General features: G+C 18.9%; 14 protein-coding genes across 30 annotated transcripts; 6 read left to right on the top strand and 8 right to left on the bottom strand.

Moving 5' to 3' along the window:
- The first annotated feature begins 42598 nt into the window (after positions 1 to 42598).
- Positions 42599 to 87755, top strand: LOC100576369 (ets DNA-binding protein pokkuri). Of its 4 annotated transcripts, none has more exons than XM_026442705.1 (6): positions 42599 to 43320; positions 61166 to 61236; positions 78079 to 78206; positions 81065 to 81727; positions 84353 to 84602; positions 85147 to 87755. In XM_026442705.1, the coding sequence occupies exons 3-6, from the start codon at positions 78116 to 78118 to the stop codon at positions 85424 to 85426; spliced, it is 1284 nt and encodes a 427-aa protein (XP_026298490.1). In that variant the 5' UTR covers positions 42599 to 43320; positions 61166 to 61236; positions 78079 to 78115; the 3' UTR covers positions 85427 to 87755. The 4 variants fall into 4 exon arrangements, with proteins under 4 accessions (XP_026298490.1, XP_016769622.1, XP_003249075.1 ...); XM_016914133.2 differs by having other exon boundaries at positions 78079 to 78332; positions 85147 to 85426; XM_003249027.4 differs by lacking the exon at positions 61166 to 61236 and having other exon boundaries at positions 78079 to 78332; positions 85147 to 85426.
- Positions 87756 to 88161: 406 nt separating this feature from the next.
- Positions 88162 to 91101, bottom strand: LOC727210 (single-stranded DNA-binding protein, mitochondrial). The gene is made up of 4 exons (XM_026442706.1): positions 90947 to 91101; positions 90787 to 90874; positions 88748 to 88867; positions 88162 to 88370 (listed from the first exon to the last, which is right to left on the bottom strand). Exons 1-4 carry the CDS (start codon positions 90956 to 90958, stop codon positions 88162 to 88164), a joined length of 429 nt encoding a protein of 142 aa, XP_026298491.1. The 5' UTR covers positions 90959 to 91101.
- A 4085-nt stretch (positions 91102 to 95186) lies between these two features.
- Positions 95187 to 117313, bottom strand: Amel_8916 (cys-loop ligand-gated ion channel subunit 8916). 3 transcript variants are annotated; one of them, XM_026442635.1, is made up of 11 exons: positions 117135 to 117313; positions 110528 to 110727; positions 101497 to 101564; positions 100500 to 100720; positions 99994 to 100076; positions 98703 to 98902; positions 98543 to 98630; positions 97814 to 97974; positions 97399 to 97575; positions 96567 to 96709; positions 95187 to 95444 (listed from the first exon to the last, which is right to left on the bottom strand). In XM_026442635.1, exons 1-11 carry the CDS (start codon positions 117140 to 117142, stop codon positions 95231 to 95233), a joined length of 1563 nt encoding a protein of 520 aa, XP_026298420.1. In that variant the 5' UTR covers positions 117143 to 117313; the 3' UTR covers positions 95187 to 95230.
- A 4300-nt stretch (positions 117314 to 121613) lies between these two features.
- Positions 121614 to 134956, top strand: LCCH3 (ligand-gated chloride channel homolog 3). Of its 7 annotated transcripts, none has more exons than XM_026442616.1 (10): positions 121614 to 122047; positions 122968 to 123110; positions 123678 to 123784; positions 125987 to 126069; positions 127343 to 127488; positions 129021 to 129178; positions 130615 to 130899; positions 131751 to 131981; positions 132881 to 133137; positions 134774 to 134956. In XM_026442616.1, exons 2-10 carry the CDS (start codon positions 123046 to 123048, stop codon positions 134924 to 134926), a joined length of 1485 nt encoding a protein of 494 aa, XP_026298401.1. In that variant the 5' UTR covers positions 121614 to 122047; positions 122968 to 123045; the 3' UTR covers positions 134927 to 134956.
- A 1647-nt stretch (positions 134957 to 136603) lies between these two features.
- Positions 136604 to 160487, bottom strand: LOC726958 (tumor necrosis factor receptor superfamily member wengen). Of its 2 annotated transcripts, none has more exons than XM_016914178.2 (5): positions 160184 to 160487; positions 150285 to 150704; positions 149323 to 149503; positions 138601 to 138726; positions 136604 to 137205 (listed from the first exon to the last, which is right to left on the bottom strand). In XM_016914178.2, the coding sequence occupies exons 2-5, from the start codon at positions 150699 to 150701 to the stop codon at positions 137042 to 137044; spliced, it is 888 nt and encodes a 295-aa protein (XP_016769667.1). In that variant the 5' UTR covers positions 150702 to 150704; positions 160184 to 160487; the 3' UTR covers positions 136604 to 137041. The 2 variants fall into 2 exon arrangements, with proteins under 2 accessions (XP_016769667.1, XP_001122675.2); XM_001122675.5 differs by having other exon boundaries at positions 138601 to 138729; positions 160184 to 160486.
- Positions 160488 to 161496: 1009 nt separating this feature from the next.
- Positions 161497 to 163499, top strand: LOC409411 (transmembrane protein 41 homolog). 2 transcript variants are annotated; one of them, XM_392926.7, is made up of 4 exons: positions 161497 to 161604; positions 162152 to 162263; positions 162329 to 162457; positions 162631 to 163499. In XM_392926.7, exons 1-4 carry the CDS (start codon positions 161571 to 161573, stop codon positions 163133 to 163135), a joined length of 780 nt encoding a protein of 259 aa, XP_392926.1. In that variant the 5' UTR covers positions 161497 to 161570; the 3' UTR covers positions 163136 to 163499. The 2 variants fall into 2 exon arrangements, with proteins under 2 accessions (XP_392926.1, XP_006557271.1); XM_006557208.3 differs by lacking the exon at positions 161497 to 161604 and adding an exon at positions 161777 to 161891.
- Positions 163500 to 163617: 118 nt separating this feature from the next.
- LOC727592 lies at positions 163618 to 166061 on the bottom strand. Its single transcript, XM_001123300.5, has 5 exons — positions 165551 to 166061; positions 164931 to 165192; positions 164633 to 164840; positions 163984 to 164113; positions 163618 to 163794 (listed from the first exon to the last, which is right to left on the bottom strand). The coding sequence occupies exons 1-5, from the start codon at positions 165870 to 165872 to the stop codon at positions 163703 to 163705; spliced, it is 1014 nt and encodes a 337-aa protein (XP_001123300.3). The 5' UTR covers positions 165873 to 166061; the 3' UTR covers positions 163618 to 163702.
- Positions 166062 to 166923: 862 nt separating this feature from the next.
- Positions 166924 to 168115, bottom strand: LOC409586 (NADH dehydrogenase [ubiquinone] 1 beta subcomplex subunit 9). Its single transcript, XM_393089.7, has 2 exons — positions 167901 to 168115; positions 166924 to 167384 (listed from the first exon to the last, which is right to left on the bottom strand). The coding sequence occupies exons 1-2, from the start codon at positions 168008 to 168010 to the stop codon at positions 167057 to 167059; spliced, it is 438 nt and encodes a 145-aa protein (XP_393089.1). The 5' UTR covers positions 168011 to 168115; the 3' UTR covers positions 166924 to 167056.
- Positions 168116 to 168592: 477 nt separating this feature from the next.
- LOC552484 (uncharacterized) lies at positions 168593 to 171177 on the top strand. 2 transcript variants are annotated; one of them, XM_006557207.3, is made up of 5 exons: positions 168593 to 168764; positions 169053 to 169282; positions 169815 to 169950; positions 170109 to 170562; positions 170642 to 171177. In XM_006557207.3, the coding sequence occupies exons 2-5, from the start codon at positions 169114 to 169116 to the stop codon at positions 170921 to 170923; spliced, it is 1041 nt and encodes a 346-aa protein (XP_006557270.1). In that variant the 5' UTR covers positions 168593 to 168764; positions 169053 to 169113; the 3' UTR covers positions 170924 to 171177. The 2 variants fall into 2 exon arrangements, with proteins under 2 accessions (XP_006557270.1, NP_001135908.1); NM_001142436.1 differs by lacking the exon at positions 168593 to 168764 and having other exon boundaries at positions 169114 to 169282.
- A 2536-nt stretch (positions 171178 to 173713) lies between these two features.
- LOC552066 (FAD-dependent oxidoreductase domain-containing protein 1) lies at positions 173714 to 187724 on the top strand. Of its 2 annotated transcripts, none has more exons than XM_026442775.1 (7): positions 173714 to 173881; positions 182020 to 182316; positions 182467 to 182943; positions 185204 to 185349; positions 185448 to 185534; positions 185677 to 185830; positions 187341 to 187660. In XM_026442775.1, exons 1-7 carry the CDS (start codon positions 173798 to 173800, stop codon positions 187608 to 187610), a joined length of 1515 nt encoding a protein of 504 aa, XP_026298560.1. In that variant the 5' UTR covers positions 173714 to 173797; the 3' UTR covers positions 187611 to 187660. The 2 variants fall into 2 exon arrangements, with proteins under 2 accessions (XP_026298560.1, XP_026298561.1); XM_026442776.1 differs by having other exon boundaries at positions 173715 to 173881; positions 187356 to 187724.
- A 2621-nt stretch (positions 187725 to 190345) lies between these two features.
- Rep (Rab escort protein) lies at positions 190346 to 200836 on the bottom strand. Its single transcript, NM_001278330.1, is given in 12 exon segments — positions 190346 to 192336; positions 192427 to 192603; positions 193097 to 193257; positions 193334 to 193458; positions 194029 to 194235; positions 194334 to 194556; positions 195220 to 195457; positions 195987 to 196170; positions 196240 to 196434; positions 200494 to 200560; positions 200628 to 200685; positions 200791 to 200836. Coding segments are annotated over 11 exon segments (1794 nt in total). The 5' UTR covers positions 200677 to 200685; positions 200791 to 200836; the 3' UTR covers positions 190346 to 192168.
- A 1827-nt stretch (positions 200837 to 202663) lies between these two features.
- On the bottom strand, positions 202664 to 208536 carry LOC102654952 (lipase 3). The gene is made up of 6 exons (XM_006571988.3): positions 208182 to 208536; positions 207830 to 207949; positions 207063 to 207286; positions 206365 to 206611; positions 203228 to 203477; positions 202664 to 203001 (listed from the first exon to the last, which is right to left on the bottom strand). The coding sequence occupies exons 1-6, from the start codon at positions 208218 to 208220 to the stop codon at positions 202706 to 202708; spliced, it is 1176 nt and encodes a 391-aa protein (XP_006572051.3). The 5' UTR covers positions 208221 to 208536; the 3' UTR covers positions 202664 to 202705.
- A 3510-nt stretch (positions 208537 to 212046) lies between these two features.
- LOC412665 (zinc finger protein Pegasus) lies at positions 212047 to 216790 on the top strand. Its single transcript, XM_006571986.3, has 8 exons — positions 212047 to 212197; positions 212262 to 212500; positions 212795 to 213027; positions 213135 to 213366; positions 213459 to 213727; positions 213802 to 214137; positions 215936 to 216159; positions 216490 to 216790. The coding sequence occupies exons 3-8, from the start codon at positions 212852 to 212854 to the stop codon at positions 216732 to 216734; spliced, it is 1482 nt and encodes a 493-aa protein (XP_006572049.1). The 5' UTR covers positions 212047 to 212197; positions 212262 to 212500; positions 212795 to 212851; the 3' UTR covers positions 216735 to 216790.
- Positions 216791 to 223269: 6479 nt separating this feature from the next.
- LOC412679 (rap1 GTPase-GDP dissociation stimulator 1-B) lies at positions 223270 to 228353 on the bottom strand. Of its 2 annotated transcripts, XM_026442844.1 has the most exons (10): positions 228299 to 228347; positions 227557 to 227685; positions 227115 to 227348; positions 226286 to 226452; positions 225819 to 226050; positions 225486 to 225632; positions 225018 to 225413; positions 224067 to 224199; positions 223666 to 223931; positions 223270 to 223403 (listed from the first exon to the last, which is right to left on the bottom strand). In XM_026442844.1, exons 1-10 carry the CDS (start codon positions 228306 to 228308, stop codon positions 223282 to 223284), a joined length of 1836 nt encoding a protein of 611 aa, XP_026298629.1. In that variant the 5' UTR covers positions 228309 to 228347; the 3' UTR covers positions 223270 to 223281. The 2 variants fall into 2 exon arrangements, with proteins under 2 accessions (XP_026298629.1, XP_026298630.1); XM_026442845.1 differs by lacking the exon at positions 227557 to 227685 and having other exon boundaries at positions 228299 to 228353.
- Positions 228354 to 237591: the final 9238 nt, after the last annotated feature.

The following is a 237591-nucleotide window of genomic DNA, read 5'->3' as shown; positions in this document are numbered from 1 at the left end:
GGCTGATGAAAGGGACGTCCGGACTGAAGGGAGATGCAGAAGAGAACAAGAGAGACGGAGAGAGGGTGGCGAGATGGAGGGGGTGGGATGGGGGAAGAAAAAGGAAGAGAGGATAAAGAGAAGGGTGGCGGTGGTCCTCCCTATTGACAACGGCTTTCATCTTTATAATTCAACCCCTCGCGCCACCCTCAATCCATTTTGCCTTTTCTCCCTAATGCTTTTTTACCATCCTTTCGCCGCTGTGTTCCACGTGTCACCTATCACATGCCATCCACGGACTTACGCCCTTTTCTTTCGCCAAAATTCTCTCCTCTCTTTCTCCTCGCGAAGAAGTCTTTTGATGTCTTTGCTTCTACCTTCGTTTCTGTTATCGCACGCTTCGTTTCTATCTTTTCGCTTCTCGATCAACCATTTCTGATGTAACGAGCTCATCGATGGGAATAGATTGTATGGAAATGACAGTCGTTCGATGAATTTCATTCGCACTAATCGTTGTTAATTAATTCTATATGATGATTTATTGTATTAGATAATAAAAAGAATTCGTTTGTTTTTCCATGCGTTAATATATTTGTGCGAAACATTTTACTCGTCCCAATTTTAATTATAATCCCAATATTATTTAAAAAAAAAAATTTTAATGTGAAGGAGGAGAATTTTTTAAAATTTTTATTTGTAAAATTCAAATTATTTAAAAAAGAAAATTTTTTGGAAATTTTTATATAAACTCTGAATTTAAATATGAAATCATTCTCATTCTGTTTTAATGTTTTTCTTCTTTTTTCACTATATTTATTTATTATAATTATATATATATATATAATTATATATATAATTAAATAAATAACATTTTTATAATATTCTTATATATTATAATATTTTATAAATTTTAAAGGTACATATCTACTTAGAATATATTCATATCTACAATACATATGATAATATGAATAAAATGAAATATCTAATAATTTTAATAAATTTTAATGGTAACAGATTATTATTATATTATATAATTATATATAATATATTATAATTATATATATAATATATAATTATATATAATATATTATATATAATATATTATATAATATTAATATTTATATCATAATATTTAATATTTTATAATATACAAAATTTATAATATTTATTTATATAATATAATAATTATTATAATATTAATAAAAATTAAATATTATAATATTATAATATTAATAATTAAATATAATATTAAAAAAATGTAGACTAATCAATATTCACATTTTCAAGTAACTATAATTATATTTACATATTTTATATTTACATACTTTTTTTTCCACAAAATTACTGTTTCATCAATATTTTTCCAAAGAAAATTTCGAATTAATTTTTTAAAAACTTCAATTTATCAAAATCATAATTTTAAAATAAAACATTTAATTATATTTAATAAATATATACATATTTCAAAATGAAATAAATGTTTGGAAAACAGAATATAGTAGAATTTTATATTTAGATATTTTAAATTAATTATCTTATACGTAATGAATTTTGGAATACAAGAACGAATTGTTATTTATGTGGGAACAATTTTACAGTAATTTATATATTTACATAGAAAATGTGAAAAATTATTCGTTAACTATTCTATAAAGTCTAATCTTCTTCGTGATTAATAACTATCATTATCACAATCAAATAACGAATCTTATTGAGACTTCGATCGATCATTTATTTCCCACAAATTTAATAAAAATCAAAAACAATATAATTGAATAAAAGATTTATCAAGTATTACAATAATTATTGTATACAAATGCCTTGTTTCTTATTTCTTATTTCATTATTTGTATAATATTTGAATTTAAATATAAAAAAAATAAACTTAATCAAAGTAACAATTTGAATTTTGAAATTTGAATAACAAATTAATATATTAATTAGATAAATATTAAATTATTTTGCTGGATTTAAAAATAAATTTAATATAATATAATTATAATATAAAATAAAATAATCATTTTATATTATATTTTTATTTCTGAGTTTAAAGTATATATTTTCTCACATATTGCTTTAATATTTAATTAATCATATTGAGTGATTTAATTTTTGGATCACTTTTGAACAGATTTAACAATCGGCAATTATTACAATATTATAAAGGTAAATAAATATGGATCATTATTCACGATCCATATATTGAAAATTAATTAATAATATGTGATATTATAATATAATTATAATATGAAATTTGTGAACACTAATTATATATTTTAATACAAAAAATTTAATACAAAATTTCGAATAAAATTTAGAGAAAATTTAGATTTTTTAACATCAACTAAGATATATTTTTGTAGCAATTTTGAACTTAATTTTATTTTTTTGAAAATATTTTAATTTCAGCTTCATAAGAATAAATATTTATAACATAAAACGACTTATCTTTATATATGATAACATATTTATATGTTTATTGTATATAATCGAATTTATTTATTATTATTTTGTATTATTCACAAATAAAATACGTATGTAAAATTGCACAGTATAAAAGTAAAATTTATTTATTAGAATATACATACAACGCTATTTAAAAAATTGAAATATTATAAACGGAAAAATGTTATTCTTCTTTTTTTTCTATTTATTTTTACACATAAAATCACCTGATAATCGTTTGTATCATGATTTCGAAGATATCTTGTATCTTAAATATATGATATATATTTATATTTCGTCTTATTATTATTATATGTCAAAAAAAATTGTTCGAAATAAGATTTAACTTAAAATCTGTTATAATAATATATCTGATAAAAAAAAAAAACAAAAAAAAGATGATAATATTTGAAACGAAAATTGTCCTTGAAGAAGGCACAACAGGAAGAAAAAAAAACATGGTGCATAAAGCATGGTGTATCGTTTTTCTAGCATGGTTCTTGGGGAGGTCTCACGTGTGTCGCAATCCTCGAGCAGTCGATCCCTCGGGGAAGACCTCCCGGAGATTTCGAAGGTTTCAGAGATTTCGGAGGTTTCGTTCGGGTGAGAGAGGCAGAGAAGCGGCTTGGAGAAGCGGCTGGATCGGCGGTCTTCGTGGAAGGAGAGTAGATCGATGGAAAAACGAGGGGAGTATAGTCGAAAACGGTCACAGATGGTGTCTTGCGTGGTTTACGATGCAGCGCAGGCCCTTCCATATGGGAATGATACTATTTAACTCACCCTGGAGACCTGACAGGGTGTCAAATGACCTATACACCCTCCTCTCGACGCACAGGTTCGACTTTTACCAGCAGGTTCTTTCTTCGTTACATCTCTCTCTCAACTTTTTTCAACTTTGCATAGATCGATTATTATTCACTTATCAAATGGTCAAAGTTACTTAGATAACAAAGGTAAATAACAAAGTTTTTATTAATTTAGTTTAAACAAAGTTTAGCTTTATAAGCAGTTAAAATATTATTATTAATTTTATTAATTTTTTTATTAATTTTATTATCTCATTATTATACCCTTGTTTATTATTGTATAATTAATAATAAAATATTAATAAATAAAAATATTTATTTTCTATGTGATAAAATTATAAAGATTTATTTTTATTTTTATATCAAGTATCCTTTAAATTTGAAAATATATTTTTATTATTTTTTTTATAGATTATTATTTTTATTAAATTTAGTATAAGTTTAGCGATCCGTATATTAATTGTTTTTCAATGGTTTTTCTTTTTTATTTAGAATTAATGTACAAATAATATTTTCTATATTTAAAAGTATACTTATGATTATCATTTTAATTATTTAATACATAAATAAACTTTAAAAAAATTAGATATAATTATATATCAATAGAGATTATAATTATTTTATACATCAATATAATTACTAAAAATGTAATTGCAATAATATAAATATATATATAAATAGTATAATTTTTGTTACATATCATAGATATTATTGATTTTGAATAAATTAGAAAAATATAATAGAGAAATAATATTAATTTTATTTAATTATTTCATTCGGTTTAATTAAATAAGAATAGAAATCACTTGATTCGAATATATTTATAGAATTTTAAAATATCAATATTGAGATAGGGAAAGGACTATTCTAAGAGACTTCCTTGCTATACACCTATTATTATCAAATTCTTCGAAAATCTATTATTTTCTACTATATTAAGTATTCGATGTAATTCATAATTTTCGAAATAATTAAAATTTTTTATTATCATAAAATAAAATAGTTATACCATAAATGTCTAAGTATTTTTATATTTTATTTATTATATACAAATTATTATATTATAAACATATATACGTGATATTGTTTATTCTATTCATTATTTTTATTATCTATATTATTATTATAAATTTATATTTTTTAATTCATAATTGTATAAATTTTTAATTATTATCTATTCAAGAAAAAATTGTGTATCAAATTTTTTATATACAAATTAAATAAACCTATCATTGATTAATTTATTGGTAGAAATCATTGATATATGTATTGTTTAAATAGATGATTGTTTTTATCTCAATTTATAAAAATATTGCTATAAAATACAAGAATATAACATTAATTTAAATCCTATACTTTTATTTATTGTCGATTAATTATAATAGAAAAAAAATCCATTTTTCATTTATTTAAATTATCATTTAAATTATTCATTTATTAAATAAATATATTCAATATATAATTTCAATATATCTAATAATTTTTAATAAATATTTAATATATTATAGTTGAATGAAAAAGTAAAGGAAAAAACCAGAAATATTACAAAATAGTTTTATTCAAATAATTTCAATTATTAGAAAAACAATATGCAATGAATTTAATTGTCAGAAAAAGAAATGATTAATGAAATAATAACTTTAATTTTGCTAAAATCATAAAACTGACATTTATTATTCTCTCTCTTATTTTACAAATATTCTCTTATTTAAATTTATACATTATATTTTATATAGATAAATTTAAATATTTAAAATACTTAGAATAAATCTTCATATTAAATGTTTTATTTTACGAATAATAATACATTTTATTATGTACAACCTATCAGATTTCCTTTATCTTAATATTATCAAAAATCTATCAATTATACAATTTAATATAAATGATTATTATCAATAGATTGAATGAAGGATAACAATAGAAAAAAAAAATAAATTATGTTATTATTAAACAAAGTTTAATAATACACAAACAGTTTTCTATAAAAATAATTGGTTGTAATTAAATACAGTCGAATTTGTAACTTAAAGCTAAACTATGAATTACAAACTGAAGCTTTTGCGTGGCTTTCAAAGAATGACGTTCTTAAATCCTCCAGAAGGTTCAGGTTCCCGGGTCATGCGAAAGGTTACCCTTGTCCGACTGCGACACACGTGCGTCTCCCTTACTCGACCGATTATTGCCTACTTTTCTAATTAAAACTATCGAGAGCGATTTTTTAAATAGATCATTTTTAATTTAGATGATGAAACGTAATATGTAAAAAAAATAATAAATAATATAAAAAATAATATACGTACATTTTTCTGTTCACTTGTATCCATTAAGTAAATTTTATACAATTAAAAAAAACCTTTGGAAATATTTTCGAATATTAATAAAATTTCATTTTTAAATATTTTGATCGATATTTCGATTTTTATTGAAGAAATTTTTTAATGTGTTTATTATAATTTATAAATATTATATAATGAAGATATTAACAAATTGTGTATTATTATGTATTTAATATTTTAAAATACAAAAATCTAGAATACATATGAAAAAAGCTTAAAATATTCAAAATATAATACGCATTATGGTTTTTAAAGAATAAAGAAAATCTTTATTTAAATTTTAATTTTTTAAATTCATAAATTATGTTCATGATTTTTAAAAATCAAATTTAATAATAATAATATTAGTTTAAATATTAATAATTATAAATTTTTTAAAGAATTTTTTAAAAAATAGAGCATAGAGCATTAACTGACCAATAGATAGATTATTCTTTATTAATTAAATTATGCAATAATAAAAATTAAATAACTTTGATATTGATCTGAATCTAATATCGTATTTTTTATTTTAAAAATTAACAAAATTTTAATTTTTAAATTTTAATATAAATAAGCATTAATAAAAAATCTTTTAAAATATAGGATGATATATCATAATTCAAACATTAGTATATAAATGGAAATAGATTCTTCATTTTAAAATAAAACAAAAATCAAGAATATTGAAATTGTATGAAGAGCTTTATTTTTTAATAAATCAATTTAAAAAATTTTTAATATATAAATAATATATAAATATATAAATAATAAATATAATAATATATAAATATATATAAAAAATTTTTAATATATATATTAATATAAGTAAAATTAGTTAATTTATTATAGTTTATTATAGTTTATAAATGAACTATATTTTTTTAAAAATTAATTTTCAAGAAAATCAAATTTAAAAATTCATTGATTATATGATTTTTTGATTGTATAGTTGATTTTTCAAAAACAGTAAAAAAATAAAATTTAATTCTATAATATTTACTTTATTTACCATATATAGAATAATCTATTAATCATTCATCATCTAATCAAATATTAATTAATCGAATATTATATTTGAAAAATTTTCAAATTTGATCTATTCAAAAACTTGAAGACTTATATAAAAAAATTTTATTCTATATTTTTGTTTTATTTTGAACTGTTTATGAATATTTATACAATCTTATTTATATCATGAATTACAAATCATAAAATGATGTAAAACGAAGTACATGTATCTAAAATTTTTTTAAATTATTGTATGTAAAATGACAACTATTTATTTGATAATGATTTTGTAATTGCTGTTGTTTCCTTAAATTATAAGTAAAGCAATCTAGTTCATTTGAATTTTTTACTCATTAATGAAAATGTAATTTATTTAAATTAAATCCTTTTTTCTCATCGGTAAGGGTAAGTTTTTCAACTTTTTCGCTCGTTCTAGTAAGTATGTATGTATAAGAAAACTGTAGAGAATGGTTAATATCTGGTTTGAATAGTTACAATATTCTCTTTTTAATTATTTACTATATTATATATTTACTATATATATATTTCAATAAATTAATATTAGTTATTATATCAAATTCTTTTTATTATTGCTTTTCTTAAAATTGTTTATTTCTGTCAGCTATAATTTTAAAAATTCATTTAATGTAATAAATTATCTTTTTGTATTTATGATACTTTTATATTATTTTTATTAAAAGAAAAATTAATAATATGAAATCAATTTATTAATTGTTTTTTAAAGAATATATAATTCAATAGTTTGACTTTAATTTAATCCTTATTTTTTCTTTTGATATTACAAAATTTTTAATTGAGAAATTTTATTTTTAATTTGAAAAATATTAAAAATTGTAGTTTTTTATTAAGGATTTTTAAATATAGAATATTTCTGTTCTTTTTTGAACGAAAAATTTGGTTCTTTTATATATATATTTTTGTAATGTATTGAATTTAATATTATGCAAAATAATCTCAATGATAATTAAAATTTTTTAAATGAAATAAAATAATAAATTAACATTTATTCTTATTATTTATATATATTTATTAGATAATATAATACATAAAATAATTATTTAAATAAATAATAAAAATAATATTTATTTTCATTATATGATTCTTTGAAATAATATAATATATATTCAAATAACATTTTCAATAAACTCATGTTCATCACTTCTTTGAAATAACGAAATCATTCAAAGACGTAGATATGTCTAACTAAATGAAATAATACGGTTGCGTATTAGCATCAAGACAAGGTTATATACACATTCTTGTTACAATAATGTAAATTTCTAATATCTAAGAAATGATATATTATTGTAGATTTCTTATTTTAAAGATATACTAAATATTATTCACGGATTTTATGAAATGAAAATTAAATTAGTGATATTAGAAAAAATTTAAAAAACATTTTTGAAGCTTATTTATATTTTTTTTGTACATATATGTGTGTGTGTGTGTGTGTGTGTGTGTGTGTGTATTTTTCAATTTGTGATAAGTAAAGGAAATTCATTTCATTTTTCATGTAGAATAGAATAGTTAATATTCCATAACTATAATTTTTCAATTTATGTAACATTTATACAATATTAAATTACTTAATGAAAACTGTATTTATTAATATTTCAATATTTCAATATAGTCAAAATAAATGTCAAATGCAATTATTTTTTTTGATATTTATTATTTTTTATTATTATTATAATAGATATAATAAATAAAATATTATGTTCCAAATTCTATGATTATAAATATTATTATATTATTGTAAATTACATTAATATGCATACTTTATTTGCAATTATATATCTTCGTTAATTTCGTGATGTAATTGTATTATATATATATAATGATATTACATATATATATGGAAAATATTATATGGAATGTTATTAATTTCATTAATTTTATTTTATTTATGAAATAAATATAACTTTTCTAATTAAAATCTAACTTAAATTTCGATAAAAATTAATAGAATAAATAAATATATATAAAGGATAATATATAATAATCAATTACAATTTTTTAGATATTTCTAACAAACTGAAAAAAAATATTTGAAATGCTAATTAATTTTAAATTGATTATAATTTAAAAAGTTTTTTTATCTACTTATTAATACATATTTTTGGCTTTATGATATATATTACAATTGATGTCATAAGAAATTTAATGATTTTTGTTAAAATTTTGAAATGAAATTGAATTTAAGAAAATCAATTAAAAGATACTCTTTATTCTAAAAAGTTATTTTATTTTCATAAAATTATATGATATATAAGACAATTTTCCGATTATAGAATATATTTAATATATTAAATTTTATTTATTTGATACATTTTAAGTATAAAAAATTGAAAAATATTATTAATTTATAAATTTTTTCTAATTGTCTCATCTATTATTTAAATTTTATAAACAATCAAATTATACAATATTAATGAAATAATTTTTTTAACTATGTATATCAATAAATATATTTATTTTTCATATCAAAAAAATATTGAAATCAATATAACAGTTTATTCAAGGTCGTTTAAAGTCAATTATGAAGACCTTCATTGATTAATGGATGCGGAAATATACGGTGAATGCCTCACAACGTGTTTCAGCGGAACGAATCATCTACATTTATTACATAGTTCCGTAGCAAATATGAATTGCTCAAGGTCATTATACCGGTTCAACACCTTCGAACCTGATATATATAAAATATTGAATTTTTTCTTTAAATAAGAAAAATAATTAAAATCTTGATATATTTTAAAATTACAAAATCTAATATATGGTTAGGAAATAAATTATATTTTTATATAATTCATACTTAATAATTGTATTTTATAATAATTATAAATATTTCAATAATAATATAAAAATATAAAAATTATAATTAATGATAATAATAACTATTTAATAACTAATATATTTTCAATATTCTCTATACAGCTTTCATAATTTTCATATTGAATTATAAAATAATAATATTTAATGATAAAATAGAAAACATTAAAATTTTTTTCTAATAATTATATCCAATATTTATATATATAAAACATTTTCATATTTCATAAATCCATTCCTCTATCCATTCTTCTCATTCAATGATGAATATTATTTCATTTTTCATTAAAAATCGTTATTTTAAATATTAATATATCAATGTTTATCTATTTTATAATTTAAAAACTAAAAAAATATGAGATATACATGTTTAAAATTTTAAGTAAATTAAATACTTAATCAATTCTTTTATTACACTAAATACATTTTTCCACCGAAACTGTAAAAATTCTATCGAAATCATGTTTTCAGAATATTATAGACATTATAAGAAGATTAATTATAAATGTATATAATTTACTCACGGTTTTGTCATTTGCCATATAAGAAATTGCTCTTGCTGTACAATATTGTGCTTTTACAATATTAGTGCAGAATTATAAAGTTATAATTATAATATTCAGATTTCTTTTGTCCTGGTTTTTGAGAGTGTATTTATGGTGTTGACAAAGCACAAATGATTTTGTCTTAGGCATGATGATGTCACACTTTGATCGCGTATGCAAAGATCGTGCCTGCAGGTCTGAATGTATAAATTTTCGTATGCAAGTCTTCACATACAATCTCTGCACATAACTCTGTCCATCATAATCTATAATTTAAATATTTTCCATTCATTAAGCAAATTTTTATTGTAAAATAGTTTTTTTTTCAATGAAAATATTTTATTTATTTATTGAGTAACATATAATATTATTCAATCGTTATACTGAATCGAATTTTTTAACGGAGATAGGAAGAGAGTCCAAAATAGGAAGTAAAATTTTAATTGCAAATATTTATGAAAATTAATAAATATTAAATTATTTAAATCCATAGAGTATAAAAATAAAAAACAATATTTAATTGATTATAATAAATTATAATAATATGTTATAATTATTTTACATTTTAAATTTTACATTTTAAACGATTATAATGTGTTTGTAAATAATTTGTAAATAATATATATATATATATATATACGTATATATAAAGTTATTTTAAGTAATAATTTTATTATTATATTATATTATAGTTTATATATTTATATTATAGTTGATCACTTTTTATACTTCATTTGATTATTTGAAACTATATATATATATATATATATGTATAAACATATAGTTAATTGCAATTATTCCATGCTTTGAATAGTAAATTATTCAAGCAAATTAGTAAAGTAACTTTATTCTTAACTTCAACTCATTAAAATTTTGTCCATTTCTGCATAAATATTTAATATATAATACTGAAAGATTTTCATTAATATCTCGGAAACTAATAAACATCCGCTGTTGAAATTTTATTATTCCTATTCATTTCCTCCTACCCTCTTGAAATATAATAGTTGAGTTATATTATATTACAGTCTGTTAATTTGTATTTTATATACACTCAAAAATTTAGATTTATTTAAAAGAGTTTTATTAATAAACAAAAATAAGAAGTAGATAATCTATTGGAGTGATATATTAATAATGATATAGTAATGAAATTTTTTAATATCATTTTTCTATAATATAATGGAAAAATAATGTTTTGCTCAATAATAATAATAATAAATTTTTTTTATAGTTCGCTAATGATGATAATGAGTCCATCGTTTATGAAAATTAAATGTTATTTATATAATTTCGCTGTAAATTGCAGTCTTGGTGATCATTATTTTATGATTTAAAAATTAAAAACATATTTTTAAAATGACATTTATAATTAAAATAACTAGAGTCAAGAAGAAACTAGAGCTGACAAAGATTAGAGTCTTATTTGTTTTTCAGTTTTTAACTTTTAATAAATTATGTGGGCAAAATATAATTAAAAGGATTGTTGTATGTAGATTCGATTATTTGATTAAATAATTGGTAATGATTTAATGTGATAACAATTAAAGTATTTTAATGTTTTCCTAATATTTTTGTCAATTTTTCCTAATATGTTGTCAATTTCCATAATTAAAATTGATTATAGATATTAATTGAAAAAATTTTATTAATAAGTTATTTTAGTAATAATGAAATAATATAAAATCAAGGAAATTGTATTATTATAATATTATATTATTAAAATATTAATTATTTATTTTTCATATGTTTAATAATAAATTAAAGATTTTTTTAATTAATTAAACATAAAATTTATTTTTAATATAAAAAAATAACAATATAAATCCTTAAAAAGTTAAATATAAAATTTAGATTACAGGAAAATATACAAAAACTTATAAATTAATCAGATTCAAACTCTTATTTTGATTTTAATGTCATTCATGACTTTAAATTATTTATATATAAATAAATATCGTTGCAATAAGTTTAAAAATTTTTGAAATAAACATAATTTTATTATATTTTAAACAATTTATTTAATTTATTAGAAACAACTTTTTAAAATTTTTTAAATATTCATTTAACATTTATTTATAATTAATTATATAGTATATAAAAACAAAATCTTCAAGAAAAATCTTTTTATATAGCCAGTTTTTCGATAAACATAAATAGCTAAACTGCGGATGTTTATACATTTATGCAAAATTTGAATGACATGCAAAAAGACATAGAATATCTAAAGTATAGTTTGCATTATTATTACATTCGAGGAATAAAGCAAATCTCTATTTAAATTTCATTTCTTTAGTCACGTTTTGCATAAAATCTATTAATAACTCTTTAACAACGTGCAATCAACAGAAACAAATAACTGGCATAATAAAACTTACTTCTTTCTACTACGTACATTTCCGCACACATAAGTGCAATATTATTAACGATTACTCAACCTATCCTTATAAGCCTTCTTCTTCTATCAGTCTTCTATCACTAACAATTTCAAAGATTCTAAAAATTCTGAGAAAATATCTCAATCTATGACAAAAAAAAAAAAAAATAAACGATCCTTTAATAATTTCGCTAGATCAATTTGCAGCCGTTTCTTTTTCGAAGAAAGGATCATCGTCTAAGGGTAACGCCTGAAGGCTGCTAGAAATTCTGGCCGCTGAAATAGGAGTAATCTTTGGAGAAGTTAGTGGAAGTAACGTGGCGAGGGGCGGGGATGACGGTGGAGAATGGTGGATGCCGGAAGTGGACGGGGTTGGGAAACGAACGGAAGTAGAAAAGGGAACGGCGGAGAGAAAGCGGAAGGGCTGCGTGGAGTTCTGGGCGAGAGGTGTTGAGGGGCGAGGAGATGGATCGAGGAAAAAGGGTAGGGAAGGAGGGAGGAGAGCGTGGAGAGGCTGGAACCGGAACCGGAACCGGAAGCAGGGAGCGCAGGAAGACGAAGCGACGTCGACGTCGGCGTCGGCGGCGGCCCCGATATGGCGGAAGCGTCGCGTTTGCCGGAAGTCGCCTAGGAAATGAAATGCCTCCCAGCCAGCTAACCCCTGCCGAGCTTCTCGTTCTTCTCCTCGTTTGCCACACCTTCCTTCGAGATTTTACCTAACCTATGCTGCGCAAATCGGAATCCTGCGCGCTCGATAAAGGTGTAGTTTGTGGAAAAATTCTCCTTTCTGCTATAATACTTTCTAGAAAATTATATATTCTAGAATATTTCTAGATTCCATACATTTGATGAAACTCTCGTTTGCTTTCCTTTCAAATTTTTCTTGCCAAATCTAACCTATAAATTGTGCAAATCAAAACTCTGTACGCTCGGTAGAAATATAACTTGTGAAAAATTTTTCTTTCTATTATAATTTTTTTTTTTACAAATATATGTGCATTTGATGAAACTTCCGTCCTTCTTTCTCATTTCTTTTTTTCGAAATTTTTTTCATCAAACATAACCTACACCGCGCAAGTCGGAACTCTGCACGCTCGATAAAGAAGATTTAACTTATGAAAAAATTCTCTTTTCTACTATTATTTTTTCTATATATATATATATATATATTTGATGAAATTTTCGTTTTTTTCCTCGTTTGTCTTTTTTTCAAAATTTTCTTCAGTGAAGTTATGCTGTACAAGTCAAAACCCTATGCGCTTGATAAAGAAGATTTAACTTATAAAAAATTTTCCTTTCTGCTATTATTCTTTTTATAGATATACGTATATATATTTAATGAAATTCTTATTTTTGTCCTTTGTTTATTTTTCTTCAAAATTTTCCTTAATCTATATATCTAAACTGAAATTTTATGCATTCGATAAAGAAGATTTAAGTTATAGAAAAATTCTTTTTTCTCCTCTAATTCTTTCTACAGATATATATGTACTTGAATATTGTATTGTTGCTTGTAAAACATTAAGTTGAATAAGTATCGTTTGGATTAAATTAAGTTTAGATTTGTTTGTATTCAAATTTGGTTGAATTTGATCAGCAAGAATATATTTGTATCTTAAATATTTTAATGTAAAATGTTTTGAATCAATAAATCTTTTCTGGCCCCAATTTTTGATTTATTGTTATACTTAAATGCGTGCTAATATGAATTTTAAATCGTATGGCATTGTCAATTAAACATAAGTACAATAGTATTTGATCTTATAAACGCAATCAATTATTTATAACGAAATATATATATTCATAAAGAAATAACGGAATCTAAATAAATGCAAATATTCAAAATTGAAATACCAATACAAATGAAATTACATAATTTGGGCATAATAGTTATAGATTAAATAAATAACATTGAATATTTTCATCAAATGTTATCATCTCTTTTTATTGTACGTGATGTGGATAAGAAATTATATCGATTTAGTAGTTTGTGTAACGATGGCTAGAAACAAATGCTCATTAAAATTGTTGCTGCATGTGTACTATAATCGTAAAATTTGAATAATAGAAAATACTATTAGTTGCATGGTTTGATAGTTGATATTGGTAAATAAAAGACATTCCACGAATTTTTGTCGAATATCATTTATGTTATATTTTGATTGTAGGATAATTCTTCCGAATCTTCTGATCGATATAATGTGAAATTTAGATAGAATGAAAAAGAAAAGAAGTAGATACAAAATATAAAATAGGTAACTTCAAGCTTTCTTTGTTTTTAGTACATATTTATTTGTTGTATTTATATATATTTCACACATATTATATTTTATATATAATTTATATAATCAATAATAAATATAAATATAATTATTTATTATAAATTTTAATTTAATATATTTATTATATAAGTTATAATTATATAATAAATATAATAAATAAATATATATAATATATATAATAAATACAATATAATAAATATATTGTATTATATTTTATTCTTTTTTTTCTTATGATAATTACTATAACAGACAATAAATATTATGTTATAAGATAAAATATAATTGCTAAACTTTGAAAAAGATTAGATGTTGAAATTGAAATATAAAATTAATATTTTATAAGTAATTTGAAGTTGCATATAGATTGAAATATAATTGAAGAAAATTGAAAATGACAATAATATAATTGTTCAGCTTTTAAAAATTAATGAATTTAAATTGATAGATAATATTACTTAATGTTTTATAAAAAATATTTATTATACAAAATTTTTAATAAAATTTTTCTAATCTATACTATTTATATTAATCTATCTTATTAGAATCTTTAATATGATTATTGATATTTACACAATATTATTAATTATTAATATTATTATTTATAAAGTGTAAATAATAAATTTTACTTAATTTTTTAAAAAATTGTTTAAAAAATAATCTTTTTAAACATTTAAAATATTTGTTTCTTTAATTATCATCACAATTTTCATTCAAAATTATTTTCATTTTTTATTTCTCATAATATATACTTAAACAATGGCAAGTGTTGACAACGACGACTGATACTTTAATGTTATGAAGTAAATGATGAAAAAATCAATATTGACCCAGAAAATTTCTCGACGAGGAAAATACTCTATTCACAAAGTACATAACTTATGTAACAATCCCGTAGACCGGATCCCTAAAACTATTTTTCTTCTTATGCTTCGTTATTTTCTATTTTTCTCAACTAAGAAAACGTTTAGGACACGCATGAACGAAGATACCCCGAGTGCAAATAAATTCAAATAGATATAAATTTTTTCACTTCTTTTAATGAGAAAAACATACTCATATAAAAAAAATATATATATAACAAAAGATAAAGAATATGAAAAATATCGAATTTAAATTACAGTTTTACTAAATAATTACTATGCAATCAATATAATTATTTCTTTTCATTTATTTTCTACATGCTGAATATAAATTTTGTTATTAATATTGTATAATATGAATAAAATATGAGTAAAATTTAGATAGAGTATGAATATGAGTAAAATTTTTATTTAATATTTATTATTTTTTTATATTCTATTCTTTCTAATAATGAATAAATTTACTTTATAAGTGTATTGTCTAATAATATTGTCTAATAATGTTTACTGTCTAATAATATTTAAAGTATCAAAATTTTTTAATTCGAACAATAAAAAAAAGTTTTTTAAGCCACAAACTGTTTAGATATTACTTTTGTTGATTTTATTTTTGTTTGGTAATGTACAGCAATCTGTTGTTTTCAGTAAATAATGCTTTTTTATTATCGAATGAAATAAATTTGAATTAGATTTGGAATAGATCGAAGAAAATTATTATTTAATTAATAAAATAAAAAATAAATTAATTATTTAAACATACAAGTGTTTTTAATTTGCTTGTTTATATTGTGTATTAAAATATTGATAAATTTATAATAATTATAAAAAAACATTAAATAATTGATAGTATAATAAAAATAAGAATTAAAAAATAAAAAAATATGTTTAAAAACATATTTAAATGTTATGAATATATTTAATTATATTTAAAAAAAAATATAAAAAGCATTTAAAGAATTAATTTTGAAGAAACTCTCTGCACACGAAAATAAGGAATATTAAAAACCAATTTTTTTTTATCAATAAAAAATAAAAATATATAATTTTAATTTTTTTATTTCACTATATCATATAAATTCTATTGTTTTTTACATTTTCAAAAATAAAAATAAAAGACGTGGTAAACATCCTAACGTGATATTTTTGCTAGTTAATAGACAATCGAGAATATAACAAGAACGAGTAAGTAGGAAGCTGAGAATCGAAAGAAATGATCGAACAAGAAACACAGAGAGTCTCGAAGAGGTCGGCCCTGAAGAGCATTAAGCCGCGGTACCGGTGAAAGGCGAATAACACGAATACCTTCGAAGTCGCATGGTTTCTAGTTCTAATAACGCTATTATTCTAACGCGAACCCAGTCCGCCTACCACTTTGCTACTTTTGTCTTTTTCACTATCACTCTTTTCAACACATTTTAATTCGATCATACGAGAATTAGAGTCGATGCGATCACTGGTTAATAAATTAATAGCGCAAGGTTGCTAACGAATAAAATTACTTTGTATATTGGGGTCTATATCTTGTATTATTGATCTAAGAAATTTTCATCTGTAGTTTTTTACATAAAGATTGGAAATTTATAATCTAGAAATTTCCAATCAGACTTAATTAATTAGGATTAAACAAAATTTATTGAGAATAATTTAAAAATGATTATTTTAAATGGCACAAATTATTATGATGAATAATATGTTTTAAATAAGTTATGTTTTTTGTTTGATTGATTAAAGGAATTTGTGAATACAGAATTAATTATTTGAAAAAATAATGATTATTTTTTAATTAAAAATTTATTTTGAATAAATATTATATAATAAATATAATAAAAATGTAAGAATATTAATAAGATATAATAACGATATATTTAAATATATATTTAAATATTTAATGCAATTATTTTTCATTAAAATTAAATAATAAATAATAATAAGAAATAACAAATAATTTATTTCAAGAAATAACAAATAAATCGTGATTGAAATAACTTGAATATTTTATGAAATATTTGTGTTATTTCAAAATAGATTATTTCTTAAATGATTTTAGAAGAGAGTTTTATAAATAAAAAAATTTGAAAATATAGTAGAATCTCGATTATCAGAACAAAACATGACACAACCGTTTCGATAATCGAATTACTTTTTTTTTTCTATTAAAGATTACTTATTGTGAAATATATTACCGATATGAATATTAAACAAATTTAAAAACTATTGAACTAAAACTTAACAATATTCATCATTATTCATTTTAGTTTTCCAATACATAATCTTACATCTTTACATATTGCATCTAAATCAGTAAAATACTATTTTAAATATTATATTTTATTTATTTTATTTATTTTAAAACATTTGTATAATTTAAAAAATGAATGTTTTATTTAATAATAAATTTTTAAAATATATTTTATAAGATTTTAATATAAGCTTAATAAAACAAAAAATAAATTAGTTTTATTAGAAATATCTTATTAATAATTATTAATAAAATAAATATTTATTTTATTTCTTAGTTTTAAATATTATCACTGAAAATAATTATTCGCATTTAATACATTTATAAATACAAATAATTTTCTAATTTTTTTTTATATAATCAAATTATAATATTTCATGTATCAAAAATTGTAATATAAGTGACTGAATAATTTTTCTATCTGAAAAAATGACACAAAAAGAATATAATATTTATTTTCAAGAAAATTGAAGTTATATATATATATATATATATTCAATTTGAAAAAAGAAGAATCAATCAAAAAATTGTATTATTTGAGATAACTCTATTAGCTGACTTTAAGCTTGAGATTTATTTTATGTTTCAGATTATTAAAATTTTGTGATTCAGATTGTTAAAATAAAAATATTTTATTTGTCGAAATTTTATATTCTGTTTAAAATATTATTTCATAAGTTGAATAGAATCTAAAATAAATAATATTTTAAATATTTATTTCGTCAAATATTATTTAGCACTGATTTAAATATATATCATCACTGAATTTCATACTCTTAAATTTTTTTGCTTTTTGATTTGATGAATTTTCAACATAGTCAATAATTTCTGGTTTTTTCTGGCTTACATAACAGATAGTTGACTTGCCAATTACATATTCATCAGTTAATTTAGTCATAATTTCACCGTGTTCTAATCTATTCATTTCACATTTCATTTTTAGTGATAAGACAACATGCTTTCGTTTAGCCAACATTACGATATGTGTGAAGGGTACAAATGTCACCAATAAAAAATGTCTAATCTATAAAAAATAATCTTTAAAAATAATTCAAAAATCATTTAATATATATATGTGTATATAATGAATAAACTGTGACTACAAAAAGAGAGACGAAAGAAGCATATTTGAAATAAAATAAAAATTCTTTATTTTTTATTATTAGATAACATTGTTCGGATATTTGTTAGAACGTTTCTTTAAATCGAAAATCTGATAATCGAATTTTCATTTAATCGACAATAATCAAACAATTCGATCGATTAATAGGGATTCTAATAATCTATTATCTATTATATATATTGTATATATTGATTCTATTTATATACTGATATATTTATATACTGAATGTATAATTATGAAGATTTAATTTATAAAAAATGAAAAAGAATGGAATATACTAAAGAAATTGCATCGATATAAACTACGCATGCTAAATAAATATAAAATAAAATTAATCAATATCGAAATAAATTTTTATTGAAATAAAATTTTTATTTTATTTTTTATTTACTATATTATTTTATACGATCTCTTTTAAATAATATTTTTTGAATAAATCTGAAAGATAAATTTAGATAAATTATTTTAATATTTACTTTTTATTTAATAGTTGAATATTTGTTATTTAATTTTACTATAAAAATATAAAAGGCTTTTTCCGAGAAAAATTTCTATTGTCTATTATTCTCGTGTCTAGATCTAAAAACATTTTCATCATTATTATTTATTATTTCTTATTTATTTATTATTATTTACAATAATTAAACAATTAACATAAATTAATCATTAAAAAAATTAATTCCTTAAATAAAATATTAAAATTTACTTGCAAATATTTTTATTTTTATTTGAAATAATTTTTTTTTATTTTAATAGCAGTAATTATTTATTTTATTTATTTTAATTATAATGTACCTAATTTTAATACAAAAATTCTATTAATTCTTTATATAATTGTGTTTTGCATTTTTTGTTTTGTTTTTTAATAGTTATGAAAGTTTTAAATAAAAACTAATTTTATATAATAATTACAAATGTCATTTCTTCAATGACATAAAAAATAATGAAGTTTTTGTTTATTTTATAATAATTAAATTAATATTTATTGTACCATTATGATAGTAAATTCCATATTGGTTGGAATGATTATATTTAGTTTCAATGAAATGCATTACGACAACCCTTATATTTTTTTTGTGCCAACACACTTTCATTTCTAAATAAATAAATTAAATTATCATAAAACTTTAATTGACCAAATATTTATACATTTCACATATTCCAATGACCAACAATTCTTTGCAAAAGACATTAACTAGTTGATAAATAAATAGAAAAATTCATTATATAAATAAGCAATATATAAAAAATACATAAAAAAAATATAATTAATATATTATATATCTACATTATATATTTACTTTGTATAAATGTTTTACCATTTTTTATATATTATTTTATATTACGATATTTATTTATATGCTCTATTCTTTTATCATAATATGATAATGATGATCTTAATTAACTATAATAATTTATTATGAATCATATAAATTCAAATACCTCGGACAAGTTATGTAATAATATTTCAATTCATATATTAATTATATTTATGAAATTTTTTTTTTTAGAATATGATATAATAAAAATAAGAATGAAACTATTAATTATAGAAATATGTATATTAGATTTGAAAATACAGTAATAAAACACAAATATTATAATCATATATGTATCGGAATTTTTCTTAATTATTCTGAGAGAGTTTTAATGTTAAATATTCTCTTAAAATTTCAAATTTTCCTTCAAATTTTCAAATTTAAAATTTTCTATTTTTTAAAATATAATTTTATAATGATAGAACAAACATAAATATTTACATTTTTGAGCTAATATCTTCAGAAATTATATTCAAAATAAGAAAAATGAAATTTTGAAATTTTTGAAGATGGATTTTATCCCTTCAAAGAAAATTTTCATAAATTTTTATTATAATCAGGATTTTTAAAATAGATAAATTTATTTATAAAATAATATTATTGTTAGTTTATATTATATAAATAAAATAAAATATCTGTAAGTACAATGATATCTAATGATATTAATATTAATAATGTAATATGAATAATAAAAAAAAAGTCAAATAAAATAACAATTTCAATTGATAATTCATAAAATAATATTTTTACATTTGTTTATCATTTTACAGATTAGTTATTTAAAATTATTTATAGTTTTATAATTTATAAATAGATTTTAAATAATAAATAGTATTAAAAGTATAAATTTTTCAAAAACAATATAGATTAATAAATATTTTTATCTATTTATTGTTGAAAGATGAATCTCAATTTTTTTAGAGATGTGAAATAAAAATATAATTAAAATATATATACATATTATTAATTAATATTCAATTATAATATTAGAATATATATCTTAACTTTCAACATTCATAAAAATAATAATATTAATTCGTTCTAAAAAACGAAATTTCAGAAATTTCAATTTTTTTGAAGATTCCTTATATAAAATATATATAATTTACAATATAAATTATAAGTATAGAATATATTATTTATTAATTTAATATTTAATTAGTATATAATAGATATTTTATTTTTTGATTTGTAAAAATAATAATTTTGATTCATTCTGAAAGATTTTAAAGAAAATGGCAAATAAAAGAAATATTAAAGTATTTAATCGTGAGAACTAAAAATCTGGCGAAACTAATTACAGTTACTGAATAATTAGAACCAATGATTTTGTCGTCATAGGAAAACATTCTCGGTGATTTTTCGTGCGTGGTTAGGAGAATATGATTATTTTTCCCTTCTTCGTTTCTTATGATTCTCTTTAATTTATAATATAACAACCTGTTTTTCATATTTCTTAATTAAATTGTCTTTTTGAATTTTTTTATTTTTCACTATTTAGTTTTATAATTAGGAATTTTTTAATTATATAACATTTATATCTGATTTGTATTTAATTAATTTAAAATCCATTTATATTATTTTATATAAAATATATATTTATAATATTGATTATTAAAAAAAAATTTAAATATATTTAATCCGTTTAAAAAAATTTTTTAAAAATATAATATTTATATTATATTATTAAATTAGTGAATAGTATCAATTATTTCTTGTATTATTTTTTATATAGAATATATGTAATAGTTTTTATAATATTACATTATATTTATTGATATTATACATGTATTATTAGTTTAAAAAATATTAAATAATGATTAATCGATAACAAGAAATATAAAATAAAAAGAAATAGAATTTAAAATTTTACATTTTAAAATTAATAACAAGAAAGAATTTTTATATTTTTTTGATAAAATTAATTATTATATATATATAATATATTGATCAGATTAAATGATTTAATTATGTTGAATCCTTCTATTAAAAAATCATATGAAAATAAATTAAATAGATATGTAAGTATATAATAATATGATTATATATAATATGATATAATTTTATCATATTTATGTATATATATAAATATGATAAAAATAAATTTAAAATTATTTATTGTATTAATTTTTAAAATATAAATTTCGCAAATTCATCCGTTATTATTGACAATATTTAAAACTCATAACATATTATATTTTTAACTTATAAAGATAACATATAATAAAATTTCCAAATAAAGTTTCAAGTTTCAAATATATTTCTAACATTGTAACATTATTATAGAAATTATTATTAGTTATCTAATGAATTCTTTTTTAAGAATTTTGAATAAAAATAGTAAAAAATTTCAAGATTTGAAAACTTAATTTTCGAGATTTCAAACACTTTATTAATAATATGACAAAATTTGAAATATTTTGAAATAAGATGAATCAAAATAATTTTTATAATCAAATATTATTTAAAAATACTATTTTATTTAATATTTAAGTAATCAATATTTTATTTGAATATTTAAATTAAATTAATATTTTGAAAATACTTTTTTTTTTTAATACTTAAATTATAGACAAATATATTATTTACTATTTATATTATCAGAAAAATAAAAAATACAAATGATACAAAAATTAAAAATCTTACGTGTAGTTTGTACAAATTTTATTATATATACACAATAATGTAACATTAATATATTATATCATATTATATTATAAAATATTAAAAATAGAAAGTGCTTATTTGAAATACTATTTTCTTTTATTAATAGTATTTATGAATTAGTTTATTTCTTAATTTAAATATTATTCTAAAAAATAATTTTTTCGCAAGATCAGTTAAATAAAAATATTTTTATTTATTCATTTTCAAAAATCTATTTTCCCCTAATAATAGTATCTATTAATATTTTTCTATCATATATGAAAATTATCATGCATATATTCTGCATAAAAGAGATATCATTCATGAGTTCACTGGATATCAAAATATACATGCATACTATATCGGCGACAAAGCTTTTATTGTTAGATTTTCTTCGTTAGAGAACTAGATCGACGTACTGCATAACAGTATGAACAAGCGACAGTCAAGTAACTGAGGTAAGAAAGCGAATAGCAGACTCGAGACAGGGGAATTGGGTTAGCGGCTTAAGGTGGATTGTCATAACTCCCGTATTACTTCTTGCAATGTAAACGATTATATAATCATGTTCGGTGCGTAAACGACGTCGCGTTGTGTGTGAGTATGCCTTAAAACACCTTCAACCGGAAGCAGACTTTCTCCATCGTTTCGACCATACCAGCCTTTTCGAGCTCACGTTCGTGTTTTCTTCTTTTCCAATTCGTTGCAGTTGCATCTTCCTGATTTGTTTCATTTTAAATTTTTAAAAATTTCTTTGATTCAATACTTTTCGTTTTCTTAATATAATTTGGTCAATGTATATAGTAGCGAAAATAGAAAAATTCTTAATGTGTATTTTGCACAAAAGAATAAGAATTTCTATACTTTGAATGTAAAAATATATTATATAAATATATTTATTATATAAAAAATATATAGAAATAAAATATTTTATTATATTATATTGAATTATTATTATTCTATATTATTAGAATTGATTTAGAGATAAGATATTATATAAGTACACTGTTCATAAATATTTGGACACTTTTATTTATAGTAGTATTAGTAAGACCAAATTTTAGAGAAAAATTAAGAAGTCCATTATTTTTCTATATGTATTTTCAAAATTTTTTTAAAAGTAGATTTTTTCTAAAAATAGATCATTAAATGATATATTGAATATCATTAATGATATTCAAAGAGGAAAGGAATTATGTTTTAGATTAATATTTAAAAATTTTTATGTAATAATAAAACTTTTGTTAAGACCAAAAATAATGAATTTCTTTTTTTAAATTCTATTTAATAATAATAATATTTAAATTATACAAATATATAAAATAAAGTAATAAAAAAATTTTAAAAATATTAGATATTTTTATTAGATATCTTTCTATAATATTCCAGAAATTCCTATATAATCAATAGAAATTATAATTATATTCTAAGATATATAGAATTAAATATATTAGAATTAAATATTATTCTTTTATACATATTTGTTGTTTTTATATATTTACATGTTTTCAAAAATATTTTATAAATGTAATGTAAATGATCGAGAATAATTAATAATGTTTATTATAAAAATATTATTGTTATATTAACATTATTATTATTGTATTTTAACAAATTACTTATTTTAACAAATTTAAATATCAAAGAATGAACAATATATATATAATATTATTAAAAAATGTAAACAAAGTAAATTATATATATTTATTATATATATTGTTATATTGTTATGTATATCAAAAAATATATTAGAGTAATAAATAATTTATTATATAATTTTTAAAAAAATTCTTTTAATGTAAAAAAATTGTAGATAATTAAATTGTAGATGTTAATAGTTAAAAATATAGTTTAATAGTAATTAACAATAGATAAAAAAAATTTAATGATTGTAAATATTTTTATTTTTTTCAAATTCCATAAAATCATATACAATTTATAATTAAATGGAAGCAGAAAAAAATATTAAAATATAAATAAAACAAAACATAAATAGAAATTTATAATTAATATTAAAAAAACAATTTCATAATTATTAAATAAGCTTATGTCTAAAATTAAAAAATGTATATCACTGAAAAATTTGACAAATTTTGATAGATTTTGAGAAGATTATTAAGATTTAATTAGGTAATTCTTATATTATAACATATACAAATAAATGAATAAATAATAAAGAAAAACAGAAAAAAAGAAAGACTACAATTAATAACTTGAACATTCTATATATAATTATACATAGTTTCTTTTTTTTTTCTTATTATACATCATATGTATATATATAACTTAATAATAATATACTTAATAATAATAATATACATAACTTAATAATAATCATATAAAATCATTGCACGAATCTATTATACACAAAATCTATCATATGATTTCATAATTAAATTCTGTACTTACATTCTATCGAAAATAATTAATATTTAGATTAATTATTTTTGATAATGATGCTATCATCATTATTACAAGTATTATAATTGCAGGCAATTATATTGATAGTTGTTGCGAAAAGGATGATCGTCGATGATCGATATCCGATATTCGATACTCAATGTTGCGTATATGAACAATACAGGGTGATTCTTTTACCCAAAGCCAGTGACTATCGAGTAATAATACCGATCTATATATATATATATATATATATGTAGATACATGTCGATATGTATAGGGAAAAGTGAAGTAAAACGAAATTGGTAAATCAAAATATTAATGTTTTTCTTAAATAAAAAATGTAAATGGAAATATATGATATAAATAATCATCAAAGCATTTTATGATTGATGATTCTGTGAAAATATTTTCTTGTGTTCATTGCAAAAAATTTGAAGTATGGAAGTTTCAATATAGTAATGGCGTAATAAACTAGTTTAGTTTTTTGATATTAAGGAAGCATTATGATAAGTAAAGTATTGCATTCTATAGTTCTTATATTATATTTTGCTCGTTTAACACCGATTTTTTATTTTAAATTGAAATGTAAACGTTATATTTTTTCTAAAATATCTCATGTATAGAATAAAATGAATCATTTATATGTAGAGAAAAGTGTTTGTTTCTTCAAATCAATCAAAATTGAACAATGAAATGAATAATAATTCTATTCTAGATTTCATTTTTTATTATGCTATTCATATTTATAATTATTTTATAGATTAATAATAAATATCCATTTTACAACAAAAATAATTTTAATACTTTCAGAAAATATTTTATAAATTAAAATAGAAAAATCGTTAAATTTTATTATTTACTATTCTTTAAAATTATATCAAATTGAATGAACGAGTCAGATTGTGTCTAATCATGCATTGTATAATGTATTGTATAAAAAATTTTTCTTCTATATGTTTTTCTCATTTTCAAAAATCATGATTTTTTTCAATTATATCAATCTTTTAATTATCATAATTCCGAAAATATCCCATATGGATATCGATTTTCACTATGATATAAGAAATAATCTAGAGTATAGTAGTATGCATGTCTATATATGTGAAACAAAAATGAAACAGAATGAGCGATCAGCAGAGGCTTTGAGTGGCGCGAGTGAGAGAATCAACCTGTATGTACTTACATACTTATATCGTTCGGCCCAATTGCGATAGATTTGAGTGGAGAGGGTCCTAGCGTGTCCTGGAGCAGTTTACCCACCATGACATCACCTATCACGCTCGCTCGAGCATGCTACAACACTCTGCTGCTTACCTGCTTACCTTTTTCAATCTTTTCCTTCCCCTTCCCTTTTTTCATCCTTCTCCTTTTCTCGTTCCAATTCTTCTTTCAATTCTTTCTTTCAATTTCAATTTCTCTTTCTTTTTTAATTTAAATAATGTTACGTTGAAAAAAGATAAAAAAAAGAAAATAGCAAAATCAATAACATTTTTGTAGTATCTTAATTTATTTTTAATCTCTTTGAGTTGATACATAAATTTTATGTTAGAAATATTTTATATTTCTTATATTTTTAAACCATTTTTGGAGACTAATTGCGTAAAATATGCGCAAACCTGTTCGATTTTCTATTAACATTATATTTTCTCATTCTCCTCCTTCCCCCCTCTCCTTCATCGTCGCGAGCACACTCTCTCGGTGATTTTCACTTGGCGAGACGACGTAAGCCGCACATAAGGTGAAGGTATCGATTGCGCAACATCGATATTATGCAACTCGTAGCGGTTTCCTGCTGTTATCTAATTACCCAGCGTAGAGGAACTGCTCGACGAAAGGAGGTGGCCATTATGATGAATCTAATTCGAAGAGTTTCGTTTCTTCATGCAATAGAGATTTTAATATTAATGTTCCTATAAACAAACTGTAAATTTGAAATTGATGAAATATCGAATATCTGATATAGGAATGGCGATAGAAAAATCTCTCGCTGATCGACTCACGAGTTATTTTGTTTGCATTAGGTCATCGAGCTTTTCCAGCCTCAATATACATATGCACTGTATCGCACTGATATATCGGTACGCGCCTACATAGCCACGTGCTCGAGACACCTTCAAGAGAGAAAACAACCGATAATTCTTAGCGCGAGACTGTCCCTCTATCTCGTTTTTTTTTTTCTTTGGAGTTTCAGTTTTTAATAACTTGTACATGTTTATTAAATTCATTGTACAATAATTTATCTAATTATAATAATATTAGTGAATTGACATTTTAGAATTTTATATTATTTAAAATATTATTTCAAATATAGGAAAAAATTTAAAAATTGGAAAAAGATTATTTGAAAATAATATTTCATTTAATGTCTAAATTGGCAACAAATAAAATATTTATTTTCCATTTATACGTTACATACAAGTAATATATTATAATATAATAATGTTATAAATTGAAAATTGCTTATTTGAAGTATATTACTTACTTATATATATATATACTAATATAATATATACTATTATTTGAAATACTATTTCTTTATAACTATACTATAATTACTTATATAACTATTATTTCAAAAAAAAGTTTATTTGCAAAATTTACTTAAAAAAATTTTTTAGCTTTGAACAAATAAAATAATCAATTTTTATTTTTAAAGCTTTCTTTATTGTCAAATTTGCTGAGAGAAAAGAATTTATTAATATTATATATTTTGACTAATATCGAAAATTTGATTAATAATATCTCTATCTGTTATGCGAGTTATAAATATAATAAATTGTAAAATAAATATTTTTGTTTTTTCTTAAATTTTGAAAAATTTTATCTATTTTATTTTTCCATGAATATTAATTCTATATTTGAACTCTATTTTTCGTTTAATATCAAATTGATACAATTGCAATATAATAAATTAAAAAAGATAAATAAATAAATTTACTAACTTATTTATCAGTGCATAACAATAAAATAATTTACAGATAATATTTTTATAAATAATATATTTATTTATTATAATATATTATAGTATATAAATAATATATAGTATTCGTTATATATTGTATATAATATAGCAGTAAGATCAATCATATAAATAGTAAATAGACTTTTTTATTTCTTAATTTTTAAAGTTTATTTAAAAAAAGAATCTAATTTAAAAAAAAAAGATCTTAAAATGAAAATGTAAAAACATACACTATATTTTACTTTTTATTTTATTTTTACTATTATCTATTATCTATTTTATTTTTCTCATTAAAACATTAAAAAAATGGAAAATAATTAAGAAAAATAATAATTAGAGAAATAACAACGATTAAAAATATGAAAAAAAAAAATCTATCTATAAATAAAATCGATAACAATCCAGTATTTCTTACTTTTATAATATTTAAGATAAGCATTTACATCTGTTCGTACGTCTATTTCTTTCCGCTTAAAATACTTATGACATTCGAAAAGAATCATTCGTAGAAAGAAAATCAGATGGAGATCGTGATGACGTGGTAGCTGATGAGGAGAAGCACGCTGGCGGTGATGGTCGTCCAGGAAGTAGGTGCGTCGAACGTAGTTCCTACTTTCGAGGCCGAGACGGTTGTAATAGCAATCGGCATTGTCGTGGTTATTGTATCGTCGCGTTTAAGACAGAGACAACAGAGATAAGAGAGATAGATGAAGGAAGACAGAAAGAGAGCAAAGTTGTTTGTAATCTGTGGGATAGGACGAAGAAGCAGCGAGGCATGTCCGAAGGAAAGGAAGCTCCACGGACCTCAGTTCCGCTCGTTCTCCTCTTCCTCCATCTCTCGCTGGTTCCCAACCTTTCTGAGGTTTTTTCTTTGGAAATCTAGGTATATATATATATATATATATATATATATATATATATATATATATATATATCAGTCTTATTCTCTGCTTTAAAAGGACTATTTTTCATTTTGTCTAGTAACGTATTAAAATGTTTACATCTGTAAACGTATTAAAATGTTTTAAGAAGTATGATATTTTTCAAAAAGATTCGAAAAGAAAGTATATATTGAATTTCAATCGTATATTTGATAAATTTTAGTGAAGATAAAATAAATTTACATAATTTTAATAACTATGTGAATATTATTTATATTTATTGAAAATATATTTATAATTTTAATATTATTTATTATTAATCGTATATATATTATTTAATTAATATTATTTTAATATTATTATTTTATCATGATATGATTTTTCTTTTATTGTCTCGTGTTTACAAGCTGAATTAATCTTATCATTTGTTTTATAGAAAAGAGGTTTAAAAAAATCCTTAGAATGATGTAAAAAAATTAATTTACTAGGTAAATATTACTTAGTAATATTATATTATATATATAATATTATATTATATTATATAATATTATATATTATATTTAAAAATATAAAATATTTATAAGATATTTTACTATTATTTATTTAATTATTTGTAAAATATTACTTTAACTTTTAATAATTTTTTCTTTTTTCTCTTACGTTTACAAATTAGATTAATTTTATTTTATATTTTATAAGGAAAAAGGTTTTAAAAAAATCCAAAAACAAATTGCTTGTATTTTTTTTCATATAATATATATCATTTTATTATGTAACATTAATAATTCATAAATTGATTTTACTATTCTAAATAAAACTATTTTAACGAATAAAAATTTTTTATATTATTTCATAATTATAACATTCTAGATAAATCTGAAATAAATAAGAAAAAATTATTATTTTTTCTCTTATACTATATTGATTACATTGATTATTTTATAATTAAATTTATATATAGTACTATTTAAATCATAGAAAAATATAACAATTATGTGTCATATGCACAAATTGATTTTATTTTTAACCTTTGTCAAATATTTTCCAATTTGAAATAAATTGATTATTATTATTAATATTTTTGTTTTATATATTTATAAAATTTATTTTATTGCGAAACAATGATATTCCACGTTATATGACAAGTCAATAAAATTTGTGCTTCTTACACGTTAATTTGGTGTGCCGTCGTATTTATATCGATTCTTGCAAGAACATGTTACGGAAGAACTCGAATTCCTAACGTCTATCCTTGTGTCTAGAAACGCGTCTATGCGAGGTCGACTCTATTTTCGCTCGGGTATCCGTCAGCTCGACCTCTTCCTCTGATTCCGAGGAAATCCTATGCCCGACTTTCTTCCTCGCTTACTCGTATGAAATTTCGGCCGATTGCCAACAAACTCCGTAACGAATTTCAAATTTCTACCTCGAATAAAGAAATCAATCCTGCTTTAATCTTCATCTTATCTATTATTTATTATCAAATAATATTCTCAAGAGAATAATGAAAGTTTTATTAATCGAAAATGAAATTTAAAAAATATCTGACAAACGAACAAATTTTTGGACAATTGAAAGAAAGCAATGAAAATAACACATTAATTCTTGTAGATTGAGATGAGGGAAAAACATAAGTTTGAAACGAGTTCTGAGTTAAAAGTACCGGTTGGAACGGTACGGTATTACGTATTATCTATAAGTTGGATATCTCTGTGTATGCATAGCTTTTCACGTGGCTTGGAAACACACAACGAGCCCGTTAGAGACACGCAACCAATACCGATGTGTTGATTTACACCACCAACTTTTGCACGACTCGATACTCTTCGATAGTTTACAGTTTAGGCGGCTAAAATCATTACGTTACATCCGCGATCACGTATCATGGAATTGTGGCAGTGTCATATATGCAGAGAAACATGGTATAACTTAAGATCCTAGAACCCTCTTGCACAATAATCTAATATTAAGTATATTATTAAGTATATAAATATATAAGTATATATATTAATAAATTACAATTTATAGCTTACAAGTTATAAATTATAATTTCTTTTTTAGAATTTTTTGTTCTTCACATCAAATATATAAAATGAAATAATAAAATTTGTTTAATTAATATTATTTCTAAAATTTTATTTTCATCATTTATTTTATTATCAAGATTTTCTTTACCATATAAGAAATTATTATTATTCATAATAACTATAAATTATGGTTTATTATATTACTAATGATATCAGCTTTGTAATTGATGCAAAGTGACCTAGATATTATTCGCGTATTATTTGAAAATTAACGTGTATACGGAACAATTATATGTACCTATGGTAAAACTGTATGCATTAGTGGATAACGATGGTTCCATGGTTGTTCATTTGGGCGGTTGTGCGATGTAAGAGTTGAAAGGCTAAGGCGCATACGTAATGCGTATCTAGAAGCGTGGGAGCCATGCTCGAACGGCTTCCTCTCACGGCACTGCCACGCTTTATCTTGCGTTTATAAATAAGCCAACATCTCTCTCTCTTTCTCATGCGCGCGCACCTTCTTTCCTACTTGCTCTTTCTACCTGTCCTTCTTTTTGTCCATCTATTTCTTTCTGTCTCGCTCTTTCTCTCTCTCTCTCTCATTGTCTATTGCTGTTTCGCTCCATTCTCTATCTCTCTTCGTCCAGTTTTCTGTCTTCCACAACTCGACAACTCGAACGGGCGACTCGACTAGAAGGAGGTGCGCTCTTCAGTTCCGGCTTCCAGCCACCCGAGTCTATTAATACTCGATTCTAGTCTCTAGTTTGCTTCCCCCACTTCTCACCTTCTACTTCACCCTTCCATCTCTCACCGCTTCACCACTCTATCGTGACTCTTTGTCTCAACCTGTTCGCCCATATTGTTGATGTATGTAAGTACCAGTCCAAGTCTGTTATCTACGCAACCGAAATCTTACGAAAATAAGTATGAGTACAGAGACAAAGAGTTTCTCAGGAATACGAAGAATCGTACGAATTTCGAACAAATTTATCTTTCAATTTTCTTTATCGAATTGATTAACGATGCTTAATCCATTCGGACACGAGAAACACGATAATGAAACACTTCCGATCAGACAAAGATACTTAACGTAAGATAACCTCCTATCTGAGCTGAATCATTAAACTACTCTAACAATAAGTACTTTGTACATATACAACTGTAAAAAATATATCATGGTGGTTAATTACGATTAAAATCTTACGCTTAATCAGAAATATTATTTGTAAAAAATATATTTTCTTACTATTATTCCTTACTATTATATTTTCTAAAATTTGAAAAAATTTATTAAATAATAATTAGAAGAAAAATATTGAAATTTAAGAAATTAACAGCAATATGAATATTTATTATGCGTTTATTTCTGCTGTTTTGTAAGTTTTCTTTTACATATATAATATTCACATAATTATAAATATTTTTCTTTTATATTTGATAATAAATATTTTCAAAAGATTTATATTTCTTTTTTATCATTTTAATCGTAATAATTACCGTTTTAATCATATGAATATTTTTTACATTTTAACTTTATTTTTAAAATTATATTATGCAATATTAAATTGATTAATTAAATTATCTTTTTAAAATCTGAATTTCTATTTACAATATGATAATCTGACAATTAAATAAATGATTTATAAACTTCAAACTTTTATTAATATAACCTTTTATTATAAGATATTATAATGAATCATTATTATCAGAATTATAATATTCAAAATATTCCAAAATATAATATCTGAAGTGACAATTTTGTACAATCTATAAATTATATATTGTATCAGGAATATTCTCTGTTGAAATTATATCTGAATGATAATATTTATGTCTAAGACGATTTAGAAAATAGGCAAAATTTGTTTGTTTCATTTTGTGATTAGAAATAATTGTCGATTGATATCAATAGATAATTAAAAGACTTTCTATGAATCAGTCAATCATCGGTCAACGTGAACGATTATTCGGTATTCCTTATGCAATAATAACGTGACAATATAAACGATTATTCGGTATTCCTTATGCAATAATAACGTGACAATATAAAATGAATATAAAATAATTTGTTTTCAAGAATGATTATTTTTTTGACATTGTTTGCATTTTACATTGATTGCGAATAATTAATTAATTAAAATAGTTAAAAGATTAATTAAGATGTTAATTTGTAATTTTGATGTAAATGTTTGTAATTTTGGCACTAAGAAATAATGTAAATAGATAGTATTAATTATTGCAATTTGATCAAAATTTATCAATTAATACATGAAGGTAACAAATTTGAGATGAAAAGATAACAATTTGCCAGGAAATGCAATAATTTTTATGACAAAAAAGAAAATATAAAATTTGGCATATTTAAAATTATATGTATTTGAAATATTATTCTAAATAATTTATTTGAATAATTATTTCAAATAATTATAAATTAATAATTTCCTTTTATAAATAAAATTACAACAAGTATTTGAATAATATTATTTAAAATAAAATAGTTCAGCAAAGAAGAAATAAATTTTTTTTATTTCAATAAGAATTTTCGATAAATCCCAAGCGACATGATGATCTACCAATTGGAGGAATGCGTTTTTGTCACACATGGTGGAAGTGCGTGATGTTCGCACGATTATCGGCAAGACACGGAATCCGTGTCGACGCAAAACGGAATCCGCGTGGCCGAGGAATGCACTCAATTATGCAGGACACTCGAATCACGAAGCGAAGATATTCTAGTCGCGTGTCCGCAACCAAATCGGTTTCGATCGATTGCGGCTATTGCGAGAATTATCACTCTCCCTCCGCTTCTTCAACCACCGAACGACTGACGAAGAGTTGTTTGCAAATCAATTAATTTATAATATCCAATTAGAAAATCCCTATCGTTCCATGTTTGTAATGAAAAGTATAATTTAGAGAATTTTTAAATTAAGACAGTTTTCGTTTGAAATGAAAATAATAGATGGAATTAAATTATTAGATTTATTTTAGGTGTTTGTAAACAGATTTTAAAATTAAAATTGTTGAGAAATAGATTATTTTCAAATGATATTTAATATTTGATTATTTTAAATGATAATAGAAAATTAGAGATAAGAAATATGTAATAAAATTCTTTGAGCTGTTTCAGATAATAGTGTTTGACATAAAAGATAAAAATATTTGCATAAAATTATTTCCTCGATTATGTTAGATACCAATTAAACAATAGAAGTTAAAAGAATAACTGGGACTAATTGTTAGAAATTAAAATAATAGAAAAATTTATTAATATTATATAATTTGAATTATATTAAAATAATAAGTTATCATTATATTAATCAAAATAATATTTAAAACAATTATTTGATTTAATGAAAATAAAAAGAAATAAAAAGAAAATATATATAAATTTTTCAATATAAATTTAAAATATTTAATTGAAATATTTATTTATTTTTCTTTATTAAATAATACATGTAATATAATATTATTTTCATGAAATATAAATTATTAATTACAATTGTATATTATTGAATTCAATACGACATTTTCATGAAATTCTATCCAGCAATTGGGATTAGATTTTAATATTTATATTTATCATGTCATAAAGTGAATGAAAGATTAATATTCACATATATTTATTTTTTAATTGAAAAATTTGAAATGAAAAGTTTTTCGAATATTTAAATCTTTTATATATTTATTTCTGTGTTTATTCTGTATTTTGTTTTTAAATTTATTTTTATTCCATCCATTAACGTAATTATTATTATGATAATAAAATAAAAATAATATTTCATTTGAATAAAATTACTTCAATAATAATTTCCAATATTTTTTGTTTAAAATATGTTCAGCATTACATATAATGAGAAATTAAAAATAGCAAAAATGCAAAATAAAAAATATAAGAAAGAATAATAAGAAAATAATATTATCACAGAAAAATATTTTTATATTTTCATAAAATCAAATAATAAATATCTAAATACCAAATAAAATAATAAAATATTAAAATTATTTATTTATTATTATTTAAATAATAATTATAAAATAAACAATATAAATAAAAATAAAATAAAAATTCCAATAATTATTTAAATAAAAGTTTATTTCGATATTAATTTTATTATTATTTTTAAATAATTATATTAAAATAAATTTTTAAAAATCTTTCAGAATTTTTTTAAAATAATTTTAAAATATATGTCTCAATATAAAATTATTTTTTTATATTCTTATATAATTTTAAATGACGAATTAAATTCTGATTATTCATTTCTAAAAAAAATCAACATCTATTCAAATATAAATGTGAAATGTTGAAAAATATTATAAATTTCTGTAAAGTAATATCAATATTCATAATTCAATAAATATTTAGAGAAAAAAAGAACATATATTAAAAAATTTTTTGAAGTGAATTTTTCTAAAAAACAAGGAAGAATTTTTCCAAAGAAATTTACTATAATATAGAAAATACTTTAGCAATATTTATAATATTCAACAAAATTATCAGAGATAAAAAATATATGAAATAAAAATATATATCATCAAAATTCTTATCAAACTTTTTAATCATTTACTTTCATTTACAAAAAAAAATTTACTTTTATTGTGATAAATTAATAGAGTATCAAAGTAATTTTATTTTCATATTATAATTAGTAAATTAATTTCTTCTTGTTGGATTGTTATTTATTTCTCAAAGTGAAAAAAGAATGTACGTTACATCATTGTTATATTGTAATAATAAATATTTCTTACATTTTTTAAAATTTTCATCATCACTATTATTGTATCAGATATATATATATATATATAAAACTTCCTTATATCAAAATGACGAAAAATGATAAAAGGATGTAGAAGATAGGAAGGATAACTGAGCTGAGAAAAGTTTAGCAATGCACGTTGATGTTGGCGCAATCGAGGAATTCCTCCTGTCAGTCGAAGGAAGGAAATTGCGTTGCCCAATTAGAAATCGCGGGAGACCGCAGAAAGAAAGGCTAAGAGAGAGCGAGCAAGCCATGAGAAAGATAGAATGATCAAAGTAGAGGGAGAGTGAGAAAAAGAGAGGGAAAAAGGTTTCGAAACATCATACATACTAAGTTGCCACGTTTGTACGATTATCCAATTCGGTTTACCTTTTGCTTATTTAAATGCATACGCACGCGCGTGGACATTTTCTCAATTTCATTACCTATACCAACTCTTGTTTGAACAGCTGTATCTTTTATACAAAATTTCCATCATCATCACTCGTCATTAATATCTAATGAAAAATTAATCGCAATTATTTCAGTATTTCATTTATCTCGAAATAATTATTAAATGCTATACATTTGTGTGTATATATATATATATATATATATATATATATATATATATATATATATATATAATCGAATTATTATAAGTATTAGAAATATTTAAATTAGTTATGCAGAAAAAAAATTTATATATATATAAATATAAAATTAATATTTTTCTTAAAAATATCTGTTGAATTAAGTCGTGATATTTTTATTATTTCGGGAATAAAAGTAAAAATTATTTATCATATGAGATATGAGGAAACAATGATATTTGTATATCATTATTGCATGTTATTAATATTTAATATTTAGGAATTTTCTTTGCATAATTCTTTATAAAAAATTATGTTATTTAATTTTAAATGAAAATGAAAATGATTTGAATTCTTAAACTTATACTTATGTATTAAAAAAAATAGTAAATGATAAATGATAATGGAACTTTGTGATCAAATGATAAAATATAATATTTCATATATTTTAAAATTATATTGTTTTATGTACATCTAAAAAAAATATATTATATATTCTTTATAAATATATATTATTTAAAAGTGACTCCTATTGATCGTATATTTGATAAAGAGAATAGATTGTATTTTTTAAAAATATAATTATTTTTTATGACTCAAAAAGTTTCAATATTGTAAAATTAAAAAAAGAAACATCAAATTATCTGAACACATAAGTAAAAAATAATTCAAATTATCAATTTTATTTTAAACATTCTTGTATAATTTTAATTTCAATTATTAAAGATAATCTTTCTAGATAATCTAATTTGAATAAATATTTAACAAACATTTAATAAAAGAAAAAAATTATGTATAATTAAAATAATTAATATCCTAATTGAATTAATTATCAAAATTTGATTTTTTAAACTTTATTAAATAAAACAAATATAATATAAAACAACAATATAACAATATAAAAGTTTACGATTATTATTTCTTTTATTTTTTATTTTATAATAAAAGATATATCATTTTAAGCTCATATTTTTTTTTTACTAAAAGTTTTTTTTTTTTATTATACATTGCCAAAATTAAATATCATGAAAAAAATGAGAAATATTTAATCTTTATCTTAATAAGATATATTAATCATTTTTAAGCTCATATTTTTTTTTTACTAAAAGTTTTTTTTTTATTATACATTGCTAAAATATCATGAAAAATGGAAAATATTCAATCTTTATCTTAATATTATAATACTTAGATATCTTAAAAGTAAAATTTAAAATTTTAATATGCTTTGCTTCAAAAATTTTCAAATTTTAGAGATCATAGATTCGATTTATTTTGTTTATTTATTTCACACTTCAACTTTATAATTTTTTTAATTAAAAAATTATTAAAATTAGAAGTTAAATTATATCGAAAATTTTAGATATTAATGTAAGAGTTAATGAAAAAAATGAATAATATTTCGAAATAATTAAATGAAGTCTACAATTCTTTTTCTCTTTCATTCAAATGTTCTTCTTTCTCTCTTTGTACTCTTGTAAGGAATTACATTACTCTATCATTGTTTAATTCTCCATCATAATCCAGTATAAACGGTTGAAAATGCAAAGAAGAATAATTAAAGAAGAAGGAAAATAAAAGAAAAGATCAAAATTGAAAGAGATAACTACAGTCACATAAATTTTATACCTTACGCGAATTCAACTAAATTATATTATTAAAACTAATAATAATTCTGTTATATATGAAACATAGTATATAATCCATAATAATAAATAAAGTAATTTTTGTATATTGTTTTGAGAATATGAAATTAATTCTTAATATTTCAATATTATTTTCGTTTCTTTAAATGCAATTTAAAGAACGTAGAATAAAATTTTAAACTATAGAAAAATTCATTGTTTTAATGCTTTATTAATTTTTATAAAAAATATTTTCAGACGAAATTGTATAAACAGAATATAAAAAAAAAATAATTAAAACTTTAAGATTGATTTCATGTCTTTGAAAAAATTTGTTATCGTTTAAAAAGTAAAATGCCAATAAATTTATATATAACTCATATTTCAAATAAACGGAAATATTCATTAAAATCAGATTTTTTGAAATAAATTTCTTTGTAAGCATATGAATGCATTTTTCATTATAAGTATGAAAAGGACAGAAAAAGTGAAGAAATTGGGAAAAAGATATTAAAAATGAGATAATGAATAATAATTAACAAATCGAAAAAAAAATAAACAAGAGAATAGATGGCAAACACTTTAAAAGAAAAGAAAAGGTGTGCGAAAAAGATGAAGAATGGAAATAATTGACATAAACAAAGCATGAAACACGAACAAGGAAATAAGAGAGAGAAAAGGAGAGGAAAGAAGCGGCAGAAAAAGAGAAGGGGCAGAGGAGGGGATCGACGTCATTTTAGTCGTCCTCCCGGATGTGCAACATCATTACACGGCATTCTTCGAGGCTGCAAGATCTCCCTTTCTTTCTTCCTTCGGTCGATGCGTTGACGTAACCGCGACAAAGCAAATTCCTCTTCCCAAGACGTGAAACATATTCTGGTTCGATTTCGATTACTCTGAACGATTATTTTAATAACTAAGCAAATTTTCAAAATTATTGATTGCTACTTGCACGTTACTCGACTTTTTACATTTGTAAATAAATTTTTTTTTAATTTTTGTTTATAGAGTTGATTGTTTACATACTCATCACATGCAATTAATTTTATAAATTTTTATTTAATAATATTTATTTTCAATAAATAAAATTTCTTAGTGAAAATAATTTTGGATGAAAAAATTAGATTAAATTTAAAAAATTAAATAAAAATTAATTTAATCAAAGTTAATTAAATAAAAATTATATTTAATTAATTAAAAATAATAATAAAATATCAATTTGTAATATTATAATATATTTATAATTTATAATATTAAATAAAAATACTAATTAATAATATTGTTAAATAAATAATACTAATTAATAATATAATAAAAAATAAAGATTAAATAGCTAAAAATTATTCAAAAATTAATATATGTCAATTTATTTTTTAAATATTGAATCTGAGAGAGAAGAGCAATTTTTTTTAGTTTTTTTCTAGTGTTTTTTAGTTTTCTTAAAATAATAAAATTAATTTAATTTAAGCCAATAATTTAAATCAACATTTAAATGCATTATTTTATAATATCTCTACTTTCGAACTTCGACTTTACAAATCGAAATTTATCTCTATAAGTTAAATTTTTATCACCTGCTTTTTACAATTCAAAATACATACTTAATTATGTGTCAGTAACCGACTATTCGATACTTTCTCCTTCTTTTCAATTAAAATTGCCTTAGTTAAAAAATTGCTTTCAGTTAAAATTGCGAATGTCCGAAAACAAAAGACGACACTTATAGATTTCTCTTTCTTCGAGTACTCATCAATTGGAAAAATATTATTTCCCATACAAAGTCTTTATATGCCAAGTTTCGTTTATTAAATCTCTCTTACTGAAACCTACCTCCATAATTTGAAGATTTTAGTTCTTTCCTTGAAATTCGAATTATCGAGATTCTTTTGTATTTTAAATATTCAAACTGCAAAACGAAATGACGTTGTATCAAAAATTAAAAAACCATTCTATAAATATAATATAAATATTATATTAAATAATAATTAATTTTTATCTAATGTTATAAACTATTTATAACATTTATATGTATTTATATATATTAAGTTATAAATGATTCTTTTTAAATATGACATAGAATTAAAGGTAATGTTATTGGTCCAGCCGGATTTTCCGGGGGTTGTCAGACAACAAAAAGGTTCCCGAGGAGGCGTAACATTAATCATGGGACAGGTATGTGCGAGGACTCGAGGTCGAAATCTCTTTTTTTTTCTGAAAGAACGATGATCCACAATGGAATCCTCCCTGCTTACGTTTACATCTGATCGATCGAAGAAAGAATCCTCCTGAAAAGTTACCAGCTTCTTTCTACCCACCTTGGGAATCTATTAGATCTTGGACTCGAATTCCAAGGAATCTTATTCCAGAAGAATCACCGACATAATATTTTTCGAAAGAAAAGTTTCAATGCCCAAGCATCGGATTTGTCTCTTACATTCGTGTCAAAATTTTTTCTGAAATCTTTTCTTTAGCTGTTGACACCACGAAAACAGCTGTTATACATATATACATACATTTTCCTTTTTCTTTTTTTAACCGATTTTTTTACGGATTACCAATAAAATTGTTCTTTATACTGCTTATATCTAAATAATAAATATAATTTAATATAGAAAATGATTTCAAGTAATCAAACAATTCAAAATAAATTATTTTCTCGCAATAAGTAAGATATCAGAATATGAAATTTTTAAATGTAATACGCGGAGTTGACTGATTCGATTGACAAATCATTCGACGTTTCCGTCTTCTCTTTCTCTCTTCTTTCTATAAGATCCTTTCGAAAGGAAAAAAGAAGATAGAAGAAAAAGATTGAGTATAAGAATCGATGGTACTCATAAGCCAGTCAGGATATAACAGGTAAAACAGGTTTGTGGGCGTCCAGAAACGTGGACTACCTGCATCGTTTCTCGAAGGGGTCCTTCTTCAAACTCCTGCCTGCCGATTCTTGCGGAAGAAAACGGAAGAAAGGGGAGAAACGCGGCACCTATACACCTGTTCGTTAAGTAACAACGATTAACGTCTCTAAACTGCCGGTCCGTGATTTTATCTTTAAAGAAATAGTGACGTACCAAGAAATCTTAACTTTTCGTTGAAATCATCCTCAAAACCGCATCATAAATAATTTTTTAGAAATGAAAAAGATGTTTGAGTTGTTGAAAAAAATGTACGAATTTTTTGTTAATAAAGATTTCGCCTTTTTAAGTCCTTTTAACTGATGTAAATTTAAATTTAGTTCATAATTTAAATTTGATTAAATTTAAATTTAATTAATAAATTTCATTAAACTTAAATTTAATTAAATTCAATTTAGTTCAATTTTATTAATGATTAAAATTCAATTAATTAATTTTAATACAATTATATTAATTTTAATATAATTTTTAATAATAAATTTACTTAAATGTAATTCATAAAAGTAATACAACATATTAAATTTAATATAGATCATATAAGTGAATACATCTAAACGAATGTAATATATAAATATAATATAATATAATATAATATAAATATAATAAAATATAATAAATTCTTACAAAGATCAGAAAATAACAATCGAAAGAAAAAAAAGAGAGATTATATTTTTAGAGGTCGTTGAAATATCGACTTTTTATCTCTTATCAGCTTATCAGAATTATTTGATGTGATTATTCTTCGTTAGATTCGGTAATCTTTGTCAGATCAACGATGCCTTTCTGACTATGAAAATTCTTTCGGTTAAAACTAAATTGAATTCTTAACCTAATTAATCTTTTTGATTTAATTGATTCAATTATTTTTTTTGAAATTGATAAATTCTTGTATTTTAACAAAATATTGATTTTAACAAATTTGAAAAGATATTAACCGATTATTGCCGATGATTTATTATTTATTTATATTATTTATAAATTTTTATTTTATCTATTTTTAAAAATTATATAAATTTTAAATAATAATGTTAGCACGTTTATTTTATGATTAATAATTTTATATTGTATACAAAAATTAATATGATAAATTTAGATTATATTATTTTTTACACACACACACACACACACACACACACACACACACACACACACACACACACACACACACACACATATATATATATAAGAAAATATTTATAAACTAAAAAGAATATAGAATTTAAATCGATATAAATTTAATTTATTTCGAATGAAAAATGAAAATTAAAAAAAAGAATAGATTTCATTGGTCTAAAAAAATGATTCGACCTCGGGCAGATATTTGAGCCCGCAAAAAGGCAGGTCCGCGTCAACAGTCAGGATCGCGATTACGAGGAAGCTACGAGGAAGTCGGTAATACCCCCTCCAACGTCCCATGGTATTTCCCACTCGATTACAACGCTTCGATTATTTCCGTTCGCGCCGTATAACCGGCTATCCATCTATCCTTGTTTAACTGAAAGGGTCGCGCGTTCCGGTGGTCCATTTGTCTCCGTTCGTCGAACGCATTATACGGCAAGTCACGCGCATGCGCGTTGACGCAAGTCTCTCGCAGCGTGCGAGAGAGGAGTGGGGGGTATGGCGGCAAGCTTCCAGTGGAGATCGCGACTCGCGGTTCAGTCGCTCGCTAGCTACGAGATTGGGTAGATTAATTTTATTGTGTATAATCGCTTTCAGCATTCGCGAGACAAATCAAATTGTGTCCAAGGTGAAAAGAGACTCGTTTCGTGTTTCGCATCCTTCCCGAATTTGTCTAACTGCTCCCTTATAAACCTTCGGTAATCTTAAGAAGACTCGGTAAGAGACGAACAAGAGTGTGAAAGAGAGGGAGAGTGATTCGAGTGTGCCGACTGTGATACACTTAGCCGCGTAGATAGCCGCTCTGTGATATACGCGTACACACATGGATATTTCGATACCTCTAGACTTTTCTTGTATGGACATGAAAAGCTGAATAGAAATATTCGAGCTTTTAATATTATTAATTACGGATCCTACTTATGTGCAAAGATAAATGGAAAATTCATGGAAGATATTGGATATGGATATATAAATAAATACGTACAAGATAGTGCAAACGAAAGAAGACGGAGATAAGAAGGACACGGAGAGGGACGGAGAGAGATAGAGAAGAGTAGCGGAAGAAAAGATACACGTGCGCGTGGTCGGTGTCTCGAGGATACCTGTGGATGCCAAACTGGAGTTGCGACGTATTAGGGCGCGGATTTCTGTCCGATGACCGCCGAGGAGATTCATTTCGATTCACTAACAGATCTCCAGCATTGATATTACGCCGCATTAGACGGTTTATCAGCTAAGCTACAATTGAGGTAATAAAGTTATTCTTATTTTTTTTTTGATCTTAATTTTTATTAAGTTAAATATCATTTTTTAGATAATTATGCGAAAAATTTATTTTATTATTTCATAGTATATTTTTTAATATATATAATTATTTTTCCTTTAATTCAATATTTAATCAACACAAATTTAAGCCATTTATTTTTGTATTTTCTATTTTTTATTTATTAATGATATTAAAATATAAAATGGTAAAAAAAATTAATATAATATTTGCAAAATGATTTTGTAGAATTTATTATATATAAATTCTAAAGAATGATTTAAAATTTATTTAAAAATTGTAATTTTTTAAAGTTTAAGATAAATTTTGTACAATTTTTTTGAAATTAGTTACATTACATGTTCTTTTAAAAATATATGTTTATAATCAACATTAATGTTATATATATATTTTATAATATTATATCCATTATAAGAAAATGAATAATTGTTTTGTTCTTATCATACTAATTTTATACTAATAATTGATTATTTAACATTGTCAACTTATTAAATAACATTTGTTAATGTTATAATTTATAATTATTCTTAATTATGAAAAAAATTTCATTTTTATTTTTAATTATTTTAGTATTCTTCATTTTTTATAATAAATTCAAAAAATTTTATAATATATATTTTCAATATTCTTTTTGACATTTATTAATAAAACATAATATCTTTATGATTTATCATATTTAAATTTCCTTTATCATATAAAATATAATGAATTATGAAATTATGGATTATTCTTATTAGCATGTTTTCTTATTTAAATTAACAATTTATTGCTTATGATGGCTGCAAAGTTATTCATATTCATCTTATAATAGCTTAGTATGTTAATTTTCGCTTTTCGGAAGTAGTTTTAAAATACATAAAAGACAATTTATCGCAAAACATCTGAGACAATTGTTTAATTTTTTCTCTTTTTGCTTATCAATGAGTTTCATTTAAATCTAAAATCAGCTTAATTAATAATTTTCAAGCATTATTTAACTCATCGAAGAATCTCATCGAATTTATGATTTATTATTATGATAAGTAGCTTATCAGTGCAAGATATATCGATCGAAATTTTAGGTTTTGTAAATAAACTTTCTTTATCTTTCTTTTATGGTAAAAATGTAAACTTCGTTATATTTATGTATAATGAAAAATACTTTTGACATATATAATTTGTTTTTTTCTTATTGCAATTATTTGTAATTTTAACTTATTAATTTAATCTAAATTACGATCATAAATTGAAGATAAAAAAAAAAACTAAAAGAAAAAATAATCACTATGCAAAATTATAGATAATAAAAGTTATAATAACTTTTTTATTCTTTTCAACCTAAAAAAACCCGTGAAATTAAAATAATTGGATAATTTTATATTATTTAAAATTAATTTGTTTTTCTATATTTAAAACAAAATTATTATTTCTTATATTAACATTTGCTAATAGAAAATGTAAATTTTCCAATTTTACTAAATTCAAAATAATTAAATATATTTTATAACATATATATTAATAAATGTATTATTAAATTTATTATAAATATTATGCGATTAAGTAATAAATAATACAATTACAATAAGAATTTGTAATAAAATCATACAAAATCATCGATGGCTAAAATGGAATTGAAAATAATGAACGAAAGAAAAATTGACATAACCCTTTTGTTTCCTGTACACTTCAATTTCTAACTGTGTGAAGGATTTATATACTTCTCCTTTTCCTCCTGTTTTCTTTTCCTTCCACTCATGCACGCGCACGCGCAATAGGGTCGCGCGCACGCACACTACTGACGCGAATATACAACACGACGTACGGCTAAGCGGAGCGGCTGTTGCTTACGCTCCTTGATCGTTATTCAGGAAGTTGCACGTTATCATTTACATAACACGTGAGCTCGAACAAAATCATGCATAATTCCTTCCTCCTTAGCGCAGCCGCGTTACCGCTTCTCTCTTTATTTTCCTCTTTTCCCCGATTGAAAAAAAAGGAGAGGAATTTATTTGTGTCGTCTTTTTCATCCGCCAAACCCATATTTCTTCCAAATCTGCGTCAAACAAGCATCTTCTTTATCTATAGTAAATCTGTTGACTAAGATCCGACCAGCGGTTTTTTGACAGATTTACTTTACAAGTATTCACGTGATCTTTGCAATCAAATTATAATGATTTATATTAATATTTGAACATTAGAATGTATTAAAAATTATTGTTTTTGTATTTGTTCATTATTAATATATATGAATTATTAATATATAGTATTATTGAATTATTGATATAAAATTTATTTTTTATTATATATCAAAATAAGAAGTTTTTTTATTCAACAAGTTATAATTTAAATAATAGGGAAATTTTGTAAAAATATTCGGACATAACAATTTATTTGCTATAAAAATCATTGTATTCGATTAATTTAATCGGTAGTACACATTGAAATTTATAAAGATAGGTATAAAATTTATGTAACTTTCTTACTCTCTGAATATTTTTACGATATTAGCTTTCGCTATTACTTAATTTATCGCTTATTCTACAAAAAATATATGCTTTGAATAAAATTTATGTTTTTATTAATTACTAAAAATAAATATTTTTTTGTATTAAAAATAGTTGTGTAAAAATATATAGAACAATGATTTCTTGTGTATTATATTACTCTCACTATGGTATAATAATCTCTTAAATATATAGCAATATAATTATACGATAGATTAAGAAAAAAAAAATAAAGAAAAAAGGAAATGTATCAAGTTTAAATCTATAATAATATCTAATTTAAATATTTATATTAATATCTTTTATTGTTTCATATTTTTCATTAAATTGTATGCTATTATATTTATAAAATATTGCTATTTAGATAATGATCAATATTAATTATAAATTAAATTTTACTAGATTTTTCATCATTAGATATTGATTCTCAATAATTGATTATTTAGAATTAAAATTGAAAAATTAATTTTCAAAGTGAAACAGAATTTTTTTTTTAACTATATTTTTAAACTTAATTTTTCTAATTCTTCTTTTTATGGTATTATTAATTATAATAGCTTTTCTTTATTGTATCATAAGTTTATTGATATTTTAAAATAAATATATAAAATAATATTTGCAATACAGTTAAATGTAAATTGAGAATATTTGCAATTAAACAATATTTCTTATATATATGTAAAAGAATATCTTAAAAAAAAATTAAATTTCTGCAAATTATTTAATTTTTTATTATTTTAAAATGTATAAAATGTATATTATTAAAAAAATATAATATAAAATTAATAATTTTAATAGATATCTTAAAAAATATATAATTTATTTTATTAAATATAAAATTTAATTTGAATATTTCTATGTAATGCAATTTTTATTCACTCTTACAAGCAATATATAGTAGCAAATAAAAATTTTTCTCCTATATTTTGTTCCGTTTTATTGATTAATTCGAATCTATTCATAGTTATTGTCATATATTTTTAGACTAATAAATTGAAATTTATCGAACCATGAAAAAAAGAAATTTAATTTTCGAAAAATTAATATGCTGGTATATCATTTTTATCAGCATACGAAGAGAAAAAGTATTATTCTCTAACTAGAGAATGTTCGGTTGAAAGGTTTTTACGTCCATTTTCTATCGCAGTGAAGAGAGCTGATAAGAGGTTAAAGGGGAGAAACGGCGTAGAAGGAAGAGGAAGTGGGCGGTGAGGGTGGTAGGAGGGTGAGAGAAGAAAGGCTTTCGAAACGTAATTCCGGCCGGAAGAGCCGGGAACCCGGAAGTGAGAGAGGAAGCACTACGGTGGTGGTAGTAAGGGGGATGGAAAATTCTCCAGAGCCTCGAGGGAGGGCTCGATCGATCGTTAAGATCACGGACGAGGTGTCGACATCTAACCACCGGCAAATTTCTAGCAACTTCTTTCGTTACTTTTATTCTTATTATTATTCTGATTCAACATAGATTATTCAACATATATTATTTCAAAGACTATTTTTTTTATATTTTTTTATTATTATATTAATTAATAATACTATTCTGGAAATTTATATTTATATTTTAATAAATATTTTAATAAATATCTCATGAAAATATTCAACTACTTTGCTATAAATGAAAAAGAAAAACAATTGTTCTATATACAGAATGTTAATATATCTGTGCAAGATCGATTATTGAAGCGAAAACAAACATAAAAATTGATATATAGAAATATTGATTGAGATTTATTTATTAAAATTATTTATAAGCAACTGAAATTTGAATTAGACGAAGGGGGATAGATTTAGATAGTTCTGTTTTTGTCACTGTTTTACCTTTTTCTTATTTTATTTCTTTCTCATTTGATCTAATACAAAATTGTTTCCAACTTAATAAATAAGTCTTAACTAACATTTTTCTATTCTATAGAAAATTTTTATATTTTTGATTTTTAAACTTAATTTTTAAACTTTTAAAAACTTCATAAATATATATCATAAATATATTTATAACTATTATATACACAAAAACTTTTTTATTATCAAGATTTTAGATTAATTTCTTTGTGAAATAATGTTTGATTATCTTCGTGAGTATTTATATTTTAAATTTCTATTTAATTTTAATCTTTACAATGATAAAATCTTTAATTTAAAAATATATATTTAAATTATATATGCATATTTAAATTAAAAATTTTTTTTTAAATTTCTCAATGGGTTTAAATCACGAAATTACGAAATAGATATATTATAATTCTATTAGGATATTCTTAAACTTAGTATATCTATTGACTAAATTTAAATATTTGTGGAACTTTTTTTTTTGAATTAAATTCTTTAATATACGAAGAGAAAAGTTAAGTTATATTTAATATTTTTTCCTTTATTTTAAATTATATCACAATCAAATACGTAGAAAATACATACAGAAGGTATAAAAATAAATATAAGATAAAACAAAATAACATTATAAATAATAATGTATTATTAATTATTATTAATAATTATTATTATATTATAAATATTATTAATAAATAATAATATATTATTTTATATATATAAATATGCAAATAAATGAAGTTTATATTATTTTAATAATATAGAATAGTAATAGAAGAGACGAAATTTTCTAATGGAAAAGAAAAATAAAATAAAATATTAATGCAATAATTTTATACTTTAATTTATATTTATTTACATTAGTAAAGATTGAAATAGATTTTAAATTTTGTATTTTAAAATATAAGAGTTATATAATAAGTTAACTTATTGCAAAGAATAAAATGTAATTTTCTTGAATTTGAATTATCATACTCATAATTATATTATAAGTATTTTTTATGATTTCATACGCATGATTTTAATTTGCATTTACTTTTATTATATACGCATAGAGATATCATTGGATAAGAATTATACAAAAAATAGTCATTATTGTTTCGAATGACTCAATGAAGGAAATGAATAGGAATTTTCTAAGAAGCAATAGAGGGGAAGATAAGAATATGAGATAGAGTAAAAATAAGAAGACTTTGATTTGTATATAGCATTGAAATCTTCAATAATAATTATAAGTAAAGTAAAATTACAATGATCTTTCATAAAAATCATTGTTGTTCATTAATTTTTTTTGTTTTTATTACAGCAAGAAATTTTTGTGTGTGCATTTTTTAATGAAATTATTCTAATTTATTTTATAGTTTTCAAACAAAAAGCATTTCATTGAATAATAATTATAGAGTTATCAATAATCATAGAATATTAATAACAATATATATTAATAACAATTTTTGGTTGTGATATAATGACAAGAAATAAAATAATAATTACAATTTATTTATAATAATGAATATTTATTAATAATAAAATAATAAAATTTTATTCATTTGATAGATAGAATAAAAAATAAACAAAAAAAAAAGTCTTAAAAAATTAAAATTTGGAACTATAATTTGAATACTTTTCATATTTATTATTAGACCATATGATTGTTTCAGAATATATAATAGAATTTATATTAAATATGTTGTAGTTAGTTGTAGTGTTACTTTTAAAAAAATAAAATGATTTGTGATTTTATATTTAAGATTTTTATATTTTTATGCTATTATAAATTTTGTCAACACTTTTATGCAGTTTCATAACTTAATTTTTCCCAAAAAATTATATCTCATATTATCATTCGAATTTCTAATTTCATTTTAATTTAAAAATGTAAAAGATTTAGAAGTTTATAATATTTATATTTATACAATATATTTTGTATAAAATTTCCGTAATATATTCGTTAAAAAAAAAAAATAAAAAATATCTCGTATTTCTACTTTCTCTTTCACTTGAATAAATATAATAAAAGAATATTCGACGTTCAAAATATTCTACGTTTTTCAAATCTTTTGGATTTTCAAGATAAATATTTGAATAATATCAATGCAAATTTTTTATGAAGCATTTCCTTATACAAATTTCAAACAATTTATAAATTATCTTTTTCAAATCAAAGTTATATTTATAATAAGAATATTTTTTATACATATCATATTATAAATCATACAGTACATGTAATAAAATATAAAAAAATTTTTGCATCAACATAATTATTCGATGCGAAAATAAAATACATGAAATACAAGAATGTATATTTTTGAAGAAAAAAATTAATCGCATAATGAGAAATATTCCAGAATACGTATCCGTCTGATTCTGTTCTTCTCGCACTGCAAGAAAGAGAACCGGTCTGTATCCGGACCGGAAGCGCGGACCTTGGACTTTTCTTTTTCGCTATCTTCGTCTTGTTCCTTCGTTCTTCTTTCGAAGAATTCGACGAGCGGTCAATTCGATCTTCTTTCCTCCACCGATCTTCTCTTCTCTCGTATCTCTTGCTTCCTTTTCCCTTTCTCTGTTTCTTGAGAATCAACGCTCTGGAGAAGTATCCCTTCCTTCTCGTTCGTCCGGTTAATTCCAAGAGGGAGCAAAAGGAAGCAGACGGTCGCGATAGATGGCATCCGGTTCCCTTCTTTCGAGGAAAACTCGAGGAGGAAGTCGCGTTTAAAATACCTTCGCCGGTACTTGTTCTATCGGTTCTTTTCCTCCCTTCTCGGTCTTTCATTATTACTTGTTCTATAATATTAGTTTTAGAAAAAATGATTGAAATCTTTTTTTGATCGAAAATCTTTGACATGAAAGATTAACGCAAAAAATTTCAATATTAATCAAATCGTTTTTATCTTTAGGAAGCAAAAAATATGATATATTAATGATGTAAATGCATTATACTATGTTTTTTTTTCTTTTTTAAAATTATTTTTTTATGTATAATAAATAGTAAGTAACAATTAATAGTTGAAAATGTAATAAATTATACTGAAAATTGAATGTATTAAAACGATAATATTTTGCCCATTTTTAAAAAAATAACATTAAGTCTTGCTATGCAGCTTGAAACACTTTTATATAGCAGAAGTAATTTGCAAGTTATTTTAAGTGGTCACGTTATGTGACTCACTCTGTAGGTACTGAATACATATAGTATGCTTAATAGAAAATCAGAGAGTAAATCTGATTGCAAAAATCATTTGATTAATTTATATAATTCTTATTTTTATTAATAAAAAATAATATTATTTATATCATATAAAAAAAAGTATCATATATAAAAAAAAGTATATCTTTGTTTTGTAATTTAAAGATTAATATTGGCAAAATAAAAAGAATTTAAGATCATTATAATGTACAAGTTAGATTAAGAGGATATGAATGCGTGCGTGCGTATTCTTCTGTATTCTACAATCGTAAATTAATTAATATCTGTGTTATTCTACAAACTATTTTATACACTATTCTTGACAAAAAATTTTAAACCGAAATTTTAAAAAATTTAAATTTTAAAATTTTAAAACTATTGTAATTCTAAAAATATAAAATTTTATAATATAAATATAAAACACAATCGGAATGTTAAATTAATTAAATATAAAATAAATATAAAAAAGATTTTTGTTTATTAAAAAAAAGAAAGAACATAAATAAGAAAAAATAAATGATTAAATTGGAAAAAAATATGAAAAGTTAGAAATCATGAAAGAAAATATTTATTATTATAAATTCAAAAAAATAAACATTATTTTTTAAATGCAATAGTGACCTTCTTGACGCTCCTGTATATCTACTTTTATTAAGGTTATTAACTTTATATTCAATTATCATTTGTTTTATCTTTTTTTTTATTCTTAATAAACAACAAAAATTTAAATTATCTTTTTCTTTTGATATTTATTATCAAACATATAGTATTTCAAGAATTGGAGTATTTTTAAAAATTTTCATATTTGATTGATTGAAAAGTTTTTATTAGAGTCATATTCGTGACAAAACTTTTCTCTGTATCTATTTTATTTTAACTTCCTTTTTTACATAGTCTATTTTTTTTTATTTGTTCTTTGATCCCTCTTTCTCACCCTTCACTCGAAACTTCTTAATCTCTTTCCACACGTTGACCCTTATAGCTTATAGCAAGATCTTGATTAATCGATTTTTAAGTTATCTTAAAAACTTATTGATTAAATCGATTGAATTAAATACTAAATTATCAAAATCTATTAAATATTTAGTTAAATTCTTATTAATTCTTTTAGAATTAATTTCAGAATGTTATTTATTCATAATATTTATGAAATTGAACTTTTAAGCTTGAACTTTTATTGATAACACGAAAAATTTATTTTTAAAATTATTCATATTTTATAAAAATTATTTTAAATTTATAATTATTTACACACATTTTATATAAGTAATATAATATTTATATTTCAAATGTACTAATATTCAAAATTTTAGAATCTCTAATATTCTATTTATGAAAAAATGAGATAAAATAAAATATAATGTATAATGTATTTTTTTCCTTTTTAATAAAAATTTTTTTTTATAATACATTTTTACTTATATAAACATGTAATATGCTATTTCCTTGTATGATTTGTATCTGTACTTATCAGATGCAGTTTTAAATCACACATATGATTTTCCAATTAATTAATCTATTTAAAATTATTTCAATATTCTTAAATATTTAAATCTATCATTTTTAATTTATGATTTTTTTTTATTAATAAATACTATACATTTTTTATGTTTACTTAAGAAAAGACATTATTTCGATGATAGACTTTTTAAATAATTAAACGCATTGTGCTCCTCAACAATCAAATTTTCATTAAAAATAAAAAATTTAATCAATAAAAAATTATTCTTGTAAAATCTTGTTAAAATTTTGAAAATATAAAAGAGTATTCGAATATTTTTGTGAATCACTGTATACTTTGAATATCTTATTTCCGTATACATTGGTATATATAAAGTTACGTTTCTAGATGCAAAAAATTATTTTAGCGATACATAAGTAGATAAAACTCTTCCTTCCGTCTTTTGATGGCTCGATATTGCTATAATAACGACCGACTCTGACCGCTAGTAATATCGCGGTAGTAGTACTTCCTCCATCCCGTATTTATAAATACAAATTTCCCGACCGCTCGATAATCTGCCAAACTTTCCGCTGTCTGAACAAGACGAGACATAATTATGTGTAACGTCAAAACAAGCCATTTCACTTGCATATGTTTATTTCTACCCTAACATTGAAATAAAATGCATATAAGTCTTTTAATATCGATAACATCTTTAATTGCAATTAAATTTTTTTCATTGGGCAGATTAATATTATTGAAAGAATTTTACAAATCAAAATGCTAATAAATTTGTCATAATATTTATTAAAATTTTTGATAATAAAATGGACGAAATTTTACAAGTAAATTTAAAAAATATTCTGAATTATATGTGATTATCCTATTTCAATTAAAATTAAACAATTTTGAAACGAAAATGTATAATATATAACTTATAAATTTATCAATTTATTATTATATCAGTGAATAAATTATTACGCAAGAGAATGTTGATATATTTTATGAATGTTATCGTTATAATATGTCCACAATATAATCGAAATCATAAATTAATTCTTCGTTAGTGGAATTTTCTTTATTCATCAAAAAATAGTAATCGTTTGTAATTTTTTACTTCAATTTGAAAACAAGGAACTATAAATATAGCTATACTAGTAATGACAAGATAACAATAAAACATAACAATATAACAAATGAATGATATGTAAATTAAACAAGATTTACAAAATATATAATATGTGTATGATATGTATAATATGTGTGTTATTATATGTGTTATTATGTGTTATTATATAAAGAAGAATTAATTAAATTATTGAATGTATGTTATTATATGTGTGTTATTATATGTGTTCATAGTTATAGATTTTTTTTCTCAACTATTTCTTTTATTTAGTTATATACAATATAATAATTATGATTTATTCAATAATTAGTGATATTTTATTCGTAAATAGAAAATATTAATATTAATATTTAATCGGAATATTTAATCAGAAAGTGAAGAGGAAAATTTATGATATTGAGATTTATTTTTATTTTACTACATTATAGAATATATCATCTTTATATTATTATATATAATATGAAATTTTATGAAATATGAATTCTATGAAATTTAGTATGAATTTATTAAAAAATAGATTTCTTTCATAATTTGTTTCAAAAATTACAAAGATTCGAACGAATATTACATTAGATATATTTGATTTTATATTAATTTATTTATTTAAAATAATTATATAAGATAATTTTTATTTATATTTTACATATATATTTATCTATATAATTATTTCAATTTATATTTTGAAATAATATTGTTGAAAATATATATAACATATTTTATATTATTTTAAAAATGAAAGCAATTTATACAATGATTAAAATCATACTGATAGAAGCACGATCAGTTTGTATAAAAAAGATACAATTATAATTCTTAATATCGTTATAATTTTCGTTTAATCGTTATAATTTAAAAATAGAATTATTTTTAAAATTTAGTTGTTATGTTTTGTAAAACATTTGAATTTCTAGATATTATTTTTTCGCATAATGAATTGTAATGTGTAACATAAATTTAAAATAATTTGTAATAACATAAATTTTAAATATTAATTTATTTATTTTGATTAAATTTAGTTGTAATGTTTTTATAAAATTTAGAAAAAAATTTAAGAAAACCTAATTTAATCTAACTTATAAAACTTAAGAAATAAGATATTTTTGCTTTCTATAAAATAAAAATTGTATATGATTATCAAATATATTACAATAAATTTTTTATTTTTTTCTAAATAATTCAGGAACAGTTTATCATTTTAGATTTATTTTTATTATTTCACAATAAGTGATCAAACATTAATTATTATATTTCTTGCAAAAAAGTTTTGTGTTTGTGTTTTTCTTGTAAAAAATATAATTTTACTTTGTAATTAAACAAATTCTTATACGGAGCACGGTATTTAATAAGAGAGCACAGTAATTAAAGGACATTTACTGACCTTTTAAAATATACGGTAATTAGCTTATAAACTTTTTTCTTATTTTCATTCTTACTTAAAGTTATTTTAACACTTTATTTGTAAAAAAAATTTCAAATAGGAAAAATATTAAATTATATTAATATTTTCTTTTATTTTTTTAATATTTTTAATACATTAGAAAATAGAAACGAAATAAACAAAAATGTTTATTTTAACAATAACTTTGAAAGTGATAAAAATCCTTTTTTTAGCAATACAATATTATAATAATACAATATTATAATAAATTAATTTAAAAAAATTAATTAAATGAAATTAAAATTTCATTTTTAATGAATTGTATCTCGATAAATGTCTAATAAAAATATTATAACAACTTACAAAGTCTATGTAAAAATTACTTGATGTTTTAATCTTTTCGAAAAAATTAAGATGCATTATTAAGATTAACTTGAATATAACTTATATAACCCTATATCTATTGAGATAAATACAATTCTTGTTATATCCAGTAAAATGAGAAAAAAGAAAAAAAATATTAGATAATTGTACATGAAATAACTAACAATAAAATTGTTAATAAGATTATTAATGTTTATTAAAATTAATCAAAATTTTATTCAATCAATTCTATGTATTAAAAAGCAAAGTTAGAAATGTTGTAATTAAAATTTATAATTGATTGTATTTATATACACAAAATTTCTAACCAAATGATAAATCATTTGCAACAATTATTTTAACATAACTGTTTCTATCAATAATTTTTATATTCCATGGAATTTATAAGAGAGAAAAGCACTCGAATTTGCCGAAGCATAATTCATAACACATAATTAATCCTTCTTTAAATACCACACTATATATCTATATATATAGTAGATATATCTATATCTACATATATCTACAATAATAATATCAAGTTTCGAATTGCCTCGCAATAAAGATTATTCGATAGGACATTTAATCGATTCTCACTTTCCCCAAAATTCATGTGCAATAACCTAACCTAAAAAAACAAAAAAACGGCAATGAAGAAGAAACAATAAGAGAATAAAAAGAAAAAATAAACCAAAATAAAGCCACGTGAAAGGGAATGTTCCCTTTCGGACATCTTCCTCTAGTCAGAAAGGAACACCTTTACGGAGTAAAGTGCAAGTCTTCGGAGGATGGTTTTCAAGTTTACTGGGCCACTTGAAAGAAACCTTTTCTCCCGGGAAGAGGGTGAACGGTATGGTACGGTGTTGGTTGAGTAGGCATAAGAGGAGGGACAAAGAAGGAGAAAGAAGGAGGGAGCGAAAAAGAGAAACGCGACAAGGCGGGTGGAGGAGGGAGAGGAGAGATAAAGAGAGAAGAAAGAGGCTGGTTCTCATGAGGAGGAGCTGCTGCCGAGTGACGAGGGTGAAGCAGCCTTTTTATCGACTTCCGGTCGGCGTTAGTTGCACGCACGTGCATCCGAGGCCTCGATGCTCTCTTTGTACCTCCGCAGAGATTCTCATTCACCCTCAATCTCCCGCGCTCTCTTTCTTTTTCCGAGTAACAGGTAGTTGGAACTTCGATAAATAGTTAGAGAAATTTTTAGCCGATACGAAATCCTGTTTCGATATCTTCCATACGTCACATTGAATTTAAAAGATGGAATCTTTATCGTGTAACGGTAAAAAGAAGGATGTGTTCCTTTTTGCTCTTTTTTTTTTTTTTTTGGATTTATAGATGAGTTAACAGTCAGTGGTAATTTGAAATCGATACGTTTTATACAGGCATATAACTTTTTATAATCTCATTTTTTAAAATGTAAAAGGATATTTTTGTTATTTAGATGATAAAGAAAGAATCGTAATGAAATATTATTGAAATATCTGAATTATTTCGAAATTATCTTCTGATGTTGCAATATTCTTAATATTTTTAGAAAAAAAGTATTTTGATTCTTTAAAATTGTATCTATATGGGATGATAAATAAAACGAATTGAAATTTTAATTTATTTTTTTTACTATTTTTTTTTCTCATTAGGAATAATATAAATAATAATAATAATAATAAATGTTTAATGAATATTTAAAAATTTATATTGATTTATATATCAAAAGCTTACTATATTAATAAAATAGAAGAAAAATATATAGAATATTGCTTTTATATTACATTAAAATGAATTTCATTCATCTTCTCAATTTTATTTACTTTTTTATTTTTATTTTATATTGATAAAATTGATTTTATCAAAAATATATATATCATTATTATAGTATTTACATATTGATTAATTTAATTCAAATATATATGAATTATATTGAATTTCTTATCATTAAGTAATATTTTTATGTGACAAAAATTTAATATTGTAAAAATGAAAAATAGAATTTGATAGTATGTATTTATAATATATATATAGGATAAAAAACATATATATATATATATATATATATATATATGTATAATATATATATATATATATATATATATATATATATATATATATATATATATATTATTAGGATAAAAAACAGAAAATGCAAAAAAGATAAATTGGGTGAAAAATGACGCAGAGGAGACATATAACTGAACAGGCAAGAAATAACGTTTAAGTGTATTATTTTTTTGTCCATGAGTAGTAGTTCCTAGTCGTGCGGCGATCGAGGATATTAAAAGAGGGCGGAGAACACTAACCACGTGGGTCGGTCGTTCGTCTGATAAACCTCTATTCGACGACGTGTCACTGACCCTCTCTTCTCCAATCTCTCTCCTCTTCTTCTCTTCTCACGCGCTATTTTTCTCCTCTTTTATATTTTTCATCCGTTATTGCGATAAATTTGACACGAATGAATTTTAATTTTAAGAACTTTAACGACAACGAACAAACAAATACGATTATAAATACGATTAACAAAATTACAATAATTATTATAATCGAACAATATTGCATAATTGGTGTCTATAATTATATATCGTTAGTTAAAAAAATTTCTATGTACTATCTTATAAGAAAATTTATCTAATTTAAAAATTCTGATTTTAAAATTTTTATTTGAAAACTTGTTATACGTAGAATAGATGAGTTATGGATATATGGATATATGGATATATGGATATTATTTCGATATCAAAAATATCGTCTAAAGAAGATAAAAAAAAAACCGTTTAGTTTAAATAATTTTTTCATTTTTTTTTTCAAATATGATAATATAATGCGATTAAGTAATAATACGAAATAAAATAAAACTTTTCAAATAAAAAGTATTTAATTTTTAATGCTCTATCATTGTTGTAAAAGAGATTTCACAAAATTGTGTTCAAAAATTCAAAAAAATGCTGAGAATTTCGAGGTTAACCATTTTTCCAAAAAGATTTCATTGATAAAAAAATTGCTTCATATATATAGTATAAAATGTTAATATAATATATTTGTAAGATATTTTTGGAGATTTTAGAGATCAAAACAAATATAAAAGTCAGTAAAAATGTTAATTGAAAATTATTTATTGAGTTATAAACAATTTAAGTTTTTGTTAGATGAAAAGAAACAGCTCAATTTATTTATTCATTCTATTTATATTTTGTTTCATCTAACACAAACTTCTTGTTTATAAATAATTTTAATATCACAACATTTTTATATACCAAATTTTATATTTGTTTTCGAATTTACCTTTCAAAGATGTCCTATGAGTTCATTAATATTTTATATAATTATTACATTATTCCGCGATTATATTATATTTTATTATTAGTTGTACTTTACTAATTATACATCTATACATACTTTTGTTTAAAAATTTTTATAAAAATTTTTGATTTAAATAAATTTTTTTCTATAAAATAATATACACAGACTTTTTTGACTGATGAATTATAAATATATGTGAATTTATATATTTATGTAATTCAATAAAGGAATTACATAAATATATAAATCATAATAATTCATATAAATATATAATTTATATAATTCAATAAAGGAAAAAATAAAAATCTAAGATTTTATTAGACCTAGCTTTAAATTTAAAATATGATCATAACATTTCCATTTTGTAATTTAAAAAATAATAATAGATTCAAAAAAAATTTGGTGATGTGAAAGTTGATGGAAGAACGATAATAATTTTTTGGGAACAACACAAATTTTCTAAATTCATTTTGAAATTTTTATCTTTCCTATCTCTTATCAGGTATAATGTGAATATTAATAATTCAATTCAAAAAGCTATAAGCTTACAAAACGCGATATATTCGAAATATAATAGTGTCATTCAAAAGAATCATTCTCTTTTTATGAAACTTTCCGTAAAACTCATCACATTCAGTTAATTTAATAATCTACGTAATAAATAAATACGAAGAATTCTGCGATATTCTTTTTCCGCGATACATTATTTTCCTTTAAATTTCTATTCTTATTGCTGTCTATAAATTTTTATCCTTTGATTATCTTTATGTTTCGTTTTCATTTTATTTTTATTTTTATAATTTTTTTTTTTACATAATGTAACAAAAAATTAATAAACCAATTATTATCATTCTATTATCAAAATAATCACGTTTCTGATAATTGAATTAAAAATTTTTATAAATATATCAATATGGGGAATTAACGAGAATGTGAAATAAATCGGAATAAATAATTCGGATGAAATAAAAATTTATATTTAGTTTTTTTTTTTTTTTTGGTTTTCAATTTTATTATTTGAAATTAATATTTGCAATATTTCTATTTGAAATAAATAAAAATCAGAATTTTTTTATTATTTTATTATTATTTATATTCTAAAACAATATATGATCTCACAATATTTAAACTTATAATCCTAAGTTATTAATAATTACATATATATTGTTACAGATGTTGTTACTCGATGGTTTTATTTATGATCTTGTCCACAAAATATTTTATATGACATAATAATATTAATACGTCATATATCGTAAAATCATTTGATTTTTGTCACGTTATTTTATACAATATATAATTTATTAGATGTAATATTATTTCTGATAAAAAATTAATCAATCACAAAAAATAAAATTTTCTTTAATTGAAGTTTTATTATTAAAAAAAATTATTTTGAAAACACACATACACACACACATTAAGTCAGTGTTTTCTAACAAATATATTACAACATATTAATTTTGATACAAAAATTACATACTGATATATAAGTATATGATATATATATATATATATATATATATATATATATATAATTATATATATCATATTTATAAAATTTTATTATATATAAAAATATTTGATATTTATCAATATTTATAATTAATATTTGAAAAATATTAATATTTGAAAAATAATTGATATTGATTATCTCAAGAATTAAAAATCAAAAATTATTATTTAATTTTTATTATTTTTAAAATATTTAGTAATGTATTAATAAAATATTTTTTTTTTTCTATGTAAATAATATATTATAAAAAATGTTTATTTTAAAAAATTCTTAAAAATATAATTTTAATAAAAAAATTTAATTTGCCATTAATAATCATAATAATAATCATTTTGCAAAATAATTGAGAATATTGCATTTATTATATGTAATGAGTATGTTTAATTAACGTATATTTTTTTTTTGTTTTTACTTATGTTTCACAATCAATATAAGTTATTATTATCTGCAGGTTTATCAATATTCAAATTAAATACATACTTGGTATACATTTAAAATAATATCTCATGTAAAAAATAATATTTTCCATATTTTATATTCATACACGTGCTGCATCAGTAATATAACTGAAAAATTATAATTTTAAAGGAAACAATTTTAAATTACTAAACTAAAAACCCATAAGAATAGTAAATCAAATTAAAAAAAAACTTTTGATAATATATTTGTATACATATACGAGATAACTTCTATATTTGAAAATATATATATATATTTTTTAATATTTAATATTTATTTTATAAATAATACGTATTTATATCTGCTTTAGTTATCCATTATTATTTATTATATTCAAATAAATATCGAACGGAAGTACATTTAAGAATGAAAAAAGTCACGACTCGCATGACTGAGCAAAAATTGTTATGAATAATCAATAAAAGATTATGGTAACGAATAGTTAAATTTAATATATTCATTATTCGTGAACAACAAAATTACAATTATTTTCTTATTTTATTCATTTATACAATAAAATAATGTCATTTGATTCATAATAAAATATCAAGTTTCTTTTTACAATGAAACGAAAATAATCATTTCGAATATAAAGAAATGAACGAGAAAAAGAAATTGAAATTGAATGAATAATACGTAAAAAGAAAAAAGAAAAAAAATTCCAATCGAATAACAAATAACGAAAAAACTTTCATTCGTTTTATTCGTGTAATAGCCAAGACTGACACATGATTATCCATTACAGAACATACCGTTAAGCAAATTATCTAAATCGACATCCGCGCCATTTGGGGGACTTTAACATACAAGATCAGCGTAAGTACTCGTATACATATCCTTTGTGTTTGGTCTCGGTGAGCTCACTGTATCGGTTTATCGACCGATTTAGTGCAAAAAATATATTTGTTCTTAATCCTCAGGATCGAATGGATGAATAATTTTTAATCAAATTGATTTAATGATAATAACGATAATGCTAATCAAATAAAAAAATTAAATGAATTTCTTATTTTGCTATGACATTGGATATATTTTATTTGAAATAAAAATGAAAAATAAAAAGAATAGATAATTATTTTAAATAAATATTAAATGTTTACAAATAAAATCTGAAATTTTATTTGGAAAATAAATTATTTTTAAATATTTGATTATTAGAAATAATGATAAAAAATATGTGATAATATAAAAAGAAATAGATTTCATCTTATAATTAAATCAAAAATTGGAAAATGAGTTATGCTAAAAAAATAATATTTACACTTATATAAAAAAAAAATGATTTTGCAGATTATATATAAAAAATTTATATTTTTATAATGAAATCAAATAATAAAAATATATATTTTTATATATATATTTTTTATATATTTTTTCAATTAAATAATATTATATAAAATATTTAGTATCTTTTTGGCTAGAAATATAATTTGAGAAAAATATAAATAAAACATACATAATTTAATTCTTTATGATTTTTATCTTATAATATAGATATAGATAAAATATAAATAAAATAATATATTTACACGATATTTTTTAATTTGTGAAAATTTTAAAATACTTAAATTTTCATTTCAAAATAATATTTTGTATTCTGTACAGAATTTTTTGTTATGCATTAGAGAATTAAGTTACGCTTAATATTCGTTTATATATTTTGTATTAAAGTGTTTAGAAATTTAATATTGTTCATTTGCTATAGTAATAACGTAATTCCAAAATTTAGAGAAAATAAAGAAATTCTGAATCATTATTAAATTTCATAAAATATCAAATTAAAAATGTATAATTGCAGACTTCTATTAATAAAAAGTTGATTTTCTTATGATTTTTTTTACATCAATAATATAAAAAATTTTGAATTCTATCATTATTATAATAAATAAATGATAATATTACATATATTTTCATCTATACTATCGTTATAGTTTTCGAAATATATTTGTAAAAAGAAAGATTGCTATTATATAAAACTTACGTAAAATTTTGCTTATGCATATTTCGTGACACATGACAAAATTACATTTTGTCACCATTGTCTGCTAATATAAACATAATATTGAGAGCAACTTAATCAAAATAACGAATAATGAATGAATTAATCAAAAAATTATTTTCTCATAAATTGTGTTGGATTTGAAATATCTCATTAATTCATATGGACTTCCACAAATTCGAAAGATGTTTCTTTCTTAATAATATATTTCAAAATCGAAGTTGGTGAACTGTATCATTTTTTTAGATATTATTTCCTCTTATTAATTGCGATAACGCATAGACTGCATTTATCATTATATCCAAAGTGCAGTATATTTCGAAAATGAAAAGACGATGAAGGATTACGGAATAAGTAGACGGACATTGATTTGTTTGCGTGGTGCGCTACGCTAGTGACTGCTATCTCGGCCCGCATCTTTTTTTTTTCTGGTTTCCTTTCTCTCTTTCTTTCTGCTTGTAGAGGAACGAGAAAGCACTTCCTTGTGAGTTGGCGAGAGCGTGACGTAGCGGACAAGCGAGCATCGGGTTCACCGACCAATTCAAGGTCACGGAAACCCAACTTTTCTTCTTTTCCTCGAATATCGACTGTATTTCGCGAATTCTTCTTGTATTTTTTCGAAATTCAATATATGGAAATTCAATATATCTTTTTTTGCAAAAATTATGAAACGATAATATATATAGGAAAAAATTGTTTAAAATATTGATTTTTATAACATATTATTATTAATTAATATATTAAAATATAAATAAATATATAATATATAAAATATAAATATATAATATATAAAATATATAAAATTATTAATTAATATCTAATTAATTAAAAATTCTATCACGATGAATATTTTTTATTTGAAGTAATAATTAAAGAGAAAAAGAATGAATAATTTTTTTGAATAAAATAAAAAATTTATTTAAGATACAAATAAATGCAAATAAATTTTAAAATTTTATTTGAAAAATAAGTTATTTTTAGATGATTTATTTATCAAATTATATTTAATTATTTTAATTAATAATAGAAAATGAAAAAAAAAATTCTTTGTGCATAAGAAATATAGATTTCATCTTATAATTAAATTAAGAAATGCTTATTAAAAATATTATTAAAAAGTTAAAAAAATTAAATAATAGAAATTAAAAAATGATTTTATAATCCGATTAATTTTTCAAAGATTGAAATTACTTTCGCATATATTAAATTAAATAAAAAGCATAAGAAATATATTATCAAGAATCATCAGCATTTAGTCCTGAAGTACAAATGAATATAACAATTAAAAAGTACAAGTTTTTCTTATTAAGTATAAGCTTTCTAAGAAATTAGGTCAAAATCAAAATCAAAATGAAAAATAAAAATATAATAATGATTGATGACACATTACCAATAAATGATTATTGCAATTAAAAAAAAAATCGAAAAATCACAAAAAAAAATATAAAAATATATATATATATATAATTAGAATATATTTGTGCAATTTTCTAATAGTAATAAACATGTTATATAAAATAATATACTTATATATTTAATACATATAATACATGTATATATAAATATGTATATAACAATATAGTTGTTGCAAAAAGGTGAAGAAAAGTATTTTTAATTTGTCTTTTTCCGATAAGTAATTTTATTATAGTAATGAATAGATATATCTAAACAAAATGATACGAAGAAATAAACGTGCCATCAACCTAAGATTGTTTGATAAAAAAAATTTACATATAATTGAAATTAAATTATGTTGTTCAAAAATTGTCATATACAAATTAGAAATTTATGATATCTTTCTAAAACAAAATATTCTAACATTCTTCATTTTTTAAATATTATATCATAATATTTAAAATTATTCTTCTAAATAAAATAAATAATTCTTCTTTTAAAAAATAACTCATATGAATTTTAAATATATATATATTTAAAAATTACATATTTAAGATAAATATCTAGAAATAGTTTAATTTATTTTTTCTTTTTAAGATATTAAACAAAGAAAATGATTTTTCAAAACCTTAGAGAACACATTTTAATTTTAATTAATGAATCAAGAAAAAAGATTAAATGTAAAAAATAAAAATAAGCAAAAGTATAATATTAAGATATACATAAGAAATGACGGACTATATTAATAATTTTTATTTGCGATACAGTTACGACATTGGGTTATCAGTTGGTGGTATAAAAGCGGCGCCATATAATTTTTGTCAACGTCATCTTAAACTTATTACTTAATATAACAGCTTGTCTGATCGTTAATTATATATATATATATATATATATATATATATATATATATATAATTAATTTTATGCTTTTTTATAGATTTCAATTCAAAACTTATTACCATTTTAACAATTTGATCAGTAAATTTAACAAAAAGTCATAAAAAAAAATTTTTTTATTATCCTATGCATAAACTGAATTACTATTTTTTATATTGCATCATATAAAACCGTTTCTTTCTTACATTTTATTATTTTTTTGCTATTTAAACTTTTAATTCAAGTTTTTTGATTTAATAATTATAAATTAATAATTATAATAAATTTAATAATTATAAATTAATAATTATAATAAATTTAATAATTATAAATTTATATAATATATAATAATATATATAATAAATTTAATGATTATAATTTTTTTTTAAATATACTTAAATAAATATATTTAGCCAAGTAAAAATTCTTTTTAAATAAGTATATTATAATAAATGTAATGCAAAAAGAGAAATTAAGATTTAAATTTATTTTCTATTTCAATTTTCACTTATATTTAAAAAGAAATAGAAAGTAAAAGAAATTACAAATAAATGTTATTTTTCTAATATTAAATCTTCCAAATAAATCATTTTCATATTAAAAGATAGATAATTTCCAATTGTAATTTTATTTAACATTAATTAATCATTTGGGAAACAATTTTCTTGTAAATCAATTAATAAGCAAAACATAGTAATTAAGCAAATATTGAAATATTTAATATTAATATTTAATACTGGAAGATTTAAGAAATATAAAAAATGTTTAATATATAATAGTAAAATATTTGAGTACTAAATCTTTAAAAAAATTCTTCAGAAATATAAAATATATTTATTAAGTATCGAATTCTCGAATTAATAATCTTTTTTTTCTTTAATGAATATTTTTCTTACTCGTAAAATAATTCTAAAAATTAATTTATGTAAAAAATATAATACTGTTTCACTGAAGAAAATAATGTAACTTTTTAAACATATTAATGTATTTAATTTAAAAAAATCGTGTAATATGAGGATGATTGAATTATAATAGAATAAAGAATTAATAAAGAATTTTTATCTTGCATTATATTATAATTTTCTTAAAATGAAATTTAATTCAATTTTGAGAAATTATAAAATATGTAAATATTAATATACAATATGAGAAACTCCATATAAAAGTTAAGAAATAAACAATTTGTTATATTTTAATATAAATCATTTTCTTAATATATATAATTAACTTTTAAATAATATAGAAATCAAAACAAAAATGAAAAATACTTATTTTTTATTAAAATAAAAAGTAGAATTTATGATTTTTATAAAAAGAATAAAAAAAATCATAAAACAAGAAGTAAAAAATAAAAGATTAATAAAAATAATATAAATAATAAACAATAAGTAATTAATAAAATAATTTAAACCATTCATATATATAATTTATATTATATATTGAATATAACAATTGTATATATAGTATATATATAAAATAGTTATGTTCAATATACCTATAGAAAGTTTATATAATATTTACGATAGAATTCTTGAACAATGATAAAAATTAAAAATATCGGCTATATATAATTTTTACTTAGACAAGTAAAATAATTTATTATTAGTGCAAAATATTATTTTGCATGCCATTTGTGTTACTATTATATTGCATTTATATGATAAAAAAATAAAATATATATTCTTAAAGCAATAGAATACGATACATTAAAAATTAATATAACAAGTGGTATATCTTATTTTATAATTTTTTTCAATAGACGACACTACTCGTACTTTATGACCTACAGTTCGATATATGTACATAGATTATTTATTACAATATGAAATAGAATTGCAATAGAAATTTAAAATAAGCATACGATTGACTTCATATCTTTTAAAAAAGAATCATATTTCCTTCGAATCTTAATATGTGTTAGGGCAAAATAAAACATAGAAGTAAAATACTTTCTATTTATAAATTTTTTTATTTTTCATGTATAATATTTAATATTTAATATTAAAATTTAAAATTAATTTACAAATTTTTTAATATTGCAAACCATTTAAAAATTATTTTCATTGATTTTATAAATCTTTATTCAGTAATTTTTTTTTAATAAATATTTTTTATTATAAATAATTTTAGAGAACTATATATATTAAAAAAAATATTTTTATTTTAAAATATTAATAAATATATGATATAATTAAGACTAAAACATAATATTACAATTGATAATATAATAAAAATAAAAACAAAAATTTTAAAATCCTTATTAAAAATTAATTTTACGTAAACTTATGTATCTTTTGTATATTAAATCTGTAAAATTAAAATTTTTTTCATTATCAAAAAAATAATCATACAATTTTAATTTTTATATATATTTTATATTCAATCGAACAGATTTTAAAATTTTTATCGAATTTTTTCCTATTATTCAACGTTAAATAAGATAAATGACTTCCTCGTGCCTATCGATAAAACTATTATCGTAAAAACTATTATCCGGATTTCGCAAGCTAAATATAGTAGATGGTGCAAGGAAATTACATAACAGCGGTACATCTTTAGAGAATAGAGCAACGTGAAGACTTTCTCCGATCTCGGTATACTCTGTTTACCTCCTCTATAATTCACGTTATGCTTCAACTGCATAATGATCTATCGCGCATGCGCCACGTAAATCATGGATTATACAGATTTCTTCTATCTGGATGATCCTTTAAACGAGAATTTATGTAGATTTAAATGCTTATCTACACTTCAAATGACTTTTGCAAAAATAAAATGATAAAAATTTGATTTTTATTAGAGAATTTTAATACGAATTTTAAAAACGAATAATAGATATAATAATTTTATAATTGAAACAATTTTATAGAAAAAAGAAAGTATTTTCATTTATTTCGTGCTTTTTATTCTAATTTTTAAAATTATTTTATTTATTAATTATTATGTAAAAATAAAGTATTTAAAAAAAGATATTATAGAATAAAAATATAAATGAAATAATTATAAATAATAATGATAATAATTCAAGTTAATCTACATAGTAATTATAATTTATAAAAACTTGATATATACATATTCATTAAAAAATATTTATTTATAAGTATTTCATATGTGTATTATTCTATTTTAAATTGCAATTATATTTAAAAATTTGGCATATATATATATTCGTTAAAAATATTTATTTATATTTTTATATTCATTTATATTTTTATTTTATTTTATTTGTTCATATTTCATGTTCAATATTTATAATTCTATTTGTAATTCTATTTTATCAATATATGAAATTTATTTGTTTATTTTTTTCAATATTTATATAGAATTGATAATATTAATATCTAGTGCAATATAAGAATCATTGATGATATCTAATGATGTTGATAATTTATCGAAGTTACAAAGGCTTAAGAGACATTTTTAAAATTTTTAATTTTTATCGAGAAATAATATTTCATTTCAGGATTAATATAAAAATACTTTTCTTTTTTTGTTGTCTCAGGATTACTGGAAATGTGTTGCAGTTATTGATTGCGAAACATTAAATGTGAAAGCTTTCTTTTTAACCCGTTTTATACGCGGAAGTCAACTGATAACGACGGACGAGTAACACGATCGACACTTTATTGTTCGCTTGCACGTGGCTTCTGTATTTTTTTATTGTCTTCTTGTTCTCTGATAAACGTCGAGTACGTGGTGAATTCGTGTCAACGTTTGTATAAGTAAAAGCTGACATTTTTTTTTTTTCATAATTGTTTATTTTTTAGAAATAAAATATAATCTCAACAAGATTTCTCATAATTGTTTTAAATCATATAAGATTAATTCAATATCGAAATAATTATTCAAATAACATTGTTATTTTTCATATATTTTGTTATTTTATCTTAAATAATAGATGTTATTTGAATAATAATGATAGTTTTAATTTATTTATTATTTAATCTGATTTCTAAAAAAAATATAAAGATAATGTTTCTTCATGGAGAAATGATTTTTTTATTCAAAATATGTATTTTATTTTTTATATTCTCAAGTTCCAATATATTTTTTTATATAAAAAAATTACATAAAAAAATATGTAAAAAAATATATTTAAATTTGAATGAAATCTATTATGTTATTTATAAACAATATTATTATTTATTATTTTTTATTTTCTATTATTATATGAAATAATCAAACATTAGAGATAAATTATTTTCAGTTATCATTAATATAATATTATTGTTAGTTATACAAACTTTTATTTCAAATAAATTTATTTTTTATATTTTTAAAGTAATAATTATTTATTTTTTTACATGAAAATTAATCCTATACAAATACACATACAAAATATACATAATTAATCATACTCTTTAATCATTATTATATGTATAATACAAATTGATGCTTTATATAATGCAAAAATATGTAGTATAAAAAATTTATAATGATGATCGAAATGAAATTAATTTTTTCCAATTAAAAAAAAGTTTTGAAAAGACATAATAATAAAACAAAAAGATAATAATAGTAGTAGTAGTAGTAATAATAATAATAAATTGTAATTGTTCAAAACCAAATTTTTAATTTATAATCAAAAATTTATTAATTTTTCAAAACAAGTGAAAAATAATAGAAAAAATAGAATTTCTTAAAGTAATTTCATTTTTTAATTGTTCGCAAGTAAAATGCATAATTCTTTTTCATTTTTAATGATTACGTAATAATCATTCATAACAATCGAATAGTCATGGGAATCATGTCAAAATCATGTGAGTTAAAAATAAATAAAATATCGAAATAATATTCAACTAAAATCAATTGAAATTTTGAAGTTTGAGAAATAATTCTATTCGAGAAATTAACAATTTATGTTGTGATGATAATAAATCAACTTATTATCAGGTAGATATCCCTGATGTTATCGATGAATCAATAGTAGATTACTTCGTAATGAAGCTCCAACAGAAATTTGCAAAAACTGTAAGGAAGATAAAAGAAGAGAGAAAGAGAGAGGAAACGGTCGAGTACCCGGAAGAAAAGAGAATCGACTCTTCCCTCTGCGATAAATCTTAAATCCTCCTCAAGGATCTTCCGCCTTCCACCGTTAACCAGAACGAATTCGTGCTTGATTTTATTTGTCTTATTATTTTTCAGTTTTCTTCGTCTGTCTTCTTTTATAAAGATAATATTTATTTTTAAAATTTCGCATTTTATTTTTATATTTTAAGAAATTAAATTTTTTATCAAATGAATTTTTCTTTTTTTTTATAAAATATATATAAAATAATAAAATAAGAAAAAAAAATTATTAATATTTAATTTAGCAATAAAAATTTTTTACGTCTGGAGTTTTGTTTAAAAAAAAGAACTTATTATAATTGAAGAAGAATTTAATATAATCCAATTTAATCACAAACATAAGAAATAGTTAACTAAAATAAGCATATATAATATATATAATAAACATATAATATTTTATATCAATTTTTATACCAATTGAATATAATAATAATAAGAAAATGAAATAAAAATTAAACTACAAAATATAAAATAAATAAATATACAATTTTATATATATATATATATATATATATATATATATATATATATATAATTAACATTTAATCATGATATAATTCTAATTGTTGTTTTTCAAAAATTATTTTATTTTTGCAAATAAATTAACCAATGTTTATATTTAAAAATTGGTATTGCAAAAATTAATGAATAAAAAAAACAAATTAATTATTTCAAATCAAACAAAATATTTTTATTTTTTTGAAATAAAAATGTTTAGAAATATTAAATAAGTATTAAAATCTTATTGAAGAAATACATTATTTTGAAATAATATATTTATTCAATACTGGATTTCAAGTAATAAATAATAAAATAATAATTAATTAAATTTTATATAGATATATGAAGAAATATAGATTATATAGATTTCATATCAAATTAATAAATGCAAAAATCTAAAGATAATAAAAAGAATATATTTAAACTTAACTTGGAAAGAAAAATATCTTTGCATTTTTTGTAATATAATCAAATAAAAATGCGTAATAGGTAAATCAAGTAAAATAATAAATATCAAAATAACCATATCAAACAAATAATATAAAAATTGTATTTAAACAATTATTCCAATAAGAATTTTTTTTAATTCGATATTTATAATTAATTTATTTATCATTTTATTTATCATTAAAATTAACATTAATTTATATAATTATATAAATAATATAAATAACTATTAATTATTGAAATTATAATTTCAGAAATGATAATTTTTAAACAATGATATTATGATATAATTATTGATGTAAATTTTATATGTATAATAGAAAAAATTATCATATATATAAAAGAAAAAAATTCAGAAACAATATGCGTTTTATCGATGAACAATATTAATTAAATATCGAAATTAGTAAATAAATGGAACAGTCGAAAGCGATGGAGAGTAAATCATAAACGAAACTTCTACGATTTTAAATTTGATTTAGTTATGTAACAACTCCTATGAATAAAGCATAATCAATTTTTAACATCAAGGAAAATCGGGGAAAATGTTTGTTTCCTATCATCTGTTTATATTTTCATATTTTACATTTATTGATATTCCAATCGAATTTATATTCCAATATTTACATAGTAAAATATGTTTCCTTCGAACCACTTCCTTTTGATATTTTTTTCCTTTTCCCTCTTTTTTTTTGTATATATTATTAATATAAACTTTCTATTCGATACTTTTTTATAGATTATATGATATATTATAAGATTATATTTATTAATAATATATTATTAATTATAAGACTATTAATTTTTAATCTATAAAAAGAAATTATTTATTTTATAAGTTTTTAATTCTTGCAATTATTTAGATTATTTTTTATCAATCAATTATAATTTATGATGAAAATTATAAAGGTTATTTTTTGAATAAAATCCATTTTTTTTTGTTAATTTACCGTCTTTCTTCTGGCACTTGCATAAGTCTATTTGAATTAGTATTATTATTAAACAATAATAGTTTTATCATTTTATTATTAATTGTTTATAACCATTCATTTATAATAAATATTACAATTAATAATCTTATTTAAATGTAAAGTATAAATAGTAATAGTAAATTTTAGTGATACAAAACAATTTTATTGTTGAAATTTATCAAATTATGATATGTTTACAAGACTGAGACAATACAGCCATTTATTTAAAAACAACAACAACAAATAATTATAATAATAATACAAATAATAATTGAAAAAAATGAATGAAAAAATTCGTAAAAATTTGCCTAATATTTTCATAATTATCTAGACTTAGTATCATAAAGATTTAAAAATGACAACGAATTGAAAAATAGTATTATTTAATTGGTTTAAACTGGCAAAAGAATTTTTTGAAAAGTGTTAAAGGCGATTATATAAGTAAATAATAAAGAAAATAATTTATATATATATATATATATATATATATATATATATATATATATATATATATATATAATAAAGTTTTTTTAATTTACTATTCATTTTTTATTTTTATTTTAAAACAATTATAAATTAATAAATTAATAAAAAACAATTTTCGTATAAATTTAGATTTATCAATATAGGTCATTTTTGACTCATTCATTTTAGACAATGTATAAATCATATTTTAATATTACGTATTGAAAATTCAAATAAATTAAATTAATTACATATAACATATATCATATTTAATTTAAAAATATTATTATATTTTCTTTGTTTTGTATAAACGAATAATGATATGTAAATTCACATAATAATTGTCTCATATACATACTTAATTGCGCTTTCAATAGCGAAGATAACAAACGAGATAAAACCTATTTGAAAGAATTTTAAACGTCGACAGTAATTGCAAAAGGCTGAGAGGCAGTTTTTGTTTAAAGGATCATTCAAGTAGTTTCTTGCGTTGATTACGAACTTCCGGCACAACTTCCTCCTTTCGTTGGCTCGTCACGACCTCCAAGCCGGAAATGCCCGTTCTAGATGCTCGACCGATCACATTTCGTCTACCGGATTTTGTTACGCTATTTTTATACAATTTCATTTTTTTTTTTTTCGATCTCTTAAGAAGATAATTAGATTTTATTTCATCACATCAAGACAATATATTATTTTTTCTATTCAATAAAATCATATAGATTTACCATGTTAAAAAGAATTCTTTCTTTGTCTTTCTAGAAGATAAGTCTAATTGCTCTAATTTTAAATAATTTTTTAAAAATTAGAAATATAAAATAATAATTTATTAAAATTTTTATAATAATACTTGAAGCTTTTTTTTTATAAATCATTTATAAAAATCGTTTTTCAAAATATAGAAATTTATTAAACATTAATATTATCATTATAAAAACTATTGAAAAATAATAGTTAATTCGAAACTAATAAAATAAATACATAATTAAAAATTAGTATTAAAGTATAAGTATTAAAAAAGTAAAATTTATTATTTGTTAAAAGTATATTATATATTATTATTATATATTTTATGTATAAATTAAGAATAATATATAAATTAAGAATAAATAAATAAAATAACAATTTTTTAGAACTTCATATTCATATAGATATAATTTCCATACAACTTATTTAAAAAAAAAAGAATAATAATCAATTTTTTACAAATCTACTACAAAAAGATAATAAATAAATTCTTTTGAATTATTCAGAACCATGCAAATCAAACATTCAAAATTAAGTATTTTTGAAATATGAAAAATTTGGAAAATAAAATCTTTGATAAAAGATTATTAAATTTTAAAATTTCAAAACTTTATTAATTCTCGCGGCTGAATGATTAGATTATTTTTAACCAATTTGATTTATAAAAGTTATATATAATAATGCATAATTAAATAAATTTAGATTTTCATTGGTCATTTCTAATCTAAACATCAAATTTCGCAGCTTATAACTTGAACATTAATATATAATAACTAGCTAATATATGATAACTCATTTTTTAACCAATCAATTTAGCAATCAATAATAGTAATAAGCAACGGCTAATTGGATAAATTTATTAATATAAATCATTTCTAATTCAAACTATACATATTCCATGATTAATGGTTTGGAATATTATATATAAATAATTTGATAATTAATAAAATAATTTTAATAAATAAAAAAATAAAATAAGAAAATATTAAATATTTTAAAATTCTTTAAAATTTTTAGTACTCTAATCAAAATGAATTTGTTTAGACTTTAGACTTATTTTAAATGATATAATTTCATTTAGAAAATTTTAAAAATTTAAAGAATAATTCTATAAACTAAAATAAAAAAAATTATGTTTTCAATTTTATTTTTTAATTATTGACGTTTAAAAATCTATGAAAATCTATGAAATCTCCCTATACAAATGAATGTAGGGCATTTCAACAGCAGGAACCTTAGTGGTTCTCAAACTTAATGAACAGAAAAAAGAAAAATTAAGATGCAAACAAGTAAACGAATCTATATAACAATTTCATAAGAAAAGTTACCATAAAAATATTTTCAAGAACAACTCTCGAGAATTTTTTTAAATACATTTGCATATTTTTAAATTTTGTATTAAAAATATGTAAATTCAAAATAAAATTCATCAGTTAACATTCTCATTCAATTTATAAATTTGTCCTCTTAAATAATTAATAAATAAATACACAACATAGTTTTTTGCAAAAAATTAAAAAATTTAAGATCGTCTTATAATCTGTCTTTTAATCTTCTTTGCAAAATAAAAATTTATACGAATTCCAAAAAATTTATATGTCCAACCAAAAAAAAATAAATAAATCATGTGTTTCTGAAAAAAAATTGCAAAAATTTAAATTTTAGACTTGAAGATCAAATATCATATGAAGAATTTAATACTTTTTTTATTCTATTCGATTTAACTATATATCTTCTAATAACATTTTAATATGTATTCTTTAAATGCTGCTATAAAGTTTTCTAAAAATCACATTTTTGCCATATTATATATCAATTATCTAAATGCGTAAATCTCTTTCTTTATGCATAAAATAATTCGAACTAAGAAATAATGAAAAATTATTAATTAACTTATTATTGAATAGAATATGTGTGATAATATAAATTAATGAATAATTATATGATAAGAATTATAATAATTCTTGAAATATTTTGTTACCCTTTAAAAATATACTTTTTTCAGTTTTTTTTTACGAAAATTTTACAAGATTTTAACTAGTTAAAATATCATGAGTTGGTGGTCGAAGACTTTATTCAAAAAGAAAATTTACGACTTCTATTGCCATTGTTTTCATTTTGTGTGTCAAACACGAAATTGAAAAGGGCAGTCACGATATCTGGATATGACCATTGAGAAAATGGATATGCTGTTCACCAGATGTATTTAAAAAACGTTTCTTTTAACTATACTTCGCAATATTGCTTAATTATTTTTGCAACAACAACTGAAAAAATTAGATTCTATTGCAAATTTTTATTGTTTCTTTCCAAATAAACAATTTCATTTTGCTTAAAATTTGTTAGTAAATTAAAATACAATGGATTAAAATAAAATTAATAAATCAATTATATTATATAAATTTTCTGAAATTGTCACAAATTGTAACTTCATGTTTTGAATATTTTATGTTCAAATTTCAAGAAATTATATTTTTTAAATATTATTCAATACAAAAAAAAAGCAGATAAAAAAGAAAAGAAAAATAATTAATGATTTATTCGTAAAAAATAGTATCTAAAAAACAAAAGAAATTTACAATTATAATAAATATTAAATATAAATTATATAATTATAATAGTTTCTTTTATTTTTTTTTTAAACGGAAATAAAAAAAAAGAATATCTTAAAATGAATAAAATAATAAAAATTAGTGCATAAAATTTAAAAAAATGTAACAAAATAAACAAGAATGTTCTTCAATTACATATAGTGAATAATATATCCAATTTTTCAATAATCCTATCCAAATATGACTATTCTTTTTTAATTTTAAATTTAAAATACAAAATAAAAATGGAAATCATAAATTTCTCTTCCTGAATAAAACCTTCGAGTGTCTCGTATTTTAACAAAATAGTTAAAATCTTGTAAAAGTTATAAAAGGATAGAATAGTTTTGTAAGGATATATAATCATTTTAACAGAAAAATCAAAACATTCAAAAAAAATATTTCAAGTAATAATTTTGGGCTATATTTTAATTTTAATTTATAATGTACATATTATTTAATTTATATTATTATATAAATTGCTTTATAAAATAATAAATTAATTAGATTATAATATATATTATATTATTAATATATATATTATAGATAATAAATTAAAAGATTTATAAATATATTCAATAATTCATGTGGAATATATTGTAGTTCGTACATAAAATAAGCATATTTTATGATAACTCGAAGAATACTTACCACAAATATTTTGTGGTAAAATATAAATCGATTAACAAATCATCCATTCTTTAATCTATTCAATTCTGAGATTTAAATATTACAATAAATACCTATAATTTTTGTTCTAAAAACACATAAAAAGTTTTGTTATCTTTATTTCATATTTCTGGAATTCTTTTTGGCAATATTTTCTGATATGCAAATTTTATAGAAATTAATTTGTATGTATTCTTGTTCATATACAATATAAAGAGAAACATTAGGAAATATACAAAAAATTTTCAATTTTTTTTACAAACACAATATATTTACTTATTAAGTAAAAAATTTGCATGAGACATTAATCTTTTCTGCACAGAAATCCCATAACGTCAATTTGATATTATATACTTCTGTGAATAATAAAATCTTAACTTTGATCTATAAAATCTTTTCTTATAAATATCATGTGGTTATTTATAAATCAAAATATCGTAATCTTATTTTCTGACTTGAACGAGATTAGCTACTGTTCATTTTTTATCGCGTTTGAGAACCACTATGCTCACCAGTGCCCTACATTCGTATAGGACAGTTTGCTTGCGCCCAAGGATATTTTTATCAATTTCTGATTGTCAATAACTGAAGAAACTGAAAACTGAAATTTTTTTATGTTTGATTTTTGTTCTATTTTTAGCTTATAGAATTATTGCGCCTATTTTTTGATATTTATAATCAAAACAAAAAGATTTAATTTAATTTATAAACCAAAAAAAAATAATTATTATTATATATGTTGATATATATAAACAATTCCAAGAAAGAAAATTTATTAAAATTTTAGTCGTTTACAAAATAGATTAAGAAAAAAAAAAAGAATAAATATTTTACTTCTCAATTTTACTTCATTATTCTCAATTATTTTACTTCAAAAATTTCATTTATCTCACAAATTTTTTTCGCAAATCTAAAAATCGAAAATCGATTTCATTTATAAAAATAGCACAAAATGATTAATAATTAAGAGATAAAAATAAAATAAGGAATAAATACAATTGATACATCTTTAAAAATAATTGTAAATAATATTGAAGTTGAAAATCGATCAAAAGGAAGAGCAATCGTGGTGTTTAGTATTATATCTCTCATTCTTTTTTTTTTATCATCATTTTTTTCTTTTTCTTTTTTTTTTTTCGCTAGTAATTTTCTTTCCCTGTATCACGATTAGTTCATGTGGCGCTCTTTCCAAACGAGAATTTCCTGGTGTGAAACAATGGCACAACGACCTTCGCGTGCCAACATCTCTATCCTTTTCCTTCATTCGAATAGTCTTTTTCTATTATTAAATAGTTTTTTATCTAAATTAAAATAAATCGATATATTCTTCTCATTTAAAATATATATAATTATTTGAATCGATAATTGAAAATCAGAATTGACTGATTATTAAAAATATTTCAAATAATTTAACCGTTTTTTTTTAAATTTAAAACTTTAAAAATAATTTTAATTTCATCGCTAAAAAAATCGTTTAACTTGAAAAAATATTAAATGCAAACATTTCCACGATAAAGCAGTTAAAAAAAAATCGAAATCTATTTTATATTTACTTGTATATTGATATTTACTTGTACATGTAATATAAAATAATTAAATTTAACTACTTAATAAATACTACAATAACTATACAATAATTATAATTATGTTACAAATACTTTCTTATCTTATATCCAAATTATCTTATAACCAAAATAAATAGATTAGATGATACCAATATTCCAAATAAATATGCATTTTTCTCCAAGTATAATTATTTATGTCCTACATTTTGCACATAAATAATAAATTATTATATGAAAACAAACGATTATATATATTAAAAAATTAAGTGATAATAAAGAATATTGTATTATAATATTTCAATGTAAACAAATAATTTGATTGTCAACAAGTTTTGAGAATGATATATTATCGTTTTCCAGAGAAAAAAGGGTAGAAAGCATACGCATAGAACGTGTTATGAAATTGTTGCCGTCGATTCAGCTGCCGCAATTACCGCCGGTTTCGGCCGGGGGTGGAATGACGGGAATGGACTCTCGGCTACCACCCGGTATATCTTTACCTTTTAGTCCTACTGAGCTACTCTGGCGATACGGTCCCGCTATGAATTTTCCACCGACTCACCCGCCACCAAGTCCCTTTCTAGATTTCAAGACGCACCTACCGGCAAGTTTGGGTAAGTTCCATTTGATATTCGTTTCTTCTGATGAGAAAGAACTTCGTTTTGGGGAAGCAAAAATTATTGGCTTCTTTTTCGAAAAAAAATATTCGATAGATAGATTTCAAAAAAATTAATAAATATTAATGTTAATTTTAAAAATCTACGTTTCACAAGTAAACATGATATAATACCTTTCACTTTGTAAATCTTTGGATGCTTTTATCTTTTTGATTCTATTTTGAATAGGAATAATAAAAATAGAACAATCTTCAAATGTTATAGATTGTTAGAAATTTAATTTCAATCGATAAAAATTTAATTAAATATTTTTATTTAGAATATATATAAAAGAAGAAATCTGCATTATCTATAGTTCTAACAAATCAACATAGGATGTCTCTTCTTTACCACTATTTTATAAACGAAGATTTCTGTAATGTAAGCAATCACTAAGTATATTATATTATTTTGTAAATTTTTGTAATAATTTTTGAATGAATTCTTAAATTTAAAAGTGGTATTTTTAAAATTTACTTATCGAATATTATCGAAAGATATAAAAAAAAGTCCATAATTTTGATATCCAAAGCGAAGAACAGCCAAAAGAAATTTAAGCTTTAACAAAAAAATAAACCTGTCAAAAATTATTGAATCGGAGATCTTTGAAATTTATATTGTAGAATTCGATTTATCCGAACCTGCCGGGGAACAAACCATTCATATAATAAATAAATAAATTCACATATACTTTCATAAATAAAATATTAAACTAAATAATATTTTAATTCAATAAATGAAGTTTTATATAAATTTTTTATTTTCGAATTCAGTTTACACATAATTAGTTCCAAAAATTTTCAAGTCTTTATTTTAAGAGGAAATTTAGCTATATTTCAAATCAAAAAATCTTTTAAACTAATGATTTTTCGATATAAATAACTCAATATTTTTTTATAGAAAATGCCCCCCCAAAAAAATATATGATTCCACATTTAAAAAAATGTTACATTCATATAACCTTTATTTGAATATTTACAAAAAAATTAATTACATCAGTTGCATTTTCTTTAAAACCATTTACCACTCACTTCTTTGAAATTATCATATAGATAATAGATAATAATTTTTCAGTAGATTATGTTTTATTTATAATTGGTATTCACAACATTTCATATAAAACAAAATTATTTTTAATTTTGATAATTAGTTAAATTCATATAATGTATGAAAACTTTTGATATGAACTGATATTTCTTTAGTTATGAAATATTATGATTAAATTAAAAATTAAGATATTTAGATTTAAATTTAATTAACTTTTGTTATCTTTTATTATCTAATTAATGTTATCACTGATTATTAAATAATCACTAAATCAAAAATGATTTAATTATTGGATCATAAAAATTAATATAAGTTTGATTGATATTTGTATCCTAATATTATTATTGTATTAATATTAAAATATGTATATATAAATAAATATAAAATAAAAATTATTAATTCACAAATATTAATCCTATATTAATCCTAACATGCTTTAGAAAAAATTATTTAAAAAAAAATTTAGAAAAATGTATATACAAAATTAAAAACGTTAATTTATTTTATATTTGATATCACATAAATATTTGCTACATACAACTAATCTAATAAAATAAAATATAATTTCAAATTACTGCTTAGAACATTATATTGTATATTGTAAAATATAATATAGAGTATAATATACTTTTTATAAATTAATAGTTTTAGTTATTAATTTATAATTAAATAGTTTTCTAGATTATGAATTTATATATTTATTTTATTTATATTATTATTTTATTACTCATTTATATAATATTATTTGAATTTATTAAATCATAGACTGATAAAAATAAAATGTATTTTATAACATTATATTCATTTTGATATTTTATTTTTCAATAAATATTTGATATTTTTATTATTATATATATGAAAATGAAAATATAATTTGAAAAAAATTTTCTCTTATATGAACACTCATTCATTATTTTTTATTTATTATTTGAATAAAATTTATTTAAAATACAAAATATAGAAACAAAATTCTTCTTTGCTATTTATTATTTTTAATAACGAAAAAAAGTTGTCTTCCAGCAATATTAAAATTAAAATCTAGATTTAAATAAACATTTTGAGATATTACAAATAAAATTATTATTTTAATTTTTTGTTATTAATTTACAACGATATAATTTTTCTTTTCAATAAATAATATAAAAATACTTTCGAATTTGGAATAGATTTAAAAAATATATTCTTTGTTTGAATGAATATCATTTATAAATATCAAAAATTTATAATATATCATTAAGGAAAAATTATTATAATTTATAATATAATAAAAAAATAAAAATTAAAAGATTAAAAAATATGTTGAAAAAAAATAATCAGCTCAAAACAAAAATAAATAATTAAAATTCTAAAGCTTATCTTAAAATCTAATTTAATATTTACCATCTTTTGCACATAAAATTTGGAAAATCAGAGATAAACTATTTCCATTATTAAAAAAAATAATACAATTTTTTTTCACTTTATTTTTCATTATTCTACTCTGTTTGATTACAAATTAGTTCAACACAAGTACTCATTAAATTCTCATAAACAAAGATAAATTAGAATTCTCTAACTCTAACAGATCATGGATTATTTAATAAATAAAAAAAGAAAAAGAAAAAAAGAAAAAATAAAAATAACCAAACACATATGTTGAACAGCTTCAGACCCACGACTGTGGTCCCGCGAGGATGTGACGACGTTTCTTCGATGGGCTGAACGGGAGTTCGATCTACCCCAATTCGATATGGACATGTTTCAAATGAATGGTAAGGCGCTCTGCTTACTAACAAAGGCGGATTTGGGAGAAAGATGTCCTGGCGCTGGTGACGTGTTGCACAATGTGCTCTCGATGCTGGCCAGAGACTTTAACCAGCTTCAGAGGTGTCTTCCCAGTAGTCCGGTCACTCCCACAAGACCCTCCGCGTACCCCCTCAGTCCTCATTCGCATCCACCAACCCCGACATGGACAGAGAACCCGTACACCGCGAATCTTGCATCGTTAATGTCCGCGAATTCGGTCACGCTATCTCCGGCACCCTCGGTCGACAGTCAAGCAGGATCTCCAGGACATACGGAAGGTGCACAGAGCCAGGTTTACAAGAGCGATTCAGACGAGGATAATCAACAAGGAACTACTGGAAGTCCCCCAGCCACGCCCACTGCTCTTGCAGCACAAAGGTTAAGCGAAGTTTGCGTCAAGGATCAACCGAGTCCTACGTTAACGCAACCGATGATGCCTCTGACGCCCGGTGCCTTCAGAACGAACCCTGCCAACGCCGCGAGAGAATTTTTCCCGAGTGATTCCCCAGAACCTAATACAAGTAAGTCAACATCGTTGTATTTTTCCATTAAATATTTTCATTCATTGATATTATTTATTGATGAGTTTTTTTTAAGCAGTAGATTGGATGTTAATTAACATTTAAAATCTTTAATGGATTAACTAGATTTTCCTATAATTAAATATGTATTTCATAATATTTACTTTGTATTTTTTACTATATTAGATAATTTAAATAATTAATTAAATTATTTTGATATTGATTAATGAATAAAAGATTGCAATATTATATTAATGTTGTTTGAAATATTTTAGATGCATTGAGAATGATAATTAAATGATCTTGAAGTAAGAAGAAAGCGGATTCATTAAAAAATAATACTAATAAAATTATTGTTTTAATTTAATATTAAAAAGAAATATTAATTATGAAAATATATGTATATATATACATTTATATAAGAATTAGAAGTTGATAAATCTTTTTTTCAATTTTTGAAATTTGAAATCGTTGATTTATGACTTTATGACTCGAAATATTTAAAAAAAGAAAGATTATTTTTCAATTTTTCGATTGTTGTTTTATTAATTAAAAATATCATTTTCCGTTAAATCTAAAAGAAAAACAGAATAAAATTTTCATTTTTGTGCACAAAATTTATAGTAAATTACTAATTTTGACGTATGTATTTTTATGTTTATGTTATAATGAATTTTGTTTTAATTATATTATATATAATAATTTAAAAATTATTAAAAATAAATTTCTTTTTATAAAATTATATGTAGTATAAAATTATTATATATAGTATAAAATTTTCAATGTTAAAAATATATTTGACGATCTTAATCAATGACACAGTTTGATTCTTTATTGTAGATTTCTGTAATTTAAAATTCTTAAAAATTAAATAATTTATAATTATATATTAAATCTTTTTACATATCATTTATATCATGTAATATCAAAATAAAATTAAGATTTTTTTTTTATCCTTGTAATATTAAATACGTAAAAAGTATAAAATTATTTTATAAAAGATAATATTAGATGTGCAAATAAGTTCTTTCTTTTTTTCTAAATTCAAGATTTTATTATAAATCAGATTACATCTCAAGTACGCACAAGATTACATCTCAAAGTACGTATTCATTTTCATTCTTTATAACTTTTCCGACTTGGTAAATTATAAATTCCTAAAGAACGATTTCATAATCATCATAATCATAATCAATTACTCGCTGATTATGAAGTCATCAATATATTTTTGGATATTTTTTTCTGAATTGAAGTGTTTCCCCAACAATTGTTAATTCCGAAAGTTGCAGACTCCAAAAAAATATTAATCTGACGAAGTCAGGTCTGGAAAATATACCGCATGTGGCAGGACTTCCCATTCTAATGCATAAATTATGTTCCGTATTTCTTTTGCAATATGTGGCTAAGCATCGTGCTGCAAAATTACATGTCTGCCAATTCTTCTTGCGTTTGAATCGGATTTTCATTGAGCAATTCTCTAACTCATCATCATTAAATTTTCTCGGTGTACCTGAACGATCATTGTCTTTCAAATTAAAATTTCCAGTTTTTGGTATCATTTTTTGTATGTTCTGTAAGATACAGCGTTTTCTTCTAATGTCACACAAATTATTTCAGCAGCTGATTTCCTAAGTTGGAATGCAAAAAGTAAGCAGTAAGCTTCTTGCATGCTATATTGCTTAAAATTGCATAGGACAAACTCTTAGAATACTCATCATGACTTTTCTTAAAAACAAAAGAACGCTCTTTCAGATGGCACCACAAACTTAAAATAATTCGAATTCAGTCAGAAATTATGATTGTAGAAAAAAAGAAAGGAACTTATTTACATTATTATATTATTATTTATCTAATAATATCGCAAAATTATTCAAAATTATCTTAATATGAAATCATCTACAAGTTTCAAAAGTCTATTTTGGATATAAAATGATTGATATTTTTTTTATTTTTAATTATAATCATTTATTGTTTATAAAAATCTTTCTTCATTTTTTAAATAATTTTTTCAATTTTCTTTTAAAAAAATTTCTTTTTTAATTTTTAATTTGTTTTTTTAATTATTAAAAATATTAAAAAACTATTTTAATTTTAATTTATAAGATTTATAAAATTTTATTATTTATTATTTAACAATAATCAATATTTTACAATAATCAAGATAAATATGGTTTATTTGCTAAATTAAAAAAATTATATACATTATCTATTATATATATTAATTAAATTTAATATAATTTTTTATCATCATTGATTTTAATAACTATAGTTAACATAATATAAAAAAAATCTTTTTTATATTATATTAATGATTTAATAGTATTCATTGTTATTGTAATTTAAATTTCAGTTAATTGCCATATATTTCATTATAAATTCCTTCATTATAATTATAAATTGTTATTAAAATATAATGATTTGATTTTGTTTCAAAAATTTATTATGTATAATTCTTAACTATTTTGAATTTTGAAAAGTGAACTTTCAAAATGATGTTTCAACTTTCAAAATATGTTTTATGAGATAATCTAATAATAATATTCAAAATTCATAAGATTACAAATATAATATATTTGATAAATTATTATATGAATATATAAACATTTTTTCTTTTGTTCGTCATAGATGGTAGACTTTTATGGGATTTTCTTCAACAACTTTTAAATGACCCCTCACAACGATATACACATTACATCGCATGGAAAAGTAGGGAAACGGGAGTATTCAAAATCGTTGATCCTCCTGGACTTGCAAGGCTCTGGGGCATTCAAAAGAATCATCTTTCAATGAATTACGATAAAATGAGCAGAGCTCTACGATATTATTATCGAGTAAATATTTTGCGAAAAGTTCAAGGAGAACGACATTGTTACCAGTAAGTTTATTGCTTAATTTTTTTTTTTATATATTTTCAAAAGTATTAAAATTATTTATTTGACAAATCTAAAAATATGCAAATTGAAATATTTTATATGCTATATATATATACACGCATATTTTAAAATATTTTTTTCATAATGATTATTAATTAAATTTTATTAAAAATTTTAAGAAATTATAAAAATAAAATATTATAAAACTATATAAAATAAATTGTATAAATATTTTTACAAGTTATATGATTTCATAAAAAAAATTATATATAATAAGTAAAAAAGAGAAGAAAAAAATTATTTAAATCTTTAATTTTTATAAATGTTCAAATAATTTTATTTTCTCTCTCTCTCTCTCTCTCTCTCTCTCTATATATATATATATATATATATATATATATATATATATATATATATATATATATATTTATGATGATATATATATCATCATAATTCAGTAATTAATAAATTTAAACATTAATATTGTCTGTCAACTATTTCGAAAAAAAATAGAACTCGTTTTAAATATATCATTTTTGTGTTTAGATTTCTGCGAAACCCAACGGAGCTGAAGAACATAAAGAACATATCTCAGCTGCGTCAGCAAATGCGGATAAAGTCAGAACCGGAAGAAGAAGGCGGAAGTGGTGTCGAGCCGGAAATCGATATGCCAACAGACCTTTCGATGTCTAGTATGAGTCAGCCATCCAGTGAGCAACAACAACAACAACAACAACCTCTATCTCTTCTCGATCCACCTGTAAAATATAGAAGTCATGCGTACAATCTCGTAAAAACCAATCAAGAATCGGAAGAGCAAAAGTGACGTGAAACATAGCACTAATGTGACTGTCCGTTTTAAAAGCTGATAAAATTAACATATTTTGTGTTATGCACATACTTGTTATTTGATTCGAAACAGTCAGTTTCGAAATAATGCGAAGAGATTTACTTTTAGCTATATGTCAAGTATATTGACAAAATTGTTGACAGAATGTTCGTTTTTGGAATAATACATTTCTAGGGATATTTGCTGCCGTTTAAGAATCACTAGATCATCAACGCCACTGTTCAAACAATAAAGCTTGCGAGAAAATTGTTAGGTTATAAATTAGCAATTATCGTATCATCAACGTGTCTCCGGAACTAATATATGATAAAAGACTGACAAATAAAATATTGTGCGAGTTATGTATCAAAATATACAAGCTATGAAGAAAATTTTGAAAGCAACATTGTGTAATGTCGATGGTAAGTTGATTTGCCTTGAATCACAAAATTAATTATTAGTACTACATCATAATGCTTATCTGGTTCATGGTTTGTCAACTTTATTTCGATATTCGACCGCAACTTCGAAAACGTCCACCGATTTTAAGTCGGCTCGAAGATCGAGCAATCAACAAGCGGTTCATCGATTTCCACGCGTTTCAAATAGATAATTGGCTGTTCAGAATCTTGTTAAAGAGTGTCAGGAGCCAATTGTGCTACAATTGTGGAGGACGCTTCGATGAAGCTGAACTTTCGCGGATATTCCGCCGTTTGTTTTCCATCCTTCGTGTTAACACACGTACGCGAGTGTGAAACGTTTCTCGCTTCTACAACGAACTACTTTAGAAATGCTTATAGAGCGTTATCGACGAACGTACAAAACGGTGTTCGGGAAACGATCGAAATATTTTATTCCAAAGTTATTCTGTGATGTAAACTTTAGCTTGAAAGTAAATTTCTCGGAGTAACATATACTTAGTTGTAACTAGAGATTGAATTTATCAAACATTTTTTTATTTGAACAAAAGAACTTGTTATGAAAGATTTTTATGTAAGATTAATAATTATATGTAATATATAATTCGATCCTTTAAAGAGGATATGCGATCCATTTTGTAAATATTTAAATTCGATGAAATTTCAAAGTTGGTTTCCCGTTGCACCGACTCAGTTGTGCCAATCTAATCGTCGGTAATAAATATATATGCGCGTTTAGTTTAGCGTTCTGTATACAAAGAAACAAAGGGAAAAAATGTATCTATCGTTTTGAAATAATTGAAACGATATTGATGATCGTTTACATCCCTAAATCGTAGATACGTGTAAATAAGTTGACAAGCTATTAAAAAAAAAAAGATATAATGAACTCAATTAAACAAAAAAAAAAAAAAAAAAATGCGAGAGTTTTAAGGAATTCGGGGCCAGAGTTATATATATACATATATATGAATATAAATTTATGTATAAATAAATCTCTATATATATTATATATATATATATATTTTACTACCGAAGAGAAATTTATATTCAAAATTTCTACGTTCGTTGTCGATGCGATTGTGGCTCACATTCCTCGCCAACGGATCCTAGATTTTAAAGAAATAAAAAAGAAATAAAAATGAAATGTCACTAGGGACCGAAGGCGCGTGTATGATTAGAAACTGGTCTTAAGATCGTATTTTTACTAAAGACTCACACACACGAGACAGAAAGTATGAAAAAATTCTTATCATGAATGAATCAATGTACGTATAATATGTGAGAATATGTGAGAATGTGTGTGTGCAAGAGTAAGAGAGAGAAAGACAAATAGAAGTCTGCGAAAATGAAAAGTGCATTAGCAGCAAGAGATTTATAAATAAAAAAAAAAGTTGTATTTGGCTATTTGTATACTGTGATCTCCGTGAAGTTTTTATCATAAAAATACATAAAAAACAATCGTGTACATAATTTTCATGAGAGAACAATTTATATTAGTGATAAATATATTAAAATACACATACACAAATTGTGTTCTTAAAACAACCCAAATTTTGATCGTAAGATTTGGTATTTCTCTGTACACACTTTAATACATTTAACGGGTGATTGTATTTAAAAATTATTTATTCGTAAGTATTAGACTTGCGTATCAATCTATAGAAGTTATACATGTGTTACATGAAAAAATTAATGTTTTAAAAAAAAATAAGCCCTACAAAACAAAAAGTGATGTTTCAATCTTAATTACCATTTTAGTTCAGATTATCATATATCTATAGAAATTTACATGTATGTGTATCATACATGTAATGTAGAATTTTTAAAGCCATTACATAGTCAAGAATTTTTTTTATTTCCTAGCATTTACAAACTTTCTTTCCGATTTATCAAAAAAAAAAAAAGTTTATATTTCATTTTTGTTTACAAATCCTGTATAAACTTGTACAATTTTAGAAAATTAACGAATTGTTTATTGTATAACTCATTGCAAATGGATGAGCAATGTGTAAATAAAGATTTATTTACTTATTAAGCTAATTTTAAGTATTAATTTATTATCCCTCATCAGGAAAAACATTATAAAATAATAATATTACAATTCAAATTTCTATGCATCATTTTATCATATATATTTTTTATAATTAACAAATGAATAAAATATTCTTGTAAATTTTATATGAAAATATTTAAAAATAATACTATATTTTCATATAAAATTAATTTTATTTATATATTTTATTTATATTTTAGTAAAATAAAACATATTATTACATATTAATATTATATATAATTATTACATTTATAAATCTAATTATTATGATGAAAAAATATTACATCATCTGCTATTACTGCAGTAGTTGATTTAATAGCACCTTCTTCATCTTTGTATTCTCCATAACTTATTTTTCCTGAAACTAATACTCTTTGACCCTTTTTTAAATAAGTATATACATTTTCACGTAAATTTGGTTTAAAAACGCATATTTTATGCCAATCTGTTCGCTGTACAATATCTCCTGAAATGTTTTTTATACATATTATATTCAAATATATTAAAATTATTTATAATTTCAAATATATATACATTACAATATAATGTAATTTTATTGTAATAATTCAGATATAAATCTCATAATTCAATATCATATAATTATTTATTTTGTCAAATTTTTTTAGTAATCATAAATACAAGAACATATTAATTTAAAATAAATTTAAATAAGTATTGTAATTGAAACAGTATTTTGAAAATATTATAAAATAATTATATCAGAATTATTAAAAAATAAAATAAATTCAATTTATAAATAAAAATTTCATTAATTAAATTTCTAAATTTTAATTTTTTAAATGATTTAGTTTATGAATTATGAAATAAATTAACATTACATACCATTCGTATATTTATAGTTATTATGTGTGGCAAGAGAAAAAATAACAACAGGATGTTCATTACTACCCTTTTTCTGTGCCTCGCCTCCTACTCTTCCTAATAAAGTAACTTGATTTATAGCTGTAATTTATATGATTAATATTGAATTAAAATTTATATTATTTTTGATAATAATTTTTAAAATTTTAATATATAGAATTAAAAGCTGTAACAAGAAATATAATGTGATATTTATTTGATATTATTTTTAAATAATTTTAAGAATAAAAACATCTTTGCGTTACATTTTAAAATTATAAATTTATAAATATTATAAATTAAATTTATAAATATTTATAAATTTTAATAAACTTGGATTAACAAATCAATTGCCATATTTCAATAATAATAAAAAATAATAAAAGTAATTTTAAAAAAGTAGCTAAAAAACTGAATAAAGATTCAATGTAAATAAATTTTGTAATATGTATTATTTTGTAAATAAATATTATACAATATGTTAAATTATAATTATTATTAAATTGTAATTATTAATAATATTTTAAAATTTAATTTTGTATTTTTTTAATACAACTATTTTAACATCAAATATTAAACTTGAAAAACGCAAGAAAATAAATCTTTTATGATAAATAAAATCTTTTCTATTGAAATTTAAATAATAAGTAATACTTACTTAAAAATAGTTTACATATTATTATATATTAAAAAAATATTTAGCTTATATAATCATGACAATTCATAATTCATAATAATTCATAATAAAAATAAAATATACATATATATTTTTTTTCAATGTATAATTTCAAAATATATTTAAATATAATTGAATATAATGATAATATAATGAATAATTGAATTTGGAAATTATTATATATATATTTTTCAATATACTTAAATGTAGAATACTTACGAACACACATATAATATAATATTAAATTCTTAAATTATATAATAATATTAAATTATTTACGATATTATATTGTTTAAATTACAAAAAAATCTCAAGAAATATAATAATATATAAGAGTTTCATATACAAATTTGATATTTTTACTTTTTACTTTTAATTTTTACTTTTTTATTAATTTAAATCTGAGTTTGTAATCTTATTCAGTAAATAATAATAAACAGATAAAAATAAAATAAATTTAATCTATTAATAGCATGCACAATAATTAAATTTACTCAGATTAGTTTAAAATTTGATAAAAACATTTTTATTTTTGCTCTTCAATCTAAATTTTTTCTAAATATTTATACATTTCTTTTTCTATAACATTCTATTATTTATATTTAAATTTACTTTATAAGTACGAATAAAAAAAAAGAATTTATATTAAACGGAAAAGAATAAGAAGAATATAAAAATACAAATATTTAATTATAAATAAAAATATGTAGGATAATATGAATTAGTAATTATTAGAGTAATAATAGTTTAAATATTTCATATAAAAAAACAAACGAATTACAAATAAAAATATTTTTTTAAAACAAAAAAACAAAAAAGATTACTTATTGTTATTTCAATTAATGTAAATTAATTACATACCAGATACTTTTATTTTTTTAGCAATTAATTTATATAATAAAACTAAAATTTATTAACCATAATATAATGAGTTCATAACATGTCTATCTGTAAATAACAAATTGATTTATTTAATATATATATTTAATATAATCTGTTTAAAAATTAAAACAATAATTTTATTTATTTAAAATATACTTAAAACAATGTATATTACTAGAAAATAAATATTTTTTTCAAAACTAAGAAAAAATTTTTCATGTTTTAAATATTTTAATACAAAAATAAACAAATACTATGTAATTTAACATTAATATTTATATTTTATATTTAAATACAAAATATATATATGAAATATATATATGTATAAATATATATATGAATATATATATGAAAAGTTAAAATTAAAATAATTTTCTAACCTTAAAGTCAATAATTTAAAATTATTATATATTTTTTATTGATATGATTATATATAGTTAAAATTATAAAATTTTTTACTTACATTTTTCTAATTTCATATTAACATCAATATCAGTAGAAGTTTGAATATTTTTAATGGTACGACTATTTCTAATCATTTGTGGAATAACCTAAAAATGATAAAATATATTTAATTTTGTAGATCAATTTATAAAGATTGTTTTTATAATATTTTTACTTACTTGCCGAAACATTTTTATTTATTTGTTATAAAATTAGTAAAATATTGATAAAAATCTAAAATAAATCTGATATTCTTGAAAAAACCACACTTTATGTATTCACAACAGATTCAGAATTCGTTCCATGTATTAATAATAGAAAAAGAAATTATACGATTTTGATATATTTAGTAAAAAACTCAAATGTATTAATTATTTATTTTTTATAGATATAATGAATATTTTTTAAAATAAAATTTAAATTAGCTATGTTGTTATTTTACCAAATTTTAAAATGAAAATAATAAATTTTAAAAACTTAAAAATACATTATTAATTATTATATATTAATAATATTTATTTTATATTTTTTCATAAACTTTTTTATTGGTAATATTATATAATTTAGTTTAAATTATATATAAATATTCAAATTATATATAAATATTCAAATTATATATATAATATAAATATATAGATTACTATAATTATATCATGAATATGATATTTTGATGAATTATATACATACTATTATTTAAAGTGAGTATTTAGATTTGAAAAATTTTTTTTGTTTAATTAAATTGATTTTGTAAATATTTTATAAAAAAATGGAAATTAAAATTAAATTTAATAAAAATATAATTTTTTTCTAAAATTAGAATTAAATTATGACAAAGTAATTAATAAATTTTATAGTGAATTATATTAAGAAAAATATCAATTATTTCTTATATTATATTTTAACATTTTCATTGCAATCAGATTTAGTATATAAATATAACAAAATTTAATAATTTATTTAATTTTTATATATAAATATTTGTTTTTTATTATAATTATAAAATAATAATTATACAAGAAAAATCAACATTAATATATTAATTATTATGGAATATCGATACATACGTATTACATATAAATTAATACAAATCAAAGATTGGTAAGTACAAAAATTTGAACAAAAAATAAAAAACTATTAAAAATAAATTAAGATATTTACAATCGAATTTGATTAAATCCTATTAATTCACGAAATCTGATCTCCATTCTTTTTCTATTATTTATGTATAGTCCTTGGAGTTCACATCACTGCTTAAAATTAAATGAAAAAAAAATAGATATAAGTAATTAAAATATAAATAAGATAAATAAGATGAAAAGAAGTGCTAGAAAAAAAAATTTTGTAATAAAGAAAATTTCATTTTATCTTTATGATAATAATAAATAAAATTGTTAAAATTTTTTCGATTAAAATGAATTCAAACATTATTTGAATTGAACTAATTTTATTAATCTAATTTGATCCAATATTATTTAACATATTTTAATCCGTCATATTCAGTAATAAATAATTCTGATAGAATTTTTTATTTTAAATATGAATTTGAAGTATAATTGTTTTATTCTTGGTTTTTATAAATATGAAATTTTTTAAAAATATAAGATTCGAAATAAAAATAAAATATTATACAAAACCTAAGAATATCGGAATAGAGAATCAATTTTTTTTTTATTTTGATTAATTATAAAAAGCTATTAAAATTTAGAAAAGAACTGATATATATATTTTTATCAAAATCTTTTTATAAAAGATTTTTTATTCCATAAGAATTTTTTATACATATATATTTTAATTTAATAGTTTTAATAGTTTAATTTTTAATATTGAATTCTATAGTCATTTCTGATATGAAATCTAGAAAGAAACATATTGATTTGAAAATATCACTTTGAATTTTTAAAATATATATTACTTTTTATTTTAATGTAGTTGATGTTGATGATGTATTGTAATTCATCAATGTACGAATTCAATGATTTAAATTTAATATTATTTTATGTAATACAAAATTAAATTTCGCATTATTTTTAAATCTGAATCTAATTTAGATTTTCAAGTTATTAAAGTCATTTAAAAATATTTAAAAATTATTAAATTTAAAGAACTTATCTTGATATCAATTATAATGCTAAAATCAAGAATATAATTCATTTCATAAAAAGTTAAGATAATCTTAATTTTTTATTAAAAAAATTATTTCTTAACAATTAATGTTACAATTCGTTATTTTCTAAGAAATGAAATATTTTTTTTATATATTTTCTTTTTTTTCAGATTAGACTATATAACGTATTTGATTTTATAATGTTCAATAAGTATTTTTTATAAACTTTAATGTTTTAATACAAATCAATAAAATCATTTTCCACCAGTTTTTGAAAAAAATCAATTTTAAAAAAAATTACAAATTTTCAATATTGAAAATGTTTTAATATGTTACAATATTTTACTTATTCAATTGAAATGATTCTGTGAATTCTTCCAAATAAAATGATATAAATTATTAGATTATAAATATTTAAATATGTTAAATAAAAAAATAGCTAAAATATATTTGTTTTTGTTGATTATATTTTTCAATCTACTTCAATTTACGAGTCTAGAAAAAAATTTAATCATATTATGCAATAAAATAGATTTCTGCTAAAAAAAAAAACATTAAAAAAAAACTAAAAATATTTTTATTTTTGATTTAGAAGCGAAATAGTTTGAAAAAAGTTAGTTTAACATAATTAATGGCATTCAATGATGATAATCACTTTGCTCACTATTTACTATATTCGAATGATAATATATAACTGCCATCATTAAGCAACATTGTTATCTTCACGTATTTTATCGAACTATTTCGCTTCTATTAAAAATAAAAGTGATTTTTATAGAACATAAATTTTATATGAAGGAATTTTTGTTTCGGCAAAAAATTTCATTAAAGAATTAAATTCAATCTATAAAATTTAATATTATTACACATACAATATTTTATATATATTTATATATATAATATATATAATTATATATAATATAATTTTACCTTGGGATATGCATTATAACAAAATAAAGATAAAATATAACATCTGAATATTTTATGTTGTTTAATTCTTATTCTATCTTCTAGTAAATTTATAGAATTTTTAAAAAAATGAAAAAAGAAATTACTGAAATTTTAATCTTTTAATTAATAATTTTTAAAATTTTTCTTTATAATAATATTAGTTAATTTTAAATTTGATTTGATAGTTATATTAATGATGCTCTTAAAAAAAAATAATTTCGATAATAAATACATGAAAAATGTTTTTTAATATTTTTATCATAAAACAAACATGATTTGTAAAGTAAAACAAAATAAATTGAATTAAAGTTAATAATTAAGGTTCATTTCAACCTTACGAAGTTCTATTAGAATTAGTGTTTCTCGAAATGATATTTCAATAAAAGATTGTTTCATATATATATATAATCTATATATATATATAATCTATTATTTATATATTCATGAAATAATATTACAAAAAAAATTTTTCTTTAATTGATATAATATAATATTTTTTTAAATTGAATTGAATATACAAATATATATACATACAATGTTATTTAATAATATTATTTAAAATATATAAAATATGAATTTCTTTTGTTATAAATCTTAAATTAATAATAATTTTCAAAATATCAAAAATCTTATTAATATCTTGCAAATGTCCGGTTCATAAAAAATTTATTATTAAATTATATTAAAACGTAAATAAAATGTCTTAAAAAAGTCTTTATAAGAAATAAGTAAAAAAAAATAATAAAAAAGAAATAAATAAAAAAACTCTTTATAAGAATAATTATAAGAAATAAATAAATATGTTGAATATATTTTATTATTTATAATACTTTTGTGCCTTCATTATACATCTTTAAAATTTTATTAAATACAATGAAAAGAATATATTAAATTATAAAGAAACATAGCGGTTTTAAAATATGTATTTTAATAAATTAATAATAAATAATCATTTAATTCCTAATATATTTTTATATATATTTCATATTTATCTATGTATTACATATATTTTTAAAAAATTAAATGATAATGTAAATACATATGTCAAAATTCATTTAAATACATTTTTTTAATATAATATTAATATAATAAATTATATTAATAGATATATAATAATATAATAATATTAAAATTTAATATTTTTTAATATAATTTGTGAAAAATAGAAATATTATAATATTTTATAAATTTTTTTATTAAATAATATATATTTTATTATGCAATATAATATTTAAAAATAAAATATAGATGAAATTAAATGATTCTAAAGAAAATGGTATTTTATAATTTAATAAAAAATTTGAGTTTTTATTTTTGAAATGATAATGTATTTTTCAATTTTTATAATATAACACATATATATGTATATGTATAAATATCATAGATATTGCTATTTTAATTAATTAAATCATTGAGAAATTGATCCAAGCGGAGAATCTTGCCATTTAAATTCTTCTTGATAGGTGACGTAAATGACCCAATAACAAATATTCAGTAGTCCAAAAGAAGCAGGAAATACTATTCGTGCAACTTTATCGATATAAGACACGCTGTTTATATGTCTTGCAATTTTTTCGCCACGTTTCCTACAGTTTCCAGCTGCTTCTCTTTGTCTGCGCTTTCTACAGTCAGTATCAATTATATTTATAATTTAAATAAAACAATCAATATTGAAGATATATTAATAAGAAAATATATTATAAAAGATATATCAGAATAAATAATAAATAATAAATATATATTTATTTTTATTCTCATACTTATTTTCTCACTTATTTTTCAGTTTTGTTTTAATTTCATTTTTAAAAATTTTTTTTAAATTAAAAAAATATAATAAAATACATACAAAATTGTTAATGTAGAATCTATATTGTATTTTCATTACGTTTCTTATGAAATAATCTTTTTCAAATAAATAACATTAATTTCTCAAAAAAGTAAAATATTAATATTTAAAATACTAACGATATATATTATAATATAAAATAATAAATTAATGTAGATGTATACATGATGAAATATAAATACATAATAAAAATGTAGATATTTCGTAAATAATGAACTGATCATCTTAATTTATATTAAAATATATAATAATATTTCTAACGAAAAATATTTAAATAAAAACTGATTGATTTCAAGAAAAATATATTTCTTATTGTTTAAAATTTTTTATAAAAAGAATTAAATTGTATTAATATATTAAAAAATATATTTCATTTAAAAAAATGAATTTGATTTTTTTTTTCGTATATTCTTTATTCATTCACGTGCAAAAAATCTACAATTATTAAAATATACATTTAATTTTTGTTTGAATACTTTTTTGATACATTTATAGATAATATTATAGATATAAAATAATATAATATCATATGATTCACATTATATTTTTTAATTCTCTGTTTCAATATTGTATTAATTCTAAATTAAAAATTTAAAAAAAGAGAAAGTCTTATAACACACTTTAATTCTATCACTATAATTCCATACAAAGACATAAAAATAAAATTTGTTATGAACTTTTTTAATAGAATTAGTTAAAATAGAAATAAATATTTTTTTACAATTTATATGTTCATCATTATACATTAAAATAATATATTATTAGATAATTTAAAATAAAGTCAAATTTTTTTTTTAATATTTTATAAATCTCAACAATATTTTAAATTTAAAATTTTGTTTGATAAATATATATATAATATTTGCGTTATATTAAAATTAGAATCGAAATTTTTTACCTAAATGATTCATCACCAGCAAGGCAATAAAGAAATTGTCGCCATTTCGGTATCCATACTTCTGTTTGTGTTTGTCTTTCCATTGTTGATGGTTTCGACGTAACAGATACAGTCATCGATCCTCTTTCATAAGAAACGGATTCCTAAATGAAAAATTATTTGAAAACATTCAATTTCAATTATAATTATACAAATTTTAATGAAATATATATATTGTATAAATAATATTTAAATATTAAATAATATTAAATAATATTGTATAAATAATATTTAAAATTTACTTTAAAATTAAAGATAAAAAAATTTGATTACAAATAAATTTATAAATAATAAAAATTAAATAAAGAAAAAATCATAATAATAATAAATTGTTTTTTATCATATTTTCGAAATATATTAAATAATTAATGGATACATTAAATTTGTCTTTTAATCTAATTCTTCTTTTATATTTAACAATAAAAATACAAGATTGTTTGGATCTCCGATTGTATTGAAACTTTATACATTATAGATATAATTCCTGAGATAATTTTAAACAATATTTTTTTTGCAAAATTTTTAGCTTTATTAATAGAAACATTATCGATAAGTTTATGCACATTTTGATTGTCTCTGTGTTTTTTTCCTCAAAATCAAAATTTTTAATTGTCATAAATAGAATATTCATAGAAAGTAAAATTTTAAAATGAAAAATTTTTTAATAATTCATAAAAAATTATAATTTTTAAATTTTATTAAATATAATTTGAATAACAATAAAATAGTAATTATTATTGTTACCAAATTAATTATTAATACCGAATAATTTTGTACTCATGTTTATATTTACATTAACACCATAAACATCACATATCAAAGAACTTCTTCTTCGAGATACATCTATTATCGTTTCTGGATGAACCGTTTGAGGACTGCATGATACAATATTACAAAACGCATCTTGATAATCAGATTCATTCTCATTTTCCCATTCTTCTTCCTCCAAAGGAATTTCTCCACTACCAACCTAAAAGGAAATGTCTACTAGACTATAAGTGATAATTAATCTATAATAGAAAATAATAGATAAAAATTTCATTAAAATTTTTCACAAATCTTAATTTTGAAATTTTATAATTGAAATATATAATTTTTTAATTAATATTTAAAATTTTAAAAATAATTAATAAAATTTTTTATCTCATAAAATCTGATTTTTTAATCTTAAATAAATTAATATTATTAAAATTGAAAATTATGAATACCTTTGTAAAATAATGTACACCAGCAAATTCTAATAACGTAGCAATACAATATCCAAAACTCATTAATAAAAACCAATCGAGAGCAGTGGCATATCTAACTTTTGGTAAATCTGTTCTAGAATCCAGACTAATGGTTGACAATGTCAAAACAGTAGTAATACCTGTAATATTTAATTGAATAATCACATATTATAGAATTTAATGATATGTTTTAAAACTAATTATATATTATATATGTAGTATATTCATATTATCATATGAATATGTATATAATTATCAAATATCTTAATTTTTTGTTATAATGCGAAATTTATGTCTTTTATAATTATCAACAATTGTCTATAATATAAAATCTTATTTTTAAAATATTATAAATTTAAATGATTTTTAAAAAATATAATTATATCAATGAACTCGTCTCGAAACTTCAGATTTTGAAAAAATCTCCAAAATAAATCTGATGATCATTTTTATAACAAGTTATATAAATATATATCCTATAAAAGAAAAGTTTTATACGAAATTTTTTTTTTTGAATAATGCATAATTTAAAAGATAATATGCATATATATAAATATAGAAGATATATATTATTCTAAATATCATAAGTATTCTTGCATATTTTTTTAATTTTTTTTTAGTTTTGAAAAATTAAATTTAAATTGTTTCATTGAATTTTATATATACTTTTATCAATAATATTTTTATTTTGTTTAATAAATAATTTACCTAACCCAACTCGATCACTGGTAGCCTCGCGATGAATCCAAAAGGATACCCAACTTAGAACTACTATTAGAACACAAGGTACATAAACCTGATAAAATCACAGGAAAAATGATATTAAATTAGATAATATTTAAAAAGATTATAAATAAACTTGATTTACTTGAATGAGAAAATAGCCGGTATGTCGTTGCAAATTGAAGGATACTTGAAGAACCGAAAATTCACCTTCCCGACGGACGAATGTTAAATTTCTGTATGGCGAACCCATCAGATCGAATTGTGAAAGAGCCATTCCAGGAACAAAGTTAACCGAAGAGCCTTCCTGCCATTCATAAATTAATTGACTGGACGTATATGCATCTAAAAATAAACAAAAGAAATATTTTGTGAAAATTTTTATGATTAATTAAATATAATATAATAATGATTACATACTTAATTTACATACTACAAAAAAGTAAATAATAAAATTTTATATATAATCATTAATTGTTATAAAAATAAATAATTTATTAAAAATAAATAATCGTTCTATTTTCCTTAGCTATCATTATGACTAAAGTAATTAATTTAATTTAATTTCAGGAAAACTAAATGAAAATATAAAATATATTTTATAATTAAAAATATTTATAAAAAGTATTTTAGGGAATTATAAAAGTTATTATATAATATATATTTGATATGAGTATTTGATATATATATTGCGTATATATATATATAATACATTAATATATTTAATATATTTTATATTTATATTAATTAATTTAATTCAAATATAACAATTCATGAAAATATTTATTTAAATAAAAATATTCTTTAAATATAATGAAAGTTATAAATAGGTTCAATTTAACAAATTATGTGTTTTTTCATCGTATACTTTTATATAGAATATTTTTTACTAATATTTTTTCAGAATAAAAAAAATGTTTCAATTAAAGCTAATTAAATAACAAAAAATTAATGTATCCTTTAAAAAAAGATAAGAAAAACGAATATTTTAATTTAGGAAAAAAAATTCTCAAAAATTTTGTTCCTTTAATCTAATCTATTAATGTTCTTTATTATTTAATTTTATTTAAATTTAATTTAAATAAAGATCATATTCGAAAAAAATAACAATTTATACAATTTATTTTGTATTTTTATATTAAATTTTAATTAAAATAAAAAATATATTGTAATATAATAGATTTATTTTTAATTTTTTAAAATTTTATTATACTATTTCATAGAATATTTCAGTTTTAAAAAAAGATATTATATAAATTCTATTAATATAATTAAATATTATTTTAAAAAATTCGAAATAAATGTATTCATAATAGTTTGTAAATTACCAATTATATGACTTACATCAAAAACAAATTTTTTTATTATATATACATATATGTATATATAATATATACATAATTTTTGAAACTTTTTTGAAATTTAAAAGTACTTACAACTCCCAAGAATAAGAGGGCAGGATTGACGATCCATAGGAAAGTTTCGAAGTTCCATTGGACATTTTGCTTTTATAGTAAGTCTATAATAAATATTAATATAATTAAAAAATAAAATTATATTTAAATTTTTTCAAAATTTATTGAATGAATAAAATTTAATATTTATTAATATTTATTTATAATATTTAATATTTAATAATTTAATATTTTTAATATTAAAATTACATAAATTATAATAAAGAGAAAATGTATTAAATTTATTATAATATTTATAATTTCAAATAACGATGATATTCTCATATTTAAATATTTTTATTTAATAATGATCCATTCTATGTACTCATCATTTAAAATCTTATCGAATCGTGACAATTGTAATTTCAAATAATTCTTCATTCCAAATTTTAAATTCAAAATATTTTATATTTTTATAAATTCTAATTGTTCATTTTATATTATAAAAGTATAAAAAATGAGATATAATTAATTGACATGATAATAACCTCATAGAATATAGAATATCTCCATCTTGCGAGATTCTTAATAATTTATTGGGCACCGTGATGGTATGCACATAGCTATGTTTTCCATTATAAAAATACGTATCTGGCCTCCAAATTCTTTCCAACATTTTGATGCTTAAACTGAGAGATTTTATTGGACCTAAAAAGCTCAAACGAGAATCTCTCCAAGATTGTCGAAAATAACAATCCATTGAATAATCCTATAAAAGTAGTTTTTAAAAAGGAAAACATAATAAGATTCATATTATAAAAGAGTTAATTACTTTCAATTTACTATAAATTTATATTTACTGATAGAAATTAATTAATATATAAATTGATAAAATAATTGTAGAAATTATAAAATAATTTTAGAAATATATAAAATAAATTTAAGAAAAATAATATGAAAATAGAATATAAAATGTATAAAATGTTTAAATAATTAAAAAAATTATTTTTTAGAAAAACATATTATACATATAAAATACATATAAAATATTCATAAAATATTGCAAAAATATTCGTTAAAATCTATTTCTCAAGTTATAAATAATTTAATTTTTATAAATGTGACACAATGTCACATAAGTAAAATATTTGTATTTTTATCATATTGTACAGTAATACAAAATTAAATTTTATAATTATAACTAATTTAATTATAATTTATAATTTCAAAATAAACATCAAAAGACATTCTAGAACTTTTAATTTTTACATTTATTTTCTAAAATAAACTCTTAAATTGTAATTTGTTATCTTGTTTTCTTTCTTCATTCAAACACTCTTTAAGCAATAAATTAAAGATTAATTATGCAATTTTAATAATTTATAAAAAACATTTCCATTGCATAAAAATAAAAATTTTTTTAAATAAAATAGATTTTTTTATTATTAGATAATAAAAAATAGAAGTCTATAGAAAAAAAATTGTACAATGTATAATATAAAAAATATTACAAATTAAAGAATCATTAAAGTATTATACACATACCATATCAAGTTCTGACACAGGACCCATACTTCTTATTAAAATATTCGTTTTTACCACAGTTGGTGTTCCTAATAATTAAAAAAGTATAATCATATTTCTCGCTATGAATATTAATATTATAAACTGAAAAAATGATTAATAATTATAATATATTGTCTATATCAATATTTCTCAATTTGTGATTGAGATATAATGATTCAATATTGAATTATATTAAATTTTTTAATTCTGAAAATTTTTTTGAATTGCAAGGATATAAATATTATTATTATATCTAATAATAATTAAATATCATTAATATAAATTATTTTATATATTAATATATAATATATTAATATATTATATATTATATATTGTTTATATATAAAAATTTTTAAAAAATATAATTCATTTCTGTTAATTTACTGTTTTTTATTATTCTTTCTTTTTATTTAAAATCATTATTCTATAATTAAATTTAAGAAAACTGAGATAGAATTGAAATATATAAATTGTTGTAAATTAAAATTGATATGACATTCTTTCTCTGTAAAAATATATCAATAATTATTTATAAAAGAATCCATTTTATTTATTTCAATAACCTTAAAATATATTATTTCGATGTTTCAAATGATAAAAATTTTAAAAGTTAATATAAATAATAGAAATATTATGTCATAATAATTTTTATAAAACATTATATTAAGCAACAGAATCTTGATCGTGATCCTTAATAAAATCATAAAATATTACTATTATAATTATTATATTATTTTATATATAATATATTATATTAAATATATAATATATTGTATTAAATATATGATATAATAATATTATAATGTTATATTATTTAATGTAATAATATTACATTATTATATTGCATTACAGAAGCATCGAGATCAAATTTTATAATAATATAATTAATTCAAAGAACAATCGCTAATTCTATTAAACAATTAAAACAATGTTAGTTTTTAAAATAGTTAATTTTTATTAATCTTTTTTTTTCTTATCTTATACAGGATATTAATATATTCTTACAATATTTTTGGAAATTATCTTTTGTTAAAATAAATATAAAAGTTGATAAAAATATCGCTTGAAACTTATTTATTAAGATACAAGTATCGTCAACAGGTTTGTTTTAAAGAGAATATGTTTTTTTTTCAACACGATTCTTTATTCTTTGTTTTATATATATATATATATATATATATATATATATATATATATATATATATATATATATATATATACTCTGTATATCATAGTTGTTCTCTTTTTCGAATAAAAATATACTGTATATAAAAATCTGAATACAAAAAATTTTTTAAATTTGATTTCATATTCATATATCAAGTGGATAGAATATTTCAAAATACATTGTGTTTTGGAATTATTAAAAATTTGTCAATTTTTTTTTAAAGCTTGAATTTATCCATATTCAATTTTAAAATATAAATGTAAAAAGAATATTTTCCATGATTTCTATTAGACAATGGAAGAATCGAAAACATTGAAAAAGAAAATAAATTGAAAACTTCCTTTGTTTAAGATATTTTTAACATAATTTAAAATTATAAAAATATATCTTGTTTAAAACTATAATGAAATAAAAAGAAAAATGAAAAATTTTTATGTCAAATTAATTAAATGTAAATAAATATAACGAAAAAGATAATGATAATTAAATTATTCTTTTTTAACTGCAATTTGAAATATCAATGCAAATTTATGTTTTTAATTATTATGTATATATACATTTATATAATTATTAAAAAAAATGAATATAAATAAAAAATTTGTTCTCAAATGTTCTCTTTTTTGTTTTTAATATTTAATAATCTTAATTAATACTATAAGTAATTTAAATTTATATTAAATAAAGCAAAATGAAGATAGAACGAAATGGTAGTATAATGAAAATAAAATTATCTCATTTTTATGTCTCGCTTTTCATTTGAGTTCATTTGATTATACATTAATAAATAATCTTTAACTGTCATTTTTGTACTTCAACAATTAACCATCCAAAAATGTTCCATCCAAATTAATATTAATATCTTGTATAGGAAACAAATGTTGTCAATTATTTAAATATTATCAAATATTTAAATATTATTATATTGAAGGATCATAAGGAATTAAAAAACATAAATCTAGAAAAATATTTTAATTATTATATGGATTTTTTAGCAATAATTTTTAATAATAATTTTACCTATTCTTTTATAATTATATAATTATTGCTAATGGAAAAAAATATAATATCAATTATAACAGAAAAAGTAAATTAATTTAATATTATTCAATTTTAAAATAAACTATGTGCATGAATAGTATAAAATTATTACATGATATACTAATAATTTTTTTATTTATTTTTTTTTATTTATATACATATATATATATAAATAATTTTATTATTCATCTTTTATAATATCTTATCAAATTGAGATTTGAGAATATTTTCTAAAGCTTGAACTACATTAATTTCTAAATTCAAATGGAAATAAAATTTAAGTAAAATAAACATAAAACATAATTTTAAAATATTTTATAATTTTATAAATTTATAAACAATATTTTTATAAAATAAATTTATTATAAAAACTGATGTACGATTCATTTGAAATTATCAGATTCAAAAATTGATATAACTTTCTTATCAATTTAATAAAAACAAAATAAAAATATAATAAAAATATCTATCGATAAAAATAAATAAATATTTCTTATCTATATTAAATAACAAATCATTTAACACTGTAATTAAAAGCGATGAATTTAATTAATCTTCATAAAATTTTTGTTAAATATTTATGATAAAGAGAACTGAAAAAGAAAGATGAAAGAGTGTTCGAGCATAAAAAAAAAAAAGAAAAAATAATAGATACACTGATGAAAATGAGTACAGAAGTATAATCGAAAGTATAGTTTGGCATTCTTTCGGATGGATAAAAAAAGGAAAATCGTGGAAAATTGAGACCGCATGTTAGGGATAAAGGCGATTTCGAAGGGGTACTTTTCTTCGGCTGGCTGCAATCCAACTTTCCGCGTGTTTCGTTCCTATTGGATCGATTCCTATTTTTTCCCTTTTCGCTCGATCACTTGTCAAAGATCATTACAATGCTCCAATTTTTTTGTTGTAAACATTTTAAGGCTGTTATACGAACGAGATATTATCTATTTCATTGAATTATCTTAATCTTGTGTTTCACGATATTACTAAATATAAAATGCTTATATATAATTATATGTTTATTAATCATGAATTAAATTAATAAATTTGTTATTAATAAATAACAAATCACAAATCTTATTTAAATCTTATATATTATATATATATATATATATATCTTATAAATTATAATAATTATCGTTTATAATACATCGTTTATAATAAAATAATACGAAATAAAATAATTATTTTTTATTTGTTAAAGATTCATATGATAATATAAAATGTTGTTACACAATAATAAACATAATACATTATATATAATTTTGTTTTCTTAGAATTCTTAAAAATATTAATTTTTTTTAATTTTTTTAAATGATATAAAAAAATAATTTCTATATAATAATAACTAATAAGTAATATAATATTTTAATAATAAAAGTTTTTATAAAGAATAGTTTTTTAATTCTATATTTAAAATTTTTAAGATATCAAATAGAAAAGACAATATTTAGACAATAATGACCTAAAATCAAAATATTTCGAAAAATAAGAATTTTTTATTTATTTAAAGATAATAATTTAAAAAAATTAAAATTTCATAATAATAAATAAATGTTATATAAACGTGTAACAAAAATTATCTTTTTTTTTTAAATTTCATCATATTATTTTTCTTTTTCTGGTAAAGAATAAATTAGATCTTCATTTTTATACAAATTATTGATAAATTCATGAAATACATTTGGAGAATCAGTTCTAGAAAACAAAAAAAAAATTAAGATTTAATTATTAAATTATAAGCGATTGAAATTTGATAAAATGAGATAAAGATAGAGACTCTATCTTCATCATATTTTTATCTTATCCTATCTTTATTTCATCTAATTTCAATTGTTTGTAATAAATAATAATCTTTTCAATAAATAAATAAATTATTTATTTTATATGTATAATAATAATAAATAAATAAGCTTCAATCGATATTTCTGTATATTAATTTTTGTGTTTATTTTGACTTTTAAAATCGACTCTCTTCCACGAATACGTTTAACAAGTTATGTGATTTCATATTTCTTCTCTCTTGTATTAAATGCATACAAATTAAGGACCTTACAGCAAGAGTGGTATGACCCATTTTTGATAATTTTTGAGTTATTAGGCATACAGTAGGACGTTGATTAACTACCTTAAACGAAGATCAAACAGTCTGGATAAATCGACTCTTGTGAGATCAAAACTCGAGAAGAAATGAGAAGAAGAAATGGATTTTTTATATAAATTACTTTCTCTCATAATTTATTTCTGCTTTGAATATTCATTTCTAATTAAATTTAATATTTATTAATAATTTGATGAAGAAAAATATTAATTATAGAAATAGAAATTCGAAAGAAAAAATAATAAGTTTGACTACAAATATTTATGCATTTGAAAATAAGAATAAGAATAAGAAATATATAAAGTTCACATGATATATAAAAATACAAAATATCGAAATTAGATATTTGATAATTAAGAGATGAAATAGATTTTTACTTAAGTTCCATTTCTCTAGTTGTGTTCATAAAAATTTGTATAAACATCTGCAATCTAGCTACAGAAGTTTGTCTTAGCAAACAGAAGATGCTGAATAATCGAAATCCTCGATAATCGAGATTCTGGATAAATCTAGACTTTTAATAATTCTGAATGATCGAGATATTGAATAACTACGATCATTATATATATATATATATATATATATATATAGAATGATCGAGATATTGAATAACTACGATCATTATATATATATATATATATAATACATATATTAATCGAGATTCTATATATATCTAAATAAAAATTTTATATCTATGTATAGTATAAAATATAAATATTAATAAAAAACAAGTGATTTACTAAATATTATATTATAAAATATAATAAGGATACAAATTACTAATATTTTAATATATAATATATATAATAATATGAATTTGTTCCTTTATATTTAATTTTTATATATAAACAATATTTTTTATTAATAAAATAATAATAATTTGCATGTTATATTGTTTATTGTTGATAAAAATTGATAAAAGAAACTATGTTCCGGTATTATTGTCAGAAATATTATTGAAATAAAGACTTATCAATTCAACAACTTATTAATTAATATGTTCATATTTTTTTAATTATTGTTGCTTGTTAATATTAAAGCAATAATTTTATAAGCAATTTTCTTAAATTGTTACAAATGAATCTATCACTTTTTTGCAGAAAAGTTCTTAATTAAACAAAACGATAATATAATACATATGATACATATGCATTGTTATACTTGAAATAAAATGTTGTCTTTGAATAGTTGTATTCTTTGAAATACTTATTTCTTTCTTTCAACGATAATTAAAATCAAAAAAGAAATATATTTCGTCCTAATTATATTACATGAATAAATATATATACAATATACAATATTTGTATATACAAGATATTCTAAATATTATTATAACATTTTGATAATTTTGATTTCAATTTTTAAAAACCGAAGATTGTTTTGAGCCAAAAATAATTTCAAGATCGTAATAATGATGTATACAAGCTCATTGAATTTATAACTTAATATAAGCTATAAGCATTAAAAAATCAAAAATACTTAACATTATTTAAAAAAATCGAAATTAATTTATTGGCAATTTATAACTAATCATCATTTAACGGATTTTTATTAAAAATATTATAAAAATGCAATTATGTGAGATATTTTATATTTATCAATTACCTTATATTTTATTTATCACTATCTTATATTTACACCAATAAGTATAATACTTTTAATTTTATGTATATCTTTATAGAATTTAAAAAAAAATATTTTATTTTTCGATGTAAATTATTTTCATTCAATTCAAAATTTAAACAAACAAACTGAAATTATTTATTATTATGTAATAATAATATTTACAAAAATTAATTATTTTGAAAATATATAAACTATATATATTAGCTATATAATATATAAGCTTTAATATATAATTATAGATATATTAAATTTTAATAATTGGATATTTTAAGAAAATTTAAATGATAACATGATATTCTCTTATTGATTTTAAAGTTTCAAAAAATTAAAATATTAATAAAATTATAAATATAGCTAAATAAATATTTGAATATAATAAATTTTATTTTATTTTATTTTATTTTTATTTTTAACATATCAACATTCAACACTATTAAGAAATATTTTATTTAGATATAATTTATAAATTTTCAATAGTTTTTCAATATAATTTTTAGAAATAAAATTAAAAAATATATATTTTATCTAATCGCTTTATAATATTTCATGTAATGAAATTTCTTATCTTTTGAATATTTAATATTTTTATTAATTGATATTTACAATCAAAACGAATTTAATATTAAAATTAAAATGATCTTTTTTTTCACAAAAATTATATTATAGTAAAAATATATTACAAATAAATTTTTAAATTATATTTATTATTTTTTATTTATATCGAAAAACTAGGATAAAATAAAAATGCTAAAAATAAATAAAGTAAAAAAAAAATAGAGATAATATTTATTTAAAAAATTTCTTTATTATGCAATGATTTTATTAACAAAGATACAATAAAGAAAACATAAAAAAATAGGATGTAATTTTATATTTTGATTTTATTTCATGATTTGGATACTATGATTTTAGCATGCACAACGAAATTCACGGAATTATAATATAGTGTGCATATATTTTATATATATTATATAAAAGTAAATTAAGTTATTATATCCAATCTTCAATGTAATATTTTTATTGTTTTTATCAAATATTATTAGATTTTATCTTTATTATTATTTTTATCTCATTATCATTTATTTTTTTAAATTTAGTTCTATAATTCTTTTTCTTTTTGAATTTAATTCTTTAACAAAATTGAATATCATCCAATTTTATTTTGTATAATTATTTTTACATACAATTGTTTTATATCACAAGATAATAATACCATCACGAATTAAAAAAAATATCTTTTGTATTTTAATATATGAAAAAATATCATTTATATCAAAAAATGTTATATAATATATATAATATATAATATTATTAACATAATATATTTTATATAACATAATTATATATAATATTATATATATATTATATTATATATATTATTTTATATTATAATTTATATATTGAATATTATTAAAAGTTTTTTTTTTAATATTCGAAAATTAGAAAGAACGATTTAAAAAATCACATTTAAATCATTTTTGATTAATTTTTATCAATAAATGTACTATTAATGTTAATGCATTAATGATAATATATAATATATACCTTATTGTAATAGAAAAATTTGAAATCATTATAAAAATAATATGATATGGTTTTACAACTTTGATTTTATACAGAATTTTTCTATTTAGATTTTATATTTTGAATAATTTTAAATCATTGTTCGAATCATGAAACCTTTCAAAACTGACAATTATTTCTGATATTAATCAGAATCATTTTAAATTATTCAATATATAATATTACAATTGCACATATTAAAAAAGTAATTCAAAAATTTTTTAAAAAGAAAATTAAGGACAAAATATAAAAATTGGGAGAAAAAAATTAAGAACACACCCAAATTTTTTTTTATCAAACTATCGTAATCGTTTAATCCTTTCATCATCGAGATTGAATTAATCCAATTTATTTTGAACGTGCAAAATCTGGCAGAGCATGAAAAAAATTTTACGAGTAAAAAATTATTTTAATTAATGAAAAAATCATAATTAAATTTTATATATGAAATTAAATTTTATAAATTTTATATATATTATTATATTATAATTTTATTTATATATTTATATATATAGAATTTAATAATAAAATATATAAAATATATTAAATAAAATAAAATTTATTTTTATAATATTATGAATTATTAAATGTAAATAAATTTTTAAAAATGAGATGAAAAAATATATGCAAATTATATATCATATGATATATGATAATTAAAAATCAAGGAGAAATTTAAAAAAATAGAATATAGGATGTTAATATTAGATGAACTGGAAAGAAATCAATTATTTTTATATATTTTTATATATTATAATTTAAAATCTATAAATTTTTTTAAAAATGAATTTGAAAAATGAATTATATAATTCTTCTTTTACAGTTTCCTATCCAATGATTTATTTTTCAAATTCATTTTTAAAAAAATTTATAGGTTTTGAATTATATATAAGAATAATAGATTTCTTTTTTTATATTCATAGAATACTTTCAAAAGTTAATTCTATAAACCAAAATAAATGCAAAACTTAAAATACAATAATTGAGAATTAAGATTTATTCATCAAGTTTTAAGTAATTAAAATTTATATTAGACGAAGCGAAAATGAGAAAGCATTTTATCTTCGTTACACTGTTGTTTCACTTTAGTTCCGTCTCGTTTCAACTAATGCAATGTTAAATTTCTTGTAACTTAATAAATAAATTTCAATTAGTATCAATTTTGTATCAATTTTTGTGTTTGTTTTTTAGAATTGATTTTTCAAAAATATCTCAAGAATATATCAACATATGTATACAAATTTATATTATACTAATTTATATTTTAATTCGATTTAAATAAAATTTTATTTTTTACAAATATTTTTTAAAAATATTGTTTATACGTGAAATAAAACAAAATTTATAAATTTATACAATTATATATTAATTTATTTATATATTAATTTAAAAATGATAAAAATAATATTTTAAAATAATATTTACTTATAGATATCAATATGAAAATTGATTAAAAATTGGTTTAAAAAATAATGTTCGAAATAAAATGAAAATATAATTATTTGTTTCTTTACCCTTTCCGTGAGTAGGTAGTTGATTGTTTTCGTAATTCATTAGAAGATTCTCGAGAACCATTGTGATATTTCTAGAAACAATGTCGTTGACGGTTCCTCTGGTTAACATAACTTTCGAAGAAGTCTTTGAAGCTGCTGAAGAAACATCAAGAGCGTAATTCCGATTTTTGCACATTGACAGCAATATGAAAAATATCAATCTGCAAAAGATATCAACTTATCAACTTATCAATATTATTAATATCATTTTTTAAATAGTTAAAATTACATCTTAATTAAATTTATTTTTATAACAACCAAATGTCTCATGATGTTATCATAGAATGGAAATTAAATATATGATTAGAATAGAAAACGAGAGAAAAAAAATTCTTTTTTCTTTTTATAATATGTAATAATGAAAAAAAAATTGCCTTCTATAGAATTTAATATTTAAATTCTTTATATTTAATCAATAAGTTTTTTAAGATGCTATAAAATACTTAAAAATTTATTATTATTTTAATTTTTATAAATTTCTATTCGATAATTTATAATAATTCAATTTTTATAAAATTACTTAATTTAATACTAATAATTTTTGTAATATTTTGTATAAATAATTTGAATGAAGAAATTTAAACTAAATGAGATAAATTTAAAAAAATTATCATTTCTCAAATATTTGTAATATGTTATTATATGAATTATATGTATAACATGTTACAAATATAATATATTATATTTGTAATATGTTATTTATATTATAAATATTATTTTATATATTCATTTTAAAATATCAATTAATTTATAATAAAAAATTAAGAAATAAATAAATATTATAATTGATATTATGAAAATAATAAAAATAAGAATTACATTAAATATTTTATAAATATTTTAAAAATTATATTTATACATTAATTTTAAAAAATTAGAGATAAATTTTTTTATATTAACAAGAAATAATCATATAATTTTGATTTTTTCATTTCTTTCTAATGTATATGTATTTATAATAATATATATTATGATATCATAAGCATTAATATATATATTTATATATATATTTTTATAATTTCCAAATCTTTTTCTCGTAAACAATAGATTTTAATAAAAATGAAAGACGAAAAAATCTTACTGCTTAATGATCCAAATGAATTTTCTAAATTTATAATAATAATTATGATCATAATTTTCTTAAAATTAATATTTATATTATTTTTTATATTTTATAATAAATATGGTCTATAATTAAAAAAAATTTTTTTTCACATTTATCATTTTAATCTTATAAAAGTTATTGCAATATATTTTGAATGGATCAAAATTGATTGTCAAGATTTTAAAAAATTCGCAAAAATAAAAAATTTTTATAATTCTATTAAAAATTTGTTATTAAAAATTTATTAATGAAAAAATCGTGAAACATCCAATCTTTTCATCTTTTCATAGTATCGTGAATTTATTAAATCTTATTGTGCAAAAATTATATTTATTTCAGCATTTATTATAAAAGATATAAATATTAATTTAATATTAATATTAAAAGAAAATATAATCTTATAATTTTATGTTCACCATTGTAAATTTAAAAATTTTAAAATTTATTCTAATCATTATATTCCATATGATAACTGGGAAAAGTGGGAATTAATAACATGGAATATCTTATATAAAAATTTTTAGTTTTTACAGATTTAAAGCAATTATTTCCTGAATTAGGTTAAGAATTTACCTCTTCTTAAAACATATGTGATACTTTTTATTTCTTTTATTAATAGAAATTTTTTTTATATGTGAAATGTTTAAAAAATTTTAAATATCAAACAAAATAATAAAACAAAGTATATGAATCAGTTAATATATATTGAAAAAAATGGGAAGAATAAAAAATATATAATTATTGTGCTCAATTTTTTGAATTCAGTATTTCATGTAGTATAAAACGTATAAATTATTTTTTATAAATATTTTTTAAAAATATTATTTATATGCGGAATAAAACAAAATTTATAAATTTATATAAATATTGAGCCAAAAATAATGAAAATAATACTTAATATAGTAATAGAGTATCAATATGAATTGATTATGAATGATTTCTAAATATTGTAAAATTATACAGAATATAACACTTTCCTTTATACCGTATTTTTATTTATTTATTCTCATGAATAAATATATTAAATTTAACTATATAATACAGTAAATGTAAATACTATAATGAATATCTGAATAAATTTATTAAAAGAAAAAGAATTTTATGCAAGTATTATATTTATTTATTATAGTTAACTAATTCTGGCTTAGGTAGACAATTATCATTAGACATATTAAATAATTCATTATCATATAATTTTTTTCTCAATCTAAAAAATTTATATAATACATATATTACATTAATATGTATATTATAAATTATAAATATTTAAATATTTTTAATTACTCTATGTTATGATATTATTATACATTATAATATGTTTAAGTTTAAAATTTTAAGATTGTACTATGTTTATTTTATTATTATCTTATTTAATAAAATCATTTTTCGAAAATTTATTCTTTTTATTATCATTATTAACAATAAATAAAAAGAGATAATTAAAAATTATAAAAAACAAAGCAATCGTGATTAATCATTGCTGTCTTTATAGAAATAATTGGATCACTTTTTCCAATCGTTACAGAATGATAACGTTAATTGGATAATAAAAATTAAATTATTTAAATTTACTAATAATAGAGTATTTTTGAACCAATCATCATATTACATGACTCATAATCCAAGAGTTCAAAAGACAATTTAATTTTAAATATACATAATATAAATATATATAGGATGATCCTAATTCATCATATGATCATAATAACATAATTCATTGTACAGAATCAGAAAAATTCTATGGATTTTATATTCATAAATTCAATATAAGGAAATTGTGATAGATTTTATTTTAAATAAATCAAATTTGAAAGTTTTTTAAATACAAATAAAATTAGCTAGTTCAAATATTTATAGTATATGAATAAACTAAAGAAGATAAGGAATAAATAAAAGGTAATTCTAAATGTGAAAATAAACAAAAAATGTTAATTTATTATTTTTTTTATTTAAAAATTAATTTCCAAGAAAACTATTTTATTGAAAATTAATTTATCGAAAATTGATTATACTATTTTTTGATTGTATATGTTCAATCTTAATTTTTTCAAAAATAATAATTTAAACGATAAAATTTTATTTTATATTTTTTATTATTTTCATACATAGAATAATTTTTTATTAATAATTCATTCGTATTCAATTAAAAATTACTAATTAAAGTTTTATTTTGAGCCCTAGAAATTTTTTGTATCATGAATTATGGATCTTATATAAATGAAAATTATCAAATAAATGCGAGTCTCTTTTTAAATTTAAATTTTTAAATAATCTATATAATATTATAAAAAAATAATCATACATTTGATTAATTTTCTTTTCATTGTTTATATTTTATTAAAAACATTGTATGTATATTATTTTTTGACTTTTTTGAAATACAAATATATTTAGGAATAATATAATATATTTAATTAATTATTTTAATTAAAAAACATAGTTTAAAGCGGAAATTGCATAATTAGTAGATTATTTAGTCTTTTATTCACACTCTAGACATTCCCCACTTCATATTTGAAAAGGATGAGAATAACCCAACAGTCAAAGAAACTACATTGTTTGCATCACAATACTGGAGTGAAAAGAATAGCTATTAGACGCTCTAGATTCAAAAGAATATCACGTCGAATTTTGTATTACTCACCAATGCTTCTCACGTGTATCCTTCATAAAAACAAAGTTTCGAATCAAATTATGAGTATTCATAAAATAAAAAATATATTTTTTTTTTAAAATTTTGAAATTAATGTTTAAAAACTTTGTTTATGAAAAAAATAAATAAAAATTTACATAATATGAATATTTGAATTTTCATTAAAATACTGTATTTCAAATATTTTAAAAATATTAAGTGATGATGGTTTTCGTTTATAGTAAAATAAAATTACAACTAACAAATTAAATATGTGTAACTAAAAATTAAAATTTATATCATATATCTTTTTATATAATAATAATATATTAGTAAATTAATAAATTACAAATTATCGATTATAAACTTCTTTTAAATTTCATACAATTTTATATCAAACATAAGACAATCGAATAAAAATAAATTTTTTAAATTTATAAAATCTTATTTGTTTTACTACTAAAATTTCAATTTAAAAGATCAATCAAAAGTTAGATTTTAATTTAGCTAATATTAATAAAAATAATATTTTATAGCCAATAATGATTTTCAATATTATTTATAAATTAAATGTATGCAAAAATTTTAATATTATAATATATACCATTATATAAAAAAATAATTTATTCTAACTATTCTAATTATGTAATTATAAAAATTTTTAAAAGTTTTAAATAATTATGTCTGTATATTTTAAAAATCGAGTATTTTTTATAGTAAAAAGTTCAATTGTTGATTAATAATTGGAAATTATTAAAAATGATTATATTGAATTATTTAAGAAAAAATATAATCTATCTATTTATAAAAAAAATCTACCCAACTTTTGTATTTTTGTAAATTATAGTTAAAAATATTAACAAGTATTAAATATATTTATATTTATTAATTTATTAATACATTGGTATGAATATTGATTGTGAAATGAAGAAAGAAAAATATTAAAATTAATATAATAAAAATACATTTGAGAATAAAACTTTCTCTCTCGAGTTGCTTTTAAGAATTATTTTTTGCAAATAGATAACGTCAGTTGAGAATGAAAATTACTTTCGCTCAACATAATTTCTACTTATGAAAAATTATGAAAAATTTTCTCAAAAGCAATTCTCAAATATGTTCTCACCCTAATTATCATGTTTCCATTACCTGAATAGTCACGTAAAGAAAAAGATTTTTAGGTGCGTGAAAAATAAAAACGAGTAGAAAAAAAGTGAAAAATTTAAACTTGGTCACGTAAGAAGGAAAGAACGGTTGGTATCGAGAAAAGCAGAGAGAAAGTATGAGAGGCCTAGGTAAAGGAAAAAGAGGAAAATAGAGTATAAAAGTGCTCTCCTTAGCCGCAGATTCAGCAACTTCCGACGAGGGTACCCCTCGATCTTTCGAGTGAACATTCTCCCTCGTTACGTCAGAATCGCCCTTTAAACCCTTCCGGTGCCCTTTTTGCGAAAAAGCATTAGAAAAAAAATTTTTTGGCAAATTTGTTTATATTACAATTATTATAATAATCAACAAATGCAATATAATGTTTCAATTATCAAGATATGTATATGTTTCATTTTAATATTTTTTTAAATAATAATGATATGTGATTTTTAAATATTTTTAAAATACAAAATAGAAATATTTCATTTTTTAAAATAAAGTATTTAGTTTTCTTGCAATGTTTTTAGTCTTTTTTATTTATAAAACTAAATACTTTTTTTTTTAAATTGATAAAATTAAATATTTTTAATTGTTTACGATATCATTCCATCGTGCAAAGATTTTATTTTGTTATCAATAAAATAATTAATTGAAAATTTTTATTAGATACATATTTATATAATAAAAATATATAAAAATAACATATGTTATGTGTGTATACTTGTATAGATTATATTGCAAAAGCATCAAAATCATATAAATATATGTATATATGTATGTTTATTTCAAAGTGAATAGAAATTGCGATAATTTTTGGCTTGAAAAAGACGATAATTAACAAAAAGACATAAGCCGACAAAAAAACGGTAATGTTATTTTTTTTACGGTTATTTTTTTCTTTTTTTGGTTATTACAGGTATTTACTGAGAACATATCACTTTAATTTCAGCTTTTTCATTAACGGTCTGTATCGCTATATTTGAGGTTAGTTAATCGATGCAGAATACCAATTTATGGCACTGCTTTCATCATTATAATTTACTTCTCTCTATAATTTTTCATTATAATATATGACTTTATATGTTACATGCCATTCTCAGAAAAATAATAAATAAATAAATAAATTCAATTTCTCACATAATTGTATTAATATTATATTATAATCTCATTAATATTTATATAATTAAATAAAAAAAATAAAATAAAATAAAATATATAAAAATATAACACAAGATTTTTATATTTATTATTTAATGGATAAATATTTAATTAATCACATTTATTAATTATATTATTAATTATTCAATATATCTCAATTTTTCGATCATTTTTCTTTGCTAATCTTAATCATAATCATAATCATTACCACACATACATATATCATACTCATATACGTATATGTATATTCATTATTCATTAGTATCAATAAAAATCAGATCAGTCAGATTTTTTTATAAATTTTATTTTTAAAAATAATTTTGGCATTACCAATTAAACTTACTTTGTACATGACATAAATTAAAATATGTTCTAGTTGTTTCAATATAAATTTTTTAATTCTTATATGATATAATATATGAAAAAAAAAATTTTAACGATATAAAAGAATTTAAATTTAAACAGATTTAAATTTTAACTTTTACTATTAAAACTACGCATTCATCGATCGAAAAATATTTACTTACCCTAACATTTCGCTACACCTTTTTTCCTCTTCGAAGTCGTACGGAAAAGAAATTTGATTGAAAAAAAAAAATAAAATAAGCTCGAACCGAGTACCGGCACTCGCGGGGAAGATCTACATGCGATTCTTGTGACAGATCCTCGTGGATCTCCCACCTGGGAGAGATGAAACTTTCTGTCGCGCAAACTCCAACAATCCTGCCTTCGACGACGTTCAACGAACTTTGCGTGTTATCGTTTATTCGTTGCTTTCTTTATTCCTTTGTAGCTCCATGTTCAAAGCATTCACAATACTATCATCGGTTCCTTTCTTTCTTTCTTTCTTTCTTTTTTTTCGTTACAATTTTTTCCCATTTTTACCTTCAGTTATGTTTGGCCAAATATTATATTGGATTTATGAAGCTTTGTATGAGTATAGGGAATTGAATAAAACGTGAAAAAAAACTTGAACAAAAAATGGTCCCGTCGATCAAAAGGAATTAACGGATACAATTTATGATAAGATAATTAACTAATTTTGTAGAATACATGACGAATGATTCGACATTGTCGTCTTTGTTCGTATAACAAAATTATTGCTCTCTGTTATTCGACGCAAAGGATGAGAGAAATGAATTATAAATACAGATACATGTATGAAAAATATTTTTCTTACGTAATACATATTGTATTTAATAATAAAATTATGAATTATTTATATCATTAATTCTTGTTATTTCACATTTACAAGCTATTGACTAATTTAATATTTTTCTTCGCGTTCTAAGAATATAAAGAATTTTTCTAACAAATTAAACAGAAATATGGAAAATATGTTTTAAATATTTTATTTCGAAAATGTAAAGATAATAAGAAAATGTTATATTATTATATTACATATTAAATGTTTATATATTTATGTGAATATTAGCTTACTTATATACTTGTATATTAATAATATACATAATAATTATAACATTTAATATATTATTAAAATATATTATATTAAATTATTAACATATATTATAATATATATAATATATTATATATATAATATATTAATAATATACATTAATAAAATATTTACAATTAATAATACACATATTACTTATTTTATTACTTATTTATAATGTTTCATTACTTATTTTATTTTTATACTTAATTTAGATAATTAAATTTTGTTCTGTATAAAAATCTATGTAATAATTATAAATATTTATGAATAATATATATAAATATATGTTTAACAGATGAAAATCTAAACTTTGCCAGTATCCTTATTATTATATTGAAATATTTCAAAAAACTGTATCAAATTATCATTATATCTGATAATCAATTTTTTAGAGCACTAAATTATAAAATTGAAAATTATATATTTGGTCGTTTCTTTTTTTATTACTATTTAATTAATAAAATGATTTGCAATTTTTGAAAGATTAATTTTCTTTAAAATTTAAAAATATATATATATATATTTTAAAAATATTCAAGAGAAGATTTTTGATTTTCTTAATCCAAATAATATACTTCACAATGAAAAATAAAAAATTTCATCTTTTTACATATATAAATATTTTTCTATGTTTTATATAAAAGTTAAACTTTTAATATAACTTTTTAATATATTTTAAAACTTCAAAAGAAATAATTCATTGTTAATTCCTTGAAATTTATGATTCGTAACAATTTTTCATTCTTATTATTACTATTAAATTCTTATATTCAATATAATTTGTAAATTTATAATTTTTAATATAATTTTTTAATATGTTTTTTTTAGAAAGTAATACAATAAAAATGATAAAATTTTAATCATTCAAATCTTATTCATTATTGAAAATGTATTCCACAATGGCTCAAATTGTTATATTGTTATATTAATTTGTCATATTTATATTATATTATATTATTTTGACATATACATAAATTATTATATATATATATATTTTATATATGTATATTATATATGTATATATTATATATGTATATTATATATATTATATATATATGAAAATTTCATTTTTTTATACTTTCTAGTAAAAATTAAAGATTAAAAAAAATTTCTTTTAAAATAAAAATTACTCGAAACTGATTAAAATTGATTAAAATTAAAATAAAATGCGATAAACAATCTTTATTATATCTTTATTTTCTTTTTTTCCTATACATTCACATATTGTTTCCTATACATTCACATTTTACAAAGCTGAAATAAATGAAAAAATAGAACATATATATTTTATCGTAACTTTGAAAGAAGAAAAAGATATATTTAATAATTTTAATCTTAAATTTTGAATGATCACAATTCACAGATCATTATTATATGTACACATTCATATTTCATAAATAAAAATTTTTTCTTATAAAAGTAATTGTATTATATTACATTTAATAAGTTTGTGCTTTCTTTATCTCTTGTGAGATAATTGAAAGATGATAAAAATTAAAAAAATTGAATGTTGATTTCATCGAAACTTATGAACTTTTTTATTTTATTAGAATTTTATCATATTTATTATATTAATTATTTTATATTCATTTTCTCTGATTATCGATTAAAAACCATCGAGTATCAAAATTATGAAAATGAATATTTCTAACATTTTAATGTAACACCATTTTTATTAAAAATCACATGAAATATATTATATTTAGTTTTGTATAATCTTTTTTAAACATAACATACAAATAACATAAATATTACAAATTAATTAATAAAATCAATTATTCTTTACAAATTTGAATTATTATTAATTTTGAATCATTAAATTCATGAAAAAGATTCAAAAGTTTGAAACATAGGTTTATTAAAATATGAAAAATCAAAAATGTTAAAATTATATGATTATTTTCTAATAATAAAAAAAATTTATTTTTTAAAATAGAATTTTAGAATATTTTTTTTAAAATTAATTTTTGAGTTATCGCAATATGAAATTTTAATTTTCTATCTTTGCATATATATATATATATAATTTTTTATTTTTTCAATTTCATTTTTATTATCAATTATAATTTTTTAGTTATTCATTATAAATTACATTATTAATTATTTTAAAATGAATATATAAAATGATATTTACAATATGAATATGTTCAAATTAATAAATCTTTGTTGATTTATAAGTCAAATAAATCAAAGAAATGAAATTAAAAACATTCATAAATTTGAAAAAGAAAGTACATAAAAAAAGATAAAAATCCAATAAAGTAAACAATTCTCAATGATGTATATTTTGTGAATAAAAGATAAAATTCTTAATTATGGGCACGTACTCAATTACTGTCAGTCTATTATTTATGCATCATTTATAATATATATATATATATATATATATATGTATGTAAAATGTAAAATTTATGTTAAAAAATTATGTTGAAAAAAAATTAATCAAAGTTATATTAGAAAAAATTAAATCTAAATTAAATAAAATCTATTTATTTAATAAAAAAATAAAAAAAAATTTTTTTTAATTTTTATGAATTGTTTAAATTTAAAAATATGAAATAAAAAGTGAAAACAAAAAACAACTCTGAAAAGAAATTTTTATTTTATAATTTAAACTATATATAATATAATGAAAATTACCTGATAAATATTTATTGTAAATGTATATTAGTTAAATTTAAATAAAAAATATTATTTAATTAATTTTATTAATATTTATGTTTAATTTTGGGGTGAAAATAATAGCTTGAAACATCGCATATTCATATGCTAGTTCTATAACAGAATTTTAAAATCAAAAATATGAGTAATTAAAAAACCATCATATATGTTTATAAAGCTAAACAATTTCATCTTAAAATAAAATCTAATATCTAAAATTCATAAGTAAATTTCATCAAAACATTTTTTATAAGTATTTTTATTATAAAATTAAGTACTATCATACATATCATATCATAAAAATAAATATTAAATTTATTTTTATTCAATATATTTTGAAACGAATAACTAATGAATAATTTAAAATGAATTCAAAAATAATATTTTTCTTTAATAAAAAAAATATTTTTTGTAATTTAAAAATATTTATATAATTGTGAACAAATTAACAATATTTAAATAATCATTTAATGATCATTGAAATGTCAGTGAATATATCCACTATATTTCGAAAAATATGAATAATAGATCCAAAATATTTCTTAAAAATTTAAATCAATCTCAAAACCAATTCCCTTTCCAAAAGAAAAATATTTTAAATATTAAATAGTAATAAATAAAAAAAACTATATTTTCATTAAATTAATAATTTAAAAATATAATTTAAAAATATGTTATAGTTATCTCTCAAATTGACAGTAATTGAGGATTTTATCCCATCCGAAGAACAATAATTCTGCTTCGATGCCAGCATCGAGATCAACAGAAAGAGAGGAGCAGCAACGAGAGGGAGAGAAAAAAACGAATGAATGATGTGAGAAAGGGAGGAAAGAATCTGTCGGTGTCACTAGGTCGCGAAGAAATGGGGCTGCACATGCGCGGTTCATTTTGCGCCAACCTCTGGACCGCCTCGGGACTCGAGGAATACCAAGTACCTAGAGATACAGGGACTGTTATCGGCGCAAAGAGAAGCGAAAGATAAATAGGTGAACGGATAGAGGGAAGCCGGTTAGGATAGGACAGAACAGTACAAGTGTGAAACACTGATACGATAGATATGTATAGACAAGGAGAGAGAGTGGAGTGAGAATAACAGCGAGGAAAAACGTGAAAAAATGATTGTGTGAATTCGATAAGAGCTATGATTGGCGAACGAAGAAACGACAAATGAAAAAATATGGACGAATAACAAAAGAATAAAGAAGCAGCGAGTAATTGGAGAAAAAAAAAAATATGAAAAGTTAGTGAAAGTTTAAAAGAAAGGGAAGGTTAGTTGGGACGATAAGAGGGACGTGTATCCAACAGAGAAGCCGAAAGGAGGTTAGTAGAGGGTGATAGCGAGTGATGCGAAAGGGTAGAGGAAGGGGTAAGGAAAGGGGGATAAGTGTGCGGAGGAGGTGAGTGACGCGCAGCATCCGAGACTTCGGTTTGGAGAATATCCTCGACGAGCATCGTGTCGACAGTGCTCATGAACGAATCTGTCCGTACGGTGGTGAAAAAAGTGTGAAAAAAAGCCCTTTTAGGAGCCAGATCAGTGCCGGGAAGGAGAGGCATTGACTCCTGGTTCAAGACAAGATCTCCTTGACAATGTCTGCGGATCCTGTCGACAACTTTTCCGCCAATGTGGTTCCATCTTTTCAATGCAACGTGTACACCATTCTTTAAAACGATCGTTCTTATTCTTCGGAGAATATTCTTCTTCGATTTTTATGTATCAATTTTTGGGAATATTATGTTAGATGTTATTCTATAACGTAGAAGGAAAAATGATAGTGAAATAATGAATTGATATATTTGTAATTCGTTTAACGTGAAAAATATAGAAGTACAATTTGTTATATTTATTTATATGTAAAATTAATTTTCATTGATAATGTTATTAAAATCATTTGAATTATTATTTTAACAAAAATTAAATGATATGAATGGATATTAAAATATGTTTCACTCTCATTTTCATAACGAAGAATTTTCTCTGAATTTTAATGTGTAAACTATATTTTAGTAAGTTTTGATATTTCAAGATGTATAAGTTATTGATACAATTATTATTATTTTAAGGGGGGAATAAAATTTATTGTAAAATAAAAGCTTTTTCTATTTAATTATTTTTTTTATTCAATCAAATATTATTTCAATATTTATGTATATATTAATAAATAATTTCGTAATATATTTTTACACATAAAATATACAGAACAAAGCATTAAAGGAGAAAATCAGAATGATTCTAATTGCAGTTTTTGGCAACTCGATATCGAGATGCAAACATCTATCGAGATGACGTCCTCTTTTATCTGCTGACATAATTTTGAAGAATGCATCACAGGATGTGGTTGCAGCAGATCTTTATCCTGCTGCAGATGATTCATCTAATTGCTTGGTAATAATTGTTCATTTTATCAATATAATAAAATCAATATAATAAAATTAAAATAAATTTATACACGATAATTTCTTTTCTGAATTTCAATACATTTTACATATTTTTATTATTGATTTTCTATAAAATCTTTTATAAAATTATAACTCGATGAAAACATATAACTCTAATTTTAAATTTTATATATATATATATTGTATAATTTAATATGTATTGAATTAATAAATTATGCAAATTTTAAAACTTATTACAAAAAGTTAATATAATAAAATAGCAATTTTATATTTAATTTAATAATTTTTAGTATTACATATATTACATATAATCAACTTCATATTCTTTAATATAAAATTATAAACATATTTTAAAATTAAGAAAATAATTAAGCATTCATACATAAAAAAATATTACCTTAAAAAAGATTACACAAGTTATAATTATATTTATTTTATTATATATATTTTATTATATTATTTTATTATATATATTTTTTATATATTTATTATATTTATATATTATTTTCTTTTTTTTTATTACTATATATCCGTACAATATATAAAATTTTAGGGCCAGTCTTGAAAACACAGGAATATCTGATAGATTGGAAAATGTGACGCAAACAATATCACGAATCCTTGATGGTTACGATATTCGATTAAGGCCAAATTTCGGCGGTAAGTTTTAATTTCTTTTATTTAAAATTTTCAAAAATAGTATTTATGTTATTTCAGTAATATTCAAAAATCATTAGTAAATCAAATAATTATTATTATTATTATATATATTTCAAAATTATCACTTATTTGAATTTTAGTCAACAATAGAATTAAAAATATGTACATCTTGAATTTTATTACGAAAAAATTATACATTTTTATTTTTATATTTTTAATATATTACAATAATTTTAAAGTTTCTATAATATAAAAAAATTATCAAAATTTTAGCAATATTTACACGAATTTATTAAAATCAAAAATGAATCTAATATTTTAAAATTTAAAATAAGTTTTTAAAATAAATTGCATTAATTGTGAAAATAAATATCAAATACTGATATTTTTTACTGTCAAAAATTAAAATCACATTTTGATTGTGAATTAAAAAAAAAAAATTAATTAATTATTAATAAAAAAAAAGTAAAATATATTCTATATTATATTTAATAATTTCTTATACTAATAATAATATAAATAATAAATATTCTTATAATAGATATTATTATAATAGATACACATAATTCAAATTCATTGATCAAACTTTAAATACTAATAATTTCTAAGTTGATAATTTTTAAATAATAATTAATAATTTCATAATAATTTGATTATCTATATATGATGATCTTAATGATGATCTTAATGATTATCTATATATATGATATAATTAAAAGAAGACATAAGAATTTATATTTCAATTTAAATAATTTTGATTAAGAATAATTATTATTGATAACATTATTTTTGATTAAATGATTAAAAAATAATTTATGAAAAATGAAAATAGTTTTTATTTGTTAAATTATTAATTATTATTATTATTAAAGTAATTATTAAATTATATATAAATTACAATATAGTAATATATAAATAGTAATATATAAAATATAAATTATAATATAGCTATATATATATATATATATATATATATATATATATATATATATATAGCTATATACATATAAATGTCACGATATAAAAAATTCTTGACGTATAATTATATTAAAAATTGATGTTTAAATATTCAAAAAATAAAGAAAGAAATAAATTTTTATATTGTAAAAATGTAAAAATGTTTCAATTCTTTATCTAAATCGAAGATAAAAAATCATTATAAAAACAATTTTTTATAAATATTTATTTAATTCAATATTTCTTCTTATAAATTTATATTAATTTAACATATTAAAAAATATTTCTTATTAACAACTTATTAAAATTTTTTATTATTTTTTATTATATTATATAATTTTATCATTTTTTTTAACTTTTATGTTTTACGTTATGTTTTATTTTTTCATCAATTTTAAAGGAAAGCTCAAATCTTTGAAAAAAATTTGTTTTTAACATAAATTTATTATTAACATAATATAAATATACTTATTCGAAATGAATTTTCAATTTATAAATTGTACCAATATCGAAAGTTTTTTTAAATAACTATATTTTATTTAATACAAAATAAGTAGTATATTTTATTTAATACAAAATAAATAATATATTTAGCAATTTTAATTTCTTTGTATTCAAGAATAAAATATTCTCATAAAATTATTTTTATTTTGTACATGCAAATATGAAAATATGTTATGTGAACAATAATAAATCATTAGATACTTTGGTCGAATGGATAATTCATTAACAAGATAAATATATGTATATAATGTATATAATGTATATAATGTATAATGTATATAAAACATATATATATATGCAAGATTTATAAATTTATAAATTAAATAAAATAATCTCTTTCAAAAAGAAATTCTCGGAATATAATTTTATTAATTATATATTACATTATATTTCAGAATAATTTATGAAATTTACTTTTTTCTTTTCTTTTATTTTATATTAATAATTTAAGATGAATTATTGTTAACGAAAATGTTATTTAATTGATGAACTAAAATTGATGTTGAAAAATTTATTGAGCAAATTACAAATTTTTTATAGGTCACTGATTATGCTGAAATTTAAATTAATCCACTTAACAAGAAACTAATAAGTAATTTCTTTAATCCTCATATTACTTAACTTGAAAACAATATGAAAATAAATTATATATACTGATCATTTTTTAAATTTTTTATTTATTTATTTATTTATTTATTTTTTTTTTTTTTTTGATAATATTTTATTGATATTTTTTCACAGTTGTTTCATTTCCAGGAGAACCCCTGTTAGTCGGGATGGATCTTACTATCGCGAGCTTCGATGCAATCTCGGAAGTAAACATGGTAAATCCATTTTATTGATTAATAATATTAAATATATAAAATATATTATATAAAATATTACTAACATTATAATTTCTAATATATTCTTATAATTTTTTTTAAATATTCTTATTTATTTAACACTATTTTGTATTTATTTTGTCAAACTAAATATAATAAAAGTAAATATAATAAAAATATTGATAGATCTTAAAGAAAAAAACAATATATAAAAAATATAAGATTTAATTAGTTTCATCTTTTTTAAAATATAATAATAAAAAATTTAATTCGAAATAAAATAAAATATAATATATATAAAAAAAATAAATTAAAATAAAACAATTTATTTATGTTTAACTCACAAAAGTAAAGCAAAATTTTCAAAAGTTAAATAAATCATTTCTATTTTTTTTTACAAATCGATTATTTTTGCAAAATCAATTTGTTATTTTCAATAAGCAACAAATTTTGTTTATTATTATTTAATAAGGAAAAATGATTTGATTCTTTTTCCTCAAATAAGGAAAAGATTTCAGCTATAAAAAATTCTAATATAATAGAAATCTCTTTGTTATTTTATTAATTAGAATCATTCAGATAAGAAAATTTTCAAATAAAATTTTCTTAGAATAATTATTTTATATTTAGCAAAACAATTTTTTTATTTACAATAAAAATGAAATATAAAGTGATATAAAGAATTATGTTATAAATTTGAAGATCACATACTTTTTTAACTGTCAAAAATTATACGAATTTTTTATATATAAATAAGTTTCCATTTTATTTTTCTATTTTTTAAAATCATTACAGATTTATAATACAGATTTCCAAATATTATATAGTTTTGTTAATTTTGTTGCATTTTTATTATTTTTTAACTTTTTAAATATTTACGATTTCATTTCAATAATAAATATATATTTGTGTTTTTACATTATTATATATATTATATAAACATGTTTTAATTTTAAATTTTTTTATTTTAAATTAATTTTAAATTAAATTTTATTTCCACTATACTATGGGAAAAATTTTCTATTTATATTATTATACAATTTGAATAACAGAATAATAAAAAATCAAATGTTAAAATATTTAGATAATAGAAATTCTGCTGTATTTCAAGCTCGAGAGCCGCCTTAAATTTATGGACTTTGATACATTCAACATCCATTAATTCCATGAATTAAAAAAAATTTTATAAAATTAATTTTATTTATTTATAATGAAATATATTTTTATTTACTAAATTGAATTAGGATAGACACTTTATTATTTTTTATTACAGGATTATACAATAACAATGTATTTAAATCAATATTGGAAAGACGAAAGATTGGCATTTTCTCAAGAAGAAGAAGTTCTTACTCTTAGTGGAGATTTTGCGGAAAAGATTTGGGTTCCAGATACTTTTTTTGCCAATGACAAAAATAGGTATGTCAAAATAATTTTTTAAGATCTATATTTTTCGTTAAACGAAAAAAAAAATCATGAATAAATCAACAATAAATCAATCTTTTATAAAAAAAGAATTTTAATAGTTTTCACAAACCTTTCTCATATTGTTAAAATGATTGAAACTTAGAAGTTTTTAATTTTAGAAGATTTTTGCAATTTTAATGAAAATAGTAAAAAAATTAATTAATTAATTAATTAAATTAATTTTGAAAAAAATAATCTAGAGAATTTTTTTATAATATCACAATATATAAATTGGTGATTAATACATTGAATGTTATTAGTCTTATTATTAAAACTTTATATTAAATATTATTAAAACTTAAGATTAAAATTCTTGTGTATCGACAAATAACTATAATGAAATTCAGCACACTTAAAATAAATAAAAATTATCTTTTTATTAATTTATTAAAAAAGATTAGATATTAAAGGAAATATTAAAGAAATGATATATAATTCTTATATATATAATTATATAAGATATATATATAATTATTTATTATATATATATATATAATTATTAGATGTAAGAAACATGTAAGGATAAATATAAATGTTATTAAAAAAAATTTTTGAATAGTAATTTTTTTTTAATAAATATAATTTTACTTTTATATAATTTTAAACTTTTAAAATATTTTTAGTGTTAAATGATGGATTTTTCAAAATTTTTTGCATAAATAAATATATATAAATTAAACAAAACATTTCTACAATTTGAAGAATATTTTTATGAAAAAATAATGAACAAATTCTTAAAATAGTTTTAAATTATAATATATTAAAAAGTGTAATACAATTATATATATTGTAATTGAAAAAAAATTACAAATATAATATTATAATAATATTGAACCTTAGAAAAATATTTTTGAAATTTCTTATTTATTTAAAAATTTATTCGAAATTATTTATAAATTAATTATATAAAGTTTTATCTAATAGAATATATATTTATATTATATTATATTAAAAATTTGTATATCTTTCATAATCAAATTTTGGAATTCTATATAAAAATGTGGAATTCTAAGATTTCCATGAATTTTTATAAATTTTTAGTCTTTTATTCTAAAAATATATATATAAAAATATATAAAATTATAACATAATTTTAATTTAAAATAAAAAATATTAAACATAAAATTTTTAAAACTATACTGAAATTTATATATCGAACAATTCTATTGATAAATGTATTTTTCAACATTACAAATGTATCTTTCAATATTTCAATCTGGGTAACATTTAACATAAAAAAATTATCACAAAATATATATCCATTTATAGAATACTTTAACAGGACAAAAAGAATAAATAATAAAGATTTCTTTTCCTTCCAAGATTTTCACATGTGATATATTTTCTTAAAATAGTATATTCAAATCACCAATTTTTATATTCTGAATTTATTATTGAATATCTTTCTGAAATTTTTTATAATCCGATAATAAATTAGAATAAGTGAAGAATAGAATAAGGAAATGTTTTCGATTTGTTTGCAGTTTCTTACACGATGTGACCGAGCGTAATAAACTCGTTCGGTTGTCCGGAGACGGATCTGTCACTTATGGCATGAGATTCACGACGACCCTGGCCTGCATGATGGATCTGCACTACTATCCGCTCGATTCGCAGAACTGCACCGTAGAAATCGAGAGCTGTACGATCAATCTTACTTATCGTACCTCTTTTTCCCCTTCTATCGATCCCCTTCGCTTTTCTCTTCTCCAAATACTCTTCACCTGCGACGTCTATCAGAGTGATAGGCGGTATTTTAGAAATATTTTTTTTTTTTGCATATAAAGATAAAATTATTTTTCTAATAAAATGAAAAAAAATTTGCTTTTATAAATATTTTTGTATATAGAAAATAATTTTTGGAAATGTCGCAGGAAAACTTTAAACTTTTGATTTTTTTGTTTTTTCTCAAGCATGCTTTTTTTGAATTCTTTTTTATATTCATTATATTATTTCTTTTTTATGTTGTTAATTAACATTATTTTTTTAATGTAATAAAAAATATTATTTGTTGAAAATTACATTAATGAATAAAATTTACTAATTTTAATGAAAATAATTTTTAATTATTTTAAGACATTTCAAATTCAGATTTTAATAGAATAAAAGATAATTTTTATTTTTTATTAAAAATCAAATGAATAAAAAATAATTTTTTTTTATATCTTATCTATTTTGTCTTAAAATTTCTTTAAAAATTATGATAATAAATATATTCTATCATTGTTATTTGCTTATTATTCTATACAAGAAAAAATAAGAATAAGTTCAAGATTTATTAAGATAGATAAAAAATGCTTAATCAATGTAGATTTTAAAATCAATAATTTTAATTCAATGCATTTAGATTATGAAAAAATATATGTTATATAAAACATATCATATACAATGAAAAAATAAATTAAATATATATATTTATTATTTATATTTATTTATTATATATATATTATTATTTATATTTATTATTTATAAATTTTAATATAGTAATTATTAATCTGATAAATTTAAATGTTGTATCTAAACATATATTTATAGTTTAGATAGATTTCGAAAAATTAAATTCTGAACTCTATGTTAATTAAACGCTTTTTATTTCATTCGATAAAAGTTATAAAAAATAATTTTTTAAACTAAAAAGTCTAGCAATCCAAAAATTAATAGTGAAATTCTAAAATTCATAATTAAAATTTGATTTATTTTTTTAATTCTATTATAAACAATATAATGCAATTCCAATTATTCTTTCGTTATAGTCGTTATAGTCTATTAACATCTTTTCTATGAACAATAAATTTTCTAAAAAATTTAATAGTTAGGATAAATATTTTATATGTAATATAAAAAAAAATCTTTATAAAATTTAAGAATCATTGTTTTATATATATTAAAATCTTGAATTTTACTTTTTAATATTTTCTGGTAAAAAAGTTGAAATAAAAATTTAAACATCTAGAATTAGAAATTTTTTTTTCTTCTTCTGTATTTTCAAAAAATTTTTATAAAATAGAACATAATTTATATTAACGAAGTATCTTGATGAACAAAAATATTTTATAAGTTTAAAATATTTTTTGTTAGACGGATACACGGTGTTAGACGTGGTAATGTATTGGAAAGAGACTCCAGTCCGTGGTGTCGAGGAAGCGGAACTGCCACAATTCACGATAATTGGTTACGAAACGAATGATCGTAAAGAGAAACTGGCAACTGGTATATACCAGAGATTATCATTGAGCTTCAAACTTCAAAGGAACATTGGATATTTCGTTTTCCAGACTTATTTACCTAGTATTTTGATTGTAATGTTAAGTTGGGTCAGTTTTTGGATAAATCATGAAGCAACCAGCGCCAGAGTAGCACTCGGTAAATATATGCAATTATTTTATTACCTATTACATTATTGTAAGTGTTTAATTAGATCTCTTTAATTCGATGCATTCGTATTAATCATGTATATCTATGATTTACATAATTGTGACATTCCATTTAACTAAATAAATACAAAGGGAATAGTATAATAAAAATACGGAACATCTTTGAAGGGAGATTCTATTTTTCACATGAAAACGATAAAAAAAATTCAGAATGTACCAGGATAAAAATTATTTTTATGATTGATTATTATTTATTAAATATAAAAAAATTTATAATTTAAAGTAAGATGATTGTTCAAATATATGGAAATTAGCATGATGTAACATAATTGAAAATCAAAAACATTGATTTGGAAATTTAAATTCAAAGAGTGATAAAAGTATATAAAATATATTAATATATTTTTTTTGATTTGACTATCATCCATTCAAATAGTTTGGCAAATTTCTAAATACATAAAGAAATACATAAAAGCATAGATAATTTCATTACATCGAAATCGTCATCATTTTTGTCAGAGAATTTAAAAAAAGATGGAAAATCATAAAATTAGAAATCGCTAATATTTCACAATATAAATTATATTATTTTTAAACAAATAGTATCTTTATTTCAAAAAGCATTAAATTTTAAACTTAATAATTATTATAATACATATCAATCTATATGGAATTATATATAATATTTATTAATATGAATCACAATTAATAAGACAATATTTAAATTATATATATTTTTGTAAATTTTTTCCTTTGTTTATAATAAATTGTAATAAATTAAGATTGAATAATAAGTGTATGTAATTTATGAATTATTGTATGATTTTTTTCTCTTTGTAGGTATAACAACAGTCCTTACAATGACCACAATTTCAACAGGTGTCCGTAGCTCACTGCCACGTATTAGCTACGTGAAAGCTATCGACATTTACTTAGTAATGTGTTTCGTTTTTGTATTCGCCGCTCTTTTGGAATATGCAGCGGTTAATTATACTTATTGGGGTGCCAGAGCTAAAAAGAAATCGAAAAAGAAAGAATCTGATGATAAAAAAGTGATTTCCTCGAAGTCCGGTAAGATTTTCTTTTATCAAATAGAATAATAATTCGCTTTAATGAATTGAGAATTATCATAAATATATAATATAAAATATCTAAATTAAATGTTGGAAATTTGTAAAAATCTATACTTAAAAAAAAAAATCAAAAAAATATTTTAGCCAATTCAATATCTTTCGTATATGTATATAAGTATTAAGTATGTGTAATAAGTATTTGTTAAAATATTATAATCAAGTAATATACAGATAATTTTTATCTTTTCAACATTCATTTTATAAGAAATAATAACTGAATTATTATTATAAAATATAAATAATCGTTTGCGCTTGCATTTTAAATATAAGATAAATATAACATATAATATATAAAATATAACATAAAAATTCTAATAATTCTAATAATATTCAAATTTTCAATATATAAAATAAAAGTTTTTCATGTATATATATGATAAAAGATATTTCAACTATCCAAAAAGAGCAATATTTTATCTAGGGACAAATCTTTGGAGAAATTTAATAATTCTAAAAAATTTTAATTTTATCTGTTCTCATGAATGATAGTTTCGTTTTTATCATGAGAAATAATCTATTTAACCATCATGTTATGAAAAAAATCATATTTGAATGTTTGTGATGAAAATATTTCGATTTCAATATTTCGATATAAAATATATTGGTTTCATTTAATAGACAATTCTCCAAATATATTCTTTTTCTTGACAGATAAAGATGATAACATGTTTCATTTCATTTCATAAGTAGAAAATGTGTTTTTCTTCGCGGAACAAAACATTATATTTTGAATTATATCAAAAATAAATGTATATTTTTTTTTAAATAATTGAAACAATGCACGTCAATATATATAAAAGATAAAAGAAAGAAAATGTAAGGAAAAAAAATTTTTAGGAAGCAAAGCAAATTCTCCTTTTCCTGGTTCAACGGAAGCGGATATAATAGAGCTTCAAGATCTCAGGATGTCTCCATTACCAAGTATAAGAAACAGATCAGGTCTGGTTAGTGGCAGTTCGACGCCTGGAACCGGAAGAGAACATGATCCGGCCAAGTTTCCCCCTAGCTTTCGAATTTCCAGAGTCGCGGCCTACAATACTTATGGGAGAAACGCTGGTCTCAGATACAGAGGACCTAAACAAAATAAGCCTAAGGTAAAATTCAACAATTTTACTTTTCAATATTTTTTCTTTGTTTCGTAAACAAATTTCATTTGGTTTTATCTCTATATTTCTTTTTTAACAGTTTTTTATTAAAATATTCGTTAAAAATGTAAAACGTTTTTAAAATATAGCATATTAATATAGCAAATTTTATTTGTTATTTAATTATTTATTTATAAAATAAGTAAATTTAATAAAATAATAAAAAAATAAATTTATAAATTATTTTATTGTTTTTTCATAAAATTGTATTGCAATAAGAAGTATTTTTTTATATTATTTAATATATCAAAATTATGCAATATGAATTATTCAATTTTAATTTAGATAATTGTAATGAATAATTCTTATCTCATGAATCGGATGATTTTTTTTAAAAATATACGATTTATTGGCAAAACAATAAAAGATATATGTCCACAAAACTAAAATCATAAAAAAAGTTAATTCAATTTTAAAAATAAAATAGAATTTTCTTTGAAACAATTTTTTTTTTTAACTAAATGAATTTTAAAGTCAACTGTACACATTTAATTAATCATTATTTTAATAGAAATACAAATTATCCGATTATTACACAATATTTATGTAATATATTTAAAAAATTTAAAAAAAAAACTTAAGAAATCTAATCTACATTGAAATTATTATGTAATATTTAATTTAAACTTTCTATTAATAAAAATTAATAGAAAATTTAAGCGTTTAAAGTGATATAAATATGATCAAGAAAAGAAATATTCATTCTTTTTTTTTAATGAAAGAATAAATAAAATAGATTTCATTTTACTTAATACTAAAATAAATAACAAATATTCATTTGATTTAAATGTATTTTAAAAAATGCTTTTACAAATTAAAATAAAAAAAAATTAAGAATAAAAAAATTGCATTTAAGATTTTTTTTTATTCACAATTAAAAATCAGCGAAAATATCCCTGAAGCTCTGCAAACATTTTTACATCATCAAATGTAAGATAATATAATGGAAACTTTAATGATTCTTCATTTTTTTTTTTATAATTTATATTAACTAATTAATAATATATTATATATTATAATATATATAATAATGTTATATTAATAATAATATTAATAATAATATATTATCATTAATAATATATTTATTAACTAATTAATATTAACTATTAACTAAGTTCATCATATGTGTCAAAAATCATTCTGTTTCTAGTTATTCAATTTGTTTTGCAATCTTATGTAAGAAACATTAGAAATTTTTAATCGATTTTATCATCAGTAACTAATCAACAGTAAAAAGTGAAGCTTCAAATATAATATTTTTATTTTTTATTAATATTGTCTTTTTATTTTGTTTGTAGAATTAAATTTTCCAATAATTAATTGGAATATATTTTATGACGTCTAAGATATTTCAAAAAATTGTTTACTGTAATATTTGTAACAAATATGAATTTTAATATTTATTTTTATTATTATTTCTATTTTTATTTTAATATCTATTATTAAATATCTAATTTAAAATAAAAAACTATTTGTTTCGATCAATTTGATTATGTTAAGCAAAAATATAAATAAAAATTAAATTAAAATATATAAAATAAAGATACACTTTTACATATTTTAAAAAAAAATATTATGATTACAGGTACTACATGCAATACGAAGAGGAGCATCTGTATTGCGTGTATCAATGCCTAAAATAAAAGATGTGAATATTATCGACAAATATTCAAGGATTATATTTCCAGTCAGTTTTATGCTGTTCAACGCCATCTATTGGATATTTTATGTCCTCTGAATTTCTAATCATTAGAGCAATCTGCCGAAAGATAAAAAAGGACCAATTGATAATCGAGAATTTACAAGAATTTCAATAAAAAAAAATTTATTTTATTTGAACATGAATTAATCAAATTTCAAGATTATATTTATAGAGAATAAAATTATTCGTCAGAATTTAAATTGAAATTTAAAAAATTGAAATTCTCGATCGAAGGGAGCAGGTATCGAAAGTACTGAATCGAAAGCTGCCAATATTTATCGATGAGAAAATAATTTCAAGATATATCGATTTAATCTTGAAATATAATGATATTTTAAGGGATACGTTCCTATTCGATATTTCATCAAGTCGAATAAATAGTGTGCAATGTGCAAGAATTTATCATATAAAAATTTTTAAAATAGTATCAACATGTATATTCATTAAAAAAGTTTTTTTTATATATCATTTACTAATAAAACAATTAATGATTCATTAAAATCAAATTAAGATTGCAATGAAAATCAATTAAAATCATCTTTCGAAAGTAAACAAATCATTAATTTCCATGATTGTTGTTGATATCGATATATTTAATGATATTTTCAATCAAATTGAAAAAAGTTATTAAAAAACAAAAATCATTGAAAAAGAGATCTTAAATTTTAGGAACATATATCATTAATTAGAATAGTTTTCGACTAAAACTTCTATCATTAAAGTAACTAAAGATAATATCACCGTTATATTTCCATATGAATTATCTTACAAATGGTGTTAAATACATATTGTCATACAGCGTGATATAACATAATGAAGCTAGTTTTCAAAATTTTTACTTTCGATAAAACATATAAAATAAATAATTGCAACAATTATATATCTTTTTATTTAAATATCAACATTTTTTAATTATATTAATGTTATAAGAAAAAATTAATAATTTCTATAATATATATATGTATATATATGTATATATCTACATTATAATGTAATATGTATATATATATCATTTAATTATTATCAATTATTTCACATAAAAAGTAGACACATAAAATTTAATTTAATTTTTTTGTTCTAAAATTTTTTTGTTCTATTTTATTAATTTGAAAAATGAAGTTTTCTATTTTATCGACATTGATTACTAAATTTGATCCCACAAACTATCATATAAATTATTACTTTTTATTCTTTACTTATTCTCTATTTTTTCATAAATAATTAATTATAATATTAATTAATTTATATTAATTAATTTATAAATAAAAAATTCTTCATTTTATAAATTCCCTTATGGTGCATACATTGCATATATATTTTTTAATATAAGACAAGATATATTTCATAATTATAAATGGACAATGAAGAAAAAAAGAACGAAATAAAAAAAGAATTTTCATCATTGTTAGTCCAAAACTTAATAAATTGTTCAAATGTTGATTTAAATAATAAGAAAAACAGAGGAAAAATAATAATCTATCAAGTGTAAGTACGCGTACGTAAGGAAAGAAAAACAATCTTTTTCTAGGAAATATTTTTCTGAAAGATTCAAAATGCGATCCATACAGATTGCGACTATAACGTTAATTATTTTAATATAAATCATATCTGTAATTTTAAAAGCAATTAAATTTAGCTTAACTTAAAAAGTCTATTTGTAGTTTTCATTGTATGCATACGAGAATGTATAAGTAACATATGTGAAAAGCTAGATCCACTGTTCATGCCATTTTATTTCGTCTTTCGATACATACATCGCAGTTATATTACAAAGATGGCAGCTTTTAAAGCTTATAAGAAGAAATAAATAATCGAAAAAGTCAAGTCGATCATAGCTCGATCACATTCGAGCTTCGAGACTTCGAACAAGTTTTTTTCTCCTTTTTTAATCATAAATCTACTTAAATAACGAAGAAAAAATATTATATAAAAAGATATAATATAATTATTAAATTATTAAAAAATAATACAAATTGTTTGTTTACAATCATCGAATATGATTTTTGTACCTTTCGTTTTTATCTTCCAACTTCGTACCATTTTAATAACGAATCGTAAAATAAAAATATATAAATACAAAATAATTGTCGATTTAAATTTTCATTCCGTAAAAAAAAATTGCTTTTTTTCACACTCTTTTCACTTATGTTGCTATGAATCGCTGAAATTTTTTTTCTGATTTAAAATCGTCTCGATATTTCGATGAATCCTAGCGATTTGTAGTTTCTTGCTTTTTGAAGGCTCTCCATCTTCTATATAAACGTTTCCGTTGACTTCCGGCCAATCGACCATCACAGGAGACTCTCTTCTTCGATCTGTAAAAAAAAATTTATATTTTTTGATTTGTACATTTACCGTTTTTATTTATTTATTACATTGTTTATTTCGTATTGTTTTTGCATTCTATTTCTAAAAATCAATTTATAATTGTATCAATATAATCAAAATTTAATACTTGTTTTAAATATTTAAAATAGATTTATTGTGAAATTATTTTCATAAATTTTACATATTATTTTTCCTTTTTTATTTATAGTTTTTTAAATTCTAAAGAAATTCTAGAAAAATTTTTAAATTCTTATGTCTTGTTAAATTTTAAATATTAAGACAAATAATGTAAATTATATATAATAATTTACAATTATATATAATAAATTATATATAATAATTTTTATTTGAAAAGGAATTATTCCTTCAAATTTTATTGCTACTTATAATAATATAATATATATACATATATAATATTTTATTGCATCAATCAAATTTATTTTATTATTACATAATATAGAATATAACAATTATGAATTATAATATACAAATTTCTTGCAACAATAATTAAATTATGATTTTCACAAGAGATAAAATAAATAATTACATAGATATTTTTTACATAGATTTTTTTTATGTTATTTTATTTTTATGTAGAATTTACTTTTATAAATAAATTTAATTTAAATATAATTTATGCATATTATTGCTTATAATATTTATCAATTTATTCATAAATGTTTATTTCTAATAATCATTATTTACATTATTTTATCATTTACAGAAATATTATTATTGTTATTATTTAATAGCTATTTAAAATAATTTAGATAAATAGTAATAAATTGTGTACTGTGATGTTAAAACGTATTAATTTTATATATTGAATTAAATATTTTTAAAAATCTTTCTTCAGAATATTTTAAATATATAATTTGATTTCCATTCCATTTAAATACATTGAAAACTTCATTAAAGATGAAATATATTTTTTAAAAAATTATAAAAATTTTTATTATAATAATATTTCTCATTTTTTGTTACTAAAAATTTTACTTTTCTCTTCAAATTGTGAAATTTATTATTTTTGGCGACTAAATCAATAAAAATTATGGCAAAATTAATCTTAAACAATTTTATTAATTTTTTTGCAACAAAGTTAAACATGCTTATATATTTTTATTTTATATTATTTATATACTTATATATTTTCTATAGATCATCGAACGTTGTTTTAAATTAATTTATTTCAAGATAATTAATATATAACATATTATTCATATAAAATATTATATTCAATATAAAAAAAAATTAATTTTTGTTTTTTTTTTATTTCTTATTTTTCAATAAGGAAAAAATATTTATTTTATGAAACATTTAACGCATAAAATAATATTTGAAACTAGAACCAAATATACCAGTTTAAAAGATTATCAACTTACCTAGAAGTTTCTCGAGATATTGGCACCTTGTTTCGGGATCACCAGGGTTCATGGGTGCGCCGGAAACCAGTTCGGCTAGTTCCGCCTTAACCATTAAATTTAATCGAGCCGAGATCTCTTCTAGACCTACTGCAAATATCAAATAGTCTTTATTCTATTCTATATATAGGGCAAATTTTCTTTAACTTTTTTTTAATTTTGTTTAATTTTTTTCAAATAATTTTCATTATCATACAAAGTGTGCTTTAAAAAATAATTGTAATTTTTATATAACGAAGATTAATAATATAAATATTAAAGAAATTAATTATTTCCATTCAAAATTAAATAACAAATAACTATAACAATAACACAGTACTTTATTTCATGAAATAAATCATTTAATTACAAATACATTAGTTTATTTCGAAATACTTTATGAAATATTTATATTATTTCAAAAATAAATTATTTTTCAAATAATTACAAAAAATAATTTTAAAATAATATAAGTCAAAATATCCATTTAAAATGTAGTATTAAAAGTATTGAAAATGTATATAATATTGAAATAAATTTAATTGAAAAAGTTTTTAAAATACATTAATTTTTAATTATAATATAAAGTTATATTTATTACGTCAATTTAAATTTTATCTAAATTATTTGCATGTCTTCGTATCATTATTAAATTTTTAATAATATTTTTAATATTTCTTTACTTTTTTTTTTTGCGTGTCATATTATTACAAATTTATTATTATTCATCTTTATATGATACAGTATACAGTATAAAATGATACAGTATAAAATTTATTTGTATTAAAAGAAACGATAGAATTTTCTCATAAAATTCTCATGAAATTGAACATAACTGGATATTTATTTTCATATTATATCACCGAAGCGTACTAATGTAAAAACATATCATTATATCGTTGCATATCAAAATATTGTATTAGGATGCATGCAATGATGATACACAATATATTACGCAATTGTGATATGATACGCAATAAATGAAAATCCAACATAATCCAATTAAATTTATCTATATATATTATAATATTAGTTCCAATAAAATACAAATATCAATTAGTTCATATACGTATTAAATTTTGACATGCATGTTAAAATATTTATCTATTGATATGCAACGATATATAAATATATGATATATAAAAAGTATATAACGAATAAAAAAATGTTCATTAAATGTTAAAATCTAATAATGAAGTTTAGATAAATGAGCATTGCATTGTATTAAAATTTTTACAATTGTGACAATACGAGCAGAAATCACATTGCATAATTGTCATTGTATAAATAAATAATTATAATTGGTTTATATAATAATTGATTTTAGGATTAATTTTATAATTAGTTAATTTTTTAAAATAAGAATATTCGAAATTTATTATTTATTTTAAAATAAAAACATTTATAATATTAATAAAATCAGTATTCAATTAATATTAACAATATTTGAATATATAATGAATAACAATTTTTAATTATTTTGATTGATCGATTTGTCAATTTATTATATTATCTCAAATTCCTTTAATTCCCTAAGTAAAAAATATATCATCAATTGAAATATAATATAAATATAAATATAATATTATCTATTATATTAATTAACATTATTTGAAACAATGATTTTTAAATTGTTATTTGAAATAAATTTTATCTGAACTTTTCCTTTTTTACCAAAAAGAATATTTATTTAATTACTAAGATATAATTATTAAAATATTATTGTTATTAAGTATATATTTATTACCTGATTAATATCAATACAGCATTATATTTTATATAATAATATAATCAAATATTAATTCTTGAATTAAAAATTTTAAATTTAAATTCAACGATAATACAAACGAATAATTTTGATTAAATTATTATATAATTTATCAAATATAACATTTAGCCATGCTAAAAAATTCAACAAAGAAAGGAATCCAATAATTAAACAACTGATCTCTTTAATTTATTTTTAATTGACAATTTGGTGGGAGAAGTTGGAAGAACGATTGTTCCGTCTATCTGAGGATAGAATGTGAGTTGAACGACTATGGAATGCGGTTCTGCTTTCCCAAGGCCCCATGGGATGAATCTAACGATAGCCTCGCTCCGGTCTAAAGTCATGTTTTTCTTCCCTTAAAGAAAAACGTGGCTTGCCAGGTTGGAGAACTATTCAGTTAGAAAATTAAACGAGCTTCACCATTGTGACTTTTCTGATATTATATCTTTTGAAATTCTTATGAAATTTTATTAATAAAGAAAAATATAATTTTAATTCAAAAAAAATTTCGGATAAATTAAATTAGATACAAACTTGAACAAATTAAAATTCAAAAGAATTTTTAAAATTTTATTTATTTCCTAAAATATCTCATATTATGTATTCAACTATGTAATAATTTGCATGACTTAACATATTTTAAAGATTAAAATTATATTATAATTGATAGATATGTAATATTATCAAATAAAAAATAAGAAAAAATCCTATAATTATATTTTTTAAAAGGAAATTTGTGTAATAAACAGAATTAACATATTATAAGTTATCATATAATTTCTCAAATTAATAAATTCAACTTTTTTTCTTAATAATTTGTTTTGTTTTTGCATTCGATAATATTTATTGAATTAAAATTGATTTTTAAAAAATAATATTTAATTTTCAATTTTATTTAGCTTTTTTTAATAATTTCTTTTTCCATTAAATATCATACATTTTTAGTTAAGATTAATTTCTATGATGATTCTACACAAGAAAAAAAAATTTCATAATTCTTTTTTTATTGATTTTCTTTTAAATTATTTGAATGATTGAAAAAAATATGCTTTAATATATCAAAAAAAATGTGAAAAATTTAACAAATTTAAATATATAATCATTTTAATTTATAAGAATATTAAGAAATAATTCGAAAAATTTAAATTTAAAACACTTTTCTATAAAAATTAGAAAATTAAAAAACTTATCACGTTTTTTCATTGTAGTCTTCATATAAATGAGGATTAATATTTCATAAAAATAATTCATAATTTTATAAAAAAAATTATTAGAATATATTAGTAGAAAGATTATTATTAATACGTTCATATCGTGTGAATATCACAATTACTTTTATACATGTGTACCAATGCAAATCACTTTGTAAAGATCCGTGTTAGAGAATTATCGTTAATTTATTATGATTGAAGAATATTGGTAGGGGAATCAGGTAATGGAGCCTAATAGAAGCGGACTATCCCCAGTCCCCTTTAGTAAGCAGAACCAGCAATGAAACGGTACTGAATGCACAACCATCGGTTGTATTACCAATCCGTTAGTGAGAATGCCGACAATACCTTTTGATTCCAATTGAGGAATAATTCAAATACAATTATAATTGCCATATAATGATAATAAAAATAAAAATATACAACAAAAATATCCAAAACTGAGGAAAATTTAAAACAATTTAAGATAAATAATAAAAAATAGAAATATCTTCAAAATACAAATTCTTTTTCAAGAAAATATTATTCGTAAATATAATTTTATTCAATGTCTAAATTATGATTAAATATTATTTACTATTTATTCTCATATTCGAAGTAAATAAAATAAAATAAAATAAAATAAAATAAAATAAAATAAAATAAAATATTTATTTTCTTCATTTAAGAAACTTAACAAATATCAATATGATTATTTATATAATTATATAATTTAATATTAGAACAATTTTTTCTTCTTTATTCCTTAAAATATTATATAATATTTCTAAAAATAGTATATTCAATTTCTTGTATGTCACGTTATATTCAATAATGTATTTTTAAATATATTATATTATTATAATGATAATATATATAATGATAATATATATAAAACTAAAAATATTTATTAATAATAATATATTTTATATATATAATAATATTTAAAATATTTATCAATAATAATATTTATTTAAAATATTATTATTTAAAATATTTTCTATTTTTTTCTTTTTTCTTAATCAATGACATATTTCAAAATAATATTTGTTTTAAAATATATTAATATATTCATCAACTATGGAAGATCTTTTTATCTCCATTAAACCACCATCACATTCTGTTCTCGCCTCATTTCATATAGTACAAATTTAAATTTATAACTTTATTTATAACTTACTAAATAAGGCTTAAACAATATTTTTATATATCAACTTTTACGTTTTACTCTAGAATTAATCTTTCAAAAATGTTCACGAATATAATAACATTTTATATATTAATAAATAAATAAATAAATATATATATATAAAATATATAATAATAAATAAACCTCAATTAATATTTTTATCTTATATCTTATATCAACTTTTATGTTTATTTTGACCTCTGGAATCAATCCTTCAAAAATCATAAATATATATATATATATATATATATATATATATATATATTAATATATATATTTAAAATACTATTATACTATATTTTTTTATTTAACTATTTCAAAAAATTTATTTGCAAAATCCTATATCACTCAAAAAGATAAAAATATCTAAAAAATAAAAATTTATTTCTTTTTTTTAAAAAACCTATTTTTAAAAATATTTTTACAAAATTACTTCATCAAAATTTACATTATCTAAAATAATTTTGGATTAAATTTCATTCATTTTCATTCAATTAATTTATGTAAAATTTATGTGTAAAATAAAAATCTTGAAGAAACGAATATCTAAATTTGCATCCTTATACCTATGTCTTTTCAATAATATTTTTAAATATTTTTAAATCTCAATAAAAGTTTTGTTTAACTAAATTTATATTTAACAATCGTTTTCTCAAAATTTTATTTAAAATTTTTCCAAATATTTAATAGAAATAGTTTTATAGAAAATTTATTAAAAAAATCAATCATTAACTGAATAAATTATTTGGAGCAAATTGAATATTTTTTTTATTTAAAAAAACAATTGTGATAAAAATCTTAATATAAATTTTATTATAATCAATAATTTTTGTATACATTTACACGAATGAAATTGTACATTTCCTTTTAGTTCTCAGGAAAAGAATGCTATGATTATAAGGATACAGTAGGTCACACGAAACATTATGCGCACGACCATTGAATTAACAACACCAAATCGGCATTGAAACGAAAATAGTAACGTTTCATTCATGCCGACTTGAGCAACGATGATTCAAAAGTTTTCCATAAATATCTACTAGTGAGATATCGAATCTTCTAGCAAACATATTTATCAATAAATTAATTAAATAAAAATTATTTAAAATTTTTTTGTCAAATTTATATAATTTTAACTAAAAAAATTTATTAATTACATTATATAATAAATAATTTTATTTCATATTTCATTTCATGATATTCTTTTCAACAACTATATATAAGATAAATTGTTTTTACTTTATCATCTTTTCTTTATATGATTTTATTTGATTTTAATCTTAAATCATCCTAAAACAAACATAAAAAAATAATAATAATATTTATTAAAATATTTAGAATGTTGCAAAAAAATAAATATTTATTTATTTTATAATAATAAACTATTTTCTTTACAATGAATGTCGTTATAAAAATATTTAAAAATTTAGGATTAAAAGAAATTTTTCAAAATTTTGAAAAAAAAAATTTTTATCGAAAAATTTACAATGAATGTTTTTAATAAACGATATGACATGTAATAATATAACAAATTATATGAATAAGAAAGAATTATAAAAATTAGTGATTCGATGGCATTATTATTTAAATTGTAAATTAAATTATACTTTAAAAAAAAACTTATGTAAACATAGAATTAATTTATTTTTTTTATATTTTTTCCTAAACAAATTGTTAAAAAATGAAAGAAATATTAATGAAAATATAAAATAAAATTCTTCTTCATACTTATTTTACTTATTATTTTTAATTTTTTATAACATAGAAAATTAATACATTCATAAGTATTTATATTATAATATAAATAATAAATAAAACTTGTATTTTTTATTTTCATCAATTCTTAACTATTGTTTTTTACCTATTTTCTAGAACAATAATAAAAATTATACTTTTTATCGGAATAATATTTTCAACAAATATTTTTTATATTTTGAAGAAAAATTACGATTTACGATAATTTATACATATAGATAAAAATTTAAGATTCAACGAATAAAAAATAATTTAATACTACTTTATTTTGTTTTTTTTTTTAATATTTAAAAAATTAATCAATTTATAATTCCACAGTAATTATAAGCACAAGAATTGAATACGAGAAGGTAAAAAAGGGAAAAAAAAAATATTTGGAAAAATGTTCCATAAATTGAATAGATCGGTTCCATCATACATAAAGTAGTAACTTCCTGATGGAAGGTTGGGGAAAAGAAGTATAGAGAAGAGTAGAGGGGGAAAGAGTGGGTTCCGGCGTTGATGAGTTCTGCGTAACGCTCGTTATGCAAATGCGGGTAGTAACATCGTACAAACGTTCATTGTAGATCGTAACACCGTTCGAACTCTCTTCTATTATATCATGCCGAGTCACATGAATAACGAGGAATGATCATCAATCTTGAATCAAAACGCTCAACCTTTTGTTTGTGAACATCGTGACGGCAATTTGCAAACATTGACCGCTTATGCTGAATGAACCGTAAAGAATTTAAAGTAGTCGGATCACGCGATTTCGTACGCGGTATTATTTCAAATCGAAAAATTTCAACGACCTTTCAATCATTCTTTCTCTTTTTTTCCCTCTGCCTTTAAATAATTAAACAATCGAGCAAATCGAGATTTGTAATTTTCTTTAATCGTTTCATTTTATATCATTTTATTATTTCAATGTTAAACAATGAATGTTGTTATGAAAATGTTTTAAATGTTTTAAGATTAAAAGAAATTTCTTAAAATTTTGAAGAAAAAAAATTTTTATCGAAAAATTTACAATAAATGTTTTCAATAAACGATATAGTAATATAACAAATTATATGCGAATAAGAAAGAATTATAAAAATTAGTGATTCAATGGCATTATTATTAAAATTGTAAATTAAATTATACTTTAAAAAAAAACTTATGTAAACATAGAATTAAAAATTTACAAATAAATTTCACTAGATTAATTGTATATTGTACAAATTATTACATGTATATAATTTTATCTTTAACAAAAAAAGCAATATGTAAATCACATAATAAGTATTCAATTCGATAATTCCTATTATGAATAATTATTTTATTTTCAGTTAACATTTTGTATTCAAATCAAAATCATAATAAAATTTTGGAAATGAATTTTGGAAATTTTGGAATCTTTATATCTTTTGATTGAATTCAATGACATAAGAATTCATTTTATAAAAAAATTTCATGGTTTCAAAAAAAAATATGGAAAAAATATAGGAATAAAATCTATATCTTATTTTTTTATTATATATTTTATTATTATATATATAATTATATATTATTTATGTATATAATTACATTATATACTATTATATACATCTTATTTTTTATTATTATATACATAAACTATATAAACTAAAAAAAATACTTCATTTTTATCAAAGTTATTTTAATTTTAAAATGAATATCATTTCATTAAACATATATTATTTCTTATGATACAGGCTGTTAATATTTATAGAAGGATTATAGAAGGACCATGTTTGGAAAGTTGAAGTTTCTAAAGGTCAAAACAAACATAAAAGTTGGTATACAAAAATGTCGATCAAAGCTCATTATTAAGTTATGAGTTTACAAAATGAGATGGAAATAGAATGTGATAGCGGTGTAATGAAAATAGAATCTTTTCATTCTCCATCTTATTTCATCTAATATACATTTCAATTGCTTATACCTTAATTATGAATCTTGATTGATATTTTTATATCAATATCAATTTTTATATTTGTTTGATTTCTAAAATCGATTGTTTTGCAAATATATTAATTGTTAAATTAAATAATCTCTTTAGAAATTTTTATATGCAATTATTAAATTAATTAACATGATATTTTCTATTCTATACATTGCTTATTATCAGATGTATTATAATTAAAATCATAAATTGAATGAAACTATTAAAATTTTTAATTAATTATAAAATAAGAAAAATTTTTTTTATTATATATTATTTTTATTATTACATTATTTATTTTTTATATTTTTAAAAAACATGTATAATAAATATACATTTCATACAATAAAAAATAATTACTGAAATTTTTATTTCATACATATTTACATAAATAAAAAATTTTTATTTTCTTAGAAATAAAAAAGTACTAAATAAATAGAAAAATCCTTTGAAATTATGTTATATATTTTAAGTTAAAATTATTTGAATCTATTCATAAAAATTCTGAAATCTAACTATATATATATGAAATTAACTGCTTTTTATTTTATTTAATTTTTTTTATTGTTGGAAAAATGATAATTATATAAAAATTACAAAAATTATTTTTTCTTATATATCTATTATATCAATTTCTGTAATACTAATTAAAAAAAATAATTCTCATTTTTATTTTTATACATTATCTTAAAACATCTTAATAAAATCTTTATACATTATCTTAAAAAATAATAAATATTTCAAAACTCTTATTAATTGATTGCAAATAATAAAAGCAATTTCAAATTTTTTCAAACTAATACTGCAATAAAATTAATGCATAAATTTAGAAAATTAATTAATAAAAAAAAGAAATGAGTTAAAAATTTTGTAATTAATTATTAGTAAAAGTTAAAGTTAATCAATCGAAATGGTTAAAATTAATTCTTTAATAATAAGTACTTTAATAAGTTCTTTAATAATCAGTGAAAAATATTTTTTTTTAACATAACATTTTTAAAAAATTAATTGATTAAAATAATAAACTTTTGTATTAAAAGTAATTATTTAAAATAATATATTTTTTAATTTCATATCGATTATCTAAAGTATTATTTTTTTGTGATTATTATTTTGAGAAAAAAAATAAATGATAAATAAATGTAAAAAAAAATATCTATATAAAAAATAAATTTCTTTTTTCTTGTATGAACTTATCTATTCTTGTATGAACTTATATAATTTTTACTCATTCTAAAAGATATAAACATGAATATTAATACATAATCACAATTACTTGCAGTTTATGATTTCATAAAAATAATTTTATGAAATTCAAACATTTTATTATATGTATAAAAAAGTTATAAAAAGTTTATTTAATTTATATGATTATAATTTATTTAATTATTTATTATAATTTATTTATTTAATTATTTCAAATCCATATTGAAAAATAATTGAAATCCTTGTTATATATTTATAAAATCATATATTTATTTCAAATAATTTCAGTAATTCTTTAATAAAGAAATAAATTATTATTGCAAATTAATTAACCAAATTAATAATCATGAGAATTGAAAAAATAATTTTAATTCTTATTTTAATTCTTATTTACAATTATCTATCACTGCTTTGTGCAAACTGTATATCAAATATTCTCAAATAATAGCATGTCTTACAAATGATATACAAACACAGATGACACAAGTTCATAAATGAGTATATAAAGAGAACACGAAACGGAGCATCACGAAAGAAATGAGAAGCATCGAACACCAGGACGTCATATCCGGGCGTGATAGATCGAGCCAAGGTGAACAGAGGTCGTGAGCGGCCCTCTAATGAAGAAAATCTGTCTTGCATTTTAAAGGACTTCTTATCCCCCTCCAAGGAAACGCGTAACAATCATTCGAAATCGAATGAAATAAAATACCAGAACACGATTTACTAATGCTTAACACCATTGTTCTATTTCTTATTTCCTTTTACTGTTATTACGGACACAATTGTGGACAAATTACATTTGAAATTAAAATGAAAAATAATTATTTGAAATAATTTTTCTTGAATTGTTATTTGTATTACTAGATAATGTCATTTCTTTCAAATAATGAATTACTTTGCCAATTTCTTATTTCATTGAAGAATGAAACATTCAATTGTCAAAATAGAAATTGATATTGTACTAAAAATGATATTGTACTAACAGAAGTTGCATAAATAATATATGTGATATTATTTGAAATATTATTCAAAATAATATCTTATTGTTATAATTGTTTAAAATAATTTAATTTTATAAATATGATTTTTGTTTATATATGTTATTATAAATAAATTATTATAAATAATATATTATTATAAATAAATTTATTAAAAATGTTACCAATGAATTATTTTTTTATAATTATTATTAGAAAACTATATTAAAAATTTTATTTTTATAAAAATTTCTAATACATAACATCTAAAATAACTTATTTTCATAATATTAAATTATGTTATTAATTAATTAAATTATGCGTTAAATTCAATTCAATTGTTCTTTTTTTACTTCCAAACATAAGCAAAAATAAATCATGTACAAGCAAAAATTTACAATTTAGAAAAATAAATACAAAATTATAGGATTATTTTACATAAAAAATTTTATATTTCTAAAAATATGAATAAAATCACTTATAAAAAGACTTATATTAATTCAAAATAATAATTTAAAAATGTTTATATAGAAATTTTTAAATAGAAAGATACTTTTTATTAAAAAACAGGATTTTTAACTTTAAAAATTCATTTTTAGCTAATTTATTTTCCATGGAATCATTTTAATTATTGATTTAATAATTTTAAAATTTTGTTTTGACATCTACACAATTAATAAACTTACCGGGTTCGAAGTTCTTCTTCATCCGACGCCACTGTCTGGCGTAGATTAAAGCCGAGCATCCTGCGACCAGAAAAAAGAGAATACAGGCGCATACGGCAAGGATCAATGCGACCGTTTGCCAGTCCCACAAAATTCTCTCTTTTGAAATAGCTGTGCTTCTTGAATGAGGCTCGTTCAATGCCTATATAATTTTGTTATCTCTTTATTTCAAATTTGGCAAAAGAAATAGAATTAAATCTTATATATAGTGATCCATTTGATAAATATCTTTAAAATAATCGATAACATTAAAAATTATTTCAGAAAAAATTAAATAGTCATATAGGATATATGTTAAAATATTATGTTTGTTTTTTTATAAATAATTGAAGAGATTGAAATCTTTAGATTTTAAATCGAAAATTATGAAAAACAATGATTTTTAATCATTTATCGTTCATAGTTGATTAATTTCGATGAAATTTTTAATGTATAAATAACTGATCTACAAAATGTATTTTTTAAATTTTCATTAAAGATTTAAATAAAAAAAATAAAAAGTAATCTTTATTATAATAATATTTTCTTCATTTTTGACAAATTGCAATTTTTTTATGATTTTCTTTTTTTTCCATATTATTTAACAGACTAATCCTTTTAATTTCCCAAAATAATTCAATATATTAAATCCATTTTTAAAAGTGTTTTAAAAAATATGCTTATATTTTTTTGAATCCATTGCATAAAATAGAAAATATTATTTACTGATATCAAAAATCAAATTATTATTTAATTGTACAAATACATATAAATTCTACATAATATCTATATATATGTATCTATATACATAATAATTTTAAATGATTTCTGCTATCTTAAGCATAAAACAATCATAATTTTTTTTTTTTTCGATTACAAACATCGATAACAAAAATGAGTGTTTTCCATCCTAGATCAAGCAACAAATTTTACTACAATTGTACCTCATTCTTTGTTTCCCATTGAATATTTTGCTCCGAACTATCAATAAAATCCTTTGATTCCTGTCTAATCTGTTGCTGATCCAAATCTGGGAACCTCCATAACATCTTCGAAGTAACTGCTTCGAGGCTTCTTTGACCGATTTCCGGCCGTTTTCTCGTCGAAAGAAAAGACCAATCGAGTTCAAGAGCAGAGAGTGGACCACAAATGGCATCCTTGTAAATCGCGCAAGGGCTCAAAGTAAAATCAGGAGCGCATCTGGTGCAAGGTAAACAGGTGGCATGTTCGACCGACCAAAATTCGAAACCTGGTTTGCAGACCGGATATCGGGGAACGGATGTTGAACAGCCAGCCTTGCGGAGACCGACCAATACTAGCAGCACGGCCAACAGATATCCCCGATTGGGCTCCCGAGGCATCACCTGAAATTAATTTTTATATTTTATTCTATATTAACAAAATGAAATATTGGATTGGTGAGAAAATCATGTCGATTTTGAAGAATTGAATCAATTTGTTGTAAATGTTGTTAATATAATATAATATAATATAATATAAAATAATATAATATAATATAATATAATATAATTAATATAATATAATAGAAAATTGATCTTTTTGTTGACGATTGATTGTAGACGCTAAATTAATTAAAATACAAAAATTGATATGAAAATTAAGATTTATTTCTTAGTTACAAACAATTGAAATTTATGTTAGATGAAGAGAAATGAAAAGTGAAAACGCTCTATTCTCGTTATATTATTATCACATTTCATTCAATATGAATTTAAATTGCTTATAAGTAAAGAAGAATTTTTATACAATATATGTTCTCTATTAATGTATATATATTTTGTATATTTTTTATATAAACAATATATATTATTATTCAAAAATATCTAAATAGTTATACAAAGTCTCTATCGTAAATATAATTAATTTTTATGATATATAATATATATTATATTATAAATATAAAATATTTATAATAATATTTATAATCTTTATAATATTTATCTTTACTTTTACTTGATTTTATGTTTTATATTTATAATTATTTGTTTCAAAATTATTTAAATTACGTGTTTATCAATATTATAATTAAATACATATTTTGTCGATATTCATTATGATTAAATATTATTTTTTCTAAATACGATAATTTTTCGATCAATTTCGTTATTGTTTCTAAAATTCTTTCATTTCTTTTAAATACTTTCACAAAGCTTTTTAAACAACTAAATCATTCCATTGAATATCGTCTTTATGAAATTATATTATTATATACATTTTCATTTATAGACAAAAAATAATTTTTACATAAAAATAAATGTTATTATATTACGATATTTTTGTATATATAATATTAATAATTATAAATAAGAAAATGATTGTAAATGATTGTAAATCCTTTTTTTTTTTTACAAAAACTTAAACTTCATTTTGTAGAGAATAAGAAAATATTCGGATAATTTTGAATAATAATAAAATAATTTTAATTAATAACATAATTATTCATGTATAAAATAGTATACATTAAATTTAGTATACATTAAATATTCTTAATTATATTATTAATTATAATTATAACTTTTAATTATATTGAAAGTTGAAAAAATTCTGAATATATATATAATATAATATAATATTTAAATATCCATAAAAGCAGCTTAAGAATATTCAATATGATATTGAAATAATATATTATGTGATGTAGAATAATTCTTTTTTCAGTTCAATTTTTTAAATAAAAAATAGCAATTTATATATAGTTAAATCTAAATTAAAATTATTATTATTTTTCAAATATTACATAATTTGACAAATTAAATTTTAATTATTATGATATATTTTATATATTAATTGAATATCTATTTTGTTACATAATTTTGTTTTTAAAAATCCCCATATATATCTATAATTTAATAAATAGATCTTAATCAATATTTTTGTATTATTTTAAAACTTATTATTTTTGTGTTTGTTTTACATTCAAAAATTAATCTTAAAAATGTCTTACGAATATATTCTTTGTATATTCCTCTTTAAAATTAAATCTAAACAGTGTACAAATATTTAAAAAATTAATTTTTTTTATTTATATATTTATATATTATTCATTTTTTATTAAGTCATTATATTATTATATATTGTAATATTATCTGTATATTATCATGTAACATTATCTGAATTTATACCAATTTGATTTATATATTTCTTATTTAATATAAATTTTTTTAATATAAATCTCTTTAATGATATAAAATAAAATTGTCCAATATATTTTATGATGTACAATATATTTTAATCTCTATTGAAAAAATATTTTAAAATTATGTTAGGATAAAAAAAGTTAATCAATATATAATAACAATTAATATTATATAATTATATTATATAATTATATTATATAATTAATTTTTTTTTTTAATTTGAATATTAATCCAAGATTAAATTTAATATATTTTCGAAATGATTATATTGATCATATGATTGATCATATTAATCATATGATGATATAATCATATGATTATATATGATTTGATGCACCATTGAAATTTAAAAACTTAAAACAAATTGAAAAAGGAAAAAGAATCTCAATAAGATATAATAAACATTAATTCAAAATTCTTATTATTGTTTAATGCATGAAAATTTATGTATTCGAATATTTATTTAATCGAATAATTATAATTATAATTAAATATCTAAATACTTCAGATACCCATTTTACTCAATAATTTAAATCAAAATAGATCTGAATACTTAAATTACACATTTAATCCTTTATCTTAAAATGACATTTTGACATACTATAAATTTTTAATAAAAATTTCTGCAAAAATACTTATAAACATACAATTTTGAAAATTACAATAATGTGAATAATTATGAACATTATTTATAAGAACATTGACAGAAAAAGAAAGAAGTATTTTTTATATAATAACATAATATTTTTATTCTATAAAAATGTATTTAAAAGTTTAAAAACAAATTTATTATCATGATTAAATTTTGACTTCGACATCACTAAAAAAAAAATTTAATTTTATATTTTGACAAATTTTATATTTTACATTTTGACAAAAAAAGTTTAAAAGTTATCAGAAATTAGTAATAATTAAAGAACGAATAAAATTCATTGAATAGGGAAGAAAGTCTAAATAAATTATTAGTATTTTTATTTATTTATCATATATAAATATCTGAAATAAAAGAAAATTAAATACTGAATGTAAGAATATTAACATTACATATTGAATTTACATTTTTTCCTATTCTAAAACATAATTTTAAAAAAAAAAAGAACATTTCGTTTTTTTTTTAATTTTTGTTTTATTCGAGATTTTAATTTATTAATAAATTTAATGTCTTTAATATAAAATTAAAAATATCATATTCAAAGAAAAGTTTCATATATGAATCTGAAAATATTTATTTAAATAATTATATGTAATAAAAAAACTTATAAATAAGTAAATAAAATGTAAACACGAAATAAAAACAAAAGTTTCACATTTACAAATAAAATTAATGAGTTATTTAAGAACTATTTTACGAACTATTATACTTTTTGAATGGCAAATCCAAATTATTATGAATACTATAATAGTATATATTATATATAATATATTTACTTTATATGCATAAGACTAACTGCTGGATTTAACGAAACATAGTAAAATCAAATAAAAACTATTACAATATTTATAACATGTAATGTTACAAAAACGTATTTTAACAAGATTTATATACTAATTAAAATAATTTAAAAAAGGACAAATAATTTCTGAAACAGAAAATTTTGTATCTGCACTATAAAGATTCCAGGATAATATTATTTAGAATAAAAAATATAAATATTTATATAAAACTATTTTGAATTATCTTAGTTACGATTAATTTTTAATGATAATTTATTTTTATAAATATATATAAGATGTATTTTAATTATATATTATATTTATTTATTATTATTTAGAATTAATATTTTATTATTTATTTTTCATATAAATATATTTTTTGTCTATTTTTTAGTTAGTTTTTTTAAAATAATAAATAAAAATATGTTAGATAATTAATGTAAATTTATAATAGATAATATCTCAAATAAATTAATTAAAGTTATTGAAGTTAAAAATTTTTAAAATTATGAAATTTTATTTGTATTTTTTAATATTATTATTTTTAAATAAATTTATTTTTAATAAAATTTTATGAATATATAAAAAGCATCAAGGATCATGTACTAATTTTTTTTAATGCAATATTTATATGCAATTTAAAAAAACACAATACTTTTACAATACTTTTACAATAATTTTCAATGTTTTTTTCTTTTTTTATCATAATGGTATAAGATAAAGCAAAATATTAAATGATAAATGTTCAAGTGTTATTTCGAGATAAATTGTATTTAAAATATACTAAAACTTTAAAGATTCAATTGATTTTATTCTCTTAAAAAGATTTGTCAAAACAATTGCTCCATGTTCTATAACTCTTTATGTTTTAAATACATGTAAATGTAATATAAATACATGTAAATTTCATAAAAATCAAAATTTTCAAATTAAATGAATTTTCTTGTAATACGATGTCTTAATAATAATATTTTTGTGACCGATTAAAATTTGTGTTCTAATTATTTTTTTTTATGTTATTTCACTTTTTGGGGTAAAAATAATAAAAATATTTAATAATTATATTGAAATAAAAACCAATTCAATAATTATATTGAAATAAAATTTTAATAAAGTCATAAGTTATATCATAAGTTATATTTATTTTCAGTTCTTTTCCTTTATTTTCATTGGATACATTTACCTATTATGTAATAAAAAAAATTATTATATATTTTACTGTTATACATATTATTTCTTAATAAATATCCTTTTTATACAATTTATAATATAATAAAATCTTTTATTATTGATAAATCAATTCAACAATATAAAAGTAGTATTTACATTTATATTATATAAAAACTAAATATTTTAATTTAATCATTAAGTAATATTTCGTAAGAAAAAATTAATTTAAGAAATATAAATTTTTTTTATAATTTATATTAAAATAAATATATTATTTTTCTTTAAGTAACATTATTTAAGCAACTAGTAAATTAAATAATTAATAAATTTTTTTATTAATTTTTAATTAATTTAATTAAAAAAAGTAATTTATATATTCTATATTTTTTCAAAATTTCATTTTTTAATTTCCAAATTTAGTGATTTTATGTTATTAATTCAAATTTTTAAAAATATATATTAAATATAATATTAAGAATATTTTTATATTTGTATATTTCTAAAATTAAATTACAGGGAAAAATTATTTACAGGGAAAAATTATTTACAGGGAAAAATTATTGAAAATATTGTTCTTATACATGTCAAGATCAATTTCTAATATTCTTTCTTATATGCATATAATTATTGATGAAAATAAAATATAAAGGATAATACAAAATTAATATGTAATAATATTATGAAGGAAAATACAATATTATAATCAAAGAATCTATAATATCTAATAGTAAAACGTAATAATAGATTAGGAATAATGTAAAATTTCAAATATAAAATATTGTATTCATCAAACTTTTAAACTTTTATAATGATTATAATAATGATTAATGAAATTATAAGAAATCCTAAAAATATAGATATTCTTTGTTTTTTCATGTTTTTCATTTTTTATAACAATAAAAGGATTATAACAATAAAAAATAAAAAATTTTTTTAGCAAAGTTTCGATAATTATTTGAAAATCATTTTATATTTTTTAAATGAAATATCATTTCAATATAAAAAAAAACAGATTTAAAGTATTACTGATAAGAAACATAATAATTAATAAGTAGCGAAAAATATATTAGCGAAATAGAAGACAAAGCTTTCTCTTTCAATTTTTATTGAATGAAATTTTGTAAAACACAAACAGACATATATCATAATATGCAATACAAAAAATTATTATATTATATAAATTTGTATAATCATAATTGTCACTCGTTAAGTTACTTTTAATGTCCTCGAAACTTATCAATAATACTGATTAGATTACGAAAATTAAATAAATTTAGATTTATTAATATATGATATTCTGAGTTTAATTACAGTACTCTAAGGATTGAAAAAATGCAACATTATACGAAATATATAAAATTAGAAAATTTTACAAAAATTAATTAACTGACTCAGTTAAAATCTCCGAAAGTACTTTAAAAATAAAAAATATAAAAGAATAATATATATATAATATATAATAATAATCACAATAATAATACATTCAATTTTTGTTTAATATTAACATATTAAATATTTGATGCATTAATATTTAATTTGTATAAATAAGGTATTTGATGCATTAATATTTAATTTGTATAAATAAGGTAGAAATATCATTTTTGACTTGTATACAATATTAGTTTTGACAATGAATATACTTCAAATATTATGACAATTAAAACATTTTATCATGACAATTATTGATAGTTATTCTTTTTTTCAGTTTGTTTAATGGACATTTTATATTATAATAATTATAATAAAAATTTCTATATGTATTTATTAAAGTGAAATTTAATTTATTTTGCAATTTTTAAAAAAACGAAAGAGATAAGTTATATTATAATAATTATAATTTTATATAAATGAAAATTTGAAATTTTCATGTTTTTGATTATGATATAATAAGAAAAAACAAAAAATGACAAATTGATAAAAATATAAGATTTTTAATTGATAACAATATAAATAAAATAGAATATAATTAAAATTTTTTGAATATTTTAAAAGCGAATTATAAAGATATATTGTTATACTAATTGTAAATCTATTATAATTAGGTTTAGAAAGCATAATTGCAAAATATTAAAAAATAAAATAAATTGTTTATTTAATTATGATTGTTTTATTATATTTGATAATATATACTGTATATTTTCATAAAATCTTTTTACTACTTGAATACGGATTCATAATTAATTTCTTTTAAAAATAAATATAATATTATCTAAATTTGGATTAATCCGTATTTATAATAATTCGTTTTTAAAAACTGAAAAAATCAAAAGTTTTATAAGATCAATATGATATTTATATTTATATAATATACTTTATAATTTCTCAAAATTTGTTTAATTTTTTTATTCTTATTATTCTAAGATTTCCTAAAATTAAAAAATGATTGACATTATATTTTATTGAATTATAAATATTTTTCAAATATTCTATTTTTTATATTTTTTATATAATTCTATTTCCAAATTTACTTTATTTATACTTGAAATAATAATTTTATATACATATAATAAAAATATGTATTATTTTTATGTATATAATATATAGTATAATAGTTATTTTTAATCCAACACATGAAAAATTATTATTTTAATTTTAATAATTTTATATTAATAATTAATAATTTTATTTAAAATAAATATTTTCCAAACGAAATCTTCAATTAATTCATTATAATTAAATTATTTTATATTTTCAATATTTCAATTTATTTGAAATATCATTGTAAATTTTTATATTATTATATTATTATTTTGTATCATTGTATCATTGTATTATTGTAAATTTAATTTAAAATGAATTTTTTTTTTGAATGATATATAAATTTATAGAGTTTGTATTATCTATTATAAATCTATTATAAATCTATAATAAATTTTATACATTCAGAATTTTATAAAAAATTTGTGATTTCAATATTTGATATTTAATTACTTAAAATGATACTAAATATTATAAAAACATATTAAATACTAATAAATTACAAAATTAATATAATCATTAAAATAATATCGCATATAATATAAATATTTTAATTATTTTTTTAATAATATAATTATTTTCAATATATAATAATTTTTTCGATTAAATCGTTCGTAAGAACAAAAACATTTTTTTCAGATAATTCGTTGGAATAATCGAGCGTGTAAAGTAGTCGTTTAACTGGCAAAACCGGCCAGACCGTTTCCACTTCCGGCTCGTTTGCGATGTAATTACATCCGTAGTTGTATCGCGAGCATATAGTCTTATGAGTATGCGTACGCACGTGTATTAAAATAGTTTCGACATGAATCAATTGACCGCAATTCAATTCTGATTTTATTCTAATTTTTGTTAATATTATATATTATAACTAATCATCAGTTATAAATAACTAAAAATCATAAGTAACAATTCTGTTATTAATAAAATATCTTTTGATATACGTATATCTATACATTTTCACAATATTTCGACTGTATTTAATAATAAATTCTAATTATAGTAGTAATTTATAATTATATTCCAAATTAATAATAACAATAATTAATATTAAAAATATATATATATATAATATATAAAGCTTCAATTTTTTGAATTTAAAATAACATTTATTAAAAATTAAATAGTATGTTTGATATATTTAAAATAAAATCAATTAATTAATTATTAAATGAATGAAATAATAAAAAATAGAAAATTGTGTCGTACAAATAGAAAGCACAATGTTCTGTCTGTAATAAAGATTTCACCCGGGCTATTTAAAATTTGATACGCGCGCTTCTACCAATCTTGCTTCTCGATTGCGTGACAAATATAAGTATGCAGTTAGCGTACTAGAATCATGGTAACGCAAAATGACTATACGTCATAAATCTTGATTCAAATTCTTTGATAAGTTTTTATGACATTTTTATGATAAGATCAAGTAACAACGATAATGTATAATCTCAATAATATATTCATAACTATTTACAAATTATTTTGTATTATATTGATTCTAATATTGTAAACTATATATATATATATATATATATTTTTACCAAATTTTATTTTTATTTATATTTTTATTTATATTTAATTTAATTTATATTTATATTTAATTTAATTGTATTATTATTAAGAAGCTATATTTTGTTTTGATTTATTGATGTTATAAACTTGTAAATATAAATTATAACATAATATAAATATAAAATATAATTTAAATATATAATATATAAATATATGAAACAAATATAAAATATATAGTATATAATAAATCATTATCAATAATATTTAATTACATAATTTTTTATACAATAAAATTTAATTTATTTCATTTATTTACATTAGTTATTTTTATTAATATGTATATTAAAAATACTTGTAATAATATTATTATATAATAATATTTAATAATATTATATAATAATAATTTTTAATTTATTTGATATACTATTTTTAATAAAACTACTAATAATATACATATATTTCATTGTACAATTTTCATAAATCTCATTGGCATTCTATATTTGTTATATGTATCATTGAATATACATATATACAAGTATATAATAGTATACAATACACATAATACAAGTCAAATAAAATTATTTTATTTTATATTTTATATTTTATATTTTATCACAAATATATTTCAAATTATTTGATTAATTATTTAATAAATATTTATTTTAATATTTTAACATTTTATAATCTTAATTATAATCTTTTTATATCTTTTTATATCATTTTATAATCTTAATTTCTTATAATTACAATTTTAAATATAAATTATATAAAAACAATTTTTATTAAATTTAAGATAATTGATCTTTATTTAAGCTATTAATAAATGATATATGTACATATTAATAGATAGATAAATGTACATATTTAACATTCATATTATAATATAAATTATATAAATTCTATTGAATTATTAAATATAAAAAGAATTCAATAAGAAATGCAATAAATCAAATAAAATAATAATAAAATGAAAATATATTTGATTGAATTAAAATAAAATAATATTTAAAAGAAGACATACTGACAATACATTTACATAAATAAATATAAGTTTATTATATTATATTATATTATATTATAATTATACGTACGCTGCCTTCGATAAATGCAGGCCTATCATGACGCAATCGATGTATCCAAGAATGATCACCGGGAGAGAAACCAACAAAATATCCAGAATACACAAAAAATCATTGAACTTTCCATTCGAACGAAATTGTGAATGATAAATTAAATGAAAATTTATAAGTTCTAAATCTTCTTCTTAAAGCAAAATTAACAAAACTTCATTTTCGGCATATTAAAATATAAATACAAAAGCGATACTTCAAAAAAATCTCCACCACTACAAAATAGACGCGCACCGCCCGCCGACCACAACACAACTGACTAGACTGGTTATTCTAATTTCCGCCCACGATCCTCCCTTAGAAAGAGAAAAAGTTTTAAAAGAAAGAAAGAGATACTGAAAAGAAAGAGATATGAAAAGAAACTTAGAGGTGGAAAAAGATAAAAGAAGACAGAGGGAGCCACGTGGTGAAATAAAAAAGAAATAGTGATGGCTTTAAACCTCGATATTTATTGTTGACAGTACAATTTCCAGTATAAAAAATAATGCTTCATTAAATATAAGATTAAATGTACTATGTTCATTAATAATGTTATCATTAACAACAGGTATATATAAAATTTTAATATAATTTCATAATATAATTTCATAATAATATAATAAATTAACTTATCATTTCAACATAATATAAATAATTAAATAAAATATTAAAATTAAATATTATATATAGTTTATATATCAAATTTTATATTTATTTTTTATAAAATAATAATATTTTTTATACATATTATTTACAAATTATATTTATTTTTTATAAAATAATAATATTTTTTATACATATTATTTTAAATATATTTTTTTAACACTTTTATTTAAATGATCTGAATATAATATTATTACTAAATACATAATTTATTATTAATATTTATAATTAATGTCTTAATGATTATATTATTACTTATTACTTATTACTTTTATATTTATGTTTTTTCTGAATATTTAAATCAAAAAAAATTTAAAGTATAAAATATATCAATGAAATCATTTATGGATGTAACAAAAAATAGAAATAATAAGGATAATGTTTAAAAAATATAATAAATATAAAAATATAAATAATTTATTAATAATAATATATATCAATTATCAATATTAATTTTAATTTAAATTTAATTTCTTTAATTATAACCAATATAGTTTATCTATCGATATTTTATTTTTTATATATATCAATATTAAATTAAATTAAAAAATAAATAATAAATGCCAAATTTATTAAAAATTTTTTTTATTAAATTATTTATAAAAAAAATTAATTTATTTTTATTTATTATAAAAAAATCTTTTATCTTTGCGCCATCTTGAATTGCTGAGTAATTGGCTTCTCAGAAAATAGTAACAACCTAGTTATGAAAACAGAAACTAGAATAAAACAAAATATCGGTAGGATAACGTTTTAAAATAGAATTTTTTAATAAATCAAATATTAATTTTATTTCAAATAACGTTTGTTACTTTTTATTATTAAAAAGACTTGATAATTCGAATGTTGATTATTATAAAATTTTATTTAGTTTTGTTAGTAAATTTTTAATAAATATATCATAATTTTAAATTATTTATATATTTATCAACACGTTTTATTATTGTAGAATTTAATATCGAATAATGTAAAAATAGAATGACAAGAATTCTAACCTTAAAACTCATTATTTGTCATCATATAATAAGTACATGAAAATTATTTATAATTAACAAAATTACTAACATAATATTTTGCTTAGTTTTATTTATAGTTTTTATTAAAATAAATATAATTTATTAAAAGTTACAATTTAATATAATTTTTAAATTAAAAAAAATTAGTAAAAATTTTTAATATTTTAATTATTAAATTAAATTTATTATTAAATATTATAATTTAATATTTTAATATATAAAATATTAATATATAAATATTATTTAAATAATATTATACAAATATTTTCAGATTCCTCTAAAGAGGTATCGACAAAACAAGCAATTTTAACAGTTAGTGTGGTCTTTATCACCTCTTTATCAGCATTACTTTATGTTTATACTACTTTTCCAGAACTTGCAGAGTAAGAAACAATCATAACAATATATTTCATAAAAAGAAGAAACATTTAAATTCATTATATTTCAGAGATGAACAACAGCATATGAAATTACCATTAGATCTTGAAGAGGCTAAAAATTTGGGTAAACTTCTTGGACGATATAGAGATCTTTATTATTTTCAAGTACTAATTGGACTATTTCTTACATATATTTTGTATCCTTCAATATTAAATCTATAATTTCGAAATGTTTAATAAAGTAGTAATATATCATTTTTATATAAGTAATTTTCTAATTTATATAAAATACATTATACGTAATTATTTTTAAATCTTATATAATTATTGAAAAAAATAATTCATAAAATAATCCTTAACATAGATTTAGTTTACAAACTTTTGCTATTCCAGGTTCTATTTTCCTTTCAATCCTTTCTGGTTTTCTTTTTCCCTTTCCTTTAGCTTTATTATTAGTATGCAGTTGCAGTGCAGTAGGAGCATCACTTTGTTACCTTCTTTCATCACTTTTGGGACGTAGATTGCTTTTTAAATATTTCCCAGAAAAAGCAAGAGAATGGACATTAACAGTAAAAAAACACAAAGATAACCTTTTTAATTACATGCTATTTCTTCGAATAACTCCATTACTTCCAAATTGGTTTATAAATCTAGCCAGCCCTATAATTGGAGTGCCTCTTGCACCATTTACTGTAGGCACATTTTTTGGAGTTGTTCCACCATCTTTTATTGCCATTCAAGCAGGTCAGACATTACAAAACTTAACTTTATCTACTGGCTGGTCATGGAAAAGTGTTATAATATTATGTGTGTTTGCTGTATTATCATTAGTGCCTATTTTATTTAAACAAAAGATACAACAAAAGTTTGATTAAATTTTAGGAAAAATTGAAAAATTTATTTAATTAAAAAATGATGATTATTTATTTTTAATACTTGAAATAATAAAAAAAAAATTAGTCAAAATATGAAATATAAAAAAATATTACTTTCAATATGATTTATATTATTTAAAAAAAATTTATTTCCTAGAAATAAAATTTTACATTTTTAATATCTTCATTTATGTTATATAAAACTTTAAATATTTATTTAAGACACATCTTACTTTTCTCATAATTGTAACATCTTATGTCAATTCTTATATTGTTTTTTTATTTTTTTGTATAGTATCAATTATTATAATTTTTTTTGTGTAGTATCAATTGTTAATTAATAAATTATAATTTTGAAAAATAAGCACAAATTTAAATCATTATATTATAAATATTAATAAATATTATATTTTATTTATAAAATTTTTTATAAAATCAATTATTTAGAAAATTGTTCAAAGGTAATGAAAAAAAAATAAAAATTAGTATAATGACAGTTTTTAATCATTTTTAAAAATATAATAATAAAATTAATTATAAAAAATTAATCTAATGTGAAAAAATAATTCAGCAAAATGAAGTCATATAACTAATGGTAATACTAGTTGAATTTAAAGCTGGAAGGCTGATTGGCCGCCAATACCACCAATTATACCATACTGAAAAAAAATATTTTATCAGTAATATATTTAAGTATTAATTATTGTATATGAAATTCAAATAAAAATTAATTTAAATTAAATTTGAATAAATTTATATTAAGGTAATATTAAAAATAAAATAAAAGTTACAAATATAAATTAATTTCTTCACCTAATTTTAAGTCAAAATTAAATTAAAATACTTACAAGTTTTTCCAGCAGATAATAATACTATAAAAGATTTGCAAGATGTAAAACATTCTGGACTTGCTATCATTTTTATCAATCTTGTACCAGTTGTACATCTTATCATTACATTACTACATTCAGGATTTGGCTAAAATTTTTTAGAAATTGTATTAAAAAATTACTCTATATATTTACTCTATATATTATATATATTATACTATATATATTACATTATTCTAATATAACATTTTTAAATTCTGTTATTAATTAATATGTTAAACAATATTTTATATTTAATATATTTTACTATATGTTAAAAAATCATAAAACGTTTTCCATTCTTAATAAAATTTCAATATGTAATGAAAAGAATATGTATTTTAAATTTCGTATTTTTTTTAATATTACTTTCAATATGATTTATATTGATATACTTTATATATTCTATATCATATAAAATATCAAGTTCATAATTTTATATTTTTTATATCTTTTAATTTATATCAATATATAATTAAATAAATTATCTTATAATTTATGAACAAATTATATGCAATATAAGTTGAAGAATTTATTTTATTATTTAAATAATATGAATATCTTTATTACTTATGTTTCTATGAAACAGTATTTTGCACAACAAAAAATTTTTTATAAAATATCTTACTAAAGAATAGGATGGAGATTTTGATTCATCAAAAAAAATAAATCTTTCTGTACTTTGTTCCCACCAATTTGGTATATCTATAGGTTTTGGAAATAATTTTCTTAAAATTCTTCCTGCTCTCATACGATTAATTCTCCACAAAATATGATTATTTAAATTTTTAGAAGGATTTAAATCCATCTTTTTTTCCATAATATCACGAATATTTCTAAAATAATATAGTTTTTATTTAAAAATTACTTTTTATTTTTGTTTATACACATTTATATATATATGTATATATATAATTTTTCAATACCTATAAGTCATATTGTTAGATAATACTTTCATAGCATCTTTTTCAAATATTTCTGAATTTTGCCATAGTAATTGTTGTATATTTTCCATATGAACTAGAGAATAATTTTCTGTTTTTATATAAGGAATTCCTGGATTAAATGATCTAGATATATGGTGACCACTTAGATCTGGTATAAAATGTATAACTCTACAAGGCCAACAATCCATATCATTTACGTAAAAATATGGATTTTCTAATAAGCACCATTCATCATATAATTCTAAAAAATAAAAATATACAAATAATAAAAAAAATGTTATTCAAAACACTTATTTCTAATATAATTTTATTATTACATTGAAATAAGTTTAAAAAATGAACACTGATTTTTAATATTTAAATTATTTTATTAAATATAATTATTGTTATATATAATTATTAAATATATTAATAAAGTACATTTTATATATTCATAAAGATTATTAATTATATAAAAAACTTATTTTTACAATACGCTATAAAAAATAATATAGGATTAAATATAAAAAATCATTTGAGATCTAAATATATATTAAAATTACTATTAATAAAGTTTATCAATAAAATATATTTAACAGAAAGCTATAATATTAACATACCAGATAAAGAAGGATAATGTTGAATTATTGGTATTGCTATTTGTCTTAATAATTTTAAACCTGGATAAATAGAATTTTGCAAATTTCTCAATAACACTATTGCTAAGATCTTTTTATCAAAAAATATAAAACATATAACTATTATACATAATATTATAACCATACTTTTTATAACATGGAAATTAATTTTTTTGTTTTTTTTTTCAAGAATATAAAAAGAATTTTGTAAAATTCTATTGATTTCAGTTTCTGTAATATCATTTTCACGTGCACATTGATAAATCTTTTCTAATTCCTTTTTATATTCTTCTAAATGAACCATTTTTCAAACAAAACAAATTAAAAATAATAAATGATAAACTATAATTATTTGCAAATATTTATTGAAATTTAAAATAAATATGTATATTTATATATTTATATAATGCGATTCATAAACTACATTATTTGCAAAATTTTAATGATATAATTCACTAATAACATTTACGTTATTACGTATTTACACCATTAAAAAACAAATTTATAGATCTGCATTAATCTGTAGATTTACATTAAATTCGATTTAATGTAAATTTAAATTCAGTTATACATTTTGAAAATACAATATTATCTATTTATGAATTATCTATGATAAAAGAATATAATAATAAAATAATAATATACTATTTTATTCTTAAATAAATAATATAATTATTATTAATATAATATGCATGATATTCATTTAAAAAATCTAAATATATAAATATCTCAAAAACACTATTTCATATCATAAACGATATTTTGGAAAAAATATCAAGTAAAAAAGTTTCAAAAGTTTTAAAAAAGAAATACATCCTATTTATTTATGATTTATTAAACGTATATAAAAATGTTTCTATATTTAATTTAAAACTTACATTTACGGATTCTTATTCTACAAAAAAAAAAGAAGAAATGCTTAAATTATTTATATTAACATTTGTTTTAAAAATATATATTCACATGTAAAATTTTTAAATAAACATTTTATATATTATATATAATACAATAATAATAAATATATAATAACGTAATAAATAATATATATAATTAATAACTCTATAATAAATATAAATATAAATATTATAATATAATATAAATATAAATATACTACAATTTATATAAATATAATATTTATTAAATATAAAATATGAAAATGTATATATATGCATATGTATCAATATATATTACTTAATAAAAAAATTTAGAATATATAAATTCAATTGCACAAATTTATATAATAGATTAAAAGTATAAATTAAATATATAATAAATAAATATGTAATGTGTTTATTAATTTTTCATCAGTCACTATAATTTTATAATAAATATAAAAAAATAATAAGAGCAATATAAAAATAACTAGATTTTTATTATATATATATATATTACATGTATGTTATTTATTATATATACATTACATTTAAATATCAATGTACTTTAATTTAACTACATTATGTTATTATAGATATAATTTGAATCACTTATTTATTTATTAGATTTAGAAGTTTCTTTATTATCTAAATATAATTTTTTATATAATTTTTCATATTCTATTTTAAGTTTTTCTCTTTGACCAAAATATTTTGGATATTGAGCTTTTTCAATTGGATCCCAAAAATCAAGCACAGCATCGGGTGGTTCAACAAAACGTCCATGAGCTATTCCGCCTGGACTATCAGGAAACTTCAATGGTTCCCAATGAGATTTTTTAAATAATTCTTCTTCGCCTTCCAATAGTAATTTTTTTGCAATACGAGCATCTGGTATATATCGATTTTTTTCAAAACGTTGTCTTAATAAAATTGCTTCATATCTAAATATTAAAATAATCCATATTATATATATAATAACTTTTAATTATAATACATTCATAAGATTTTCTATATATTCAATAATTATATATTAAATCTTAAATAATTAGAATTATATAATAATAATTAAATATTTGAAGAAATTTAAAATATAAATTTATTAACCCTTATTATTCTTTTATTAATCTTTGAAAGCTATTATTGAAAAAAATTTTATGAAAAATTTTGAGTTTTTGAAGTAAAATTTCATTCATAATAGCACTTAAAAGTTAAAGTAATAATAATAATAATTTATTGTCTTTTATATCAATATGTCAATATAAATTTTATATAAATAAGAATTTAATAATGATGAAACATTTATAAAAATTATTTAAAACAAATAATCAAGACAGATTTACATGTAACAATATGCTTATAAAAAAAAACATATTTTATGATATGTGATTGATATTATTAAAGATTAATTAAATATAAAAAATAATTTTTTTTATTACATTTAATTTAAAAATTTTTACCTATATTCATGTCTTTTGTAATTAAAACTTTCTAATGTACGTAAAGCACGTTTGTAAAGATTACAAACTTTTCTAGTATGACTTATTAATCCTGATGGTAATTCAGCCATTTTCTCCTTAAAAGTCAAAATTTATTTTTATATATTATTTGAGTTTTAAGATTACTTAACCAGTATTGGAATAAACAGTATCATAGTCATAAACTATAAGAAATTAAAATAGATAGGAATATAAAATCATAAAAATTGAAAATGAAATTTAAAAATTATTCTGAATTAATGACATTTTTATATAATTTATTATTATATTACAATGTTATAACAATAATTCTTATGAAATAATTATATATATAAAACTTTTTAAATTATAATGAAAATATACGTTATGTACAAATTCTTTTTTATTTCTTGATTATTTTTTTAATATAATTTATTTTAAATTTATGTAATAATATAATATATGATTTTTTAAAATTTATTAAATATAAAGTAACATTAATAATACATTATTTTATATAATACATTATATAATAAAAAATATATATATTTGAAATAAAATTATATGTTAAAGCAAAAGGCAGAAAAATAATTTAAAATAATTATAAAATTGAAATAATATATAATTTAAGATAGAAAAATATAACAGAAAGCTTCCGGTTAAACAGTATGACGGAAGTCTAGTTAACCATAAAGAATGGCGATTGTCATTTTATTTACGCATTCTTTATTTTTCAGCATACTTAACGACCGATTTTTAGAACGCGACATAAACTTTAGTATTCTCAACAATTGAGAAAACTTTTAATTACATCATTGTGCAATGAATTTAAATTTTGTTTTTCATTTCAAACAACAATATTTAATAGTAAAAATCTTTAAAATTTAAATTAACCAAAAAATCCAATCTTTAATTTTATTCTCAAATAAATAGGTTGCTTCAATTTTATTAAAAATTTAATTACAATACTAAAATACAAATTTATTTATCTCTTTATTTTTCTATTTATTTACTTAATTCATGAATAAAATTAAAAGTAAAAGTAAATGAAACCATTAATTTAATTCCATAATTAAATTTTTAACATTTATATTATAAATATTGAATTTTTGAATAATATAAAGATTTTATTTAGTTATCAAATTAAAAACATAGGATCGAGTTTTCAATATTGACGACAATAATTTATTTCTTCGAACGATTTTCAACGGACGAAATGGTGCCGACGATGCCGCCTGATTCGCATAAAATTTCATTGAAGATTATTGAAGCGATAAAACAACATCCAGTTTTATATAGTGCTGAAGTAAAAGGTTCTTCTATTAAGCTTCAAGAATTTCGACAGAAGGTTTGGAAAAGGATTTCGGATGAACTTGGTCTTGATCGTACGAATTCGTTTTCTTCTTTGACCTTTTTCGGATAATTTTAATGTTATTGTATGCTATCGTTTTATCACTAAAATGTTTAATTTAATTTTTATATATTATTTTCAAATTTATTTCAATAAAAATATTTTTATGTAATTTTATTTTATAAATGTCATAAAAATTGAAATAATATAATAAAATTTAAATATTTCTTTATAAAAACGTAAATATAAAATTATATACGATATTTATTATTAAGAAAAAAGATTTATTTAATAATAATTAATATTTATTAATTATTAAAGAATAATTATAATTATTCAAAAGTATTGTTTTATTTTTATGAGATTTATTTTAAAATTTATAAGGAAATATATATTTATAAATTTAAGATATATTTTTATATTTTTTACAATTAAGATCTTTTGATTTTATATTACAATAGATTTTACAGTAGATTTTAAATTTTAAATTTATTACAATAGTATATAAATTTAAAAATTTAATATTAAAAAATAATATATAAATATAATTAATATCATATTTTCAGCTACATGGGTGAGATTAAGATGGAAAAATTTAAGAGATACTTACTGTCGTATACTTAAATATAAAAACAAAACAGAAAAAGGAGTTCGTAGGAAAAAATGGATTTTTGAAGATCATCTTAGTTTTCTGAAGTTTCCGTAAGAAAATTATGTAATATTTTAATAACTTTAGTATTTAATAATAATAATAATTTTGTTAAAGTTATGTAATATATATAATGTTTAATATATTAGTTATTAATATTATATTGTAATTTGATTTAATTTAACTCATGTTAATATAAATATTCATTTAGGTATGAATCAGATTATCAACCTCAAAGTATAGAATTAACTGAAGATTACATTCAGGATATAAATGCAGGTGGTATAAGCTCTGAAGGTCTTTTAGAACAATTAGAAGATCGAAATGATGAAGATTATAGTGAATATTTGGAAGTTCTAGAAGAAACAACTGCAGATCCAATTTTAGATCGTGATTCTATAGAATTAAATGATCATAGCGATAATGTAGTAAAAAATGTGGAAGTAGAAAATACAATGCAACATGATATTGATTCATATGCTCAACAAATTCAATCAAAATATAGAAAAATAAGACCAAAGAAAATGAAAATTGAATCATTGGATGTGCCTGCAACTTACAGTATTTTAAAAACTTCACCTTTTAAAAATAAAACAGTTGATACATCAATTTTTGTTACTGCACCAACTGCAAATAATTCTACAAAAAATTCTTCTAAAATAGAAGTAAGATGTAATTACAAAACCATTGTTTTTAATTAAAGTTACTCCTTATTTTGTTTAATTTCATAAATACATATTATAGGATACACAGAACAATTATGATCAAGTTTATTTAGCTCCTGAAGGAAAAAGTAGTATAGAACTTTTTTTTGATAGTATGGCACAAACTGTTAAACGACTCCCTCCAAAAGCTCAAGCAGATATTAAAATGAATATTTGTAAAATTGTAACAGAAGCAGAATTAAGGTATTCTGGACGTAATACACCTCAGAGTACTCAACAATTTATAGCTCCACCTGGAATGATTCCTAAATTAGTTTTGATTCCATGTAATATGATTGATGGACAAAATAACAAAGGTTAATTTTTTATGACAATGATTTCTACCTGATGAAAGAATTATTGTGATTTATTGTAATATAAAATTTGTTTATCTTATTACAAAAAACTACTATAAAAAGTAAAAAATATTAAGCTAAAGAAATAGTTCAAATAAAAATGATTTTTCTATTTAATGTTGTGTTTTATCTTTTTATAATAAACTGAAAAAAGAATGTATATAAATAATATCGTTATATTTTAAGCTGTTGTTATATAAATATAGTTATTTTAATAGAATTATTGTTGTTTTAAAATATTTATTTATACCCAATCAATTTATTTTTCTTAATAAAAATATTTTAATAAATCATCAGACAAATATATTTATTATTAATTTAATTATTTACATGAAATCTTTATATTACTATTAGGAAAATTTAATATAGTATATTCAAATAATTATGATAATTTTATGGTAATATTTTTATGATTGTTATGAAAATTTATAAGTTATTTTTAACTCATGTTACCTATTTATCAATCTGTTTTTTGTTTTTTAAAAAATAATATGATAATCAATTTATAGAAAATAAATTGATTTATAGAAAAAAAAATTTTAATTTAATAGATTTTATACATATTAATTTTTTGAAAAATTTTTTATATATATTTAATTACAATTATTTGTGTTTATTATATATTTCTGTATGAATATTTTATATTATTTGTGTGAAAAATTATAATTATTTAATATTATATTATTATTAATATTATTAATATTATATTATAATTATTTAATATAATTCAACATATGTAATAATAATGATAATATGTATAATAATATGATAATTTAATATATATCTAAAATTATTTATTTGAATTATATCAAAAACAGCAATATATGTAAATTTACATATCTATTTGTAAATTTCAAATTATTTTATTATTAAATTTTTAATTCTACTAGCATATTATACATATTGATAAATTTAATTGTCAAGAATAATTCATGATTATTATATGTTCAAATGGATATTTATTATAAGTATATATAAATATCTCAATTATTTTAAAAGAAAAATAAATTTTATCATCATTATTTTGAATCATATTAAATATAAAAACTCATTTTTTTATTTTATATAATAAAATATATAAAATATATATAATTTATTAAAATATATATTTTTGGTTCATTTAATTAATATTTAAAATTAGTATAAATTTTAAAATAAAGATTTTAAATATATATCCACTACTATAATGGAATAATAGTTTTTAAATTTTTTATTTACTTTTTTAATTTTTTTTATTTATATATTCTGAGAGATATAGTCAAAATAATTGTTTTCTTTATAAATAATTTATTCTATATTTCAATAAATATTGCTATTGTATTAAAAATTTCATTTTTGAAATTGTTATATATGTGTCAAGATTATTATTATTGTTGTATTTTGTTTATATACAATAAAAATAAAAAAAAATAGATCTTCATTTGTTATTTTTATCCATTATTATTTTATTCAACTTTAAAAAATATATTTAAAAAGTTGTATTTTTTTTTTTTATTTTAAAATTATTTTATTTTTATGATTATGTCATACATACTATCAATATTTGCCGAGTTTGAATAATTATCAATATTTATTTTATCATTATGAATAATATATTACATAAAGACAAAGATAGGTGATTTGTTAAAAAATTCTTATATTTTTTGATAATAAATTATCTATATAATATAAAGAGAATTTATTTACATAATGTGTAAATAATTATACAAAATATAAATGATTATAATAATGATAATAATATATCAGAAATACAATATCTCAAATATAAAAACATTTCAGAACAAATTTGTCTTAAAAAAAGAGAATTATATTATTTTGAATTTCTTTAAAGTATAAAAATAATGAAATTCAAAAAATTTATGAAAAATAAAGAATTATTGTTCTAATCTAGTTACTTACGTATATAAAATCTTAAATATAATAACAAATGAATTAAAATTTGCATATACATATGATTTAATATGACCTTCTTCATTAAAAATGTTCTGCAACATGTTGATATAATTGTTTATATAATTTTTATGTGTAATCATTAATTTTTTATATAGGAATTATATAACATAATAAATTATTTTATATAGATTTATATATGAATATAATAAATTATATAGAATATTTAAATTATTATAAGGCATAATTTTTAAATTATTTTATTAATAATTTTTTTGTTTTATAATCACAAATTTATCTCCATAGGCTTAAAAAATTTTCTTAATTATTATATTATGACATATATATTCAAGAAATATATCAAGAAATACTTAAATCTTATTAATTATATATCATATCATTTAAAAAAAATATTAAAAAATAATTTTAGTTTAAAAATTTATGTATTACATAATTATTTTATAAATAATTTTGTTATTTATCATAATTTAACTCTATTACTTTATTAGCATATTTACTCTGAATTAAATTCATAATTTATATTGTATAATTTATATTTATAATTTATATTTATATTATCACTTTATAATTAAAATTATATTTTAATAAAATATGCAGTTATAATGTATAATACTTTAAATAACTACTTAAATCAAACTATATTTAATAATAATAATTGATATGCATGTATATATATGTACATGATAAAATGAGTTTCAATAAGGAAGATATTGTTTTAAAACTGTTTTAAAAACAGAAACATTTAATGTTAATCTAATCTTTTTCATACAACCACAATATTTCAGAAAAAAGTTATCAAATTTTTAAATGTTCATCATAACATTATTATTTTTGCAAAATTTTATATGATGTTATGACATTATATAATTATTTAACGAACATCAGAAAATTTTCAATTCAGTATGTGCAGAGTTTGAATAATTATAAAAATGTTGCGCTTTCTTTTAAAAAAAGATTATAATTTTCTACAAAAATATATATTTTTTCAATCAAGAAGAAATTTGATTACTAAGGTAATGACAGAAAAATTAATGAGGTTAAGATCTAATATTGATAAATAATTGTTTGTCATTTATTTATTTTGTTCAATTCATTTTTTTTTCTTTTATTAATCTATATACTATGTTTATTGTGATGAATCTATATACTATATTTATTTATTTTTATTTATTATTTATATTATTATTTTTAATTTGTTCATCTTAAAACATGAATAATTTAAATATTGAGGTTAAGATCTAATATTGATAAATAATTGTTTAAGTCATTTATTTATTTTGTTCAATTCATTTTTTTTTCTTTTATTAATCTATATACTATGTTTATTGTGATGAATCTATATACTATATTTATTTATTTTTATTTATTATTTATATTATTATTTTTAATTTGTTCATTTTAAAACATGAATAATTTAAATATTAATTAAAATATTGATTAATTTATTTTTATATTATAAGATTCTATTATTTAATAAAATTTAAAATTTATTATATTTACAAAAATGTTAATATTTTTATTACAATAATAATAAAATAAGAAATAATATTTATTTTATTATTTATAATTTATTAAAAAATGTTTGTTATCAAATGAAAATATTAAAAATATATATATTTTTTATATGTAAATATAACATTATATATATATATATTATTTTTTTATATTTGTTCTAAAAATTATTAATCATTTATTATTTAATAACAATAAATATAATTTTAATGTAAATTGTTTCTATTCCAAAAAATATAAATTTGATATATCTAGTTACTATAAGAATTATTTGATTTTTTTATAAATTGTTTTCATAATTTGTTTGATAAATAACAATATTATATATTTTTTTATTCTCTGTTATAGATTTATTTTTTAAAGAAATAGATAATGAAAATTTTTTATTAAGGATTTATTAAGAATAGATATATAGAATAAAAATAATTTTAAAATATTATAATTAAAAAGCTTAAAATTAAAAAAAAAATCATAATTTTATTATCAAATTCATTTGAATATTAAGATAAATAATTATTTATTACTTACATATATATCTCATTTCATTTAAGATATTCATTCAAATTGGTATCTTATTGACAAATAAGAGATTTTATTTAAGATATATCTATATTTTACAAAAAATATACAAGTCTTATTCATTCATTTATATTTTCTGAAGTACAATTATAATTATAAATTATTATTCAAATCATATGGATAGTCTGTGTAAATATGTAACTGAACTTTTTATAAAGTGTAAAAATTATAGTAAATAAAATCATATTAAAATCCATATAAAAATATTTATGTATTTATTATATATAAATAATAAAAAGATAATAAAATTTTATTATTATTTAGTAAATAAATTAAAATTGATTGATATATATGAAAGTTCAATATATTTTATTTATCAAAAAATTGATTTCACTAAATTTTTATACAAAATAAATATTATTTTTATTTATTCTTTTTAATAATTTAATAAAATTTATTTAAAGCTTATTTGTAGTTTTTTTATGAGTATTTGTTTGTTTATTAATAATATTAATTTTAATAATTATTTATAATTCTAAATAATAATCATTTTACTAATGAATCTGTGATTTTGTTTCCTGCTTATGAATTTGAATGAATTTAAATTGCATAATTTTGAATAACTTTTTCTATTATATATATCAATTTATGTTATTTTTACTTTTTAAAATATTCATAAAAACTCATTTATATCTATGAAATATAAAGCATTTAGATAATTGGAATTACAATGAACATTGGAATACAACGATAATATCATTCATAAAGTGATTAAGTTTCTCTCTCTCTCTCTCTCTCTCTCTCTCTCTCTCTCTCTCTCTCTCTCTCTCTCTCTCTCTCTCTCTCTCTTCTGATATATATATATATATATATTTGTGTTAATTTGTGTTTTATATTATATATATTTTCAATTTTTTTATAGATATGAATTAACATTATTTTTTATATAAAAATGTGTTTAATTGACATAGCTAATTATATAAATTATAATTATATAGAAACAAAATACAAATAAAAGTTAAAAAAATTTTGTTCAAATCTATAAAAATAGATTTTTAATAAATTCACTCGTTATAATCACATTGATTGCCTGTTAATTGCTAGTTATAAATATGCATAAAAAAAATTATTTATTTAAAATAATATTCTTAATAATATATTTTAAATAATATTCTTAATAATATATTTTAAATTCATTAATATATAGTATTAAATAAATTCATTAAATTCATTTAGTATTAAAATTCATTAAATTATAGTAAACTAGAGATCTGTAGGTGAATTCTATTATTATAATTTGCTATATTTTACTAGATATTTTTTTATTTGACATTATTAAAAGCAAAATAAAATATAAATAAAATACTAATTAAAATTAATTTTCTAGATATTATGTTTAAATATTGTTAAAAAATATGAAAAATTTGTTTACTTTTGTAATATTAATGTTATATTATTAACAATGTATTATTATTATCATTATTATTATTATCATCATTATTATCATTATCATTATCATCGTTATTATTATTATCGTCATCATTATTATCATCGTCATCATTATTATTATCGTCATTATTATTATTATCATCATCATTTTTATTTGTAAATAATTTGATGTAATTGAAGATTATCAATAGTTTTATTATAAATATTGTTATTAAATATTGGTATTATAAATGTTGTATTATTGTTATTAAAATAAGATAGTTTATTTTAATAAGGCTATTTTAATATTTCTTACATTTGTAATAATATTAAAAATATTTTATATGATATTAAAAAACTAGTTTATTATTATAAAAAAAGTTATCTTTTTTTTGAAAAATCATTTTTTTCTAGAATTTTCAAAATCATCGATATTTTTTTATAAGTGGATATTTTTTTGCTGTAAATAGATATTAAATTATAGAGAAACATAGATGCATAATTAGAATCACTTTAATTACTCTATAAATAATGATTTTAATGAAAAATTAATGAAAAATTTTAGATAAAAGTTCAAAATTATTTTAAGAGAAATATAATAATTGAATGTTTTTATAAATTTATATGTGAAAAACGTGTAAAACTCAATTAATTTTCTAAATTATTATGATTTAAATTCACTTTTTTAAATTATTGTAAATTATCAGAAAACTAAGAATATTTAAAAAAAATAAATTTTTCATATGTTTTTTAATAATAATGATTTTATATATTCATCAATACTTTTTTATTTGAGACATGTGACAAAAATATATAATATATGTTATAATGTGAGTTTTAATCATTTTTTATAAATAATCATAATTTAATCAATTTTCAATAAAAAAATTAAAAGATTTTTTTATTTTTGCATTGATTTTGCATGATTATTTTTTTCAACTTTCGTACTTGTTTCAATCTTTAAAATTATTCTTTATTCGTATGCAGAAATAGATTTGTCGTTATTCGTTGTTAAATACATTAGTTTTATAATTTTTTTAAGTAATATATTTTAACAACTTGGGTCAATCACTTATTGCATTTTTTAAATTTATTTATGATGTATGTTTTACCGGATGAAGAGTTCTACCAATCTAATACATTTTCTTTATTTGAAATCTTAGAATTGATTTGACAAGTTTTCCTGTTTTATTAATAATTTCGAAAATATTTTTTCTTAATTTTTTTCTTAATGTAATAATTTAGCTATGATCAAAAAAAATTAAATCAACAATAATTAATTAATAATAAAAAGAAGTAATCATAATTGTAATAAAAAATTATGATAAATTTAATAATTATTATAATATATATAAGATAATATATATAATATTTACAAGATAATTATGATTTATTTATAATAAGAATGTATTATTTGTAAGAATGTATAAGAATGTATATATTTTTTGAAAAATGGATGATATTGAATTGCTTATTTAATATGCAAATATAATTTGCTTTTAATATTATTTTTTTTTTAATATTTTATTTAATATTTAATAATATATGTTTCCGTTACATTTATTTCTTTATGATATATATATTTCGACAGAAACTGAAAATAGGACGAGCATATTATATAAAAGAAAAACTTCTTTCATCAGTGGATATTAATACTTAAATTTAGTTGTTGAACAAATGTAAAATAAATGTATAAAATATTTTGAGTGACATTATTCTCAAAATTGAAAATTTCGTCATTGTATGAAATAATTTTCCTGATTTTTCGGTGAGTTTTGAGTTAAAATTATTTTAATTACTATTACTTCTTTGTATTCGATTTTCTGTTTTTTTCTTTCTCTCTCTTTTATCTTTTTTCTTTTAATTTTATATGTAATTATAGATTATTGACTAATGATTATAGATTATAAGATTATTTTTTGATAATTATTTAATGATTATGATTATTATTATTATTTTCTTTTCAATAAAATAATTGATTATTGTGATTTTATGAGGTCAAAGATATCTTTCTTAACTATGACAATTATCCATTATTGTTTTTTTCTTTACAAATAAAAATAAAATATTTTTTATCTGCAATTTTTATGAATATGTAATAAGAATATGTAATATCTTTTAATTATTATTATCACCATCATCATCATCAATATTATATAATAGCAATGATTTTAAAAATACTTTAAGATATGTAAGTAAATGACATATTTTCAAGATGAATCACGAAAAGCACAACACCTGAATATTTTTATTACATTTAAAGATATGAAATATGGATAAATCAGAATTAGAATAATTTCGAAGGATGAACATTACCATCATAATATTATTTTTTTCTCCGGTATTTTCGAGGTCATTAACGTTTTTTTAAATAGAATTGTATATTTTTTTCTCTTATGTATTGTCAATATCTAAACAAGTTTAATTATATAATACAATATGATAATACAATATCAATAATACAATATCAAATGATCTTCAATCCAGAAAAATGGAATATATAAAATTCAAAGTTTCTAAAGTTCTATTCATTCGAGATTATAAAGTTAAAAAATTCAGAAGATTTTAAGATATCAGAAGTTTAACAAATTCTGATTTTGAAAGTTCGAAGATTCAAATACTTCTGATGTTCAAGTTCTTCTAAAATGTTCGTAGTTTCTAAAATCCTATCCCTTCATCTCGCAAATCTTCCGTAACGATATCAAGTTATCAATAACACTATAAACCAATCTCCTAATTACTTCACATTTAAAATTTCTAGAATTAGATTGAAGGACTACATCACTTATAGAATTTGCTGTTGCCAAGAAATTAATCCACGTGTAATAATATGTAATAATTCTTTTTAAGAAGAATGATACTGATTGTCGAGATTGACATGGTTGAAAAATGTCATCTCAAATTCCAAGATCATGTTCACACTCCAATCATATATTCCAACAAATATATTCCAAGAATCTTTCAAATTTTTCTTTTAAAAACAATCCTTGCAACATCATCCTGTGTTATTTAGTGTCTCAACACTTATTATTTAACTATAATATATTAATCAAAATACTCAATTTAGATAAACAAAAATAAAAAATGTAATTATTTATCGAAAAAAGTTACTATACTTTTGTATAAAAAATAATAAAATTGTAAATAATAAGATTATTAAAAATATAAAGCAACAATATATATTAAAATAACATTGAAAAAAATTTTTTTTTTAAACTAATTTTCGAAGAACTTAATATAATGATTATTTCGGACATATAATTATTTAAAAAATCTTTTTGCTTGAATTATTTTATTTTATTATAGTTTCATTATTTATTAAAGTTTGAATTGAAATCAAAAAAGTTTTCTGATATTAAATTAAGAAAAAAAAAGAAAATAATAATAATGCATTATTGTATAAGAATTATTGTATAAGAATTGTTATTTCGAATACATATGCATCAATAACAATACTTTCAAAAATATAGAATATAAAATATAGAATAAAACATAGAATAACGACAAAAAATATATTGTGAAAGAATATATTACTTAAAATTTTAATATTTAATGCTTTGCATTTCGGACCTATTTCGCTCGATCGAACCAGCAACTCCAGACGATTCGAACCCGCACGTTCGGTATGTTCGGTGTATTCGGTGAAATTTCTTACAGCTAATTTATGATTTCACGCATAAAACTTATTTTAATATTTTATATATCTTTACATATAAAGAAAAAAAATTATTGAATATTAAAATCTATATTGTTGTTTTGTGCGATATTTTATGAAGCAATTACCAAGATGTATTCTCGGTTTGTTAGGGCAAATAGATAATACTTTTCCTTCTAATTTTTTTATTGCATAATTATTTGTTTTGCGCATTATTTCATTAATAAGTTCATTAATAAGAAATAGTTTAAAAAAAATCTAATGGTTCATTTATATTCGAAAATACTTACGGTCCTGCAGATTTTTCGCCGAGTACAAATTGTATTCTTCGCGATATATTTTCCGATTCTGTGCATATTATCCATTTGGAATTTTCTGTATCTTCTGCAATAGTTTCACTTGAACTATTGTTTTCATATTCATTATCTATTATTCTTATTTTTCGCTTTCTTATTATATTACCTTTCTTATTATATTACCTTTTATTTCATTTCCATGTTCATTATTGTTTTCTCTATCGTTAATTTTTTTATGAAGAGAAGTAATTTCCTCATTCAATAAAAAAAAATCAAATTCATCTTCACTTGAACTAATTCATTAACTCATAACTCGTTAACTTCATTAATTCATTTCATGCTTATAAAACTCAAAAACTTCGAAAATAATATTTTTATTGCTACGACTGTCAAATTCAAACTAATGCCGAATATTATATGTAAAAATATTAATCACATTAAATACAAATTACACATATTAGAAAAAGAAAATAAAAAAATTATATCTTCTAATAATTTTCAATACAATTTTTATTGTGTTATATATTATGTAATTAATTCTATTTTAATTAAATAAATATTATAATGTTTAAATAAATATTATAATTTTTTTTTACTTTTATTTTATTAATTATATTCGTTATTGAGATATAAATCATTTTATGTATATTTATAAAAAAATTCAAGGATTGGATATATTAGTAATCACCTGTATATAATTAATGAAAATATAAAAAACTTATAATAATTAATTTTAATAAAAAAAATAAAAAATTATATATAATGTATAAGTATAATAGATATATTGATGAATTTTTTTTTTGATATACATTTTTTATATATTTCTACTTGTATAATATAATAGAATATTATCATAATATGAAATAATTAATCAAAGACTTCAATATTATTAAAAAAAAAGTTTTCAAATTTATAAATTTAAAATTGAAACAATATTGTGATGATATTATATATACAATATATTATATATATGTATTATATATACATATTATATTATGTATACAATGATATTATATATATACAATGATATTAGGTGATATGATATTATAATCATATATTTATAAAATTTTGATTCTAAAATACAAACAAAATACAAACAAAAAAGTTGATAAACAAGATGTAATAGCTATAAAAGCTTTATTTTTGTTTTGTCTTATCTTTTGCAAATTTCAATTGCTTATAATTTAAATAAATTTTAACTAACATTTTTATGTACCAATTTTTATGTTTGTTTTGGCTTTTAGGTCTTATAAAAATATCCTATGAATATGTATATATATATGTATATATATATTTTTTTTATTAAAAAAATTATTTATAATTTAATTGTTTCTTGAAATAATTTTATTTGTCATATAATTTTATTTATATAAAAATTCAATATAATTATAATAAAAATATATTATTATATATATATTAATATATTATATTATTATATTATATTATATTATATTATTATATATATATTAATATATTATATAAAATATATTATATAAAATATATTAAAATATATTATAAAATTAGGATTACAAGTATTTGTATCTCAAATAAAAAAATAAATATATAAATTGTATTAAAAAAATATTGTGTTTTTAGTTCAATAAAATAATATAATACTTTATATTATTTTATAATTATATATAATATTTATAATTTTTTTGAAATATATAAATTATATTATTATTTATATTAAAATTAAAATAAAATTAAAATTTATATTAATTTTTATATAATTTTTTAGGATACATCTTCTGTAATTACACAAAAAGAAAAAGATTCTAATACTAGAATAACACAGAATAATAATACAGTAATAAAAAAATTAAAAAATAATTTAACATCGATAAAAGATTCTCTTGTTGTAAGAGATGTTGATGATATATTAGTAGAATGGATGGATCGACCACCAATACTTCCAGAAAATTGTGATGTTGTAATAATTGGAGGTGGAGTAATAGGCAGTTCTATAGCTTATTGGTTGAAACAACGAGTTTATACAAGTGATTTTAAAGTTATAGTCGTAGAAAAAGATCCTATGGTAAGTTTTTTTTAGAAATATAATTTTTTATTATTATAATATAATCTGAATAAATATAATGGATAAATATTAATTGTTTCTTTAAAGAATATCAATAAAATTTAAATAATATAACTTATTTAATGAAATAAATATAAATTTTATTTTTAGTATACTACAGCATCAACAATTCTTTCTGCTGGAGGTTTACGTCAACAATTTTCTTTGAAAGAAAATATTGAAATGTCTCTTTTTGGTGCAGAATTTATACGCAATGTTAATGAATACTTAGGCATTGATGGAGAACCTAAAATTAATACATATTTTCATCCACATGGATATTTAATATTAGCATCTGAAAAAGGAGCTCAAACATTGATAAAAAATTCTAAATTACAAAATTTTCTTGGAGCAAAAAATATCTTATTATCATCTGCTAAATTAAAAGATATATTTCCTTGGTTAAATGTAGAAAATATTGAATTAGGTTGTTTAGGATTAGAAAAAGAAGGATGGTTTGATCCATGGGCTCTTCTTTCTGCTTTTAAAAAAAAAGCATTGTTATTGGGAGCAAATTATATTTGTGGAGAAGCACAAGGATTTACTTATAAAGATGACAAAGATGAAGAAAGATTGGATAAATTAATTGTAAGATTCAAATTTAATTTTCTTAGAATATTATATTAATAATATTACTTTTACATATTAAATTTATTATATTAATATATTTTTCTTATTTTTAATATTTATTATTATTCTTGTATTATATACAGATTATTAATATATTTATAGAATATTTAGAGTGTCGATTCTAAAGGCAAAACAAATATAAATTTATAAAGTTGTATATAAAAATTTTGATTAAAATTGAAATTTCAGTCAAATGAAGCAAAATAGAAAAAGAATGAAAATTTTTGTTATATAGTTGTTTTCTGTTCTCATCTCATCTATTTATCCAATGCGAATTTAAATTGCTTATAACTTAATAAATAATTTTCCAATCAATATTTTTATATATCAATTTTTGTATTTATTTTAATTTCTAGAATAGATTTTCCAAAAGTGTTTTGCTATAAATAATTAACATTTTCAATAACTTCATTAAATTTTAATTAATTAAATTTTCTACTTAATTTGATAATTTTAAATAATTCAAAGATTATTTATATATGAAAAAATATATGAAACAAAAATTGAACTATATTAAGGAAATAGATGTTATTAGTTTTTCTGAAAATATATACATTGAGAAATGTTTAATAGGATAAAATTAAAAACATTTTAATATATTGATTAACAATTTATACTCGTACAAAAAAATATTCAGTTTTCATTTTAATAGAAGTTGATATGTTTGATAAATAAAAGTTTTGAAATTATTAAGCTGAACAATCAAAATTAAATATAAATTTTTTAATGAAAAAAATTGGAAGAAGAAGAAAAGAGTAAAAGAAAAAAAAATAAAAGATAAAAAAGAATTGATAAATTTCAACTAATGCAAATTTATTTATTTATTGTGAAAAAAATTTTGTTTCTATATATCAAATGAAGTCTAATGTAATTCTTTTAATATTATTAGATTACTATTGAGTTTAAAATAATTTTATTATGATAATCAAATATATAAATAATCAATATACACAGAATTATGATGATTTTCAATTCTATTAGATTTAATAATTTTCTTTGATTTTTTTCAAAATTTATTTATAAAAATAATAGATTTACATTGTATTAAAATAATGTAATGTAAAAAAAATTAATTTATTATATTAAGTAATAAGAAAAGTTTATAAAAATTTTAAATTTTATGATAATCTTAATATTGAGTATAAAAAATAAAAAATCAATATAAAGTAAAGAAAAATAATATAAAATTTTTTATTTAATAATTTAATTTATGGTAAAATTAATATTGTTTTTAAAATTTTAAAATTAATATATTTGCGGAAAAAAAATGTATAGAAATTGATTCTAGAGATTCAAAAATCTTCTTTTTAAAGCAAATTATCATTATTTAGCTAAAGAGTAGCTGTAATATATGGAAAAAATCTTAAAAATGGTTATATGTGATTATAGAAAATAATAATATACAAATATATATGTTAGAATTCATATTTTTTTTGAAATTGTTAAATATTCGTTCTGGAGTAATATTAAATGATCAATCATAGCCTTTTTATCAGAAGACATATTTATCTTGTAGTCAAATCTTCTAAATCATTATAATTATCTTGTGATCAAATCTTCTAAATCATTATAATTATCATAATTATCATAATATTGGCAATATGATGTCAAACTATTTGTTATTCTCAATTGTAATTTATTTATTTTCTATTAGAATATTATAATTGATAATTATAAAGTTTTATATGATTATTCGTCAAGAATATTTTTTTTTTACTTGCAATTTTTTTTTACTTGCAAATTATATCTAGTCCTTATCATAATTTGTTTAATGGCAAATTAATAGCAGATCTTTTAAAATTGTTAACATCACATATATAGAGATCATTTAAAACTTACAAAAAACAGAATATCTTAGAGTAAACATTTTGAATACTTTAATAATATAAAAAAATTTATCATTTTATATAAATATCATTGTTCAGTAATTATTTTTCTTCATTTTTTTTATATTTACATAATATTCTAGAACTATATATAAATCTATTTAAAAAAAAAAAATTGATTTATATATCTTTTTTACATTTCTATTTATAAAAAAAGTATTAATATCAAATTATTGTCTTGAAAATAAACAAAATTTTATATATTTTTTGCTATTGCTAAAATTAACAAATTATTATTTAAATATCTATTTTAAATATCATTATTTTTTTTAAATAATTTAAATATAAATTTTAGTAATTATATATATTATTATTATTATTATATATTTTAGATAAAAACTAAAGAAGGTAAAATACATAATATAAGATTTTCAATTGCTATTGTGGCTGCTGGTGCCTTTAGTGGAAAAGTTGCAAAAATGGCTAAACTTGGTACAGGAAATGGATTACTACAAATAAGTTTACCTGTTGAACCAAGGTTATCATTATTAAATATCTTAAATAAATATAAAATTTAAATTTATATTAATATTATTACTTATTAATGTAATCTTAACATAAAAATTATTGTCATAGGAAAAGATATGTTTATTGTTTTCATTGTCCTGATGGACCAGGTTTAAATACACCATTAACAATTGATTATTCTGGAACATATTTCAGGTAAATATTTATAAAATTTATAAAATAAAAAGTTATTCTTACAAATTATAAATTTATAAATGTTATTATTTTAATATTTTAATATTTTAGAATCAAATATATTTTATTATTATTATTAATTAAGTATTAATATTTATTTTAGAAGAGAAGGTCTAGCAGGTACTTTTATTTGTGGAAAATCTCCAGAGGAATCTGAAGAACCTACTATTGAAGATTTAAGTGTTGATTATGATTATTTTGATGAAAAAGTCTGGCCTATACTTGCACAAAGAGTTCCAGTTTTTGAAAAATTAAAGGTATTTTTTTATTTAAGTTATAAATTTATAAAAAATATAAAATAATATAGAAAAATTATATTTTTTATGGAAATAATAGTCAAAAGTAAAATATATTAGAAATACGCTTCTAATTTGAATGAATTAAACGCTTCTAATTTAATTTTCATTTCTATAAAAAAAAAATTTGAAAATTTGATTAGAAATTAATATCAAGAATTTGTTTAAATCCTTATTACATATTTTTAATGTAAAATTAAATTTCTTTATATACAATTTAATGAAATAATATATACATGATTCAGATATTGTATTAAATATTTTATTAATTAATATTATCAAAATTCTCAATAATAATTTAATAATTTGTAAATTTTATATCAAAGGAAATATATAATATTTCTATATTAATAAAAAATTTTATTTTTATATTATATGAATATATTATTATATGTATATTTGCACTCTAGAGCTGTTTCACTCAGTTGAACTAGACCCATGCGTTCAGTATATTCGATGCATTCGATGAAATTTCTTATAGCTAATTTATGATTTCACACACAAATTTTTATATTTTAATATTCTATCTTTACATATAAAAAAAAAATTATTGAATATTAAAGTTAAGTAGAGCAATAATACTTTTCCTTCTAACTTTTTTATTGCATAATTATTTGTTTTGCGCATTTCATTAATAAGTTCATTAGTAAGAAATAGTTTAAAAAAATCTAATGGTTCATTTATATTCGAAGATACTTGCAGTCCTGCAAATTTTTCGCCAGGTACAAATTATATTCTTCGCGATATATTTTCCGATTCTATGCATATTATCCATTTGGAATTTTCTGTATCTTCTGCGATATTTTCATTTCAACTATTACTTTTACATTCATTATCTATTGTTCTTATTTTTCTTATACCTTTTGTTTCATCTTCACTTTCATCATTATTTTCTCTATCATTAATTTCTTTATGAATATAATTTCGTCATTTAATAACGAAAAATCAAACTCATCTTCATTTGAACTAATTCATTAACTCATAACTCGTTAACTTCATTAATTCATTTCATGCTTATAAAACTCAAAAACTTTAATATTTCTATTGTCACAATTGTCAAACTCAGACTAACGTCGAAGATGTTGTCCGACCTGCGATCATGGTCTAATTTGAAATAAAAAATCTAATCATTTAACAATATATTATTCTACATCTCATACGTAAAAACTTTAGGAATCTATTTATAAAGTAATAAAAAAATCAAACATAAATAAATATTGTCGCCGTTCAAATTGCCGCATCAATCCAAATAGTGCCGGAGAGTCACCGCTGGAGTTACGGCATTAACTCAAGTGGTGACCGAGAGTCACTGTTGAAGCGCAAAAATTAAAATTATTGATAATTTAATTGATATTTTTATATAATTATTATTAATAAAATTTTGATTATATAGAAATAATATATGAATCTGTTATATATAGAATTATTAATTTTATATTATTTTTATACAAGGTATAAAAATATATATTAGTATTTATTGTTGCAGTTAAAATCTTCTTGGGCAGGATACTATGAATACAATACATTTGATCAAAATGGAATAATTGGAAAACATCCATTTTATCAAAATTTACTTTTTGCGACTGGATTTAGTGGACATGGAATTCAACAAGCACCTGCTGTAGGTAGAGCAGTTTCAGAATTAATTATTGATGGTGAATATACAACAATTGATTTATCAAATCTTAGCTTTGATAGAATTATTAAATGTACACCCACATATGAAGCAAATATTTTTTGAAATATGCTTCTAATTTTAGGAAATTAATTATATAATAATAATTCTAAATATAAACAATATTTTATATATTTTATATATACATATTTTATAAAAATAAATATTAATAAGTATTTATATACTTATATTATATGCATATATAATAGTAATATAACTTAATAATATAAATAACAATAAATATAAATTATTTTTTATTCAAAATTTAAGATTTAGTTAAAATACAATATGTACATATTGTATACAAGGATAAAGTTAATCTTTTTGAAATATTGTGATTTATATTAATTAATCTAAAATTTTATTTTTTAATAAAATTTTATAATTCTAACATTTAATATTCTAAATCAATTAATATATATATATATATATATATATATATATATATATATATATATATATATAATTATAGCATTAGGTTTATAATATTTGGCAATTATTTTACATTGTAAAAGATAATTTACAAATAAGATTTTAAATATTAAAAATTTTTATTTATATTTTCAATTTTGCAATTTAAAAATATATATAAATTTTTTCTTTCATATTAAAATATATATATATAATATAATAGGCATATATAATCAAACAACTTTATTATGATAATAATAAATGTATAATAATAAAATCTCTTGAACTTCAGATTTCGCATATTCAATTTTCTTTCTTGTTATTTCTATATTTTTTATCCATTAGTTTCTCAATTTTTTTTGATATTTTTTTAAAATTTTTTTGAGTGATTTTATAGTTATAACCTGATCTTACCTTTTAGTAGATCTCTTTATCTACTATTTCCTCTCACTTCTGCTTTTTTAATTTTTATATTTTTTCTTGATTAATTCTTTTTTTTTTTTTTTCTTTAAATACTCTCACATAATTCAAAATCATATTAATTTTTCTTATAATTTACATTTATTCTTATATCTTTTTTTATTTCTTTTTTCATTATTATCATATCACATCTTATTTATGTATATATATATATTTTGGCATTTTTTAATTTAATATTATACTGTGTATTTGCATTATTTCCTTATTTTTTCTTAGCTCCATAGTTATAGAAAACACAAGAAAATAATAATTGAATTTTTGACAATTGACAAAAAACAAAACAAGAATTAGAAAAATTAAAATAAATATTAAATCAGAAAATTGAATCAGTATAAGATTTTCAATTATAAAAGAAAAATATAATATATATCATTATAAGACATTAAAGACATATATATTGCTAAACTAAACAAAACAAAACAAAAAACAAAAAAAATTGCAAAAGATTGTATATAATAAAATGTATATAATGTATATAATAAATTGCATATAATGAAATGATTGTATATAATAAAAAATGTAAAGGAAAAAGAAAAGATTTTACATGATGAAAAAAGTTCATACGTAAGACTTTAATTAACGAATTATAAATATTTTAAGTTTATATTAATAATATATAAGTAGACATAGAATGAAAGAAAGAGAAAACATGGTTATCAAATGAGACTTTAGATTTTCAGAGTCTGACATCACACTTTGATTTTTGAAAATAATAGAAAGAAAAAAATTAACTAGCAATAAAGCATAGTTGCCAAGCGCAGACTTTACATTATTTTCATTATTACTAAATATGTTTCAATGTCTGATAGAATTATTGAATAAATATGATATATTAAGTCCTCTACTATTAAAAATGGTTCAATTCTTGTACAGTGAATTTCCGCAAAATAAGAATACATAATATGGACATCACATTATCTTACTATTACCATATTACTATATTACATTAGACAAAGATAAATTACATGATTAAATTTCCGTTGAATTGCATTGTCATGTATATACCTTTGTCTAATTTAATAATAATAATAAAAATAGTATTATAAATTCTTCTCCTGTAGAAATTTACCACAAAAAAATTGAACTTTTAATGATATAGGGAATAGTATATTATTCTCGTATGGCTTTTCTAAAAAATATAAAAAATCTTTTTCTTCAATTATTCTTTAGTAACGCAAATTAATAAATGATATACAAATATATATTCACTTTTAAATATATATATCAATTACCATAATCAATGCTAAATATTGTTATTTGGTAGATTATACATAAATAATTAATAAATAAAAAAAAATTGTTTTATTTTATTATTGAATATAATTTCTTTTATATTAATTTACGCTTTTTTTTTAGTAAGATAATTAAAAAAACACAAAAAATAATAACAAAAAGTAATCTAAATTCTATAGAATATATTATTTTAATAGATTATGTGTGTATATATATATATAAATCATATACAATATATGAAATAACAAACATTTATTTTCTATCATATAATAAAAGAAAAATAATATCAAAAAGCAAAATATTAATATAATAAAAAATAATAAAGAATAAGAATACAAAATTTATCTCCTTATTTAAAAATCACAGAAAAGAAAGTAGAAAGTAGAAAGTTGAATTTTGAAAGGATTTATTCATATAAAAGAAATTTTATTTTCAAAATTAAAATATGATGCAAAAATAATACAAAATATGTTTCATTAATGAACTTTTTCAAAATAAAAAATTCTATTTAAAAGATAAAATTGTTAAATTTATATTTTGATTTTTGTTAATATTAAATTAATTAAATCAAATATTTTATAATTTAATTTATTATAAATAGAAAAAAAAAGAAATTCCTTTCAAAATTCAAATTAATGTTATTTTTCCAGGAGATATGTTTGGTAAAATAAACTATATTTCAGTTCGTATCAGTTTACTGTATTTCAATGCTGAATACGGCGTATCAGTTAAATGCAAATAAATGCACGCACATCGAAGCAGTAACGGCGAGAAAAAGATTATCACTTCTGACATCCAAGCCGCCCTACGATCAATGTGTCTAAAAATTTTTATAATGTACGGGTGGAACTAGCCGATAGCAGTTCTTCTTTTCTTTCATTATTTCATTAACTTATAAAAGTATTAAAAATATGATTATTTAAAAAAAAAGTTTCTAAAAAATATAAAATAAGAAATTAAATAAAAATTAATATTAAATATTTTAAATTAATATTGGATTGAATTATTTAGATGAAGTTCAAATTAATGAAACAAATAAGAAAACTAAATTTAAATTTTAATAAACAAATAATAATGAAAATTATTTAGAAAATCATAGTGTATGTATATAAAAGTAATAATAATAATAATATAAAATTGATGTAATATTGTTCAAATAAAAAGTTATTACAATTAAAATTGAGAAAATATTGAAATCTAATAAAAATTACATGATAGTAATTATTAAAACAAATTATAATAATTAAATAATTCAAAAAATAAATAAATAGTCGAGGAACGATTGATTTTCGCAGTTTAAATTTGTTCTTACGCTAACAATATATAATGAGTAAACTATGCTATGCAATATAATGAGTAATAAATACTAATGTGATGTATAATACGTATTAATAATCTGATAAAAGACATTAGAATATCTTTTATTTTATATTGATATAATAGAGAAACGTGGAATTATGTATTTTTTTATATTTTTGTGACCAGAAAAAATAAAATTAATGAAATTTTTATTAAAATAATTATTTTTTTCATTATATTTTACAAATTTATAACTTATAAACATAATCGATATTAAATTATATCAATATTATTATTTACGATTAAATTATAAATCAATTATATTTATAAATTATTAAAATTTCATATGTAATTTCTTTAATTATTATTAAATATAATATAATTTAATGAAGAATTAGTTTACAAATATTACTCATTCTTCATTTCAGAGTTCTTCCACATCTCTCTTATGTATTATTATAAAACTACATTTCACTTCCTCGAAACTTAATATTGTAAAACAAATTTGTGTGACCAGAAAAGGAAGAAAGAAAAACTAATGCTTTCGGCCAATTGATCCGTAATTTAATAAAAGAGCGAGTGTAACGCAGACTTGAGCGCCTATCAAGTGAAATTTTATTCGAAAATCTACGAACAAATTTTAAATTATTTGAATAAATATTATTCAAAAAAATAAAAATACTTTAAACAATCTCATTTACAAAGAGTGCTAGGTAAAACAAATTTACATAATTATATTGAAATAAATAAAATAATTTCTTTAATTTAAATAATTATTTAAATTATATAAAATTACATCATATAATATCTAGCACTTACAGACATAATTAGAAGACTAGCTTGCGAATTTTTATGCATTTATAGAAAATTTAAAAATATAAAGATGTAGAGAATACACATAATATATAAAAAAATATATACAATATTTAAAGTAAATTATTTCTTATAATACTTAGTGGATGAAACAATTGTTTAAGTTCCACTTCTTTAATTATATTCATAAAAATATGAATTAGCATAAATATTCACAATCTAGATAATTGACAATTTAATTTTTTGCAAAAATTTGTTCGTTAATTATTCGAATAAAGCTTTTTCGACTTTCAAACGAAAGAAGGCGCATGTAACTTTGGATAGAAAGAGGTGTGCGGCTAAGGGAGCTGGCTCGTGTTTTCAAGATGAAAAGACGAAAAAAGATTATTTAATCCTCTTTCTCTGGTTTCTCGACATCCTGTTTTTCTTCAGCCTCTGTATCTCCCTCAAATTTCGGTCCTGGTGTTTCTTCTCCTTCAAGAACGATTTCTTCTGGATCAGGTGCACGAGGAAGGAAATCTTGATCAGGATACATAGATTGAAAGATGCTCTTCGCCTTAAGAAATTTAAAAATTCATAATAATAAATACTAATATAATTAAAAATATTGTAAAATAAATTAAATTATAATTTAAAAAAAATTAACCTGATTAACAGCAAAATCGAAATCAAGTTCTAAATCTGGACCTGAACACAGATGAAGATTACTAGGCGTAGAATCATTCAACTTAATATCACTTGCAGGTAAATTTAAATATAATGACCATAAAACTTGAGGTTTTGGGTTTTCTGTAGATTCTTCTCTGCCATCTTGATCACCTTCCTGTGTTATATGAAAAATAAATTTTTTAATTTTAATTTAAAGAATATAACAAAAAAATATAAGAAATTTTTATCTATTTTTTAAAATTAAAACTATTTTGTAAAAAAATAAATAAAATAAATATTTTCTAAGAATTATACAATAATTTTTAATAAATTAAATCCAAATTTATATTTTTATATCTTAATTTATATTTATATTTATATTTATCTTAGAAAATTAAAATTTAAATTTAAATTTTTTTATATTATTTTTAAATTTCTTTTATATTAATTTGTTTTATGGTTTTAAAATATTTCTAAAATAATTTTATAACATAAGTTCAATAATATAATTTTTATTACATTTCTAAAAATTTGAAAATATATATTAATTATTTCTATTTCAAAAATTATATTGAATATATTGTAAATAAATAATATAATAAATGTTTAATAATAAATTCTATATAAAAATAAATTTAAAATATATGATTTATTTATAAATAATATACCTGGAGATGTCTTTTATCTGGAGAAACAGTTTGTGTATGGCTATGAATAGATGAACGAATAGCTAATGGATCAAGAGGTTCTGCTTTTAAAAATTTATTGACAACATAGGCCAAGTCTTCTTTTGCATTTGTTGTTTGTTTACATGTCATATGAACCATAACTATTTAAAAATAAATTGATGAATTCTTAAAATTTAATAATATATAAATATTCATAGGCATAATAAATTTACATACACAATCCTTGAGGGCAAGCATTTGTAGATGGTCCCAATTCAATCAATGTAACAGGTTCTTGATCAGGTTGTTCTGGAGGATAATATAAAAGTGTCAAATTTTCCTTTTCACCTTGCATAATTGACCTAAAATAAACATAATTTTATAAAAAAAATTTTACACAAAAAAAAAATTTTAAATATTTATATTTATTATTATGAATTTATTTATAAATCTTTTTAACATTTAGCTATCTTTGATGTAATAATGATTTTGATTTTGATTTGAATGATTTTTTAATATATTGTCAAACATGATCTTAAATAACTTTTTTGTTAGATATAATGACTTTAGTTTTATGAATTATTCGCAAAAAAACTTTTGAATTATTATATCAAATTCTATTTATATGTGCATTTATAACATATATGTCTATATGCAATCGTCATTAAGGACAGCTGACAATGCATATATATGCATATATAAATTCATTAAATCTTATTTTTTCTAATTATAAATAATTATTTTTGTATTAACTAGATTTGTGAACAATTGTGTTTATATTATTAGTAAATATAAATCGTAATAATTTTTAGTGTTCATAATGTAGATATAATAAATCTAATATAATTTTTTTTTTTTTACTTTTCTTAATAAATACTAATACTAATACTATAAATACTAATATAAATACTAATACTAATACTAATAAACACCTGTCAGTAATGAAGATTCCACGTGATATTCGTTGATCTCCTTCAGAAGCTACAACTTCTGGTGGCAAATGGCCTTGACCAACAACTAAGTGTTCCAAACTTATTCTTTGTTTACCACTAATGATAGCTTTGCATTTGTTTTTATGTATTACTATACCATCAAGTTGTCTCTTTAGACAATAAACTCCTCCAAATACTGCACATAATCTATAAATAATAACAATAAAAATATTTTTTATTATTTATAATTTACATATCATATATTATAATGATAATTATTATACTAAAAAATATAATAATTATACCTGCAAAAACATTGAGGTAATTCACCACTACCATACATAGGCCAAAGAAAGGGTGTATTTCCATATCGTCCAAGACTATTCAAAAAATGTTTTGTGCGATTCACACCATCTCTACAGGAAGTTTTTTCAGTAGCCATAGCAATTGCTTGAACAACATAATGTTGTACAATTGGTGTTAAATTTTTTGTGTTTAAATATTCTAAGAAGGTTTTATCACGAAATCCTGTTAATAAATACATCTCAATTAAAGTAAAGAAAATATGATTATATTATTTATAATATATTAATTAATTATTAATATAATAATATATATTAATATATATTAATATATAATTAATATATATTAATATATATTAATTAATTATTAATTATTAATATATTAATATAATATTATAATATCATAATAAAATTATAATATATTATATTAATTGTAATTAAATATATAAATTGTTATTTGTTTGGGATTTTAGAGAAAATGTTCATTATAAAATACATAAAAATTTTTCTTTCTGTATTAATTTAAAATTGCAAATTATGTTATTGTTACAACAAATGATTAAAATATCAGTTGTATTTAATAATAATTCATGAATAAAAATTTAATATTTTGAATTGATCAAATTAAATTATTCCAATTCATTCTTTCAATATGCACTAATATGATACATTTTTATGCAATTTATTATTTTAAATTTGATAATTTTTCTTTGATAAAAAAATATTGCATTTGAAAAGAAGTGATTATTAAATTTTTTTTATTACTAAATCATGTATTATTATAAATAATTTAAATAAAATAATATCTTTCAAAATAAAACAAAATATTATCATTATATCTATATTACAAAATTAATTTAAATTGAAAATAAAAAAAATAAGAGATTACCATCGAATTCTGGACTATCAGCTCCTTGTTCCATGCATGAAGTGAGCAGTTGCATTAACATTCTTTTCTCAATAACACTAACAGTTTTATTTGCAAATACATCAGCTCTTGAGCAAGGTACTTGTGTCAGTTTCCCATCCATGAATGTAGCTACTCTGGATACTGCGCGAAATTCCGCATAGCGAGCAATATTACTGGAGATTAAAAGCTCAACTAATTCACCTCGTGCAAATAACAACTGTTATAAATAAATAATATTAAAATCAATTAACTAATAAATTTTTATATAATTATAAAGAATAACATTGCAAATTTTGATTTAAATAAAATATATCAAATATCATAATATGAAAAATAAAAAATAATAAATATTTTTATTTAACTTTTCTTAATTTTGATAATATCGCTACTAACAATATTAAATTTTTTTAGAAGTCTCATTTCACTATTAAAATAAAATTTTAATTAATGGAATTTAAAAAATTAATGTAACTTCTATTATTTTTAGTATTTTTATTTCTAGTATTTTTAATATTTTTTAAATATTTTTTAGTATAAAAGCATACATTTTTCTATTACTTTATAAAAATATATATACTTTCTATTACTTCATAAAAATATATAAGATAATATATTTTTTTTCTTTAATTAATTTAATGTACAAAATTTACTAAATTAAATGTAAACAAATGAATAACCAATAATAATATATAATAATAAATATAAAATGTAATATTAATATAATAAATTTTAAAAAATATTTTTACCTTTGGTGCTAAGTCAATATTAAACTTCCTGTATTCTTTTCTTATACGATCTATACTCCATTGTTTTACATTTTCTTTTTTTTCAACTTTATCGTCATCTGCTTTTTCATCACCACTACTACTACCATCTCCAATACTATCTGTTTGAGTATCTTTTGAAGACACTACTGGTAGATCAGCATCACTATAATAAAAATATAATTAAATAAAAAAATAGAACACATGTATACATGAAAGTAAAAAGAAAACTTACTTTGAAATATACCAAGTTTCCTCAATATTTTCAACAGTCGAATATTCATTACTAGTTTCTAAAAACTTTTCTTCAGATTCTAAATCTACTTCAGATACATATTTAGTATTATTTTTGGAAACTTTTAGGTCCTCTATCCATTTCTGTAGACCATCAAAATTAAATGTTGCCCATAGGCCACCATAATATTCATCACTATGAATAAATAAAAAATAATTATTTATTTAAAATTTTAATTAATTAAAATGAAAAATATTATATATAGAATAAGATATAATGATTATATAATATTGTATTTTAAATTTCGAACACAATAAATAATATTAATATTGTATTTCTCAAAAGAAATTCTAAAAGAAATAAAGTTCTTTATAGAAGTGTTTATTTTTTATGAATTTAAATTATCATAAGAATAAACAAATAATAATTGAAAGTTTCATGAATAAATAACCATGTCTTGTAACAAATTAAGAAAAAAAAATATTCTAGTATTATTATAATATTCTTAATTATAATATTCTAGTAGTATTTAAAAAAATTTTTAACATATGTTTATTGTTTATATTTATTGCTCCTTAGTTTTAGTTTAATTAGAATAAAACAATTAATAGTATATTAAATTCTTGTTTTTGTAATAAAAAGATAATATATAGTATATAATATATAGTTATGAAATTTTAAATAACTATGAATGTAAATTATTTATTGCATAAAAAAATTTTATAGGATACAAGAATATAATTTGATAATATATTACAGCTTTTTTATAATTGCATATTAAAAAATATATGAAGATTAATTTAATTTCTGAATAATATATTTTTTGCAATTTCAGTAGAAAATGATTAATTTTTTTTTAATTTATTTTCTTTTTTAAAGTTCTGTTTTAATCTAATTTTTTGAAGATACAATTTCGCTAATTTTAAAAAAAATTCTTATTTATATAATTTATATAATTATATAATTTTTGATTATACATTATAGCATCATAAAAATCTAACATCGACTGTTCATATCAATATCAATTGGTTGAATGATTAGATTAATATCTATAAGTCAATACAGATAATAATCAATTCCTATTTTAATTCAATTCATATTTTAATTTAAATAATTTAAAACTTATCTTATAAAAAAAAATAAAAAAAATAAAAAATCTTCTATATTAATTTAGTTCTTAGTTAGTTCTTAGTTAGTTCTTAGTTTAGTTTTTAATTATTAGTATTAATTTAGTTGAAAATAAATTAATACTTTTTTTAAAAATAAGAAAAAAAAAGTATTAATTAACGCATTCAAAATTATGTGATTTTATTTAAAAATATAAAGGTAATTTTTCATATGTTCTATATTTGTTCAACAATAAAAATCAAAATATATTTTATATTTTATATTTTCACATAACTTTTGAATAAAATATTTTGTATAGCAAATATGAATAATTCGATTTTTATGACTTATAATTATAAAATATAAATTTTAAAAAATACTTGTACATCATTGTATTTATTATAACATTTACATACAAATTAATTATGTTCAAGTATATTAAATTTTGTAATATTATTTAATAATTATTTTTATAAAACTAAATTCATTTTAATACTAAAAATTTGAAAATATAAAAAAGAAATTAAAATAAATAGAACTAAAAAGAAAAATATAAATATATTTTTTAATCTTTTTCAGATTTCAAGATTATCTCCATTTTTTAAATAATATTATATATATTGTATATCCATTTTTATTCTTTATATGTAAAAAATAATTCATAAAATACAAATTTATAATTAAATTTAATATTTTTTTTCACGTTCACAATAAATTTTACAAAACCAAAAAATGTTTTTTTTATATAAACATTTTTATATTTTTAAAAAAATATTTAAATAAATATTAATATTAATAATATATAATAATATATACAATATAAATATTAATATTACAATATATATAATTTTTTTTATAATTTCAATTTTAAATATAGATAAAATTTCTTAATTTTATGTAACTTAAATAAATTTAAAAATGAAAATTTGAAATTTAAAATAAAATAATTTAAAATGAAATTTAAAAATTAATTATTTCTTTATTTAAATAACAAAAAAAGTAAATTTTTAATTAATCTTTTTTATATAAAAATATAATAAAAAGAAGTGTTCCAATATAAAAGCTAAAATTTATATACAAAATATTCCATAAGAAAGAATAACTTTATTAGTATACTTTATAAATTATTTTAATAAATAAAAAATATTAAATTATATATATTATTGTTCTTAATTCCTGGATTTCTGATTTTAAAAAAATAGATTCTACATAAAATTGGAATAAATAGCTTTTTATTTTATATATACATATACATATTATATATTTTTTCATAAATGTAAATTTATTTAATATTTTATTAATTATCATTTCCATTTTATTTTTAATGCTATCGTTACTATATTTGTAATTTTGATTATATATATATATATATATAAATTTTCAGTTTTTTTAAATACATTCTAAATAATGAGATATTCAAAATATGATTTAAATATTATTTATATTATTTGAATATTGAATTTATTGAATTATTTAAATATTATATTTGAATATTATCATATTCCATATATACTATATTATCAAAAGTATACACAAATATTATATTTATTTAAAAATTAAAAAAAAAAAAAATAGAAAATGAATTATTGAATTCAATTGACAATTTGAAGTTTACAATTAAATAAATTCATAAATATTATTTATTTGAGTTTTTTGATATAATGACTTATAAGTACATATTTTATTTTTTAAAAGAATAAATAAATATTCTTCATAAAGAAAATCTGAATATATGTAATTTTTTTTAGATTTAATTTTAAAAAATAAAAAAAACTTTAATTTTAGAAAATATATAAAACTAGGTATATAAAGAATTTAAATTAAAAGTATTCTTTTAATTCTATTTGTTCTTATAACCAAATATTATAATTTAATATTTTTATCATTTCTTAATATAATAATTAACATAAATTATTTCCAAACATACTCTTTTTAAAGAAATATATTTAAAATATCTTATCTATCATTTCAAAAATTTAAAAAATTTGATTATTAAAACAAATAAATTATAGATTTCATATGAATTTTTTGTTTTTTTAAATGATAATTTTTTTATGTTAAAAGAATATATTATCATATAAATATATTTTAAAAAATAAATAAAATATTTTATTTAAAGAAGGTAATATATATTTATAAGTTAAAAGAAAATAAAGTGCTTATGCATAGATGTTATTTGTTCATAATGAACATATATTTATAATTTTATTTACAAAAAATAATTTATTTGGAAAATATATTTTGATTTAATCATATTTATTTATTTAAATTATTTAAATGATTTTATTAATAATAAAATAATTAAAAGTACTATACTTCATTTAAAATTACAAAAATAAAAAAAAACACAAACAAAATTAAAAAATAATTAGATAATATATATTATATTGAAAAATGTAAGAAAAAATTTCACTTCCAATTTCTAAAATAGAAAATAATTACATAACTACATAAGATATATATATATATATATATATATATATATTTATTTATTGAAATATTGAAATATTTATAATTATCAATACATAATTAAATAATATAAAATTAAACAACTTAAAAACAAAATTATTATTTAAATAATATAAAAATTTCAAAATTATAAAATTTTTTAAATTAATATTAAAGAATTACATATATTAATTCTTTAATATTAACTGGATATAAAATTTAACTTTTTAGTTAATTTTTAATATCAAATATTTTTAATTTATTTGAATGTAATTGCTCTAATGTGAAAAAATGTTATTTTTGTTCAATAAAGAATTAAATATTTAATAAAAAGATACATTTATTTACAAGTTTTCATATTTTTATTTTATATTTGAATTGAATAAATAAAAAAATAATATATAATGTAATAATATATATATATTATATATATATATATATATATATATATATATATATATATATATATTATATATACACACATATATATACATATGTTATCTTTAATAATACAATATGGAACAGAATGAAATAAGAAATAAGCAAAATTTAAAAATTACGAGAAAATATAAGCATATGGAAAAAAAATATATAAAACCAAAAAGTAATTGAGCAAGAAGCAATGAAATTAGAAAAAAAATTAAAAAATAAAAAAGTAAAAGAATGAAAACGAATAAGAAGAAAGAAAATTTGACATACCTGTCTAGGTGAAGGACCTTTTTACCGATTCTACTTGCAGCTGCTGCGACAATAGATTCCGTCATACCTAAAATTAATAAATAGTTATAAAAAAGCAAGAAAATAAATAAGACATATATTGTAAAAATCAATACCCGTCCCTACGACGACGACATCATATTCATTTGGTAGATAGTCTTCCATGGCTTCCAGCTGTAAATTGCAATAGAATGTAGGATTGTGAACACAAATAGTTTTACTATTCAGTGAAAGAATGATTAAGAAATCAATTCATTTCTAATGAATTCCGTCAATTACATTGAGTGAAGGGCCACTCCCGTCGTTTCGCTTTCGCTCCGAACTTTCACTGTTTCACGACAATCTCAAAACTCCAATTTGACAGAATAGGACGCTATAGACTCTAACTGAACTCAATGCTGATTCGTCAGAATTTAGTCTCGAAAGACAAAATAACTAGATATTACTGCTATTGGTAGTTTGTACCTTAAACTATATATACTTACAGATATGAATTTAGATAATTTTAAAAGCATAATAAAATTATCTACATGATATTACATGTAGACAAAGTGAGAAATTTTTATTTTTAAAGCAATGTATAAATATTTACAAAATGTAATTTAATCGTTATTAAATTTTAAATATATTTTATTTTATTATGTATTAATTTTTGTTTTACTCTTATAATTTTAAATAATGCTTTTTTAATTATAATTTAAATATTAAATATTTCAAAAAAATTAAATTAAAATATTGATAATATTTAATTTGTAATTATTTTCTTATAATTTATTTTAGTTTAAAAAAAGATTGTAAGAATTGTAATATACATGTATCTAGAAAAAAATTATTTATTCATCATTATTATTAATTACAAAATAGAATCATTTTAATAAATTTATTTCTTATGCAAAGTTTGAGGATAAGATAAAACATATGAAATTGTATTCCTAACACAATTACTATTTTGGTAAAAGTTTAAAGATGCAATTTTTTAGTTCAATATATATTTTGGACTTATTTTATTTTGATTGTTACTTTTGTCATTTTTTATAATTTTTTATATATGTTATACTATTATTAATAATTATTTAAAAATTATTTATAGATAAATCAGAAAATACGTAATTGCTTATTTTTTACATATAATATCATATTTTCTTTATTATTTTTACTCCAATTTAAGTCATATTTATACATGGAATATTTATATATGAATCTATAAGTTTAAGATTTGTACAAAAATATGATTGAATAAAGAAATCCAACGCTAGTTCCATATTTCATTACTATTACTATTAATGTAGCTCCTTTTAAAATATATAATGATTTAAAAAATATTAAAAATATTAATGAAATTAATAAAATTATATTAAATAAATATTTTAAATAAAAAAATTAAATTACATGAAAAATAAAATATTTATAAAATTTATAGAATAAAACTGTTAAATTTTAAAAAATGAAAACATTAAAATTATGTTAATAATTAATGTTTTTTTATAAATTATAATATTATATAAAATATTTAATTATATTCAAGAATTTATTTTTTAATTTTATATTATATTACTATTTTTAATTTCCATCTATATATAAAAAATAATCAAATATATTACCATATTTTTTTTAATAATAAATAGAAATTATTTTATATTAAATGTAATATATGTATATTATATTTATATAAATTTATAAAAATTCTTTTATTAAACATTTATTAAACATTAATTTTTAAAAAATTAGTTCTTAATTCTTTAAACCATTATAATTACAATAATATGATTTGTCTATATCAATGTATATATATATTTTTTCGTAAAATATGCTTGAAAAAAAAATATAGAAACATATTCATTTAAATATATATATATTTAATAAAATATACATTTAATAAAATATATAATATTATAATTTATATTAAATTAATAAAAAAAGTTTAATGTAATTTTATAAAATTTTATTTCATTTTTATTTATCTATAAAATAAATTATAAAAGAAATGATACATTATAAAAACTATATATTTTTTTATATAGAGAATATAAGCTATTTTTTTTTCTTATCTGTTTTTATAATTTTAAAATCGTATTCATAAATATTAAAAAAAATTAATTATGAATTAATTTAAATAAATCAATAAATTAATAATTTGTTAATTTTAATATTATGTACAAATCATCATAATAATAAATTTAATAAAAAAATTTTTTTATCTGAATTTTTGTAAAACTGTTAAAACAGTATCATAGAGAAGTGTTCTAGCATCTCTACCCCACAAATAATCAATATGATTAAATTTTGCATATTCAATTTTTTTTGTCTCTATAATATTTGGCAGTCTATCAATAAGTTTTTTTACATCTGTAGGATCAGTAAGAAAATCATTTTCACTATAAAATATTACAATTGGTGTTTTTACTTTCTCAAGATCATATTTTGGTGGTTGTGTTGATCCATAAATTTTTAAGTTTTCTGTTGCTCCATAATTGAATTTACGAAATGATCCTGTTAATAATAATATCAAATTAATTATATATCAATTTGTATACATAAAAATACATAGAAATACATAAAAATATATAAAAATATAATCTGTATATATAAAAATAATCTATATACATAAAAATTTATTAATTTATATTAATAATTAAGAAATATAATTAATTAAGAATATAATTAAAATAAATAAAAGATAAATATTTGAAAATAATTATATATTATTAAATAATACCTGATAATATACTCTGACTATAATGAATAATTTGTTTTGCAGAAGCTCCAGCTGGAAAATGTCCCAAAATTAATGGTAACATAGATTTGTCTAACTGATCACTACCAAATCCAGCAATTAAAGAAAACCAGCATACACAAAAACCTTTAGTAAGACTGCCTGGAGCATTTCGAATTATTGTACCCAAAGTTTGTGCTTGTAACCTATTTCGGGGGAACCATTGATGTACATTGCAATAAGAGGATCCCCACTGAAACATACTTATTATAAAAATGTCACTTAAAAATAACATATTTTCTGATCAGAGATGGATGTATTTATATCATGTATTTATATCATGTATTTATATCATTTATAAAGTATATCATTACACTGTTATATTTAAAAAATTTTATGTATAAAATATAAAGAAATATTTTATCGTGGCTATTAAAAATAATTTGAATCTATATATCACAACTAATCATTCTCATGAAAAAGAATAAAAAATTTTTATTATTACTAAAATATAATAAATTCTTATACTATTATTATTAAATGATTTAATTATTTAATAATAATTACATTTTAAATGAAATTTCAAAATAAATTAATATTATTTAAATATTTATTGGTGCATATTAATAATACAATTATAATATCCAAATCAAATGTCTTGATATTTTTAATAAATAAAATATAATATAAAAATCTAAAAATTTCGATTTTTAAAACATACAACAATAATAGTTTCTTCTTTATTAGCACAATTGTTATTTCAAATATTAAATATATAGCTTGTATAGCATATAATATATAGCTATATATATTATATAATAGCTATATGTCCAAACTTGTTGAATTTAATAAATCATAGCAAAAATATAAAACAAAAAAATATAAACAAAATATATAAGAATTAAAAATCCACATAAATAAAGTTGCTACAAAATCTGCTAAATCTATCTTATATATATATTATATCATAATAAATTCAAAATCATAAATTCAAATTGTAAATCTAAAAAAAAAAATAATTACTATGAAATTAATATATAAATTTAATTACTAAGAAATATTAATTAATAAAAGTCTACTTTTTAACTTAGAACAGAAAATTGACAATAAGACAAATAAGATAAATATTTTTCAATGTTTAAAATATAATAAAAACTATAAAATTTTATCAATTATATTTTCATGTTTATATTTTGTAAGATTATAATGCAAAGTAAAAAACTTTTATCATAATTATTATATTATCAATGAAAATATAATATAAAAATTATGAAAATATAAACTCAAATAATAATATAGGTCATATTTTTACTTAGAATGTAAACGTTATATAATTGAGATCCATATAATAATAATAATATTTATTATTTTTTATAGAAATGATTGTAATGCAATATATAAATACTTTAAATGTGTAAATAATAGAATATATAGAAATTACAAAATTAATATATTCACAGTTCTTTGATTTATATACGAATCAACATATTTCTAACTCATAAATTCATTGATTCATTCTTAGATAGATCATTCTAAAAAAATTGAAAATCATATAACTTAAAATTTTTTGGTAAGTATTTAAATAGCTTAAAGTTTCATATATAAAAAGTAATTAATATTTACTAATAATAAATATTATTATCTTTACATACAAATACAATGAATGTTTATTTTTTTTTGTCAAAATAACGTAATGTGCATATTGAATACTTAGAGATACAGGAAAAAAGTATGTTTTCATTTGTGTTAATCTTGAATTTTAAAATTGAAGCCAATTTTGCAGGAAATTTTTTAATAAATATGTCCAATCCATTGTAGAATCCATTGTGACAGCCATACCAAAACATTTCTTCATATGCCATATGCATGGAAAATATTATTTATTTGTGAATTATTTTTATTAAATATTATAGACATATTAATTAAATATTAATATTACATATAAATATAATTATCTGATTAAATCATACTGAATTTATTTTATTTTAATTTATTTATTTAATTATTAATTTATTTAATGTTTTATAAATTAATTGATTAATATTAGAAATAAAATTTATCAAAAATAATAAAATATTAATGAAAATAAAAAATAATAAAAACATTATTTGAGATAAATTTAAAAAAATATAGTTTATATTTATAATTTATAAAGGATACTTTGTAATTGATGATATAATCAAAAAAGAAATGATTCTATATAAAAAAATAAATTGAAAATATAAAATAAAATTTTTTCATTTAAAACTTTGTCTTTGAATAAAACAAGAAAAATTATCAAATATAACTAAAATTAATTATTTCTCGATTATATGTAAATGAATAGAATTAATAATTGATTATTCTATTTTTACTTTATTCTAAAAATATAAATAAATAAAAAATAGAAAAAGTAATAGAATTAATTTTTTTCATTTAAAAATTAATTTTTACAAAATTTAAACTTGAAAATTTACCAATTATATATTTTAACTATATGTTCAATCTTGATTTTCTCAAAAATAAAGATATTATTACATTAATAATATTATTAAAATAAGAAACAAAAAACAAAAAATAATTTTATATATTTATTGTTTTTCATACATTTCATATAAAAACTATCTAGCAATAATTCATATTAAACAAGAAATAGTTAATTTTAGTTTTACTTAAAAATTTTTTAAAATTGTTTTACTTGAAAATGAAAATTTGAATAAAAAAAATTTATTCTATATTTTTGATTTATTTTTTCATGTAAAATTATTTTCTTTTTGATTGTATCACCAGTTACAGGACATATTTATATAGTACATAAAAAATCTATTATGATCTAATATAAACTTTTTTATACATCATGTTTACAAAAATAATTTTTTTAATTAGTTAATAATAAATTTTATTATTCATGTTTTTAAGAAATATTTGGAGAGTAACTTATGAAATTTTTGTAGCTTTTAATTACTTTTTAACAGAGAGAAATTGATTACAAAAATTAATTTGACATAATTAAATCAAATATAATATTTTGTATTTGTATATTTATTATATAATTTTTATATTTATTAATATCTTTGTTTTTATAATAAAAATATAAATACAAAATGCAATTTAGCCATCTCTGATCATAATAAAAAATTATTTCATATATTTAAAAATACCTCCATTAATCCATAGAAATGAACAATAAATTTAAATAAAGGACTTCTCTGGTTTGAGAGAAATGCTATTGGTGCCAAACTGACCATTCCTTTAATTTTTTGATTGTATTCAGATTTTTCACTAGCCATTACATAAAATGCAGTTGTACCTTGACTGTAACCTATATAATAGAGCTTCCTATATCCAGTATGCTCTAAAATATAATCTATAATTGCCGGTAAATCATAATAACCAATTTCATGCCAACTAAAAAATTTGATAATTATTATTGTATTTTATTAGTTGATATAATTATATATTTTTTATATATAATAAATTATATCCACATAGTATTTGCAAATCTAGAAAAGAATTCCAAAAATTAATAACTTTTTTCTTCTTCTATTTATTAGAAATTTGAGAAAATGAATTAGAAAATGAATTAAGAAAAAAATATTATATGAAATAATGTGCAATTATGATAAGAAATCAATAATTAAATGCTTTATTACTAATTAGATTATTTATATTTAGAAAAAAACTACTTATTATCGATAAGTAGTTAATATATTAATTTATTTTTATTATATGATATAGAAATTCATTCGCAGAATCCATTTTAAGAATTAGTAAGTTTCACAATATATTTATAAAATAGGATAGAAATGCAAACACTAAGCAAGTATTATTATATTCAATTATTTTGCAATAAAATTACCTAAAATTCCAAAATGCTTTGTCTTTAGTTGTATATTGTTTATGTTTTCTAGAATATGCATTGCCTCTTGCATTTCCTAACCAAACATCATAATTGTTGTCACATAAAATATATGCTAGAGCTTTCTTTGGACCCAATAATACCCAATCAGCTGAACTTGATAGTAGTCCATGATGAATGAGAACAGGTATAGATCCTTTTGTTGAGATTTCACAACTTCCATACTAAATATTAAATTTTTATTATATTTTAATATTTATATAAATTTTATTTTATTACAAATATTTAATATTTTTTTAATTATTTCAGAACATAAAATACATAAATACATTTCAATATATAAAATATAGATAAAAAATTTAAAAAATATTTATATTAAATTTATATATAAATTTAAAATAACTTTTATTATATTATGTAATATATAATATTATAACTAATAAATAAATAACTAATGAAATATTATTAATATTTATTAATAAAATATAATATTTTTAATATTTTAATTTACTATTAATAAACAAATATAATATTTGAATACTTACTATATTTTGAATTTATTATGTAATAACTTTCAATAAACAGAAAGTTAAATTATTATAACTTATATAGATACATTATAAAGTATCTTTTTAAATGCATCAATTTTTTAAAAGAACATATTATAAAGATAAATGCATAATTTATATAACATTCTTTCTAAAAAATATATTTCTCTTAAAAATAAATATTTATCTTTGATTTTTTATCAATTTTCATTTACTTACATTGTAAGTAGAATTTTGATATGATTTTGGTAAAACTCGATGTATATCTAAACAATATTCATCTTCAGTCCAAATATGATGTGTTTCTGATTTATAACCATGGGCTGTAATTAATTCTGGCTAAAAAAGATTTATTATTATTTTTTTGTTATATAAAATTATGTAATAATATTTTTATTATTTAATTATTTTTTAAAAAGATTTTAAAATATTTTTAAAATCTCTACAAAATAAAATTATTCAATGAATAATTTACTAATAATTTAAAATATATTAATCATTATAATTATCAATAATTATAAAAGATTTAATTAAAAATAAAGTTATATAAAAAAAAGAAAAAGGAACTCACTGTTGTCATATGAATTTCATCCTGATTGGTTGTATTCATTATATGAGTAGCTGATGGAAAATTGAGTTTTCGTGATGGAGAAATTTCACCAAGAATAATGATTCCTTCTTCTTGTTATTTTTCTTTATCTATTATTTGATTTTATTTTTTTGCGAATCGATTTTAAAAAATTAAAATTTTGAATGCAATATTATCCGAATATAGAAAGATTAAATATCAAAATAATTTCACGTAGTTTAAATTTTCAAGATAACTTCACAGACTTAAATCTTAAAAAGTTTACGACAACATATTGTGTTACATTGTCATGAACATATTGAAGTGCCCGAAATACCGATTTACACGCATGCGTTGTTATTACTTAATACTTTTAGAATTTGTAATGTTTTTATGAAGATAAAAAATATATTATTGTGAAAAGAAATACTATTTTATATCATTTTTAGAAATTAATTTCTATATTTATATTATACATATATATAATATAATAAATATATATAAAATCTTATGTATTAATGAAATAAAACCAACTATTTAATATGTGAATTTTTTCTATAAAATATTATGTATAAATTATAATTTTTCAAAAGAAAACATTTTTTTAATTATTTTAATTATTTTATAATTTATTATGTAACAAAATCTGTCTAAACTTTGTATTAAAGTTTTAATAATTTTTAATTTTTTTTCTGTTAATATATATATATTATTTAAAAATAAAAAAATATTTTTAAAAAAAATATATTTAAGAATTCATTAATTTTATGCATTTTCTAAATACTTAATACATAAATAATTATATGCACTATTTTGATGTTATATTTATTTATGGATTATTCAATTGATTAAATCAGTGATTATATATAAATATTAATATAAATACACATGGATAATGATTATTTAGATAAATTAAATTAAATAGAATTATGTAAATTAATATAATATTATTCATTTATTACTCTTACTATAATTAGGATTTAAATTTGGTTGAAATTATAATTAAAGTGACTTTGAATTATGATTCAATTTGAATTAAATTTAGATTTTTAAAGTGACATAATAAAATCTGACAAATTAAATTTGTCAGATTAAAAAAAGATTTAAATTATAGGATTCAAATAAGAAAAATATGCCGCATAGGAAATATGATAATATAGTATATATGTAAAGAGTAGTAAAAGAGAAGTAGATTGAGAATCTTTGTTTTTACTTAAGGATTTAAAGATTAATGATATAGTGATTAGTAAATAATAAAATTGAATTCTAAATTTGTGATTTATAAATGTCAATATAATGTTATTTAAAATAATTTATAGTTCTTATAAATAAAAGTACTTATATATAATTTTTAAATTAATTTTGATTTCTCAAAATTTTTATCAGTTATCAAATTATATAATAAAATGTAATAAAAGTAAAAAAAGTATTTAATTATTTTTATATTCCACGATGAAATGTAATAAATTTTCAATCAAGATATTTATATTTTCTTACATAAAACTGAATTAAATAATAATTAAGTTTTAATTTATTTTATAACTTTTTTATAATATTCAATATTAAAAACTTTTAAATCAAAATTTTTATATTTAATTTTTTTTATTTAATTATTATAATTTATTAATTACTGTTCATTAATTTAAAGTTATTAAAATATTAACCTTTGATGCTATGAATTCAATATTATTGATATTATTAAAATAAATTTAGTATTATTCAATATTAATTCAATATTAATAATAATTATTTTCATAATTAATAATAATAAATATAATAAAATTATTTTAATAATTTATTTTCTTTTTTTATAAAAAGTATTATACAAACTTTTGAAAAAATTTTTATTAATTTATTTAATAATATATAATTTATAATTAAAATATAAAAATATATAATTAGAATATATATAACAATATAGTTTTATATATATAATAATTTTATATATACATATATATAAATTTTATTAATGGAAAATTGTTTATTTTTATTTATTTATATCTTTAAATATTTATATACAATGAATATTTATTATACAATGAAATTTTTAATCTATATAAACATAAATTATAAAGGAAATGAACATAAAAAAGTATTAACAATAAAAAATATTAATAAAATATAAGTTTTATATTTTTTTTAGATATTATACTAAAAAATACTAAAAAATAAATTAATTTTTCTTATGAGATAATAAAATTACTATCTTTTAATAATTTTTTATGATATAATAGGTTTTTATAAATGACTTAATACATTCTTTAAAAAAAATGTCTAATTCTATTGATTCATTATTCATTATTCATTATTAAAAAATATATAATTTCACTTAAGAAAATGAATGATTGTTATATATATTCTTTACATTTTTAACATTAAAACATAAGAATCAACTATATCGAAACCATTTATATTAAATTATATTTTCTCTTGGAATAAGTTCTATTTAAATCATTTTTTGGAACAATAAATAATTTGGAAGATAATTATATCCAAAAATTCAAAAGATATTCTTTAACAGAGATTATATATAAAAATATTTTATAAGAGATTATATATTTTATAAGATATTTTATATGTACTTCAAAATAGGTATAGATTTTGAATATTAAGATTATTAAGAATGAATAAATTTTATAATATAAAATATATAATGATAAATTTTCAATTCTATCATGAAAAAGTTATTACTCTTTTCCCATATTGTACATCATATGAATTCATTATCAATATAAAATTATATGGAAAAAATATTATAATAAAAATTATATTTTTCGAAATTATTTTATCTATACGTTGCGTCCCATAAATTCTATTAATTTAAAATTCTTATTTTCAATATTCTATCTATATATTATGTCCCATATGAGTTCTATTAACCTGAAATTTTCACTATATATAATATATATATATATATATAATGGTAATAATAGTTTTCTAAAAAAAAAAAAAAAAAAAAAAAAAAGAAAAAATCAGAAAAAGAAATATGCAATGATAATGGATGAAATTTTTTATAGATGGATGCAAAAAAGATTTAAAAATCAATTTTGTTTTTTTAAACGAAATATCCAATTTTTTATGTTCAATTTCAATAAAATAGTGAATATTGAATATAATATTAACATAATTTATTCTAAGTCGTATTATTTTCGAAATATTTGATTTTATTCATGCTATAATTTTCATTAATGTATATGAGAAAGAGCCTTGATGAAATGTTTTCAAATCAATAAATAGAACGCGAAAGCATCGTTTGTTTATCAATTTCGTTTTCAAGTTTGAAAGTATTTAAATTTTTTTTTTTAAGAAATATTGAAAAATATTATATATCAAGGCACAACAATTTCGCAAGATATGATGTAAGCAGTATATATTGTAATAGATATTACAATAATGTATTAGATATCCAGATATGATAAGACATATAAGATAGAATGATTCAAAAATTATAATTTTACATTGTTAATAATAAAACATTGAATTAATTTATAAAATATAATTATATATACTTTTTAAAAATATATTAATTAAATAAAAGTAATATTATTAATATGTACAATACATTGTGAAAGATAGTATATTAAATATATTATCAGAATATTTAGAAATTTTTATTATTTTCGTAACATTTTCATGATTTTATATTGAAATAATATGTCTTTTCTACATTTAAAACAAACATATAATCATAATATATAATCAATCTTATGTACGCACGTATTTTCATATGGCATTATTTATTCGATATATAGTACATATATTTAATTAAATATTATGTAAATATTTCTCAGTAGTAAATATATTCATTTGTTCAATATAGATTTATATCAATATATATAAGAAATCGACATTACCGATTTGAGAGATCGAAAACTATGAAATCGAATATCGTGAATTCGATTATTTCGATTAATCGATTATTGAGAAGAAGGTAGTAAAAAAGCAGTGTGCAGTGGTTCGCAAAGGTGTTGTGTATTTTTGAACAAAGAACAAATTAAAATGAGATTAAATTGGAAATGGTTAGTTATGCATAATTTAAATAAGAAAATTAAATAAAAATTACAGATTTCTTTTTTTTTATAGAATGATGTCGACCATACGGTGACAAGACTAGCCAGATCGGCGGAAAACTACGTCACCAGTGACGGATTCCCCCGAAACTGGGACAAAGTGCAGTGTACTCTGGCATTGCGCTTTACCGGAATCTCTCTCACTCCATGTCCTAGTATCCTCCCCCTCTTTTCCACCTTCTCTCTCTTTCTCTTACTCTCAGGATTGACCAATCGTCTCGTCATCCTCGAACCCTCGATCGAAACTGACAGGTAAACATCGAGATTTTGGAAACTTAATCGAGTTATTTATATTTATTATATTTTTTATTTCTTATAACTTCATTAATTACAATTATAATTTTATTATTGGCATTGTTTTATTAATACAAACTTTTATATCATTGAATTAAATTGTAATGAAATTGAATATTATATATGCTTATGTAAATTTTTTAATGTATATTGTGCTAAACTTATCATATATATTATATTGAAAATTTAAGATTTGTAAGTTCATATTATCAAAGTAAAGCTAAATTAAAATATATTTGTTTAATATTGCAGGTAATTAACGACGAATGGTGCAGGTTCAACAATACAGTATTTGGAGGGTTCAATATCATGTCAGATGGGGTTGATGCTGGCGGCGGGGAAAACGAGGTAGATTCTCATTCCTGTTCGCACGCCGATGTTGGAGAATCCTCAAATCCAAGAGATGAAGAGAACTTGGATTTAGATAATGAAGCTGCCTTAAATACTAATTATGATAGTGGTGATGGTGCTGTACCAGCTTTTAGGTCTGTCATCTTCATGTAATTAATTTTTTGTATTTAAAAATTCCAATAAACGTTTAGATAATCAAGGTCTTAAATAGCGTATCAAAGGATCCATAACGTGTGGACAGGTGTGAAAGGTGTGAAAATTATGAGACTATAAATAAGACAGCATTCTGCGCTCATCAAGATCAATGTTTGGCTAATGCTGAGCCAGGGGAAAGCACAGAGAACATAGAAGCTACTGAAAATGATGGAGATGGAGAAGAAACACATCCTGGAATTCGTTCTCATAGGAAAATGTTTGAATGTGATGTATGTAATATGCAATTTTCTAATGGAGCTAACATGAGACGACATAAGGTATGAAGTTTCTTCTAATATTATAAATATTAAAATTTGAAAATTATTTAATTTTAAAATATTAATAAAAATATAAAAATGAATGTTTATAGATGAGACACACTGGTGTGAAACCATATGAGTGTCGTGTATGCCAAAAAAGATTTTTTCGCAAGGATCATTTGGCAGAACATTTTACAACACATTCTAAAACTTTGCCATATCATTGTCCAATTTGTAATCGAGGATTTCAAAGACAAATTGCTATGAGAGCTCATTTTCAAAATGAACATGTTGGCCAACATGATATGGTTAAATCTTGTCCTTTGTGCAATTATCGTGCAGCAACTATGAAGTGCCTCAGGTTACATTTTTTTAATAGGTTAGTGATTAATTTTTAATAATCTTATATTTTTTATTTTATTAAATAATTATTTATATTCATTATTTTTTTAGACATGGAATAGATCTAGATAACCCAGGACCAAATAGTTCAAGTTCATTGATGAATAGTTGTGCTCCAGGCGAAGCTATGCCTTCAGCTCCTCTTTCAGATAGTGGAGACAGTACTGGAAATCGCTCTGCAGATAATGCGACTCCACCAATGCACTTTCTAACACCTCATATAGAGATATCAATTCCTTATCCTGAACAAATTGCAAGTCAACGAAATCCAAGTCCTGCTCCTTTAAATGGAGATAGCCCAAACAGTCCACAAAGTGCAGACAGTAATAGTAATGCTCCAAGTAGTAGTCATCATCAGTTACCAATTAACAGTAGTGGCATTCACAGGTATAGAAAAGATTTAAAAATATAATTTATATGAATATAAAATGTTTATATAAATAATTAATTTTCAGTACTTTTCTCATAAATGGCAAATTTGTGAGAAAAATATGATAAAATTTTAATATTACGAAATAGATTTTTTCAATTTTACATATATATATAATATATTATAAATATATATATAAATATATATTATAAATATATATATAAATATATATTATAAATATATATATAAATGTTACATAATAATATATCATATAAAATTATTATATATTAATCATAAAATAAAATATAATATTATATTATATTATATTATGATATTATATATTATATTATATTATATATTATGATATTGATATGTGTTATGAAAAGTCTTATATGAAAAAAAATATATCTATTTTTAATATAATTCAAAATATCATATTTATAAATATTTATAATAGTTTTTGTGCAAAGAAGAACACATTTATGCAATTTATGAAACAAAATGAAATATTATCTTTTATTACAAAAACTATATCTTAATTAATATCCAATGATTTTTAATGAATATTAGTATATCTCATATATAATAAATAATATAATAAAAAGTATTATATTTAAAAATTTCGTGTCAAAAAAATATGTTTTTATTATTTGTTATAAAAATTATATATATTAAATTATATATTTTAATAATCATATACAATAGCATGTTCTGTTTATAAATAGAACAAAATAAAAAGAATTATTTAAATAATTAGTGATATAATTATGTCAATATATTATTATACTTATACATATAAAATTTGAATCTATGTTAAAAAAAATCCGATGCATAATATTAAAATTATATTCTTCATGTATAATAATATACAATAATATATGTATAATATATTATGGCATACAAAGTGGTCTAATCAAATTAGTTTGAATATTTTTCTTATTTTTGAAAATATGAAAAAACTTTATTAATAAAAATCATTATGTAGAAAAAGCTATAATATAATAGTAAAAATTTGCAAATGAAATAATTTTGGAGACTTATATTTCTATTTTTTTAAATGAGATCATATATTTTTTTATATATATTAATTAATAGTTATACTTATAATATTTATAATATAATATATTAGTTATATTTATACTTATGATATTTATAATATAATATATTAGTTATATTTATACTTATAATTTTATAAAAAAATTAAGTTATGCCTATAAAGTTAATTTAGTAGGTAATTTTAATTTTAATTAAAATTTAATATATATATGAAAAAGAAGAGAAGTAAATATTACTTTGTGTATATATATCCTTATCTCTCATATAATGAATTTTATAAAATTTAAATTGAAATATTTGTTAAACTAATAATTTTTATAATAAGTATACGTAAGTTGGTATTTTTTATATAAAAAATGTAAAATTGCAATAACTAATGCATAAAAAAATATATGACTCCATTAAAAAAATAGAGATACCCTTGAAATTTTTGATTTGCAAAAAAAATTTTACTGTTATATTATAGTTCTCTTTATTAAATAACTTTTTGATAAATTTTTTTTATATTTCCAAAAATATTCATATGCTAAATTTGATTAAACTATAGTATATTATAATATTATTATATTTTAATATATATTATAATATATATATTATATAAATATATATTATAATATATATTAAAATATAATAATATACTATATAATTATATTTTAATATATATTATAATATATTAAAATATAATAATATACTATATAATTATATTATATCGTAAAAATAAATAAATTTAATTCACTTTTAATTCATTCTTTAATTAAGGAATCTTGGTGGCAGTGAAGAAGCAATCACACCTTCTATTTCATTAATTCCTATTAAACAAGAACTAAATAGTAATGGAACAGAAGAAAATGGAGCAACATCTAGCAATCTTCCATTACCATCTTTAATAAAGGTCTCACCGTTAAAATCTCTTCTTCGAGATGATTTACGACGTAAACTTTCATCTGGCTCAGGAAATAATAACAATAACAACAACAATAATGGTAATTTTATTATTTTATAAAAATTATTTTTATTATTAATACCTATAATTTAAGATTTTTAAATATGAAAATTTTTTGAAATCTTATTATTTTAAATTTTAAAATATATAAATATAAGTTTTATATTTTCATATTTCTGATACATAATTTAATTAATGCAAACATAAATATTAAGATAGAGAATTTATATTTATTATATTTTTATATTTATTTTTATTTTTATATTATTATTTTATATTATTATATTATTATATTTTATAGAATAGTTATTTTTTTTTATAACATTTTTCGTTATAAAACTATATTTAACTATAAATGATTTTGAAATAGGTAATAATAGTTCAAATTCAAATCCACATTCAAGAGGAGAACCTCCTAGTTCAACAAGGCCCGATCAACGAAGCAATGGACTTCAATGCGCTCATTGTAGAATTACTTTTCCTGATCAAACATTATATTTTCTTCACAAAGGTTGTCATAGTGAAAGCAATCCCTGGAAGTGTAATATTTGTGGAGAACAATGTTGCAATTTATATCAATTCAATTCGCATTTATTAAGCAAAAGTCACCAATAATTATTGAAAGAATATTATTCTTAAAACCTTATTTAAATAGTTAATATAAATTATTTTATTATAATTTATATAAGAAAAATTATAATTTTGAATCAAAGAGTATTATCTTTTATGGTACAAAATATAAATTAAATTTTGAAAATTATATATAATAATATTCAAAATTAATATTTCTATTTATTTATAAATATAGACATTAATAAATGAGGTTTAAAGAATAATACTTTGCTATTTGGAAAAAGTCGTGCCTTCATCAAAAAATCTTTGCCAACGCTCACATTCGTCCGAACCGTGCTAATTTATGATGGTACGAATGATCCGTCCATGGGGCTTTACTAAATCATATTCCGAAAGCTCTATTGATAGTTTTTAATCTAGTTATATATAGTTTTAGATAGAAAAAACAGTGAATATTATTGTGCTCTTTTTTTTATTCAAATTCTTTTTATGCACTGTTTTTTGTTTAGTTTTTTGTAAAAAATTATTTGTAAAATTTTATTAATTTTATATTTAAATTCTTATATATATATATATATATATATATATATATATTAATAATTAATATATATATATATTACTTAATCTTATTAAAATAAGAATATTATCATTATTAAGGAATGTTGTTTTGATTATTCATATATTCCAAAAATTTACGAATAATCAAACAAAATTACTTAAAAATTAAATTTTAATTATTGATTTATTATTATAGCGTGAAAAAACCGAGTCGTGTATAACATTGCATATAAATACAAATATATAAATAGGAAAAAGAGATGATAGTAAAGTGTTATTTCAGGATAAGAAATATTTTATATAAAAATATTTGTACAGAAAAAAAGTAAAATATTAAAATCTATGCAAATAAAGAGATCAAGATATCATATTTCAAAAATTAATATTAATATTAGAATAAATTATAATGTGATTGTTAAAATTAAATTTTACACAAATTTAAAAAAATGCAATTAAAAAGAAAATTTAATAAAAATATATAAAATTAACGAATTAAGTAAATATCTAAAAATTAAATAAATATCTATTTAGTTATAAATTTATTTCAATAATAGTTCAGAAATATGATTTCCAGACTCTATAAATGTTTTATGTACGTGTGTATGTATGTATGTATTAAAACAGAGTATTCATTTATTGCATAAATTTTGTGTTGTTATTTTTTAATGTAATATAACCAAATTTCAAATCAAAGTCATTAAAAATTTAATAAATATTATTTTCAAAAAACGAATATAATAAATGATAATAGAATTTATTAAATTGGGTACTCTGTACACATGTTATAAACAAGTACATTAAGAGCGATACGCACGAATATTGTTGTCAATGGTTATAGTTATTTAAAAGTCGTTCCGTAAATTGTTATATTTAATACCATCATTATTATAATATTATGTTATCATCATCATCATCATCATCATCATCATCATCATCATTATTATTATTACTATACTATTATTATTATCATATTATCACTATCATTACTATTACTATTACTACTACTACTAGTACTACTACTACTACTACTACTACTATTACTACTACTACTACTACTACTACTACTACTACTACTACTATTACTACTATTACTACTATTACTGCTACTACTATTACTACTACTACTACTACTACTACTACTACTACTACTACTACTACTACTACTACTACTACTACTGTCATTATTAATTATCACTACTATAATTACTATTACTATTAGTACTCTTACTACTACTACTACTACTACTATTACTACTACTACTATTACTACTACTACTACTACTACTACTACTACTACTACTACTACTACTACTACTACTACTACTACTACTACTACTACTACTACTACTACTACTACTACTACTGCTACTACTATTACTACTACTACTACTACTACTATTACTACTATTACTACTACTACTACTATTACTGTTATTATTACTATTATTACTATTACTATTACTATTACTATTATTATTATTATTATTATTATCATCATTATCATCATTATCATTATCATTGTCATTGTCATTATCATTGTCATCATCATCATTATTATTATTTTTATTATTATTGTATTATTTATCGATACATAAGTTATTTATTGTTATTCTGCATTCCAATTTACTAACAAGGGGAACCTCAGGTTTAATTATCACCAATTTTAATTAAATTTGGCACATTAATAGTCTATATGTACAACAATCATAACCATAATTTTAATTGCAAATAACCAGCCACTTATAAATAAAATGCATATAATATTTAGAATATTGTATAGTCCATTACATTTGAGTAATACAGCATTTTATTTGATAAGAGTCATCATATTGTAATAATTTTAAATTCTTTCGTCCTGAATTCAAATTTTGTTACAAATTATTATAAATACAAAAAATAATATTAAATATTAAAATTATCAAAAATAGATTAATTTTCATAATTTTTTAAAGTTATTTATTTGATTAATATAATAAATAATTATGTCTTTTATTAATATATTAATAGTTACTTATATTATTGTGAATTTATCATTTCAAATGCTATTTATAGAATCATTTGTTTTTTATTCTCTCGTGCAAAATTATACATTTTCTATAGAATAATAAATATAATAAGAGAATTTTTAATTTCAATATTTATTGTTATTTATTAATTTAGTATTAATAAATTAATAAATTTTATGATTTTTATTCTTGTTTTAATCTTAAATTTCTTTATTTTAAACGATTTTAACAGTTATTAAGAAAGTCAGAGAATGAAAAAATACCAATTACAAACATTTCAATAATATGTAAATATTAAATAGATTAAAAAATTAATATGTATATATGTAATTTAAAATATAACATTTTTTTCTATACTTCAATTATAAATTCTTTGCGATTTTTACACATTTGATTTTTACACATTTAATAACATAGAATAGGATTATCTCGTTTTACATGAACAGTAATAATAAAAATTATAGTATAATATAATATAGTATAGTAAAAGAAAATATATAGATGAAGATTTAATTATATCTTTTTAATTATATTTATGTTAGTATATAGATATATAATTATATATATATATAAATTATTTAAAAATTTGATCAATCGTATTTTTTTGGAAATTTTTTATTTGTATGTAAATGTATGATATATTCATCTTTTTAACTTAAAGAAAAAATGATATACTTTTTAGAAATGATTCAATTATATATTATTCTATATATTTAATTATATATTAGTTTTAAATAATAATTTAAAATAGATATAAGTATTAGTATTAATATGCGATTCAATATATAAATATTATAAATATTAATATAAATATTAAAAATTATCGAAAAAATTATTTTTACATTAATTTTTTTTGTATAAATCTTAATTCAAAATATTTTATCTATATAGAAAAATAAAATTACACCATTAAGGAATATATAATAATTATATATTTTTGAATCATAATAAAATTTATTTGATCATTTATCTTGATCAATGACTCACTTTTTTTTTATGATTTCTGGCTCTAAATAAATAAAACAGATTTTATTCGAAACTTCAATAATAATAATTTTATTTGGGAAAAAACTTTGAATTTTTATCTTAATTTATCAAATTTATCAAATTCATCGAAGTTAATATTGACAGAACAGTAAGCAACAATTGTAATTTTTCCAATATTGATCAAAGTAATTATATCAAAAACAATTTCGGAATTGAGATTTTGATATTTTTAACTTAAATCAATAACTCATATAGCAGTATTATTTTTATTATCGATTATACGTTCATTATTTTGCCTATATTTGATTTTGATAAAAAAATTATTATATATTTTAATCAACATTAAATTTCATTGCATATTATATCATAAGATTCTATAAATACTTATACAAATTAATTTAAAGGATCTAGAAAAAATCGCTAATATTCTTTTCTTTTTTTTTTTTTTTATCATAAATATCCAGAAATTTGACTACATGTATAATTTTGAAATTTTCATTTTTACAAAAAATGCAATGAGATTCAGTAATATTTCAATTGTATGACTTATAAAATCCTATTTCCTATATATTTATTTCTATTTATTATGGACTTACAATTTATATTTATTAAATTAATAACATTTAAAGCATTATTTTAGAAAGGATTAAGTGCTAAAAGTAAAGAAAGAGATGTGTATGTACTTAAAAAATTCATATTCATTTTTTTTTAAATTATATAAATAAATATAAATAATAAAAATTGCATTGTAATTTAAATAATTTAAATTATATTTTAAAAATATTAATTCAATTAAATTAATTTAATCATTTTTATTCTCATTTTCATCATCTTTTTTGTTATATTTACACTTTTTTTGACATATAAATGTTTAACATTTTTTTCTCATTTCTTTATAAAATATTTTATAAAAATAAGAAATATTTTTATAATCTATGATTAAAATATTTCGCAAAATAAAAATTTTTTATTTATTTATTTTTTATTTATTATCTATTAATTAATAATAATCTTTTTATATTATATAATTATTATAAAAAAAATTGATAAATTTTCAATAATTCCAGATGATACTATTTAATCAACACCATTTGAAGAAAAATATGAAAATTTTGTACAGCATGTTTTTGGCTTAAAAATTGAAATTAAAAAGAGAATAATCTGAATATACATAAAAAAAAATAGAGAATAAAAGAATTATACTAAAAATTATATTATGTTCTTTTATCATTTTAATCATTTTCTTGTTTAGTTCTCTTCATTTAATAATACTTATTAGGAATTTTCATAATTGCTGATCGAATTCCAAATCTTTAAATATTCTATAAAGAAATTTAATTTTTACTTAGTATACTTAGTATTATATGTAATATTTATATATATATATATATATTTTTTGGTGATTATAAAGTCAAGATCGTGTAATTTCATACTCTGAAATGATCCAATTTCTATCTGATTACTAAATCTTCTTGAATATTCTTGCATATTTTCTATTTTGAAGTTCAATAAAAAGATTTTCAGTTTCAGTTTTCTTAACTCCGATAATGTCTTCTTTTATATTTTATATTTTTTACCTAACCTTTATTTTTGTACATTATATTTTAAATACCATTTTTTTCAAATATAAAATATTTCGAATAATATCTATGTTATAATTAAACTGACTACATATTTATACAATATACAAAAATATTGTTTTAATAATCTAATTAAGTTATAGACGATATAAAAAAATTAATATATGAAAATTGAAAAAATAAAAATACCATATAGAGTTTATATAATAATTATATATAATAATGTGATTTACATTTATTTTTATATTAATTTTACAATTAGTAACATTAAATATATATTCTGAATTCTAAGATCTAATATATTATACGTATGTACATTTATATATTTTTATATTTATTTTTTCTTTATAATTATTCATATAATTAGTATATGTGCTTGTCTTTCTTTTTGTCTGTCTTCTAACACACAGTAGTTTATGTTAGAAAATTAAAATGAAATACAGAGATCATTATGTTATACTATCATTACACATCTATATTTGCTTCGCTTTATCTAATATAAATTTAAATTTATTATTTATTATTTATTAAATTTAATAAATAAATGATTCTTCAACAATATTTTTGTGTACTAATTTTTAAATTTGTTTTAATTTTTGATTCTCCAAAGAAATATATTAAATTTTATATTATAAACTATATAACAAATAATTATAAAAAAAATATCACAATATATATTTCTTGATAGCATACAATTTTCAATAATCTGAAATTCTTTTGGATATTTAATATGTACAATTTAATACATAGAGAAATAATTATATACATGTGCGTGTACGTTCAATCATGAATATATATATATAATATACATATTTTAGTTATTTAATAAATTGGTTATTTTATATTGGTCAACATTTTTAGATACAATAAATAGTAAAATTAATCATTTTTTATATAATTATTATAGTTATTTATTAAGTATATTATTTATTTTCATAATTTTAATATGTGCATATACGTATGTATCAAATTATTTAGATAATTTTATATAATAAAAATTGATAAAAAAAAATTTATTTATATTTAGAACCTATAGAGGAGAAATCGTTATATATAATAAAATATTAAAATTAAATGTAAAAAATTATATTATTTTATATTATATTAATTTTAAATGTAAACTGAATAATTAATAGCTATGCTTATGAAAGAAATATTCAAGTTATTTAGATGATTTCTATTAATGTTATTATAATAGTTTCTATTATTATAATCTGAATATAACTATATGATCAAAATAAATAAAAAAATAATGAATAAACAGAAAACATAAAATACATAATACAAAAAATTATTTTTTTTTAAAAAGAATATTTTATACATTTATATCATATAAACATGTTATAAATATTATATAAATTATATTATGCTTATAATTATAGTATTATAATTATTAAATATATAAGTTATATTATATAAAAGATTGTATGTTTTCAATTGTTTTCGTTCATTATTTAATTATATAATTATCTTACAAATTTTTTCCAATTTTTTATTAAGTTTTTCTTCTTTCTTAATTAAATTTGTTTCTTGACATAATATTATTAAATCAGTTTTTCTCAGATGTTCTTTTAAAGCCTCTGAAATTTAAATTTAATATAAATTTATAATAATAATTTTGTATACATTTTTTCTTTAATTATTATGTTCTATGATTAATAATAATTTATCTTTAACTATATTTTACGATTGAACTTCTTAAAAATTTAATTAATGCGAAAAATTATTTAATAATGAAAATTTTTCGAATTTTTTTATTTTATATCTTTTATTTTAAAAAAACAAATATATATATTATTTGATATTTTAAAAAATGTTATTTAATAAGAATAATTTTTATACCTGAATTAATAATATTATCAATTAAACATAATACATTATGTAAAATTGGTATTTCCAAATTGCTTTTATCATTAAAGAGATTGCAAAGTTTTTCTCCTATATCAGCTTCCAAAAGAAGATTTTCACATTCAGTTAAGGAAATTGTAGTCAATATCATCAAACTAATTAAAGCTTCGTTTAACATTAAAACATGTGGTGTTGTTAACATTTTGACCAGATGTTTTACAGCTCCATGTTCTATTATTAGATGTGCTATATCTTTATTTCTATGAAAATAAAAATATAAATATTATTAATTTCTTAGTGGTAATAAAATAGCGCTAAAATAATTTCTTGCAGTTATTATAATATATTAATATATTAATATATATTTTTAATATATAATATATTAAAAAATTAACCTGCTATTATTAATTAACCAAGCAATTAAACGATTTGCTTCACCCTGAACTCCAGGATGTTCTTCAACTTCACACCAATTGACAACTTTTTTTATTAAATCATTTTTCTTTCCTAATTCTATGGCAGCTTCACCTGCAATAATGAGTAAATTATTTATTTTATTTTAATTATTTGGTAATTATTTTATCAAAATAATTTATATTATATTATATTACATTAGAGAGAGAAGGGAGGGAGGAAAGGAGGAAGGGGAGGGAGAGAGAGAGAGAGAGAGAGAGAGAGAGAGAGAGAGAGAGAGAGAGAGAGAGAGAGAGAGAGAGAGAGAGAGAGAGAGAGAGAGAGAGAGATGACCATGATGACGACGACGATGATAATTATAATGATAATAATAATGATAATAATAATAATGATGATAATATTTTACATATTTTATTATAATATATAAATATAATATTTTTTATATTTATATATTGTTAAAATATTCATCAAATGATCCTTTAAAAGATTTATTCTAGAGATTAAAATAAATTCAAAAGTTTATACAAAAATATACTTGATATTGCTATAAATATAATTGCTATAAAAAATAAGTTTGAGACTTATTTATTAAGTTATAAGTAATTTAACTTAGATGAAATGAAATGGAAATAGAATATAATATATATTCTATTTCCAGTAATATAAGGAAGATAAAATGATTTCATTTTATTTCTACTTTGTTTATCTAACATAAATTTAAATTGTTTATAATTTAGTAAATAAATTAAATAATTAACATAATAATTAAATAATAACATAATAATTAATTAATAATAAATAATAATTAACATTTTCTTGTATTAACTTTTGTTTGATCTTTAAAATCAATGCTCGAAAAATATTGAATATATTAACATTCTATACATTCTATATATTTAAAAAAATATTGGGAAAAATTATTGTTAACATACTTTGACCATCAATAACAATCCTTAAAGTGCCTAGTAATTTAAATACAACAGGATATGATGAAATGTTCAACATAGAATATAAAATGTTTATCAATCCATCTGTTAATATTATAGGTTTATTATCCATAGGAATAACGAGATTCCTTAAAGCACTAAGCAAAGCATGTTGAAATCTTATATCATCAACATTTGTATTATTTCTTTGTAACAATTTTAAAAGGTTACGATGAACACCTTGAGTAACCATAAGTTTACAATGAGTATCTGAACGTGCAAAATTACCCATTGCTAATACAGCTGTAATTTGTAAGTCTTTGTCTTTATTCTCAAGCCATTTAACCAGTTTTTTGTATGTAATGCCATTACTTTTATCATATAAACTATTCATACTATTATCTAAAACATTACATAAATGTTTTCATGAAATGCAATTAAAATATTTTTTTTTTATCTTATAATTTAACATACCTCCAGTTAATATAAGAACAATTAAATTGCAAGCAATTTTCAACACAGATCTAGTTTCTTCATCTGTACAATATGGACTATGTTTTTCTAATAAATTCAATAATAATTCACAAACACCAGCTTTCGCAAGTAGTAATTTTGTATTTTCTAAAATAATAATATGATATTAAATTTATTCAATTCAATTATTAATATATTATATATAGTATTATATATAAATTAAATTATTCATTTATCAAGTTTACAGATTATAGAAATAAAATTACAGATTATAGAAATACAATTTGGTTATTTTGATTATTTATTATTATATTTTTAAGTTTATAAAAATACCATCTTCTGCTTGTCCATGAAGAAGTTCTAAACATATTTCGGAAAGTTCTGATGATGTATCAGTAGATAACATATTTACTAAAATTGTTGTAAGCCTTTCATCTAAAAATATTTTGTTAGCATCGTTCAATAATTCTAGTATTAAAAGAGAATGCATTGCAGCCTCTCCACCAGAAGTCCCATCAATTTCCAGAATATTACAGATAATAGGTACTATTTTTTCCTGTAATTCCTAGAAATATTTTTTCATATATTAATATATAAATTTTTGTTTATGTATTTATATATATATTAATTAATATGTCATTACAAAATTATTGTTATAAATTTGAAATAATATAATTATAAAATTAAATTTTTTAATATTTAATTTATGTATTTACGATAATTTAATTAGTATTTGTTAATTTAATTATAATGATATAATAAATAAAAATAAGGAAAATATAATAACAAATATATTATACCTTTGTATGAAGAGATGGTTGATCAATAAGAAAATTTAATAAAAGTCCTGCAGCAACATTACGAAGAAATGATAAACTTTCTTCATTTTTCAGAGTAACACTTTTTTTTAATACTGTTAGAATTAATATTAATCCATTTCTATTTTCAATGAATTTTTTACCATTTTCTATAAAAATTTTTGAAATAAGATTTACTACAAAATTTTAAATGTAATTAAATTATTAATTATTAAACATTAATATTAAATAATATAACATATAATAATATAATATTAAAATTAATTATTGTATGTATCTAAAAATTATTTTTTTACTTCTAATTATTATTATTAAATTATTATATTAAAAATATTTTTATATCTACTATTTCAAATTTCATAAAAATAAAAATTAAATATATTATATATATAATTTTTTAATGCTAATAATAAACATTTAACATATTAATATATTAACAAATTTTCTATAAAACATTCATTAATATTTTAAAGTTTATATATATATATAATATAATATATAATATAATTTTATATTTGATGATGTATTAATATCATGCTTCAATATAATAATTATAATTTTTATGTTTTTATAAGAATTATTTTTATTATTTTTTAAAATTTTACTACTTATTTTTAAATTATGTGATATTTTAATAATATTTCATGCTTTTAAAAACATTAATATTTAATAGATAAATAAAATAAAAATAAATAATTTCTGCTATTATTTCTAATATCGTATGCTATTATTTCTAATATCATAATGATGATTTTAATGTTAACTACATACATGAACAAAATTTGGGTCATTAGGGATTAAAGCTCCCTACCATTCTCATAACAAATATTTCCTAAAGCCCTGGAAGTCTGTATCAATATATCAATGCATTCCTCATTTAACAGATCTAATAATGCATTTATTAAATCTGTACTAGTACATTTTTCTCTCCCTTTTTCACTTTTTGCAATTTCAGCAATTGCTTTAGCAGTTTTTGCAATAATTTCTTTTGATTCATGATGTAATAAAGTTAAAAAAACATCATCTATTATGCATTCTGTATTCTCTAAAAATAAACAAAATTCACTTATTATAGAGAACATAAATTATAAAGTAATATATTAATATTTTAATATTTTTCATTGTTAATAATTTAAAATAATATTAAAAAACATTAAAATCAATATAATATAAATTCTTATATTATTATTATACTATTTTTTAAATATAATTTAAAACTTAAATCAAATAGGACAAAAAAAAATATTTAATACCTCCAAAAGATGTTTTGCTAACATCAACAATAGAATCTAATACTTGGATGATATCTTCAATTTCTTTTTCAGATTTTATAATAAATCGCAGTTCTTCAATTAATTTATCAATATTATTTTTTAATGTGCCTAAAAAAATTATGTAAACAACTAGATAATTTATAAATACATAAATGAACATATAAACTATGATATACTATGATATAAATATATATATAAATAGTTTTGAATTTTTACATAAAAATTTTACTTGATACATATTTATATAATATATAATATATAAAAATAATATATAAAAAGATTAATTTTTTTATAAATTTAATTTATAAAACTTTTTTTATACATATTATAATCCTTATATTATAGAATTATAATACTCATATTCTCAGAATTATTAAAATTATAGATAATAAATAAAATCTACTTAAAAATAATTTCATTTAAGAGTAAAATTATATGAATTTTAATATATATTTAAGAATAGATACGATACATATTTTTATAAATTTTTTTATATTATTTGATTTTTTTTTATAAATTAAAATTATGTCATTTCTTAAATATATATATTTCACACAATTTTTATATTTTTTAAATATTTTTGATAATAAAGAAATGTATGTAATAATAAAGAAAAAAACAAATAAATTAATATATTAAAATATATAATATTTTTAACAAAAATTATCACTAAAAATTATTCTAAATTTATAATTATTAAATACATTTATTATTACAGTACCTTCCATCATCTTTTTTATTTTAACTTTTAACTTTATACAAATATTCCTTCCTTTCAAAATTACAGAAACAAAATTTACTTAAAGTGAAAGAAACGTCATTATTAAAAAAATTTGCCATAAATTACAAATCATTAGATAAGAAAGTTTTCTTTAACGAAATAACTATATTAAATTATAGTAAAAAATTTATGATATTCAATAATTATATAAAAGAAAATAATAAGTCTCAAATTATATAAATCAAGATTTATATTAATTTAAATAAGTTGTATTTTAATGTTATTATTTAATTTCTATCGTTACATATTTAGTGGAAAAAAAGGAATATTCGATAAGGTTGGTATCATGAAACTCTGAACTTTGTTCAGAACTTTGTTCATGAAATGCGCGAAAATTAAATAAATTTTGTTTGATATAATTATTTTATTCTATGCTAATTTGTGAGATATTAATTATTTCAAATATATAAAAAAATATTTTAATTTGCAAAAATTTATTTTTCCTTAAAATCTCCAATTTTTTTTTTTTTTTAAATTTAAGATCCTATTTTTGCAATTCTATTTAATAATAAACACGTTTTATTCTACTACCAAAGAACATTATTGCAAAACAAAAAATGTACGAATTCAGAAAAATTAGTGTATGTTCTTAATAAAATTTATAATCTTTTTATAATGGAAACTAAGAATATATATTTTTTTCAGAAATAATAATATTTTAAGGATTAAAATTGATTTATTGAATTTATAATTTAATTATTGCAATTACAAGAATTAAGTTAAAATTTTTTTAATGATTAAGATTTTAAATTTTTTGAATTTTTTAAATTTATTGAATTCTAATTTTTTTTTTGTTAATCTCATTCGTGTTATATTCAGAAAAATATATTTTTTGTTGTTTTATGTTCGTATAGACAATTTGAATTTCATTTTTAATTTACATAATAATGTTAGTAACCTTAACCTCTTAAGTATATAACGAAATATTTTATTGTGTCAATAAAATATAATTTGCTAAAATAAAATAAAATAAAATAAAATATTAATATATATTATATACTGAAAGATACAAAATATAGAGATATAAAATTATGTAATTTTATGAAATTATATTATTTTCGATAATAAAATGTACAAATTATATTATTTTTTCTATTTTGATAAATATGATTATTTTTTCTCTTTTTACATTAAATTGATAATAAATTTGTTTTATTTTTTTTATTTTTATATATTTATGCGAATATATATTAGATAAAAAAGCAAATATAGTATGACAAATAAATAAAAAATTTTGAATATAAAAAAATATTATTATAATATTATTTAAACTTTTTTTATATATTTTATATATGATTTAAGTAAATACATATATTATTTATAAAAAATATAGTAGTTAATATAATTCAATAGATTATAGTTTATTAAAGAAATTAACAAATTATTCAATTTTTAATTCAGAAAAACTCTATCACTTTTATTAAAGCTTTCATGATTAAAAGATATTTTCATGATTAAAGATACTGATTATATTTACATCTCAGAAAAATAATATATTAAGAAGATGTAAAGATATAAAGAAGGCATATGTTATATATATAAAAAATATTTAATATAAAAGAGATCTATGAAAGTAATTAAAATTTTGGTACTTGGATTGCTAATATTATTATAAATACTATATGTTATATTATTTTAAAATATTTTAATATTTTATACTCAATCAATCTTATTTATATAATTATTATTATATATATATTATTTATTTTATTTTTAATAATATTTTCAATATTAATTCAATAGTAATGATTTATTTTTTTGACAATAAATTTAATAATACTTGTATGTCACTTATCATAGATATGACAAAGTATTATTATGGATATTTCGTCATAACGGTATATATGGATTTGATGATATATATTTCGTTATTAAACAGAAATAAGTATTCATTCCAAATATTCATTCTAAACATTCTTCATTAATTTGTTTTCATTTAAAAAAGCAATAGTTGAAGGTTTAAATTTTTGAATTTTTTTTAATATGTTTTATAGCATGTAAATTTCAAAATAATTTTAATTTTTAAAATTCAATAATTTAAAAATTATTTACAAAGTTGCTAATTTTAGAGATTTTTACTAATTATATATCATCATTAGATTTGTTTAATATATTTGGAAAATAGAAACACATGCTAAATTTAAATTATTTTTCAATTAAAGAATTCTATAACAAATATATAATTATTTATAATATATATATAATATATAATATATAATATATAATATATAATATATAATATATAATATATAATATATAATATATAATATATAATTATTTATTTGATGAAAAATATATAGGATGAACCATGTAACTGATAGATTATAACTCTGTTTCCTTAAAGATAAAGAAAAATGAATGAATTAGTAAGATTTATGTTTAGATATTAATTTTTTAATATTTTTATATAATATTATATAATATTAATACATATCATGGTAATATTGCTCGTACTTATTTCTATTTAATTTATTAATATAATTTTAATATTTTATTTCAATTTTTTGATATTATTGATATTATTTTATAATTATTGATATTTTTTTTTATTATGCTATTGCATGAACTCATAATGTTGTAAATCAATGAATCTGATTTCAATCATTAATATCATCAATAAATAAAAAGAATTTTTCGAAATCTACTGAGTGAATTAATAAATACAATACAAAGCGTATATTAATCTGCTATGAGCGATTAAACAAAAGGAAAGTTAAAATCCGATAGACAAATGCAATTCCTTGAAAGAATTTATAAAGTTAATTTATTACGAACCGTGTCTAATTAGTTGTTTTCGGATAAGACACGTACGATCTTTGAAAATATCCAAGTCTCTTACGACATATCTTTTGTATATTTATTCACATATTTCAAGGCCTTTAAGTAAATTAAATAAATAAGTAAATAGTAATAAATTTAATAATAATTTTTTTTAAGAGTTATTATATCTTTTCAACATATTTTCGGATCGTTTTTTTTTTCATTTCCAGGCTCAGGAATGAATCAAGATTTATTGAAACAGATTTATTGAATATAGAGTCAAAACAAAATTTTAACAGTCGAAGTTAAAAATAAAGTTTATTTATTTCAATAAATTATTTGAATAATTATTATTGAAAGATAATAAGAAATCGCACATAAGCGCTAAATTGTTGAATTATGTGAAGAGCGAATCAATTATAATAGCAAATAGATATTATTTAAACATTTTAAATAAAATTATTAAAATAATTTTATTCGAAATTTTAACTAGTTACTTTTAATTAGTTACTTTTACTAGTTTAGTTACTTTTATTTTTTTAGTGAATTATTTATTTTATATAAATTTATTTATTTATTATATTAAATATCTATGAAGAAAAATTATAAGAAAATTTGTATTTTCAATACAATTGGTAATATTATATAATGAGAGAGAATTATTTGAGAAAATATTTAAATAAATTTCAATAAGAAATAAAATAAAATATTATTTTAAGAGTTAAATAATGAAATAATAGTTTTAGAGAAAAAACATTTTCATATTCAAATAAACCAAATAATATTTAGTTAAAGAAAATAATATATTATTTTAATCATTTAATAATTATGAATGAAATATTTTGCGATATAATATTCTTTGAACGATGAAATAAAATATTTTGCAACATAATATCGTTCATATGATATTATGGATGAAATATCTCACGAATGTCGTTCATTGAATTAGATTAACATCGATTTTTTTTATTCTAAGAAATAAAAAGATATAGTTCTTATTTCATCCCTGATATTGTATAAAATTATATTATGGAATATTTCATTTATAATTGCAAAGTAAATTTTAGAATACTTTATTTTAATAAGTTTGAATTAAACTATAGAAATTATTAATAGCTAATTCTGATATACGAAATTTAAAAATTATAAAGCTCATTCTGCTTCTCAGTATTTATATAAATGTTTTTTAATCCTTTACACTTCGGGCCTCTTTCGTTCGGTCGAATTGGCAACTTCAAACTCGCGCGTTCGATGTGTTCGATGTATTCGGTGAAATTTCTTATAGTTAATTTATGATTTCACACACAAATTAATGCATAAAACTTTTATATTTTAATATTTTATATATCTTTACATATAAAAAAAAATTATTGAATATTAAAATCTGTAGAGTATTGTTATTTTGTGCGATATTTTGTGAAGCAATTACGAAAATGCATTCTCAGTTTATCAGGGCAAGTAGAGCAATAACTTTTCCTTCTAACTTTCTTATTCTGCGATATCTTCACTTCAACTATTGCTTTCACATTCACTATTTATTATTCTTATTTTTCGCCTTTTTATATTATTTCATCTCCATGTTCATCATTGTTTTCTCTATCGTTAATTTCTTTACGAATAGAAGTAATTTCATCATTATCGAAAATCAATAACGAAAAATCAAACTCATTTTCACTTAAACTAATTTCATTAACTTATTTCATGCTTACAAAACTCAAAAACTTTGAAAATAATATTTCTATTGTCACAACTGTCAAACTCAGATTAACGCCGAAAATGTCGTCCGACCCGCGATCACAGTCTAATTTGAGATAAAAAATCTAGCTATTTAACAATATATTATATTATGTATATATATATATATATATGTATATATATATATATATTATATTATATTATATTATATTACACTTCATAAGATAATACGTAAAGAATTTAGGAATCTATTTATAGAGTGATATTCTAAAAAAATCAAACATAAATATTGTTGCCGTTGTCGCATCAATCCAATGGTGCCGGAGAGTTATCGCTAGAGTTATGGCATTAACTCAAGTGGTAATCGAGAGTCACCGTTGAAGCGCAGAGTTAAAATAAAATAAAAAATTTAATAATTTTTTTAAATAATTTATTATGAAAGTTATACTTTAATTATTAAATTATGTAAAGATTCAAAAAAATTGTTCAAAATATTCGTCGTTAATTTTTATTAATATTTTAAAAATTATATAATAATTGAATTTATATTTCTGCATTATCTCAATGTGTCAATTGTGCACAAACTGCATATTAATTGTTTCTTTTATATTTTATTTTATTGTCATTTTGATCTTTAATGAAATGAACGAATGAATGATTATTTAAATTTTTTTTATTCGTCATTTGCGATTTAAATCAATTTTAATAAAAAATCATATCGTTTGAAATATGGATTATAATCAGAAATATAGCTATGTAAAAAAAATTAATATTGTTTATTGATGAATATTATAAAAATATTATAAAAATAAAACATTTATGTTCCGAGAGATTTTCATACAAGAAGTCAATCGTCTATTTGTATTTTCTGAGATTTTAACATAAAATCTTAAAAAAACAAAAAATTTCAAATTGAAAAAATACATGAATTTCATTTAATTAATTCAACAAATTCTGTATAGAATATAAATGAAATAATTGTTATAACGGTTCAAAATATCTTGCATTCAAAATATTTTACAAAATCATTAATCAAATTATAATTAATTTTCTTAATATTAAATAATAAATAAAATGACAATTTTAGAGGATAAAAATGTCATCAAATGATTTATCATTGATTTATTAATTGTTTTAATAAAAAAAAAAACTATTTAAAAAAATTAAGATAAATATAATCGAAATCAAATAATTTTGGATATAATTCTTAAGAAATTAAAATTATTTCTTTATAAAAAAAATTATGAAAATATCAATTAATTCATTTAAATAATTTAATTTTCAATGTTCTTCAAATAGATTCATTATTAAGAAAAAAAATGTATTAGATATTAAATATACTTTGGATTTAAAAGTAAAATTTAAAAAAAAAATTAATTTTAATATATATAATATATTATAATATATACATATGCTATAATGCATTATAATGTTTAAAATTTTTTTAATAGTCGTTATCAATATTTTGTGAATAAGAATATGATTAAAATTTTATGTAACAATATATTTATGAATATTTTGTTAAGATTATAACGAGTAGTAAATCAAAAGTATTGTGAGCTTCTAGATATAATTATATAAATTGTATATATTAATATATTAATGTATAATATTATATATTATATACATAATATTATATACATAATAAAGTAATATATAAAATGTACAATTGAAATTATTAATTTTAAGTATCATCAAACGATTTATTATATTAAGTCAGAAGGTTGAAAGATAGATTATCAGATATTTTTGAATTCTTAAAACTGGAATCCGAAATTTTGCCAGAATTTGAAATTTTTTAAATCCAAATTATTTTTTTTTCTGTTTTGTTAAGAATTAAATCATTAAATTAATTGTTAAAAAAAAATTAATTTAACAAAATTTAATTTTTAGAATTCTTTAAATAAGTTCATAATTAGCCAATATAAAATAATAATAATTTTTTTAAATTACAAAAAAATTAAATATTTATTTTTTATAAAAATTAATAAATTAATATAATGATTTGAAATTTAATTAATTAAAATAAATTTATCATAATATTTTTACAATAAAATTAAATTATTTATCTATCTTAATTATTTTGTTTCATTTTGAATAAAAAGAAAATAGCAAAAAGTTTTGAAGTTTAAGAATATAAAATATATAATATATATATATATATGTTATTTTCATATTCTTATAATTTATATTTTTATTATAATTTTTTAATAAAGTATTTTAAAGAATTTTTTGTTACATAATTAATATTTTAATATTATATTTAATATTATAATATTTTAATATTAATTTGTAAAATATTTATTTTGTAAAATATAATGGCAAATTTTATATGGAAAAATTTTGAACATTCTATATATTTTTTTGTAGTGTTTAATAATTTTTTAATTATTATTTTAAAATAAAAAATTGAATAAATTTAAACGGAAAATTTAGTAATTTATCTTTTATTTGAATTATAATAATTGGGAAATAAATAGGATAGGAAATTTGAAAGTCTAAAATTTAATTTAACCTTTCGACAATTAAAAATAAACTTTTTTTTATACCTCCCGTCATAAATTATTATTATTATTGTTAATGTACAATATTCATGTATAATAAAGAAAAAAGCATAGATAATAACAAAAGAAATTTTATACTATGAAATTATACAATTTTCCATGCTTATTTTATTCCTCTTTCACACACACACAACATACAGCTTTTCTTTTCTTTCTTTTTTAATGTGTTGCTTCCATTTTATTTATTATTCTTGTATATGCGTATTAAATTATACTACTTAAAAAAAAAAATCAAACTAAATAATAAAAAAATTATTGATTCTTTATTGTTCTTCTATTGATTTTAATCCTAACTCAACCGCAGAAGATAACTATTCACTGAAATTCTTTTAACATAATTCTTTCAAAATAATATATATCAATAAAACACGCAAATTCTTTTTTATTATTTTGTTTTCTGTATTTCATATTTCGTTGTTGATATAGAGTTTTTCCTATCTTTGAACGAATCATTGCATTTTTCATTGCAAATATTCTTTCACTTTGAAACGCATATCTTAAGCTTCAAAACCGTAGCTCGGTTTATTTATTTGATCGAACAGCATTGTACATTTCTATACGCGTTTATTCTCTGTGGTTTATTTCCTAAAAAACTATCACTCGTTTCTCTTTAAAAAAATTTCACTAAAATGTTACACAATTATCGCCATTTAACAGCGATAATTCAGCAGCAAGTACAGTCATTCCCTGACTTAAGTCATTTTTATCAGTAGCGCGATAATCACTCGTTATTAATTAGTAAAAAATGTTAACATATATTAATATATATATATATATATATGTTTATATATGCATATAAATAATTAGATGTTGCAATATATATGCATTATAATTACCCAATTTACTTCGGGCCGATTACTTCAAAGCCAATTAGCACTTAAGTCCAAGGATGACTGTATTTCAATGACATAGTAAATGTAGCGCTTAATCGTAACATTATCTATATAAATATTTCGAGGCGTTCTGTTTTTTGTAATTTTAGTTTTTCTTTAATTCTTCTATGAAAAAATCTATGAAAAAATTAATTGTATATTTAATTCTATTGCACCATTATCGGTGTATAAAGCAGCATTCAATTAACTAATTCCTTAATTAATAATTGATTATGACATAGCATCGACACAAAAGAGCAGTGATCAGTTGCTTAATCGAGATTTAGGAAAATCTTCTCATATACAAGTACTTGCAATCATTGTTTTCAATCAATAAAATGAAGTCATGAAATCAATAAGCGTATAATAAATTCAAATAAATATATGACATTAAGTTAAGTTTGTCTTTTTTTTTTAAATAAAAATAAAAAGACATTATAATTATTTTTTTTAAACAAAATTTGTGATAATGTACATTTGATTCTATAAAAATTTAATTAAAAGATATATTTCCATTGTTGAGTGAAAATAAAATTGCAAATACCTTTTACAACTTAGTTTGTAAATAATATAAATATCTAATATGAGAATAATTAAATTCTTTTTATCCACCAAATGAAACACGCACCGTTCGACCAGTATAATTGTTATTGTATTAATATTATTGTATTAAATAAATAAACAAGTGGAACTATTCAAACTCGATTCGAGCATAAAAATATTTTAGCAATATTTTCTGTTAAATCAAATATTGTCTTTCATTGAATTGATTTTTTCTCTTTGATATTATTAATAAACTCTTAATTAAATAAGTAGAAGAAAATAAATAACATGCACAAACTGGAATAATTATTATAGTTTTGTATGAATTAAATACTTATTAAAAAAATTGTATAAACATTTAAAACTATATTTATCATTGTTTCTAAATTAGATAATAAATTAAACAATTTATGAACAATCACTGTATTATTTAGGCGGAGTGAGTTTTCAAATTTTTATTGGCGATATTTGTGCGAGTTGAAAGTTGAAAAAAATTAAAAAAAAAAAAAAAAAAAAAAAAAAAAAAAAAAATTAGAAAAAAAAATTAGAAAAAAAAAAAAGATATATCCAGTCGAAAATTTGGAAAGGAAGGCATTTAATAAATTTTGTATGAAAGTGCGCGTCGATCAGCGGCGTGAATAGTTATTTTATAATATGAATCATGAATAATGAGTTGTGTTTTAATTTCCATTCCAGTAAACAAATTTCGTTCCTCGTCCTGACCATACGACTAGAATCGGTCAGTTGATGTTTCAGAGAACAATCATCCTTATAAATATATCTATTTAACAGTTTATGA

The sequence above is a fragment of the Apis mellifera genome, linkage group LG9 (assembly GCF_003254395.2).
Source record: "Apis mellifera strain DH4 linkage group LG9, Amel_HAv3.1, whole genome shotgun sequence".
NCBI lineage: Eukaryota > Metazoa > Arthropoda > Insecta > Hymenoptera > Apidae > Apis > Apis mellifera.
This window is presented reverse-complemented; position numbering and strand designations above follow the sequence as displayed.

Bases quoted from the DNA above. Each gene is read 5' to 3' on its own strand.
- LOC412679 (XM_026442844.1), bottom strand. The intron at 227,349-227,556 runs GTATTAAATATT...GTTTATTTTTAG, and splicing joins TAGCAAAACATCTTTTGGAG to AGAATACAGAATGCATAATA. The intron at 224,200-225,017 runs GTATGTTAACAA...TCATTATTGCAG, and splicing joins GATTGTTATTGATGGTCAAA to GTGAAGCTGCCATAGAATTA.
- LOC409586 (XM_393089.7), bottom strand. From the start codon at position 168,010: ATGGCTGAATTACCATCAGGATTAATAAGTCATACTAGAAAAGTTTGT. The intron at 167,385-167,900 runs GTAAAAATTTTT...TTTAATATTTAG, and splicing joins TACAAAAGACATGAATATAG to ATATGAAGCAATTTTATTAA.
- LOC102654952 (XM_006571988.3), bottom strand. From the start codon at position 208,220: ATGAATACAACCAATCAGGATGAAATTCATATGACAACA. The intron at 203,478-206,364 runs GTATTTTTAAAT...AGTATGTTTCAG, and splicing joins ATTTCTATGGATTAATGGAG to TGGGGATCCTCTTATTGCAA. The intron at 203,002-203,227 runs GTATTATTTAAT...TATTATTAACAG, and splicing joins TAGTCAGAGTATATTATCAG to GATCATTTCGTAAATTCAAT.
- LOC412665 (XM_006571986.3), top strand. From the start codon at position 212,852: ATGTCAGATGGGGTTGATGCTGGCGGCGGGGAAAACGAGGTAGATTCT. The intron at 213,028-213,134 runs GTCTGTCATCTT...ACGTGTGGACAG, and splicing joins GGTGCTGTACCAGCTTTTAG to GTGTGAAAGGTGTGAAAATT. The intron at 213,728-213,801 runs GTTAGTGATTAA...TTATTTTTTTAG, and splicing joins AGGTTACATTTTTTTAATAG to ACATGGAATAGATCTAGATA.
- LOC727592 (XM_001123300.5), bottom strand. From the start codon at position 165,872: ATGGTTCATTTAGAAGAATATAAAAAGGAATTAGAAAAGATTTATCAA. The intron at 164,841-164,930 runs GTATTGAAAAAT...ATATTATTTTAG, and splicing joins TCTAACAATATGACTTATAG to AAATATTCGTGATATTATGG. The intron at 164,114-164,632 runs GTAAGATATTTT...AAAAAATTTTAG, and splicing joins AATCTCCATCCTATTCTTTA to CCAAATCCTGAATGTAGTAA.
- Amel_8916 (XM_026442635.1), bottom strand. The intron at 98,631-98,702 runs GTAAATCAAGTT...TGATTTTATCAG, and splicing joins CCGGCTATTTTCTCATTCAA to GTTTATGTACCTTGTGTTCT. The intron at 96,710-97,398 runs GTAAATATAAAC...TTTTTCATTTAG, and splicing joins GTGATGTTTATGGTGTTAAT to GAATCCGTTTCTTATGAAAG.
- LOC409411 (XM_006557208.3), top strand. From the start codon at position 161,843: ATGACAAGAATTCTAACCTTAAAACTCATTATTTGTCATCATATAATA. The intron at 161,892-162,151 runs GTACATGAAAAT...AAATATTTTCAG, and splicing joins TATTTGTCATCATATAATAA to ATTCCTCTAAAGAGGTATCG. The intron at 162,264-162,328 runs GTAAGAAACAAT...ATTATATTTCAG, and splicing joins ACTTTTCCAGAACTTGCAGA to AGATGAACAACAGCATATGA.
- LOC100576369 (XM_016914134.2), top strand. From the start codon at position 78,116: ATGAAATTGTTGCCGTCGATTCAGCTGCCGCAATTACCGCCGGTTTCG. The intron at 78,333-81,064 runs GTAAGTTCCATT...TATGTTGAACAG, and splicing joins GCACCTACCGGCAAGTTTGG to CTTCAGACCCACGACTGTGG. The intron at 84,603-85,146 runs GTAAGTTTATTG...TTTTGTGTTTAG, and splicing joins GGAGAACGACATTGTTACCA to ATTTCTGCGAAACCCAACGG.
- LOC727210 (XM_026442706.1), bottom strand. The intron at 88,868-90,786 runs GTAAGTAAAAAA...TATAAATTACAG, and splicing joins TAATATGAAATTAGAAAAAT to CTATAAATCAAGTTACTTTA. The intron at 88,371-88,747 runs GTATGTAATGTT...AAAACATTTCAG, and splicing joins TAACTATAAATATACGAATG to GAGATATTGTACAGCGAACA.
- LOC552066 (XM_026442775.1), top strand. From the start codon at position 173,798: ATGTTGCGCTTTCTTTTAAAAAAAGATTATAATTTTCTACAAAAATAT. The intron at 182,944-185,203 runs GTAAGATTCAAA...TATATATTTTAG, and splicing joins AAAGATTGGATAAATTAATT to ATAAAAACTAAAGAAGGTAA. The intron at 185,350-185,447 runs GTTATCATTATT...TTATTGTCATAG, and splicing joins AGTTTACCTGTTGAACCAAG to GAAAAGATATGTTTATTGTT.
- LCCH3 (XM_026442616.1), top strand. From the start codon at position 123,046: ATGCATCACAGGATGTGGTTGCAGCAGATCTTTATCCTGCTGCAGATG. The intron at 123,111-123,677 runs GTAATAATTGTT...ATAAAATTTTAG, and splicing joins ATGATTCATCTAATTGCTTG to GGCCAGTCTTGAAAACACAG. The intron at 129,179-130,614 runs GTACGATCAATC...ATTTTTTGTTAG, and splicing joins CACCGTAGAAATCGAGAGCT to ACGGATACACGGTGTTAGAC.
- LOC726958 (XM_001122675.5), bottom strand. From the start codon at position 150,701: ATGCCTCGGGAGCCCAATCGGGGATATCTGTTGGCCGTGCTGCTAGTA. The intron at 149,504-150,284 runs GTACAATTGTAG...AAAATTATATAG, and splicing joins AATGGGAAACAAAGAATGAG to GCATTGAACGAGCCTCATTC. The intron at 137,206-138,600 runs GTAAGTTGATAA...TTTTTTTTACAG, and splicing joins ATATCTCGAGAAACTTCTAG to ATCGAAGAAGAGAGTCTCCT.
- LOC552484 (XM_006557207.3), top strand. From the start codon at position 169,114: ATGGTGCCGACGATGCCGCCTGATTCGCATAAAATTTCATTGAAGATT. The intron at 169,951-170,108 runs GTAAGAAAATTA...ATATTCATTTAG, and splicing joins CTTAGTTTTCTGAAGTTTCC to GTATGAATCAGATTATCAAC. The intron at 170,563-170,641 runs GTAAGATGTAAT...TACATATTATAG, and splicing joins AAAATTCTTCTAAAATAGAA to GATACACAGAACAATTATGA.